This window comes from Microcaecilia unicolor, chromosome 11, assembly GCF_901765095.1.
Source record: "Microcaecilia unicolor chromosome 11, aMicUni1.1, whole genome shotgun sequence".
Lineage (NCBI taxonomy): Eukaryota > Metazoa > Chordata > Amphibia > Gymnophiona > Siphonopidae > Microcaecilia > Microcaecilia unicolor.
This window is the reverse complement of record NC_044041.1, coordinates 205,588,995-205,848,800: the sequence shown is the minus strand read 5'-3', so window position 1 is coordinate 205,848,800 and position 259,806 is coordinate 205,588,995. Positions and strand designations below refer to the sequence as shown.

General features: G+C 46.1%; 3 protein-coding genes across 6 annotated transcripts in view; 2 read left to right on the top strand and 1 right to left on the bottom strand.

The window, feature by feature from the left end:
• LOC115481028 (potassium voltage-gated channel subfamily KQT member 4-like) overlaps positions 1-786 on the bottom strand; it is a 38,510-nt gene extending 37,724 nt beyond the window's left edge. Inside the window, exon 1 of the mRNA XM_030220013.1 lies at positions 643-786. Within this exon, the coding sequence (XP_030075873.1) occupies positions 643-786 (144 nt within the window). The remainder of the gene's footprint in view (positions 1-642) is intronic.
• A 1,649-nt stretch (positions 787-2,435) lies between these two features.
• LOC115481027 (adhesion G protein-coupled receptor B2-like) lies at positions 2,436-80,540 on the top strand. Its single transcript, XM_030220012.1, is given in 30 exon segments — positions 2,436-2,535; positions 4,766-4,849; positions 8,405-8,569; positions 9,340-9,504; positions 12,587-12,751; positions 21,646-21,747; positions 21,844-21,950; positions 30,821-31,015; positions 31,501-31,569; positions 35,102-35,210; positions 36,467-36,613; positions 37,295-37,367; positions 38,303-38,408; positions 45,855-45,898; positions 49,283-49,344; positions 49,347-49,408; positions 50,539-50,642; positions 50,775-50,877; positions 53,666-53,816; positions 54,813-54,882; positions 55,703-55,769; positions 56,194-56,279; positions 64,893-65,064; positions 65,248-65,343; positions 67,067-67,145; positions 68,518-69,179; positions 77,344-77,379; positions 78,342-78,443; positions 78,553-78,603; positions 80,040-80,540. Coding segments are annotated over 30 exon segments (3,696 nt in total). The 3' UTR covers positions 80,202-80,540.
• A 52,708-nt stretch (positions 80,541-133,248) lies between these two features.
• LOC115479512 (collagen alpha-1(XVI) chain-like) lies at positions 133,249-259,128 on the top strand. Of its 4 annotated transcripts, none has more exons than XM_030217460.1 (71): positions 133,249-133,304; positions 142,953-143,018; positions 145,423-145,540; positions 152,447-152,570; positions 152,908-153,183; positions 155,431-155,511; positions 157,649-157,687; positions 166,783-166,821; positions 167,129-167,173; positions 176,417-176,452; positions 181,139-181,165; positions 181,255-181,317; positions 182,076-182,117; positions 185,095-185,139; positions 186,741-186,785; positions 188,335-188,397; positions 189,557-189,601; positions 190,443-190,538; positions 191,124-191,162; positions 192,576-192,620; positions 198,085-198,120; positions 198,218-198,340; positions 198,664-198,699; positions 200,224-200,259; positions 201,598-201,699; positions 203,729-203,773; positions 204,502-204,537; positions 205,736-205,771; positions 207,475-207,609; positions 208,054-208,089; positions 208,867-208,974; positions 209,937-210,059; positions 210,140-210,193; positions 210,284-210,325; positions 210,951-210,986; positions 212,500-212,553; positions 213,164-213,232; positions 215,476-215,520; positions 216,043-216,069; positions 218,142-218,207; positions 220,803-220,850; positions 221,022-221,075; positions 226,125-226,178; positions 226,430-226,468; positions 227,151-227,267; positions 229,833-229,868; positions 230,836-230,922; positions 231,218-231,253; positions 231,633-231,677; positions 234,621-234,674; positions 234,759-234,812; positions 236,256-236,309; positions 237,964-238,008; positions 238,434-238,487; positions 240,243-240,278; positions 240,805-240,867; positions 242,011-242,082; positions 243,916-243,969; positions 244,155-244,199; positions 246,452-246,496; positions 246,853-246,906; positions 247,590-247,643; positions 248,476-248,526; positions 249,079-249,168; positions 252,007-252,042; positions 254,344-254,388; positions 255,288-255,476; positions 256,370-256,436; positions 256,917-257,093; positions 257,991-258,068; positions 258,706-259,128. In XM_030217460.1, the coding sequence occupies exons 1-71, from the start codon at positions 133,250-133,252 to the stop codon at positions 258,900-258,902; spliced, it is 4,764 nt and encodes a 1,587-aa protein (XP_030073320.1). In that variant the 5' UTR covers position 133,249; the 3' UTR covers positions 258,903-259,128. The 4 variants fall into 4 exon arrangements, with proteins under 4 accessions (XP_030073320.1, XP_030073317.1, XP_030073319.1 ...); XM_030217457.1 differs by having other exon boundaries at positions 157,649-157,792; XM_030217459.1 differs by lacking the exon at positions 220,803-220,850 and having other exon boundaries at positions 157,649-157,792.
• The last annotated feature ends 678 nt before the right edge of the window (positions 259,129-259,806 follow it).

The window sequence follows — 259,806 nt, the reverse complement described above, 5'->3', positions numbered from 1 at the left end:
CTCCCCTTCAGCATCCTAACAAAACCCCACCCTATTACGGCCAGCCAGTTTCCCCTCCCCTCCCCTCATCCAGGGCCTCTCCTGTGTCACCTCCTCTGGACTGTGATCTGTGCACTTGGAAAGCCTTGGCAAGGTTTCCATGAGGAAAGGCTCCAAGCCCTACACTGCCCTGTAAGCAGTTGCCTTCTCAACTGATTCCCCTCCCCCCCCCCCCCCCCCCCCTGCCACCGCCCTGGAGAAGAGTCACCACCATCCCAGCCACATAACCAAGTCATGCTTGCAGAAGAATGACATCCACCCACCCGCAAACCCTTCCCTCTCTGATGCAAATATGAGGTAAATGCAAGAGACCCCTCTCCACTTACCCAGCTCATTTAAGGCTGACTGAATTCGAATAGAAGGGCAGCAGGGTGAGGTCATTACTGGGAAATTCCACCGGGCTTTGTATGTGTATTCTGATGGCTAAATAGCGTGAGGTTGGCTTCTTTTTATATTTTAGGCTGGGAATGTACAAAGCTATTATACCTCCTCAGGCTCTTTTTATGCTTGGCTGAACCATCTTACCATCCTGGGGGTTTAGACAAAGCCTTTTTGATTACCCTGCTGTTCAGTTGACAGAGGGCTGGTTGTCTCCCTGAATACCTTCCTGTTCAGCATCACACTTGGGATCAGTGTTATCTTATCAGTGTCCCAGCCTGCTCTTTGCATCACAAAGGCATCACTGAGCAGTGTCATCAGCCAATCAGACTGCAGCGTTCCTCTGGATGCTAGAGAGGGGGTAGACATTGGCCCAGGGTCCGCGGGTGGAGGGGTAAAGAGTGGTCGATGACTTAGCACACAGCTTCCTAATGCCCAAGGTAAGCAAAGTATATGGGCTAATCAGGGAGAGCGTGTGTGCGCAGTAAAACATCTTGGCGCTCCCCTGTGCAGGTGCTGGAAACGCCCTTTCTGCCCGATTATTTAGCTCTGTTTAACCAGTCAGAATGGATGTTGACCAATTAATTAGCGTTTAACTGGTTTTCCTCCTCCTGAATATCTGCGAGTAGCAGCTGGCGGATAACCAATTATATCACGCGGCTTTGGAGATCATATTTGGCAGCGTCAAACCCTGGTCTATCTTCAGCCAGTTTAAAGATAACTGGATATGTCTGAATATAGGCATAGCCGGTTATCCTCAAACTGGGTGAAAAAAATCTGGATATTCAACGCCAGTCACCAGAAACGGGCCAGCATTGACGTTTGGGTTCAGCGCATACTACGGGAGACAGCTCAGCTATCTCTCCCACGGTCTGAACATCGGGACTTTTGTGCATAACACTTTTTGGTATTGATGTGCAGCACAGATGAACATTTCACAAATGCACTTATGTGTCTAGACAGTTTTTTCTGATCAGACCTGTACAGGGCTCTAGCTGCCTCTAGTGCAGAGCTGTCACCTCCCCCGTTCGGTCTTTTTTTTTTCTCACACTCTTCTTGGAGCCCATGAAAGTACGGGGGCCCCATTGTGTTCAGAGAAAAAAATAACAGGCATTAAATCCTCACAGATCTTAACCCTGCTACACCTCCTCCAACCCTGATGTTAAAGCCCCAGTGTTGGGTTCAGCTTTACAGTCTTCTGCACACTTCTCTGCATTGGGGCAGAATAGCTAATGCCATACTGGGTCAGACTGAAGGTCCATCAAGCCCAGCATCTTGTTTCCAACAGTGGCCAATCCAGGTCACAAGTACCTGGCAGAAACCCAAAGAGTAGCAACATTCCAAGTAGAACCCCAAAGAGTACCAAAAATCCATTCAGAATCCCAAGTATATAAGTATTGCCACACTGGGACAGACCAAGGTCCATCAAGACCAGCATCCTGTTTCCACAGTGGCCAATCCAGGTCACAAGTAACTGGCAGAACCCCAAAGAGTAGCAACATTCCATGTAGAACCCCAAAGAGTACCAAGAATCCATCAGAATCCCAAGTACATAAGTATTGCCATACTGGGAAAGACCAAAGGTCCCATCAAGACCAGCATCCTGTTTCCAACAGTGGCCAATCCAGGTCACAAGTACCTGGCAAGATCCCAAAACAGTGCAATACCTTTTATGCTGCTTGTAATATGCTGTGTGCTGGGCTCTAACTTGAAGCTTTGCTCACGGTCAGCACCCTGCACCCACAAAAAAGTGTTCTGAAGCCATGCTCACTCTTCAGTGGCCCCTCTGTGAGTGCAGGGGGGAGGGGCGTGGAGCTGAGCATGCCCAGGATCGAGCAAACTAGTATTGTGTCCAGGAGGGGTCAGTTATGTTGTGTTTGATGGGTACAGAAAAGGTTGTCGAGTCAGGGGTTCCAGGACATTTTGGCAGGACACCACTTGAGCCCTACTGATGGCTGGTGCGGAGCAGTAGGAAGAAGCCACATGTGCCTCCCACCCCCCCTCCCCTGGCTGCAAGGATGTTGTGGGAGTTTGTCTTCTGCCCAGAAAAGGACTGGTACCAGCTCCCCTGCTTTGCTGTGAACTGTGGCAAGTGGCTCCTCTCCCAGGATCCTGCTGGTGAGTATTCAGTATCAGTACCTGGGTAACTCCCAGCAGCTTCCCGAGTATTCAGTGTCAGTACCTGGGTAACTCCCAGCAGCTTCCCCAGACCCCGAGTATTCAGTGTCAGTACCGGGTAACTCCCAGCAGCTTCCCCAGACCCAGGTATTCAGTGTCAGTATCTGGAGAGGGGCTGATTTTGAATTTTGGGGTCTAATTTAGCCACTGGCAGCCAGTGTTAATTACTGACTGCTGAAGAAGTTAGAGAGGAGATGTAAGAAACAGTTTTGCTGTGGTGGGACTGTGTCTGGTACTGAGCGAGGAAAGAAGTGTCCTGTGTGTGTCAGACTTTTTGATCACGATCATTTTCGGTGTTTTAATGTTCTTGTGTCATTGCAGAGTTCCCTAGAGTATTTTCTGGAGGGAGATAGCGATGCAGTAGTCCTGGTCTGGGAAAGGTTGATCGTCCAGTGCCACTTCTGTGCTTTTTCTCTCTCCGATGTGTCCCTGTGTGACTGTTTCACAGCACATTTCCTGAGGTGGATAATATTCACTGGGTTATACAGGCAAATGAATATAGTCCCATCATGTAGAAAGCCTGTGCCGTGTGTTTTAACTGTGAAATGTGCAGCCAGCCATCTTGTGAGGTTTTGTGCCAGTTTTTGCTTTCCGAGTTTCTCTTTGAAAATTGCTTCCTACGAGTGCTGGTGTCAGAGTGGGTAGTTTCTGGAAAGCTAGCGCTGGAGAGCAGGGAATCTTTCTTCCTGCTGTGGTAATGGCTGTTTTATGATTTTCTGGTTGTTTCTAGCTCTGGGTTGTGTGTTACTACAAGGGGGTATTTGCTCTGCGGATTGCATTAAGTCCCCTCCGGCTCTTCCAAGTCAAGATTCAGTTTTCTTGGAGATGATTTCAGGTTTCTATTCTTTGTGTCTGAAGAATTCATTTAGTTCATTGAGGTCTTTATCTCTGTTTTATTTTTTTTATATATCTCAGCACAGCATCACACACACCACACTCTTGATTGTACAAATGAATCTATTAACAGATAGATATTAAAGACCCCGTCTCTGGTGGAGGGTAACAGGTGGCACAGTGTAGCACAGGGAGACTGGGGGTGCGACACCTCATACTGAGGGGCTGCGGGGGAGACAGAACGTCACAGGGATTATACGTTTCTAATGGGCTGATGAGGTGATTAGCGCCAGCGTTAATATGCGCAGAATGCTTAGAAGGCTGTAGCGCAGGAAACAATGTGCATGCCAGAGATTAGCGCAAATTGCGTTAAGTGTAGGTAAATGAGGTCATTAGCTATTCCCTCCCAACGTTCAGAGAAACGACACACAAAAAACCCTGCCCTAATGCTGGAAACCTACCGCCAGCTCTGAGGTTGCATTGAGGGGTTTAGAAGAGGGGGGTTTCTCATGATTTTCCTTTTAAAATCTGCTGGTTTCGATTCTATTTGAAGGAGGAAGGAAATCCGTGGAAGCCTCTGAACGCAGGCGGTGAAGAACGAATGTGCGCGAGATTGAGGAAAAACGAAAGTGGAAGCAGACATCGGCACCTGCTTTCTGCGCTTAAATATAAGCTGTCGAGTGGGAAAAAAAAGTTGAAAAGCTTATATTTAAAAAGCAGAAGAACAGCGCTGATGCATACCTGAACTTCCGGGGTTGAATGTTCCTTCCCCTCGCACTGCATGCGTATAATTTGCATTCCGTTACTGTTGAGCATTGGGAAATGGACACAGAGAGTGAGGACGAGTTGAAGAGGAAATGAGGAAATGTTTATTGATAGCAAAATAACGACCCAACACGGCCGTGTTTTGGCATCAAAGCCTGCATCAGGGGTCAAGTAAATCGCTTGAGTTGTCGCTGAAGAACAAACCAAGAGAAATATGGCTATATGGCTTCCTTAAATTTGAAGAACGAAGAACTCAACTGTAAACTGTCATGGCGACAATGTAGGTAAACGATTTCCTCCTCAACTTGTCCTCACTCTTTGTGTCCATTGCTTTTGCTATACGTGAGGATTCCCCTCCTTGCTTCTTGTTTTCCTGTTGGAGCATTGGGAAATTTCTTTTGTGCACCGGGTCCGTGGTATTTTCCAGCACTGTTCCCTATAGCGCCGGAGTTCTGAGCATCAGCCCATAAGTCCCTCTGATTTCAAAGGTGTTTTTTGTCGTTTTCCTCAATTGGCTGTCCTGTAACCTTTCTGCCTTTGCCAATTTTTGCAAATGTTTGGATTTTTGCAGGTGTTGAGTTTGAAGATAACCAGAAGGTGAAAACTCAGCGACCAAGGTCAGCAGATGAGCCGGGAATCTATATGGCACAGACAGGTAAAAGACTCGGTGCATCTGCACCTGGGGCAGACAGGGACACCTGCTGACTTGATCCAGGACCCTGGGTGAGAGAGACCCACATCAGACCAACAAATCTCTCTGATCTTATTTCTGGACAGTGAATTACTGAAGTGCTTATATCCTGGGTACTGTACAGGGCTGGCCCAGTCATTAGGCAAGATTAGACAGCTGCCTAAGGTGGCAGCTTCCTGGGGCAGCCAGATGCAGCTGCAGTCAGAGCAAAACAATAGCTCCTGACAGACCCCCCAACTCAATGAACCATCAGCACCTACCTTAACCTGCATTTTATTGGGGTGGGGGGGGGGGTGCAGGTTGTAAGGCAGAAGTTCATCTAGGGCATCCGATACCTTTTCCCCAGTTCTGGTAGTATAGTGTTAGAACAGCGAGCTGAGAACTGGTGAAGCCAGGAGTCCAGTCTTGCGTTTATCACTGATGCAAGTCATGTTACCCTGCATTGTAAGCCCTCCTGGGTAGGGACCTGAATTACTAACTTGCCTTGAGCTCAGATTTGGAAAGCCAAGTATTAAAACAAAAACGTCCACAGTCTTGGGAGTGTTTATACCCTGGACAGGAAGGTTTATATATAGAATACTTGGTACCAGTTTCCCATGAATCTACCCACGTATTTTGTGGTAATCCAGGAAAGGGTAACCAATTTGGAGGAACTGGCACCAAATTTGCAGCAGTAAAAAAACTTTCTTCTGGACCCTAAATCTCTTCAGCTCAGAGTTGCTGGATGATCCCTTTTTCCTAGTCCTGTAGCTCCATCATCAGACCTGACAATATTTTGTTCTTCCAAAATCTTGTGTAATTATGTTTGTTTATTAAAAACCTTGCTATACCAAATGCACCAAACCAGTGGATCTAAGCGGTATATATAAAGCTAAATAAACGCCAAGAAAGGAATGCTATTAAAAAATAGGAAACACCACAAAATCATACCCACAAAGCAGCAAAACAATCATTCTAAAAAAAAACTCATACATACCAAACAGTAACAACACAATAAAAAAAGTTGACTTTATCATCAGCATTAAATCAATTCAAAAGTACATTTGATCCATTTCTTGCTTACAGTCTCTGTTGAGCTATGGTGCCACAAACCTTCATTCACCACTAACTTGGGGGGTGGGGTCCCCTATTTTATCACCATCATCTATCTGTTGAAATTGATGGTCGGGACTGTGGCTCCTTCTGAAACTCAGCTGTTGGTCGCATTACTAGAACTTTCCATTGAGCAACGGCTTGGAACTCCTGCCAATCTGTGAGCTCTGCTTCTTCAGCATCTCTAACCCCAGCTGACCTTTGGGAGCAGAATAGATGACCTGCAAATTAGTCCAGGTTCCTCTGCATGGCAGTGCACAGCAGTGCTACTGAATCACTGGGCAAACTCACCCCTAAATCAAAGCTAGGCGAAGTTTCAGGCATGTGCTCCCCCACCCCTGTCCCCAGGGTAGCTCAAGGCTGTCTCCCCCTCCTCTCATAATCCAGGGTCTCCCCTTCCCATCTTTTCCATCTCCAAATATCCAGCACTCCCTCTCTCCCCAAGGTCAAGGTGACCAGCATCTCTTCTTTCCCTTGTTACCTACTCCAGGTGGCCAGCAACCCTGTCCCCTCACTACACCTCCCCCGCCCAATGTGACCAGCATCCTCCAGTCCCCATCCTATTCACTCCAGATGGCCAGCATCTCCCCTTCCACTTTCTACTCCCACCCTGGGGTTCAGCATCTCTCCTGTCACACGCTACACCCCCAGTCCTGCCTCTTAGCTCCCTTTCCCTTCCCAAGCCAAATATCCAGCATCTCCTCACCTCTTCCCTTTCCCCGGCTGCCTCTGCTGTCACCCTGCCTCTTCTCAGGTCATTCCAAAGGTGCAGCACGAGCCTCTGTTGAAAGGCCTTGTGCCTTTGCAGTGGCCCAGGAAGTTGTAGGGTGACTGTGGCAACAGGAGTAAGGGGGAGGGGAGGATGCTGGCTTTGGGACTGAGGTAGGGAAAGAGAGATGCGGGGATGATCTCCTGTCCCCTCCCTGAATGATACCACGCTCGCTGGCCCTGCCATAAATACTAGCAGACGCTCACTTGGTTTACAAAAGTAAAAAGAGGTTATAGGATCCTTTTAGATTCCTGTGAAATGTAATCCAATCTCTGGTAATGGTCCTTGTTATGATGTGATTGGTAAGAGTGTCTTTTGTGACCCACCAAAGCTACATAAATCCAACTTAAATGCCTGATCTCTGCAACACAACCAAACGAAAGCACGTAATGGACATAACACAACTCTTCTGTTCTCCGATTCCCTAATGTGGCTGTGCCACGTGAACTTGATCTTACCACAACATCACCCTGTATTTGTTCACACAACGGAGCCTGCAAAGGCCTCTCCGGTACTGTGTAAGCCACATTGAGCCTACAAATAGGTGGGAAAATGTGGGATACAAATAAATAAATAAATAAATGACCTGAGTTCAACTAATTGGAAAAGAAAGTGTATTTTTATAGTAACAGCTCTGTTCCTGCCATTTGGGGGGAGGGAGCTGGCATAGGAGACGAGGTGTGACAAGGTGGGGGAGGGGCCTTGTGATCACACATGGGCTTTTTGACCTGCTCCTATGTACTTTCATGTCTTCTCATGGTGATAATAGACATTAATTTTTTGCGTCACACCGTAACTGGGACTTTTCTCCTGATTTTTGAAACGGTGCCTGTCAGTTACTGCGAGACTGGTGATGTCTGGGGCTTTGTAGTACGGAATCCTCAGATGGTTTATTACGTGTGTTATGCCGTCTTTGCTAACTCGCAGTCCAAAGCGGTTTACATAAAAAATGTAAAAATCAACATGTATCAAGAAAGGAACTACAATTTGGTTAGGAAAGACGACAAGAAATCATATACAATAGGAAAAAGTGAAGAGCAAAGGGAAGGTCTGAGTGACAGTATTCCCAGGTGCAGGATCACAACCAGCTTAGGGGGAAGTGTCTGCAATATGAAACAACCAAGCTGTAACCTCAATCTTAATTTCTTAAAGGATAATTCAGTTCTAATATGAAGGGGGAGGGAGTTCAAGAGGGAAGGAGCTGCGAAGGAAAAGGCACGGTGGGTGCCCTGCCATTTAGAGATCTTAACACAGGGGCAGCTGAATAAGAGATTGTGAGTGAAGACAGATAAAGTGGAAGGACCTACTCTATATGATTAGAAAGTTAAGGCAATAGTCTTAAAAAGGAAGCCAATGGTGATCTTTTAGTAACGGAGAAACATGGTCATGGTGACGAGCATGCCAGTTGGGCTGGTGTGTGACAGATGTGCCCACAGCTGGTGGCAGTAACCCTGCTACTCCCGTTTACTGCTGCCGATGGTGTCTCGTGGGGTCCACAGTGGGCATTTCCGGAAACTGAGAATTTGCTGATCATGGGAATCGCATTCTAAGGGTTGACAAAGTGCACGTTTCTGAGGGCTTCTCTTTGGGAGATTATGCCTGAGAGACCTCTGCCCAGCGGAGGATCACTGATGATCTGCCTGTTTCTCTCTGTGCAGGAGACCCCGCAGCGGAGGAGTGGTCGCAGTGGAGCATGTGCTCACTCACATGTGGACAGGGGTGGCAGGTCCGCACCCGATCCTGTGTGTCCTCACTGTATGGGACTCTGTGCAGCGGACCACTCAGGGAAACGAGGTCGTGTAACAACAGTGTCAGTTGTCCAGGTATCGCCCTCTTACCCCCCTCTGCCACTATGCTGCCTGCTGTGTGGATACCAGTTCCTGTGCCTGCCTCCCCTTGCTGCCTCTTGTTCAGGTATCACCCTCTTATCATCTGTACCATCCTGTCCAGGTGCTTTCCCTACTGTGCTGTTACCTAAGTATCGCCTCTGTCCTCACTGCTCTCCCTGCCCACTCTGTCCTCTGCCTTGTGTAATAATCTTATCCAGGTTGTGCTCCATATGCTGCGGGCTTAATTTCTCTGCTAGACTGTCTTTATTCCTCTGTTTTCCCAATATTGCACACGCTGTGCTTGCTTTGCTGTATCTCCAGTTGCTTATGTGCTCAGAGCCCACATTCCTGGGTTTGTAAGAACATCGCTGGATGCGGAGTGTGAAGCTTCTGCTTCCTTTTAGCACAGTGCTCTCTCCCGGTCTGAAGTACGAGCGCTCTCCTGCATCCTTCGGATAGGAGCACACGTCTGTCCTGAAGGCTCTGTTGGAATGGGTCTGTTCTGATTGCTGTAGCTCTAGTTTTCCTACTTAAATGTGGGACTTAACCCAGTTCTGAGCCCGTGGAGTGTGTGTACATGAACTCAGTGTATGTGGACCTCCACTGCCAGATTACAGGGCTTGGTGACTTGTGGGCTACAGGTGCGTCTGGTCTGATCTTTCCCCAGTGTATACTGTAGATTTTAACCTTGATTTCTCCTTCTGCTCTGGAGATTTTGATGTGATTCTGTTTTTCCTTTCATTTTCTGCTCCGGTGGATGGCAGTGGAAGGTCATTGGCTGGAGTGGGGGCAGTGGAATAGATGCTCCGTGACCTGCTCGAATGGGACACAGCAGCGCATGCGGAGGTGCTCAGTCTCTGTACATGGCTCGGAGGAGTGCAAAGGTGCTGCTTCTGATACCCGGGACTGCTCCAACCCCGAATGCCCAGGTACAGGAAGCCACGCAAGTACATTATTGATGGTGGGATGGGTGTGCAAGTTGGAATAGGAAGTCTCCCCTCCCTGGATGCTCACACGACTCATTTGTGTGCTTTGAAGCTGTTTTTGGCATGTGGCTCCTGCTGGCAATGAGGGGAATAAGGTGTGGGATGTATGGAGAAGTAGCATCATGGTTAAAACAGTAGGGTATGAACCAAGTGAGCCGGGTTCAAATCCCACTGTGGCTCCTTGTGATCTTGGGCAAGTCACTTAACCCTCCATTGCTTCAGGTACAAAGTTGGATGGTGAACCCTCTGGGGACAGGGAAATACCAAATGTACCTGAATATAATTCACCTTGTGTTACTGCCTTTTTGACGGAATCCACTCAAGGTGGTGTACAGCAAGAATAAGTCAAACATAAGCAATAGACAATTACAGCAGTAAAAATATTCAAACAATACAAATTATGGCATAGTATTCTACATTACAATGTCAGCACAATACACAATAAAACATTTTAATAGACATCATAGGGTGTAAGCAAAGATGGAACATATAGATAAGATAGAGTAAGAGGAGTAAGAGAATAAGGGGTCTAATTTAAGGAAAGTTGCACATGAGGTCAGAAGGGTGCTTTAGTATTATCTCAGCTAGGGTAGGAGTGGATAAATATGTCCTGCTGTCTGCATTAGATTAGATTTAAAGATACACATGCGTTCAGTGGTGTATTTAAAGAAATGCATGCGTTCATCGGTGTTTATAAAGCACACATGCATTGTAATGTGTTCAGCGGTATTTTTAAAGAGGTGCATGCATTCAGCGGTATTTTTAAAGAGGTGCATGCATTCAGCGGTGTATTTAAAGAAATGCATGCGTTCAGCGGTGTATTTAAAGAGATGCATGCGTTCAGTAGTGTATTTAAAGAGATGCATGCGTTCAGCGGTGTATTTAAAGCACACATGCATTGTCATTTGTTCAGCGGTGTTTTTAAAGAAATGCATGCATTCAGCGGTGTATTTAAAGAAATGCATGCGTTCATCGGTGTTTATAAAGCACGCATGCATTGTAATGTGTTCAGTGGTGTTTTTAAAGAAATGCATGCGTTCAGCGGTGTATTTAAAGAAATGCATGCGTTCAGTGTTGTATTTAAAGAGATGCATGCGTTCAGTTGTGTTTTTAAAGAGGTGCATGCATTCAGCGGTGTATTTAAAGAAATGCATGCGTTCAGTGGTGTATTTAAAGCACACATGCATTGTCATGTGTTCAGCGGTGTTTTTAGAGGTGCATGCGTTCAGCAGTGTATTTAAAGAAATGCATGCGTTCAGCGGTGTTTTTAAAGAAATGCATGCGTTCAGCAGTGTTTTTAAAGAAATGCATGCGTTCAGCGGTGTTTATAAAGCACACATGCATTGTAATGTGTTCAGCGGTGATTTTAAAGAGGTGCATGCATTCAGCGGTGTATTTAAAGAGATGCATGCATTCAGCGGTGTATTTAAAGAAATGTATGCGTCCACATACGTGTGAATCAGCTAATGTGGTCACCTGGATTACAAAAAAGCCTTTTTACTGTCCAGGGTGACTGTCACACTCCATCCACCCTTCAGGGTCTGTAAAACAGTGCTGCAGCCAGACATAACGTTTTTGGGGACCAGCGGCTAACTTGGTGGGGGGGGGGGGAGGAGCACTGAGCATTCATTTCCTCTTCCCTCTCCTACCTGCCCTCCCCAAATTAAATTTAAAATACCTTGGGGATCCCCAGGCCCTTCCGGCTGAAGTAATCCGGAGTTGCCTGCCTGACCTCACGGCAGAAGCCAGCAGATGGTGGCATCATTTGAAGCTGCTGCTCCCGTCACCATCATCATGTTGTGTAGATGCTGGAGAAGCTTCCAGATGCCAGTCAGAGGAGGAAATGCTCCACCGGTACTGACCATGCTCATAATGCCAGTGACCACAGCTTCAAGTGCCATTGATGTCTGCCAGCTTCTGCCTTGCGGTTGGGACAGACTGCTCTAGATTTCTTCAGCTGGTGGGGTTTGGGGATCCCCAACACCTACATTAATGAGGCAACTGGCTGCTGGGTGGGCCTGAGGGAAAACTGAAGAAGCCCAGGCCCACTGATGGCTATAGCACTGCTGTGAAGGGCTTCACAAAGGGACCATCAATGGGAAGCTAATGTAAACTTGCCTAGTGCGATCTGCTTCTCATATCCATAAAACCGGAAAAAATGGCAGCTCTCAAATGTGGGGAACTGAGACCAGCCAGACCTTTATGGCTGGGATGTTGTCTCCTGTGGCCTTTTGTTTCAACAGTCTCGAGGGGGGAGAATGAGAGCACCTGGGAGATTCCAGCCCTTTCGGGGGTGGGGGGGAGAATGAGAGCACCTGGGAGATTCCAGCCCTAAGGGGTGGGGGGGGGGGGGGGGAGAATGAGAGCACCTGGGAGATTCCAGCCCTATGGGGGGGGGGGGGGGGGGGGGGGTGGGGGGAGAATGAGAGCACCTTGGAGATCCAGCTCTATGGGGGTGGGGGTGGGGGGTGGGGTGGGGGGAGAATGAGAGCACCTGGGAGATTCCAGCCCTATGGGGGTGGGGGTGGGGGGTGGGGTGGGGGGAGAATGAGAGCACCTTGGAGATCCAGCTCTATGGGGGTGGGGGGAGAATGAGAGCACCTGGGAGATTCCAGCCCTATGGGGGGTGAGGGGAGAATGAGAGTGCTTTTGGGATCTCAGTTTTGTGAGGGTAACAGGGACAGAATTTGGAGGATCTCAATTCCTTGTGGGTGACAGGGCAAAATCAGAGGGGTTTGAAGGAACTCAGGACTAGAAAGGGGAGGAGTGGGAGAATCTGAGGACTTGGAGTGAGTAAGATGGAGGGAATGTCCTCTCGGGAGATGGAGAATGTGAAGGGATGGTGGAGAGGGTGTGAGGGTCTCGGGATCCTGTTTCTGTACATATTTTCAATAATATACACCAGTATTTCTATATAGACACATTTACAGCAATCTGGCAGCCGATATACTCAGATCTTTCTCTCGCTTGCTTGCATTCATTCATACATACATTATTGAATTTCACTTTTGTATTTTCTGTTTAGCTGATGGAAAGTGGGGCCCCTGGAACCACTGGAGTTTGTGTTCCAAAACCTGTGATACAGGCTGGCAGAGACGCTTCCGCATGTGCCAGGGAACAGGCATCCAGGGTTACCCCTGTGAGGGTAGCGGAGAAGAGGTGCACACCTGCAATGAAAAGAAATGTCCAGGTATGTACATGAGCATGAGAGGAAGGGAAGACTACAGATGTGGGGTCCTCCACTCGAGGGATGCACTTCTGCAGTGTAACTGTGGGTCACCCACTTGTTCTCGTCATTCTCATCATATCCTCCTCCTGTCTGCTGTAGGGTGATGCCTGTCATCTCTTCCAAACCGGTCTGTGTAGATGCTCCCAAGGCTGCCAGCACCATCTGCATCCCTGCTGGTTTCTGCCTGTGCCATCCATCTCAGGCTCTCCCTTCTCTGTAAGTGTATTCATCCATCCCAGGACCCCCTTTCTCTGTACGTGTGTACTCATCCATCCCAAGACCCTCCCCCCTTCTATGAATGTGTCAGTACTCATCCATCCCAGGACCCCCTTTCTCTGTACGTGTGTACTCATCCATCCCAGGACCCCCCTTCTCTGTACGTGTGTACTCATCCATCCCAAGACCCTCCCCACTTCTATGTCCATCTCAGGCTCTCCCTTCTCTGTAAGTGTATTCATCCATCCCAGGACCCCCTTTCTCTGTACGTGTGTACTCATCCATCCCAAGACCCTCCCCCCTTCTATGAATGTGTCAGTACTCATCCATCCCAGGACCCCCTTTCTCTGTACGTGTGTACTCATCCATCCCAGGACCCCCCTTCTCTGTACGTGTGTACTCATCCATCCCAAGACCCTCCCCACTTGATTGTGTACTTGTCCATCTCAGGCTCTCCCTTCTCTGTATGTGTACTCATCGATCCCAGGACCCCCTTTCTCTGTATATGTACTCATCTATCCCAGGACCCCCCCTTCTCTGTATGTGTGTACTCATCCATCCCAAGACCCTCCCCCCTTCTATGAATGTGTCAGTACTCATCTATCCCAGGACCCCCCTTCTCTGTAAGTGTACTCATCTATCCTAGGACCCCCCTTCTCTGTATGTGTGTACTCATCCATTCCAGGACACCCCCATCTCTGTACTTGTACTCATATATCCCAGAACTCCCTTTTTCTGTGTTACTCATCCATCCCAAGACCTCCGCCCTTCTCTGAATATGTACTTATCCATCTCAGGCTCTCCCTTCTCTGTATGTGTACTCATCCATCCCAGGACCCCCTTTCTGTGTACGTGTGTACTCATCTATCCCAGGACCTCCCCTTCTCTGTACATGTGTACTCATCCATCCCAAGACCCTCCCCCCCTTCTATGAATGTGTCAGTACTCATCCATCCCAGGACCCCCTTTCTCTGTATATGTACTCATCTATCCCATGTTCTTTCTCTGTGAGCATACACCTTCCATCCTGGAGCTTTCTTTTTCTTGCAAGAGTTCTCCCCCTCCCTTTCTGTAAATGTGTTCCTCTTATCCTGTGATGAATTTTCTCTAACATACTGTTATCATCCTGGCTTTCCGTTCTTTGTACACGTAGCCCACTCCTCTGGCTACTCTTTGCACCATGCCTGCCCTCAGTAATTTCACCAACATTACTGTGTACCTGTCCCATTCTCATTCAGTGGAATTTTATAATCGGGAGTGAAGTTGGGAGGGGTCTCCTGGATTATTGCTGTAATTTTATTGTGGCCAGTATTCAGAGTGATTTAAACAGACTGGAAAGGTTCTGAACCCTATAAATTACCTGTCGCCGCCCAACCACTGATATTAAGCAGCACAAAACTGGGTAATGTCATTGAATATCGTCATGGACTGGTCAGGGATGGGCCAAGGGGTTGGTGATGGGGAGGAGCTGGAGCTTATTTAGGTGCTGGGGAAATTAACCCGCTTAGCTTATGCGGGCCAAGACTGCATAAGCTTTTTTTTATTTTTTTTAATTTGAGCACTACTGAGCCCCCAATGCATTGCCCTCTCCCCCAGCCCATGGCCACAAGCTACTCCCCCCTGCCCCCACCCCCTCAGTAATTCAGGTAGGCTTCTCTGGGCCTACCTCGATCCCTGGTGGTCCAGTGGTGGTCATTGGGGGTAAGAGCCAGATCCCCCTCACTCCTGACCCTTGCGATGCCTTTGCAAAATGGCTGGTGCGACCTCTTGCAGCATTTCACGGTACTTCATGTAGTACCAGAAGCTGCTGCAAGAGGTCGTGGCAGCCATCTTGGGAAGGTGGTGCAAGGGGGCTGCGCTCCTGCCCTCGACGACCACCACTAGGACAACCAGGGATCAAGGTGGGCATGGGGTGGGCATGGTGGGGGGGGGGGCTACCCTGACCTACTGAGAGGTTGGGGGAAGGGGGAGTGCCTTGTGCACGTGGGCTGGGAAGAGGGTTATGCATCGGAGTCTCAGGGGTGGGGCTCAAATTTAAAAAGCAAATGTTGATATGGGTCCTGGCTTGATATTCAGCCAGGGCCATATATCAGCTGGGCTGCATAAGCTCGGCTGCCCTGCTCACCCGCATGTAGCCCCCAATATTCAGTGCCAGTCCCTGAACATGGCCCAGCACTGAATATTGAGGGCTAATGTAGTTGGTGATGGTAAGTGTTTTAAAAAAATGCTGAATATCGAGTGATTGTGCATTTATGCATCTGAGGTTTAATGTATGTATGTGTATGTGTGTGTGTTTGTACACATGTGTTTCTCTGTAGCAGACATGGGGCCAGCTCTGCATTTTCATGATCTGTTAAAGGGAAGGGAAAGTGAAAGTGATGGGAATGGGATTTGATATGCCGCCTTCTGTGGTTGCAATCAAAGTGGTTTACATATTATATACAGGTATTTACTACTACTACTACTACTTATCATTTCTATAGCGCTACTAGACGTACGCAGCGCTGTACACTTGAACATGAAGAGACAGTCCCTTCTCGACAGAGCTTACAATCTAATTAGGACAGACAAACAGGACAAACAAGAGATAAGGGAATATTAAAGTGAGGATGATAAAATAAGGGTTCTGAACAAGTGAACAGGGGTTAGGAGTTAAAAGCAGCATCAAACAGGTGGGCTTTTAGCTTAGATTTGAAGACGGCCAAAGATGGAGCTTGACGTACCGGCTCAGGAAGTCTATTCCAGGCATATGGTGCAGCAAGACATTGGAGCCGACTCTGTGGGTGCTCTGGGTGCTTGAGCACCCCCAATATTGAGAAAATTCCTTGTATGTGTCCAGGGAGGGGTCATTTCCATTGGGCTTAGCACCCCCCAATAATTTTGAAAAGTTGGCTCCTATGCAGCAAGATAAAAGGAACGGAGCCTGGAGTTAGCGGTAGAGGAGAAGGGTGCAGATAAGAGAGATTTGCCCAGTGAACGGAGTTCCCGGGGAAGAATGTAGGGAGAGATGAGAGTGGAGAGGTATTTACAATGTTCCTGTGGCAATGGAGGGTTAAGTGACTTGGCCAGAATCACAAGGAGCCACAGACACACTCCCTGGGTGGATGATATACAAGAGAACTGATCTTCATCACCTGCTACTAGAGAGAAACCTTTGGGTCAGTTTTCAAAATGTCAAGAGTTAGTCATGTTGACTTTTAGATGCCTTAAAAGGGGGTGGGGCCAGGGCAGGGGAATGAAGTTGGGTGCACAGCATTGGACTCACTACTGCTGTAACCCATCTAAATTTAGGAGCCTGTCTTTAATTACATAAGAAGAAGTTAAGGTGCCTGTATTCAGAAATGTTCTACTTTCTGAGTGCTACGGACGCCTCTAATGAGGTGGTCAGTCTCCTTGTATCTTGGAAGTGCAGTCGCTGCAGGATTGCCCCGATGCCTGTGACTTCCATTCATCTTGAAGAGCGAGACAAACCCCCTTGGCTTTTGTAAGAATGGGAAAGGTTTTCTTTCCAGTTGGGTAGCCAGGGTGGCTCTTCTGTCCGTTGAAAATGCGCAGATCTGTCAGTGTGGTGCGGACGTATTTCTTGTTTTGTTTGAATATTGTAAAGCACTATAGTATGAAAGTTTTTGATAAGTACAATCCACTTTCATTGTCCCTGGTGTTTGGGGTACAGGCAGAGGAAGACTCTAAGGCAGGGGCGTAGCCAGACACCCAACTTTGGGTGGGCCTGGACTCAAGATGGGTGGGCAGAAGAACCCCTCCCTGTCCCACAAGTGATTTGGTCTCTCCTTGTCTCACCTGCATGCCATCTGCTATTTACAAGGTATGCAGGAGGGACAGTTGTTGGGAGTTTTCAGCTGGTGGGGCTTGGGAATCCCTGCCAGCCACACCATAGGTGTGTTACCAGGCCCACCCTTGGCTACGCCACTGCTCTAAGGAGGGAGTTCTCTATTTGGGGACCTGCGGTTAGTCATGCTGATGCCGTGTGGGGAGGTCTATTCTGTAACAAACCTGGGTGCACAGATTGCATTATAGAATATTAGTGGAACCTAGTGCCGTAGATTTAGGCCTGGCAAATGTGTGGACGCCTAGATGTGGCAAGGACCCGTGCAACTTACAGTATTCTTCAGAAGACATGGATTACCCGGAGGCTCGCTTAAGCTTCGCCCACATGTACACCCCGTTGCAGCTATGGACTATATAGCATGTATGCGTACCCTTCTGGAATGATAACGCGCTTATGAGCGCAAGGGCCAGGCATCACAACACTTTTACATGCAGGTGTGCCGAACCGCAGGCACCTCGTTCCAGAACTGCCCTTTAAATGGTAAAGCGTTAAGTTTTGAACAAACTTTCTGCTAAGTGGCATTAAGACACCCCTACAGTTTGTAAAATGATGAATTTACTCCTTAGGAGGAACACTCCCCACTCCCAGCCTCAGTAAAACTAGCAGGAATCCTGGCTGAAATGATTCTGCTAATTAGGGTCCTTGGAGCCAGTAAATCAATTTGACATTTAGATTTCAGAATCCCCTCCCTTCCTCTCCCCTCCTTCGCCCACTTTGTCTCCACACCCACCATCTCTCTGTAATGGTCCTTCTGTTTCGCTTTTCCTCTGCTTCAGTCCTTTCTCTGATTTCTTTACATATGAAAGATGATTGAGGCTTTTTCTGTAGATTCTGCTCTTTTCTCCTGCTGGGTTAATTTGTACATTATTAAATGGCAGCTGCTAGTTGTTACATTTTCTGAAATATTTATAGAGCTGATTCCTTCTTTTTGCTGTCAATTGTAAGTCAAAATGAAGACATCAGATAAAAGTCACTTACATGCACACGCACGCAAGCTGCCTTGCAGAGAGCAGTTCTGGGGATTTGTCCTACCCATGAGAGTATTACTGACTGCTTTCCAGCCTGCTCCTTCTAGCACTGTCGGACAGAACCTCGCTGTTATCTGGCTCTAAGATCATGCCTGACTCCATGGAGATCAAACACATGAGATCCTGTGCTATGTGTAAACCTGGATTTTTCCTTCAGGAATCTGTCCAAACCCCCCTTAAACTCCGTAAGGCCAGCTGCTGTCACTACATGAACTCGTTGCCGGAGAACGTAGTGACAGCAGCTGGCCTTACGGAGTTTAAGGGGGGTTTGGACAGATTCCTGAAGGAAAAGTCCATTGAACATTATTAATTTTTTGGGGGGAGAGGGGGGGGGGGTTGACAGGTTCTTGAAGTCTGGATTGGCCGCTGTCAGAGACAGGATGCTGGGCTTGATGGACCCTTGGTCTTTTCCCAGTATGGCGGTGCTTATGTGCTGTAAACGTGTGAATATTAGGACAGGTTTGTGGACTCTCAGGCTTTCACTCCGTAATAATAATAATAATAATAATAATAATAATAAAATAATAAAAAAACTGCAATCTTATTAACTAGTTCAACCATGAGCTCGGCACAGTTTATAGTAATTCAAGAGGCAATGCAGCTCAGAATTGTACTCAACCCAGTGGTTGAATAAAAAAACATTTAAACTTAATTCTTCAACAGATATCACTGATGAAAAATTATACAAACTTCCAAGTTTTGAATAATTTCCAAAATCTGAAATATTTATGTTCACATCTTAAATCCAAAGGGAAAGAATTCCACAGTGTCGGAAATACGAAAGTTCAAACTTATTTTTATGGATTAACCAATTAGATAAAAGATTGAATCTAATCCTCCTCAAAGACATCCAATAAGGTGGACATTGACCATAATCTTAAATTCAACATGGGTGTCTACTGGTAGCCGGTGTAAAGTCATCAGAAGAGGTGTTACTGTGTCAAATGCAGAAAATCTGGGTTTCCCTTGGCCTCAGCTTACCTAAACAACCTTCTCATCCCATATACTGTCCTCTGTTGCTTCAGTTCTGCTGACAATAATCTCCTAATTCTCTCCTTCACCCACACTTCTTCGTTTCAATGTCTCCCTTGACTCTGCATTTAGCTATCTTGACTCTATCTTGACCAGGACAAACTTGAAAATTATCGGCCAGTATCCAACATCCCATTTTTAGGGAAACTTATAGAACAAACAGTCTGTGATCAACTCAAAAAGAGAGATACTGGCTAGATCCATGTCAATCTGGATTCAGACCCGGTTATGGAACAGAAATGGTCCTCGTATCCTTACTGGATGATCTTCACAGAAACTGAGACAGAGGATTTGCCTCGGTGTTAGTACTGCTAGATTTCTGAGCAGCTTTTGACACTCTGGATCACAATATTATGCTAGTACGACTGGCAGAAACAGGTATCAGTGGAACAGTACTTGCCTGGTTCAGATCCTAACTATCAGACTGGCAACAATCCATAATGTTTGGCAGCAACTCATCACCACCATGGACACTGACCTGTGGGGTACCACAAGGATCGATGCTATCACCTATTCTATTCAATATCTACCTCAAGCCACTAGCCGAGCTGATTAGGTCAATGGACACTTGGGTCTACATCTATTCAGATGACGTGCAGTTACTCATACCCATTGAACCTGACTTACCCACAGCCATGAATATACTGACTACCTATCTCACATCAATTCAAGAATGGGCTAAACGCAACAAACTGTGCCTGAACCCAAGTAAAACCGAGCTTCTATGGGTCCCTAACACAAGTGGGGACATACCCGACATCAAAATCTCTTTTGGGAAATATGAACTCCCCCTCAAATCACAAGTCAGGCACCCTGGAATACAGCTCGATTCAACAGTTACTCTGATCCCCAAATTCAAGCAACCTTCTATCACAACTACGCTGCCTGTCTCCTTACATTGAGAAGGCAAGCCTTGTCTCAGCTGTGCATGCCATGATATCATCAAGACTGGATTACTGTAATGCACTCTACACTGGTCTGATTACAAAGGGTTTGCACCAGCTCCAATTGATTCAGAATATTTCAGCAAGACTAATGGAAGGTTTTAAGCGATGTGACCACATCACACCATTTTTGCATAAACTTCACTAGCTACCAGTACAATACAGAGCCAAATTTTAAAACTTTGTTTGACCTTTCAAGGCCCTTAAAGGAAATTGCCCAGAGAACTTGAAGAACAGGATCTTCCTCTACACACCTTCAAGGTCACTAAGGTCACTAAGGTCCTCCCAAGGAGTTTCTCTAACCACACCCTCTCCAAAGGATATCACACGATGTGATACCCGCAAGCGAGCCTTCTCCGGAGTAGCCCCCACACTCTGGAATGCACTGCCTGAAAGGCTCCGCTTAACGCAAGACTATCTCTACTTCAGGAAGCAGGTGAAAGCTTGGCTCTTCAACCAGGCCTTTAACAGAAGAAGTAAATGACACCGGCTGCACATGTTATAGCAGGACATGTTCATCCACACCTAGTCTAGCCAAGATAATGTTCAAGTACCTTTATGACCTCATTTGCAACTCTCTTTAACTAGTCCCTTATTTTCTTACTCCTGTTACTCTATCTTATCTTTCTGTATGTTCCATCTTTGCTTACACCCTAAAATGTTTTATTACGTAATACGTATTGTGTTGGTATTGTAATATAGCATACTATGCCATACTTTGTATTGCTTGAATGTTTTTTCTGCTGTAATTGTCTATTGCTTATTCTTGCTGTACACTGCCTTGAGTGAATTTGTTCAAAAAAGTGGTAAATAAATCCTAGTAAATAAATAAACTTTGGAATGACTTACCACCTCACGCTAGGAACCAATCAACAGTCTCCGCCTTTAAACAGGCGCTTAAACCCCACCTATTTTCCACTTCCTTCTCTGGCACTACCTAGTTTTTTCCTTTCTGTATCTTTTTTTTTTTTTTTTGATTCATTGTGTGTAAACCGCTTTGCCTATGTGTAGGCTTTTGGTAGCGTATCAAATGTGCGTAAATAATAATAAATAAATCACAGTCTGGTCATAGAAGTTCTAGAATAAAGGTAATTACAGTAATCTAAACTAGAGAAAACAAAGACACGACTCAATTTCTGTAAATCATTAATAGAGAAAAGGTTCTAAAAAAAAAAAGTAGTTTACCAAGTCCAGATTCACTTTCCAAGTTGGAATCAATCCAGACACCCAAACTGCGCATACTTGATTGAAGAGGGGCAGAGATACCATGCAGTGTAAGGTAGTCAACAGGCAGAGAATTGCGTTTACCACCCACCCATAATATGGTGGTCTTTTCAGATCTGAAGAGAATACAGGAAACAAAATTTGGTCTTCATGTAATAACACAACTGTGTCATGAAGGACTTTTGTCAAGTATATTAAAAAGAATTGGCAAAAGAGGGGAGCCCTGCGGGACTCCACATCCTGCAGACCAAGGCGAAGAAATATTGTTTTGCATTTTCACTGAGTAACTTTGAGTCTGTACAAAACCTGAAAACCAGTTCCAAACTTGTCCAGTTATTCCTGTTTGGTCCAGTTGTAATACTGTAATAACAGCTGGTGATCTATCAAGTGAAAAGCTGATGGCAGATCTAGTGGCCTTATCCACTAGAACTCTATGCTCAAAAAGATAGAGCTAGTCAACAGGCTTCCGTGCTATATTTCTTACAAAATCCCTTTCTCCTCTTTGGTGTTGCCGCTTTCCTCTGCTGGGCTCTTTCTTTCACTCTCTTATCTCCTGTTCTGTAGCTTTCCACGAAATGTGTAAGGACGAATATGTTCTGTCATTGACCTGGAAGAAGACAGCTGCGGGGGAGATCACCTATAACAAGTGTCCCCCTAATGCAACAGGTGAGTCCCTTCCTCCGTGCTCGTCCTGCTCCCCTTTCCTCTTCCCTTTCAGCAGAATGTTCCAGGTTCTGTTCTCTCTTTTCAACATGCATTCAGGATCTGCCAGTCGGCGTTGTTTACTGGATGCCCACGGAGTGGCGTATTGGGGACCTCCGAGCTTTGCCAGGTGTATCTCCCATGAGTACCGTTACTTGCATCTTGCAGTAAGTACGCACACATCCCTGTGCTGGAAGCATATGTTTGTCCTGTGTTTCACTGTGATCTCTGGGTCATTCTGAAATCTTCTGCTTAGCTATACCCACTGTTTTGATTCTAATTAAATCAGGGTGCTGCTGTGCAGAGCTTCATCAGAGCTAGAGGCCAAACAAAATTGCTTTTTCTGTTTCGGCCAAAACCAAAGCTACCACCGAAACTTTCTGAAAGGTTCCAGCCGAAACCGAAGCTGCCACCGAAACGAGAAACTGCAGCGGAAACTCATCACCTGGTTTTTGGTCGAAACAGAAAACTCAAGTTTGGTTGTGTGAATGAAAAGCAAAGCTTTTATTAGGTGTCTATTTAGATACTTCATTATCTTTAAAGCCTCATGTTGATACAGTTGTAAAATCTATTTTTTGTATTTAAGAAAAATCGGTTCTTGCTTTGAGATTGAAACATTTTTTGATTCTGATTCAAGCAGTGATCCTGTCTAAGTTAGATTCTTGTAATGGCCTATATTACCTTCTTTCACCAGCTTGACTGCTGGACTTCAAATATTGCAAAGCACTGCAGCTAAGATGATCATGGGGCAAAAGAGATGGGATCATGTTATACCAATGTTGATCAATTTCCGTTGGTTACCCATTAAAGCCCGAATTATTTTTAAGCTTGCATGTTGAATATTTAAGATGTTCTATGGTATATGTCCAGAATACTTATTTTTAAATTTTCATTTCTGTTCTCTCCTATTTCATCATGTGCTATAGATTAAAGTCTTCTTTATTTTCCATCATTTGTAAAAATAAGATTTAAGAAATCTCTGTCGACATCATTTCCATATCAGGTAGTTTCAACATGGTTCTCGCTCCCAGTTGATATTAGAAAGATTAATTCTTTCCTACTGTTTCAAAAACAATTGAAAGCTTATCTATTCCTGCTTCATTGATAACAATCTTTTTAGTATCTGTTAATTCTTGTGTTATCCACTTTGAACCTTTGAGTGGGAGTTGGCAGACTACAATCACTGTTACCCTTACCATTTGGATCACTCTATTTACCATATAAACTATTGTGCAAGGTCATAACTGCGTTACTTGCAATTGCAGTACAAAAATAAAAGAATACAAAGCGTAGCCCCTCCCTCCCCTCTGGACTACCTTACAATTCCTGGTGGTCTAGTAGTGTAGTCAGAGGAGATGCTTCAGTTGTGGCAGCCATTTTGAAAGCAGAGCCGGAATGGAGATTGCTTCCACCCCATCTACATCTCTAGACCACCATGGATTGTAATATAGGCCCAGGGAAGCCTACGGATGAGGAGGGGAGGAAGGCACAACTCCTGTTCGGGGGTGGGTGGGTGGAAGAGGGAGACAAACGGGACAAAGCACACATTTTCGGCTTCCACTGAAAACATATGGTCATTTTTTCTCTGAAACTGAAAACATGGCTGAAAATTAAAATAAGATTTCATCAGAAACTGAAACCGAGCAGAAAAAGTATTTTAGGCCAGTTTTGGTGCCGTAACTGAAACCGAAACTGAAATTTGATTGGCCTCTAATCAGAACCTCCTGTATGTGTAACACTGACACCTTAAAGCTTGCCCTGTAATTGGTAGCATGGAATGTTGCTACTCTTTGAGATTCTATATGGAATGTTGCTACTCTTTGAGATTCTATATGGAATGTTGCTACACTTTGAGGTTCATGGAATGTTGCTACTCTTTGAGGTTCATGGAATGTTGCTACTCTTTGAGATTCTATATGGAATGTTGCTACTCTTTCAGATTCTATTTGGAATGTTGCTACTCTTTCAGATTCTATATGGAATGTTATCACTCTTTGAGGTTCTATATGGAATGTTGCTACTCTTTGAGGTTCATGGAATGTTGCTGCTCTTTGAGATTCTATATAGAATGTTGCTACTCTTTGAGGTTCATGGAATATTGCTGCTCTTTGAGATTCTATATAGAATGTTGCTACTCTTTGAGATTCTAGAATGTTGCTACTCTTTGAGATTCTATATGGAATGTTGCTACTCTTTGAGGTTCTATATGGAATGTTGCTACTCTTTCAGATTCTATATGGAATGTTATTACTCTTTGAGGTTCAACATGGAATGTTGCTACTCTATGAGGTTCATGGAATGTTGCTACTCTTTGAGATTCTATATGGAATGTTGCTACTCTTTCAGATTCTATATGGAATGTTATTACTCTTTGAGGTTCAACATGGAATGTTGCTACTCTATGAGGTTCATGGAATGTTGCTACTCTTTGAGATTCTATATGGAATGTTGCTACTGTGATTTTTCTGTTTATGCTGTTGTGAAATGTGACTTGGAGGAGAGGGAGTCATCCCTGGGCTCAGGGTCCCATTTGCCTTTGTGCCCCTATTCTCAGGACAGCTGTACATTTTGCCCTAGGGAAAAGCGTCTCATTGCGTGTGGTCACCTGGTGTTGCTGAATAATATGACTGCATTATAATTTATGCATTCATAGTCCTCCTCTCTTGTCCACATACTGCATATGTGTGCAAGTTTTACACTAGAATACCTTCTTCTAGGGGATCTCTACCTGCTTGTATTATTTTATCCATGGCTGGGAGGACACTGTAGATCAGATGCAAAGCGGGAGGGGGAGTCTAGCAAGGGATCTCACCTGTTTGTTTGTTTTTTTAAATTCTTGATATCCCATCTTTCTGTGGTACAACCAAAGCAGTTTATATTTTACATACAGCTACTCTCTCTGTCCCTAGGTGGATAATGCGGTTAACTGCATAATTTGGATAGTCAGATCTGTCTGTCACCATAATAAGCCTAAATGTAGCTGGCCAGATCTTCTCTCTCACAAAACAGTGGGGGTGCACAACCCTGACCTCTGCAATCCTCAGGATTTCTGAAAATTAACTCATTTTGGGGGGGGGGGGGGGGGAATTTGTCTACTCAAAATAGCAAGATAGCATGGAGCTAGGGGTTAAACTCTAAAGCCATTGGATGTATAGGAAAACATTGGGCTATCTTGTACAGAGCTGTTGGGATAACCCTACAATGGTTATGTGAGGGATATTGGGAAAGAAGGAGTTAGGTATTGGGTTCAATATGGGAATTTGCACATCTACCCAAAATGGACAAGTCAGTGCTGGGCAAACTGTGTGGGCCACATTGGTCTGTATCTGTGCCGATATTCTCAGATCCTGAGTGGTTTAGCTGGGTACTTTGAGGTCCTCGGTGTCTGTGCATTGGCGTCACGAGGCGCTACTGGAGTCCTGATGGCGGACAAGCTATTTACTGACAAGGAAGACTTATGCAATTGGTGTCCTCTAATTACAGGCCAGTAAAAGCAAACATAACTTGGTAATGAGCAGATAGTTTTCAGGGCAGCTGAACTCTGATTTCTGCTGCTCCTTAGATACGCTTTTCCACTTGCATTTTCAGCAGATAGCTTCCCCCCCCCCCCCCCCACCTCCCACTGGTGAGGACACCCATTATTATTAAATGGCCATTAGTTCTGCTTGTGCGGGCAGGATACTAATAGAAGCAGGATTAGGTGCAATGACCTCTTGTTACTGTCCTCCGCACCAATTAGCTTCTCATTACTAAGATGAGGCACAAGGGATGAAGTTTCCCAGGACCTGCCTATCCAGCCTCTATTATTCTGTGTCTCATTCTGTGCCAGAGCAGCTGGGTCTCTGTTCTCTTGCAAGCATCTTCCAAGGACAGTGTTCAAGGGGCCCCAGTGGTCAGCCGACCGTGTCTAGGTAGAGTTAACTTGAAAGTCTGAGATGAATCTCCAGTCTAAAGAGATGTGGCCAAAGTTCTTTGCTTAACTTTTAGGCCTACTACTTGGGCAGTCCGAGTTACTCAGATTTGGCTGGTTACCACTGAATTTCAACGCAGAGTAGCTAAAGAGAAAGCAAACTCCTAGAACCCCCTGGCACTGCCTTTATTTTGCATGATCAGATTTGTTCGTTTAACGCCTAAAGCTAGAAATATATCGGTCGATATTCAAAACAGTGTAACCGTCTGCCAGCTATCCGTTCATTTTCTGCTGAACCGGTTATCTCTGCTGAAAATGCGTGGTTAGCACATAATTCAAAAGTGGCTAACTCGTGGGCGTTCCAGGGGCGGAGTCAGGTTGTGCCGATATTCAGCCCTTCACCGCATAAGTAAACCACTTAAATCGGGCTGCATAAGATAGCAGTGCTATCGTAATCAGTTTGGCTTATACGGTGTAAGGCTGAATATTGAAAAATGTTTCTTCACCCAACGCGTAATTAAACTCTGGAATTCGTTGCCGGAGAACGTGATGAAGGCGGTTAGCTTAGCAGAGTTTAAAAAGGGGTTAGACGGTTTCCTAAAGGACAAGTCCATAAACCACTACTAAATGGACGTGGGAAAAATCCACAATTCCGGGAATAACATGTATAGAATGTTTGTACGTTCGGGAAGCTTGCCAGGTGCCCTTGGCCTGGATTGGCCGCTGTCGTGGACAGGATGCTGAGCTCGATGGTCTTTTCCCAGTGTGGCATTACTTATGTATTTGTTGACGTAACCAGCTACGTGTTAGCTGTCTCAAAAAAACTGGATATTCAATGCCGAAGCCTGGGCAGGATCTGGCATTGAGTGTCTGGGAATAACGCCAGTGACAGTCACTGCTACCATCTAAATATCGGCTGGATAGACTTCAAAACCTTTTCTGGAGCTAGATAGACATTTACCTGGGTAAAATCCAAACCCCTGACCTTTTGATCTTGGCCTTCTCCAATTAAACATTTCCCTGTATAGGGTAAGCAATTACTAGAACTTACTTTTCTTTTTTTGTGTGTCTCAGCTAGATTGTAAGTTCCACAGAGCAGGGGCTTTCTGTTTTTGAAACTGTCTACACTGGGACAAAGTCTGCAAATAGCTTTTATCTTCAGACTTTGTACGAAGTTTCTTGGAAACAGTACGGCACTTATATGAGACGTAAACCACCATGAAGTCCTTTGTATTGCATAAATGCCTAAATTCCAATTTTACCAAGCCCCGATATGCAAGTCTAAAACTGTAAAAGGCGCATTTGACAAGGGAGCGTGGGATGGACTGGGGTGAGCCTAACAGATAGATGTGTATTCCCCATTTCAGAAGGGGATGCAAAGAGATGGACATTGGGATTTACACCTGCTACCTGGGACATCCAGATTCCTACTGAGTAGCTCTACTGGAGGGATCAGGGGAGGTCAAATGCTTAATTCCCCTGCGGTCAGAACCAGGCTCTGTGACAACTTTGGGAAAATAAAATGTTTTGTTTATGTGCCAGCGGTGCCCTTTCATATTTTAAACTGGATGCTCCTGCCACATTAACCAGGGCCTAAGATTCTTTTCTCCCTGCGTTTTAGAATAATGGAACATTATTCTAAAACGGGTCTTTTCTAAAATCTACATGTGTAATTCAGCTTTGAAATCTGTGCTTGCTCTCTCCTACCCCTCTGTTTTGTGTGGCTTAGTTTTTCATGGAAGAAGCTGCCTCCATCTCTTTTCCTGTGTCCAGGTAGCTTCCTTCTCACCTTGTGGATTTATTCCCTGTCTTTTGAAGAAGGAAGGGTGTCTAATGGACAAATTTTATTACTGAGATGCCTCTGATTTACTTTCCCCTTTCTTGATTCTGTACAAGAAATGCTTTGATATTATTTATTTATTTATTTGTTGCATTTGTACCCCACATTTTCCCACCTATTTGCAGGCTCAATGTGGCTTACATAGTACCGTCAGAGGCGTTTGCCCAGTTGGTTGATAACAAATACATAGTTGTATAGTGATCAAATGAGGTATAAGTGGAGGGTCGAAAGGGGTGAAGATTGTGTGTTGTCCTGTTTGATCATAGATATGCTGTGTTGGTAGGTGAAGAGGGTTACATGGCGTCGTTGGGGTAGGCCTTTTTGAAGAGGTTGGTTTTTAGTGATTTCCTGAAGTTCAAGTGGTCGTGGATTGTTTTCCCAGCTTTTGGGAGGCCATTCCATAGTTGTGCGCTTATGTAGGAGAAGCCGGCTGCGTAAGTTGTTTTATATTTCAGTCCTTTGCAATTTGGGTAGTGTAGGTTTAGGTAGGATCTTGACGATCTGACTTTATTTCTTATTGGTAAGTCTATAAGGTTTGTCATGTATCCTGGGACTACTCCGTATAAGATTTTGTGGACTAAGGTGCAGATTTTGAAGATGATCCATTCTTTGATTGGGAGCCAATGCAACTTTTCTCTGAGGGGTTGAGCACTTTCGAAGCGTGTTTTGCTGAATATCAGCCTGGCTGCTGTATTTTGGGCAGTTTGAAGTTTTTGTATGAGTTCTTTGCAACCTGCATAGATTCCGTTGCAATAGTCTGCATGGCTTAGGACCATTGATTGTATTAGGTATCGAAAGGTCGTTCTTGGGAAGAAAGGTTTTAATCGTTTGAGCTTCCACATTGACTAGAACATTTTCTTTGTTACAGAGTTTACTTGACTCTCTAGGGTAAGGTTATACTACCTTCCCATTAAAAAATGTGTGAGCAAAACAGTATCTTACATCCTCTTTTGTATATCAATCTGTAAAACGCTGGAACTCGTTACTGTGCGAATAAGGATGGAGTCCTTGTATGTTAGATTTTCATGGCAGTTGAACATTTTTTTGTTTTAAGAAATATTTGATCCTTTGAGTTTCTGTTGTATTTTTCAATATTGTTCAGCATTGGCAGCAGATTCTCTTTGAAATGCCGTTGATGGAAAGGAAGGACGCTGGTTCTTGGCGCGATCCTAAGTGGCGAAACTTCAAGCCATTTGGGAACCTGTCGCTATCTCTGCCTCGTAGAGATGGCAGTTCGCTGTTAAGTGGATGACTCTATCATGCTTTCTTGTATCCCATAGGTGATATTTCCAGTTTATTCTTGATTATTTTCGAACTGCAGGTGTCCTTCATATATGCTTTTATATTCAGGCAAAATTTTGCCTATGGGGCCGATATTTTCAGACCATGGGAATTAGCCCAGCTGACTCCAGCAGTCACTGCTGAACCTGGACATTCAATGTTGGGCCATTTTCGGTGACCGGCATTGAATATCCGGTTTATTTTTGGATGTTGGATGGTTAGAAGATAACCAGCTGTGTTGATATTCAGACGTAGCTGGTTATCTTCTAACCGGCCAAAGGTATCCCACATATTCACGCGGCCAAATATGGCTGCTAAAATGGGCTGAAAATCAGCGGATGGCCAATTATGTCAGCCGATATAACTTTCTATCTGCTAGCCGCTAACTGATGATAATTCGGTGGGAGATAGCCAGCTATCCCTTGCTGAATATTGTCGGATAGCCAGGTGCCAATCCTAGCTGGTTAAATGCTTTTGAATATCGGGGGGGGGGGGGGGGGGGGGTGGCATTTTTTGCATGTGCAATGGTAACAATGTACTCAATACTCTTCATACTATTTATTTACAGTATTACACTTGCTTTACTTCTTTATCACTGATTATTGATCATCCTGTCTATCAAGCCTAGTTTTCTGGTTTTGTGTCTGTTTGAGCATCACTGCTCGACTTCTGGGAGGGAGGGGGAGGGATGTTTTACTTTGCCCTGTCATCCACTCTTTTGTTATGTTACCTTTTAAGATATGTACATCTTTGGGGTTTTAATTTTGAAAATGAAAAGGTGCTATGCTTATTTCATCGCGTTAGGCATTAGGTTCACGGCTTTGTCACTGTTGCTATTTATTTTGAAGATATAGTGATGAGTGTGATTAAAAGTCCACCGGATTCCTCTCAATTTTTTTTTTGCAAATATGTATTCTCTGTAATTTCTTTATTTCATCATTGGTTATGTATTGGTTTTACTATGTTGATATGTGCATCTTGTCTGCCGGATTTTGTTGTAGTTTAAGCACCTAATAAACAGATGTTGAAAGAAAAATGTGAATATTGTACATCTGGGGTTATTTCCCCATTTTTAATTCCTTTGTAATCTGCTCTAAGCCTTTTGGTAAGTTGTGGGCTACAAGTACCTACATTGTATTGTATGGGTTTTAGGATATAGTGAATCTGGGGTTCCAGGGTGAGGCTGCTTGGGATAAAGTACTAGAGATTTGGCAAAGAAAAGGCTGTGGGTAAAGATCAGAAGAGTATCGTCTCTGTGGATGTTGAATTTTGACAGTGTAGGGCACAGAATCGGGTGGAGTAGATGCCACTGAAACACCACAGAGCTGTTTTATTTATGTATTTGGATTTATTAACCGCCTTTATGGAGAGATTCACCCAAGGCGGTGAACAGCAGGCAGAGTTTAACATCAAATTTTGTTAACAGCATAACGATAGTAAAATGGACAAGAATAAACTGTTACCAGCCACATTAGCGTTCGAGTCAGAAAAATGTACTTGTCCCACTCCTCTCCCTTCACCCCAGCCCTGTCCCCTCCCCATCATCTTCCTGCCTTTAATTTGCTGCTGAATTTCAGTTATATTTTCACCTCTAACACGCCTCACACCCTGGGCCTGCAACTCTTGCACCCGATGTCCCAGGTGAATTACATTGAAATCACCTGAAGTTGAAGGTTATTTACATAGTGCAATGAAGTTTGGCAAGGAAATTCCATAGAACGGGTTGCTATGGAAACCTCCTAGTATCAGTAACCATGGAAACCTCATGGCAAGGTACTTTACCATGACGATGCTGGGGGATGTGGTGGTAAGGGCTGCAAGTGAGATGACGGGTTGCAGTGAAGCATGAATCAGACCGACGGGTACGTTAATGCCGTTCCCTTCCTAACATTCCACTGAGGCAGAAAACAGTGGAAGAGTAGGAAGGGAGATTGATGGGGGGATCTTTTGGTTCCCTGCTGGGAGGGGGCTCAGTAATCTCTCTGTTATTTCTTCCCCCTTTGCAGCTTAGAGAGCATCTGGCAAAAGGGCAGCGGCTGTTGGCAGGGGATGGTATGTCGCAGGTTGTTCGCAGCCTCCTGGATCTCGTGTTGCAGAAGACGTATTACAGCGGTGACCTGCTTTTCTCCGTGGAGATCTTACGTAATGTCACCGATACATACAAGAGAGCCACCTACATCCCCTCCTTGGATGATGTGAAGGTGTGCTGGGGTCTGCAGGATTTAAGTACTTATTCAGTTCAACATTTCAGCAATGGCCAAGCTCCCAGTCTGTCTCCTGAAGGCCTTCTGCACCCCTACAGCATTTTGAATAGACCACAGGCCATGGAAAAGTACATTCCTAGAGCTTGTACACATTATGGTTCTTCTCTCCCCACTTAACATTGTACCTCTGCAAAGGTCTTGTTGTTTCCTGGGTCACCCCCTCCCCCATGCCTTGGGTTTCCTGTGACACTTCTCTCCCCCCTGTGGAACACTCGTCCCTCCCCATTGCTTAGTTTCCTGTGACCTTTCTCTCCCATGGGATATCTATGCCTCCCCATGCCTTGGTTTTCCTGGTTGATGTATTTTGCTGTTCCCCAGTCACTACCTGATAAGGATCCTTTGAACTCCTTGTCTTCCGTGCTATCAGTGTTTCACTCGTTCTCTTTCTTTTCTCCTTTTTCTCTCTTTATTTCATTGCGTAGAAGTTCTTTGAGGCCGTCAGCCACATGGTGGATGCAGAGAACAAGGAAAAGTGGGAGGATGCTCAGCAGGTGAGGGGCGTGGCCATTTTACAGTCATGAGAAGGGCTGGGCTGGGAGGAAGCTGTTATGATGCTGGTGTGTGAGGCGGCTGCTGCGGTGCTGGTGTGGGAGGCGGCTGCTGCGGTGCTGGTGTGGGAGATGACTGTTGCGATGCTGGTATGAGAGGAGGCTGTTGCGATGCTGGTGTGTGAGGCGGCTGCAGCGGTGCTGGTGTGGGAGGAGGCTGCTGCGGTGCTGGTGTGGGAGATGACTGTTGCGATGCTGGTATGAGAGGAGGCTGTTGCGATGCTGGTGTGTGAGGCGGCTGCAGCGGTGCTGGTGTGGGAGGAGGCTGCTGCGGTGCTGGTGTGGGAGATGACTGTTGCGATGCTGGTATGAGAGGAGGCTGTTGCGATGCTGGTGTGTGAGGCGGCTGCTGCGGTGCTGGTGTGGGAGGCGGCTGCTGCGGTGCTGGTGTGGGAGATGACTGTTGCGATGCTGGTGTGGGAGGCGGCTGTTGCGGTGCTGGTGTGTGAGGCGGCTGCTGCGGTGCTGGTGTGGGAGGCGGCTGCTGCGGTGCTGGTGTGGGAGATGACTGTTGCGATGCTGGTATGAGAGGAGGCTGTTGCGATGCTGGTGTGTGAGGCGGCTGCAGCGGTGCTGGTGTGGGAGGCGGCTGCTGCGGTGCTGGTGTGGGAGGCGGCTGCTGCGGTGCTGGTGTGGGAGATGACTGTTGCGATGCTGGTATGAGAGGAGGCTGTTGCGATGCTGGTGTGTGAGGCGGCTGCAGCGGTGCTGGTGTGGGAGGAGGCTGCTGCGGTGCTGGTGTGTGAGGCGGCTGCTGCGGTGCTGGTGTGGGAGGCGGCTGCTGCGGTGCTGGTGTGGGAGGTGACTGTTGCGATGCTGGTATGAGAGGAGGCTGTTGCGATGCTGGTGTGGGAGGCGGCTGCTGCGGTGCTGGTGTGGGAGGCGGCTGCTGCGGTGCTGGTGTGGGAGATGACTGTTGCGATGCTGGTATGAGAGGAGGCTGTTGCGATGCTGGTGTGTGAGGCGGCTGCAGCGGTGCTGGTGTGGGAGGAGGCTGCTGCGGTGCTGGTGTGGGAGATGACTGTTGCGATGCTGGTATGAGAGGAGGCTGTTGCGATGCTGGTGTGTGAGGCGGCTGCTGCGGTGCTGGTGTGGGAGGCGGCTGCTGCGGTGCTGGTGTGGGAGATGACTGTTGCGATGCTGGTATGAGAGGAGGCTGTTGCGATGCTGGTGTGTGAGGCGGCTGCTGCGGTGCTGGTGTGGGAGGAGGCGGCTATCCACTGATTTTTAAAGTCAAGAGATATAACTGACCATCCGCCGATTTTTTAGAGGCAGATGATATTTCTGACCATCCACCAAGTTTTAAAGTCTGACCAGTCAGTACGGCCTGGCTTTGAATGTAGGCTCTCAGTGCCGACCATGGAAATTTGCTGGTCTAACTTCGATAATCTGAAAATCGGCCTCCGTAGATTTAGTCTGCTGTGCCATCTCAAGGCATGCTGTGCCCTGCTCTGCATTTTTCCTCCCTTCTGCGCTTGACGCATTTGTAGTATACAGAGAATGAGTTCACATCTCTTCCGTCAGAAGCCAGTGCAGGTTATGCAGTGTTGGGGCGATGTGCTGCTGCTGTTTAACCCTGGAGCAGTTTTGTGTGCTCACAGCTGGAATGTGGTAGACATTGAATACCAGAATCTATGTTACAAGCAGAAAAAAACAAGAAAAAGCACATGGAGATCAAATGTATAGGTTTGTAGGTGCAAAACCTGTAATGTTTTATTTTTTTTTTTATTTTCTGATTGTAATGTTTTGAGTGATGCTGAGCTGCAGGTGACAGCAGATGTTTGTATTTGTCTTCATGATGCAATAAAGAAATTTTCAAAAAAAAAAAAAAAAAAAAAACAAGCAGAGGACACAGCTGGGGGGGGGGGGGGGGGGTGGCCTTTCTCAGGGCAAATGTAACAGAAAGACTATGACTGTTCCCCTGCAGCCCCTCATCATGTTGCAGCAGTATAGAAGCCAGTAATATTGATGGGTGGGAATATTCAAAGCCGTTTCTGCTTCTTGAACATTGTTTAGCCTCAATAGGGATAAAGTTACTTGCGCTGTTATGCAACACACATAATTTTATCTACCCAGCTGAAGGCAGGATCAGGTCAGAGAGGAAGTGAGTGTGGCACATCTGCATTTTCAGTTCCGTACCACAAATAGATCCTTCAGCCAAAGTGGCTGGTATTGCCTCAGTGTTTCATTTCCCGTGACGCAATGCTGTGCAACGTCACTGACAGGTACAGTGATTGTTCTGCCCTGGGATAAAACGCCGTTGTATCGCTCCATGGCGCGACTGCACCTTGAATGTTGTGTTCAATTCTGGCCATCACAACTCAAAAAAGATGTGGTGGAATTAGAAACGGCACAGGGAAGGATGATGAAAATGATAAAGGGGATGGGACGACTTCCCTATGAGGAAAGGCTGAAGCAGCTGGGGCTCTTCATCTTGGAGAAAAGAGGGCTGAGGGGAGATATGATAGAGATCTATAAAATAATGAGTGGAGTGGAACGGTAGACATGAATCGCTTGTCCACTCTTTCCAGAAATACTAGGACTAAGGGGCGCTCAAATGAAGCTACAAAGTAGTAAATTTAGAACAAATTGCTTTAGTATATGTAGAACAAATCGGAAAAAAATATTTCTTCACCAAATGTGTAATTAAACTGTGGAATTTGTTGCCAGAGAATGTGGTAAAAGCAGTTAACTTAGCAGGGTTTTAAAAAGTTTGGATAACTTGTCCATATTCCATTATTAAGATGGACTTGGGGAAAATCCATTGCTTATTTCTAGGATAAGCAGCATGAAATCTGTTTTACTGTTCTGGGATCTTGCCAGGTACTTGGATTGACCACTATTGGAAACGGGATACTGGGTTTGATGGACCTTTGGTCTGTCCCAGCGTAGTAACTCTTCTGTTCTATGTATGGCATGTGGTGTCAGTCACCCATGGGCTGTTCTGGTGTCAGTGGTGCCGTGGGTCAGAGGTTTTTTTTAGTCAATTTGGACAGTTTTATTCAGAACGTTGATGGCATTGGCCATGTCCTTGGTCCCTGTGGGGATGGTGGTAACCTCCATCCCCCCAGCCCCCATGGGAATGGCAGCATTCCCTAGACCCCTCCTCCTGCTGGTTCATGCCTAAGGAGTAAGAGACTTCTTTCAGTGTTGGCCATCATCTGTTATTTTGTGAAGGTTGTAGTAGTGGCCCAGAGGGTCTTGGGCAGCAATGTAACCAGGAGGGTCTGCAGACTGTTTTTTACTCCCTCACACTGCTGGTGGATAGGAGATTAGCACCGGGGGGGGGGGGGGGGGTGGGCATTGGTTTGTGGACCATCATGCTCTGTATTTTCTCTTCCCGTGGCTTGAAGAACCTGCCCAGCTCCCCTTGTTTCATGGCGTCCTTCTTTTACCGAAATGCGGCCCTTCACAGCCATGGCCCGTGGTTTCACTCCAGGATGTAGGCTTATTTTTGTTTCTTTCTCCTACTCAGGTCTTCCCAGGCTCGGTGCATTTGATGAAGGTTGTGGAGGATTTCATCCATCTGGTGGGTGATGCCTTGAAGGCCTTTCAGAGCCAGCTGATCGTCACGGAGAATCTAGGTAGGTCTCAGCTTTGCAAAATATTGGGTGTTACTCTCCCTATGGCAGGTTCTCTGTTATGCTGAAATGTTTTATGAAAGCCAGAGCCTCTCGCACAACCTGTAAAGGACTTTTGATCTGCTTGTTACTTTTCATGTGCTGTCTGATGGAAGGCTACTCACAGCATTGCTCATATCAGGTACTTTGCTGCTGGCTCTTGAATTTTTCTCATCCCTTTTTCAGTAATAGCTCAAGGTGAGTTACATTCAGGTGCAGCAAATACTTCCCTGTCCCTGGAGGCCTCACAATCTAAGTTTTTGCCTGAGTCAAGGGAGGGTTGAGTGACTTGCCCAAGGAGCTGCAGTGGGATTTGATCCTGGCTCTCAGCCCACTGCTCTAACCAATAGCCAGCTTCTTCACTCTTGTAGGTTACTGGTGCTTCCAGCCCTCTTGAAACAGATAGATTAAGCTTATGCTGAGCACAAGGCTGTTAAAATTCTCTGCCTGTCAGAGACATTTATTCCCTGTGACTACACAGAGTGCATCAGTTTATAAGCACCCCTTGCTGTTGCGGTACTGGGACCCCTTACTCATGCACCCCACTCCTTGCTATTCCAGTGCTGACACCCACCTCGCACATACACATGACTCTCCTAATGCCATTGTCCAGGCTATTGCATTTTTGCAAATGAAGGTGCACAGCAATGGTCTTTTCAGTCTGCCTCCATGCAGCGCAGGACTGAATCAGTGGCGTAGCCACAGGTGGGCCTGGGTGGGCTGGGGCCCATCCACTTAAGGCTCAGGCCCACCCAACAGTAGCACACATTTAGCGGTAGCTGGTGGGGATCCCAAACTTCGCCAGCTGAAGTCTTTCCCCGATGGTAACGAAAACGCTACTCTCCACCATACTGGCATCTAGTCATGCTCCGTTTTCATCGCATGCCTGCTGCAGACTGCCAAGGTGGAAAGAATTTGTTTCCCATCAGCTGAGATATTGTTTTTTTTTTTGGGGGGGGGGAGAACACTTGGTGCCCACCCACTTCTTGCCTACACCCACCCAAATCTGTTTTCTGGCTGCGCCCCTGGACTGAATATTTCTTGGGTTGTTGCTACGTTTAACTACTGAATCTGTCAGCGTCCAGCAGCGGAGTGCAGTGTGTTCTGAGTGTGGCCGAGTCTTTTGACAGTGCAGTGTGTTCTGAGTGTGGCCGAGTCTTTTGACAGTGCAGTGTGTAGTGAGCCGGAGGTGGCAGTGATGTGTTTTCTCTCCATAATAGTGATCAGCATTCAGCGGGAGCCTGTGTCTGCGGTCTCCAGTGACATTAATTTCCCCATGAAGGGTCGCAGAGGAATGAACGACTGGGTACGCAGCGCAGAGGACAAGCTCTTCATCCCCAAGGAGGTGCTTAGTCTCTCATCCTCGGGTAAGGACTCACTTGGCGATCAGTGCATTTTTTTTCTAGTGAAAAAGGTGCCGGTACTCAGTGCCCCCAAGTTCCCCCTCAAAAAAAGCCCTGCTGGTGATTGACAGACTGATGGTTGCAGGCACAGAACTGAAGTAGCTTTGAAATGTTCAGAGCTGTTCCCTTCTCTGAAGGTAGAAGTAGAATTCCACGGTCTCCTTGTGCGCTGAGATGATTGTGGACCAGAGATGTGGCAGGGCAGACACATAGCAGGCTGGAATGCCAGCTTTCAGATCAGAGGCTGGTATGGGACAGCATGCCAGTCCTTAGGCTACAGAGATCCGTAATAGGGCAGAGCGCCAGCCCGCAGACTAAACAGCCCTATTGCAGGGCAAAGTGCTAAGTCTTGGACTATGGCAGAAGAGAGTTCTACTTTCAGATTACAAGACATAAAGAGCGTTGCATCTGTCCTTAGAACAGAGGGCATCATGGTTGGGGAAGTGTTGGCGTACACTGCTCTCCATTCAGTTTCCTCTCGGCTTTTCTTTATCTTTCCCTCATCCTTTCCTCTCATGTCTGCTTTTCCCTTCAGAGCTCCAGTCAGAGTCTATGTGTGACAGTTTTGGGGTGTGGGGAGTCAGGGATTTGAGAGATGTTGAGATTATCTCTTGCCTGTGCTCATGTTTCTTCTCCCCGTTCCAGAGCTAGATGAAGCTGCCTATTTTGTTATTGGCGCCGTGCTGTACCGCTCACTGGGGTTCATCTTACCCCCCTCCCAGGTGAGAAGTTGAGGTCTCCCATCTTTTCAGAGGCACAGCCCTCGCTCAAACATGCAGCACTCGCCAGGGCCAGTGATCTGTGAGAGGATGCCACCCTGGTACTGCCCAGTGTGTTCTACCACATCCTGTGGGCAAGGGTGAGAAATAATGGTGCCAACCAGAGGATGGGAAGAGAGAGGGAGACAACTTGGGATGTTGAGCCAGTGCCACTACTGAAGAAAGCTGTACACTGCCATAGGGTACCAAGTCTAGTTTTCACACGAGTGACCTGGCACTCACACAGGTGAACCTACACATGGAATTTGGTTGGATACCAAAGTTATCAGCTGTTTATTTCAGTAGAATTGTGAACAGGGCTGGCAAGGGAAGGACCCTTAAAGATGAGGGGTCACAATCTCTGACCATCTACCCCCCAAGTAGGACAGTTTTCAAATGATGTTACTCAATTAACTAATCAGTTGACTGAGTAACATCAACAGCTAAATGTTTCCCTCCCCGTTTGAGGGTTACAGAAGTTGTGCTGTTTTCCTTGTGCTGTAGAAAGGGGGTGGGGGTGGGTGGTGCTGAGCAGTGCATGGTAATTTCATTCTAATCTTTCCACATGCTACTCTTTTTGTACTCAGTGTAATGTAGATAACAAAAGCACCCAACCTGCCAGCCAGCTCCAAATTTTCAGAGATACTGTTTTGGGGGGGGGGGGGGGGGGGGGGGAATTCCTTTTCTGAGCGTACAGGGATTTAAAAATTTGCCACAGTTAAACTTACAAGGTGGAAAGTTGATTTTCTTGCTGGAATCCTCCCAGATTTCCTTGTCCATCATTAAATGAGCTTCATGTCACACAACAGTTAATCCAGACATGCATGAGCACAGGGTGCCTGCTATTCCCCAGCCATTTGTGTGCATGGGCTGTAAGGACTCCTTTCTCTTCCCACAGAAACTCCCTGGCCGTGAGTTCCAAAGTGCTGACTGTGACAGTGAGACCCCTGACTAAACCAGCAGAGCCCCTCATCCTCGTGGAACTTTCTCACATCGTCAACGTATGTATAGCTTCAATGGAAGACGTTGCGTACTTCACACATGCGTTAATATGACTTTCATCTTTTAATGATACCTGCAGTGTCTGAGAACACGCAATGATTTACACATTTTGGGGTAATTTTATAACAGGGTGCCTAAGAAAATTCTCCAAAACATTACTTTCTATTACATAGCTTTCCACTATTCAAAAACTAGTGGGATAGTTGTGTCCATCAACCAGCAGGTGGAGACAGAGAACTGAGCTGAGACATATCTCTTTGGCATGCAGTCCCAGCTCCCAGGGGCGGACTGACCATGTGGGCAACTGGGTAGTGCCCAAGGGCCAGAGGCTCTCTCTGTTCCCTTTCGCCGCCACACACTCAGACCCCTGAACCTCAGTGAGCCCTCCCCTGGTCCCATCTTGAAGGGCCCTGGTGGTCTGGGGACAGGAAAGATCAAACACTCTTTCCTGCCCGCTGCTGCTATTCTGCCCACCGTGTTTTAAAATGGCTGCCGAGGACTTCCTGCGGCAGTCTTGCGAGACTGTCGAGACCCGCAAGGGTACCGCAGGAAGCCTCTGCACCCATTTTGAAAAACACAGCAGAACCGTATAGAATAGCGGTAGTGGGCAGGAAAAAGTGGGGTTCTTTCCTGTCTCCAAAGAAGTCACTAGACTACCAGGGCCTTCAAAGCACCAGGAAGGCCCACTGAGGCTTGGGGGACTGTAGTATGCGAGAGGGGGGGGGGGTGGCAGCTGCGGCAGTAGGGAGGCTATAGTGTGTGGTGGTGGGGGCAGCAATGGAGGGGGGGGTGGTGAGCGGCGGCGGCCAGGGGGGCCCAATGACCTTACTTGCCCGGGGGCCAGATCACTGTCAGTCCGCCCCTGCCAACTCCTCAGTATTTCTATCTCCAGCAGGTGGATGGACACACTTTTTAGACTCTGGTTCTGAGTGATTTGCTCCTGGTTCAGTTGGTCATCTGGTCCCCAGTTGAGCTTGTGGGTGGCTTGAGTCTGCAGAGTCATATTTGGAGGTCTTCAGAGCTCTGTATCTGGCGCCCCGTGAATTTATTTATTTATTTATGACATTTATATCCCACTCAAAGTCTAGTTCAATGAGAAATCATTACAAGTGTAACATAAAATTCCACAAAAACAATGAAATTCAAGAAAAAGAACCACAACTCCAGAAAAAGGAGGATGAGCATGAGGGAAAGGAAACAGGGAGGAAGCATAAAGAGAATCTTCAAATGAGGAGAAAAATTATGACTCATAACAGGTATTTTCTTTAAAAAGGGAAGGATTTTGTAAGTTTGCAGAGCAATAAGTAATCTTGCTGAGATTGAATGACATCTGGTAAGGAGTTCCACCACTGAACACCACATTTATTTCTTCCTTCCCTTCACCTCTTCCCTGTTTCCTCTGGAGCTCTCCTTTTCCAGTACAACAACCTTAAAAATAAAAAATAAAAAAGTAGAAGGAAAGAGGTTTGCTGAAGAGAGTGGGACACAGTGTTGTGCTGGAGCAGGCTCTCACAGGCTCGCAAGAGCCGGTTGTTAAGTTTTTAAGAATTTTGGGAGCCGGTTGTTAAAGTAGGGCCCTCCATGGCTACTTTAACAACTGGCTCCCAAAATGTGGGCTGGGCCCCCTGCTGAATATCTTTTACTTTGCTGGTGGGGATGCTGAGCCCTGCCAGCCAAGTAAATAGACTGCTGCTGCTCCCCACTCCTTGTTTCCAGCTCTGAGCAGCAGGCTGGGACTTCTCCAGCATATGTGAGAAGTTACAACATGCTGCTCAGAGCAAGACGTTGGGAGTGGTGTCAGTCATTTATTGGTTGCCAGCAAAGGTATGCCTAACGTGCCCGCATGAAGGGAGGGAGGAGAGAGAGGCAAGTGTTGCCCCCCCCCCCCACCCGGCCACCCCTGGCCCTTCCAACTGCAGAGCTAGCTACGTCCGGAGAAAGAGCCTGTTGTTAAAAATTTACCAGCACACCCCTGGTGGACAGAGCATCAGTCCTGATTCTTTCTCATCTTCTGGAGACTGAGCTTGGGCAGAGCAGCCGGCTGTGGTAGGTCCGACCTAAAGTTTGACTCGGAACACTTGTAGGGCTGCAAGTTCTACTTGGTTCAGGGGAGGGATCCTGTCTCACCACTTGGGACACCTTGTACTGCGCTGGTGACAGTCTGGGTGAAAGGTGACTCCCAGCACTGGGGCATTGCAGTGCAGGAAGCGAAAAATCCCGCAGGACACAGAGGAAACGGTTGGTGGCAGAACGCTTTTGGATTCGGCGCAGCATCGAATATGCTGGGGCCTTCGGGCTCTTCAGCAGGGCCGGTGCACAGTTTGATGCAGGATGAGCGTGGGAACTGGTCCCATTTTGTCGGGGCCAACTGGCAGTGAGGAGCAGCCTCTGTCTGATCATGTGCAGAGCACAGCCGCCAGCTCCTAAGAGATCTCTTTTAGTTTCCAGGAGTGGGCAAATGAGGTTATCTCTGCTTCTCGGACAGACTAGTTGTGCTTTCTGTAAACAAAGACTTGGCTTCATGACTTCCAAACTCGCAATTGCTAGATGGCTGAAGGAGACTATCGTGTCAGCTTATTTGCTTGCAGGCTGCTCAGGCTTTGCAGACTCATTCTGTGAGGCATACTGTGACATTCTGGGCAGAGACTACTTACCGTCTCCAGCGGATACTTGCAAGGTGACAACATAGTTGACGCTTGTTTGCTTTTGCCAAGTACTACAGGGTGAACGTTGCAGTGCAACTCAGAAGCCAGTTTTGGGGATTCAGTCAAAAGCTCAAAAAATACTTATATATGTGTTAAATATCAAAGCGAGAACATAGCGGGAGAGGAAGATGTAGCGCTGACTCAGTTTCAATTAAAGTTTGTTACATTTACAATATATGACAGAAATGTCTGGTAGGATCGAGGGACCAATGATTGAAAAGGTATTAAGGTCTGTGCCCTTGGGACAGCTGCGAGAGGGTCCAGTGACCTATAATTCTACACCACCTGATGTCCTACCCCCTCTTCTTGTTCAAGTTGTAATCACCTTCGACCTTTTTCCTTATTTTTCTTTATGCTAATGCTCTTGACAGGTGTAAATGTGTCTGTCCACTTCTGTATTTTAGAAAACTGCCCGGGAATGTCCTGCACTCAGATTGCATAAAAGTGTAATCCTATGCCCGAATGTAACTGTAAGCACATATGCACCTGTGCGCTTTTCTCGGAGTCATTGTCTCTGTGTGAAACTTGATTCCTATAAACCCATTCACCTCTTCTACTGGACCCTTTCCGACTGGCTCTTAGAACCTAAGCTAGTATTGAATAAGGAAAAAACTGTAGCCTGTTGGTTCACTGGTGATCTTTCTATTTCTACTACTTGTCCTAAGTCTCTTTTTGCTGCTCCTCTTCAACCTGTTGATTTCTTTCCATACTTAGGAGTCATCGTTGATTCACAACTTACATCTCTCCACAAATATCAAATATTTGCAAAACTGGTTTCTACATTCTTTGTCAACTTCACTCCATCAGAACATATTTTCATCTTGACATATTTGACTCATTGATTCTCTCACTCCAGAATTGACTTTACAATATTATTTACCTAGGTTGTCCTCGCTCTAGCATAAAAAGACTGCGATCCTTACAGAATGTCACCAGTCAACTGCTGCGTCATGCCCAAAGAGTCGACCGTGTTTCTCCTCTCCTACAGCAACATCATCGGCTTCCTGTTGAACAATGGATTATTTTCAAACTACTGACACTTACGTTTAAAGCTCGTAAGATAGGTCTTCCCCGGTATTTACCATCATTCACTATTCTGTATTCACCAGTCCGTCTTTTCGTTCCATAAATGATCACTGGTTAGTCCTCCCTGGTTAGAATCTACCAGGTGACGTGTCTTATTTTTTCAAAGCACCATTCTTTTGGAATCGTGCTGAATCTTCACTGAAGAAATTCAATCGGCAATAAAAACCTGCTTATAATCCTCATAGGGCGATTTGCTGCTCCCTTCGGCTACCCTAATGCTTCTCTCTCCCTCTGTTTACTCTTCCTGTTCCTTCAGAAAGCTAGAATCTTGATTGTGACTATTTTATTCTTTTTCCTACCTTTATTTTTAATCTTAGAGTTGTAAACTGCCTAGATCCGCTAGTTAGCCAAAGGTGTTATAGCAAGTTTTAATAAACTATAAAATGTTCCATAAACTCCCCTCTCTGAGTCCAAGCTTTTTACATGTTAGCAGTACTCTGGTGCACAATTCCTTCATGCTTTTCTGAACCTCAGTCTGGTGAGTGTTATTGGAGAATCTTCCAAAGAACGTGCTATAATTTCCAACTTGCCGTTCTGCCTCTGTTTACAATCTCTCCCAATCCAGTTACTGGGAATGATGTTTGTGTGAGGTACTTGGATTAATTTAACCCCACGCTTCTCAAACCTGTTCTGGGGGAAGTCCCAGCCAGATTTTTCAGGATGTCGGAAATGGAGGCGTAGTTGGATACAAATCTGTCTCATACTCATACATAGGGACACAGGAAAGTAGCACCAGACCATAACAAAACGGGAGCTGAGCAGACTTCTACGGTCTATGCCCTGAATCGTGACTGAATAGATAGGGATGGGCTTGAGTGTAGATTTTAAGGGACTTTGACGTTAGCTTCAGAACTTAGTACAAGAACAGTGCTGGGCAGACTTCTACGGTCTCTGCCCTGAGAAAGGCAAGGACAAATCAAACTCTGGTATAAAGTATCACATACCATGTAATGAGTTTATCTTGCTTGGGCAGCTGGATGGACCGTACAGGTCTTTATCTGCCGTCATTTACTATGTTACCACGTTACTCTTTGGGGTTCTACATGGAATGTTGCTACTAATTGGGATTCCAGAATCTTGTAACTCTTTAGGCTTCCAGAATCTTCAGAACTTTTAGTACAAGACTTCTACGGTCTGTGCCTGAGAATGGAAAGGACAAATCAAACTCGGGTATAAAGTATCACATACCATGTAAATGAGTTTATCTTGTTAGGCAGACTGGATGGACCGTACATGTCTTTATCTGCCGTATCTACTATGTTACTATGTTATTGAGAAGAGACTACCATTAACACAGGAAAGAACACAACATGGACCTGTTTCACCAGAGCTGGTTGCATCAGGGGTCACAATTTGTTGGAGTAGCCTAATGGCTTTGATCCTGGCAGCCTGGGTTGGATTCCACCACAGCTCCCTTGTGACCTTGGGTCAGTCACTTAACCCTCCATTGCCACAGGTACAAAACTTAGATTGTGAGCCCTCTAGGGACAAAAAAGTACCTGCACATAATATATACAGTGCTGCATACGTCTAGTAGTGTTATAGAAATGATTAGTAGTAATCTATATATATAAAACTCACCCTCAACGTTCTATTTGCACTGACGTCACTGAAGCCAGGTTCGTAAGTTAGAAGCTCTGAAGCCACACAAATCACAGTCTGTGGGCCCCGCCCTCGCGTTCAAAGTTATGACGTTGAGGGCGGAGCACATTCTCAGCTCCAATGTTGTACTGCACTGTAGCTCTGCTCCGCCCTCGCGTCAAAACGCGATGACCGTCGAGGGCGGGGCACACGTTATGGGAAGGGAATGGTCACGGATGCTGGGGGGCGTGCCAAAAGGGCCAGGGTGACAGCACATTCGCACGGAGGGCTGCAGGGGGGGCCGGCGACACACGGAGACACAAAGGACGGAGGGGAGCCTTGCTAGCGCCCGTTTCATTGCGATTTTGAAACGGGCCTTCGTTATTAGTAATTAAATAAATCATGGTGCTTCTAAAAGTTGATACATCAAACAATGACACAATCAAACTATACTCAGGGAAAGATTCTTGCTGTCACTGAAAATCAAATATCTATGATTGAGGTCTACAAAATCCTGAGTGGTGCAGAACGAGAAGGTAAATTGATTTTTTTACTCATAACAAAATTACAATGACTAGGGGATACTCAAAGAAGTTACATGGAAAACCTTTTAAAACAAATAGGAGGGAATATTTTTCATTGAACGAATAGTTTAAGCTCTGGAAACTCTTTGCCAAAGGATGTGGTAATGGCGGTTAGAGTATCTGGGTTTAAAAAAGGTTTGGACAGATTCCTGGAGGAAAAACCCATAGTCTGCTGTTGAGACAGACATGGGAAGCAACTGGTTGCCCTGGGATTTGTAGCGTAGAATGGTTTCATCCAGTTATTTGTGACCTGATTTGGCTACTGTTTGGAGACAGGATACTGGGCTAGATGGACCATTGGTCTGACACAGTATGGTTACTTATGTTCTTATGTACTCTGATCACCGTGGTTCTCTTTGGTTAGTCTCGGTTGCAGCTAGGAGTGATGTGAGCACCACTGATATTCAGTGTCTTAACATGAATATTACCAGTTATATTAGAACAGCAAAACAAGCCTGTCCTAAGCTACCTGGGTGGCAATTGGGGGTTCTGCCTCTGAATATTGCTCCATATATGGATAGTAATCTGTTCCTGCTGCTTGAGGTAAACTTTACCCTCTCATTGCCAATTGGGATGCGGGCCTTGGTTTTCAGCAGCTCCCTTTGAAAGGGTCTGGAACACAGCCTGGGTTGGATAAGGCACCCTGGGATATGTACTAAAAAATCTCCCCCTCCATTCAGTATAAAAGGTTACTCCTCTACTGCCCTCAGTATGGAGGACCTTGTTCCTTATCTTGGATTGGTGTGATTGATTTTTAAAAAAATTCACTAGTTGAGTAAAGTGCAGAGTGTTGGGTTGGGGAAGGTTCGCCCGTTTCTCAGTTGTGGAAAGCTCTGTCCCCTCCCTGCCCATCTTCAAAGCCTTGCTCAAAGCCCACCTCTTCAATGTCGCCTTCGGCACCAAACCACCATACCTCTATTCAGGTAATCTAGACTGCCCCCACTTGACGCTTGACATTTTGCCCATTAGATTGTAAGCTTTTTTGAGCAGGGACTGTCCTTTTTGTTAAACTGTACAGCGCTGCGTAACCCTAGTAGCGCTCTAGAAATGTTAAGTAGTAGTAGTAGGGTTTATTGCTTATTTATTTGTTGTGATTTATTAGCCACTTTAATTGAAGAGATTCACCTAAAGTGGTGAACAGTGGGTACAGCTTGGCATAAAACTTACAATTTTAACAACATAACAACAGTAAAATGACCAAACATAAGAATAAATATAATCGACGTGGTAAACTTGGAGATGGCAAATTGAATGGTAATAACAGGACAAACATGAAAGTGTCAGAAATATAAACATTTAACAGCACTGTAAATATGATCAATGGCAGAAGGGTCCAGATAATATATCATAGCAGGCAGCTCGGAAGCACCTTCAGTTAAAATAGATATATGCTCCCGATGTCAGCAAAATACCTGCACTTAGCTGATTTTGTCTCCACTGACCTTTGGCTGGTTATTTAATAAAGTCTCAATCTTTATCCTTCCTTCAGGGTACTTCAGATGCACAGTGCGTCACCTGGGATTTCTCTAAACCGTGAGTACAGACACAGACCCAGGAGCAAGCACTGAGGCTGAGACTGTGGGTGATCACAGCTCTCACATGAGTCACTTCTTATTGCTGAGAAAGATGAGATCTAGTGTTGTGTGGATTCTCTCTGGGCTGTGGCACCTTGAATTAGACCAACCTAAATTTGTTTTCAGTTTGTTTTTAAATTAAAAACGAAGCAAGCCTCTTTGGTAGGATTTTTCATTGTGGGTCCTGTTTACTAAAGTGCAAAGTGACTTTACAAAAATGCACATCACGCAAGTACCTGGAGATGCAGAAAAATGCCAAAGTGCAAGTGTTTTGGGATATTTTTTCGTGCAAAGAACATTTCTGAAAAGTCACTTCATGGTAAACCTTTGTGCAAGTTTTGTGCAGTACTAGTGCTAGAGGGTCAGCAGGCACTGCTTTTGAAGCTGGAGCCTAAGGCTAGGCCTGGACCCCCTGGGGTGAGTCAGGGTGCTGGAGAGGGGAAAGGGGCAGGACAGCCCTCACAATTACTTGGCAAAGGGACAGGGCTTCAGGAAGGAGAAATTGTAACTTTTAGTTCCACATCAGAGAAGGGGCATCAGGGTCACTGAGACCACCAGGGATTTTGAGGTCTTTCTAGGAGAGGGGGTCCGGGGGCACATCCAATTGGCCTTTTAATTTTTTTCACTACCGCCCAAAGGGCTTTCACCCCTATCCCTATTTCTCATATGTTGCCTCAGCCAGGAATGTGCAAAGTTTCTTGCTGTAGTATCATGTGAGAAATTTCAGGCCAAGTTTATGTAAATGAGCCTAAAATCTCATGTAGCAGAAATGGATGCTAACCAATGAACATATTGACAGGCATCCAGGTTTCCCTATGACTAGAGAGATGTGGTGGCCGTGTTAGTCCACTTTTAAAGGTAATCAATAGAATAAATAAAACATAGAAAAAAATTAAAGATGCTACCTTTTTTATTTGACTAACTCAAATCCATTTTTTGATGAGCTTTTGAAGGTAACCCTTCTTCATCCTTTGCAGCAGGTGTGAGCAGAGCCCTGGCTGGGATAGGTGTGCAGGGAGCTGTCCCACCTCATGGTGCTGAAACGAGCTGCGATTCAGAGGAAGGCATCGCAGAAAGCAAATGCATAGATTCTTTCTGTACACACAGCTCTTCTAGTCATTCTTCACTCAGCGGCTTATTTTATAATATTGGCAGTTATTTCACTCTTCTATTACTGTTTACTTTGATGTTTTGGTATTTACAATGCTCGTTCCGTTTCTTTTAACTGGTAACTCGCATCAGCTGTTTTGAGGCTTTTCCTCAAAGTGAGTAAAGTGCACTAGAGCATTACCAGGCATTAATGTGCATTATATCTGCTCTCATATTCTGTGTTTCTGTTTCTATCTACTGCTGATCCCATTTTATGCATGGCATCTGTTTATTAATAATGCATCTTAGCGGTGGTTATAACCAGTAACTCTAGATTTTGGAAGAGGATTTTGTCAGTCTGTGTGTAGATACAGGAGCTGTGTTTTGCTTCGAAGAGCTTATGGAGCTCATGCGGGAGCCCCTGGCCGTTCACCTCTGGATGTGGGGAGGGAGCTCCTGGTCTTTTTGGTTAGTGTTCACTGCTTCTAAATACCAACTATTTCTACTTCTCTGCTCCTTATCGGCTACAATAAAGAAACGGGTTCTTATTCATGTTGCCAAAGCAACCGGAATTTGCTAATGGCACTTTTCTATTTTCCCTTTCAGTATTTGAACCTAATTTTTTCAATTGCTGTGCCTTTGCTTAGGCAAGTAGAGAGAGGGGGAGAGAAGGGGGCAGGGGGAGGAGGAGATGATAGAGGGTGTGATAAAACGCCCACCCAGACTTGCTGGAACAGCAAGGATCTGTATTTGTGAATGTGAGGGGTGGGGGATGAGGTGGGTGCCAGGCTTATGGGGAGAGCTTTTATCTCGCTTGTAGGTGTAGAGTGAGTGAATACCAACCAGTAAAGCATTAAACTGGAGGAAGCTTAGCACACTGGACAAATGTCTGTTATCAGTATGGAAATGGGACTATTGCTCATCTCTGCTGTTGTAGAAGTGAGCTCAGAGAGTAGGGATGGAGAAGGCAATTTCAAAGCGCTTTATGAGGGTACATTTTTAATAGAATTTCTATGGATAAAACAGCGCTTAACTGGCTGCTGAAATATCCGTGGTTAGCAGCTAGTGGATAACTGGTTATATCACCTGATATAAGCAGCTATCCGCTGATTTTTAAACCAGATTTGGTGGTCATATTTGGCCGTTTCAAACCCTGGTATATCTTTGATTGGTTTGAAAGAGTAATCGGCTATGTCTGAATGTTGACGTAGCTGGTTATCTTCAAACTGGCCAAAATCCCCCCCGGATATTCAATGCTGGTCACTGAAAATGGTCTGGCATTGAATATCCAGATGCAGGAGACAGCCCGGCTATCTCCTGAGGTCTGAATATTGGGGCCGATAAATGTATGTGCTAAAATGTTTGATATATGGGTGAACTTGTCCATAAACAGCCTGTACTGACTGGAGTGTTCTGGGGACAGTACTGGGGTGGGGTGGGGAGGGGGGGGGGAAGGGGGTTGGTGTTTCACACATGTGCTCTAGAAAAGAACCCCATATGTGCCCAATGCACAATCCTCCTGCAGAAGTTATTTGACAGGTCTGGGATTTTCTCCCGAATCTGTCAAACCTAAGCCCCGCTCCCCCAACACAAGGCCCTGGTGGGTCCAGTGGGACCACTACTTCCCTCCCAATATTAAAAAATATGGCCTGGTGGTGCAGTGGGACCACTAGCCCTCATTCCCTTCCAGCATCCCATCCATCCCACCCACGGCCTACCTTATCCATAGTTGGAGGAGGAAGGGACTAGCACTCCCTCCTTCCTCTTTGGACGTCTCCTCAAAATGGTGGCGCCCTGCCTAGTGCATCCTGGGGTGTGCTGGGCAGGGCTTAACTTCCATATAAGGGTTAAGCCCCACCATTGCATTCCATGATGCACCAGGCAGGGCACCGCCATTTTGAGGAGGCGCCCAAAGAGAAGGGAGGGAGTGCTAGTCCCTCCCTGCTCCAACTATGGATAAGGTAGACCACCAATGGGGGGGTGCCGGGTGCCAGGTGGGATGGAAGAAGGAAGGGAGGGCTAGCAGTCCCACTAGACCATCAGGCCATTTTTTTAAATGTTGGGGGGGGGGGGGGTGCAAGTAGCGGACCCATTGGGTTCTTTAGTGTTTGGGGGGTGGGAGGGCCTGGAGGTCCTCCAGCCCATCCCCCTTTATTGGACACAAAGCTGCATCACAACTGTGTGGAGGGGGTGTTTTATCTCTGCTTGATGTTTTGAAACCATTCTGTCTCTTGTTTTTGATTTATATGATCAGGGACTCTGGCTTTGGAAACTGGGACACCCAGGGCTGCCAGACCGTACATTCTCACTCAGCTCACCCAAATGTCTGTGCCATCAGCTCTCCACCTTTGCACTACTTGCTCAGCTGCCTAAAGATCCGGTGAGTCTGGAGCCCGTTCTCTTCGGTGAGATATGACAGTATAAGTCAGCTGGCCAGAAGGGCCTGCAGGAGGGAACAGGAGCAGAAGGCATGTGACAGGTAGTGGGGGCTAGGAATGATGAGACCACCCCCACCCTGCACCTCCCAGCACAGCCTCCTCAACTCAACAAACAGCAATTATAATTTTAAAGAATGCATTCAGCAGGGACTTATCTGTGTTCTGTGTTAACATATTAATGGTGCGCGTTCTGTGTTGTGTGTGGTGTGTGTGTGTGGGAGGGGGATATGAACTAGCACAGGCCAATAACTGATGGATTTCTGCATGGACAGTTCAGACCTTGGGTTAGGGAGGGGGTGCACAGAGGGTATCCACAGAGATGTGGGTGAATACACATCTGTTTGTGCACTGAACTTGACAGCATGTGAGCTGTGTCTGCACAGTGTTCGTATGTGATTAAACCGATACATATGTGTGTAATTAGTATGCATACATACAGTGTACATGATTGCACACAGACTGACACGTAGCTTCCCCGTGGGCGGATGTGACCCACATTCCTTTAGTCTGTGCTTGTTGCTGGCAATTAATATTCTGTGAGAGTCACCTGTTGGTAGAGAGATGGAGAAATGCCTTCAGGGCAAGCAGAGAAGCACAGCAGAGGGGTAGCATTGGAAGGGAAGGTCTCCTCTAAGGAAAGGGGCGAGTGCAGTCTCTTAAAACACACTTCTGCCCCATAGGTCAATGCCCAGCTATTCACCTGGGATCACTCTCTGCCCATCGCAGGAGTGGCCGTCCTCAGGATTACGCACCCAATACCTGATCACTGAGGATCTGTTACTATGAATTTCTGGGGTCAGAGTCATTTCCACAGGAACCATGAGCAGAAGTGGCTTGGAAAGATCGTTAGTTGTTAGATCAATGGCCCTTTCAAACTGTGTCACAGAATTTCATTTTGCATATCTTGTCTGCTGCTCACCCTGCAGTCAAGCAGGTCCTTAGTCCGTTGCCTGGGTTTGGAGAAGACCGAGCGGCAGGGCTGTGATGAGTCGGGGTGTGTGGGGGGGGGGGGGGGAAGGGTGTATCCTGTACGTAGTGCAGTCAGTAAAGCTTCCGGTGAATCTTCTTGCAGGTCCTGGACCCCTCAGCAGCCCCATCCGTCCCTCTCATGATTGGCTGTGCGGTGTCCTGCATGGCGCTGCTCATTCTCTTGGCTGTGTATGCTGCTTTTTGGAGGTGGGTTGCCCCAGCAGAAGTGGAGCGGGAAGAGCAGCTCCTGTGAGGATATGAGCTGTGGTTTGGAAGTGTCCTGCCCCCACCTCACTGTCATGGTAGATTTCATGCTGGGTCTCTTTCCTCTTCAATTAGGTTTATTAAATCTGAGCGTTCCATTATCCTCCTCAACTTCTGCATTTCTATCCTGGCTTCGAACGTGCTTCTGCTTGTGGGTCAATCACAGGCGCTCAGCAAGGTGAGAACCGCACTTCATGTGTTGGCTGTACCTGACTGTGTATGTTGTATGTTCATATGCGTGTGAGTGTCTGTAATTACGTGTTTCTGTGAGAGGAAGACTGCCAGAAGAGGGGTTTGTGCCTGTGTTGTAATATGATGGAGGTGTGTGCCAGAGTCCTGGACATGCTGGGATTTGCACTCAGGTTGTAGAGCGGTGGGGAGGGTGGCAGTGTCCTGGAGAGATGGGGATTTACACTCATATTGTAGAGAAGCAAGGGATGTGTGCTGGTATCCTGGAGAAGCAAGGTTTGTGCAGCTGTAATGGAGGGTATTGATCAGGATTCTTATTATAAAACACAAATCACTTGAGATTTACTTGGTGATTTATTAAATGTCACCACATATCTTGAGATAATTCATAGCCTCGCGGTTTCTTGCCTGTGTGGACATTACTCCTTACATTGTGCCGACATATGCGCACTGCACTCTCGCTGCAGACCGTGGAATTGATGGAAATCCTGTAATGAGAAAGGCTGGACTTATTAGGAGACCTACCTCGGTGCGTCTCCGCCTCTCGCCTCTTTTTCCTGATTCTCCTCTGGTCTTCTCCCTGCTTGCTTCTTGTTTCCACTGGGTCCTGAGGAAGCACCATGGTGAGGAGGTGTGTGAGGAGGGTGGGCAACCTGCAGCCCAGGCCAGAGACATGATGTGCAGATGAGTTTGGCATGTGATATGAGTGAAACCTGAGATCCAGGATTTTGACTCCTTTCTTGATTGAAAATGTGGCTCCTTGGGTTGACTCAGAGGTCATTTGAGGGGAAGTACAGCTGTTAGAAATGCATTGGGTTCGGGTCAGTGCTATATGCTGCGATGTGGGGAGGAGTCTTGGAGTTGATCCAGATTGTCTAGAGCTGGGAATACGATGGAGGCAGATAAGGAGGAGGGGTGGGAGGGTGGAAAAATCATGGTTGTTTCTAAGCCTGACACCTGGTGGTCAGATTTAGAGCTAATGATACAACCTCAGGACTATTTCTGCAATGACCAGACTGGGATCAGTGGGAGGGTTTTAAAATTAAGGAAAAAATCTCCAGGGAGTTGTGAGTAAAGGCTTATGACATCGCAATCCTGGCACTGGTTCCGACTGAGCTGGAAAACAAATATCAATACCAACATCCTCTTATATTTCACAAAAGCCATTGAAGTTCAATATGGATTAACAGGATAAGAAGAGCAGACAGTCTCTGGAGAAAAAACAAACAATTTAATTAAAAAAAAAAAACCTAAGTTAAAAATTTGTTAAAAAGAAAAGCCTTCAGTTGTTTTCTGAAAAGATCATATTTTCTAATTCTTATTTGAATGGGAAGGACATATGAGTTTATCTTGTGGGGCAGACTGGATGGACGGTACAGGTTTTTCTCTGCCGTCATCTACTGTGTTATGTATGTATGACATTCCATATGTTTGCAGCAAAATAAGCAAAGGTAAATGAGGAAACAGTTTTTGAACAAAGGCCCTTTGGATTAGGAAATGACCCCCTTTTGAACATATTGTGAGCATGTGCACTGTGAGGCACATTTGTGAGTGTGTACATAGTATGCATGTACACTATGAAGCACGTTTGTGAGCATGTATACTGTGAGACACGTTTGTGAGAGTGTGCACTGCGATGCACATTTGTAAGTGTGAACATAATGAGCGCGTATACTGTAAAGCACGCTTGTGAGATGTATACTATGAGGAACGTTTGTAAGCATGTACACTTTGAAGCATGTTTGTGAATGTGTATACTGAAAGGCATGTGTGTGAACGTGTGCATAGTAAGCATGTACACTATGAAGAATGTTTGTGAGCATGTATACTATGAGGCACGTTTGTGACAGTGTGCACTGTTAGGCATGTTTGTGAGCATGTACATAATGAGCGTGTACACTGTGAGGCATATTTGTGATTGTGTATACTATGAAGCATGTGTGTGAACATGTATACTGTAAGGCACGTGTCTGAGCATTTTCATAGTAAGCATTTACACTGTGAGGCACGTTTTTGAGCACGTATACTGTGATGAATGTTTGTGAGTGTGTATACTATGAGGCATGTGTCTGACTGTGTATATTGTAAGGCACATATGTGAGCGTTTACGTGGTAAACATGCACACTGCAAAGCAAATTTGTGAGAGTGTGCACTGTGAGGCAGATTTGTAAGTGTGAACATAATGAGCGCGTATACTGTAAAGCACGCTTGTGAGATGTATACTATGAGGAACGTTTGTAAGCATGTACACTTTGAAGCATGTTTGTGAATGTGTATACTGAAAGGCATGTGTGTGAACGTGTGCATAGTAAGCATGTACACTATGAAGAATGTTTGTGAGCATGTACACTATGAGGCACGTTTGTGACAGTGTGCACTGTTAGGCATGTTTGTGAGCATGTACATAATGAGCGTGTACACTGTGAGGCATATTTGTGATTGTGTATACTATGAAGCATGTGTGTGAACATGTATACTGTAAGGCACGTGTCTGAGCATTTTCATAGTAAGCATTTACACTGTGAGGCACGTTTTTGAGCACGTATACTGTGATGAATGTTTGTGAGTGTGTATACTATGAGGCATGTGTCTGACTGTGTATATTGTAAGGCACATATGTGAGCGTTTACGTGGTAAGCATGCACACTGCAAAGCACATTTGTGAGAGTGTGCACTGTGAGGCAGATTTGCGAGCGTGTACACTGTGTGGCACGTTTGTGAGTATGTAAACTCTGTTCCTGCTGTATCTGTTCACTGCTTTGATAATCTGTCACAGGGCGTGTGTACCATGACCGCTGCCTTTCTGCACTTCTTCTTCCTGTCTTCCTTCTGTTGGGTGCTCACTGAAGCCTGGCAGTCCTACCTGGCAGTCCTTGGCAGAATGCGCAGCCGTCTGCTCCGCAAGCGCTTCCTCTGCCTGGGGTGGGGTAAGAGCTTCATACGTTTCCCATTTCTGTAGGCCCAGAACAGCTGAGCAAATCCTGCTACCATCCCAGAAACAGCGCAGTGCAGGGCATGTGCGGAGCTGGCGACTAAGATATCCATGAGCACTTTTGAATATTACTCACACAGCAGAACAGAAAGCAAAAACCCCAAGGTTACCTGAGTGATGCTACTCGAATCTAACTAGGAAAGTGGGACGATAGTCCAAAAAGTGCTTATATATGCAGTGACAGCACCAAGTGCACGAGCGTTTCTTAAAACTTTGCGCTGCAATGGGGTAAATTATATAAAGAACTAGTATGTCGGCCCGTATGTGTAATATCAATATTCTAGCTGCTCTGAAACATAGCTCCTAAATGCATTGGGGGAGGGGTACTTTCAAGCTGGGTATTCACATGGGTGGAGTTGGGACAGTGTATGGATGGGACACAGATCGATGAGTGTGATTATACAGTAATTTACACATTAGTTATCTGAGCGGGAGCTTTTACTCTGGCTCAATGGCTTGTAGAAGTGATAGCTGTCATGGGGGAGGGGGGTTAGTAATACTGCTGGCTAAGTGGGTACGTTTGGAGCAGGAATAGTGATTTTATAATGTATTGGGGAGGGGGTGTTTGTACATTATTACTCCATGTGCAGCTCCTACGTCTGACCAAAGCTTTTGTAAAACACTAATGGGACTTCTTCACACCCAATTCCCCTCTCTGTGTCCTTTTTTTGAAAAAACAGGGCTCCACATGTTTAAATAGGTGTAAATTTTTAATGGATAAGTATTGCACTGAAAAGTAGATGCATATTTTCAAAGTAGCACTTAACCATTTCTCACTGCTGGAAATACGCCCAGCGGTGCTTCAAAAAGCGGCTGTGCCATCGAATGTTGACCTCTGCGTGTTTGTAATAAGTTCATTATTGCCTCGCTGTTGTATTCAATTTCACTCTTTCTCTCTCTCTCTCTCTCTCTCATGTTCCTTCTGAATTAGGTTTGCCAGCATTAATTGTTGCCGTGTCTGTTGGTTTCACCCGAACCAAAGGATATGGGACCAGTCACTAGTACGTTCCTTTTCTTCAGGATCTTGTTGGGATGGTGAATCATAAAGACGCGGATTCTTGCTTCCAGTTGCACAGTCATGCACATTATTAACACAATTGCTTCTAAAACAAAAATGGGGAAACCTCCCCCCCCCCTTCAAATGATGAGGAAAGTAAAGATTGAGATGGGCTTCCTAGAATGAGCTGATCCACAATGGCCCACGTTCACTGTAGAAGCAGAACCACAGTAAAATATACAAACAAACAGTACAATTAAAATCATACAAATCATAAAAAACAATTTCAAATATAAAACATAAAAATGCATAACCACATAAACAAAATAAAAACAACTCAAATGCATAATCATACAAACAACGATAACTGTTAAAACTAAGAAATGGTAACAGTGAAAAAACACCAGAATAGATCTACTACATGCACAAAACTTTTAAGGGTGGTGTAGACCATTACCAAAAAATAGGGATGGATGAAAAGAACAATTTGGGGGTGGGGGGAATCAGTGTGGGCTAGGACAGGGACCAATTTTATACAATGAGACCCTGTGCTAAAGTAACCCAACTTCTGGTAAAAGAACCTCTTCCAATAGTAGCCCATATTGAATATATGTGTGTGTGTGTAGGGTATGACTTCCACTCTTGTCCTCACTCCCCCAACAAGGGCCCATAGTTGGTACAGGCAGGTCTGGGATCCAAGAAAGGGCTGTTCAGATGGAGTCTGAAATTTATGTAATTATTGGGATTGTGGAGTGTTGCTGCTTTCTGATGCCTTTTCTCTCTGCACCCCTCTTTTTGTTTGATCCTTCTGTTTCTTGCTGCAGCTGCTGGTTGTCTCTGGAGGGGGGTCTCCTGTATGCTTTTGTAGGACCTGCAGCCGTCATTGTACTGGTAGGTGCTGAGTTGTAGTTTTACAAGTAATCTTTAGGAAGGTGTTGATGTTTCTGCTGGAAAACATGACCAGTCGTTCACCTCCTCTCCTTTCTTTCTATGGATAAGTCTCTACACCATCTTCTCTCCCCCCCCCCCCCTTCATTTCCCTGGCACTGTCATCTCTCCTTCTTTATCCCTCTCCCTCTTCCACTGTTTCTCTTCCTTTGCTGTGCCCTTTGGAAGTTTGGAGGAGAGACTCACCTCGTACAATCTTATGGTGACACTGGAATGGGTGGCTGCAAGGGTGGGGGGCACAGCCCAGGGTGGTGGAGCTGCTGGGTCTGAGCAGTTTGCATGGGAAAGAGATGAAACTTTTTACACATTCACTGTTCTGTCCCTTCCCACTGTCCTCCCTGTTCTCTCCTCTGCTCCTGTACCTCAGGTGAATATGTTGATTGGGATTATTATCTTCAATAAACTCATGTCACGAGATGGGATTTCTGATAAGTCCAAAAAGCAGCGAGCAGGGTAAGTTTTGCTTTCTGCCCCTCTGTCCTGCTAATGCCAGGGGGTGGGGGTGAAGGGGATCTGTCACTCACATTAGGGGATGTAGAGGCTCAGTCCTAAGTCAACCATACCTGCAGTCTGGAAAGATGTGCAGCTTTATTAAAACAGTCACTTGACATGGCCACGTTTAACCTGCAGGCTGCATCAGGGGTAAAATCTGATATACTGCTGTACACCACCTTGGGTGAATCTGTTCATAAAGGTGGTTAATTTATTTATTGCATTTGTATCCTACATTTTCCCACCTATTTGCAGGCTCAATGTGGCTTACAGAGTCCTGTTATGGCATTGTCATTTCAGGATATCAATAAATATCAATAAATCGCAATAAATAAATATACAAACAGTACAATTAAAATCATACAAATCATAAAAATTAATTTCAAATATAAAACATAAACATGCATAACCAGATAAACAAAATAAATAATAGTAACTCAAATGCATAATCAGACAAACAGTGATAGCTGTTAAAACTAAGAAACGGTAATAGTGAAAAACACCAAAGTGGATCTACCACATGCACTAAACTTTTTTTTTTTTTTTTACAAAAGAGATATTAGCTCTTAACAGAATATACCATATCATTTCAGTGCACAGCATAAGCCTTATCCACAGTTGTGATAATAAGCCATGTGACTCATCAGACAGGAATGTAAAAAGAGAGCCTATACCCATTGGGAATAAAACAAACTCTCCCCTAATAGTCAGAACAAATCCAGCAACCGAAAAATATGACAAAAGTTTGTCAAAACAGCTGTAGCAACAGAAGATAAACACTGTCGCATTATGAAGGAGGCAGATTCACCTGTTAGCATGGTGGGAATGCTGTCATTCTGAGGAAAGAAGTCCGGTACTGTGAGTGCTTTTGATATGAGCTGTTTGAGTATTTTTGGTTTGTTTTAATATATTTTCATTGAGATCTCGGTGGATTGTTTGTTTTTGTTTCATTTGTACCCTGCGCTTTCCCACTCATGGCAGGCTCAATGCGGCTTACATGGGGCAATGGAGGGTTAAGTGACTTGCCCAGAGTCACAAGGAGCTGCCTGTGCCTGAAGTGGGAATCGAACTCAGTTCCCCAGGACCAAGTCCACCACCCTAACCACTAGGCCACTCCTCCACTGTTGCTACTATTTGAGATTCTACATGGAATGTTGCTATTCCACTAGCAACATTCCATGTAGAAGTCAGCCCTTGCAGATCACCAATGTGGCCGCGCAGGCTTCTGCTTCTGTAAGTCTGACGTCCTGCACATATGTGCAGGACGTCAGACTCACAGAAACAGAAGCCTGCCCAGCCTTCTACATGGAATGTTGCTAGTGGAATAGCAACATTCCATGTAGAATCTCCAATAGTAGCAACATTCCATGTAGAATCTTCATATATGAAAGCTCCCACGCTAATGGCCAAGTGTGTGGCCGTGAATTGACGAAATGGAAAATGTGGCCCTATTACAGCCACATTAATGGTGGCCTCAGCGCATGGGAAAGCCCAGCGCTACTGATACCTCAGGCAGGTTGTTATGCAGCTTAGTAAAAGGACACCCCCCCCCCCCCCCACCTATATGTGGCTATTTTCTGTGGAATTTATCTGTATAATTTGAGCCACTGTATAAGTGGTCCTGAACTTAAAACCTATAAGGTTATTCATTTGCTGTTTATGTGCTCCACTTGTCTGGATAAAGTTATCTGGCTGTGGGTTGAATATCATTACTATCCTTTATAATTTTCGGCTCCTTCAGCTTAAATGGATACATTTTGGCTGTAAATTGACTTTACAAAGCCAGTGTTTGAATATTTTGTGTTCTGTTTTGTCACTCTCTGCTGATCAGATGTTTCAGGCGTGGAGCTGTGTCCAACCCAGAGCCTCCCCTCCCCCACTGCTGATATCACCAGTGTCATATTAATGTCACATACTTTTCTCTGTTTTTAGATAGTGTTTGCGAGATAGAGATTGATAGATATAGATAAAGATTATATGAACAAAAGCTGGTAAAGCAACTTATGACTAAACCTCACGAGCAGGGTTTCCTGAAACGAGTCCTCAAGAACCCCCAATAGATCAAACTTTGGGTAACCCATATGGACAAATGAGCCTGTTGGTTGGAGCATTGGTTATTGCCAATGAGTATCGGTGGTGTAGGATGAACGTCTGAATGCACTCCCTGGCTGCCACAGGGCTTTTTGTTCCTACACAAGCTGCATATACCTCAAAGGGTGGCATCTTTCCATCATCTGAAGGTCACCTTGAAGGTCAGGCTGGAGGCTGCTGCAGGAATGGTAGAGCTCTGCCTGCACCTGAAGGTATCACATGCTCTACTGAGTTCATTTATTTTCAGCAGCTGCTCCATGGTTGTATTTTTAGCTGGCTGAATTAGGAGCTGCTCTCGGCTGTCTCATTCTCATATCTGCTGCGGCACACAAGTCTATGCATTTTCTTCTCTCGCTTCATGTCTCTTTCCTGCTTATCTATTCTGAGTCTTGCACAAATTCTTGCTGCTGTTTGGTTCTCACCTCCAGTGTTTTTTTTAGTGCATATGGAAGACGGACCGGTTACACCTTAAAGAGGAAATGCACTGTCCAGTTGTGTTCTGACTGCAGTGAAAGCACACACTGTCCAGCTGTGCTACCTCTTTCTTTTTAATTAATTTTTATTTTGGATTTAGTTTCTGACAATAGAACAGCACGCACTGCCCAGCCATCCTCTGACCTCTGTTTTCTGACTGCAGTGAGATTATGCATTGCCCACATGTCCTCTGACCTCTGCTTTCTTTGTGCAGTGAGATCATGCCCTCCCCTTACTTACTAGTGCCCTGGTGGTCTAGTGACCTCTTCCGCCTTCAGGGCAGGAAAGAGCCCCCTCTTTCCTGCCCGGAGCGCTGCCCTGCATGCATCCTTCCTGTTGGTGATCTCGGCACCGATTCAAAATGACCGCCGAGTGTTGAAGCAACCTCGTGAGACTTCAACTCTTGGCGGCCATTTTGAATCGGCGCCGAGATCACCAACAGGAAGGATGCATGCAGGGCAGCGCTCCGGGCAGGAAAGAGGGGGCTCTTTCCTGCCCTTAAGAGGTCACTAGACCACCAGGGCACTAGTAAGGTAAGGGGGTGACGGGGAGGGGGGGTGACGGAGTGTATGACATGGGGGAGGGGAAAATGTGACAGGGGGCGGAGCGAGGGCATGAAAGGGTGTGTGTGGTGGGGGCGGGGCATGTGTCCTCCTTTTTGGGAGACAAAATATGGTAACCCTACTCCTGTGTCCTCAGCAAATTATTGTATGTAAAAAAAATGTAAAGCATCTTGAGCTAAAATTGGAAAACGTGGTCTAGAAATGAATTTTAATCATTCTTGAACTGAGGTGTGGCCTCATGATAGAACAGTGGCCGGAAATCCAGGGGTCAAATCCTTCTTCCCCCTCTGTTGCCTGGGATGCAAAACAGATTTTGAGCCCTGCTGGCCAAGGAAATACCGATTTTGTAACTCACCGTGAGCTTGGATTAAAAAGATGAGTAATGACTGTAGATTTGGGTGCAGGTTTCTTGCATTGTCACCCTGAGATTCTGGAATAATCTGACTTGAGAGATGCCCCCCTCCTCTGCTTTATTAATTAAAGCTTGGCTCAGCTTTATATCATTTGTATATGTGAGGGGGAGGAAGGGGGGATCAGTTACCAATGCACTGTGTATATTTATTGTATTGGATTACTTATCCTAGTAGTAAATCACCTCAACCCTTTTCTGGTAGTTTTCGTTTCACAAATAGAAAAAAAATGTAAATAACTTCAAAATTGAAATCCAGAGCCTAAACCTTGAAAAATCAGACTGCTAAATCCTTCTACTCCCAACTGTGTATGTAGTGCACGTGGACATGATCATATGAGTGTTAGAGGCTCAGGCGCCTTCTGTCACAATTCTCGGCCTCTATCCTGAGCTCAGGGGTCTTCTGTCATAATTCACAGCCTTTTTTCTGGGCTCAGAGGCCCTCTGTCGCAATCTTCAGCCTCTTTCCTGAGGCCCCTTGCAGTGTCTCTCTCTCTCTCTCTCTTGCCAATAACGGGCGACAAAAATGATGAAGGGGATTGGACGACTTCCCTATCAGGAAATGCTAAAGTGGCTAGGTCTGTTCAGCTTGGAGAAAAGATGGCTGAGGGCAGATATGATAGAGGTCTATTAAATATTGTGTGACGTGGAATAGGTAGATGTGAATTGCTTGTTTACTGTTTCCAAAAATACTAGGACTAAGGGGCATGCAGTGAAGCTACAAAGTAGTAAATTTAAAATGAATCAGAGAAAATATTTCTTCATTCAACATGTAATTAAACTCTGGAATTCGTTGCTGAAGAATGTAGTAAAAAGCAGTTAGCTTAGCGGGGTTTGAAAAAGGTTTGGATGACTTCCTAAAGGAATAGTCCTTAGACTATTATTAAAATGGACTTGGGGAAAATCCACTGCTTATTTTTAGAACAAGCAGCATAAAATATATTGTACTGTTTTGGGATCTTGCCAGGTACTTGCGACCTGGATTGGCCACTGTTGGAAACAGGATGCTGGGCTTGATGGACCTTTGGTCTGTCCCAGTATGGCAATACTTATGTACTTAACTGGTATCTTCTTTCCCCATCTGTGGATACATCCCAAGGGATTATGTGTCAAAAAAAATCATAATTTTACAAAATTATGCAAATGTAATGCCTTCTGTTTTTACAGGCTACACAAAATAGTGGAAAAAGCTGAACGTGAAAAGATTCTGGTGGATAGGGGGAGACAGATGCCTCCTCTTTCTATAGAAGACTTTCTCGATTGTACTCTGCCTTGAATCCATTGTGAAATCAGGCAGAATATAAATCCTCAAACAGAATAAGGCCCTAACGAACTGACACTTGAGGAACTTCTGAAATCCTCAGGTCCATGCCAGCAAATTCTTTTGTAAAACCACCTTTATCAAGCCTATCCCCCAAAATAAGCAGGCCTGACAGTCAGTGTATTTTTTAATCACCAGCCACTGTGGCTAAAATAAATCTGAAAATTCAGCCCCCTTATCTGCGCAGCAGCAGGGGCTGGATATCCGGATAGGGCACTGTCTGGATAGCAACAATATTCAGCCCCCTATCTGGATGGGTAACCGGATAAAGTCCAAACAGCTCTTTAGGTTTCCTAACTTCATCTGGATAGTTACACAGTTACAGAACGAATATTGTCATTAATTGAATAACTCTGGGGACCCGCTGTTGCTCTGCCTGTGGACCGCCATAGCTGCTGTTTTGCTCCTGCACTGCATTTAGACAGCGCTGCAGCGTACTGCAATGATTTTCTGTGGTGCTATTTAGATAGACCTGGTGTTATTTGGATAGTACTGCAGTGCACTGCAATGATTTTCAGTGGTGACAATGGTGCACTGCAATGATTTTCAGTGGCATTACTTAGACAGCGCTGCAGTGCACTTCAATGATTTTCAGTGGTGTTATTTGGACAATGTTGTGGTACACTGCAATGATTTCCAGTGATGTTCTTTGGATAATACTGTGGTGCACTGCACTGATTGCTGTGGTGTTATTTGGATAGCATTGCAGTGCACTGCTATGATTTTCAGTGGATTTATTTGGATAATGCTGTGGTACTCTGCAATGTTTTTGAGTGGCCTTATTTGGATAGTGCTGTGGTGCACTGCAATGATTTCCAGTTGTGGTGTTTGGATAGTGCTACAGTGCACTGCAATGATTTTCAGTGGCAACATTGGTGCATTGCAATGATTTTCAGTGGCAACAATGGTGCACAGCAATGATTTTTAATGGTGTTATTTGGATAGTGCTGTGGTGCACTGCAATGATTTCCAGTTGTGGTGTTTGGATAGTGCTACAGTGCACTGCAATGATTTTCAGTGGCAACATTGGTGCATTGCAACGATTTTCAGTGGCAACAATGGTGCACAGCAATGATTTTTAATGGTGTTATTTGGATAGTGCTGTGGTGCACTGCAATGATTTCCAGTTGTGGTATTTGGATAGTGCTGCGGTGCACTGCAATGATTTTCAGTGGCAACATTGGTGCATTGCAGTGATTTTCAGTGGCAACAATGGTGCATTGCAATGATTTTCAGTGGCTTTATTTGGGTAATGCTACAGTGCACTGCAATGATTTCCAGTAGCGTTATTTAGATAGCACTGCAGTACACTGCACTGATTTTCAGTGGCATGGTGTTATTTGGATAGTGCTGCGGTGCACTGCAATGAATGTCGGTGGCATTATGTATATAGCACTTTGGTGCATTGCACTGATTTCCAGTGGCTTTATTTGGATAATGCTGTGGTACCCTGCAATGTTTTTGAGTGGCCTTATTTGGATAGTGCTGTGGTGCACTGCAATGATTTCCAGTTGTGGTGTTTGGATAGTGCTGCGGTGCACTACAATGATTTTCAGTGGCTTTATTTGGGTAGTGCTACAGTGCACTGCAATGATTTCCAGTAGCATTATTTAGATAGCACTGCAGTACACTGCAATGATTTTCAGTGGCATGGCATTATTTGGATAGTGCTGCGGTGCACTGCAATGATTTCCAGTTGTGGTGTTTGGATAGTGCTGCGGTGCACTGCAATGATTTTCAGTGACTTTATTTGGGTAATGCTACAGTGCACTGCAATGATTTCCAGTAGCGTTATTTAGATAGCACTGCGGTGCACTGCAATGAATGTCGGTGGCATTATGTAGATAGCACTGTGGTGCATTGCACTGATTTTCAGTGGCTTTATTTGGATAATGTTGCGGTACCCTGCAGTGTTTTTGAGTGGCCTTATTTGGATAGTGAAACTGATTGGAATCAAAGAGATGGCAAATCGCTCATAGGTGACAAGAAACCAAGAAACTAATTTTGGACAGATGTGGCAAAAGAGATAAGGAAGAATTAAGAATTACGTCTAAGTAACAGAAGCTAGCCTGAGGGGTGGTCTTTATCTGCCTACACTTTTCTCCGTTTCATCCTCCCTCCCTCTTTGACATGCTTCCTCATCCAAGGTTTGTAGCTCCATCTCTGCCTTGGCTGGCAGATCTGACCCCCCTGCCAGTTGCACTGCAGAGCTCTTTGGCTTGTCTGGTGTTGCTCTATTTCTTCAGTGTGCTTGTTAGGCTGGCAAGGCTCGGCCTCCCCACCAGCCATGTGGCACATGTTCCCTCAGTGTTTTTTAAAGGGCTGAGAGGAGGTGATCCTGAGCTCACCGTGGTCCAGTGGTGCCGGTGGTCTGATGACTCACAGGAGCGTGGCTGGAGGAGACGGGGTTGAGTGGAGGAAACTCGGCACTGAAGCTGAGCTTTGGTTAGGCTGAGGCGGCAGCTGTGTCTTCTCTTTTGCTTGGCCAATGTGAGGATAAATGGATGTGGATGTTTCTGCTTTCCTTCACCCACTGGATTGTACAGTTTGCACAGTTATGTGTGTGTTTATTAATGATGTTTTGCACACACGTAATCACAGAATTCCCTGGGGTGTACCTGAAGGGGTAAATGTGCATGGAAGGAGGGTTCTGCTCTTCCTGCTGTTCCTACATCAGCTAAGGATAACATCCCAAATGTATCTAGACCAGTGGCATAGCCACAGGTGGGCCTGGCAGGCTCACCCAAAATTGTGACACTCTTGCTGTGGCTGGTGGGGATCTCCAAACCTTGCCAGCTGAAGATTTTCTCTCCTTGGGCACCAGCGCTCTTCCAAATGTCAGCCAACGGCAATTGCCTGGAGACCGGCCCTTCTGCACATGCTCAGTTTTTGCACATGCATAAGCACTGAGCATGCATGACAAGCCGGTAGTAGCATCAGTTTGAGGCAAGTGCTGCCGGCTGCCATTTGGAAGAGTGCTGGCTGCTTGAGGAGGAGGAAATCTTCAGGAAGCAGGGTTTGGGAATCCCTGCCTGCTCAAGTATTTAATATTTGGGGTCTGTGGGCAGGGAAGGGTGGAGAGAGGAGCAAACCAGAGGGGGATTGGGGGGGATGTGAATTCCATGCCCACCCACCTTGGGCTCAGGCCCACCGAAATTTGACCATCTGGCTACGCCCCTGAAGACTCCCTGAGCACAGTCTGTGTATGAACAAACAGTGGACGAGGCTGCTGATGCTTGACTTGCTCTCTCATTTCATGTCATTTATTATATTTATACATTCTTACTACCTCTGTGCAGTTAACAAAAGCACATTTATAAAATAGCAATACAGAAAAGAACACATTAAAACATGAGCATCTATATAAAAAAAAGAATTTGCCCTGTATCATTCTTTGTGACCAGAGAATAAACAACGATTAAAGCACCTGAAACTCAAAATGCGAGAATAACTCCATATCCATTATTAAACAAATGGCTTAAAAAATTAACTATAAGCACAGAAATTGGCTTCTCCGGCCAACTGGCAACTCATGAAGACACAACAGTACTGGAGAGATATGATCAAAGTTTTCAAAGCAGATATCACAGGAGTGGATTCGATCTGCAGTCTCCTCCCTCTCCAGGGTCTCCCTGGCACACTCAGTACAGACAGGGATAACTGGTGTTGTTTACCCTCTGTGGCTGCTGGATTCTGACATCTGCCTCCCTCACTAGGTCCTCGCTCTGGAGCTCCTGCGTGGTTCTGCCACTACTCGCTCTGACTTGGATGTCCGCAGTCCTGGCCATGACAGACAGACGCTCCATCCTGTTCCAGGTCCTTTTTGCCATATTTAACTCTGTTCAGGGGGTTGTGATCCTCACCATTCATGGCTTCTTACGAAGAGAGGTGAGAGGGTTTGTGGGCTCCTGTGTGTCGTGTAGCCGTCCCTTCTCGTCACCCTTTCCCCATAGCTTCCCTGTGGCCAGACAAATCAGCTTGGGGGCACAAGACTGCAGCATTTGAATGGGGTATGGGGAAGGGGCCATTGACCCACAGGTAACTGCAGTGTCTCCTGATGGTGGGATCTAGGTCCAGGAGGTGGTGAGATGTCAGACTGGAGTGTGCAAGAGTGAGGAGAGTGAGAATTCCCCCGATTCCTGTAAGAATGGACAGGTGCAACTCATGGTGAGTATGGAATGAGGAGAAGGTGACCCTGGGCAAGTTACTGTCAGTGTATAATGGGACATGTGCTGGTGTGTTAGACGTGTGCTGACTGTCTTGTCATTGCCAAAGTGCTGATGAAAAGAGGTATGGGCCTGTGTGGTGTATATGTGTCCATGTGTGCTGTGTGTGATGTATATGTGAGATTGTGTGTAGTGTATGTGTATATATGTGTGAGTGTGTGTGTGTTTGTATATACATGTATTTGTGTGTGATGTCTGTGAATGCATGTGTGTGTGATATGTGTGTATGCATATGTGGTGTATGTATATATATATATATATATATATATATATATATATATATATATATATGTGGGATGTGTGTGTATGTGTGTCTGTATATATGTGTATACATGTGTGTGTATGTATGACTGTGTGGTGTATATGTGTGTCTGTGTGTGTGGTTTGTGGTGTGTGTATATATGTGTATGTGATGTGTATGTGTATACAGTGTGTATGCATGAGTGCATGTGGTGTTCGTGCGTGTGAGTGATGTATTTGTGTGTGTGTTGTATATATGTTTGTGCATGTATATGTGATGTGTGTATATGTATATATGTGTATGTATGCATGTGTTTATATATGTGTGTGTGTTTAGTTTATTATTCACACTATATGTATGTGTATATATGTGTGTATGTGTTTGTATATATATATATGTGTGTGTGATGTATATGTGCCTGTGTAGTGTGTATGTCTTTGTCTATATATGTGTGTGATGTCTATGAATGCACATGTGTGTGGTGTGTGTACGCATATGTTTGTATGTGTATATATGTATATGTGATGTGTTTGTAAGTGTCTGTATAAGTATGTGTATATATGGGTATGTGTATATGTATGAGTGTGTGTGGTGTATATGTGTGTCCACGCATATATATATATATGTCTGTGGTTTGTGGTGTGTGTGTGTATATTTGTATATGTGATGTATGTATATGTATATATGTGTGTATGTATGCATGTGTATATACATGTGTGTGTGTTTAGTTTATTATTCACACTATATGTGTGTGATGTCTGTGAATGTACATGTGTGTGGTGTGTGTGTACGCATGTGTGTATGTGTATATATGTACGTGTGATGTGTTTGTATGTGTGTCTGTATATATATGTGTATATATGGGTGTGTTTATATGTATGAGTGTGTGTACGCATGTGTGTATGTGTATATATGTAAGTGTGATGTGTTTGTATGTGTGTCTGTATTTGTATGTGTATATATGGGTGTGTGTATATTTATGAGTGTGTGTGGTGTATATGTGTGTCCACGCATATATATATGTTTGTGGTGTGTGTGTATATTTGTATATATGATGTATGTGTGTGTGATGCGTGTGTATGCATGTGTATATATGTTTGTGTGTGCATGAGTGCGTGTGTATGCATGTGTATATATGCTTGTGCATGAGTGCGTGTGGTGTGTGTATATATATATGTGTGTATATATATGTGTTTCTGCGTGTATGTTTGTGTGTCTGTGTTTATATATGTGTATATGTGCATGTATATAATATATGTGAGTGTATGTGCTTATATGTATGTATGTGTATAGGCATTAATTTGCCTGTTTCTTGAAACAAGATCACCAGTTTGATTGCAACACTTCTATCTGTCTTTCTCCTTCCTTTCTTCGATATGTCCCCATTTCTCTCTCCCCTCTTGTTCTCTCTGTGTTTTTATAGACGGATTTTGAGAAAGACATAGATCTGACCTGCCAGACCACTGAAAAGTCTTCGTGGTACACAGCACACGGGGAAACAGGTAGGTGCTGGAGGGGCTGAAGTAAAATTCCTGCCCCAGTCTAGAAACCCGGAGTCCTCATCTCACTGAAAAGTTTCACCATAGTTCAGATAATAGCAAGATTTCTGCCTTCACGCCTCGATGTGACAAGTTCGGTTCTACTGATCATACACTGGAAAGATAGGGTGGTAATACTGAGTAGGCTCAACTCAGTGAATGTGAGGGACCCATAGGACTCAGCACAGGGCAGTGAGTGTCAGATCCATAGGACTCAATATGGGGCAGTGAGTGGGGGACCTGCGTGACTCAGCACATGGCAGTGAGTGTAGGATCTGTGTGACCTAGCATGGGGCAGTGAGTGTGGGACCCATAGGACTCAGTATGTGGCACTGAGTGTGGGACCTGTGTTACTCATCATGGGGCAGTGAGTGGGGGACCTGCGTGACTCAATATGGGGCAGTGAGTGGGGGACCTGCGTGATTCAGCATGGGGCAGTGAGCGGGGGACCTGCGTGACTCAATATGGGGCAGTGAGTGGGGGACCTGCGTGACTCAGCACATGGCAGTGAGTGTAGGATCTGTGTGACCTAGCATGGGGCAGTAAGTGTGGGACCCATAGGACTCAGCATGGGGCAGTGAGTGGGGGACCTGCGTGATTCAGCATGGGGCAGTGAGCGGGGGACCTGCGTGACTCAATATGGGGCAGTGAGTGGGGGACCTGCGTGACTCAGCACATGGCAGTGAGTGTAGGATCTGTGTGACCTAGCATGGGGCAGTAAGTGTGGGACCCATAGGACTCAGCATGGGGCAGTGAGTGGGGGATCTGTGTTACTGAACATGGGGCAGTGAGTGGGGGACCTGCGTGATTCAGCATGGGGCAGTGAGTGGGGGACCTGCGTGATTCAGCATGGGGCAGTGAGCGGGGGACCTGCGTGACTCAATATGGGGCAGTGAGTGGGGGACCTGCGTGACTCAGCACATGGCAGTGAGTGTAGGATCTGTGTGACCTAGCATGGGGCAGTAAGTGTGGGACCCATAGGACTCAGCATGGGGCAGTGAGTGGGGGACCTGTGTGATTCAGCATGGGGCAGTGAGCGGGGGACCTGCGTGACTCAATATGGGGCAGTGAGTGGGGGACCTGCGTGACTCAGCACATGGCAGTGAGTGTAGGATCTGTGTGACCTAGCATGGGGCAGTAAGTGTGGGACCCATAGGACTCAGCATGGGACAGTGAGTGGGGGACCTGCGTGATTCAGCATGGGGCAGTGAGCGGGGGACCTGCGTGATTCAGCATGGGGCAGTGAGCAGGGGACCTGCGTGACTCAATATGGGGCAGTTGAGTGCGGGAGCATCACGGTGTCTGATCCCTATCTTTTCTGTTCCCTTCATCTCAGTCCTTTTTAAAGGGATGAACATGTGTAATCCAGCTACCATTGCAGGGACTTTATCACGCATCTCCCTGGACGATGACGAAGATACCAAACTGAACCTCGGCAGTGAGGGTATCAGCTTCTCTGCATTGCCTGGAAACATCCTGACAGCTGGTAGCCTCCGGCTCCAACAGCCAAAGCTGGGTCAGAAACCTCTGAAAGTATTAAATGAGTTCAGCGACCCACCAGCCAAAAAAGAGGTGAACCTGGAGCCCCCAGGCCCCATGTACTTGTGCAGAGGGAACAGTCTGCGGTCACTGGATATGGGCTGGATGAGGACTCAGGAGCAGTCCCTGGAGAGTGACTACATGGTACTTCCCCGGAGGACTCTCAGCCTGAAGCCCTTCTCCAGGGAGGAGGGCAGAAGAAACCTGACCCTGCAGGAGATGGCCAGCATTGCCAAGGGGCAGAGATCAAGTGAAGCTGAGGGCTACCCCAGCTTTCTTTCCGTGGACCACATCAATATGAACATGCAGCAGCCCTATGGCCCAGTGAAGCACCAGTACAGCCTTCAATTCAAGCAGCACCCTGTGGTCCGGCAGGTCCTGGGGTCAGAGGTGACAGAGCGCAGCCGGACCATGCCTCGTACTGTCCCAGGTCCGGCTCACGCCAGCGGCTCCTTGCAGGTAAGACATAGTTTCTGCTGCCGTGTGCCAGTGCTGACAAATTTCTGGCCCTAGACCCCAATATTTGCGGCTGTGGTGGGGTGAGTGAGGGAGACGGCACACTGCAGCTCTTAGATTGCTGAGAATCCAAATCCCTGCAGGGTGCTGCATATGTACGGATCTGAGAATAAATCCTGGCATGTTGCAGACAGTGAGGTGCTCAGAGCCCTTGTCCCTCAGTATCTGGATTAAATGTTTCTTCTGGGCTGTTCACCCAGAATGACCCTGGTAACCTTCCTATTAGCTACAGAGTCTAACTTATGAGCAATAAGCTTTTAATATTTTGGTAGCATAAAATAGATCACAGGATCACAGTGATTCAGTCTGGAGGTGGAATTAGAACCTGGGTCTCCAATGGCTGGGCTGCACTCAGTGTAGAAGCAAAATGAGCTGTTAAACTGCAAGATTGAAGCTCAAAACCCCGGACTGGTGCAAGATTGCTATGAATAAGGCGTGGGCAGAAGGTAGGGAAGCAGGAGAAGAGACCTGGGGGTGGGGAGGGGGACATTTCCAGAGTCAGAAACGGACTCTTGCAGATTTGCCCAGGTGCATATTTTTCCTGCATCCCCAGGTCATGTGCAGGTGACAGGAGAGAGGAGCAATCATTTTTATTCATTTCTATTCAGAACGTGGACGTTTCAGTGCCAGTAACATTCTGACAAATTACATAGGAGGGGATTGAAAAGACAGCAAAACTATCCAGGACTAGGAACAAAGAAATAAACCCAGCGAATCGAGGATAACAAAATTATAAAAATAATCTGTCAATTAGAGCAGGTTAGCAAATACCTGGTTAAAAAGCAGTGGGTCGATATTCAGCCGCTGGCGTTATTACTGGAAATTCAGTGCCGAGTCATGTTGGGGCTCTGGCATTGAATTTCTGAGTTTACAGTGCCATAGCCGGTTAAGTGCAATATTCAGCAGTAACTACATACAGATAGGACTGACTTTTCGGCAGTTACCTTGGCTGCTTAAATGCTGAACATTGGTATTTAATTGGCCAAGTGCTGACTCCGCCCCCAAAATAACCGGTTCTGAGTTGGGTGCTGATCGGACATTTTCAGTAACACTAACCAGTTAAGAGCCACTGAATATAACCAGTTAGCCCTGAACAAGCGATGTAACCAGCCAGGAGCTGCAGTGGCATTCCTATGTCGGCTGCCACATAGGGCGGATCATCGCTATGCACCCCACCTGGCGCATCACCCCCCTCCGGCACATCACCTTCACCCCCCCCCCCCAGGTGCATTACCCCCGTGGTGCATCACCCCCCCAGCACATCACTTTCACCCCCCTGGCGCATCAACCTCCTGGCGCATCACCCCCCCGTCACAACACCTTCACCCCCCAGGTACGTTACCCCCCCCCCTGGCGCATCACCCCCCTGGCACATCGCTCCCCCAGCACATCACCTTCACCCATCAGGTGCGTTACCCGCCTGGTGCATCACCCTCCTGGCACATCACCCCCCCCCCCTGGCGCATCACCCTCCTGGAGCATCACCCCCATGGCGGGTCACCCCCCGGAACATCACCCCCCCCCCCCGGCACATCACCCACGTGGCACACCAACCCCTGGCGCATCACTTCCTGGGGATGCAGGGAGCAGCCGCATGGCTGTCGGCTCCGCCAGTTTCCTGCCCCGGAACAGGAAGCAACGTCAGATGGAGCAGGGAACCGGCAGAGCTGACAGTCACACAGCTGCTCCTCACACCCGGAGTGGACAGCTCCCACTGCCCCGCCCTTGGTACGTCACTGAGGAACCAAATCACTTTGAATATCAACCCCCTGGGAAGTAGGACTGGTGCCAGGCAAACCTTTACGGTCTATGCCCCAAAATTGACAGGGAGAAAGAGAGATTAAGGATACTAATATTTATTCATGAAGAAGTGGTCACCTTGCTGGGTGGGCTGGATGGACTGCTCAGGTGTCATTTACTGTGTTACTTTCCAGGGAAAATGTATAAAGGTAGGCGCAGGTCTCTCGGGGTACGTTTTCCTACAGCAATAATCAATGCAAAAGCATCTCTGTACTTGACTTTGCATCAGTGTGGGCGGTTGGATTGTTGCTCCCACAGGGCACATCTGTCACTCTCTTCTGTGTATTTGTGACTATTTGATTGTGTCTCAGCTTTTCCACTCTGAATTTGCTCCATGTCTTGTGTGAAACACCTTTGGCCCTTATGTGCACTGTGTGTAACCCAGCACTGTATAACCTCACTGTCCTCCCAGACCCTCTCAACAGGTCCAAAAGCCCACGGTGCCCTCACTTTCAGAATGTTTAGTCTTTATTCACAGTGTACTGGGTTGTCCAGGACTCAGCACAGCTGCAGCAGAGACAGATTACAAGATGTTCATCAGTTTCTTAGTTTATACTGCCCAGTTCTCATCCTCTGCCTGCGTGATCCTTCATTACATCCTCCTCGGTCCCCACGGTTCTCATGGCTGACTGTTTCCAAGTCCAGCCTGCTAACAAGCTTATTCTTACTTACTTAAGAGCAAAAGAATAGCCATACTGGGTCAGACCAGTGGTCCATCTTGCCCAGTATCCTGCTTCTAGCAGTGGCCAATCCGGGTCACAAGTACTTGGCAGAAACCCAAATAGTAGTAACATTCTATGAACCTCAGAGTAGCAACATTCCCTATAAAATCTCAGAATAGCAACATGCCATGAACCCCAAAGAGTAACAACATTCCATATAGAATCTGAAAGAGTAGCAACATTCCATGAATCTCAGAGTAACAACATTCCATGAACCTCAAAGAGTAGCAACATTCCATATAGAATCTCAGAGGAGCAACATGCCATGAACCTCAAAGAGTAGCAACATTCCATATAGAATCTGAGTAGCAATATTCCATAAATCTCAGAGTAGCAACATTCCATATAGAATCTCAGAGTAGCAACATTCTATATAGAATCTCAGAGGAGCAACATGCCATGAACCTCAAAGAGTAGCAACATTCCATATAGAATCTGAGTAGCAATATTCCATGAATCTCAGAGTAACAACATTCCATGAACCTCAAAGAGTAGCAACATTCCATATAGAATCTCAGAGTAGCAACATTCTATATAGAATCTCAGAGGAGCAACATGCCATGAACCTCAAAGAGTAGCAACATTCCATATAGAATCTGAGTAGCAATATTCCATAAATCTCAGAGTAGCAACATTCCATATAGAATCTCAGAGTAGCAACATTCTATATAGAATCTGAAAGAGTAGCAACATTCCATATAGAATCTGAGTTGCAACATTCCATGAACCTCAAAGAGTAACAACATTCCATATAATCTCAAAGAGTAGCAACATTCCATATAGAATCTCAAAAAATAGCAATATTCCATGAATCTCAAAGAGTAGCAATATTCCACGAATCTCAAAGAGTAACAGCATTCTATACAGAAACTCAGTCAACATTCCATGCTACCACTCCCAGGGCAAGCAGTGGCTTGAAGTCTGTTTGGTCCAGACGATGGTAGAACACCGGGGGGGGGGGGGGGGGGGGGGGATTTTCTAAGCTGTACTGAATAAATTGTCCTGTTTTAAAATTACTTTCCCTCAGTCTGACTAAATGTTTGCATGCTCTTCCATAACACACACATCCTGAGCAGAACTGTTGGAAGTGGCATGTCCGAAAACATGTTTAGTCATGGCAGACATAACATTTTCACAGACGTGCTCTAATTAACCCTCTTCAGACTATCCATCCAAATGAGCAGGTACAACATACAGAAGTACTTTATTTTCAGAGAAACTGTGCTTGAAAATTTGGGTAGGTAAAAGCACTCACATAATTCGCAGCCCAGTGGACTATTTGAAAATTGCTCTGCAAATGTATCGGAGTCTACAGGACTTTCCATCAATCACAGAAATGTCGCTGTGACTGGGGAACAGTTTAGTGTTCGTCACATTTAGGCAGTTTTCACTGGTGCCGGCTTTGTAAGGGTGTTTTTTTTTCTTTTTAAATTGCTGGTGGATTTATGCAAAACTTTGCCCGTTTTATTTGCAAAACTTTCAGTTATGCATTGGAAAAAAGGAAGTGATAAGAGGTAGAAAGTAGGACAAAAGCTTAATAATTCAGTGGTGAAACTCAGTGGCCAGATGTGTAAATTATATATCCAGTTGTCAGATGTAGCTGTGGCCATTTGAAGTTACCTGAAGATGTGCAAAGTGCCGCTGGAAATAAACATAACCTTATGTGGCCAGTTTTCAACGTCAGCCATGCTGTTTGGCATCCACTTCTTTATTCGTATTTGCTAAATGGAGCTGCTTCCAGCCGCTCTCTCTTTATTTCCCCGGTATAATCCTTGCAACCTTACAACTGCGATTAGCTTATCTGGGTTTTTAAAAGGCTTGGACAAGTTCCTGGAGGAAAAGTCCGTAGTTTGCTATTGAGACAGACATGGAGAAGCCACTGCTTGCCTTGAGATTGGCAGCATGGAATGTTGCTACTGTTTGGTATTCCGGAATCTTGTTAGTCTATGGGATTCTGGAATCTTGCTACTATATGGGATTCCAGAATCTTGTTAGTCTGTGGGATTCCGGAATGTTGCTACAGTTTGGGTTTCTGCCAGGTACTTGTGACCTGGATTGGCCACTGTTGGAAGCAGGATACTGGGCAGGATGGACCATTGGTGTGGCTTTTCTTATGTTCTTATGTAACCTCTCTCTCCTTCAGGGTTGATCCAGCCATCTTTAAATTTTGTTTTGTGTTCTTTGGAGACCTATCGGGCTCCTTCCTGCTCTGATCTTGCGAGAGTCTCCGAGCACTGCACCCGCCGTCCTTGGTAATAAGGATGCGATGTGTCTTATTGTCAGAGTACAGCAGAGTTTCATATCCAGCAATTTATAATTTTAGCTATATTCAGCTTTTCCTGTGATGTTCACTTTATTCTCTTAATTTGGCTCCTGAACTTTAGCCTCGGTGCAGCTAGAAGAGCCTCTGTTCTTTCCTTGCTCCCAGACTTGTAGGTGTTTAAGAGACAGCATTCCTGGGGGAGGAAAAGTACGCACACAGATGTTATTTTCAGCAAAATCAGGTGCAAGTGGCTTGTGCACTTTCCCTTTCAAAGTGGGGCAGAAGCAACATGTAAATCCCAGGCCCGGTGGACTTTGCAATTTACATGCAGACACTGCATTGGCTTTGTCATCAGCACATCTTTGTTATTGCTTAAGGAGCAAATTTCAAACCACGGCATCACTTCGGTATTAGAATAGTGCTAATGACATTGGCTAAAAGCCCCGGGACGGGAGCTCCATTGCCTCTACCATGCACATTTTTTCTGCAAGCAGTTTTTTGTTTTATTACATTTGTACCCTGCGCTTTCCCACTCATGGCAGGCTCAATGCGGCTTACATGGGGCAATGGAGGGTTAAGTGACTTGCCCAGAGTCACAAGGAGCTGCCTGTGCCTGAAGTGGGAATTGAACTCAGTTCCTCAGGTCCAAAGTCCACCACCCTAACCACTAGGCCACTCCTCCACTGTTGCTACTATTTGAGATTCTACATGGAATGTTGCTATTCCACTAGCGAAGTCGGCCCTTGCAGATCACCAATGTGGCCGCGCAGGCTTCTGCGAGTCTGACGTCAGACTCACAGAAACAGAAGCCTGCGCAGCCTTCTACATGGAATGTTGCTAGTGGAATAGCAACATTCCATGTAGAATCTCCAATAGTAGCAACATTCCATGTAGAATCTCCAATAGTATCTATTTTATTTTTGTTACATTTGTACCCCGCGCTTTCCCACTCATGGCAGGCTCAATGCGGCTTACATGGGGCAATGGAGGGTTAAGTGACGCCCAGAGTCACAAGGAGCTGCCTGTGCCGGGAATCGAACTCAGTTCCTCACTTCCTCAGGACCAAAGTCCACCTCCCTAACCACTAGGCCACTCCTCCACTGTTGCTACTATTTGAGATTCTACATGGAATGTTGCTATTCCACTAGCAACATTCCATGTAGAAGTCGGCCCTTGCAGATCACCAATGTGGCCGCGCAGGCTTCTGCTTCTGTGAGTCTGACGTCACGTCAGACTCACAGAAACAGAAGCCTGCGCAGCCTTCTACATGGAATGTTTTAGTGGAATAGCAACATTCCATGTGGAATCTCCAATAGTATCTATTTTATTTTGTTACATTTGTACTCTGCGCTTTCCCACTCATGGCAGGCTCAATGCGGCTTACATGGGGCAATGGAGGGTTAAGTGACTTGCCCAGAGTCACAAGGAGGTGCCTTGCCCTTGCCCTGTAGACTTTGCATTATTTTCTTCCCCCTCTCAACTCACTTTACCTAGCTACGGCAGTAATGCACCAGGCTTCTTCCTGCCACTAGGTGTCAGCATTGCACAATAGCTATCAGTGTCTATTTCTCTGGGGCTGTGAGTTCCGACTTCATAGCTTCCACAGCTGCAGCCCTCTCAGGGAGTGGAGGAGCCCAGCTAGAAGCTAAACCCAGATCTTTCAAAAACCCTACCACTTGTGCATGGGGCTGATTTGAGTCCTGGACAACTTGGTGCACTTTGAATAATGACTGAGAATATGCACTGGAACGATTTGAGAGTAGGTCTCTGGCTACGCAGTGCACAGACACAGTACAATCATGGTGTTTGGTATTAAAAACCTGCTCCACATTCATATTACAGAGATAAAGACCAACACACAGCAGCTGAAATATTACCACTCGACTTGATTTATTAAATTAATATACTGCCTTATTGAAAAACATCTAAGCAGTGTACGGATCCAAAACGTATATGATACAATTAAAATCAATACGACCATCTGATCACTCAACCCAAAAGAATATACTCAAAGTACAGTGATAAGGTTTCTGACCCTCCCTCATTTCACTGCTTGGCCCACAGTGTCTAGAAAGAGCCGGGTTCTGAGTAATTTTCAGAAGTGAAATAGTTATTTTCATCCTGCAAACCGTGCATGAGATGATTGCGTGGGGAATAAACTCACTCTTCAAAGGGGCAAGCAAATGCATTGACAATTAAGGGGCATCTCTGGGAGTAAATGGGCTTGCACTAAACAAGTCATGTTCCTAGATAATCCCAGAACTCTTTATCAAAAGATTCAAATGCAAAGGAAAGTTTGTTTGTTGAATTTTGACCTCACCATAAGGGTAAGGAGTGGAGTATATGGACTTATTCCCTGTCACATCTTTGTTTCCTCATCTGGGATTTACCACCAGCTGTGTGTCAGTCTCCCACTGAGGTGCAGGAGCAGCAGGATAAGGACTGGAGTGGGATGGGGAATCCCAGACTGGAGCACCAGTATTGTTTTTACTAATGAAAAAGGTGCCTGGTACTCAAATGCTAGGCCACCCTTCAAGGGTGCGGTGATCACTGAGGAACCCACCCCACAATATCCAGGCCCCCCTGGAAACATTGACAGAATCTATGACAAGGCAGAATTGGTGTGTACAGCCTGAGCTCTTTCATTAAAACTTGGGGACCATGGGTCAATTTTAGCAAACAATGGAAAAGGTTCCGGCACTCAGTACCCACAAGCACCCCCTCAAAAAAAAGCCCTGGGTGTGCTAAACCTGGATACTGAGATCACACAGGAGAACTCCATAGGGAAGGGGCTAAGTATAGCAAAGTGGGTAATTTCAAGTGGAAGTCCGTAGACCATTATTAAATTGACTTGGGGAAAATCCACTATTTCTGGGGTAAGCAGTATAAAATGTTTTGTACTTTTTTGGGATCTTGCCAGGTACTTGTGGCCTGGATTGGCCACTGTTGGAAACAGGATGCTGGGCTTGATGGACCTTTGGTCTTTCCCAGAATGGCAATACTTATGTACTCTTATGAGGGAGGAAAGTGAGTAAAAATTTTTCTGTCAGAATGGAGGACCCATGAGCTGTAAGGGAGAAAAGATAGAGCAGGGTCCCTGCCCCACCCCCCACGCCTGCACAGAAGGCCTTATGGGTTCTTATCAATGACACTCAAGCAGCTGCAGTCTTTGGTTGGGCCGTTATGCTTCTGTATGTCTTGTGTGAGCCGCTTCTGATGTTGGCGTCCTGGGCTTTCCTTCTTGCACACTGGCTATGGCGGGGGCTGGGTCAGGTCTTTCGTTAACTCAGTTTGCCTTGCTCTGTCTTTCTGTTGCCTGCAGAGGAAGCGTCTCCGGTACTCGGACATGGATTTTGAGGTAAGTTGCCTTCCTTTCCTCTTCCTCAGTCTGTCAGAGGAAACTTTTGAGGCACTTGGTCTTGTCTCTCATCTTTACTTACCTTTGTGTCGAGACATTTCTGTAGTCAGATAGTCGTGGCTCTTTCTTCTTTCTAAGATTAGGACTGCAGTTGTATGTTCTGTGTTGTAGCTGATCGCAATAGTTAGCCGAAAAGCATGTTCTCATGGAGTGTTTATTAGAAGATGAGGTGAAAGCAGGACCCCCTTGACTCCTTGCTGTCCTGATGAAATCCCCTGAGGTCCTGGGTGCTGGAGCACTTTGCATCTCTAAGAGTTAAGGTCTCTTTTGATAGTTAGAAACATTGATTTTTGTTTGTGAGTAAACTTGAGTTATCCGGTGGCTCCAGACCACCAGGAACAGACAGAGCCAAAGAATGCACTGTGAATGGGGTGGGTGGGAGGTGGATGATAATTCAGTATGGTGGGGTGGAAAAGGGGGAAAGAATGCACTGTGGGTGAGGGGAGAGGAGATAGTGTTGCAGTGTGGTGGGGTAGGAGGGGGATGGTAATGCAGCAAAGTGGGGTGGGAGGGAGATGGTAATTCAATGTTGTGGGGTAGGAAAGGGGGAGAGAATGTGCTGTGAGGGTGGGAGGGGGATGGTATTGCAGTGTTCTGAGGTGGAGGAAGAGAGACTGCATCTTGGGGGGGGAGGATTTGGGAGGGGGATACTAATATGGTGGTATGGGGTGGGAGGGGGGTGGTAATGCAGTGTTCTGAGGTGGAGGAAGAGAGACTGCACCTTGGGGGGGGGAAGGATTTGGGAGGGGGGTACTAATGTGATGGGAAGGGGATGGTATTGCAGTGTTCTGAGGTGGAGGAAGAGAGACTGCACCTTGGGGGGGGGGGGGGAGGATTTGGGAGGGGGATGGTATTTGCAGCGTGCTGGGATGGTTACTAACGTTACGGCCCATCCTTTGCAGAAAGTGATGCACACAAGGAAGCGCCATTCCGAACTGTATCACGAGCTGAACCGCAAGTTCCATACTTTAGAGCGGTATCGGGAGGGCAGCAGAGACTCCAAGGTGAGGTCCCGGCCCGCTCAGTACCTACCGTAACCCAGTTCTTCCCCTCCCCACCCAGGCTCCCGGCTGCCTCTTCTTGTAAGTCCTGTTTCTTCGTTGCTTTTTGCAGAGAGATAAGCGCTGGAGCATCTCATCCGGAGGCGACAGGGGAACCTGCAGTGTAAGTGGCTCTTCAGATTTTGCATTTGGTACGAGTTACATTCTGACGCAGACGGTGGCCTTGAGTTCTTTAAACCAGACCTGGATGTTCAGTGGCAGCCACTGTCCAAGTACCAGCACTGCATTTCTGGAGAGTCAGCAACTTGCCAGGAGTCACCGGGCATCACCGATGTTAAGTAGGGCTCAGGGCCGACAAGGGTCCTCTCAGGGTCCAGTGCGGTGGTCTGTCTCTCTCCTGCTCCAGACGGGACCCGGGTGATTTTCTTCCTGACAGGAGCAGGACAGAGAAAACGGCACTGGGGAGAAGCAGACACAGGGCTTTGGGGCCTCTGGCTTGGCTTGCGGGGGTCCCTAGTCCCTGCCAGCAGAAGCCTGTCCTCCAGCGCTGTTCTCTGCTGCATTGCCTGCCCTGCTTTCCCCCTCACGCCACACATGCTCATTTTGATGCGTGATGTGAGAGAAAAAGCAGCTGCAGGGCAGGCAATGCGGCACAGAACAGCGCTGGAGGACAGGCTTCTGCTGGCAGGGACTGGGGACCCCCGCAAGCCAAGGTATGTGAAGTTGCGGCAGGAGGCAGGGAGGTGGGGCAAAATGTGCCCCCCACACTTTGGGCTCCGTCCTCCCTCCAAGTTTTGTGGTCTGGCTACACAGTGGTCTTGGGGGGGAGCAGGCCCAGCAGCGGTGGCCCTGTCCCGAGCCCGGCTTAGTCTCTCAGTGGCCCTGGCAGGGCTACCATTGAGATACCCAGGTGCCAGGGTAATAACTGTGCCCTGGCACTAACCATGACCGTCTACCCGAATAATTTGCTGCAATTGAATATCCTCTGCAGCCCAATTAATTCACTTTGAATTTTCACCGCCAAATTCATTGGAGGGTGATGTGACTTGCCCAAGAATTAATGGGGCACCGTTAGGAGAAGCAGGATTTGAGCCCTGGTTCACAGCCCACAGCTCTCATCACTAGTGAGCCTGCTTGTGCAGGGAAAGGTGAGGTTAAGCCCAGAGAAAGGGGATGTGACAACTTGTGATACTTTCTAAACATGCCTTGTGGTTACTGCTGAAACTTAGGGATGCAGAACTCCTGTCTTGTTTCCTCTCCAGTGCCCCAGATCATCACTGCCTGTTTATGTGAGAGATTGGGCAAGTCGTTTCACCCTCACCTCTGGTGTTTGTGTCCTGGGCTTTTGGGCGGGAGGAGAACCCTCACAGTCTCATGCAGTTGGTCTCTCCTACATTTGTATACCTTTCCTTATTCCTTTCATCTCTGTGACAGACTCCCAGATGTAGCATACAGATGGTGCAATGCAGTGTTCCCAGTATACAGATGTTTGCTTGCACTGGAATTCCCAGTTTCAGTGGGGCTGGAGCTCTGATGGACTTGGTCTTCATAGTAAAGCTTTGGTTACTGGTCCGTTCCTTGTTTCTCCCTCTCCTACAGGAGAAGACCAGTCCCCAGCAGCGAGCCTGGGAAAGGTTCAGAGCTACACCCCCTGACCCCCTGATACCACCAGAGAGACTGGAACTGCATTGTGGAGGAGATTGGGGACAACCCTCCATCTCTATGGACCTATCTGACGGGGACTTCCAGACAGAGGTGTAACAAGACTTTCCGTCAACATAATTGCAGGGTACACAGATATCAGATGTATCTCCACAAGGCCACTTGGAGAATGAAGGGAAGAAAGCGTTTTTTTTTTCTTCCACATTCCTAGTGGGAAATGTGTGAAGCTCCCGGAGAAGAGACCCTGGGCCTGGCCTGGGAGGGAGACTTCCGAAGGAGCTCTCTGATCTGCTTGTGTGAATGTTTGTCACGATGGGACACATTTCTAAATATTACACAGACACACCAAATATACTCTGCTACATGCACCCAAAAACACAACACATGCAGTCGCCCACTCAAAAAACACACAATGTACACATAGTATACACACACACACACGAGACACAAGACATATGTGCAGACAGACACTCACATGCACACACTCACCCCCCCACACACATATACAGCAGACACAGTACCCGCTGCGGCACATGCTCACACGGATGAGGTGTACCGCTTGCTCCTTTTCTCCTCGGTGCATCCGCTGCTGTGAGAGGGGCAGATGGAGGGTGATATTTTGTGTCCTGGAATTAACGCACAGGGGAAAACTACTCAGTGTTTGATTCTTTCTCTTTTTTTCTTTTTCTAAATGAAATCTTTTTACTGCGAGATCTTTGCCTGGCTAACGTCTGTGGTCCTACAGCCAGGATATGTGTTCTCTCCATCCCAGCCTAAGGTCCAGTGCCGTCCTGTGTTATACATGATCTTTCACGTCCTTACCCCCATAGGACCCCAGGAGAGTGCTCTATCCCGTCCTTTCACCCCTACAGCTTCTGTCCCATGAAGGGAAGGGACTGGCTCCCTCCCTCTTATGTCCGATCTCCCCCTTCATTGGAAGAGGACAGACTTGTTTCATTCCCACACGTCCCTCTGAAAGAGACTCCGGAGCTCTGACAGTGGGAGGCTGGAGGTTCAGAGGCTGCATTGACATTCCATGTCTGCTGCTCCAGGATGACGGATACCATCTTAACCTTCTATTCAATTATTTCCTTCAAGGAAAAGCTCTGGCGGGAGCTGGAAATTATATGTATGTCCTTTGCTGGTGGGGTTCTGGGGACAGAGGGTGGCACTCTTGGGACATAAAACTGTATTTACAGATGTTTTGGACCCAGTGACAGCAGAATCATGAATAACTGAGACATGGGGCGGGGGGGGGGGGGGGTTTAATTATATTACTACTTTGTTTAAAAGAAAGAATTAAATAAAAAGAAGACTTTTGAATTTGAGAGTTGTCAATGTTCTGTTGTGGATTGGAAGCTAATTAATAGATAGACAACAGAGAGTAGGGTTAATTGGCCAATTCGCTCAATGGAGGAAGGTGAATAGTGGAGGTCCACAAGGATCTGTACTATATTTGTAAATGATCTGGAATTGGGACTAATGAGGAAGGTGATTAAATTTGTAGATGACACAAATCTATCCAAAGTTGCTCAGATGGGTGCGTGGACTGTGAACAATTGCAAGAAGACCTTGGGAAGTAATTTCTTGGTATCTAGTGGCACCCCTCCCCCTCTCCCAGGTCCTCCCGACCCCCTCCTCCGGTCATAACTTAAAAGAGGTAGAAGCAGTGCTCACTCACTTCTGCCCCCCCCCCCCAGTGCTGCCATCTTGGAACCAAGGATTTTTTTTAAGTGGTGGGGAGGGTGTTGGGCCAGGAATTTTGAACTGGGGGTGTGTCTCCCTTCTGATGCATCTCTTTCTTCCCCTGTACCTTAAAATCATCTGCAGTCTTTGCCCAGGCAGTGCCAGCGGCACTCATAGGCTGCCTGCCACCGGCATTGGGGCTTCCTGTCTGAAATGAATGGAAATGGAATAGTACAATACAGGACCTGAGAGAGTATGATTTTACTAGACTGCTAGATGTGGTGTACTTAAAGGCTCATTTTCAAAGCACATAGACTTACGAAGTTCCATAGGTTATTATGTAACTTAGTAATGTGTTTTGAAAATGAGCCTCGTATTCACTTATGTGAAGCTGTGTCAAAGGCTTTGCTAAAATCAAGTGACGGGATTTGAAACATTGAGTGGAAAGTGACAACAGGTAATGGTGAATGGAATTTGCTCTGAGGGAAGGGATAACGTTACCTGTGGTGCAAAAGATTGGGTTTTGCACTGGTTCTTTTAAAATATTTTTGCAAGTGATATTGCGGAAGGGCTGTCTGGCAAGTTTTGCCTCTTTGCAGATGATACTATAGGGGCTCATTTTCAAAGCTTCGAAAATACGCCTCTATCTGCAACAGGGTAGATACCTCTGATGGTGCGGATAATATGAGGAGGAATCCAATGAAGCATAGAGAATGCTCTAGAATTTGGCAGGTAAGATTGAATTCTGAAAAGTTCAGGGGTCATGCATTTGGGTTGCAACAACCCAAGGGAGCAGGAAGTGAAGTACCTCCTTACACAAAAGGATGTGATTGTATGGGATGATCTACCAAACAGGTAGAAAAGGCAAAGACCAGAGGGAGAGGAAAGGCCAGTAAGAAAAAGGAGGTGATGCAGCCCCTGTGCAAGACTCTGGTGAGACCTCATTTAGAATATTGTGTACAATTCTGGAGACCCCCATCTTCAAAAAGATATACATAGGATGGAGTCGGTCCAGATGGAGGCTACTAAAATGGTCAGTGGTCTTAGTCATAAAGCGTATGGAGTCAGACTTAAGGATCTCGATATTTATACTTTGCAAGAAAGGCAAGAGAGAGGAGATGTGATAGAGACATTTAAATCAATGCTCAGGAGGCGATTCTCTTTCAATTGAAATGAAGCTCTGGAACAAGGGGTCATAGGATGAAGGTGAAAGGGGACTCAGAAGTAAGCTGAGGAAATACTTCCTGGAAAGAGTAGTGAATTCATGGAATGACCTCCCAGTGGAGGGAATTCAAGAAAGCTTGGGACAAATATTTTAGGAGAGAGGAAGGGATAGTTGATGGCAGGGGAGGGTCCTATGCTCTTCTATCTGCTGTCATTTTCTCTGTTTGCAAACGTGTGCCTGACAGCAGAGAGATTTCCTTAGCACAGAGGATGATGGTAAAAGCCAGGAAGAGCCACAGCCAAAGTTCGAGTAAGGTTGGCAAAGGTAAGCAGGCAGATTTAGCGGACATAACGTTTCTTAACAACAGAACAGTCTTTAAAATGAATGGCTTGCTTTTCTCCATTTCACTCAGGGCACACCCTCAGTCTGTGTCTGTTATCAGTGCACCCAGCTTCCCCCCCCCCCCCCACCCACTCCTCTTTTACAAATGCACTGTTACATTCAGAATGAAGCTTTTTCCGTGGAAGGGCTACCAGACTCTAACCCGGAGGGATATAGCATGAACATTTGGTGCAATCTTTGTAATAATCTCTCCCATCTGTACACCGCTAGCATCAGGTCACAGTGATTGGGGATAAACAGCTCCCATTGGGCAGCTAAAAGACAAAATGAATATTTTTACTACCATAGGGCCAAAGCTGACTGACTGAGCCAGACCTGTAGATTGGAGTCCATTGGTATGCCAGAGGGCTTTGCTGCACATAGCTTGGGCACCATATGCCCACATCTGTGATCAGTGTGGAAGACTAGTCGTGCTCTGAATTTCTGGTTTCTGTTGCCGGGCTGGACTCCTTGCACAGTAAAAGCATTTTAGAGTCTTGAGAGGTGTTTGTTGAATACCCAGTGAAGGTGCTTTAATTATGGCTCCGCAGCTTGGAGGGAAAAGGGGAAGAGAAGGGCTGGAGAAGTGTGAGGAGGGGGAATAGACAGGGGTTCTCAACACAGACCTGAGGTCACACTCAGCCAGTCGGGTTTTCAGGATATCCATAATGAATAAGCATGAGATAAATTTGCATGCCCTACCTCCATTGCATGCAAATCTATCTCTTCCGTGTTCATTGTGGGTATCCTGAAAACCTGACTGGCAAGGTGAGCCCTGAGGATTGGGTTGAGAACCGCTGAACTAGAGGAATGGTGATCCGGAGAGGCTGGAGGAAAAATGAAGAGAGAGGATAAAGAAGGGATAAGGTGAATGGGAGGAAGGACGGAGAGTAATGGAGGAAAGGAGGGGTGACGATAGGGGGAAGCAGGGTGATTTTGCTGACTGACTGGGGCATGTGCTTCAGTGCTGAGTCCCCAGCTTGGAGGAATAGGGATGGGGAAGGAGCGAGAGGGGACTTTTGTGACACTTGTGCATTTGCTGAATTAATAAATTGATGGAGAAAACAATTAGAGGACCCCTTCGCTGTATCTCCAAATTAAACCAAAGGCTGTAAAATCAGTGATCATAAATCTAGTGGGTTGGAAATCCCAAATAAATTCCTCAGTCCTCCTCCTGTGCTGTGTCTGCTGCAGCCTCCCTGGATCCAGAGATTCCTCTGCCCTTTTCCCTCCTCCCCTTCACCTGTTCCCTTTGCACATTGGATACGTGTGGCTGGTTTCTTGCCTGCACATTTCACTGGAGAGCAATTACAGCCACCTCTTGAATACCAAAAAACCCAAATCCATTTGCAGAGAGATAGTGGTTTTTCCTTTTGACTCTGTAATAGGCCTGAAATGGCTCCGCTAGTGTCAGAGAGGGGTGGGGGATGCAGGTCAATTAAATTCAGTTGTGGAATAGGAGGGTGAAGAGACACCCAAGTCCTCTGGTAAGATGGGGGGGGGGACACAATGGGGTGAGGACAGAGATACAGAGAGCAGGGGAAGAAGAGGACAGATAGAGCCTGAGAAGCGACGGGGCAGAAATCCTCTGTGCCTTCATGGGATCTGGATGGGTGTGGGCTACAGACCACGGGCAACTGCCAGTCAATAGTCGCTGAACTTAGTCTCCAGGATGGCCTGTGAGCTCAGAGAAGCTGGCAGGATCTGGACCTTTGGTACAGATCTCATTCTATCAGAAGGTGTCCTGTAGGCTTTGGACATTGTGTGTCACCTCAGAGGAAGCGAAATGTCAGCTTGATCCCAGCTAGACCCGAGTTGGGAGAGTTTGTTGTGCAAATATACTATATGTAGGGCCATGGGGCTTCTTTGGTGGGTCTGTCACTGTATTTGCATCCTCTCCCCCCCTCAGCCTGAAAGGATGAGCCTCGGAAGGAGAGACCCCTGCAGAGGACAGAAACAGAGAGACACAAACATTGCAAACAGTCCAAGCTGAAAGGAGATGATTACTGAAGCCTTTTCAGGCTGGTTTATCTGGTACTAAGCAGATTTTTTTCAGAATCCAAGTATACTGAAATTTATCAGACCTGCAGAGTGCCCTGCACAGAACAAGAACATGATTCAGACCCAGAGATCCCCCCCCCCCCAAACAAAATGAGAACATGTCCAAGACCCAGAGACCCTGGCACAGAGTAAAAATATGCCTGAGACCATGGCTCAGATTAGGATATTTCTGGAACAGATGAAAAATATGTCTCAAGCCCAGAGACCCCCAGTACAGAGAGAACATGTCTGAGATCCAGAGACTCCCAGCACAGAGCGAGAACATATCAGATCCAGAGACACCCCCCCCTGCTCAGTGTGAGAACAGACCTTGGACCTCACAGGTCCTAACCCCCCCCCCCCCCTGCGGCCCCGCCTCATTGTTACAAGCTAACGGGCAAGTGAAACAAGGGCTTCATTTTTTATTTACAGGTAAAAAGTTGGTGAAGGAGCCTTGGAGGGGCCGGTGAGAGCAGTTCATCAGAAGCCTCTGCATCCTGAAATTCATGGCCGTGGAACTCGTTGCCAGAGGATGTGGTATCAGCAGTTACTGTATCTTGGTATAAAAAAGGTTTGAACAAGTTCCTGGAGGAAAAGGCCATAGTCTGCTATTGAGATGGGGCAAGCCACTGCTTGTCTCTGGAATCAGCAGCTGGAATCTTGCTTCTATTTGGGATTCTGCCAGGTACTTCTGAGCTGGATTTGCCACTGTTGAAAGATGGAAACTGGGCTAGATGGACCATTGGTCTGACCCACTATGGCTATTATTATTATTATTATTTGTTGCATTTGTATCCCACATTTCCCCACCTTTTTGCAGGCTCAATGTGGCTTACATAGTACCGTTAACGGCGTTAGCCGATTCCGGTCTGAACAAATACATGGTGTGAATGAATACAAGGTGATATTGTGGTAGATAAGGTACATGTATGGTAGGTACAATTGGGGGGAACTTAGGGAGGGACGAGGAATCGGGTAATGTCCATTACGTTCTTTGGTTACATTATGTCCAGGTAGAGGTCACCCTGCTTCTGTCTGTGCATCTCTTCATGGGGACATGGAATCGTCTGTACAGAATCCGCCTTCTGCCCTTGCTTCCTCTATGATGCTTAATAATGATAATAATAATAAAATGTATTTATAATCCACATTAACAAACAGTTCTAAGCGCAGAACAACGTACATACACAGTAGAATAAACAGCAAAGTGTCAAAAACATTACAAATTGACTTACAATGTCATTATAAAAGCGAAACCTAAAATTACAGCTATCAGTACAGACAGAATAAAACCTAATTATTCCTACATCCCAAACACTTGCTGAACGAAATAAGTCTTAAATCCTTTCTTAAATTGCTTTGGTGCCATGTCCCAGATCTCTGTGGCTTCTTTATTATGTGGCGGTAAGGCTGGGGTTGCTTGATGTTGTGGATGAGACCCCCTTCTTCTGAGGATTTCTCTCGGTGTTGCTAACTTGGCTTCTTGGCCTCTGAAATGAAATTACTCCTCTTTGCTTTAAGCTGTCCCTTGTGTCTCTTCTCTAGTCACAGCATTTCCTGACAAAAATCAGACCAAAGAGTTATTTACAAGCAAAGGCATATTGCTGCCATTTTTCTGGAATTCTTCACTCTGGATTTTTTTTGGAGGGGCTTCAATCCCATTTAGCTGGAGAGTAGCCGGAGTTTCTATACTGTAAAGAGAAGGGATGAAGGCCTTCTGCTGCCCTTGACAGATCAGATTCCATTTCTGATGTGTGACTTACCTGTGGTTCTTTTCAAAGCCTCTGGCTCTGTGGCCTCATAAAGATGTCACTAAATGTCATCTCAGAAGCAAGAACAATAATATCAGGGTTTAAAATGGCCTGAGCCTGCAGAAACAGGGAGGAGGCAGTGCCTGACGCCTAGAAGTAAGCCGTTTATCAGTGGCCGTCTCAGACCTGGTGATAAAGCTTTCTGTACAGCTGCTCAGGGATAAAGGATGGGGTCAGGCTGTCACTTGTAGTCTTTCCCTCCAGATTTTCATGCTCCATCAGTGCAGATAGATGCAGCTTCAGCGCATGGGTCTGGGAATAACAGCTCAGATGATAATCTTAGGGCTTCATGCATTATGGGGATCATTTCATCAAATGCTTTTTGCTTTCTGTTAAATATGCAGAAAATGGATCTTATTTTTCACCGTTCAGAACGCTGCTGCTCGTCTCATCTTCCATCAGAACCGACATGCCCATATCACCCCTCTCCTCAAGTCACTTCACTGGCTCCCGATCAGGTACCGCATACAGTTCAAGCTTCTCCTACTTACCTACAAATGCACTCGATCTGCAGCCCCTCCTTACCTCTCTACCCTCATCTCCCCTTATGTTCCTACCCGAAACCTCTGCTCACAGGTCAAATCCCTCCTCTCAGCACCCTTCTCCTCCACCGCCAACTCCAGGCTCCGCCCTTTCTGCCTCACCCTATGCTTGGAATAAACTCCCTGAACCCATACACCAAGCCCCCTCCCTGCCCATCTTCAAATCCTTACTCAAAACCCACCTCTTCAATGTCGCTTTCGGCACATAACCTTTATACCTCCATTCAGGATATCTAGACTGCCCCAACTTGTCATTTCATCCTTTAGATTGTAAGCTCCTTTGAGCAGGGACTGGCCTTCTTTGTGAAACTGTACAGTGCTGTGTAACCCTAGTAGCGCTTTAGAAATGTTAAGTAGTAGTAGTAGTACATACAACCTTGTGCAATTTTTAAGGTGCACTGAAAAGTGGCCCTGGGTTTTTTTTTTTCATAATCTAGGTTTAGGGTGTTCCTGGAGACTGTGAGCAGAGCAGGGATGGCCTTACAACATAAGGGTTGCCCTACTGGCTCAGACCAAAGGTCCTTCAAGCCCAATATCCGGTTTCAAACCGTGGTTATTCCAGTTCAAGTAATAGTGCCTTTCCCCAGGTCTTCCTTAATGGTTTGTGAACTTTTCCTCCAGGAATTTGTCCAAACCTTTTGTAAACTTAGCTACATTAACTGCTTTTGCCACTTGCTTCGACAATGAATTCCAGAGCTTAATTACACGTTGAGTGAAGAAATATTTTCTCCAATTTTTAAAAATGAATTACAATGTAATGTCATAGAGTGTCTCTAAGTCTTTGTACTTTTAGGAAGACTAAGTGAACAATCAATTTGCATTAACCCAGATTTTATAGACCTTCCCTCAGCCATCTATTCTCCAAACTGAAGAGCCCTAACCTCTTTAGCCTTTCCTCAAATGGAAGTCATTACCCTTCTCTCTAACTTTTCTAATTCTGCAGAATACTCAAGGTGCGGCCCTCACCCTGGAGCGATACAGAGGCATTATGGTATCTTTCGTTTTATTCTGTTTACCTGCTACAAGTTGCCCTGTTGGAAATTGTGTGTTGGTAACATCACACACCACATCAGGGTGCCCCTGGCTGAACATAACTATTGTCTTAATAAGCAGGATATTGGAAGCTGCAATGATTTTGCATTGTGTAGGACAGCGCCATGATGGTTTTTATTTGTGCTGTACAACTATTGATCACATAATGGCTAGTTTATGAAGCAAAGATGGATTTTCTGTCTCAATAAAAGGAAGGTGAATGATCTGAATAATTTACATTAACTGGAAGCAGGTTGATATGATTTTCCAACAAAGTCCTTGTATGGTCAATTGAATCCTAAGTTACTAAAAATGTCAGAACCCCACCGATTGTTCATATAGGTTTGTAATTTGTACCCTGCCTTTACCCAAGTTGTTTTGTACCAATAAAAATAGAAATGGATTAAGTGGTAGAGTTTTTGACTGATCGCATTGGTGTTCAGTGGAATATTTTTGATGTTGCATGATAAGCCCGTTGGCTGATTCCTGTTTTTGGCTATTTAAACTGACTTTCAGTTGAGTCTAGGACTCTAAGCACAAGAGGTATGTTGTCTCCATTTTGAATAGCGTACACTTGAAGTGAAGTCTCCTTTGGAGCAACAGAGGACTCATCAGGATTTAAACTGAGAGAATTTGCTATTTATGACTAGAGAGCTGTGTGGAAAATGCTGGAATTAAGTGCACAAACATTTTAAAGGATTAAGACACTGCAATTTAAGATAATACTAGGAGATTTTAATTCACAGCCCATTCAGTTAAATTTATTAATTTTTCATACCCTATCGGCAGTGTTTTGGGATGTAATGCAGTGATATGCCACTGTTACCATACATTTTTCCATCTCTGTGAGTAACACTGTCATCGTCCCAGTTCCCTCTGTTTGGAGTCTCTGACCCCTTTCTCTCTTCCATGGACATCCAAAGTATTGTTAAAATGTGCTGTTCTTTGTTTATAACATCACTAAACCTTTCCCTTCCTTTCCGAAAATGATAACAAAACCCTTATCTTATCTACACTGTCATCACCTCTCACTTCCACTCCAAATGGCAGATGAAATTTAATGTGGACTGATGCACATTGGGAAGAACAATCCAATTCATAGTTACCTGATACTAAGGTCCACCTTGAGGGTCAGCACCCCTAAAATAAATCTAGGTGTAATTGTAGACAATGCACTGAAATCTTCTGCCCAGTGTGTGGCAGCGGTGGCCTAAAAAGCAAACAGGATGCTAGAAATTATTAGGAAAGGGATGGTAAATAAGAGCGAGAATACTCTAATGCCTCTGTATTGTTCCATGGTGTGACCTTACCTTGAGTACTGCGTTCAGTTTTGGTCGCCGTAACTCAAAAAAGATATAGCAGAATTAGAAAGGGCTCAAAGAAGAGCGACCAAAATGATAAAGGGGATGGAACTCCTCTTGTATGAGGAAAGGCTAAAGAGGTTAGGGCTCTTCAGCTTGGAATAGAGATAACACCCTCATCGTCCCCGTCTCATCTGCCCGCAACCTCGGTGTCATCTTCAACTCCTCCCTCTCCTTCTCCGCGCATATCCAGCAGATAGCCAAGACCTGTCGCTTCTTCCTCTATAACATTAGCAAAATCCGCCCTTTCCTGTCTGAGCACACCACCACTCTCTCGTTACCTCTCGCGTTGACGACTGCAACCTACTCCTCACTGGTCTCCCACTTAGCCACCTATCCCCCCTTCAGTCCGTTCAGAACTCTGCTGCATGTCTTATCTTCCGCCTGAACCGATACACTCATATCACCCCTCTCCTCAAGTCACTTCATTGGCTTCCGATCAGGTACCGCATTCAGTTCAAGCTTCTGCTACTAACCTACAAATGTACTCGATCTGCAGCCCCTCCTTACCTCTCAGCCCTCATCTCCCCTTATGTTCCTACCCGTAACCTCCGCTCTCAAGACAGATCCCTCCTTTCAGTACCCTTCTCCACCACCGCCAACTCCAGGCTCCGCCCTTTCTGCCTCGCCTCACCCCATGCGTGGAACAAACTCCTTGAGCCCATACGCCAGGCCCCCTCCCTGCCCATCTTCAAATCACTGCTTAAAGCCCACCTCTTCAATGTCGCCTTCGGCATCTAACCACTACACCTCTACTCAGGAAATCTAGACTGCCCCAACTTGACATTTCGTTCTTTAGATTGTAAGCTCCTCTGAGCAGGGACCGTCCTTCTTTGTTAATTTGTACAGCGCTGTGTAACCCTAGTAGCGCTCTAGAAATGTTTAGTAGTAGTAATAGAGATGGCTGAGGGGAGATATGATTGAGGTCTACAAAATCCTGAATGGTGTAGAATTAGTAGGAGTGAATCAATATTTTACTCTTTGAAAAAGTACAAAGACTAGGGGACACTCAAGGAAATGACATGGAAATTCTTATAAACCAAACAGGAGGAAATATTTTTTCACTCAACAATAGTTAAGCTCTGGAAGTTGCTGCCGGAGGATGTGGTAACAGTGGTTAGCATATCTGGGTTTAAAAAAAGGTTTAGACAAGTTCCTGGAGGAAAGATCCATAGTCTGTTATTGAGATGGACAAGGGGGAAGCCACTGCTTGCCCCGGAATTGGTATCTTGGAATGTTGCTACAATTTGAGTTTCTGCCAGGTACTTGTGACCTTGCTTGGCCACTGTTGGAAACAGGATACTGACTTAGATGGACCATTGGTCTGACCCAGTATGGTTATCCTTATGTTATGTTCCACTGTTTCCTCTTCAAAATTCAGCCTTCATCCAGTACCTTTACAGCCATATTATCCCTCTCTGTTTATTCATTCATTTTCCTCCAAAACCACCCCATGCACTGAAAGGAACAATCCATTACATCTTTCTGCTTCCAAGTTCGCGTCTAGTTATTTTGCCCTTCACTCTGCAGCCCCTTCTCTTCCTCTGCACTCCTTCTTGCAACCTCCGCTCATCACATCATGCCTGCTGCTCTTTTCTGTGCTTTCCTCTCGGTGCTATACAATGTACCTGAATTACTGCTTCTATTCAAGTTGCACTTACCTGACCTCTTTCTGAGTTACATTCAAGTACAGTGGATATTTCCATGTTCCCCAGAGAGCTTATAATCTATGGGGTCGATTGTCAAAGCGGTTTAAATGGCCAGAAATGGTTTGTCCAGGGCTAACCAGGTATATGCAGTGGCATTTACCTGGACAGGGCTGCCGAAAATGCCCGTTTAGCTTCTAATCCGAAACCAGCTTTGTGGGTTCCTCAGGGGTGGAGTCGCATTTATGCACTTAAGTCCTTAACTGTCAGAGATAACCAGAAAAACACAGTCCTACCTTCATGTGGTTCATCATAGCCAGTTAAATGCTGAACATCGCATTGAACCGGTTAGGTTTTATCCAGCTCCATACGCAACGCCAGTGCCAGACGTGTCTTGGGTGTGGAATGTCTGGGAATAAAGCTGGTGGTCAGCACAACACTGACGGCTTCTGACTGAATATCGGGATCTAAGTATTTACCTGAGACAATGGAGGGTTAAGTGATCTGCCCAAGATCACAAGGAGCAGCAGTGGGATTTGAACTAGATTTCCTCTGATTCTCAGTCTGTTGCTCAAAGCATTAGCTGCTTTTAAATCTCAAACCCTTCCCTTGGCCCTCACTGATCAGATTCTTCATGATTACAATCATTTTTCTATAATAAACTCATGTCTCATCCATATGTCTTGAGTAGACCATGAGCTCCACAGAGCACGAACTCTCTTCAAGTATTCAGGGTCAATGGGGGGGGGGGGGGGGGGGATGAGGCCAGAGAACCATTGGCCTTGAGCTCAGTATCGCAAGAGCCGCTTTATACTACTACTACTACTTAACATTTCTAGAGTGCTACTAGGGTTACGCAGCGCTGTACAAATTAACGAATAAGGATGGTCCCTTCTCAGAAGAGCTTACAATCTAAAGGACGAAATGTCAAGTTGGGGTAGATGAGATTTCCTGAGAAGAGATGTAGTGATTATACCCTATTCACTTACCATAGATTAAAGTGTACATTAATTTGGGCGCTTTCTATGCCATGGACCAGTTCACTGAGTGAACAGTAGCCCCACTGACACTTCATTTTGTTTTCAGTTGCCACCATTTCTTCTTCAGGGCCTGAGAAGCTAGAAGTGGGTTGGGCCTCTCTGGACCTTGGAAAGAGTCTGCCAACATCTTTCCACATTAACAGCAGTGTTTGTCATCTAAATTGAGAGGGCTGCAAGGTGAGTTAAAGGGGGTTTCTCCCCCCTATTTTCTGGCTTTGCCTATCTGTTTACTAATGGTAAGACTGAAGACGAAGGTGTGAAGAGAGTTGAACACAGCAGTCTCTCTCCTCCTGGTTCCTGGAGGTCACAGCCCTTCCCTCAGCAGCTGGGAGAGCCATGATAACAGTGTGGTGACACTGTATTACCCAGGTGAGAACCCCATTTCAATCAAACATTGTGCTAGATGTTTATAAAGTCACTCTAGTAGCACATTTCTGGCTCTTGAAGTTTGTAACAACTTCTGAAAGGGAGACCAGAGAAACTACTTTGGATGGGTTGTTCTGACAGTGGAGTCACATCTGGAGTAACTGAGGCACAGGTTAATTTTCAAAGCCATTTACTTGTCTGAAAATATCACCATTCAAAATGGCTAAAGATGTAGACATATGGGTTTTGCAAACGAGCCTATTCGAAGGAACCAACTTAATCTAAGTACCCATACAACTACATCACTAATCCAAACCACTAACACTATCCACACCTTATCTTGCCCCCATATTCCTTCATCTTCTCATTCTCTTTACAACTTGTTACTCCTGTAATTTGATGTATCCATACATTGTGTTATCTCTGTTACACATTGTTCCCATTTATTGTAAGCCACACTGAACCTGCTATTGAGCGAGAAAGAGCAGGGTATAAATGCTACAAATAAATAAACACATGCAAAGGTCATCTTTGGGCATATTTAAGTTGAGGACTAGAACATCCCACGTTCTTGGCATTTTCAAACATACGTGTGGTCTTTTAACTCCCCCCCCCCCCCCCGGATCCATACAAGTAGCAGGTGGAACCTGAGCATACCTATTGGCAGATTTTTGCAAGGAAGCCAAGACGGGGGGGGGGGGGGGGGGGGGATGAAGATATGCACTGCCTTTGCAACTACACAGACCAGTCAAAACTGGCCTCAAAGTGACTTGTCCAGGGTCCTGCAGACTCCCTGGCAGAGCTTGGTTTTATTTCAGTGGTTATGTAGCATGTGGGATGTTCTACTGCCTGCTGGGCCCATCTTATATCAAAAGTTGCCTGAAGAGAAAGGGAATGGCGCACACCCGAGAGCAGGGTTCCCGGAGGACTGTGTATATCACACTTCTGCTGCTGAGGTTGTAATGATGCGATTTCCCAGATCACCAGAAGGTCTGCTTCACAATTGCTATATATAGATACAAGTATCATTGAAGTTTGTGGAATGTAGAATCCCAGAGGTCCGTTTGAGTCTCTCCAGTGGAACCGAGGAGTGGGTGTGTGGTGTGGGGTGGGGGAGTGTTACCGTGTCATCCCCACCCTCCCTGTATCATTGAAGTTTGTGGAATGTAGAATCCCAGAGGTCCGTTTGAGTCTCTCCAGTGGAACCGAGGAGTGGGTGTGTGGTGTGGGGTGGGGGAGTGTTACCTTGTCATCCCCACCCTCCCTGTATCATTGAAGTTTGTGGAATGTAGAATCCCAGAGGTCCGTTTGAGTCTCTCCAGTGGAACTGAGGAGTGGGTGTGTGGTGTGGGGTTGGGGGAGTGTTACCGTGTCATCCCCACCCTCCCTGTGTGACTATGTCTTAATTCATATATTGTATTTAGAAATGAGTGATTATTAAGGTGCTGAAAGAAGTTACAGACACTTCAGAACTCAGCTATCCATCTCCTATGTCACTCAAGAAAAACGGATCATGTTACTCTTCTGTTAATAAAGTACCGTTGGCTACCAGTTGAATACAGTATAACATTCTTTGCCCTCAAAGCATTCCAGTTGGGCACAATGTCTTTTTTGTCCACTTTAACTATACCCTACACATGCTTTACGATAGCTACAGGACCATCGTCTGGTTTTACCGGGACCCCACTTGGCCCAAATGGAAAGTACTAGATGGAGCGCGTTTTATTTCACAGCCCCCACACTGCCTTCGTTAATCCATGGCAAACTCAGGTTTTAAATCAGTAGTAAAGACACGGTTATTTCAGCAGGCTTATAACCTCTGACTCAGATACTATTCTGGCTGCTCTAATTAAACACGTTTGATTATTGTTATTCGGACTGTAGTAATCTCATTTTTGTTGGGATAAGTGATCTTCTATCCTACTTTTCCATTGTAGTTCCTTTCATTATTTCTTTTTAGTCTGTGCACCATTTTGTCCTGCGAAAGCAGTGAAACACGTTTTGAATGAATGAATACATAGTAAATAAATAAATCGTACTCCACCTTGGACAAAGGCAGAATAGAAATGAGCAAGTGAAGAAAAAGCTTCCAGGGGTTTCTTACCTACTCCAACATCCCAGCAGCTTTCAGTTTACTTAAACATCTGTACAAGATTTATGTAAAACCTCATCAGTATGTAAAGGGGGGGGGGTGTTATCTCATCTGAGAATGGGCATTGATGTGGCCCCTCAGAACACTGATTTGTCTCCTTCGCTCACCGTCTTCTCCAGGGAGTAGCTTCCCTCTGGGTGCCGGGGTGGGGGTCGCAGAGATAACACCTTCAAGCCCAGGCGTAGGTTGCATCTTTAGACAAATGCTCAGAAGCAGGTATGGATTACCAACAACAGCTGGAGCAAACAGGTGGGCTTTTTTTTTAGTGATACTTTCTGTTTCCAGGACTTGTAGACGTGAAATGAACACGCTCAACTCCTTCACCCGTGTCTGTGATCCCCTTCGTGTAATGGTCAGTCTCTGGGACTGGGGTTTCCTGCATAGTGGACACATTTCTTTCTTGACTGACACCTTTGGGATCCTTTTCCACACAGACCCTCTTTCTCAGAGGGATATTTCCACACAATACCTTCTCCTGCAGTTAAACTCCAGGTCCCTGCTTCTCTCGCTCTTTTCTCTCCAGTTTCACTTTACTCCTTGTATTTTGCCAGCTGAGCAGAGGTGCAGCAAACATCTGGCTAGTAGACACTTTTCATACAAGGACACTTTCTTGGGCAGACTGGATAGATCATATAGGTCTTTATCTGCCATCATCTACTATGTTACTAACTCAAGATTCAAGGGAGTCATCACTTTTTAAGCATTCCCTGACTAGGCCCATAGGCTGAACCTTCAATGCACAAAACGTATTTCAACTAATCCACCAGTACCACTGCTACTCATTCTCTGGGGTCTCTTATATATATATCAGTGGACAGAGCCATGGCAGCCCCCCCCCCCCCAAAGAGGGATGTAGCATTAGCATGGGATACATCTCTTCTCTACTCCATCCATGCTACGGTTGTGACATCAGGAGCAGGCCAGACTAGGGAGGGTCCCTTTGCAACATCTGAATCCTCTGTCCCCTTTTCCTTCACTCCCCTCCACCTTTCTGTAAGATCTGCTGTTCTCCTACTGTTCTTCCCAGTCATGGATTTATGGGGTGGTTTTTCCAAGTAGGAGATTGGTGTACTCATCTTTGCAATTCCCAAATATCACAGATTATTACTACTACTACTATTTAGCATTTCTATAGCGCTACAAGGCGTACACAGCGCTGCACAAACATAGAAGAAAGACAGTCCCTGCTCAAAGAGCTGACAATCTAATAGACAAAAAAAAAATAAAGTAAGCAAATCAAATCAATTAATGTGTACAGGAAGGAGGAGAGGAGGGTAGGTGGAGGCGAGTGGTTACAAGTGGTTACGAGTCAAAAGCAATGTTAAAGAGGTGGGCTTTCAGTCTAGATTTAAAGGTGGTCAAGGATGGGGCAAGACGTAGGGGCTCAGGAAGTTTATTCCAGGCGTAGGGTGCAGCGAGACAGAAGGCACAAAGTCTGGAGTTGGCAGTAGTGGAGAAGGGAACAGATAAGAAGGATTTATCCATGGAGCGGAGTGCACGGGAAGGGGTGTAGGGAAGGACGAGTGTGGAGAGATACTGGGGAGCAGCAGAGTGAGTACATTTATAGGTTAGTAGAAGAAGTTTGAACAGGATGCGAAAACGGGTAGGGAGCCAATGAAGGGTCTTGAGGAGAGGGGTAGTATGAGTAAAGCGACCCTGGCGGAAGACGAGACGGGTAGCAGAGTTTTGAACCGACTGGAGAGGGGAGAGGTGACTAAGTGAGAGGCCAGCAAGAAGCAGATTGCAGTAGTCTAAACGAGAGGTGACAAGGGTGTGGATGAGGGTTTTGGTAGAGTGCTCGGAAAGAAAGGGGCGGATTTTACGGATGTAAAGAAAGAAACGACAGGTCTTGGCAATCTGCTGGATATGAGCAGAGAAGGAGAGAGAAGAGTCAAAGATGACCCCAAGGTTTCGAGCTGAGGAGACAGGGAGAATGAGAGAGCCATCAACAGAAATAGAAAATGGGGGAGCGGGGAGGTGGGTTTGGGGGGGAAAATGAGAAGCTCGGTTTTGGTCATATTTAATTTCAGGTGGCGTTGAGACATCCAGACAGCAAGGTTATTGCACAAGGAACATGTTGACATGCTTATATGTAAAGGATCCAAAAAAAATTCCAGAAGTAAAAAATGAAATATGGCCCTGGAATAACCAAACCACTTCAAAATTACAGTCATTTAAAATTCTACGTTCTGAACATATGGATTCAAAAAGTTCCAAAAATTGAGAGGAAAGGTGTGTTCAGAACTAGATGGAGAGATGCCGTGAAGGAAAAACTTCCGCATTCCACATTTCTGACTTCAATCATCACATGCACAAAAAAATCTAATGATAAATCATACAGTTCATCCTTAAAAAGAAAAGCCCATTTGATAACAGTTGATAGGTGACTCCTGGGCAGAGTCCTTCCCTGGCTGGATCACAGAACCTCCGGTTTTCTAATCTTAAAACGGAAGTTCATGTATTTTTTCACTTTATCACTGATTTTCTCACACTACACTAAGCTTTAGCACACAAGTACTGAGGATTTAATGCTCATCTTTTAACACCTGCTGCATTGCAATATAATTAACTTACTGTATCAGGTATTAACACTTTTTTTATCATGTGAGGAAAGTAAATTGCTAAAAATAGGGGATGTTTTAAATCACACTTTGTTAATTCAGGTGCTAGGTCCGATAGTTTTCAACTGTATCTCTATAGGAGTTGTCAGGAAGTGTGGCAGAGCAAGAGTCAGGTGTGCTGGCCTGGAATAGTAGGTGATGGGGCAGGGCAGAAGTGAGGTACATTGGCAGAGCTGTGTGAGGGTCTCAGTACTGGATAGCAGGGGGTGCTGCAGGGCAGGAGTGAGGTGCATTTTCAGAGCTGTGGGTGGGGTCTCAGTACTCTTAACACTGCAGTGCCTTCTTTCCTTGTGTCATCCCACTGAATTGCCAGTGACAGTAGGAAGGAAGGGTAGCCTGTGGACTGCCAGCAGACAGTGTGAATTTTGGGCCAGGACCTCTTTCTAAGGGATCTCACCCTTCATTTCAGACCTTTTCCTGCTGAAATTCCTGCTTGTACTTTTCAGCCCAAATGCAGCAGAGAGATGATTACTGGCTGTACCGGGGTCACTCCCAGAATGATTAAAAATTCCTTTCAGCCATGCGGAGTCTATTTACTCCACTTAGCCCAATGACCTTGGCTGCTTGCCGTGAAATGAATTATGAACATATTAGAAAACAGAAGAATTTAAAGTTTGGTGGGAGGAAAACCAGACAACCCTTCGCCTGACTGACCCAAGTTGGTTTCACTTCACCTGTTCCTGACACGTGGTCTGAGAAGACCTCAAATAAATAGAGCTCAGAGCACTAATAGAGACACAGTGAACGATGCAGATAAAGGCCAAAGCGGCCCATCTTGGGTAGACGCAAATAATCAGGTTCTACATTCAGCCCAGCAGCAACTCCTTCTTACCATAGACCCGATATAACGTGGGATCGGTTAAAATGGGGTCAGAGCTTGAGCACCTGATGGTTAAAATGGGGTCAGAGCTTGGGCACCTGATTTTTCATGTGTTTTCTGGTGTGAGTTAATTAGTTCTGAACTACTTCTTTGAATTGACGCAAGGCAGTACTGGCTAACGTGGAAATTTCTAAAAGAAAAAGAAAAGCATGTTCAATACAAGAAAAGCTACAAGCTTTAGATCTTTCAAAATCAGGAAAAACGCAAGTGGAGGTGTGCAGTTACTTGCCAAATAACACCACCTCCAAGATTCAACCTTTGGACCAAGGTGTCATTTCAACATTCAAGATTGAATAAAACTGATAATTGATGAGGAAATAACCATCACTGAATGTGTGAAGAAACTAACACTGGCAGTGTTTTCAATCTAGCAGGAAGGACATGGGATGAAATAACCCCACAATCGAAAAGCGCTGGGAGAGAGGGTTACATGAAGCATTTGCGCCTGAAACAGGGGAACCGGAAGGTGAGTTAGCGCAGTGTGGTATCGAGGACATGGTAGAATGGATTCATATTGACGATGAGTGCCCTACATATGATGGTCAAATGACCAGACAATTGCAGCGAATGCTTTAAGTCATGAAGCACAAACTGAAAACCAATCTCAGGACCAGGGGCGTAGCCAGACATCCAACTTTGGGTGGGCCTGGACTCAAGATGGGTGGGCAGAAGAACCCCTCCCTGTCCCACAGGTGATTTGGTCTCTCCTTGTCTCATCTGCATGCCATCTGCTATTTACAAGGTATGCAGGAGGGACAGTTGTTGGGAGTTTTCAGCTGGTGGGGCTAGGGAATCAGCATAGGTGTGCTGCTAGTGGGTGGGCCTGAGCCCAAAGTGGGTGGGCCTGGCCCACCCAGGCCCCACCCTTGGCTACACCACTGCTCAGGACAGCAGCGATGAAGATGATTCTCCACCTCCACCATCAAAATTGACATTGGCTTTAGCGGCCGTGGATACTGTTCTTCAATGGCTGCAATCGGAAAATGCGGACATGATTAGTATTCTCCATTTGAAATCGATTATTGATATTGCAAAATGGAAGAAATGAGAAGTAACAAATCAGTTGACTCTAAAGCAGGATGTTAATTTTAGCCTGTGCTTTCTGTGTTTGTGACTAGCTTTCGAAGGTTGCCCTTCTTCGTCATATCGGAAATCCAAATTCCCTTTTAATGTGTGGATACAATGTTGGATAAAATCCATTTGATATATCAATGAAACATGCAGCCCTTTTACTGAACTGGGGTGTGGGTGCCAGTGTGAGTAACATAGGCCTGATATAATGCAGACTCGCTTACAATGTGGTGTAAAAATTTGGACCCCGTCTACCGCGTTATAGCGGGTCTATGGTAGGTTTGCCCAGTTGTGTCTTCCATCACATTTGCTTATTGGCTACGCCACCTACAAGTTTTGCTTTTAACAAGATCCATACTTAAGCTAACTGTGACCTGTCCATGCTCTGGCTTTGCGAAAGTCTCAGTGGAGCATAAGAAAGCTGTGATGGTTCCATGCAGTTCCCCCCAGAGCTCATTTTCAGTCTGAGAGATCCATTCTCAATCTCCAAGTAAGACACACAAAAACAGGGCTTCCCAAATCTGTCCTGGGGACCCTCAGGCACAAGGGGAGGGGGGGGGGGGGTCAGAAAGTGTACAATGAATATGCATAAGATGAACTTTCGTATATTGGGTTTCCAATGTATAGAACTGTATCTCATGCATATTCATGGTATACATCCAAAGTAAATGGCTTTTGGAAATTGTCCTCATCACATACATGAGCACAAAACAAAGTTTAGTATTTAGATGAAGGCTGTCTGTCAATATATTTTACATTACTTTTTTTGGAAGATACATAATATTGGGATAATCATCTCAGGGGCACTGAGGGGCATGAAAGTTAATGGGGAGTGGGAGAGGGAGAGCGAGGAACAAGGTTTAAAGTTTGACTAGGCACCAGGCCCTGTCTGGAAAAGATGGAAGATGGGTCCAGGCACCAGTGACTCTGGGAAAGATGAAGGAGCAGTTTCATTTACTGCACTGCTGCAAAAAAAAAAAAAAAAAAGTAGGTTTCTGCACACTGTTGACAATTCTCTGCATTTCTCCTGTTGAGAGCACATCTTAGCTGGTTCAGCAGTGGCGGAGACTTGCTAAAAAAAGGCATCGGATTATGGAGTCAATGGAACCAGCACACGTGTGAAACTCCATTAAAGGGAGCTGCATATGAAACATGAGTGTGTGAGGGTGTTTGTAACCTGGAGGGCCTTTGTTATTCCTATGCCAGGCATTTTATAGATGTGGCTTTTTTTTTTATTAGGCTTTTTTTTCTCTTTTTAATTCACTGGTCCAACACATTACCAGGTAGACATTGCCCCCTGGTGGTAGAGAATGAGTTTGGGCTTCTCCTAGTGAAGATGAATAAATCCTCCATGCTTATTATTTTTTACAATGTACAGTGCAGTGCACCCTGCCCGTCTTTTATAAATAATAATGATTAGTATTATCAACAATTCACTGTTCCACTTCCCATTCAAGTGTTTGCTTCATGGATTACCCATAATGCTTTGAATTGGTTCAAAGGCTTTCTATTCAGTTAGGCTGAAAGATGGTTTCTCAGATAAATGGCAAAATCCATGTGGTGTTCCGCAAGGGTCTCCTTTGTCTCCGACATTATTTAATATTTTCATGCATTCTTTGGGCTTAGAGCCGAAGCATCAAGGGTTTTGCAGCGATAGTTATGCTGGTGACGTTACAGTGTTGATTCCAGTTTATTACACTTTAAAGAACTGGCTTTCCCTAATAGGTTCTTAGACATCAAAATATAAATTAGAACTAAATGCTGAGAGGAAAAAAGGTGAGAGGTTCCAGGGCTTGGAAGCCGCTTGGAGGAGAGACTTTTGTCTGTGACATTACTGATGCTGCCCCTCTTTCCCAGTACATCTTTTGGATGCGCCAAGGCACGTGGCTGTTGGGGGTGTGCCTGAAGGCTGTAGATAATAAAAACAGTTATGCACCCTGGAGTAGAGTCAAACGGCAAAGGCCATAAATCGTGAGGCCCAGGAACTTATCATCTGATATGATATCCTTACGGGCAAACAGGCCTGGGAAAGGAGGAAGCATAAACAAACATGAGAATGTGGTCTAGAAGGTGAGGGAAACCAGATAGTTTTGAAAAAAGACCAGATGATCCCGAGTAAGATAACTTGCTGAAGCCTTGTAAATCATTGTTATTATTATTATTATTATTAACATTTGTATAGCGCTACTAGACGCATGCAGCGCTGAACACCTGACATAGAGAGACTGTCTCTGCTCAATAGAGCTTACAATCTAAAAAGTTAAATACAAGTGTATAAAAATAGCTGTTTCAGTTCAGTATGTTGGAGTGATAGATACAGAGAGCATATGTATGCAGTAGTTCTATCCTCCCATGAGAAAATATTAATTGTATCAATACTTGGTAAGTAAATAAATTACTTTTCTCATAAGCGGCAGCCTCGGACTTTTATCTCTGCAAATTGTGGGTAACTGGTATATGAAGATTTGGAGAGGTGATAAAAAGACCTAAGCATTTACATGGAATTAATTCAAGGCGCACACTCCTTTGAAGTAGTTCAAAGTCTTGGGATTCTCTCTGTGGTTGAATGCTATGAAGAGGAAAAATAAACCGAAGGCACAAGTGGAGAAAGCTATGATGTTTACCCCCAAGGATAAGGACCCACTGGATAAACATCTGAGACCAGTTCCACAAATTGCGAATATGTCTGTGCTGTCATCTGAAGGAGCTTCTCTAAGTTCCAACGGTAGGACCCCTCTCTTACCGCCCACAAGCAGGCTTCAGGCTGAAACCGCAACAGAAGAGTTGCAGGGGGAAGTTGAACACAATCCTTAAGTACATTAGTATTGCCACACTGGGACAGACCAGAGGTCCATCAAGCCCAGCATCCTGTTTCCAACAGTGGCCAATCCAGGACACAAATACCTGGCAAGATCCCGAAAAAGTTCAATACATTTTATGCTGCTTATCCCAGAAATAGTGGATTTTCCCAAAGTCAATTTAATAATGGTCTATGAACTTTTCCTTTAGGAAGTAGTCCAGACCTTTTTTAAACCCCGCTAAGCTAACTGCCTTTACCACATTCTCTGGCAACGAATTCCAGAGTTTAATTATGCGTTGGGTGAAGAAAAATTTTCTCCGATTTGTTTTAAATTTACTACATTGTAGCTTCATCGCATGCCCCCTAGTCCTAGTATTTTTGGAAAGCATAAACAGACACTTCACGTCTACCCGTTCAACTCCAATCATTATTTTATAGACCTCTATCATATCTCCCCTCAACCGCCTTTTCTCCAAGCTGAAGAGGCCTAGCTGCTTTAGCCTTTCCACATAGGGAAGCCGTCCCATCCCCTTCCCTAGTAACCACAGCTCAACATACGCCAAAGCTACAACTGGTTACATTTGATCAGACTGCAGAATTTTGTATGTGGATGGTTGTTGAAGGAGAAGTGATTTTGGACATTTGGCGTGTGGTTTCTAGAACTGAAAGTCTACTACAAGGGAAGGTTGCACAGTTCTGTGATTTTTAAGTGTAGATAACTTTGCTGCTTTACAGAATAAGGTGTATTTATTTAGGGCCTCTTTTATTAAGCTAAGAAAGAACTATTAGCTGTGCAGAAGCCTTTGCAGAGAGAAGAGGTTGTTCCTTGAGCTGGTTGAGTGAGCCAGAACTCAGTGGACTCTGGGTCACCTGGAGGGCTCAGTCACAGAGTGTTGTTTCTGCCACTGCTGACTGGATTTGTCACTCCCAGGTTTTGTCTGTGTCAATGCTGGGTGGATCCATCAGCCCCAGAACATTCTCTCTGCTGTACTGGTTGCATTATTGGCTCCTCGGGATCTTACTTTTCCCCCAGCCACTGTCAATGGGAAGAGAAGGAGAATGAGACATGAAAGGCTGCTGCTGTGAAATTTTCCCATCTTACTTTCTTGTTACAACAGCCTTCTGATTTAGTGTTCTGGAGCATGTAGGATTGATTCAAATGTGCCACAGTGGTTAACTCACAGCTGCAGTCTTGCAGGTGATGGCAGACTCATCGGAGCAGCTGATTATAGAGCTCCGAGTATCAACTTCCACCAGCCCGGTGGGTCTCTTTGCTTGGATTCTGCCTTTACTGTGCAAGAACTCAATTGCCCCTGAAGCAAGTGCGTTGCTGAAACATGTCGGGCTCTTCCTACATAATTCAATAAAAGCATTGGATGTCCAACGAGAGCTTGTCATACAATCTGGCAAACTTAGAGTGACCCACCAACTTGTGTAGGTTATTGGAATTGTTTGTTTGCATATTAAAGTGTATGTTTCAACATCTTTAATTTGTCTGCTGTTGACGCTCTGACATTCCTGGTTGATTTGTTTGTTGGTTTTATTCATTCTGTGGTGGTGGTAGGAATCCTAGACATGCTCCTGTCTTGCATTGGTTTTGTCGAAAGACCCTAACTGTGTTCAGACACACATTAGAAATACGTTCTGTGCTTTTTGTTAAGCCTTTTATCATTTCCACGAAGAATCAGTTCTAAAATGAGCTCTGAAAGGGATCCTGGTTCAAATTCCAGCACACCACATCTCCTTGTGCCAAGTCAACCCTCCATTGCCTCAGGTACAAACTCAGATCGTGAGCTCTCTGGGGACAGAAAAATACTTCCTGTACCTGAAAGTGCACCACTTTGATAACTTTTAGGCTTACAGGCAGTATATAAGAAAATGAACTTACAAATAAGTCTGCTGTGACTCTAGAAGGGTCTACACTGCTCTCCCTCCTGCTCTGCTGTGCATCTCTGCTATTTCCCCTTGAGTTATTTGTCCCTCTGAAGGACTGTGCAGTGACTAAAATGCACACACAAAGGAATCCTATCCTTCTCTGGGACCTGGCTTGTGACCATTAGTTACAAGCCAAGAACTGCTGGATCTGAGAGGAATTATAAACTTCAAGGGCTGGCACAAATGTGAACAGGATGGAAGTTATAAGAATAGCCCATACTGGGTCAGAGCAAAGGTCCATCTAGCCCAGTATCCCGCATCTAACACTGGCCAGTCCAGGTCACAAGTACCTGGCAGAATCTCAGGCATCAGAAAGATTCCCATTCCAACAACTCCAGGGATGAGAAGTGGCTTCCCCTGTTCTAGCTTAATAACAATTTATGGATGTTGCCTCCAGGAACTTATCCAAAACCTTTTGAGACTCAGCTACCCTGACTGCTTTTACCGTATCCTCCAACAACGAGTTCTGGAGCTTCTTTATGCGTTCTGTGAAAAAATAGTCTGCTCAGTTCATTTTATATGCTCAATTTGGGGGTCAATATTTGAACTGGATCAGACAGACTCTTATCTGGTGAACTCACACTGACTGGGCCTTAGGGCATATTCAGTGGCTCAATATCTCCTTGAACTGGTTATCGTGTGAGTGGTTCAGGGGTGCAGTGAGAAAAGAGCTGGCACTTAACTGGATAACTGCTCATATTTAACTGGTTAAATCAATCAAGCGAATAGGACCAGTACTCTGATTTAATTTAACCAGTGAAGGATGAATATTGGCATTTTTATTGAGTGAATCCAAAAAACACAACAGTACAGAACAAAACCACACAACAAATCACCAACATGCGGAAGTCATGTTTTTATTTTATTTATTTCCAGGGATCGATATACCACACAGGTTCCACAGTGGCTACTGCACAGATCACAACAGTAAACGAAAAATTCTTCGGGGTAGGACAAAGTAAAGGTCAGCCAAGGGCTGGACGACTGAACATTCTGGGATATTTAATGCCGATACCCATCTTCCACTCATTGTTTGTTATTTGACTGTTGTGGAAGTGCTGCTTTCCCCCCTTTTTTTGGCTTTGGTACCCGTCGTGGCTCAGCACTGAATATCCAGAGCATAATTTCACCTAGGTGACTTCAAGGAGCTGCCCATACCTGGATAAGGGCCCCACAAGGCTTCCCTATCCCCTGCCCGTTCCCCCAACCCCTTCCAACAGTCATAACAGTCTGATCACTAAAAACCAACCTGTTGAAAAAGGCATACCACAATGATCGATCCTAAATTCCAGATAACGAAACTTATGCCAGAACTGGACAAAACTGAACCCTCGAAACTTGATTGCTTAATTTACTCTGTCACCATTGAACTTTAACACAATACCACTTTATTTCTCATTCCGGACTGCTTAAAGTACTCTGTCACTTATGAACTTTAATGCAATACCACTCTGTATTTCTCATTCCGATAATGGCGATCGCCACTACGGCATAATGTAAGCCACGTTGAGCCTGCAAATAGGTGGGAAAATGGGGGATACAAATGCAACAAATAAATAAATAAAGCCATAACCTTCACTAACAGTGCACAAGGGCTGCCAAAAGGTTAGGTTTTCAGAATATCCCTAATGGCTATGGATGAGAAATGTTCGTGCCTGCTTCCTATGTTATTTACACCAATTATATCCACTTCCAGTCCTCAAAGGCCATCAAAAGGTTAGGTTAGCACCCACAACCTCATTAACTCACCTCACCAACCCTCTCAACTATGAAAGCTTACCTTATACAGCTATCCAATTCACTCCCTCCCTTCTTCCCTCTTCCCTTCTTGATCGCTACACACTACTAACTGTATCTGATATCCTGATATGACAATGTCAACAAATCTATGTAAGCCACATTGAGCCTGCAAATAGGTGGGAAAATGTGGGATACAACTGCAACAAATAGATAAGTTTCGTCAGTGGTGGCTGTCACTGGTGAATATTACCCTCTTAGTAACCTCATGGCATGTCCCCTAATCTTTTTGTACTTTTTGAAAGAGAAAAACGTCTTGGATCATATGTACATGAAACCTGTGGAGGGAACCGGCATGAAGCAGCATCACAGCCCTAGACAACTGACCGTTAGAAGCCCTAGAGTGACTGAGGGGAGGGGGGTTGGAGCGGTGTGTGCCGGGGCTGTAAGGTTAGGAGAGACAGCAAGTCCCTCATCCTTCACCCCCATCAGGTAGCTGTATCCATACCCTCACTCCTCACAGAGGTGTAACGCAGGCCCTTAGCCCCTATCCCCCTCCCAAACAGCTGTAGTGTCATCAGAGGCTCGTGAAAGCTGCACATTTTGACTTTATACAAATATTTATGACTGTAGTTTCCTCTTGAGCAATTCCAGCTGGTGAAGAAACCTTGAAGATAGACAATTCTCCTACAGTAGATTCTGAGGAGATAGAAGAAATTGGATACAAAACATAAGGAAATAAGTGCATTATGCTGCTGTTAGTAATCAAAGCTCACAGATTTTCTTTTGTAGTCAACCATAAAATTACTGATATGAGAGAGCGAGAGAGGGGAAGACAATGCAGATGACGAAGCCGGGATTATAGCTGAATTTTACACAGGCTTAAAACAACTTGGATATTCAGCCTTGCTTTGTGGCTGGGAAATAAAACTCACACCTGAGGGGCTTCATCAGTCACAGAAAGTAACACTGAGACGTGGCCCTGCTACCACTGCGCCAGTGAAATGAGGAGCACTGGGAATGGGTGGAGATGCCACAGGAGTCACTGCCAGGCAGATGCAGAAGCAAACTAAGTCCACTGTCAAGCAGATGATTACAGCCTTCATCCTCTGGGCGCCCGGATGAATTTGTGCTTAGCGCACTGCATTTTGGCAACAAAACCGCCTCCACTGTCCATTGAATTAGTTGCAATAAGAATCAAATTGTTTCAGAGTGAAAGCTCTTGGTCTCCTCTGAACTGTATTATCCACTTCCAACTCCCACCTCTTCACCCTTTATCCTCTTTGGTGCTACGCCATAGCCCTTATCTCTTCTATCCAATGGTAGATGGGTTTGGGAAGGGTTAAGTCCAACGTATCTCACCTCTTTCTGTGCTCCAGCTGTTTTGATCATGGCTCCTGATCTCCTTTGTGGCTCTGTGATATCCAGTACTTGGGCTTCCCTTGGTTGGAACAGGTTAGTGGACCTGAGTAGGTTGCTTGCATCCCCTGTTGCTTTAAGGAAGCAGCACTCACCAGCTCCACTGCTCTCAGATATCAGATCCTTTCCCTGACAGAGATCATCTTGTGGCTGTAGCTATACTCGGTTACTTTCTGTCTGACAGGATCATGATCATTGCTCCCTGGCAATCGCTGCCTCTTCCTTCTAGGCACTCCTTGTCTCAGGGGGACGGCTGTGCATCACCCTGGCAAGCTCTGATCAGGTCAGTTTCTTTGAGAACTAGATTTTCTCCTCAAACTATGTACCAGGGGCCAGCTGGACCAGGCTAGCAATCCCTGTGTTTATATCTCTTCCTCCTTGGCCCCTAGAGCAGGGAGCTAAGGCTCGTGCAGGCCCTAGAGTGGAGGCATCTCCCCCTTACTGGACCCCCTCAGGGGAGGAAGGGATTCAGCTCCTCTCTTAAGACAGAGCTTTATACTTTCCCCAAAACCTGAAGCTTTGCTTCTTTTTGGCCACTTTCTCAGAACAGACTCCTTCCTATTCAGATTTGATTGACACCTTTCTGGCGCGAAGGGAAGAGTGTTTTGGCAACTTAACACACTAAAGTGAAAGAAAACAACAAGTTGTAGACAGGAAAACAAAACAATAGAAACACTACAATTCCTGTCTGTTAGGTAAATTGATTTATTTCTTTCTAAGACCTTGGTATCCGCCTTGTATTAACACAAGCATTCAAGTGCTGAAGGTAATAAAATACCACCAAGGCAGAAGAAGGAGATTGTGGGGGGGGGGGGGGGGGGGGGGGGGGGGAATCCCTTCAGGACAGCTCATTTGTGCAGTCAATGGGACGGGAGCTGTGAGGTCCCTGCTGGTTGGCTCAGTGAATGGGATGGGAGCTGTGAGGTCCCTGCGGGATGACTCAGTGGATGGGACGGGAGCTGTGAGGTCCCTGCGGGATGACTCAGTGGATGGGACGGGAGCTGTGAGGTCCCTGCGGGATGACTCAGTGAATGGGATGGGAACTGTGAGGTCCCTGTGGGATGGCTGAGTGGATGGGACGGCAGCTGTGAGGTCCCTGTGGGATGGCTGAGTGGATGGGACGGCAGCTGTAAGGTCCCTGCGGGATGGTTCAGTAGATGGGACGGGAGCTGTGAGGTCCCTGCGGGATGGCTCAGTGGATGGGAAGGGAGCTGTGAGGTCCCTGCGGGATGGCTCAGTGGATGTGACGGCAGCTGTGAGGTCCCTGCAGGGTGGCTCAGTGGATGGGACGGGAGCTGTGAGGTCCCTGCAGGATGGTTCAGTAGATGGGACGGGAGCTGTGAGGTCCCTGCGGGATGGCTCAGTGGATGGGACGGGAGCTGTGAGGTCCCTGCGGGATGGCTCAGTGGATGTGACGGCAGCTGTGAGGTCCCTGCAGGGTGGCTCAGTGGATGGGACGGGAGCTGTGAGGTCCCTGCGGGATGGCTCAGTGGATGTGACGGCAGCTGTGAGGTCCCTGCGGGATGGCTGAGTAGATGTGAGGGGAACTGTGAGGTCTCTGCGAGATGGCTCAGTGGATGGGACGGGAGCTGTGAGGTCCCTGCGGGATGGCTCAGTGGATGTGACGGCAGCTGTGAGGTCCCTGTGGGATGGCTGAGTGGATGGGACGGGAGCTGTGAGGTCCTTGCGGGATGGCTCAGTGGATGTGAGGGGAACTGTGAGGTCCCTGCGGGATGGCTGAGTGGATGTGAGGGGAACTGTGAGGTCCCTGCGGGATGGCTGAGTGGATGAGATGGGAGCTGTGAGGTCCCTGCAGGATGGCTCAGTGGATGTGAGGGGAACTGTGAGGTCCCTGCGGGATGGCTGAGTGGATGTGAGGGGAACTGTGAGGTCCCTGCGGGATGGCTGAGTGGATGAGATGGGAGCTGTGAGGTCCCTGCAGGATGGCTCAGTGGATGTGAGGGGAACTGTGAGGTCCCTGCGGGATGGCTCATGTTGTTTACAGAACGGTTCCTTGGTGGGGTGAATGGGGTTTAATTTGTGAGATCCCTGTTGGAGAGCTGGTGTGGGATGAATGTTTCTAATCTCCAGTGGTCTTGTGACATAGGCCTTTGGTAAACATTGGCACACAGCAGCCCCTGTCTCCGCGTCTGCAGATGTGTCCTGCACTGTGATCACATCTGTCTAGGAGCATTTTCCCTGCACCAGGCAGTTTTGTTCATGCTCGGCCACTCCACCCAGACATCAATCCAAGGGGCTGGGATTTCTGCGAGGCACTGGAGGAAGATTTCCCTTTCAATTTGCAGGATTGGGGAACTTCCTGCCCTCTGGTTGTACTAAGCTGTCAGGTATGAATTCAATTTCTTATTAGTCCTGGGGCTGTTCTGGGTCACAAGGTGTTCATGGCAGGAGTCGGATATCTTGTGGTCTGGAACCATGAGACAGTTCTTCTGGCACAGACCAGTGTCCCTGCCCCCACAAGCTCTTGCACGGATTCCTCTCTTGTGTTGAGTTCAGGAACGTCACTGTCTGTGTTTTTGAACATTTTCTGCTTATTCCAGCTGCTTGTGCAATCAGAAGAGGAAACAGGATGCATCTTGGCACAATGAGACTCTGCAGGGGCTCTGGGAATCTGGTTTAAATTTGGTATTTCAGCAGCTGCTTCTGTAAACAGACACGGGATTAGATAATACCTGCCCAGCTCCACTGCACACAGCACCCTGCTGAACACCTATCCATGCGTTGTGCAGACTCACCTCCTCCAAAGCCTACGTTAGGACTTGGGCTGTTTTGGGGGCAGAATTTTATTTGAAATATTTATAATCTGCCTATCCTCAGTTCTAGGTGAATATACATCAGTGGCATAGCCACAGGTGGGCCAGGGCCCACTCACTTAGGGCTCAGGCCCATCCAACAGTAGCACATGGTAATGAAAATGCTGCTCTCCACAATACTGGCACCTTCGCATGCTCAGTTTTCAGCGCATGCCTGCTGCAGACTACCAAGGTGGAGACTGGCGAGAAGCATTTTCCCACCAGCTGAGATATTTTTTTGATGTGGGGGTAGGAAAGAGAACATTTGGTGCCCACCCACTTCTTGCCTAGGCCCACCCAAAATCTGCTGTCTGGCTACACCCCTGATATACATAACCAGAAAACCTACCCAACGTGCATATCTGAACTGAGGAGCACTTTGGGGCGGGGGAGGCGGTCCACTCAGGACACTGGTACCTGCTAATTCTTTACCAGTCTGGCATGGCCTTGGCATTATGAGGGGACTGTAACAGGTGGTGTGGAATTGGATAGAAGAGATGGAAAACAACCAGGAAATTGGGGCCCTGGAGGCAGGAGAGGGTGAGGTCTTTACCCCACACTAAAGTGCAAATGAAAAGATGGTACTGACAATGGGAGCTTGAACCAGAAAGTCTATAGGTGAATAAGAAACATGATATGAAGCACGAATCCCACTGTCACTCACTGGGGACCCCATCCCCCCAGATTTCAAGGTTGCTACTCTCATTTTGGGTTAAAAAGGACATGAATAGAGTTGTTAACAATTCCCGTTTGTTTTTTTTGTCTTTTTAAATAAATGCACATCCCAAAAAGGACATCCAAGGAGTGTGGACCCTGGGAAATGCCTCCCTATCCCGTCAGGAAGCTTGGGGTTGGGGTGTGTGTGTGTGTGGGGGGGGGGGGGGGGGGAGATAGTTATGGAGGATTTCTGAGTCCAGGCACTGCCAGCCGGAACCACAGTCACAAAGTGGAGACTGGAAAGAATCCCCACCAGACATTGCAGCTTGAAACTGATGGACAAATAAAGCTATGGGTTATGGGGAGAGATGCGAAGTGCCGTCAGTATATCTGTGGAAACAGTCCCGAACTCACTCCAGAGGTACCCAGTGGGAACATGGTGCCACCAGCCCCTGGGGCTCTGTGCCAAGCTTTGTCAGGAGAGGGCCCTGGGGCTGCTGATTCTGGCAAGTTTGGCTGATGTGGAAAATCTTGGACTGGGGACCCTGTGGCAGGGTGTCTGTCTTCTTGGGTGGTCTGTGTTCAGACTTCTGTCTGGACATCTAACAGGCCAATTCTGTAACTTGGCTCCTCAGTTTAGACACCTTGATGCCACATGCTGAGCGTTGGGTTCTATAACGGCAGCAAGAGTCCATTACAGATCACCTCACCTGCATGTCAGTAGTGGTGCAACTTACCTTCTGGCACATTCACTTATGCCAGGTCTAGGGCTGGCAGACCTTGGTGCTCTGAAGCGTTGCCATGCAGTGTGTATCATTTATGGTATTGTATAACATGCATGCAAGCTGGCACCACGCCTATGTGTAACCCCCCCCCCCTTCACACTTACACACCAGTCTGTGCTACTTACTGGATTGTGAGCTTGCATTTGGGTACAAAGTGGTGGTAACTGGTGCCACTGGTCCAACATCTCCAGTCCTTAGGGTAGCAAAGAGCTTTACAACAGTGAAATAATGGTTAAACAAGTAAAAACTATTCTTAGAAGCACTGGCAAAAGGACAGAAATAGAAACAGATTTCAGAGTTTTCTATTACTTCTTTTCAAATTGGTCTTGACAAAGAAAGTTCTGGCTTTTTTCCAGAGCATAAATACCTTCTGGTTTGTTTTTTTTTTCAGCCAGAAGCCGTTGGCTCAGAAGCAGAAATTCAAACAAAACCAATCAGCTCTATCTTCAGCATCAGAGTTAGCACTGCAAGACTCTGTAAGCACTTCCAGACTCGCCTAGAAATCACTCACTCTTAGATAAAGTCATATCCTGCAACCATACACACATTTCTACCACCACGCGCACCCACACACACACGCCAGCTGTACATGCCTGTTCACATGTACAGCCCCTCTAGGGCCTGATTCATGCACTCGCCCTCACAGACTGCAGGCATGAGTGGAGGATTAGCCTAGTGGTTAGTGCAGTGGACTTTGATCCTGGGGAACTGAGTTCGATTCCCACTGCAGCTCCTTGTGACTCTAGGCAAGTCACTTAACCCTCGATTGCCCCTGGTACAAATAAGGACCTGAATATATGTAAAATGCTTTGAATGTAGTTGCAAAAACACTCAGAAAGGCGGTATGTCAAGTCCCATTTCCCTTTCCCCCTTTCCCTTATGACATCACAATATCAGAAGTGAGCCACGTATCGGGCAATCAAGCCATTGTGACATCACTGATGAGATTGACTCTTATTGGTGGAATGAATGGAGGAGTAGACTAGTGGTTAGTGCCGTGGACTTTGATCCTGGGGAACTGAGTTCAATTCCCACTGCAGCTCCTTGTGACTCTGGGCAAGTCACTTAACCCTCCATTGCCCCTGGTACAAAATAAGTACCTGAATACCTCAGAAAGGCAGTATGTCAAGTCCCATTTCCCTTTCCCCCTTTCCCTTATGACATCACAATATCAGAAGTGAGCCACGTATCGGGCAATCAAGCCATTGTGACATCACTGATGAGATTGGCTCTTATTGGTGGAATGAATGGAGGAGTAGCCTAGCGGTTAGTGCAGCGGACTTTGATCCTGGGGAACTGTATCGGGCGATCAAGCCATTGTGACATCACTGATGAGGTTGGCTCTTATTGGTGGAATGAGTGGAGGAGTAGCCTAGTGGTTAGTGCAGTGGACTTTGATCCTGGGGAACTGAGTTCGATTCCCACTGCAGCTCCTTGTGACTCTGGGCAAGTCACTTAACCCTCCATTGCCCCAGGTAGAAATAAGTACCTGAATATATGTAAACTGCTTTGAATGTAGTTGCAAAAAAACCTCAGAAAGGCAGTATATCAAGTCCCATTTCCCATTTATGAACCTGAACACAGACATACATATGATACAGGAAAGGTACTAAACCCACTTACATACAGATTCAGCTCCTATTTGTTTGCTAAGTGCAGAGAGAGTTAGAGACCAGCTAATGTGAAACTTTGACACCCATCTGTTGCTAATTACCAGCTTTGAACCTGTTCCAGAGGCTGAGAATGTAATGAAAGAGCTGGTTCTGATTGTGGCTGTCTGAATTGTTACACTATCAGCTCTTAAAGAGACAGTCAGAGAACTCAGGACAGCCAGGGTATACCGAGCTCTCGCTTACACCCATACTCCGACTGGCATTGGGGGGAGGGGGGAAGAGCGGTTATAAAGTCTACAGGACTCTCTTCTGATCTCAGTGAAGTCAGTACCTGGTACTAGCACATTTCCTGGGTTGGCAGTGTAAGCTCTGTGGAGCAGGGACTGTCTCTTCATGTTCAAGTGTACAGCACTGCGTACGTCTAGTAGCACTATAGAAATGATAAGTAGTACTGAGTGTATGGATAATCTGGGAATACTGAGAACATACTGAATGTGCAGCTATTCTGAGGTACTCAGAAGATACTGAGTGTGTGTATACTCTGAGGATACTTAAAAGATACTGTGAGTGTGGATACTCTGAAGATATTCAAAAGATACTGAGTGTGTGGATATCCTAAGGATACTCACAAAATACTGAGTGTATGGATATTCTGAGGATACTGAGAACTTACAGAGTGTGTGGATATTCTATGGATACTCAGAAGGAGGAAATATTTTTTTTTCACACAAAGAATAGTTAAGCTCTGGAACGCGCTGCCGGAGGATGTGGTAACAGTGGTTAACGTATCTGGGTTTAAAAAAGGTTTGGACAAGTTCCTGGAGGAAATGTCCATAGTCTACTATTGAGATGGACATGGGGAAGCCACTGCTTGCCCTGGGATTGGTAACATGGAGTGTTGCTACTAACTGGGTTTCTGCCGGGTACTTGTGACTTGGCCACTGTTAGAAGCAGGATACTGGACTACGTGGACCATTGGTCTGATCCATTGTGGCTATTCTTATGTTTTTATGAAGGGGGGGGGGTGGTGCTTGCTGATGTCTGCTGTTCTCAATATCCATTGCTCCGAGGATGTACTCTTTTCTTTGATGAGTTACAATATCCGTCCAAGGTTTTTCCACCTGTCTTCAGTCTTTACAGGATAGCTGCTGCCCGAGAGGGAGTACGAGGGAGATCGGACTATGGACAGTTTGGAAGTGATCACACTGGAATCCTCAATGGAAGTCTTTAGTAGGTCTCCACTGTTGTTGTCATTTACACTGAAGCCCAATAGGGATTCTGCTCTAAAGACTTTTTTCCTATTCTGTCATGAGAATTTTTCCAGATCTACCCAGTCAACATGTGCCCTACTTGGGTGCAATTTTCTTTGTTAACTTTCTGTCAAATGCATAACTGTTTACTTTGGAATACTTTTCCCTTGTTCAGTCAAGGGAATGTTGGGTTTTCAATGTGTTGTGATCTTCCCTCCATCCTTTACCATTTCCCTCCCATTCTCCTTCCCTTTCACCTATCATATCCTTGTCTACCTTCCCTATTCTACTTCATTACCTTCTTTTCACATGTCCTTTGTAATGCCTTTCATAATGTAAGTAGTTATCATCATCACAATTTATAATTACTGTTCCCACATTTCCTTGTTTTTACCGTATTCTTTACCATGTAAGATGCTTTCTTTTACTATGTAAGCCGCACTGGACCTGCTGTATGTGGGAAAGAGCGGGGTACAAATGTAATAAATAAATAAATAAAATATTTAGGGGTTTATCTGATTTGTTTTCGGTAGGCTAAGAATAATTCATCTTCCTAAATTTATCTTACAATTATTTCATTTCAGCTCTTCCTCTCCCCTATTTCGTTTGAGGACTTTTGATATATCTAAAAGCTTGTTTTAAAAGTATTCAGAAGCATTTCCTGGCAACATTTAAGATGCTGGATATTTTGTGAAAAGTTTCTTAAAAATAAAGTTTAAAAACCCCATAATAACATGCAGCAAATGGTCTTTGCCTATTGATATCCACTCTGTTGCGTTTCTGCAGATCAGAAAATCAGAGGAGACCAGAAGTCTTCCAGCAGGACCAGGGTCACTTGCCAGCACTAGTGATTTGATCAGCGGATGCTTTCATGACAAATCTATAGACTGAATTAAAACTGCCCTGCCTTCTGTCCCCACTGCTTACAGACAGTGAATTTGGCATTAGACTCCCCGAAGCGTCTTTACTTCCTCTCTTCATGTCCAAGTGTACAGCGCTGCGTACGTCTAGTAGCGCTATAGAAATGATAAGTAGTAGTAGTACTTCCACTGATTTGGAAGAGAGATCTACTGTGCTACAGACCACATGGAAAAGGCAAGCTTTAGCACAGCAGCCCCCTCCCCTTCCCAGCACTCATTCTACAATCCCAGCTGTAGATTATTAACCCTGGAGCATTGCTTTGCCTTTGCAGGAGACTGAAATGTACAGGGCTCAGATTTTCCATTTCGTTTGCAAAGGGTTGTGGTTGTTGTTAACCATTCCAAGACCAGAGCTAATCATAGAAAGCTCCTTGGCTTCACTGTCCCAGGACCTGTTAGGAAGTGAAGGGGTAAAAAATCAGGGAACTGCACCTTCAGGAGTGAAGATACAGCAGGAGAAAGGAAAACACTGAAACTTGGAACATCTGGTCACATCTGGCAAGAACAAGCACTGAGCAGACAGTTGGGGAGGGGGAGGAGAGATGTCATATGGCCAAAACACAGCTTTTTCAAAATACATACAAGTGAATTGTGGGATTTGAAGTCATTATGCTGGATTTCCCTAGAAAGACACCACAATGCACCAGGGAATTGATGTATCTAAAAGCTAGAAGCAGTCTCAAGTTTCCCTCCAAATGTTGGGTCTCAGACTGACACTGAATTATCTTCCTCTGCCCCTGTGTCTGGATCCTAAATCTATAACCTTAGGCGTGACCCGTCCCAGACAGTCAGGGTCCTCAGGAAAGCACCGAGTCTCTTGATGGTACATAGGAGGCTCTGAGCCCTAAATGCCATGCCCAGGTCCCACTGTGTTAAACTACAGGGGTACTTGGGATTAGAAGGGAGTTTTAATGATAGTAAAACATTTGCAGTTTTCATAAAATGATGGCAGTAGATGATGGATTAAAACAGTATAAATATTTGATGTGTTTTGAAAAGGAATTAATATATGAACCAAACTAATTCAGTGCCATCAATGGTTCAATTCAATTTCAGTCACTAACCAACCAGATGCTTTCAGCAGCAAATGGGGGTGAGACTCATGTCCCCTCCCCTCTTAGCTCCAACCCACTCTGCATAGCAGATACATGAAACCAGACTTACCAGCAGAAGAGGGTCTCATAGCAATGGGGTAGATAAAAAATGATCCTAATGCAGGAAGTCAGGAGTCAGGGTTTGGGAATCTGTCAGCAGGGCAGCATGATGTGAGATTAATGCCACTGGGAAATTAATCCCAAATGAGTTGCATGGCCTTATGTTTTGAATCAGACTTTTGCTAAATGGTATACGCTGACTCAGCGCGTTAAAGGCAGATTGGTTCTGAGGTTCTCAGCGTTGCTTTGTTCTGTTCCATCCAATTACACTTTCCTCCAGGAAAACGTTATCCAAGTCTAATGCAGAAAAGTCTGAAAAGTTTTGTGGTCGGACTTGTAGGCATTAGGATTCAGCTATGACATTAGGGTGTGTCTCTTGTCATATACACCATTAGACACAGTAAATTGCTCCTCATCTCTGAAGACCCTGTTCTCAGGACAGGCAATCGACTGCCAGCATTTGACTCCATTGCCAAAGCACTAACCTCAGATGTCATTTGCTGGAATCCAACCAAGCGTTTTGGGTCATTTGGATCCCTGAATGGTTCTACACAACACTGCCATAAGATACATCATATGTGCTGCCTGCAAACACCCCATGAGTACCACAAGGCACAGTACATAGCATATGGGTCGACTGAAGAGAAAATATTGTCTTCCAGTCTTTTTTATTTTATATTTTATCAGGTTTGGCAATAATTGCAAGAATGTCTTGCAGAGAAAACATCCAGAAAGAAATACATCAGCAACACCATAAAAGGAAATGACCCCGTATCAGTAGGAAAAAGCAAGGAGACGCCATAGAAAAGTCCTGAACATGGAATACTATAAAGAGAAAATGAAACAGCCTCCAACAAGCTCTTAAACCAACCCACTTGATTCCATAGATCAAGGAGATACTATAGAAAAGCCACAAGCATGAAGTATTGTAAAGGGAAAACGAAACAACATTGAACAAGTTCTTAAACCAACTCCGCTCAACTCCAAATATCAAGAAGACACCATAGAAAAGCTCAGAGCATGAAGAATTGTAAAGAGAAAATGAAAAACCATCTAACAAGCTCTTAACCCAACCCTGCTCTACATCATATATCAAGGTCTAGCGCCAACGTTACTCATCATACATACAGCTTTTTAGATCCTATAAAGAATATAAGTTATGATGGCTCAAAAAACACATGTTGAGCATTTTGTAATGCCAGGAAACACTTAGAAGTAAACATGAGCCACAATGATCCTGTGAAGATCAAGAAATATCTGGGAAGGGAGAACCCTTGGACTGAGGTACCCAGGAGGTGATGTTAATCAGGTGTCACTGTCCCTCCTGGAAGGGATTGGGACTCCCTTCCCATTCCCCCTCCTGCAAGTAGTGAGCAGCAGCACCTGAGGCAAGGGAAAAGTCAAAGGTTAAGTCAAGGTGGGGGTGGGCAAGTAAATGAGATTAAAAGGAGGCAAGTAAGGTGACTTCTACTACTACTACTATTTAGCATTTCTATAGCGCTACAAGGCGTACGCAGCGCTGCACAAACATAGAAGAAAGACAGTCCCTGCTCAAAGAGCTTACAATCTAATAGACAAAAAATAAATAAAGTAAGCAAATCAAATCAATTAATGTGAACGGGAAGGAAGAGAGGAGGGTAGGTGGAGGTGAGTGGTTACAAGTGGTTACGAGTCAAAAGCAATGTTAAAGAGGTGGGCTTTCAGTCTAGATTTAAAGGTGGCCAAGGATGGGGCAAGACGTAGGGGCTCAGGAAGTTTATTCCAGGCGGGTGCAGCGAGACAGAAGGCGCGAAGTCTGGAGTTGGCAGTAGTGGAGAAGGGAACAGATAAGAAGGATTTATCCATGGAGCGGAGTGCAAGGGAAGGGGTGTAGGGAAGGACTTGGCCTTTTTCCCATCATGACAGCCTTCCCACCTGCCTTTGTGGATATAAGGTGCAAGGAATGAAGGGGAATGCAGAGAAAAGGTCTTATGGCATCTTCAGAAGGGTGGATACCCAAGTCTTAAACCTACTCCCACAGGGGGAGGGGTGTCAAGATTAGGCTATACTATTAAAAGAAATGCATAAGTGTTACCTGGTTGACCAGAAGTAAATGTGTGGAAAGGGTATAGGCTAGCATCAGATGAAGATAGCAATGTTAGGGCAAATGGAAGAATTCCTGGAAGTAAATTGGCTTGGATAATGATGTCAAGCATGTACAATCAATACAGCTTCAACCTTGTATCCCAACAATGAAAAGTCTGTGTGTATTTAGAGTAGGCTATGGGGAAGGAGGGGGGGGGGGGGGGAAGGAGCTAACAGCTTCCTGAGTTATAACTGTACTTTTGAACATGAAATAAATTGCACGCATCCAGTCTCATGAGGGGGCAGCACAAAGATGATGAGTAATGTCCATCTAGATTCTCCTTCCTCATCCGCTGACGTTACTAAGAGGCCAGTGAGCTTGAGACTATCAGCAGAGAGTTGAACAACTTCTTAAGGGATTGCCTATACTTTAAGACATTTGCAAAGAGTAGGAAGTAGGACCTACTGATGGGCAGGAGGGCTTCAGATGGGAGGTAGTCCAGAGATCAAGTTCTGCACCAGCCTCATCTATGTAGTGGACGTCTGAGGAACCTGTTAGTTAATCATCTGGTTAGTTAAGAAGGACCTCACCAGATTGATCTAGTTTGATTAATTTGAGCTATGAAGATAAAACCTGCCCCAAGGAAGCTAAACAATCCATGATGAATCCAGAATAATATAAGGAATTTGATCAAAGGGGACCTGGTGAAGCCTCACAAGCAGGGCTGCCAACGGTAATGTTCAGACAGATTTCTTCCTGATATAAGCCCTGGTGTCATGTTGCCATCCTTAAGGTATTTGTTCCAGAATACTTGGTACATCTATTCTCTTTTGCTAATGACATCATTGTGTATTATTTATTTTTCTACACCTAAAGATGTGCATTTTATAAGAATCTTTCAAAGATCTTATAACTATCAAGCTCTTTTAGGTTGGAACGCATTACCTAGAGATCTATTACTATTCTAGCTTCAGACATGCTCTCAAAACGTATTTATTTAAAAACTTCTTATGCTAATTATTATGCCTTATTGATTTACTGGTTTTACTCTTCTTCTGTAACTATGTGATCCACTTTGCACCGCTGGGGATCCAGTGACATATAAATGCTAAATTAGATTAGATTTGTAGGGCTCAAAGTGGAGCTGAGCCTCTGCAGTGGAAGCTCAGGCTTAGGCAGTAGCTGAGAAGCATCAGGAGTCAGGAACTGCATGGCTGAAGACAGAGGAATGGATCAGGCACTTGCAGATAGCAAGAGTTAGAGTCAGACTAGGGCTGTGGACCTGGAACTGGAATCTGAAACAGGGCCTGGAACTGGAGTCAGAAATCAAGTAACAGATCATCCTGCAGCAGAGAGACTCCTTGTATAGGAGGCTCAACAGCCAGTGGGCTGATAGACCTTGGGGTTGCTGAGGGCAGTTTCTTCCTTCTTGGCAAACCCTTTTAACTGAGCTCCAGCCAATTCCAAATGCCTAGGAGTGTGGCCTTGGGACCCATCTGGAGCATCTTCTCTTAAGTATTAGCTTGCTCCGGGTACAGCTGTAGGATACTCATCCTGAACTCCAGGCCTAAGCCAGGTTCAGATCTCTATCAGGATCTTCTCGGGAGTGATAGGGAGCATAGATGGCCTGGATGGGCCATATGGTCTTTATCTGCTCACATTTTTCTCTTTCACCTGCACCCAGCTCTCCTCGGCCTCTCAACAGAGTCTCTGACACCAAGATGTCACTTCTCATGTTTCTGCAAGCCAGAAATCCCGCAAGGTTCGGCATGACGGCTTCCCCAACCAGCTCCTCTGGCAGTACAACTTAGAGCATCTCTTGCAGGGATGGGTCCTCTCCACCTCACAGTTCAATGCACCCCCATTTAAAAATGTTCCATGTGCTGCTGTGGGGTTCTTTGATCTCCACCCACGTCCTGCTACAATGGACTCCTCAGTCTGTTTCCAATGCTTTGGCGAGGATCCTGTACCTTCATCTGGGAAGTAGGGCCCCTGACTTTACTCTTCCAATTCACCATGTCAAAAGCAAGAAAATGATAAAACATGGAAACAGAGGTAGGCAGACTAAGAAGGCCCCGTACCAGTGGCATAGCCACAGGTGGGCTTGGGTGGGCCAGGGCCCACCCATTTATGGCTCAGGCCCACCCAACAGTAGCACATGTTTAGTGGTAACTGGTGGGAATCCCAAGCTCTGCCAGCTGAAGATTTTCCCCTGATGGTAACAAAAACGCTACTCTCCATGGCACCGGCACCCGCGCATGCTCAGTTTTCAGTGCATTCCTGCTGCCAAGGTGGAAAGAAGCGTTTTCCCACCAGCTGAGATTTATTTTTTTTTTGGGGGGTGGGGGGAGAACACTTGGTGCCCACCCAATTCTTGCCTAGGCCCACCCAAAATCTGTTGTCTGGCTACGCCCCTGCCCCGTACACACTCATACTGGGTCTCCCAGCTACCTGCATTTTTCCACTCTCTGGTGTTGACAGGAGCTCCTGAAGTGTGTGCCATTCCTCAGTCCTGTAATTCACTATATTACACCAAGAATGAAGGGGAAGGAAGAGGCACCCTACAGCTGAAATTTCAAACATTGCTGGAAATTGTCTGTACATGTGCCAGTGTCCGTTCTGCTCTGTCTACCTGTGATTTGTGGCAGGTTTATATCGCATTCTGTAAAACACACAGTACTGAGCTTCAGCTGATCCCTGAGGAATGAACTTTGGCAAGGCGGCACTGCTAAGAACTCTTCCCAGTGTCGGAGGGATTGTTCTGGAGGAGATGGGCTGAGCCCATTGCTTTGTTCACTGCACATCTGACTTAGATTATAATCTCTCAGCTTTCCAGTACCTTTACTGCCTCCTGGTATTCCAGTTTGCAGAAACCTGGCAACTGGCAAGTTGTCTTGGGAAGTCTGCTCTCTCTTTACTAGACTCTAAGCTGGGGGGGAAAGGGAGGGAGAAAGACTAGGAGAGGAGGAGGAGAGGGAGGGAGAGAAAGGGAGAAGGAGAGGGAGAAGACTTCACTGTTCTTTCCAGGAAGAGCCAGTGGATGTCAGTTGCTGCAGAAGGATCTTCACCAGCAAAAGAGTCAGTCGCTTGGAAATCTTTATTTGCTAGAAAGAAAGAGAAGAAAAATCTGCGAAGAAAGTTTGCGGCTGAAAGAGGGAAGTGTGTAGAGTGTCCAGCTCACCTGAGACGTCCCCTCCAGCTATGGTCCTGCCCCCAGTGCTGTGACTCCTCGGACTCCCCAGAAGGGTAAGGCTAAGCTGAAGACATGGGGGTGGGGGGGGGGGGGGGGGGAGGAGGGTAGCAGCAGAGGACTGGGATTTCTTGTCTGAGCTCAGGGGTGGTGGGCAGCCTCTGGCAATCCATCAGAGGACATGGGTGCAGAAAGCCTGACAGGAGTGATGTTTTCTTCCTATCAGGAAGGTGAAAGCACCAGTCTGAACATGCAAAGGGAAAAGTGCTGCAGAGCAGAAGCTTCCAAATGCTGAGAGGGAGACTTTCTGTCACTCTCCATGTACACAGCACAGCCCCTTCATGTGAACCCCAAAGGGGCCAGGGGGTGCTTTTGCTCACCTGCATTCAGGAGTTTCTATCTTTGAAGGATTCTTGACATATTCTTCGGTCCATCAACATTACATTATATAACGTGTAACGTGTGTAAGAACTCGCCTGTAGAGATGCCTTCATGGCTGTTTTTCTAATGTCTGAGGGTAGAAGGGATAATTGACTCCTCTGAAGGAAGAGAGTTTTGCAATTTTGCATTTGATTTAGATTTTTCTTGTCAAACGTTGTTGGTGGATCTATTATTCAACAGGACCTGGAGATACAGCAAAGAGAGGACTGAGGGGAAATATGATAGAGGTCTATAAAATCACGCGTGGAGCAGAATAAATTGTTTACTCTTTCTAAAAGTTCAAAGACCAGAGGACACTGAAATTTCTCTGAACTTGTTTTAACTCAATGCATAGTTAAGCTCTGCAACTCGTTGCCAGAGGATATGATAAAAGCAGTTAGTATAGCTGGGTTTAAAACAGGTTTAGACAAATTCCAGGAGGAAAAGTCCATAAACTGTTATTAGGCTAGACATGGGGAAAGCCGCTGCTTATCCCTGGGGTTATGTAAAATGGAATCTTGCTACTTTTTGGGATTCTGCCAGGTACTTGAGACCTGGACTGGTCACTGCTGGAAAAAGGATACTGGCCTAGATGATCTGACCCAGCATGACAACTCTTTTGTTAGGCTCTAATGGTAAAAGTCTCTCCCCCCCCCCCCCCCCCCACACACACACACACAATATAATACAGGACAGTGAGCTTCTCTCACACACATTAGGTTGTATCAACCTAATGCCATGTCCTCATGAACCTTGTTTAAGATTTGATTTTCAGAATGTATTGGGATGGGATTTAACAAAGCCAGACTGGAAAACCAGTTTGTAATGGCAGCGGTATCTCTGCTTGCTGTGACCTGAACTCTTACTCCAAGATATAAGGAGGAGGAAAAGAGGTTGGGGGTGGATACAAAGACCAGCCAAGAGCCTGCCACGTCCCAGGAAATTCTTCCTGCCCGGCACTCTACTCCTGGAGTAATGTTTGGCATTGATGCTACCTTCACTATTTCTAGAACTGTAAGCAGGGCTGGATAAGCCATTAGGAAAAGAACCTTAGTGATTAGGGCCCCATCCTGCTGTCGAATGCTCCAGCTGTATCCAGTAAATCAAAGTCTCTTCTCTGAGTTGTAAACACAGACTTAAGGGTTTCCATTCCAGAGCTCTGCAGTGAGTGATGTGACAAGAGTCACAGAAGAACAGCATAAAGCAGGATGGAAGGCATCCAAGTATCTTGGCCGTCATGGGTGGGCTGGTCTTTCATGTTGACCAGCTGACCAGGGCTTCCCTGACCTATATACTACAGCTAGCCCTGCCCCTGGATAGGGCATTAGACAGCCCTGCCTGTGTCTGAGGCAGGAAAGAAACATTTGGGTCTAGCGGTGACTGAAGATGTTCTGTGGGGATAAGGATTGATGTGGGGAAAGCACGCAAAGGTAGAGGAACAAAGACGCCACTATGAAAAGTCGCAAGGAAAAAACAGAGGAGTAAGGTGGAACTTCCAACACAAAACCAGGAAACATTGACTTCAATATAGTAGAAAATTTATTGTGGTGATTGCACCTCTAAGACTCGACATGGTGCCGTCTTTCGGTGATTCCGCCTGCGTCAGAAGTCTGTGAGTGTGTAGCCTCAAGTATATCTACTGTTAAGACAAGAGGCTATCAATATACTCTGTACAGAGACATTGATTGGCTTCACAGTGGAGTTTTCTTTTGAAAGAGTAAACATCAATCTTCATCTCTCAAGAGTAACATAGTAAATGACGGCAGATAAAGACCTGAAAGGTCCATCCAGTCTGCCCAACAGATAAACTCATTTTACATGGTATGTGATACTTTATACCAGAGTTTGATTTGTCCTTGTCATTCTCAGGGCACAGACCGTAGAAGTCTGCCCAGCACTGTTCTTGGACTAAAAGTTCTGAAGATTCTGGAATCCTAAAGAGTTACAAGGTTCTGGAATCCCAATTAGTAGCAACATTCCATGTAGAACCCCAAAAAGTAACATAGTAAATGACGGCAGATAAAGACCTGAAAGGTCCATCCAGTCTGCCCAACAAATAAACTCATTTTACATGGTATGTGATACTTTATACCAGAGTTTGATTTGTCCTTGCCTTTCTCAGGGCACAGACGATAGAAGTCTGCCCAGCACTGTTCTTGTACTAAAAGTTCTGAAGCTAACGTTGAAGCCCCTTAAAATTTACACTCCAGCCCATCCATATCTATTCAGTCACAATCAGGGCATAGACCGTAGAAGTCTGCCCAGTCTGTCCAGCACTGGTTTTGCTTCTCAATTACTGGTGTTGCAACCCAATCTCCGCTAAGATTCACTGGATCCATTCCTTCTAAACAGGATTCCTTTGTGTTTATCCCACGCAAGTTTGAATTCCATTACCGTTTTCATCTCCACCACCTCCCACAAGGAGTGCATTCCACATATCCACCACCCTCTCCGTGAAAAAATACTTCCTGACATTACTCTTGAGTCTGCCCCCCTTCAACCGCAAATCATGTCCTCTAGTACTACCGCCTTCCCGTCTCTGGAAGAGGTTTGTTTGCGGATTAATGCTTTTGAAGGAGTATATTCATGGCCTCTTGTCTTAACAGTAGATATACTTGAGGCTTCACACTCACAGACTCCTGATGCAGGCGGAATCGCCACAACACAGTCCCGTGTCGAGTCTTAGAGGTCTATTCACCACAATACATTTTCTACTATATTGAAGTCCACGTTTCTTGGATTTGTGTTGGAAGTTCCATCAGATACCCTACTCCTTTGTTTTTTTCCTTGGCATAAGGATTTACAAATGAGATAGTTCTCATCCACCCAGGAAAGATTCTACAGTCCTTGGCACATCCTTTTCAAATCCTGTTTCAACCAGCACTTAAACTAGGGAAGAGGGAAGCATCAACTCTTTTCCCCTCCCCCAAACAAATGAAGTAAACAAGGTTAGCTCTGCAAGGATGAAAGCCCAAAATCAACCTTTGGGAGACAGAAACCAGATGAATATGAGTGATCAGGGCCATCCCAAGGGCTGTGCGAGCAGTGGGGCTGCGCAAGGCCCAAGGGAGACGGGTGCAAAAATACCCACCCAATGTTTCCACTATGGTAGTGGGGTGGGGCATTAGGGTGTGTGTCGCACAGGGCACGATTCTGGCTTGAGATGCTCCTGTGAGAGATAACAGTTAGCAATGTGGAAAAAAAATTTGAGGTGGATCATTGGCTTGGAGAGTCACAGTCCTGAAGGCCACCATAGCAGAGAAAGACTTTAGATATTGTTGTGATCACAGAATCTTGGTGTAAAGAGATAGAAGAGAGAACTGAGAAAAGAAAAGGAAAGAAGAGGGAGAGTTCTTTTTAGTGGGAACACAGTAGTATCCACTGAATTAAAAGAGAGCAGGAAGAAGCTGAATTCCAGGTACGGAAACACACCTCCAGACAGGGGAAGGAGGTGGATTCAAGTATAAAACTGATCCTCAGGATGCTGGACCAAAGGGAGGACCTGCTTTGAGGTCACCTCAGCCTACCAGATGTGGGCTGGAGCCTACAAGTTTCAGCGTTACTAGGAGTGGAAATGTCCTTGATACCCTACAAGGAGTATTTTTTGGGCAACTTTTCTAGAGTTGGGAATGGTCCGAGAGGACTGGAGAAGGGCAAATGTGGTCCCTCTTCAAAAAAAGTAGAAGAAAGGAGGCGGTTGGGAACTACAGGGCAGTTAGTCTAACCTCTGTTGTAAGTAAATTAATATAAGCATTTCTGAAACAGATGATAGTGAGGTTTTTGGAATCCAATGGACTGCAAGAGCGAGACAACATGGTTTCACTAAAGGCAGGTCTGACAGACAAATCTGATTAATTTCTTTGACTGGGTGATCAGAGAGTTGGATCAAGAGAGAGCATTAAATGTAGTGTACTTTGATTTTAGCAAAGCCTTTAACACAGTTCTGCATAGGTGATTGATAAATAAGCTCAGTGCTCTTGTTAGGGCCCTAAAGTGACTGACTGGTTTAGGAACTGGTTGAATGGAAGACGAGAAAGGGTAGTGGTGAATGAGCTCATTCTGAGGAAAGGGATGTTATCAGTGGTGTGACCAGGGACTGGTCCCTGACCTGGCTCTTTTTAACATTTTTGTAAGCAATATTGAGAAAGGGCTGTCTGGTAAGGTTTGCCTCTTTGTGCCGGATACGAAAATATGCAGTGTAGTAATACCCCTGGTGGTGTGGATAACATAAGGAGGGATATATCAAAATTTGGAGAATGGTCTGGAATCTTGCAGCAAAGATTTAATGCTAAAAAATGCAGGGTCATGTGCTTGAGCTGCAAAAACCAGAGGGAACGGCACAGTTGAAGAACTTTTGTGTACCAAAGAGGAGAGGGACGTGAGTGTGATCATATGTGGCGGACAGGTAGAAAAGTCAACTAGAAGGATGCTTGAATACATAGGGAGAAGAATGGCCAGTAGGAAAAAGGAGGTAGACTCTCTTTGTTAAATTGTACAGCGCTGCGTAACCCTAGTAGCGCTCTAGAAATGTTAAGTAGTAGTAGTAGGTAGACTCTGTTGAGACCTCATTTAGAATATTGTGTTCAATTCTGGAGACCAAACCTTCAAAAAGATATAAACAGGCTGCAGTTAGTCCAGAGGGCGGCTACTAAAATGGTCAATGTATTTTATCATGAAGTGTATGGGAACAGACAAAGAACTCAATATATATATATTGGCAGAAGGACAAGGAAGATACGATAAGAGAGATTTAAATGCCTCCATGCAATAAATGCACAGGAGGCAAGTCTCTTTCAATTGAAAAGAAGCTCTGGAACAAGAGGCATAGAACAAAACTGAGAGGAGACAGACTCAGCAGTGTTCTAGGGTAACATTTCTTTATGAACAAGATGGTGGATGCATTGAACAGCCTTCCAGTGGTGGTGGTGGTGGAGAAGACGAAGACTGGGACAAGTGTAGAAGCTCTCTGAGGGACAGACCCATTCCCTTTCTACCCTGCCCCCACCCTCCCTTTCCCATCACTTATCAAGCTTACAAAATTACTACCTTGACTGGCGGTGATCCCCAAGTCTCACCAGTTTAAGACATTCTGAGCAGAAACCTTTGGGCCATCAAAAAACTGTGGCAATTGGCAGCTGCGCTCCTAACCTCTGATGATGGACACCTGTGCGTGTCAATTCTTGTGCATGCTGAGCATATGTGAGAACACAGCATGCATTGGCATCAGCTAGAGGGGCTTGTGGATCCTCAAACCAATGGTGCATGCTACTCCCGAGTGGGCCTAAGCCCTATGCCTCTGAAGGATTGTAGAGTTTAGTAGCTGGTATGGATGAGCAGACTGGATAGGCCATGTTGTATTTATTTGTTGTCATTGTCCATGTTTCTGTGTAACTAGAGGAAGATCTTACTCAAAGGGAGGCAGTGCTGGATCTAGAACTGAGTTCATGGTCAGGGAAAATTTGGAATCTAGTGATCACCTTATCGTGTGGTTCAGTAATAACTTCTGCCGTGAGCTGAACCATTCTAAAAACTAAAGTCTTAGAGTTCAGAAGGGTGAGTGACGGGGTTGAGGAGACCCTACTGGCCTTGGCCTTTGCTTTGTAGCCAAGATGTGGGAAAGATAGTTTACAAATGTATAATATAATCTAAAACGTGGAGAATTAGCAAAGCAACAGATTTCTGTGTGGAGAAGAGGAAAATGAAAACAAGAACAAAATTAGTAAGAGCAAAGAGAATAATATTCATAAAATATGGAAAAAAAATTAGGAGAAGAGAGCTATGAGTAAAAATAAAGAAACACAGGGAGGACAGCTCGATGACTGAAGGCCCAAAGAAGGAACTGGTACACTGACCTACAAGCAAGACCTCCCTTTGATATACTATCCTGGTAATTACCCATTCAATATAGATGAGATCAAACCTTACTTAGATATTTAATGGAGAGACAGAAAAGGAAACCGCAGGAGGAATAGGTAAGATGAAAGGAGAAAGTGGTGTTAGTGAGCAGGGATGACCTTCAGAAAGCAGATAAATTCTCTTACTTGGCATTTACAGAAAGAGAAGGTCAGGAAATGAAATGAGTGTGAAATGCTCAGAAACTCAATAGAAAGGAAGAGAGAGGATCTTGGAGTACTTACAAAAAGGAAAGAGGATAAGGTACAGGACTTCGTGTAGCTCAGCCCATGACGCTGAAAGAGCTGAAGAAGTTTTTGACTGTAGCTCTCACAACTTTGTTCATCAGTGATATGGAAGAACATAGGCAGAGCTTCCCAAACTGTGGGTCGGGACCCCAAATAGGGTGGACTTTCCATAGGTACATCACTATTTTGCATCTCTGGGTGGGGGTCACACAATTTTATGTGGCCACTATCATGGCGTCACGGCCACAAAAAAAAGATTGAAAAGCACTGCCAAATGGCCTATCCAGTCTGCTAACCTATATCAACTGCTCATCAGTATGGTCCTTTCCTCCCGTTAGAGATTGGGCTTCTCCCACATTTTCAGTTCTCATCTCCACCATCTCCCCTGGGAGGCCGTTCTATGCATCCACTACCATTTCTTTAAAGAAATATTTCCTTATGTTACTTCATAGTCTATCCCTTTTCACGTATTCCAGAGCTCTCTTTCTGTTGCACAGAGTTAATTAAATATCTCTATTAGGGGAAGGAGGAAGGCTAGAAATGGAATTGTGAGGCTGAAAGATGCTGAAAGTGATGAGGAAAAAGCGGATGTGCTACAGAAATATTTCTCTTCTGTGTTCACGGAAAAAAGCCCTAGAGAAGGAATTAGTCCGCTGACAAAGGTATATGGGAATGAAGAAAGTGTTTAAGAACCACTTGAAAAACTGTAAGTGGACAAAGCCATGGGCTTGAGTGGAGGAGTGGCCTAGTGGTTAGGGTGGTGGACTTTGGTCCTGGGGAACTGAGGAACTGAGTTCAATTCCCACTTCAGGCACAGGCAGCTCCTTGTGACTCTGGGCAAGTCACTTAACCCTCCATTGCCCCATGTAAGCCGCATTGAGCCTGCCATGAGTGGGAAAGCGCGGGGTACAAATGTAATAAAAATAAATAAATAAAATACAACCCAGAATATCGAGGAAGGTTAGAGAGGTTCGAGTGAGTCCTCTTAAAGATTTGTTTAAAAAATTCTTGGAGACAGGGGAGGTTCCAGAGATTGGAGAAGAATGGCTTTGGTCCCTCATTACAAAAATGGAGACAGAGAAGAAGCTGGAAACTACAAGCCGGTAAACCTCACTTTGGAGGTTGGAAAAGTAATGGAGGCACTGTCAAAGGAAAGGATAGTGAACTTCTTGGAATCCAATGGGTTACAAGATGCTTTGCTAAAGGAAACTTGTGTCAAATAAATCTGATTGATTTCTTTGACTGGGAGACTAGAGAATTGGATCGAGGACATGAGCTAGGTATAGTCTGCCTGGAGTTCAGCATAGCTTTTCACATGGTTCCTCAGAGGAGGCTCATGAATAAATTAAGTGGGCTGAAGTTAGGACCAAAAGTACCTGAACTGAATTAGTTGACTGACAGACAAAGAGGGAGGTGGTAAATGGAATTCGCTCGGAGGAAAGGAAGGTGAGTAGTGGAGTGCCTGAAGGCATGGTACTGGGGCCAATTCTATTCAATATATTTCTGAGTGACATTACCAAAGAGTTAGAAGAAAAAGTTTGCCTGTTTGTGGATGGCATGATTCTTAGTAACAGAGTGGACACCCTGGAAGAAGTGGACATTAAAGTTTAATGCGAAGAAGTGCAGAGTGATGCACTTGGGATGTAGAAATCCAAAGACTCTGTAAATGATAGAGGGCAAGAGGCTGAGAAGCACAAATCAGGAGATAGGGCTTGGGGTGATAGTGTCTGAGGATCTCAAGATGGTAAGTCTGTATGACAAGATGATGGTCAAAGCCAAATTTATTTATTTTATTTATTGGAATTTATTAACCGCCTTTATGAAGAGATTCACCCAAGCGTCAGTTTCTAACCCAGTCAGTCATTTTGGTGCTCAATTTATTTATAAATCATTTGTTTGAAACTGTGTCAAAGGCCTTGCTGAAATCCAACTACGATACCTCTAACTTTGTCCCCAATGCAACGTTTTGGTTACCCAGTCAAAAAAAAAATGTATTCTTCTGACAAGACGCTGCCTTGGAGCCTGTAATGCACTGGATTCCAGAAACTGCACTGACCTCCATTTGCAGCAGACGTTAATTTACTCTCTATGAGATCCGACCAATGGACCTGGACTTTCCAGGCTCCACTTTGCCCTAACTCTAGTTCAAAGAGCAAACTGTGCAACTGCCAGAACGTCCCCAAGTTCTTGTCTGGCACCTGCACTTTTAGATCTGTAGCTTCTCATTAACTCAGTCTTTCGAAAATCATTTCAGGTCTACTTCACTTCCATTCCTGTGACCTTGGCCTTTCCTCAGTGACCACTGGACAGAAATATTTGTTTACAAATTCTGGTTTACCCTCATCAGCCTCTAAATATTCCTCCCCTTCGGCCTTGAATCTCACAAAGACACTTTTGCACCTCTTCTTGTCACTAATATATCTAAGAAAATCATGTTCACGTGTTGTACCAAAGTAGCTATTTTTTTTTTTACATTTACAGTTTTGCTCTCCTAATTACTTTCCCAGTACCTCTTCGCGTTTCCAAATGTTGCTGCAGTGGGATTACAAAGGAAAGATCCTGTCAGATAAATGTTGTTGGACTCTTTGAACGAGAGGCCAAAAGACTAAATTAAGGAAGCCCACTGCACGTGGTCCATCTGCAACTGAGTAAGGCCTTCAACACTAATTCCACATAGCAGAAGATTAAGTTGTCCTTTTACGAAGCTGCGGAAAAAGGGGGCCTGCACTGGCGCTGGAGCGTGTTGTTAATACTCGCCGAGGCCCCCTTTTACCATGGCAGGTTTCTCTTTTCTTAAAGAAATGGCCATGTGGCAAGTGAACCACTTGCCATGCGGTCATTTCGGGGTGGACCGCTTACTTCCACCCACTGAGGTGGCGGTAAGGGCTCCCACGTTAACCCAGCGGTAACCGGTTAGCGTGTGACACTGCCTGATTTGCAGCGCCAGAAATGGCTATTAAGATAGACAGAGAGAAAGCCACTGCTTGCCCCGGGATTGGTATCATGGAATGTTACTACCTTTTTTTGATTCTGCCAGGTATTTGTGACCTGGATTGGCCGCTGCTGGAAGAAGGATATTGGGCTAGATGGACCTTTGGTATGACCCTGTAGGGCTAGTCTACTGTTCTTATCCCTGCACTTGAGTGCATTTCCTCCTGCTTTTGAACTTTGACCCTATTGCAAATTACCTTACTCTTTTTAGGACCTGCTTCCAACCTGATTGAATGTCCCCTCCTTCCCCAGCTGAAGGGACGTCTGGCTGAGCGTTTAAAAATTGACCCACATAAGCAAAGCTGCCAAGTTACCCGGTTCTAAGTGGCAGATTTTAGGCCAGTCCAGGCTTTCTGACAAACCTATCATGCAGTGGTGTAGGAAGGGCGGAGCGGTGGGGGCGGTCCGCCCCGGGTGCACGCTGCTGGAGGGTGCAGAGAGCAGCTGTGCAACTGTCAGCTCTGCTGGTTCCCTGCTCCCTCTGCCCCGGAATAGGGAGGGAGGGGGGCTGTGCTGCACCCTGGGGGGACGGATGCCGCTGCACCCGGGGGGAGGGGGGTGCGCAGCGGCGATCCGCCCCGGGTGGCAGCCGACCTAGGATCGCCACTGCTATCATGATATACTATGGGACACGCAGGAGGGATTTCAGTGGGTAGAATCAGGGACTATGACTCCCACATTGCTTTAGGATGTAAGTTCAAACCAGGACTGGCCTAAAAGTCTCTCTTTTGGAACTGTGTAACTTAGCAGCTCTCTATAAGTGACACAATCCATTCAAGGCAATGGGCTATAAGATCACAAGACCTGTAATGAAAATGAAGACCTCTCCAGTCTGCCCACCCATGCCGTCTACTCACTCTTTCACTCCCTTAGAGATCCTACGAACTTGTCTTAAGCTCTCTTAAGTTCAGATAAGGTCTTCGTTTCCACCACTTCTACCGGGAGGCCATTCCACGAATTCACCACCCTTTTCACGAAGAAGTATTTTCTCGGGTTACTTCTGAGTCTGTCCACTTTTACCTTCATCCTATGCCCCCTCGTTCCAGAGTTTCCTTTCAATTAAAAGAGACTCGCCTCCTGTGGATTTATGCTATGGAGGTATCTGAATGTCTGTATCACATCTCCCCTCTCCAAATGGCATCAGTCACCAATAGTGATCTCATCTCCATTCCTGTGTTCTTAGCGATAAGCAAGGAGAGGAAACGAATATAGAGGCCGAGGTTTCTTCCACATTTTTTCATGTTTCCAGTTAAGTACCATGTTTCCCATAGTGCCTCATTCTGTTTGAAATGTGGCAGCTTGAGAGTTGCCCAGATCCGCTGCAGGTGATGGTCTGATACTCAGGCCACTGAATGGTTGGTATGTCATGGTATTGCACTGACTTACTCTCGACATCTCTGCTTCCTTCCAGATCTGACAGCTCCTGAGGACATCATGCTGCTCACCTGGACCTCCGCACTCTGCATGTGGGGATTTTTCAGCCTATGCAGGGGAGGCTCATTGCACTCTGTAAGAAAAGGTATTCCTGCATTCTTTTCTTTCTCCAGGTACTAACTTGCATTTCCCAAATCAGGTACAGCAGCAGCCCTAGAGGGCTCAGAATCTATATTTGGAATGACTTTACCTACGTCTAGAAGTTTTATACCAAAAATTTAAGGTAGGGTTTAAACATTTGTACGTCTGGTAGTGTAGTAGTAGTAGATGTTTATTTGAAGCAGAGGGAACAGATAAGACCAGATCTGGTTACAAAGTGGAAGCAAATTCTACCCCTCATATTTCCTCTCCCAGATTATGTGACTTTTATTTCTGCTCAAGCTCCATCTCAGGCCGTCTTCAAATCTAGGCTAAAAGCCCACTTTTTTGATGCTGCTTTTAATTCCTAACCCTCACTCACTTGTTCAATACTCATGTTTTATCATTCCTACCTTAGTAGTTCCCTTATCTCTAATTTGTCCTGTTTGTCTGTCCTAATTAGATCGTAAGCTCTGTTGAGCAGGGACTGTCTCTTTATGTCCAGTGTACAGAACTGCGTACTTCTAATAGCACTATAGAAATGATAAATAGTAGTAGTCTTTGAGATTCCGGAATCTTGCCACTCTTGGGCTTCCGGAATCTTGCCACTTTTTGGGATTCTGGAATCTTGCTACCCTTTGGGATACCGGAATCTTGCCACCCTTTGGGATTCTGTATGGAATCTTGCTACTCTTTGGGATTCCGGAATCTTGCCACCCTTTGGGATTCTGTATGGAATCTTGCCACCCTTTGGGCTTCCGGAATCTTGCTACTCTTTGCTACACTTTGTCCTTATCCCTTATTTGTCCCGGTTGTCTGTCCTGATTAGATTGTAAGCTCTGTTGAGCAGGGACTGTCTCTTACATGTTCAGTGTACAGTGCTGTGTACGTCTAGTAGCGCTATAGAAATGATAAGTAGTAGTAGTGGTTTAAAAAAGGTTTGGACAAGTTATGGAGGACAAGTCCAAGTCTGCTATTGAGACAGACTTAGGGAAGCCACTGCTTGTCCTGGGATTGGTAGCATGGAATCTTGTTACTCTTTGCAAACTCCTCAGTTTTTAAAGCAGGCTGTTACTTTTTTTTGCCTCTTTTGGATAGATTTGGTCATATGATCATCTGTCCAGTGACCCAGTGGGACGTGGACTGGATCCTGACCCTGTTCTACTTTGACTTCTTTGCATGTATGATGGATTTGGAATCCTGTTATCCTCTTCCATGACCAGGACTGGATTAGTTCTCTGAAAACACGGATCCAGCAAGTAAATCTTGCCATGTCAAGGTGTTTCCCCAGCACAGAAGCCTGTATTAATTGAATATGGATTTGTAGACCACTGTGCCAGAAACAAAAGTGTCCACAGTTCACACAAAAATGTGATGCTCAGGTGTAATTTCAGGGGCCCATTTTTCGGTACTTTTTCAACTTAGAAGCTGGTCTGATGTACTGAGCACCTCTCCTGAGGGAACTGGGAGGACAAGCCATTGAGTAATGGGCCGACTGTAGCCTTGGTCTTTCATCCTCATTACCTGCAGTATTTTAGGTCTCCCCCCCCCCCCCCCCCTCTTTACTTCTGTCCTACTAACCGGGGAATCTGCACAGGATGCTTCAAAGACGATTCAAGTGGAGTGAATCTAGATTAGGAAGTTGGCTAGAAGGTTAGATAAATATTTCCAGTACTACTAAGTCTTATAAATCATCTGAGTTTTGCAAGTTCTGTGACGTCCATGGCTTAATGGAGCTGGTGCGTGGTAGAAGCAGCAGAATGAGACGGGGAGGGCTGGTCTTCATTCTTCCTCCTGTCTCCAGACTAAGAAGCTCTGCTGATCTGGTTTTCACACTCTTGGCTTTTCCTGCTGCTGCCTTCCACTTTGGTTTCTCTCAGTCAGGTCTTTGGCCCTGCATCTGGGGGGTGGGGTGGGGGGAGGAAGCAGTCACAGAGCAGACAATAAGGCGGAGAACAGCCCTGGAGAAAGGCTTCTGCTAGTGGGGCTTGGGGACCCCCCCCCCCCCCCGCTAGCCAAGGTATGTGAAGTTGCGGTGAGGGGTAGGGAGTTGGGGCACAATGTGCCTCCCCCACTTTGGGCTCTGCTCCCCCCCAATCTGAATTCTGACTATGCAGCATCCTTGGGGGGGAGGCAGCATTGACGGTCCTGCCCCAGACCCTGCTCAGTCTCTCGGTGGCCCTGATGTCCATAGCCTGAGGTGGTGGTGGTGGTGGTGCGGGGTAGCCAACCCTTATTCTTTGAAGCTTAGCGGAGATTGGGTGGTGGAGCCGGTGGTGGGAGGCGGGGCTGGTGGTTGGTTGGCGGGGATAGTGCTGGGCAGACTTCTACAGTCTGTGCCCTGAAAAAGACAGATACAAATCAACGTCAGGTATACACAAAAAGTAGCACATATGAGTTTATCTTGTTGGGCAGACTGGATGGACCGTGCAGGTCTTTTTCTGCCGTCATCTACTATGTTACTATTTCCTTTTGTTTGCAAGACAAGACTGAAAGGTCATTTTAACCAAAAATGTGGATGGCCTGTGAGGAAACAGAGAAAGACCATCTGGCCCATCCATGCCATCCACTGTGCCTTCCTCTCCCTTATAGATCCTTGTGCTTGATAAACGGGGCTCTTTCTCCATATCAGGGATCTGATCTTTGCAAGGAGAGATTTTAAATCCATGGGACTGATGTGAAACTTTTTCCTGTGTTGTTCACTATCGGAAAAAGACAGCCATTATGCTAAAATAGTATAAAGGATTCAATGCAAAGAGAAACCCTGGTTCTCAAGTGTTTTGGTTTTATAAACGAACCTTCATCAAGGCCAGAGACCCAACTGATTTTTCTTTCTTCAGGGTCCCTTCTGAGCTTCGCAGACGGATTCGTTTGGAACATGGGATGGGGTGTGGGCTTCATCTGTTCTTTTATTTCTGTGCTCTCAGTAGCATGTAGGAAATATTTACTCTGTGAAAAGAATGATCTCTGCTCCCTGCGATTTGTGTGTTTCTTCTTTTTTTTTTAATTCAATTTGTTTTATTGGCTCCGTATATTTGAGCTCTGGCTTGTTTACAAAGTTAAAATCAAAGCATTCCAATAACACAAGATCAATAAAGGAAGAATTTCAAAACAGTTAATCACTTTGCAGCTAGGCTGGCAAATCTCTTCCTATGCAAATGTCTGCTCAAGGATCCAAGCCTTGGCAAATGCAAGTCCATTTCTCTCACTTCCACAGTTAACTAGTTTATCGTTCCCATCAGTCTTGCCTCCCTTGGAACCACTGATGGTTGATATTAATCCAAATATTCTTTCAAATATTGTGACTTACCCAGAATCAACATCCAGAGTTCTCTCTCGCCTTCCCTCTCACTCCCACATACACTACAGACCTGGATTTCTATACTTCCCTTCTAAGCTTGTTTTTGAGGCAAGGGGCTTGTGCCCAGTACCCTCTTGCCTGTTCTATTGGATGGTACAGTCACATACATTGCTGAGAAAAGCAGGCTTCTGCAGCCCAGGTGGACCATATAGGACCGGGAGGCTCTTGGCGGTATCTGCCTGATACCTCTGGAGTGACCAGTTTTTGGCAGAGAAAAGAAGGTCCAGGCTGTTAATAGAGGCAGTGTATGCAAATCAAGTTCATGCATATTCATTGTGGCAGTGGCGTAGCCAAGGGTGGGCTGGGGTGGGCCCAGGCCCACCCACTTTAGGTTCAGGCCCACCAAGTAGCAGCACACCTATAATGTGGCTGGCAGGGACTCCAAGCCCCACCAGCCAAAAACTTCCAACAACATTTTGGTGCTAGTGAAAATCTGCTATTTAAATGGTATACGGGGGAGAGGGGATGTTTGAAAGACCATATGGCATGCAGGCGAGAGAGGGAGAAAACAAATCACTTGTAGGACAAGGTGGAGTGCGGCCCACCCACCTTGGGTCCAGACCCCCCAAACTTGGGTGTCAGGCTACGCCCCTGCATTGTGGATATCCTGAAAACCTGACTGGCAAAGGGGAACTCGAGGACTGACTAGGGAAACACTGGGTTAAGACTCTTGCCCTGGACCATGTCCAGCCTTTTTAGGACAGGGAAGCGGATGGGTCAGGAAGTGGTGTTGAGGGTTAGTAAAAACTGAAATCCATCACTGGTGCTCTACATGATACCAGAATCTATGGCCTTGGTACCGAGCACTGGGCATGTTGGGTCGAAATTCAGTGCTAGGAAATAGCGCTTAGCCAGCAAAGCGTGAGACAGCCAGTTATCTCATCCCCTGGATCCTACATATGGCACTTTGAGTTGGGCATGCAAATTTGACTGCGCTTCCAATTTGCTTGTGCAACTTAATTGAATAACGAGCCAATTAGCGCTCATGATTATTAATTATTTATTTATTGGGGTTTATTAACCGCCTTTATGAAGAGATTCACCCGAAGCCGTGTACAGTTTAACATCAAACTTACAATTGTATTAATATCATAACAAGCAATTAATAGCACTAATTAGATTTAATTAGCAGTTACGTGTGTAAATTTAGGTGCTGGAGCCACACCGCAGAAAAAGCAGCCCACTGGCGACCGCTGAACATTCAAACAGCAGGTTAAGTTAGAGTCGGCCAAAAAAAAACCCCGGATATTCGATGCCGGTCACCGGAACCAGCCGACATTGTATATCCGGGGCCAGTGGGCTGAATATCAGGGGCTTTGATCTTTGGTGAATATGTGTGAATGAAATTGCAGATTTTTTTAATGCAGTCCTGGATTTATAACTCTCATTGCTAAGCATTGTGGGAGTGAGAATTCGTCTTCAATTCCTAGAATGATTTAAAAAGCCGGAAGTGCCTGAGGGCGCATGAGGGACTGGTGGGCTGAGATCTGTGAGCTGTCTGCCCTTCTATCATACTGCGAGTGTCTCCCATCCTGCAGGAAACAGTCAGTCCTCACAATCGCACATTCCTTTCTTATGATGCGCAGCTGAAAGGAGCTTTTTTATTCCTTTTTCTAATGTCAGCCAGAAAAAGAGCAGGTTTGACATTTGCTAGTTAGCTTGTGTTTCTCCTCTCTCTGAGAACATGGAGGAGGGAGGAGGGAGAAGGGGTAGAGAGGGGCAGAATGACTCAGAAGCTGCCTCCCAAATCTGGATAGTCATCTCTCGCTGGTGTTTATTTGCACCGAGTTCGATAATACGATTGGTATGTGGATGAGAATCCATTCAAATATTTTGTCTGTACCCTTTTCCTCCATTGCTGACTCCAGACTTGCCTCATCTACGTTTTCTATAATGCCGGATACCACTATGATCCCCTTTTGCCCTTGGCCCACAACCTTGGGTCATCTTTCTTCTATCTTGACAATGCCTCTTGGGCTACATTACTTTCTGGCCTTGTCTCCTCGCGTCTCGACTATTGTAACATAGTCTTTGCTGGTTTGCCTAAAGTTGTTCTCACCTGTCTCCAAACTGTTCAGGATACAGCTACACAACCTCTTCTGCATGCTCATAGATCTGACCTCTCCTGGCTCAACATCACTGGCTCCCTGTCGTATTTAAGATTCTTACACTGGCTCATAAGTTCTTTACACTGGTTCTCCGGCCTGTCATTCGTCTTTGATTGCCCCTTGTATTCCTTCTCGCTCTCGTTCTGTTCATTTACAGCTTCTCAACTTTCTCTTCCCTCAGTCTTTTGCTCTCATCTCGAGTCCACTCCTCAATCGGCCTTCTTTTTCTATACAGTTCCCTCCTTGATCTGTGTTCTGAACAATCCTATCCTCGGTTTCTGTCATTGCTTAAGGCACATTTCTTCAGAACAGCTTTCCCTAACTTCCCCCCTTATTTCCTCATGGGAGTGGAACCGCTCTGGAACCCTATGTTGTGTGTGTGTTTTTTTTGTTAATATGAAGCCTTTATTCTCTTTCCTTTTATATTGGATGGAGTTCCTTTCCTTCTGTGGTTTTAATTGTACACTGCTCTGATTTACCTGAAGGGCGGTGCATTAAGTCAAACTCTCTCTTCATCTTTGCTCATATTGCTATGTCATTTCTTTATAATATCATGAAAACCTGCCACTTCCTTCTTGGATACAGTACTGAAATCCTTATCCTCTCTATGGTCTCTTCCCCCCCCCCCCCCCCCCCCCCCCCAGACTACTGTAACCTGCTTCGCATGCATTTTGTGCTGGATCATCTTCCTCAGCTTCAGTCTATCCAGGGCAAAAGAAGGGGTTGATCCTCAGCTGCTGGGCATTTTTCAAGGGAAAGGTGACCACTGAGGGAGCACCTCCTGCAGCCGGCCACAAAGTCCATGAAAAGGCATCATTGCAAATATTACGCTAGGCCTTAGAAAATACAGCTTCTTGGGAAAAGAGAACAAGACTGACTGCAACAAATCCCTACTCAAGTCACCTCACCTTGGTCACACCTGCAAAATATGGATCAAGCTTTACAAATGATCGCATTTTAGACCAAGTAAACTGACCTGGAGACCCCAAGATACTGGACTGTGCCTGCAGTGCAACACTGGTGCAGTACAAAGCGAAATTCATTTCCTCCCGTACCGTGCAAAATACAAAAATATCCGAGATGCTGCATTTTGATAAAATGGGGGAATACCTGAAGAAGGACTGTTGGCGTGGGAAGGCGTAGGAGAAGTGGAAAAACAGTGGTCCAAGCTAAAGGCTGCTATAAATATGGCGACTGATCTTTTTGTGAGGAAAGTAAACAAAAATAAGAGAAACAGGAAGCCTATATGGTTCTCCAAACAAGTAGCTGAAAAAATAAGAGCAAAAGAGGATTTGTTCAAGAAATACAAACGAACACAACGAGAGGATCACGGAAAAGATTATTGGATTAAACTGAAAGAGGGAAATGCGGCTAGCGAAAGCGCGAGCGGAAGAAAAAATGGCTAAAGATGTAAAGAGAGGTGACAAGACTTTTTTCAGATATATTGGAGAAAGGAGAAGAGGAAGGAATGGAATTGCGAGACTGAAAGATAATGAGAATGGCTATGTGGAGAGTGATGAAGATAAAGCGAACGTGCTAAACAATTATTTCTCTTCGGTGTTCACGGAGGAAAATCCTGGAGAAGGACCGCGGTTGGCTGCCGAGGGAACGTCTGGGAATGGAGTGGATACTGCGCCATTTACAGAAGAAAGAGTTTATAAACAGCTGGAGAATATGAAAGTGAACAAAGCTATGGGGCCGGATGAGATACATCCCAGGATACTTAAGGAACTCAGAGAGGTCCTGGCGGGACCTCTTAAAGATTTATTTAATAGATCTTTAGAGACGGGAGAGATTCCACGAGATTGGAGACAAGCGGATGTGGTCCCTCTTCACAAAAGTGGAGACAGGGAAGAAGTGGGAAACTACAGACTGGTAAGTCTCACGTCGGTGGTAGGAAAAATAATGGAGTCGCTGTTGAAAGAAAGGATAGTTAACTTTCTAGAACCCGACGGGTTACAGAACCCGAGGCAACATGGCTTTACCAAACGAAAATCCTGCCAAACGAATCTTATTGACTTTTTTGACTGGGTGACCAAAGAACTGGATGAGGGACGTGCGCTAGATGTAATCTACTTGGACTTCAGCAAAGCCTTTGATACGGTCCCCCACAGAAGACTCATGAATAAGCTGAAAGGGTTGAACTTAGGACCGAAAGTGGTGAACTGGATAAGAAACTGGTTGACTGACAGGTGGCAGAGGGTGGTGGTAAATGGAATCCGCTCGGAGGAAAGGAAGGTTAGCGGTGGAGTTCCTCAGGGGTCGGTGCTGGGGCCTATTCTGTTTAATATATTTGCGGGAGATATTGTTGAAGGGTTGGAAGGAAAGATTTGCCTTTTTGCGGATGACATGAAAATAGCCAATAGAGTGGATACCCTGGAGGGAGTAGAAACGATGAGAAGGGATTTCCTTAGAAGAATGGCCAGTTAGTGCTCATTATTGCTTAAGCGATAATGCTAATTGGCTTGTTATGCCAATTGTTATGCGTTGTTACAGAATACACCTGGATTTCAGTGCGGATCTCTAGGTGCACTATATAGAATCCAGGGGTAAGTTCATAGAACAGCGTCTAAGTACAGTTATGCGTAACTACAAATTACAGCCAATTATCACCAATTAACAACACTTAAGGGCTATTATTGGTATTTAAGTTCAATTGACGTCTAATTTAACAATTAAGTTAGGGTACAACTGACACTATGCTATAACTTCTCTGCCCAAATTTGTGTGTTAGTCAGAAATTTGGGCACAGAACTTTCTAGAATCTGGGGAATGGGATGTGAAGAGATTGGGCTGTTCAATCATTTCCTAGAGCGTCAATGATAACAAGTAAAGGGAAAGGTGCCGATACTCAGCATCCCCGAGTACCCCTTGAAACAAGCCCTGAGTCTATCCAAAATTCAGCTACACAACTTACCTTCCTCCACTGTTACCCCACTTCTTTGGGCTCTACCTTGACTTCGGTCCAAACTGCTTTCCACCATATGTGCATTCATGCTGCCTCATCTCTCCCTAGGCGGCAGCCCTAGGCAGCCTACTCCTGTCTGTGCTAACTCCAGGCTCCGCACTTTCCCCTGGAATAACCTTTTATGAGTTGGTCTGTCTTGTTCATATCGTTCATAAGGACCCACCTCTTTCAGACAACTTTTAAATTCGAACGCCTGACTCCTCCCTCTCACATTAGACATGTTTCACTGTGATACTTAAGCGATTGCTAGAAATTATTTGTCTTGTCAACGTTAGTTCCTGCTCTGCAGAGCTTAGAGTATCCATATTTTGTGCTCTTGTGGAGCAATTGGTAGGTCGTTTGTCTACTGTGACCATGTTTCAATTTGACACTGGGATTTCTGCCATGTAGCTAGGCTCTGGCCAACTCAGCCATCCATCCACTTTTGGTGGCAAATGAGTTGCCAGCATTAGCCGGGGTGTGTGTGTGGGGTGGAAGACAGATGACTGGGAAGGTGATGGCAAAACCACCCTGTTATTAGGCTACCAAGAAACTGTCACAGAACTGACAGTCCCTGTAAGACATTTATGACTTGGTATTTGAATGCAGGGGGAACTGTCTTTACCTTTCTTATAGAAATGTTAAGTATGGCTGCTTATGTTTCCTCCAGTTGGTCATATGTGACCCAGTAAACCCGGCATCCCTAGGGTTAAAATGAACCTTCATTCTGCCATTTGGTTGCAGGAGAATCAGGAAGAAAAGTTAAGGCACAACTCGATTACCTTTGTTTAATTTCTCATAATTAAAATACTAGTTCTTGAAAGAAATTCCAAAGTAGCTTTATTTTTGGTGGGTAACATGGTAATAACTTGTTAACATTCTAAAAAAAAATTGCCCTTGTAAAGTTCTGGCTCAAGATAAAAACACAAACCCCATTAGTCGTGATCTGTGAAGCTGCTGTGTCAAAATGCAACTCCCTGAGATTTAGGATCAACGTTAAAAAAACCCCAAAAACCCATTTGGCAAGTGACGTTAAAGGCATTTACCCTTCCAGCAAGCCACAAACACACCTGGATGAAGTCCTTGGGTCATTTGGTACCATTACTACCTCCGGAGCTCACTCTGATCAGTCAGGTGAGCTCTTGCTAGGTCAGGATATGTGGAAGGTGATCGTTGATTAAGTCGGTTAAGACGGGTGGTAGGTTAACTCAGCAGTATCTCCTGACTTTTCTCTTAAAGGCAACCAGTGTCCAAGTTTACAAGAGGAAGGAGTGAAGTTGGAGCAGCACCAAGTGAATACTTCAGGTGAGTCAGACTGAATTCTTGGAAAGTTATACAGTATCTACTTTGGGCTATGTATTGGGATCCTGCCAAATCTTATGACCTGGATTGGCCACTGTTGGAAACAGCATACTGGGCTAGATAGATCTTTGGTCTGACACAGAACATGAGTAGCCGTACTGAGGCAGACCAGTGGTCCATCTAGCCCAGTATCCTGCTTCCCACAGTGGCCAATCCAGGTCACAAGTACCTGGTAGAAATAGATCTCTTATATAGTCATTCTGGAAATCCTGAAAACCAGGCTGGGTTGTGGACCTCAAGGACTGGATTTGAGGGTAGTAGGGTAACTCTTATGTCCCTAATGCCCTGTAATTATTCCAAATGTGTATAAGCAGCTGCCTCCATTGCAATAGGATAATAGGAGATTCCATCCAAAATAAAAATAGAGACTGATTTCCCATGGACGCTGCTGTTCTAGAGACAAATCTGAGACCACAGCCAGTGATGTGGGTAATAGGGAGATGGTGTTCAAGTGAGTCTGCAAAAGACACAGTAAATGGCGCTGAAAAATAGGTGCCAGGATGAGGGTCCCAAGTCCAGTCCTGGAGTGCCCCTAGCCAGTCAGGTTTTCAGGATATCCATAATGAATATGCATGAACTCGATTTGCAAATGGATGTCCTGAAAACCTGACTGGCAGGGGGCATTCCAGGACCTGACTCGGGGAAACACTGACCTAAGACACTCCCCACCTTTAGAACCCAGTCCTTGGGACGCACCTAGCCAGTCAGGTTTTCAGGAAACCTACAATGAATATGCATGAGATAAATTTGCATACAATAGAAGTAGTTCATGCAAATCTCTCTCATGCATATTTATTGTGGATATCCTGAAAACCTGACTGGCAAGGGGATACTCTAGGACCGGACATGGGAAACTCCGCTTTATAGAACAGCACCTAGTGGGGATCCGTGTTCCAGCTGAGAAATCCTGGCATGTAAACTAGGTGCAAATCCCCGGAATTCTGTAAAACACTGGTGCATCTTTTGAGAACGCCCCTGACCTACCCATGCCCCTCCCATGGCCACGCCCCCTGTCAGGTTGCAAGCTGTGGGATTTGGGCGCCCAGGTTTAAAGAAAGGCGCGCACAATCCCTCATTGGTGCCAATTAGTGTCAATAATTGATCTTTAGCATCAAATTATTGATGTTAATGGCTCGTTAATCAATTAGGTTGCACACACATCTCAGGATGGATAATTGGGACCTTTTATCCCTTGCCCTCTCCCCTGAGGATATTCCTCTTCCACTGTATCCTCAGGCCATCCTTCAGCATAGAAAGCATTTAAAGATGGTTTAAAACATTGTGGAGACAGTGAACACAACGGAAGAAATCAGCTCATGCTTTTTTTCCAGGGTGCAGTATATATATTCAGGTACAGCAGATATTTTCTTGTCCCTGGAGGGCTCACGATCTAAGCTTGCACCTGAAGCAATGGAAGGTTAAGTGACTTGCCAAGATCACAAGGAACAGCAGTGGGATTATGAACCCTGGATTCCCTGGTTCTCAGGCCACTGTTCTAACCATTAGGCTTCTCATCCACTCTATACCTACTAGAGCCTGAACATGTAGAAAATTAAAGTCTAATGGTTAGTGCAGAGGACTTTGAGCCTGGCGACCTGGGTTTGATTCCCACTGCAGCTCCTTGTGACCTTGGACAAGTCACTTAACCCTCCATTGCCCCAGGTACAAAAATCCCCTCTAGGAACAGAGAAAGTATCTGCATAAAAAGTGTACAGCGCTGAGTTCCTGAGTACATCTAGTAGTGATATAGAAATCATTATTATTAGTAGTAAATTAACAGAATATCAACCCCCTGGCTCGCTCATCCCCTGGCAGCTTTCCATAAAACAGTGCTGCACGAGGTTTAGTGCTTAGAACCTTTTCACTCAAGTTCTTTGACTGTTCAAAAGTTTAAAAAGTTACCTCAAATCTCCAGCAAGCAGAGCCCAGCTCATACTGCCATTCTGGAGTGTGACTTCTGCTCCCAGGCTGGCTGGGATTGGAAATGCTATGGAAGTAGTGTTCACACCCCCAGTGATTTAAAGGGGGCAGGAGGGGAGGAAGGTAAGGGATGTGAATGCTGAAGCTCATTTTCAAAGCACCTATGTAACTCTGTAAGTCTGTGTGCTTTGAAAATGAGCACCACTGCCCCTAGGTGAGGAAGCTGCAGAAGTGACTGGGGCTTCAATCAGAACCAGACTCTCCTGGACTGCAAGTGAAACCTGATGGCACTGCAGTCCCGGAGAGGCTGGTTCTGGTTGAGCTGGAAGGCTGTAAATAGCTGGAGAAATCTGCCAGATCAAGAAAGCAAAAACAGAGCTTGACAGCCCAAAATGACTCTCTTCTATCTCATTTTTATGTCTTCTAGGGTTTAATCTCATTCAAAGATTTTCTCTTTTGAAGCTCCCATCAGTAAAGAAGATTCGAAATCCCAAGGGACCAATTATTTTACGGCTGGGAACCACCCCACTGGTTAAACTCACAGAGTAAGTGTTGAGCTTTGGAAGTCTCGTCATATGCTGAAAGGTATTACAGGCTACGTCACTCCAGAAACATATCCAGGGTGTCTCTGGTGGGGGACATGATCGAAACCACACTGCATAACAACCTATGAATTATGTGGATATTTTCCCTTTGAAAATTGTCCATGGGAGTTTGTACCCGATTCTTCCCAAGACATTGCATAGAGATTTGAAAATCCAGTGCAAATACATTTTCCAATCCTGTCCTAGAATAGTAATGCACAGAATTTATGAATTGTGAAAAATTTCAGGAGGACCTTGGGAGACTGGAAGACCTGGGCATCCAAATGGCAGATGAAAATAAAAATATGCACATTGGAAACATGTTCCAAATCATAGCTACCTGATGCTAGGTTTCACTTTAGGAGTCAACACTCAGGAAAAGAATCTAGAGAATTCTTGTATTTGATGAACAAACTAGAATGGAGACCAAGATAGTCCAAGACAGAGGAGCAGAACAAGAAGGGGGCCAAATCGCCTGACTTGGCCAAGTTTTGCCCTTATAGGGCTGCCTCAGGAGCTATAATTACTATTAAAAACAGTCAAATAATAAAAACACAAAATTCACATCAAATGAACAACTGAATAATATATAAACAATTAATTCTATTCAATTGTTCATTACTTGATTGTTTTTAACAGAAATTATAGCCCCTGAGGCAGCCCTATAAGGGCGAAACTTGGCCAAGTAGGGTGATTTGACACCCCTCTTGTTCTGTTGCTCTGTCAAATTCATCTTGGACTATCTCCATTCTAGTTTGTTTGCTGCTCTGGATCGTGTGGACAGCCTTCTTGCTTTTTGGTATAATTCTAATATATGGTCATTTTACTATTGTTATACTGTTAACAAAATTGTAAGTTTTATCTTCAATTGCTGTACACGGCGTTGGGTGAATTTCTTCTTAAAGGCTTAATAAATCCCAATAAATAAATGAAATAAATATGTTGAACTCTTCTGCTCAGTGTGTGTGAGGAAGGGGATGGCAGCCAAGAAAGCAAACAGAATGTTAGGAATTATTAGGAAAGGAACAGAGAATAAAACAAAGGATATTATAATGTCTCTGTATCACTCCATGGTGTGATGGCACCTTGAGTATAGTGTGGCTGAGGGCGGAGGTGGCTTCATTGTAGAGAGAGGCTGATTGAGGAGCAGTACAATGTCTTTCTGATACTGGTTCAGTTGTCATGGCTCAAGCATGAGGGAAGGGGTTGACAAAGCTCATAGCTGAGAAGTCATAAGACCATTATGAGAAACTTGAGAGCTTTGATGATACATGTGTAAGGATGTTCCTTCCAAGCATTGCTCTTTCAGGTTGCTTTGGCTTGAGAGTTATGAAGTCAACTCTTTGATTGACTAGAGAAGTTTTATCTTATTGTTGTATCTGTGTGCTTGAGTTTCTCAAACACACAGAAGTTCAGAGCTTGTTCTTGGAAGTGTATTGAAGACTATTTTAGTAAATGTTTTGTGCAATGGCTAACGATCTCACCTACCTGGTTTAAATGTGATATGTAGGAGGAACTGAGTTCTGTTCGGACCAGTGCCAACCTCAGCTCAAAATTAAAACAGGCAAAATGAATCTCTTTGAGGGGCTTAATGTGAATGAGGGTTAGGTTAAGAGTGTAGTGAAAGAGGAGAAGCCAATGACGGAGCAGAGCAGAGGGTGATATGCTTATTAACGGCTCTTCCATCCTCCTCTGGTCCTTACCTACCAATAGCATTGGCAAGGACTGGTCTCATTCCCGAGTAAAAGATATTTATTTATCTTTATTAAAATGTCTTACTGCTGTACCTATAAAACAGCTCATGCTGGTGATGGGATGGGCATGGGACAGGGGTGTGTAGGCTTTTATCCCATCCTGATCAATGTGGCTGTGCGGCCTGGAGAGGGGCTGCAGCTGAGCCCAATGCCTGTGGCACTTGGTTTCCTCCCACACTTAAGGCCATTGGCCACTGTTAAAGCTTTCACATAATTGGTTAATGCCTAGCAAAGCATTGTCACACGATAATGCTTAACCAGTTACAATGCTAAATTGTTCTCTAAATTGTACCATAGGACTTCAACACCTGGTAGAATCACCAGTTCACACAGGTCAACCTGATCCAGTACAAGCCTTGCTCCACTGTGTGCATGGAGATGGAGTCCCACTCCTAGAATCCAGTCCAGGGTGATCTGGGTGAGGCGACAATCCTCACACCTAGAAAAACAGATTTGAGTGGTTAATTTTATTTCTCCGTTTTTAGAAATGTTTCCTGTTGGTTAGGATCTTGCACCTTCTTCTCAACATACGGACAGATCCTTGAAATTCTATTTTCCGCTGTCACCAGTCCTACACATTCCTTCCCTTGAATGGAGAATCAGAAATTGTCTTCAGTGTAGAGAAGAGAAGTTTGAGTCTGCCAGGACCCGCCAGGATTGATTTGTGTCTGAAGGAAACAAAACGTTGTAAAGAGTTGCTTGTGAAGGTTTTTGCACTGTAATAAATGATTGGTCCTGGGATGTTGGAGCTACCTTTCCAAGTTTCTAGTCTTCACTGGAGGGGCTGGTATGTGACACAGTGGAGACAGGGCTGGTGTACAGAATCTCTTTGACATTTTAAAGCAACTTCAGATGTGAGGAAAGGGGGGGTGACGTGCACAGAGTAGAACGAATAATCACATTTGCTAGTGAGGACTTTTCTGCCCTGCCACTCCAGAACTATAACTCTGTCTCCCTGCTCCACAAATAGAAAGCCCTCTTCTTACGCTCTCTAGAAGACCAAGGGATGACTTGTCTGATGCAGTGATGTGCTGGAGGAGGCTTCCAGGAGACCCTTCTTAAACTGGTCTAGAAACACACAAAACTAGTGTGACGGAGTTCTCTTGCAAGCAGCCGGCAGTAGGTTACTCATTAGAAGCCTGGTCCATGTTCCTGTAATCAGAGACCTTGTTGGGTTGGGAGAGACGTTCCAGTCAGCAGATGAGTCCAGCTGCCCTTTTTGAGATGCTATGAGGTGAGAAAAGCCCCAGAACCTCGGGGAAGTCGGATCAACCCCCTCTCCAGGGTGAGCTTGCAGTGAGAAGCGGGTCTTGCTCCACAAGTCCAACACTTTGTGTTAAGCTTTCCCACCCACTCAGGAATTGTTTATGAGTGGCTTCTACACAGATAGAGTAACAATGTAATCCTGGGACGTGAATAATGTTTAGCAAATGACTTTCTCTGGGCCTCTCTCCAGCACTGAGTGTTTCCTTTCGGAAAGGTTGGCTTTGGGCCTGGATACTTCCAGACAGCAGGAAATTTAGGCCCTAATTTACTTCTCTTCCATTTTGTGTAAAGCAGGACCTTAAAGGACTGATGTATGGCATTTACAGCTTTTTGTTTCATTGGAGTTTAGCAGTGACAGATTTTGGTGTCTCATCCCTGCCAACGCAATACAACGTGAAACAGTTTGTGAAGAAAAATAACAAAACCAATGACAATAGGAACGACACCCCTGATGGTGTGAATAACATGAGGAAGAACCTAGCGAAGCTCAAGGAATGTTCTGGAATTTGGCAGCTTAGACTTAATGCTAAAAAAATGCAGGGTCATGCATTTGGGCTGCAAAAACCCAGTTTAGAGGTGAAGAACTTCAGTACGGGAAAGAGGAGCGGGACTTGGGAGTGATCGTATGTGATAATTTTAAGGTGGCCAAACAGGTAGAAAAGGCAATGGTGAAAGCTAGGATGCTCGAGTGCATAGGGAGAGGAATGGCCAGTAGGAAAAAGGAGGTGATGAAGCCTCTAGTGAGACCTCATTTAGAATATTTTGTACAAGTCTGGAGACCGACACCTTCAAAAGATATAAACAGGATGGAGTCGGCCCAGAGGTCTTTGTCATAAAGAGTATGCACCCTACCGCCTACCATGGTATGCTACTGCGCATGCACCAGCGTTTTCCTGTTGGTTGAGAGGAGACGAGGCTGATTCATCACGGTCCATTTGTTCCCCTGAGGACGCTTAGGGCGAAACATGTATACATGTCGGGAACAGCCGATATGAAGTAACAATAGCATCAAGGACGATGAACACCTCTGTGAAGAATAGAGCACTAAATCGGGGCATACCCTGCAGGAGCTGAGCCATTTCTCCAAGCACCAAGATAAATACCCCGCTTACGTGATAGTTCAAACAACAGCTGAGAAAACTGAAAAATATATGACAAAGTACTTAGAGGAGACTTGAATTTGGACAGACACCATGGCAGGCGGTAGGGTGCTATGATGTTTATGAGGGTTAAATGCTAAAATGTGAATGACCAGCCGATGCAATATGGGATACCCTGACACTGAGCACAATTAGCATTAAAAAAAAGAAAAAAGTTGTTTTGCACATTTTTTCAATGTTTGTTTTAACTTGTTTGAATTTTGGGGGTTTGCAAGTGTTGTTTAACTAATAATACAACAAACCAGACCATTGTTTGTACCCCAGTGGAGTATGTACTATTAAATTTTAACTGCCAGACTGCCGACCATTCTTCTAACTTTTGGAGATCCCTTCTCATGGTTGAAGTCGTGAAGATTGGGAATACTTTGCATCTTTGGTGAGAAAATATGCTGAAAGTCTGTGGACGGATGGTTTGGCAGCCTGGCCTCCTGGAATTAAATGCACTCCCCAGTTGCCGAGCAATCTTTGAGCCGAGACAGTGAAATGGATATTTTAAGAGAATGGTGGCCCCCTTGAGATACAAGGGCAGATGCTGGCGGAACTGAGCTCCTGGAATTGCGCAAGTTTTTGGATTGTGTGTACTGTAGGTTTCAGATGTATTTGTGAAATATAGATAAACAACTGGATCTTTTTACTGGAGAGGAATCAAGTGAGTGGGATGAGTTTAAGCTGGGAAGGCTGCCTGCTCTGGACAGCGGGCGGGGCTGCGGTAGGCAACAGCTGTCAATGGTTGGGCAGGAATTAAGACTGCACCCAGGAAATAGAAGACTAGACATTGGCGAGAGGATCTATCTTACCCTGTGATCTCCAAGTGTCAGGTCTGAGACCTTTCAGCACTGCCTGTTTATTTATTAAGATTTATTCACCGCCTTTTTGAAGGAATTCACTCAAGGTGGTATACGGTAAGATTAAATCAAACATAAGCAATAGACAATTACAGCAGTAAAAATATTCAAATAACAATACAAAGTATGGCTTAGTTACTACTTACAATGTCAACACAATACGTAATAAAACATTTTAATTGACAGTGAAGGGTATAAGCAAAGATGGAAGATATAGGATAGGTAAGAGTTTTATGTCTTCGACTCATATTCTTGTGTGTCTGAAGTAGGTTTATCCTATTGATTTATTGAGTTCCCTTTCTTATCGGTGTTTTGTTTTGTTTTGTAAACTGCTCCAATATATGAAGTTTTTAAATAAACATAAATATAGTTTTAAGGAAGGGAATAAACACCTGATCTACTTTGTCAATTAGAAGCATAAGTACTGGGACAGACCAAAGGTCCATCAAGTCCAGCATCCTGTTTCCAACAATGGCCAATCCAGGTCACAAATACTTGGCAAGATCTCCCAAAAAAGTTCAATACATTTTATGCTGCTTATCCCAGAAATCAGCAGTGGACTTTCCTCAAGTCAGTTTAATAATGGCCTATGAACTTTTCCTTTAGGAAGCTGTCCAAATCTTTTTAAAACCCCGCTAAGCTAACTGCCTTTACCACAACAAATTCCAGAGTTTAATTACACGTTGAGTCAAGAAAGATTTTCTCCGATTTGTTTTAAATTTACTACATTGTAGCTTCATCGCATGCCCCCTAGTCCTAGTATTTTTGGAAAGCATAAACAGACACTTCACGTCTACCCGTTCAACTCCACTCATTATTTTATAGACCTCTATCATATCTCTCCTCTTTTCTCCAAGCTGAAGAGCCCTAGTCACTTCAGCCTTTCCTCATAGGAAAGTCGTCCCATCTCCTCTATCATTTTCGTCGCCCTTGGGCATTTGGGTTTGGAAGCAGTACTAGGAGTGCTGTGTGGTTTTGTTGAAGATTTTTTGATTTGCTATTTATCCTATGTTCTGTGACACTCCCTCCCTCCCCCCTCCTCATTTGGTTCCCTGGTTATCCTGCCCACCAGGTCAAAGAGCTGCTGAGATCACTAGTACAATTCTTAGCTCTAGTGAACATCAGCGGGACATGGGAACGAGCCGAGGAAGAGTTTGCGAGTTAAAGGCAGTAGGGTATGCTTGAGGCCAGAACTGTGCTTAAATGTCGCAGTTGATCTCAGATTCAACAAGTGGATGTTCCTATTTTACATATGAGACTCCTGATGCAGGCCCACCCAGCCAAAACACAGCTGTGTCGAGTCCAGAACGATTTGCAATAAACTGTTTTTATAGATTGGAACGTTGTCCGCTCATCCTTGTGTCATCTTCGTTGTCTCACCGCACGACTGGAGAGGTAAAACATACAATCAGGAATTAAAGGGAAACCAGGAAGAAGTGTGGTAAGCAGAGTTACACAGTGGGAGTTTGGTAAATGTTAGAGAAAGAAATGGGGGGGGGGGGGGGGGGAAACAGACCTCGGAAATGCTTCTTTGCTAATGACCCTAACTTCAGATGACTTCTTACCTGCTTCTTATGTTTAAAATATCGCACCTGCATACAAGTTTATGCAATGACCACAACAGTTTTGTTTCGAGTAGATGTTTACAGACAGTTCTTGACCTATTTACCCTTCGTCTCTCCAGAGAATGCCTTGACCTATACACGGGGATGAGCAGTGAACGGATGTAGGATGGCGAGTGCTCTCACTGTCCTGAAGGGGTCACTCTCTGAGCTCTGTGCCTAGTCTTGAATTCTTGGTGAAGGAGAGCTTCACTCATGGCTCTTTCCTTTCTTCTCTCAGACAGCTCTTTCCTCATGGTTTGCCCGATGAGTTTACACTGGTGATGACTTTACTACTGAAGAAACAGATAAGTAGAGAGAATTGGTACCTCTTCCAGATCAATGACCAGCAAGGGTACCTGCAGGTATGTCTCCACTCTCCGGTCACCCTCCCATCTCTCCCTGTACCTCAGTGTCCATATCCTCCCAGGGCACCGAGCCCTCAATGTATCTGCTCTCTTGGGGCATCTGTCCTTACCCTCTCAGGACTCCATCCCTCATCTTCTGCCCTTTTTGTGGCTTCTGGCTAAAGCTCTGGCTGTCTTCCAGCCATCTGTAATTAGATTAGCTCTCTCCCAGGGTCCTTAGCCTCTCAGAATACCTGTCACTTGGTATCTTCTCTCTCTTGGTCTTTCTACTCTGCCTTTGTTTTTTGAGTTTCTGTTTGTATATTTGCTGCTGAAAACTCTTGCTGTCTCCCAGCTCTCCTTAGGAATCAACGGAGAAGACAAGAGTTTGGAATTCCGAGCCAAGGGTTTGGAGAAGGATTCGGTGGCCTGTGTCTTCAGTGGGCAGGGGGTCTCTTCTTTGTTTGATTCAAAGTGGCACAAAATTGTCCTGAGCATCCAGGAACGACTTGTATCTGTCCACATTGACTGCAGATACATTTCTACCAAACCCATTGAGCGGAGGCAGAGCATCAGCATTGCAGGGCATACCTTCATTGGCATCAGCAGCACACAGGGCACACCTATCCAGGTAAGTCATGGGTCCTGCACAGCTCACTGACCGGGCCTCTTCCAGGTAGCCACTTACTCCAGAGCCCAGGCAAATGCTTTTCTGCCAGACTTCACCTTTCTTCACCCACCAATGAGTTTCATTGCTCATAGGTGAAGGAAAATGAAGACGATGCTGGAATATGTTGGATGCTAGTGTTAAAGATGACTCGGTTAAGTGGAGAGGCAACTCTAAGCTTTTGCCTGGCTTTGCACATAGGAGCCAACTTTTCAAAATGATTGGGGGTGCTGAAATGTTTTTTTCAGGTGGTGCATTCCCCCCTCCTCCTCCTCCCCCTCCCTCCGAGTTCCAGGCCCCCTTCCTTCCAAGTTCCAGGCCCCCCTCTCCTCCGAGTTCCAGGTCCCCCTCCCTCCCTCCCCTCTGAGTTCCAGGCCCCCCCTCCATCCCTTCTCTCCGAGTGCTAGCCCGACCTGCTCTGCCCGCCTGCCCCTCACCTTCCTGTGTACTACCCAGAATTTTAAAGTTTTTACCTCAGGGTCTGGCTGCAGCAGTGAAAGGCGAGCAGGCTTAGTGCTTCAGCCTGCCTTCCCTTCTCTCTCAGCTCTGCTTCTGGTCCTGCCCTTGCGGAAACAGGAAATGAGGGCAGGCTGAAGTGCCGAGCCTGCTCGCCTTTCACTGCTGCCGCCAGACCCCGAGGTAAGAACTTTTAAATTCTGGGCGGTATGCAGGAAGGCGAGGGACAGGCGGAGGACTGGGAGAAGAGGGCGGGCAGCGCAGGTCGGGCTAGCACTCAGAGGAGAGGGAGGGAGGGAGGCTGTGAACTTCCAGGAACTTCCATTCCGGGACTTCCGGCAGGTTAAATATTGGGGGTGCTCGAGCAGCCACAGCACCCACGGAGTCGGCGCTTATGGCTTTGCATGTGCATTTTATTTAATATCTTTGAATTATTTGAATTTCAGTGCTGTTAAATATGTATATTTTTGGTCCTGTTTCATAGTAGTCGTATTATTAGGTCTCAATTTGCTGCTTTCAAGTTTTTGTCTTTCACTGGGTCTATGTCTATACTTATTCATTTTACTATTGCTATGCTCTTAAGTTTGATGTTAAACTGTACCTACCCTACACCACCTTCGGTGAATCTCTTCATAAAGGCAGTTAGTAAATCCCAATAAATAAAATTTTGTTTTTATAAATTGTTTATAATGCAGATGGGAAGAGAAGGGTCCAGTGGACTCTTCTTTCACTTCGCCATGAGGATGAGTCCTGCTCCTTCACTGAGATAGAGTGACCTTGGTCAGAGTCAGCACGACTGTTAGGCAAGAGTAGGCAGTCACCTAGGGTAGCAGCATCTGGGGTGTCAAAGAGCAGTTGTCGTCAAAGCAAAATGTTAGAAGCTCAAAGACCTATAGCCTGGTTACCTTGATTATTCTGGGAGAGATGGTGTTGGGATGATCATGATTGTTGGAGGTGGGGTGGGGCAGCTAAGGCCCTATAAATGGGGTGGGGTGGGGTGGGGTGGTGAGGTGGGGTAGTGCTAGGTTGAAGGTTTTCCTAGGGTGCCCTGCCACCCAGGGGCGTAGCCAGACAGCAGATTTTGGGTGGGCCTAGGCAAGAAATGGGTGGGCACCAAGTGTTCTCCCCCCCAACACACACACCAAAAAAATATCTCAGTTGGTGGGAAAATGCTTCTTTCCGCCTTGTCAATCTGCAGTAGGCATGCGTTGAAAACTGAGCATGCGCAGATGCCAGTATCATGGATAGCAGCATTTTTGTTACCATCAGGGGGAAGTTTTCAGCTAGCAGATCTTGGGATCCCCAACAGCTACCGCTAAACATGTGCTACTGTTGAGTGGGCCTGAGCCCTTAATGGGTGGGCACAGGCCCACCCAAGCCCACCTGTGGCTACGCCACTGCTGCCACCAGACCTGACCTTGGCTGTGCTCTTGGTTGCAGCCCTGATAATTGAGGTGCCCCTCTGCCTAGGAGAAGATGGGTAGACCACTTTGGGCCACTGGTCCAGTGCACTTGGGCACTTCTTCTATTTTCCTCTAAATATCCTGTATTTCTGACTTTTGATGTTAGATCATAATGTGAATTGGAGACTATTAGGCATTTCCTGGTTCTCATAGAGGGGGGTAGGAGCATGTGCAGAGTTTTGAGGTTCCCATTGATCATATCCCAACCCTGAAAGGTGGCAGCTCCACAGCAGCTCTATATCAAAGTGGCCGCAGCAGCTGCTGAACTGATCTTTGCCTTTTTTTTCTGCAGTTTGACATCCAAAAGGCTCTTCTGTACTGCAGCGCAAGCATGGCCATGCAGGAAGCATGCTGTGAGATCTCTGCAGCAGGGGTGAGTGCGTGCTCTGCCCTTAAATGCATTCTGGTCAGTAAACATATACAGACGCCAACTCTACCTTCACTGAGGACTCTGTAATAAGATACATGAAGGATAGGAATCTGCATTAGGAAAAGTTTAGGATTTGCTGAGGGGACATGCCAGGAAAATAACAGGTAGAAGATTTAGAACAAATTAAAGAAGTACGTTCATGCAACGAACAATTAAAGTGTAGAATTTGTTGACAAGGCATCTGACACAGAAGGATTTTTAAAAATTATTTATTCATTACGTTTCAAAAAGAAAATTAAAAAATTATACCTAAAGACAAAAACAGGAAATGTACAAAGAAGATTCAGAAATCATATCGATAGAAACAGACAGGGCCCTATTTACGAAGGAGTGCTAGTGTTTTTAGCGCGTGCTAATGCTTGAGATACTCAAATGTTCCTATGGGTGTCTCTAGTGTTACCGCGTGCGAAAAAAGAGTGCCTACAGCGAGGCTTATTAAACAGGGCACCTAGTGTTAATTACACACAAGAATAAAGAAAATACATACTTGTTACAGTACACTTATCCCTGCAGCATATTTAATCCTGTATCTATGGTCTTGGAACAACTGATTCCTTATCTAATAAGACATTTTTTAAATAACCAGGATAAAAGAAATGACCAAAACTGTTTCCTTGAAACATAATCATACACTTGCGTGGGAACGTCAGAAAAAAAGCAGCCTCCACTGTAAGTGAACAAGGCTTCAAGTCTAGGAATCTGGCCAAACCCCTTTTAAATCCAGCTAATTCCTTATCAGCTGGATTTAAAAGGAGTTTGGACAGATTCCTAGAAGGGAAGGGAATGGGATTTGATATACCGCCTTTCTCTGGCTTTTGCAACTACATTCAAAGCATTTTACATACGATACATACAGGAAGTTATTTTGTACCTGGGGAATGGAGGGTTAAGAGTCACAGGGAGCTGCAGTGGGAATCAAACCCAGTTCCCCAGGTTCTCAAGCCACTTCAGTAAGCATTATTATTATTATTAATATTATTACATTTGTACCCCACGTTTTCCCACCTATTTGCAGGCTCAATGTGGCTTACAGAGTGTTGTTATGACCAAGGGCGTAGCCAGATACCTAATTTTGGGTGGGCCTGGGCCCAAGATGGGTGGGCAGAAGAACCTCGCCCTGTCCCACAGGTGATTTGTTCTCTCCTTCTCTCGCCTGCATGCCATATGGTCTTTCAAACATCCCCCCTCTCCCGTATACCTTTCAAATAGCAGATTTTCACCAGCAGCGAGCAGCAACTAATACACACTGCTCATGTTGGCCCCGCACCCTTCCCTCTGATGCAACTTCCTGTTTCCGCCTAGGCAGAAATACATCAGAGGGAAGGCCGTGGGGCTGGTGCAAGCAGTATGTATGTCACTGCTCACTGCAGGTGAAGATCTGCTACTTACAAGGTATGCAAGAGGAACACTTGTTGGGAATTTTCGGCTGGTGGGGCTTGGGGATCCCTGCCAGCCACATCATAGGTATGCTGCTACTGGGTGAGCCTGAACCCAGTGAGTGGGCCTGGGCCACCCAAGCCCACCCTTGGCTATGCCACTGGTTATGACAGAGTCATGACAGGATACTGGATACAATCAAAAGTAAGCAGAAGATGGATGAGGAGTTAGAGAAGATGGTGTTAGAATAGGATAGTTTAGGAGGTGATTTGTGTCTTTAAGGGGTCTATTGAAGAGATGTGTCTTCAGAGATTTGCGAAAGTTGCTTAGATTAGCCATAGATTTTAGGGCTGGGGGTAACCCATTCCATATCTGTGTACTTCTGTAGGAGAAGGTAGTGGTGTATGTCTACTGTACATGGGGTGCTACAGGTCTGTCCTTAGAACTGTCCTAAGTAAGAAACCATTTAGCCCCCATCTCTGTCTCTGTTTTGTGGGTTTCTGCTAGTATTTTCCATTTCCCACAGCATCACTAGACCGTAACATTCCATCTTCTTTTCTGCAGTTTTTTCCGTAGCTTCCCAGTTTAAATTCACTGGCCGCTCTTACTGTAATCCGCATTGAACCTAGAAGGTAATTGCAGCATAGAAATATGGCTGTAATTATATTGGTATCATTGTATCTCTTTTCTGCGTGTTTTGCAGTGTTTGCCTGAAGCCTCGAAAACCAGACGAGATGCCGAGGTTAGTGAGACTGCGCAGAGCAGTAACCTGATCGAGATCAATCCTCAGCCTGAGGGTAAAGTGTACACACGCTGCTTCTGCCTGGAAGAGGCCACAGGAGGCCAGGTGGGGCTTGTACCGGGGGCACAGCAGTTTTGGGGATTGAGATGGTAGGACATGGACGCTGTCTGTGGGAGGTGCAGGGTCAGGAGGAGCTGAGACACAGAATGGTGTGTGAGTCTGTCCTGACCAAGCAGTTCCCAAGACAAGGTGATATGGTCTTCAGATGGCTATTTTCTATTAAATTAACTTAATTTAGCTATTTTTAATCAGCCTATTTCTTCCACCGCCCTTGCATTAGAGAGACCATAGTAGCTTTCAAACAAAAACTCAGAACATAAAAATACAGTCTGTCCCGTGTGAAAGATGCGCTCGGATACCACCTGCTCTGGGTGACAGGATTTGAAAATAATCCATTTCTTCTCAAGACTGAGAACGTATACAGTTTCCAAAGCCATTCTTTTCTGGATTTGTGTTATTGTACACTCAGTCCCCAGACCTTCTTACCCCACCAGATTCAACCTTCCCCTAATGACCCCGTCAGGACTTCCTAAATGTTATCCCTTAGCAGCCTTGCTCCCTTTGGTCTCTAGTTTGGGAAACAATGGGTGTCTGTATGTGTTTTGTGTGTTTTGTGTGTGTGTGTGCTCACAAATGCAGAGGCAATGTGTAGAAGCAGCACAGACCTGCTGATTTGACTCAGACATGGAAAAATCAGGGATAACCTGGCCATTAAAATCACATGTATAAGTTAAGAACATAAGTGTTGGTATACTGAGACAGACCAAAGGTACATCAAGCCCATTATCCTGTGCCCAAACAAACCAGATGACCACTGGAGGGATAATGGCATGACCCTCCCCTTAATCCCCCAGTGGTCACTGATCCCCTCCCACCCCACTAAGAGGTGACAGTGACAACTCTGTGACTGCTGCAGATATAAATGTCATTCCTCTTACAGCAGCAAGCAGGTCCCTGGAGTAGCCTAGTGGTCGGTGAAGTGGACTGTAGAGAAGGGGACCCAGGCCCATATCCCACTCTAACTGGTACACTTGTGTTAGAAAGTGTGATCCCTCCAAAAACCACAAAATATGTACTGTATCTATATATATGTGACACCTGCAGGCATGAGGGCTATTGCAGTGGTGTACAGTTGGGTACAGTTGGGTACAGTAGGTTTTTGGTAGGTTTTGGAGGGCTCACCCCACAACATAAGAGTGTAATGGTGAGCTGTATACCTGGGACCTTCTACAAGAAGTTCACTGCAGCATCCCCTAGGCTGCCCCACTGCTCTGCTGGGATGTCTATGTGGCCAGTCTAGTAAGACCGTTGGCCCCCAAGCATCCCGATGGCTTGTTTTTGTGCATTTTTCCCTTGGACGTTTTTTGTTTGAAAATGGCCCTAAAAGCAAGATGCAGTGAACACAAAAATGTCTAAAATAGGGCAATTTTTTGAACTAAAAACAAAAATAGACTTTTTTTTTCTGGTTCAAAAATGACCATGTTTGGCACTGGATTTTTGGACTTTTTTTTTTTTTTTTGTAAAACGTCTAAAACTGGATTTGGACGTCATATCGAAAATGCCCCTCTTAATCTCTTGTCTTCCCTGAGTTCCCCCTTTACCCCTTTGTCAACTAGTGGTCAAGCCAATTATTTTACTGGCTTCTTGCTTCTAATATACCTAAAAAAATATACTATCCCCCAAATTCTATATAACGTGCCTTAATATCCACAAGGAAATTGAAGTGTATTCTATATGTGCGTAAATTAATTGCTTAACTAGCTAATCAGTGCTGTCAAATGGATGTTAACAAGCATTTATCAACAGTAATTGGTGTTAATTACAATTTACGTGCACAACTCGCGAAGCTTATTCTGTAACATGGCTGCACAGTTGAAAAGGGTGTGTGTTATGGGCGTGGAATGCGCATTTCTAAAATCTATGCGTATTATTAGAGAACACACCTGCTCTGCGCCTAATATTTTTGTCAGGATTTACGCCAAGTAACACATGGCCTAAATGGACGTGACCAAATTTGGTCATGTGGCGAGGTGCTCAGCGTATTCTACACACCGCATGGAAATTTAAACCTATTCTATAAAATGTAGGCGTAATTTAGGGAATATGCCTGGCTGCATATTTTTACCGCACAGATTTTTCAGACGCCATCTATAGAATCTTCTCCAATGTGTTTTTGCCTTCAAGGCAATCTTCTTTTCAAAGTCTCTCTTTGCATTTGACGTGACATTTCAAATGCTGTTTCCTATTATTTTCAGTCGGATCCTTGTTCCACTTTCTGAAGGATTTTCTTTTAGCTCTAATAGTTTCCTTCACCTCACTTTTTAAACACGCTGGCTGCCATTTGGCCTTCCTTCCTTCCTTTTTTAATATATGGAATATAACTGGCCTGGGCTTCCAGGATGGTATTTGTGAACAGTATTCATGCCTGATATAAATTTTTGACCTTCTCATTTTATCACAGTCTCCTTTTTGAAAGTTAAATGCTAACATATTGGATTTCCTGTGTGTACTTACTCCAGAGCTTATATCAAATGTGATCATGTTACGATCACTGTTATCAAGTGGCCCCAGCACCATTACCTCCTGCACCAGATCATGTGCTCCATTTAGGACTAGATCTAGAATTGTTCCCCCTCTTGTTGGTTCCTCAACCGGCTGCTCCTTAAAGCAGTCTTTGATTCCATCAAGGAATTTCACCTCTCCAGCAGTCTCTGATTTTACATTTACCCACTCAATATCGGGGTAATTTAAATCAAATTAGGAGTAAAGAAACCAAAAATCAGAAAACCATAAACCCCAATGGTTTTTTTTTCCGCTTTTCATAAGTTAGCCAAGCAAGGATAGTACTACACTGATCGTAAAAATCAGTGGAGAAAAAAAAGACCTCAGACCCTAACTACAGGGTTAAGAACTCACTATCATGGGTCTAAAACGGAAAAACAAAAAACTCCACTGCAATTAATTAATGTGCAAAATAGCTTCTTATGTCATTGGTACTCATATGTACCGAAACGGCACTGTCTAAAATCTGAACTAGGTGATGTATGAGGTCTGTCACCTTTGCACCAGGCGGGCAAGTGACCAAGCAAGCTTCACGTTCGCCAGCCACCCGGCTATCTGCATGCCTAATGATCGCATCACCAGCTACAACAGCTGTCCTATCCCTTTCCTCCTGGGCAGAAGCCCCTGGAGACACATCCTTGGTGCAAGAGGATATTGCATCCCCTGGAGGGCAGGTCCTGGATACAGGATCACTTCCTGCGTCTCCAGGGTACTGCTGTCCCTTCAGGAGATCTTCCTCTTCCATGGCAATACAGAGGTTGCCAGAATGAAGGTAGAACTTCTCGACCATGTCCCTAGGGGCAGTTCTGAGTAACCCATCAAGCTGCAAAGTGCGTAATTTGCATCTCTGCTATTTGTATAGGGAGGGGATGAAATAGTTGAAGCACTTAAAAAAATACACATGCCCTATGTTACTCTGCAATCGGCATGTGCTGTAAGAAATGCCCCTATTAAAAAAAATGTATATATTTAATTCACCAAGATTCAAAACTCACACCACCCTGGCAGAACAGTCTCTCACTGCAGAAGTCAATGAATTAATATGCAACGAATCTCCATCAGTCATGTTACCTGACAGAAACTTTGAGTGAAGCTGACTGAACCCGTAGCGTGGTCCTGCATATGCTGAGAGAAAATATATGCAGCAGGAATTGTACAGAGCACATCGTGAGGTTTGCGAGTCACCGCTGAGCATCCCCCTCACTCTGCCCTATCTCCCCATGCGGGTATTTCACTCCAGTGAGGCGATGTTGGATAGTATTCAGGGTTTTCACCTTGATGCATACAGTACTTCCGTCTTATGTGGCTACACTCAATGATATCATTCTCCTTTTAGATCTCTGCGCGAGAGTGGTGGATACTTGGAATGCCCTCCCGCGGGAGGTGGTGGAGATGAAAACGGTAACGGAGTTCAAACATGCGTGGGATAAACATAAAGGAATCCTGTTCAGAAGGAAGGGATCCTCAGAAGCTTAGCAGAGATTGGGTGGCAGAGCCGGTGGTGGGAGGCGGGGCTAGTGCTGGGCAGACTTCTACGGTCTGTGCCCTGAAAATGACAGATACAAACAGTGCACTTTGTCTAGCAAAAAAGGTGCCGGTACTCAAATGCCAGGCCACCCTTCAGGGGTGGACTGATCATTGAGGGACCCACCCTACAATAGCCAGGACCCCTGCAACCAGTCATAGAATCTACGACAAGGCAGAATTTGTATGTAGAACCTGAGCTCTTTCATTAAAATACGAGAACCATGGGTCAAGTTTAGCAGACAGCGGAAAAGGTGCCAGTACTCAGTACCCCCTCAAAAAAAGCCCTGGATACAAATCAAGGTCAGGTATACACATAAAGTAGCACATATGAGTTTATCTTGTTGGGCAGACTGGATGGACCGTGCGGGTCTTTCTCTGCCGTCATCTACTATGTTACTAGTTACTATGGCACATTTTGTGCCGACATGGAAATTCACGTTTTTTGGTTGGTACCTGTACTGTGGAATAATCTACTACTACTACTTAACATTTCTAGAGCGCTACTAGGGTTACGCAGCGCTGTACAAATTAATAACTAAGGATGGTCCCTGCTCAGAAGAGCTTACAATCTAAAGGACGAAATGTCAAGTTGGGGTAGTCTAGATTTCCTGAGTAGAGGTGTTGTGATTAGGTGCCGAAAGCGACATATGAGTTTATCTTGTTGGGCAGACTGGATGGACCGTGCGGGTCTTTCTCTGCCGTCATCTACTATGTTACTAGTTACCTGTCACTATGGCACATTTAGTGCCGTAATGGAAATTCACGTTTTTTGGTTGGTACCTGTACTCTGGAATAATCTCCCACCACATATGACAGATGAGCTTTCCTTTCCAAAGTTTAAAACGTTAGTAAAGACCCTTTATTTTTCAGTAATGCTGTGATTTTGTTGGGTGGGGTCTTGAGACGGAAGCAGCACCTGCTTTACTGTATCAGGATGTTTTTATTTAGTGTCGAGTGGCCTCTGGTTGTATGAACCTTTTACTAAACGTTATTGTAATATAAAATCGCCTTGATCTTTGTTGAATAAGTCGGTATTTCAAATAATCTTAAACACGTGTTGAAGCGGTTTTGTGGCTAATTTATCACATGGAGAAAATAAGTTCACAACTCTATGCAAAGTCCCAAATCAGGGGCGTAGCCAGACACCCAAATTTGGGTGGGCCTGGGCCCAAGGTGGGTGGGCAGAACTCTGCCTTGTCCCACAAGTGATTTGGTCTCTCCCTCTCTTGCCTGCATCCATATGGTCTCTCAAACATCCGCCCTTCCCTGAATACCTTTTAAATAGCAGATTTTCACCAATAGCGAGCAGCAACTAATACACACTACTCATGCTGGCCCCACAACCTTTCCTCTGATGCAACTTCCTGTTTCCGCATAGGTGGGAATACATCAGAGAGAAGGCTGCGGGGCTGGTGCGAACAGTATGTATCAGTCGCTGCTCACTGCAGGCAAAGATCTGCTATTTAAAAGGTCTGCAGGAGGGACAGTTGGGAGTTTTCGGCTGGTGGGGCTTGGGAATCTCTGCCAGCCACATTATTGCTACTGGGTGGGCCTGAACCCAAAGTGGATGGGCCTGGGCCCACCCAAGCCCACCCTTGGCTACGCCACTGGTCCCAATAAACCAATTTAATACAATCTGCAGCATCAACCTTCCCAAATCTCTGAGATCTGCCCTACATCTGTCCCCATTCTGCCCCCCCCCACCCCCAGCAAAGAACAAGGGACACCAGGAAGTCCTATGTGATAATCTAAGCACGAATTCTGGTACTTCACAAAACCAAGACCTCCGAGGAGCTGAAAGTAGGAGACTTATGAACCGTACTCATACTTTTTATGCTGCCCCAAGAAAGAAGGATTTTCAGACAGCTTAATCTACCCTGGCAAACTTGTATGATACAATTGTCATTTTTTTTTTGTGGTGGTGGGGAGGGGGGGGGGGGGGGTCATGTAATTTTGTTTGTTTCTGTTCTACTGCTCACAATTTTCAAGTAATGTCCATAATTTGTAGACAGCAGTGCGAGCTAAAAGTGAACCACCATGAAATAAACATGAATTTTGTGGCAATTTATTTTGAAACAAGATGAGACAACTTTGTTTCAAAAAGAGAACTTATTCTGGACACAGCTGGGCTCAGGATCACGTCGCCCTTCAGTATACGGCAGAAGGGTCATTCTTTCGATGAGGAGCTGTACTGTACATGAGGGATCCTCTCTCTTGCCTGTTCCCCCTCTGATGCTTCGATAAGCCTCGCTAATAGAAGTGGGTCAGGGCATATGCAGGTTCTAGCAGGACCCCCTGTGGTGTGTCGGAGTCTCTGGAACTGAGCAGGAGACCCATGTCTCGGAGGGCCGTGTCCCACCCAAAATCAGGAATCTCCTGCGAAATGTGAGAAATCGGGGCACCACAGTTCAGCTTTTTCACTGCCTGTGTGTCAACCACAAGCAGCTCCGGATCTCACAGGGGACACAAGCAGGAAGTTTTGCTGAGAGATCTGAAGCCGTGTGTGTGTGTGTGTGTGGGGGGGGGGGGGGGGGGGGGGGTGGCACAGTCCTGTCAAAGGAACTGGAGTGGGGGCGGAGCAGCATCAGCTGGGTTGGGCTGTGGGATCAAAATCTCCTGCTTTAAAAATTGTTCCCCCTTGGTATCTTCAGACCTTTCCTGTCTCCACCCAGCTCTGCAAGGAATAGAAATGCAGAAACATTTTAGCACAGGGCTGTTTCTCTCATAGCAGCCTCTACCTACCTCAAGTTGAAAGGTTTTGGGCGCCTTTGTGACGTCTGACCATGGCAGAGATACCCAGTTTGTAGTCCCTGATTCTACCCACTGAAATTGGTGCTGCTGGTCCCATAATGCATCAGCATGAGACTGTCAGAAATGCAGAGCTAGCCCTGTCCATGTTGTGCCCAGACGCTGCCCATGAAATGGTGACATTAGCCCGTGTGTTACTGTGACCTGTTGGCAGGCCTGGGAGTGAAGCTCAAGGTTCCGTGAAATACAGTCTGAACCCCAACCTCGGTCACCTGGTTGGACTATGCTGGACATAGGGAGTTTCTGCCTGGTGGTGACGCTGCCCTTCCTCTCCTGTCTCTGTCCCACACACAGCAGGGGAAGCTCTGAGGTCTTATCGGTCCTGGGGCAGTCTTTTTGCTAGACTGGCTGGGGCTTGTCTTCTGCTCTATGGCAGGCAGAATCTGATCTGTTTCTGTCTGTTCTCCTTCCCCTCAGGGGGCTCCAGAGTGATGTCACCCCACAAAATTCTAATGTTACTCTTCTTGGAGAAAAATGTGATTCATTTAAGATTATGTGTATGAACTGCAGCTGGAACGTGTGAGTGATTTTGGCTCCATGCAGGGGAACAAACCCCAAACCCCAAAGCTCTGCTAGAAGGTTCTCCAGCATGAGCTCCTGAGTACTGCAGGACCCAGCAGTCACTGGTAACTCCTCTGTGCCTTGGCTCCTGCCACCCACATAGCACTGAACAGAAACAGTGCCTGGGCTAGAGGCAGACTGAGGCCAGTACTGCAGAGAGAGAGAGAGAGAGAGAGAGAGAGAGAGAGAGAGAGAGAGAGAGAGAGAGAGAATGCATCCAAAACCAGCTCTAAAAGGCCTCTGTCTGAGAACAGGGGGGTCTCTCTTATTCCCCCCTCTACAGGCTGTGGTGCTGTAATGAGGCACCATCTTTGTGATGCTATAAGAAGGGGATGTCTCTTGCTGTTGATCAGGAGCTGTCAATAAACTGCTGTCTCTCACTATTAATGAGGTGCTGCAATGTCGCTCTGATGCTGTACTAAGGAGTCTCTCTCTCTCTCTTTGCTGCTGGAATGAGGTAGTTCTCTGTTCTCTCTCTCTCTCTCTCTCTCTCTCTCTCTCTCTCTCTCTCTCTCTCTCTCTCTCTGTCTCGCTGGTGCTGGAGAACAGAGTCCCATTGATTCTCTGCTCACTTTTTCCACACATGTGGTTTTGAGGAGTGAGGCTGGGGCTTACAGCTCATATAGAGAGGCTGCCAGGGAGTCAATCAGCAAACATAATCCCTGGGAGTATCTGTGTCAGAGATGCCAGGCATCTGCCCTCATTAGTGCTGTGTCTGCTGTGTTAGGGCGGTTCAAGGCAATCTGCCACCTGAGGCGGGGTTGAGGTACCAGCTGCTCCCACCCTGCGCCTGGTCTAGCATCTTCCCTCTTCCCTGCGTTTACCTTATTTCTTTCCCCAAAATGCGGCAGCGATTCCCATAGGCTGCCCTTCGTTACTGCATCCCACCTCTGAGGAAACAGGAAGTTATGTCGAGGTGGGCTGCAGTGGGAGAAGAGACTGGTGCCTGTGGCAGGGCCAGGGGCGTAGCCAGATGGGCAATTTTGGGTGGGCCTGAGCCTAAGGTGGATGGGCATGGAATTTGCCCCCCTGGCCCCCCTCTGGTTTGCTCCTCTCCCCACCCCTCCTTGCCCACAAACCCCAAATATTAAATACTTGAGAGGATGTACAGAAGGGCTGGTCTCAGCGTCAGCTCAAGGAAAGTGCTGCTGGCTGCCCAAGAAGAGAAAATGTTCAGCTGGCAAGGTTGTCACAATTTTGGATGGGCCTGAGTCCAAAGTGGGTGGGCCCTGGCCCACCCAGGCCCACCTGTGGCTACGCCACTGGGCAGGGCAGCCTATGGGAATCTCTGCCACTGCTGCCTTTTGGAAAAGAAACAAATAAGGTAAAGGGCTGAGGAGGGAGGGGAGAGTGTCACTCCTGGAGCGTGGGGACCTCAGGTGGACTAATGGTAGGGCCACCACTGGTCTGTGTTCATATGCTGAGCATGTGGACCAACTATATATATATATATATATGTTCTCAAAGTGAAAAAATAAACACAGGTGCAAGTGGAGAAAGGTTTCAAGCGTGTCTCTGGTCACACGTGATGATGCTACATGTATGTGTGACGACCTTTCTATGTTCTCTCTCCTTAGACTGGACCTGGGAAGACGAAAGGAGACAGGAGAGCGGCGGTAAGTCAGATGCTCTGGCTATGGAGGGTGGGAGAATGTCTTAGGAACCCTACCAAGGGTCAGGAAGCCCAAAGTGGTTCTGCTCACATAATCTCATAGTGGGAGGGAGGGAACAGCTAGAGATGTCGTTTGGTGGGAGGGAATTTCTGGCCACAGGGCTTGGAAGGAGAAAAGGCTTCTTGGAATGGGTAACTGCTTTGGACAGTTAGCTCTCTGCTAAGTCTTTGCATGTAAAACCAGCCTGTGATGCGGAGGAGGGGCAGAGATGCAGCGTTTTCCTCCTGCTCTTTTTTTCTTGATTGGACAGGGCTACACTGGGCCCCCAGGTCTGCAGGGAATGCCAGCTGATGAGGTAAGCAACTTTTTCGTGCATGTGGTATTTGCAACCTGGATAATAATATAATGCTGTAAGTAGCATGTATAAGTATGTCCTTCATGTGTACATCACCACAGTACATGTGTGCATGTGAAGGGCCTATATTCAGCATCTTCAAAGTATTCAGCAGTAATCAGGTCATGCCGAGCTGGTCTGTAAGGAGATTCAGTGGAAGGAATCAGGTTGTTCTGGAGATTTAGTGGCCGTAATCAGGTCATGCTGAGGTGGTCCGTAAAGAGATTCAGTGGCAGTTATCAGGTTATTCTGGAGATTTAGTGGCCGCAATCAGGTCATGCTGAGGTGGTCCGTAAAGAGATTCAGTGGCAGTTATCAGGTTGTTCTGGAGATTTAGTGGCCGCAATCAGGTCATGCCGAGCTGGTCCGTAAAGAGATTCAGTGGCAGTTATCAGGTTATTCTGGAGATTTAGTGGCCGCAATCAGGTCATGCTGAGGTGGTCCGTAAAGAGATTCAGTGGCAGTTATCAGGTTGTTCTGGCGATTTAGTGGCCGCAATCAGGTCATGTCGAGCTGGTCCATAAAGAGATTCAGTGGCAGTTATCAGGTTGTTCTGGCGATTTAGTGGCCGCAATCAGGTCATGCTGAGCTGGTCCGTAAAGAGATTCAGCGGCAGTTATCAGGTTGTACTGGAGATTTAGTGGCCATAATCAGGTCATGCTGAGGTGGTCTGTAAAGAGATTCAGTGGCAGTTATCAGGTCGTTCTGGAGATTTAGTGGCCGCAATCAGGTCATGCTGAGGTGGTCCGTAAAGAGATTCAGTGGCAGTTATCAGGTTGTTCTGGCGATTTAGTGGCCGCAATCAGGTCATGCCGAGCTGGTCCGTAAAGAGATTCAGTGGCAGTTATCAGGTTATTCTGGAGATTTAGTGGCCGCAATCAGGTCATGCTGAGCTGGTCCGTAAAGAGATTCAGCGGCAGTTATCAGGTTGTACTGGAGATTTAGTGGCCGCAATCAGGTCATGCCGAGCTGGTCCGTAAAGAGATTCAGTGGCAGTTATCAGGTTATTCTGGAGATTTAGTGGCCGCAATCAGGTCATGCTGAGCTGGTCCGTAAAGAGATTCAGCGGCAGTTATCAGGTTGTACTGGAGATTTAGTGGCCGCAATCAGGTCATGCTGAGCTGGTCCGTAAAGAGATTCAGCGGCAGTTATCAGGTTGTACTGGAGATTTAGTGGCCATAATCAGGTCATGCTGAGGTGGTCTGTAAAGAGATTCAGTGGCAGTTATCAGGTCGTTCTGGAGATTTAGTGGCCGCAATCAGGTCATGCTGAGGTGGTCCGTAAAGAGATTCAGTGGCAGTTATCAGGTTGTTCTGGCGATTTAGTGGCCGCAATCAGGTCATGCCGAGCTGGTCCGTAAAGAGATTCAGTGGCAGTTATCAGGTTATTCTGGAGATTTAGTGGCCGCAATCAGGTCATGCTGAGGTGGTCCGTAAAGAGATTCAGTGGCAGTTATCAGGTTGTTCTGGCGATTTAGTGGCCGCAATCAGGTCATGTCGAGCTGGTCCATAAAGAGATTCAGTGGCAGTTATCAGGTTGTTCTGGCGATTTAGTGGCCGCAATCAGGTCATGCCGAGCTGGTCCGTAAAGAGATTCAGTGGCAGTTATCAGGTCGTTCTGGAGATTTAGTGGCCGCAATCAGGTCATGCTGAGGTGGTCCGTAAAGAGATTCAGTGGCAGTTATCAGGTTGTTCTGGCGATTTAGTGGCCGCAATCAGGTCATGTCGAGCTGGTCCGTAAAGAGATTCAGTGGCAGTTATCAGGTTGTTCTGGAGATTTAGTGGCCATAATCAGGTTATGCTGAGGTGGTCTGTAAAGAGATTCAGTGGCAGTTATCAGGTTGTTCTGGAGATTTAGTGGCCCTAATCAGGTCATGCCGAGGTGGTCCGTAAAGAGATTTAGTGGCCGTAATCAGGTCATGCTGAGGTGTTATCAGGTTGTTCTGGAGATTTAGTGGCCGTAATCAGGTCATGCTGAGGTGTTATCAGGTTGTTCTGGAGATTTAGTGGCCGTAATCAGGTCATGCCGAGGTGGTCGGTAAAGAGATTCAGTGGCAGTTATCAGGTAGTTTCTGAGCCAGTCTGTATGCAGAATCAGTGGCAGTAATCTGGTCATGCCTAGACTGTCCGTGAGGATATTCTGCAGCGATATTCAGATAATGTCATTGAATCTCCGTTGGATAGGTAAGTGGCTACTGGCTGATAACAGCTGCTTTGCATACTGGCTCCTTTGTGTGTTTCTGGTTTTGTATCAGCATGTGAGGGGCTTAAACTAACTACTACCAGCAGGATATTCAGGTAAAAACCCAGAGGAATCACCAGATGAAGCTGTTTGGCTGATGTAGTCCAGAGAGCTGGTGGGTGAATTTGGAAAGGAAAATTCTTGGGAGCTGTTTCTCACCCCCGCATGTACCATGAGCTGGCTGCATTTCCAATTGCGGGTCTCACCCCCCACGTATGCCATGAACGAGCTACATATCGACAGCAGTTACTGCCCGTGAGCTGACTGGGTGAATGAGGTGAATGCAATAGACACCGTGTGGCATCCTGCCAGCTCTCAGTCCTTTCTCCTTCCTCTGCTCTGCTCTAAAGCTTTGCATCCAAGCATCTGGGCTGCGATCCAGAGGCAGCAGCTGCCAGGGATCCCTGTAGCAGAGGAGGGGAATGGGAGAGGAGAAGCCTGAAACTGGTTTTGCTCTGCTTTCTGTGTTGTTTGTGTTATCATGATATATTTGATCTTTTTTTTTTTTATTTTAACTGCTTTAGTTGTTTTTTTTTTTTTGCAACCCATTTACATAACGACATGCCAAGAAAGTTTCCTGAACTTGAAAGGGCGGTAGGAAAGAAAGGGGGGGGGGGGGTGAGGAAGAGAATAAAACTGTATTTTAAAACAGGAGCGTTTATCTCCCACACCCAGGCAGCTTTTTATCATTTCGAAATGTTAACTTCTGCCCAGCGCATTTTGGTTATCGGTTCAAATCAGGGCTTTTTTTTTTGAGGGGGTACTCGGGGGTACTGAGTACTGGCACCTTTTTCACTGTCTGCTACAATTGACCCATGGTCCCCAAGTTTTCATGAAAGAGCTCAGGCTCTACACACCAGTTCTGCCTTGTCATAGATTCTGTGACTGGTTGCAGGGGGCCTGGCTATTGTGGGGTGGGTCCCTCAGTGATCACCCCACCCCTGAAGGGTGGCCTGGAATTTGAGTACAGGCACCTTTTTTGCTAGTAAAAACACACTGGTTCAAATGCTTTTGGGGCTGTTTAGTCAATTACAGCATATGTGAGTTGGGGAGGGGGGTTATAGCTGGTGCTGTCAGTCCTGAGACAGGGGCAACAGTGTTTTGGGAGGGGGTGGATATTATTATTATGTAAGGAAGGGGTTGGGAGTGTGTGATTAGTGACCAGTACAGCTGTTTTTCCCAGGCTTCCTGCGATCCTGGTTTCTCAGGATTTTGTTAGTCCCTCCTCCTGTGGAAAAAGGGAGCCACAGGTGACTAAATCATTTTCCAGATTATTTCACTTCCCCACTCATTCAAAACCCTGAGACATCATAATGGTGGCTGGAAGTGTTCTGTGCAGTTAACGCCAGCAAAATATCGTAACATATATAGTAACATAGTAGATGACGGCAGATAAAGACATGTATGGTCCATCCAGTCTGCCCAACAAGTTAAACTCATTGCATCGTAACATATATAGTAACATAGTAGATGACGGCAGATAAAGACATGTATGGTCCATCCAGTCTGCCCAACAAGTTAAACTCATTGCATATGGTATGAAGTGATACTTCATATGTATACCTGACCTTGATATGCTCTTGCCATTTTCAGGGCATAGACCGTAGAAGTTTGCCCAGCAGTGTCCTTGTTCTAAAAGTTCAGAAGTTGTCATCGAAGCCCTGAAAAGCTCCACTTCGACCCATCCAAATCTCTTCAGCCATGATCAGGGCACAGATTGTAGAAATCTGCCCAGCACTGGCTTTGCTTCCCAATTACTGGTGTTGCCACCTAATCTCCGCTAAGTTTCTTCGCATCCGTTCCTTCTAAACAGGATTTCTTTGTGTTTATCCCACGCATGTTTGAATTCCTTTACCGTTTTCATCTCCACCGCCTCCCACGGGAGGGCATTCCACATATCCACCACCCTCTCCGTGAAAAAATACTTGCTGACATTAGTCCTGAGTCTGCCCCCCGTCAACCTCAATTCATGTCCTCTAGTTCTACCGCCTTCCCGTCTCTGGAAAAGTTTCGTTTGCGGATTAATACCTTTCAAATATTTGACTGCAGGGGCGTAGCCAGACAACAGATTTTGGGTGGGCCTAGGCAAGAAGTGGGTGGGCACCAAGTCTTCTCCCCCCCCCCCCCCAAAAAAAATATCTCAGCTGGTGGGAAAACGCTTCTATCCACCTTGGCAGTCTGCAGCAGGCATGCGCTGAAAACTGAGCATGCGCAGGTGCCGGTATCATGGAGAGTAGCGTTTTTGTTACCATCAGGGGGAAGTCTTCTGCTGGTGGAGCTTGGGATCCCCAACAGCTACTGCTAAACGCGTCCTACTGTTGGGTGGGCCTGAACCCTAAGTGGACGGGCCCTGGCCCACCCAGGCCCACCTGTGGCTACGCCACTGTTTGAATGTCTGCATCATATCACCCCTGTTTCTCCTTTCCTCCAGGATATATATGCTCAGTTCATCAAGTCTCTCCTCGTACGTCTTGCAATGCAAACTCCATACCATTTTCATCGCTTTTCTTTGGACTGCTTCAAGTCTTTTCACATCCTTAGCAAGATTACGGCCTCCAAAACCGAACACAATAAGCACCGCCATACTGGGAAAAGACCAAGGGTCCATCAAGCCCAGCATCCTGTCTCTGACAGCGGCCAATCCAGGCTTCAAGAACCCGGCAAACCCCTCCTCCCCCCCCCCCAAAAATATATATATTTAATAATGTTCAATGGACTTGTACAGGGCACATGTTTGCCATTAAATAAAAAACTCCCTGTGAGCACCAAGTCACAGATGTTCAGTGAGCTGTGGTTGGAAAGCATTGCAAATGCTACACACAGAGCTTAGACTGTGCTCATCCCCCCCCCCTCCTTCCCTCCCCCTCATGTGCTGGGGAATGTATGGAAAACCCATGTGATCTCAGGGCTTCACAGATCTTCCGGAGAAAAGAGAGAAGAAAGAACTCTGCAAAAAGTGAAGAGAATAAAGGCTAATAAAATACCATCAGCGGAGAACGGGGAAAAGATTTCGTCATAAGTCAGAACAGCAGTGGCGTAGGAAGGGGGGCGGGAGGAGCGGTCCGCCCCGGGTGCACACGCTCGGGGGGTGCCGGCCCCGCTGGTTCCCTGCTCTCTCTGCCCCGGAACAGGTTACTTCCGGAACAGGTTACTTCCTGTTCCGGGCAGGGTTGCCAGCTAGGAAAAATTTTCCCAGCCCGAAACAGCCGTAAACCCGCCCAAAAACTGCCCGTAGCCAATCCCCATCTTCCGCATCACCGAACCCCCCCGCGTCACTAACCCCACCTCCACGTCACTAGCCCCGCCCCCTATGTCATTCCTGACGTCAACCCCGCCCATGAAAAGCTTCTATTGGTCCAATTTGGACCAATAGAAGCCCCGGAAAAGCTTCTGTTGGACCGAATTGGACCAATAGAAGCCCCGGAAAAAAACGCCGAACTCACACAGCGGCGATGGGAAAACCGCCCAAAAAACCGCATCCCGCAGCCGGCGAAAGTTTCCTGCCGCTGCTGGCGAAAACCCGCCCAATTGGGCGGTAAAACCGCCCACCTGGCAACCTTGGTTCTGGGGCAGAGGGAGCAGGGAACCAGCGGGGCCGACACAGCTCCGAGTGACGTGCACTCGGGGCGGATCGGCCCTCCCACAGGTAAGAATGCGCTCCTGGGGGGGGGGGGGGGTGCACCACAGAGGGGGGGGGGGGGGGGGGGGAGTCGCGCCATGCTGCACCCTGGGGGGTGCGCAGCGGCGACCCGCCCCGGGTGCCATTAGCCCTCGCTACGGCACTGCAGAACAGTAAAATAGAATAGAGCAAGGAGCACCTCACAGACACAGTGTCTCTTCCACCCATCACCCATGTACCCACCCACCCGTCTACACTGCAAGGAGCGCACCACAGAGCTTGCACCCATCACCCACCCACCTCAGCCACACCCACAGGAGCACAACACAGAAGCAGTGTGTCTTCCACCCAGTGGCATAGCTATAGGAAGCCATGGGATCCTGGCCCCCCCCCCCCCCAAAAAAATGGATCCAGGGCCCCTGGTTTTGGCCTTTCTCCAGCGCTGCTCTCCTTACATTGCCTGCCATGCTTCCCTTTCATCATGTGCATGTGTGGTTTTAGTGAAACTGAGCATGTGCGACACGTCGCACATGCTCAATTTCATCAAAATCAAGCATGCACAATGTGAGGGGAAGCAGGGCAGGCAATGTAAGCAAAGCATCGATGGAGAAATGCTTCAGCTGGTGAGGTTGGGCACCCCTGCCAGCCAAGGTAAGTGACGTTGTGGCAGCGGGGAGGCAGGTCAAAATGTGCCCCCTCCCCCTGCCTCTGCTTCCACCCCACCTGCAACCTACACCAGGACCTTCCATGGGATGCTTAGGTGCCTTTTTAACTCTGGGCTGGAGCCTTTGTTTGGTGTTTAGAATCTGAGGGTTTGAGGTTCATCAAAGTTGCACAGGGAGAATTAGAGCACATGAAATGAGATTGAAGGGGGGCAGACTCAAGAAAAATGTCAGGAAGTATTTTTTCACGGAGAGAGTGGTGAATGCTTGGAATGCCCTCCCACTGGAGGTGGTGGAGAGGAAAACGGTAACGGAATTCAAAAATGCATGGGATAAACATAAAGGAATCCTGTTCGGAAGGAAGGGATCCTCAGAAGCTTAGCCGAGATTGGGTGGCGGAGCCGGTGGTGGGAGGCGGGGCTGGTGGTTGGGAGGCAGGGATAGTGCTGGGCAGACTTATGCGGTCTGTGCCCTGAAAATGACAGGTACAAATCAAGGTAAGGTATACACAAAATGTAGCACATATGAGTTTATCTTGTTGGGCAGACTGCATGGACCGTGCAGGTCTTTTTCTGCCATCATCTACTATATGTTACTATGTAGCAAAGGATGTTCTCCATGGGCAGCAGAATGAGACAGCCACACACGGGCTATGCCAGTGTTTCCCAAGTCAGTCCTGAAGTGCCCCCTTGCCAGTCACGTTTTCAGGATATCCACAATGAATATGCATGAGATTGATTTGCCTACAGTGGAGGCAGGCATATGCATCCATATGTTTGATAGGTGCAAGCTTTTTTTTTTGACAGTCTGGACCTGTCAAGCAACTTCTGCCCAGGCACAATCCTCCGGCAGAAATACTCCCATGATTGAAGCTAATAGCGTGCATTAATTAAGCAGAGACAGGGGGGGCCTCCTGGTTCTTAGCTGCCATCAGGCTCTGTGTTGGTCTGTGTGGAACCTCCCCCACGCTGCAGGGGGTGAGAGGGGACCGCCAATGGGATAGGCGAGGCAGGTGGTGGAAGTCCTTATGGGCTTCACATGTCCTGGTGATGACGGACACCTGGAACTTCAGAAGGGCATCATTTACTGCCTCTCGAGCAGCAGGAAAGCATAAAGGAGCAGAAATTCCTATGATGGGAGGCTGGAGACTCTCAGTTCAGGGACCCCAACTGTCTCTCCATATTTTGCTGGGCATCTGCAGGAGCTCTGTGCCATTGTGTTTTGGGTCGCTTACACAGTCTTTGTTGGAAGGGTTGCCTGTATTCTCTCATCCCAGGATCTGGGCTGGCTTAGTTTTATGCAGGCTGTTGCTCCTCACTGCCACGCTGTGGACAGACCAGGAAGTGCTGGAGAATTTGATGCAGCTGTTGGGCTGCCGCCGATCCTGACCATGGAAGTTAAGATCAGCACTTCACCCGGGTCAACCTGATCAGGACGATCCAGTCCTGCACAGAGGTCTGGTTCTGATTTCAGTAAGAACAAAGCACCGCATCATGCTGGACTCTCCTGCGCACACAAATGAGCAGCGTTTCGGACTGGTGCACAGAAGAGGAAATACACCTGAATTTTACACGTGGCACATGTTACCGAATCTTGGATTTTGAAAGTCAGAGGCAGTGAAGGTGAGGGTGAATGACATTATCTTCCTGCTCTTTTCCCAATCACTCTTGTCTTCCCTTCTGCTCCTTCAGCTTGGTCTCCACTTCCCTCTTCCATTCTTTCTGTATTATCTCAGGGTCTTTCCTGGCTCCCATTTCCCTCCCTTAAGTTCCTCTACATCTTCCACTTCCTCCCCCTAAAAGATGATTCTTCTTCTGTTCCTTCCTCACTCACTCACCAACGTTCTGTTCATCTCCCCCTCCCTTGGATTTCTCTTTCTTCTCTCCCCTGTTTCCATAAGTTCTTTTCCATGCCCTCCCTGAGGTCCCATCAGCTCCCTCCTCTTGGTTAGTAACTCTCAGTTTCCTGGGGTTCGGTGCAATGGCAGGAAATGGGTCCCTCGGCTGTACCTTCACCACGAAGCATTCTTCCTCTGTAATCAGGACACCTCTGAAGAGGAAGAGGAGGAGCTGCATAGGGTAACAGTGTGAATAACTGTGTCCCCTTGTGACTTGCTAAGAAGGAAGAAGGGGGTGCAAACGAACCTCCAGATTACCCCTCCCTGGATACAATATTCAAGCACCCACTGCATCTACGGGCTGCAGCCTTGAGAGCTTTTTCCATATAGATTTTACCAAGTGGATGTGCTGCCAGCGACCGACGTAAACTTTACAGGCCACGGGGGAGTGAAAGAGGTAAGAGAGTAGTGCCGGGCCTGCAGAGAGGGGGAAGAGAGAAGGGGAGACACCAACCCAGGAGGAAGAGGGGAAGTAAGGCTTAACCAGTAGACCAGGTGAAGTCAGAGGCTGGGTGTTTTGGTACCTTTAATCGTTGGTGCCCTGGGCCAGAGCCTCATCTGGTCCAATGGTTAAGCTGCCTCTGTTCACATGACACATGAGTCTTGGTATGTCTGTTGCTCTAACCAGTAGGCCTGTTCTCCAATCCATAAGACCAGTATTGGCATTTTATATTTCATCTTTCTGTAAACTTGCTGCCTCTTCATGATCCCCCCCACCCCCTTCCTGCTCTTTCTTCACTTTTTCCTCTTTGGGAAGTATCTTACCATTGTTCGTTTTCTTCCAGTGTCCTTCCTGTGCATTCAGGACATCAGATGCTAATGTAAGTCTGGAGCTGTCTTTGGCCTTTGTGAGAAGGTTGCTGAAGGGAATGGGTGGGGGGGGGGGGGGGGGGGGGTGTTATGCATGTGTTCATCCAGGGTCCTTGGAAGCCAGGGAGGGGGGAGATGACTGATCCCATCTGCAGTAAGAATTTTAGCTGTAATCTTTGAGCACTCACTGATTTGAGATGAACAGGATAATTCAATGACCAAGAAGGTGCTTACGAGATTGAGACAGTTACTCCAGATTCACAAATTTCTTGATTGTAATCATTTTAAGTTGCTTGTTCAGACTTTTATTCTCAATTAGATTATTGTCATGTTTTATATGCTAGTTTTATGGAGAAAGCGTGGAAGTGGTTACAAACCCTTCAGAACACAGCACTCCGTCTTTTATGTGACGCTTGTAAATTCGACAGGGTCCCCCCCCCCCTCCCATTACAAAAATTGCACTGCTTTCCTATAGAGTCAGGAGTCACTTTTTTAAACTTTATTGTCTAATTCATAAGATCTTCTATGGTCATGTCCCAAAATATATGGGTCATATATTAATATTTTCTTCCAGCTTTCCCAGCAGTAAAAGGGTGAAATACAAAAATGTATTAAACTTTAGGGGACTGATATTCAGCCTGCGTTAAACCTGGAAATTTGCTGCCAGGCTAGATCCAAGAATCAACATGAAATATTTGGGTTTCCGGAGCTGGCTAACGCACAGCTGGTTAAGTGAGATATTCAGCACTTTACCACATAAAGATAGGACTGACTTTTATGCCGGTTAAGTGCTGAATATAGGTTCTTAATTAGCCAAGTGTCGACTCCTCCCCTGGAATTGTTCCCAAAATAGCCGTTTTTCCGTTCATCGCCAACTGGTTATTTTCCGCAGCACTAACCAAGTAAATACTGCTGAAAGTTAGCAGATCGCACCGAACAAGCGATGTAGCCGACCAGGAGTCATTTCTGGCTGGTTAAATCACTGGCTACAATCTTTAATATCTGTTGGTAAACTATTCGATATGGAAGCATTGGGGGTCGATATTCAATCAGATTTTGAAAAATAAAACTGAAAACTTATTTATTTCAGAAATTTGTAGGATGACAGCGTTCACGGCATTATGTTAGTTGTTAGTTGAGAAGTTAGTGTAACTCGTAAGTGATCTTGCACTTTCCTGTAATACTAGGTTTTTAGCTTAGCTGAAATTGGGTGGCGGGGGGAAGAGGGGTTGGTGGTTGAGAGGCTAGGATAGGGGAGGGCAGACTTATACGGGGTCTGTGCCAGAGCCGGTGATGGGAGGCGGGACTGGTGGTTGGGAGGCGGGAAATACTGCTGGGCAGCCTTATACGGTCTGTGCCCTGAAAAGGACAGGTACAAATCAAGGTAAGGTATACACATATGAGTTTATCTTGGGCAGACTAGATGGACCGTGCAGGTCTTTTTCTGCCGTCATCTACTATGTTTCTATGTTCTTATTGTTACTCTGCAAAGAACAGATTTTTGATTATTGCAGAATACAAGAAATGATATTGTATTGTGTCCCTATTCTCCTGAGGAGACTGCACACTTCAGCTTGTTGGGGGTCTCTCTCTCTTTTTCTGCTCTTACCTCTCTCTCATCACTTCTCTGCCATCGTCTTCTCTTCACTTCCCCCCCCCCCCCCCCCACCCTCTCTCTCTCTGCTGTTACATCTCTTTCTTTACTTCTCTCTCATCTTCTCTCAATTTCATTACTTCAGCCTCTCTCTTTCTGTCATCATTTCTTCATGCTTCCTCTTACTTTCTCTCTGCTTCTCTTCCTTTTTTCTGGCACCTTCTCTCTCCCCTCAGTCTCTCTGTATATTAGTAAAAAAAATCCTCTCCGCTTGGTGGCATGGAATCTTGTTACTCTTCGGGGTTCTAGAATCTTGCAACTCATTCAGATTCTGGAATCTCTTTGAGGTTCTGGAATCTTGTTATTCTTTGGGGTTCCGGAACCTTGCTACTCTTTGCAATTATGGAATCTTGCTACTTTTTGTGACTTCTGTCAGGTACTTATGACCTGGACTAGAAACAGGATACTGGGCTAGATGGACCTTTAGTCTGAATCAGTAGGGCAACTCTTTTTTTTTTTTTCCCCTTGGAATCTCTTGAGTTGTCTGTAGTCATGCAGTCTCTCTTTATTTTAAGATTGTTTCTTTTGACCAAATAAAAACTATGACCCCCCCCCCCCCCACCCACCAAATTCTTCATCCTTGTGGTATGTGTATCTCTGCACCCCAGCAGGGAGACAAAGGATCTAGAAAGCAAATTGGAAGGGAGCAGCTGAGAATCCATGGTTTTGGACCCCTTGATGGGAGGGAAGTGGGGGGGTTCATGGGAATGGAAACCAGACAGGAGACTGAGGAAAGTCAATGGGCCCTGATCACAGATGGTAGAGAAACAGGGAATTCACTCCCAGGCCTCAAGGGCTCCCAAAGGGTCAAGTCTTCAGAATATTCCTAATGAATATACATGAAAAAGATTTGCACACCTCCATTAGCGTCTATTTACTGAACAGGAGAGGATCAACCACAAATGGTAGGAAAATGGAGCGCTATGGTCTGACCTGGACTTATGAGTAGAATAAGTTCTAGAAACAGCTAGTATTCTCTGAAATTTCAGCATTTTTTATATCATCTGGGGGGATTTGGGGGGCCGTTGAAAGAGCCTCCTAAAGGGTGGGAACGCACCGCCACTTTGTGCACCCTTCTCTGTAGTAGTGCTTGTGGTAAGTAAAGTGTTAATTCTGAGAAGGGAAACCTGTTCTCAGAATCCACCACTTCCTGTCTCTTGGTGGTCTTAGTTAGCATTGAAGCTCTACTTTTTTAGGAATACTAGCTGGGCTCTGGGTACAGGGCATTGGAGGGTGCCGAGTTGCTCTGTAACAAAAGAGCAATGGAGAGGGCCATTGGATCTGGAAGATGTTGGAATCCAGTACATAAGTATTGCCATACTGGGAAAGACCAATCGAGCCCAGCATCTTGTTTCCAACAGTGGCCAATCCAGGTCACAAATACCCGGCAAGAACACCCTTTGACTTTGTCTGGTCTCCACTGAATACCTGGATTTCTGCTTTGCTGCTGTGCTGTCTACCAAGTAGGTTAGATTGAGAAAAGGAGATGGTATGAGACTATCTAGCCCATTATATGGGTTGAAGCCAGTAGGCGGAGTCACAAGTACACCCAAAACAATAGCAAACGCTATTGAAAGCAATAGGAAAAGATTATGGACTGCCTATGCCTGGTCCATCCGTAAAAAGTCAAAAGCTGCTCCAGTTGGATAGGCAGTGCCTTAAAAGGTGGAGGACAAAAGTTGTTTTATTTTTTTATTTTTTACTTATTTGACAGCTTTTTAATTTATTTGAAAGGTTCCCATCTGTAAATATAAATATCATGAAATCAAAACTGAATATCACTAAAACAGATTCAAGCTTTATTGTAGCTGATTAAAACAGCAAAGGCTGTATTTTGTGCTCATTTTTCTACTCTGTTCAATATATGGCCAAATTTCAGTGAGGAGATCCTGTGCACTGATGGGTTCATCTTAACTGTTGTTGTAATCTGCCTTGGGAAGCCTAGTGTTATAAAGATTGAAAGTAGAATTAAACTTTGCTTTCATTGGGGCACATGAAATCGCATCTTTACCTCATCTCTTTTGTACAAATGGATTATTCTGTTTGTACTTCTGTATGAAGGTAGCTCTGCCCTCATTATTTAATATCTTTCTTTTAAATAGTAGTAATAAGTAATATTAAGTGCATTTTTATAATATACCATTTTATTCCACAAAACAAAAGAAGCAAGTTCCAACAAACCATCTTTCTCTTTTGACCTAGGCATTGGAAAAAAAAAAGATTTTAAATGCACTCAGGTTTCAACATAATTCATGTTTAATGTGGGATATAACTGCCATAAATCAGTAAATAAATAAACTCTGAATGTTGAGCACCTGATTCTCATAACATGATGTCTGTTTTAGTGGCCCTTTACCAGGAGAAAAAAATTTCTGCGTGAATATAGCCAGCCCCTCCAAACGACACAGTGATTACGATTTATATCAAATCACTAGTCCACCTATGAAAAGTTATTCCGTTATTATTCTTTCTCTGTGTACAAGCTGCTGGCATGTTTGAAAATATGAGTGAGATTAAATAACGACAACGTGGATACAGCAGCTCATAGGTTTGTTCGCTTTATTTTGAGTGTACGCAGAACAATAGCTGCGCAGGGAAGGAAGGGGAATGTAGACTATCCTAAGTGGCTTCATCTTTTTGACATCATGCCGTCTTCTGTTCTCAATCAAATCTCTTTGCTCTCTAGAGTCCAGTTTCTCTGCAACTCACAACTGAGACTAACAAGGACAGTTTCCTTCTGCTCTCTCTCTCTCTCTCTCTTCCGTCCTCCTGCCACACAGGTATAAAGAGCAGCCCACAGGTGGTAGTACTGGGGGCACTTCAGGATATGCTGAAATGATGTTCACAAAGCCATATCTGCTCAGGGGTGATTCCTGATCTTGGAATGTCCCACACGGTCTCAGAAGAGACCGTCACAGTCTTTTACTTGTGCTCAGGTGGAAAGTGCATGTCCCACATCATCATCCTTATGTCCTTGGAGCATTCATTGACCCATTTTTTTTCCCTTTTATAAAATCTAATCCCGTTGTCTTTGTGTCCTCAGGTTACACTCGGCCCTCCAGGCCCACGGGTAAGTTTCTTCTCACTCTGGTGGTTCCTCCCTCATGAGCAAGTTGCATGACAGTCTGCTAAACCAATGCCGTCTTGTTAATTTTTTAGGGTACAAAAGGTGAGAGAGGACAAGCAGGAGCCTATGGAATTAAGGGGGAGAAAGGAGACCGGGTGAGTGAGAGACATAATCTCTGTCCAGTGCTAAGTGAGAAATAGCCTGGTGTTTGATTTATACTGTGACATCATTACCAGGGGAATTTAATGAAAATGATCATGACCCTTTATCAAATCCATGACCTTTTAATAACTGTGAACAACGAATCGGTTATACTGTATAGCTGAGCATTTAGGGAGATCTGCAAAGCAAGCTTTGGATTTCAAATGTAGGTCAGCCCAGAAACACAACAGATTTGCATGAAATTTACAACTCAGTACCACCCCCTTTTCTCTTCAGTCCAGATTAGCTATGGAATGGGAAAATCCCAAAAGCATTTCTTTACCGGTGGAAAGTATCCACCCAATATATGGGAAAAGTTGCACGTTCACAGCCTGTACTAATATCACTTCACCCAAAGTGGGGGGAGACTTCCTCAGGGTTGGGGTTGAATTTACACGTCTACATTTGAAATTTTGAATGTAAATTAGCCCTGAAGTAAGAAGCATTGATTGTAAATGGGTCATTTTCAAAGAAGTGCATGCACATTTTCATTTGGAAAATTCGTCAAAGCATTCACAAGTTTTCTGTGCATGCAGACCATTAAAGATTATCCCCAAAGAGAGGAAAGAGAATGTTTTGGGTTTGGGGCTAAAATGTGATATGGGAATGTCTAGTCTTTATTGATTGATTGTGATTAGTTTATTGCATTAGCTGTATCCAGGGGTCTCCTGGTTCTAATAGTTTTTGATATTTTATTCCCTTTCTGCTGCAGGGAGCAGACTGTGTCCGGACATCTCCCGAGGGCCCCCTTCAGGTCAGTCCTAATACTGTAAGAGGCAGGTCCTTGCTCCGTAGAGCTTATGGTTATCTTTATTCATTTCAGGTGCCACCTTTCAGACAGGCCGGCAAAGCAGGTTTCAAAGGGCTCCTACAGGATTGAATCCCACCAGTTGGCCCGAGACCACATAACCAGTGACACCAAACCAGTTAATGCTTCCCGAAATGTGCTCTGACAGCCACCGCACTCTCCGCTTAGGGCTGGGACAGTCCCGAGGCAGATCCAGGGCACCTGGTTAACAGCGATTTTCAGTGTTGCTTAAATACAGTTAGGACAGCAGAAAAATTATCCAAAGTTTATCCGGCCTGTCATCCGGGCACTGATTCGAATTTCAACTGGGACCCGGATAACTTCTGGTGTGCACCAGTGACCCAGATATTAAATGCCAAAATCCCAGATTGGACCCAGACGTGAACATCCAGATCAGATTCAGCCCGTGACACTCAGCGCCTTTCAATTCGCTGATCACGGTGGGCTCAATATTGGGAAGGAAATAAAATACACAGTTAAGACAGAGACAATCCCCTCTCCCCACCATATTTAAAACCATTTAACTGGCCAGGAATGGCTCCTGCTATCCGGCAATGCTCAATGGGAGACAGATGGCTAATACCTCCTGCTGAATATTGCTGGTTAGTGCTTTAGTCACGCAATACAGTCAACTATCTGCTAATATTCAGTCCATCGCCAGCTAATGGTTTGGCAGCCAAATTAGGACTATCTATGGCACATATCAATACTGACAAAACACACTGCCTCATCCTCTCATCGCAATACAATACATACAAACCCACAAATATAAGCATACCAAACTACACCCTCCCTATCTTAGACAGCCTGAAAATCCTCGGCATTACTATCGACCGTAACCTCACACTTGAGAGCAAGTTAACTCTATAACCGAGAAAATGTTCCATTCAATGTGGAAACTCAAACGTGTGAAACCATACTTCCTGAGGAAAATATTTCGCAGCTTGGTACAATCAATGGTACTAAGCCATGCAGACTACTGCAATGGACTCTACGCGGGATGCAAAGAACAACTCATTAAGAAACTACAAACCGCCCAAAACACAGCAGCCAGGCTTATATTTGGTGAAACACGATTCGAAAGCGCCAAACCCCTCCGAGAAAAACTACATTGTCTACCAATCAAAGAATGTATTGCTTTCAAAATCTGCACCCTGGTCCATAAAATTATCTACAGTGAAGTCCCGGGATATATGACAGAACTCATAGGTCTACCAACAAGAAACGCAACCAGATCAACACGAACTTACCTAAATCTCCACTACCCAATCTGCAAAGGTCTCAAATACAAATCTACTTATGGATCCAATTTCTCCTACATAAGCACACAACACTGGAATGCACTACCAAAAGCCATGAAAACAACGTACGACCACCTAAACTTCTGGAAATCAGTAAAAACCTACCTGTTCAAAAAGGCATACCCCACCGATCCAACTTAAGTGCCTATACTCCACAACTCAACGAAACCAAAGCTTGTAACAGACTATATATAACTCTTCCCCTTGTAATTCTCCAGTGTGTCTATAACACATGAACCCTATCCGACCACATTAACTCCTTCTATCTGTTTCTATGCCGGAGAAGGCGAATGCCTCTATGTAAGCCACATTGAACCTGCAAAAAGGTGGGAAAATGCGGGATACAAATGTATCAAATAAATAAATACATAAACTATAAACTTAACCAAATATTGACTTGGCTGTTTAAGTTTAAACCAGCCTAAATAAACCCGGATATTCAGTGCCGATCACTGGACTGGGCTCATCACTGACTGACGGAGGAAGCCCGGCTGCCTTCCACGGTTTGAGTATATAATAAAGTTTCAGGGCCCGGTTATCCATGAAGGATAAGTGCTGCTCAGCTGAGTCAGCTGTGATCTTCACTGATCCCCCCAGAGCTCTGGCGTGGTCTGGGGACAGAGCCAAGGCAGAACATGGCTAATATAGTCGTTCTACCTTCCTGGACAGTTACCTGGGTACAGGCACTGTATATACTTGTGGTATCCGATAACTGCATTCAGCACTGGCGTCTGGGTACAAACTGGTGATGAACATCCTGGTATCACTGGAAATGATGTTTTAAAGCAACAGCAACTGCAAATATTGGGGACAATTGTCTAGAGCTGAGGTGGGAGAGGGAGGAACTGTATCCATGCTAAGCTTCATTTTGTCTGTAGCTGTGCACAGAACAAAAAGATTTGGCAATTTTAATTTAAGAAAAAGGTAAAACAATAAGGCTGTGATAAAGAGGGACAGGGGTTAAGTCTTTTGTCTTCTTTCTGGGGAACTGAGTTCAATTCCCACTGCAGCTCCTTGTGACTCTGGGCAAGTCACTTAACCCTCCATTGCCCCTGGTACAACATAAGTACCTGAATATATGTAAACTGCTTTGAATGTAGTTGCAAATAAAACCTCAGAAAGGCTGTATGTGAAGTCCCAGTTCCCCTTTCCCTTATGACATCACAATATCAGAAGTGAGCCAAGTATCAGGCAATCAAGCCATTGTGACATCACTGATGAGGTTGGCTCTTATTGGTGGAATGAGTGGAGGAGTAGCCTAGTGGTTAGTGCAATGGACTTTAAGCCATTGTGACATCACTGATGAGGTTGGCTTTTATTGGTAGAATGAGTGGAAGAGTAGCCTAGTGGTAAGTGCAGCAGACTTTGATCCTGGGGAAGTGGGTCTATTCCCACTGCAGCTCCTTGTGACTCTGGGCAAGTCACTTAACCCTCCATTGCCCCTGGTACAAACAAGTACCTGAATATATGTAAACCGCTTTGAATGTAACCACAGAAAGAGAATATCAAATCCCATCCCCTTTCCCTTTATGCAAATGTCCAGACTGTCCAGTGGGCTGGGGGCAGTGGGGAGCTGACACTTGGGCTCATTTCTCATGATCTGTTTCTTATTTTTTTTTAAGTGTGCGGAAGGTGTGAAGGGCGAGAAGGGGGACCCAGGAGATGTAGTAAGTATTCCTGTTCTGGTAGAGGGGGATGGGAGGGGGAGGCAGACTGCTTTGATTTCAGTTTTCCTAACAGTTCTCTTGGTTTAGTCATATTTATCTGACATAGACAAGTCTTCTGAGGCACATGTGTGGGGGGAGGGGGGGGGGATTTTCAAAGGAATTTGCCCAAGCAATTAAGTAGTTACATGGCTGAAGATTGGCCTCCATTCAGCAACCAAAAATATGCAAGCTGCCCCACGAGACACTTAAAAAAAAACCATTGGGCTAAGTTAAATGGTGCTGCCCAGCTCTCCTGCTGATTTTCCGTGGTAATTAACCGGATAGTGCCAAGGAAAATCAACACAGACCACGTGGACACTGTCCGGTTGATGCCTGGGCAGTCAATGCAGAGTCCGGGCAGAGTCCTGGAATTACCTGGCTAGTGGTGACTGTCAAACCACTAACTGGACAAGTGCCCAGATAGAGTTAGGAGAGGAGACACCGGTCTGAGTATCAGCAGCACCCGAAAGATTAGAATTTTGCAAGAAATCAGTCAGTTCTAGACCATCGGAAGCTTCGTTGCACAGGGTCCACTACCCTCCAAGTCCTTTCCCTTGAGAAGACGGAGTTCCCTGGTTGAAGGTGCTCTTGAAAATCTTTTCAACATATTCAGTGCACGGAGCAACAGCGATCTAGGAGAGCTGAGCACCCCCCTCCCCCCCCCCCCCCCCCCCCCCCCCCCGCTGCGATTCTCCCAGATTTTTATCTAAGCCACGTTTTACACCTGAACTTCATTCATTTAAAGTCTCAAAGCCTGTCTAATTTGATCCCTTGAGCCTGAATTATCAGAAACAATTCTACCTTACCCTGACGATCTAAAGAAGACAAGACGGCAGAGTCCCATTGGACAAAAATACTGCCGTGGACCCTCCCAAACATTAAAATGGCAGTCAGTCCGTAATGCATCTCGAGTCACCCAGCAGAATCAGCCAAACGCCTTCTCCAGATATCTGAGGAATAGCTAAAGGAGGGGGAAGCTGAGGCCTTTACCCCATGGCTTTGAAAATTAATCGTTTTTATTTTTTAACGTTGTCTGTATTGTATGTTTCTGTACATTGTTCATGAAAATGAACCTTTAAGGACTAAAGACATGCCCCTCCTCCAATATTCAGCACTAGTTAACCGGCCAGAACGGTTGCTGACGGGTTAAATAGCGCTTAACCTGCTATCCGCCGATATTCAGTGGGGGGATAACCGGCTAGCAGATAGCCGGTTATATCGTCCGATATAACTGCCTATCTTTTGATATTTAAAACCCGATTTAGCAGCCATATTTGACCGTGTGAAAGTGTGGGATATCTTTGGCTGGTTTTAAAGATAACCTATCATTAAACCGGCCAGAAATAAGCTGGATTTTCGATGCCGGTCACCGGAAACTGCCCAGCATTTGAATATCCGGGTTCAGCGCCGACCGCTGGAGTTAGCCAGTCTGAATATCGGCCCATGGTACCTTCCTGCAGTTTCATCTTGTATATACAGTTCATCACTGAATACAGATATGCAGCAGCCACACAGGCCCTAAGCGAATGAAACAAATCCGCTCTTTTTCTTTCCACCTGCAGGGACTGACAGGAATCCCCGGGCCTGAAGGACCATTAGGACAAAAGGTGAGACTCGCTTTCCCCAATTTTCAGTGGAGCAGGTCTGTGAGGGAGGGTGTCTGCTAAGGGTGACCCCCCCATCCTTCCACATATTCAAAGGGGCCAGCCAGCAGCTACGGTTAGCTTTTTCCAGATATCTGCATCACTAGCACGGCTGAATAGGGGTAGAAGCCTAGCTTTAAAAGCATAATTTATCTATTGTCACCACCGAGGGGGTAAATTCTCCACGGATCACCTAAGGTTCAGCTGTAGGACGATGAATACTAAGGGCGAGTCCTAGATGAGCAGTTGTGTGCTTAATTGCAGTTGTGTAATACACACGGAAGTCCACTTTCTGCGCAGCACCTACGCCAGCTCCGAGACTTGTAAATGCTCACATGACCCACGCACATAAATGCTAGCCACACCCCTGACCCGCCCATGTCCCTCCCAGGCCCACACCCCCCTTCACAGTTTCACGCACAATTTGCAGAAACCCAACTAACAGCTATTGTGCCTGTCACTGCTAATTAGCCCACTTATACCAATAATTGGTAATCAGTTCCAATTAGCAGCTTATTATTATCATATAACTGACCTTATTCTGTAACTTTGCACGCTAAGTGTAAAATTGGGCCTGTAAGCGGGGGAGGAGCCTAATGGCTAGTGCAGTGGGTTCAGTTCCCACTGCAGCTCCTCCTGACTCTGAACGAGTCACTTATGTAACCCTCCATTGCCCCAGGTACACAATAATTACCTGTATGTAATACATAAACTGCTTTGATTGTAAGCACAGAAAGGCAGTGTATGAAATCCCATCCCTTTCCCTTTTCCGTTATGGAATTTAGGGGAAACGTACATGCGCTCGCACTGCCGTTACCCTGCCCTGAAGTCAGCTTCTTTCATACAGGTAAAATTGGCACATTTAGCAAGTTAAATGGTCCAATTTTATCTGTATAAGTTAAGCAGGTAATATATTTACTGTGCACAGGTAAACGCAGAACTCACTTTGAATAGCGGGACCAGGATTTCTGCTGGCTTTGACTCCATGTTTAAAGCACATGGGGACATAGTTAAGGGGAAACATTGAAAGTAAACACGGACGAACCTTTTCTCTGGCTGTTGTGGTGTCTCAGCATGGACAAACGATACATACTGTACGCCTGAATCAGGAACTCGACCTGATGCTACGGAAATGACCGAACCCTTATCAAGGCTGGGGTTGACTTTGGTAGAGGTGTGGATGATCTCCATTCTGACTTACCAGCTGACCAGTTTATTTATTCATTTGGATATAGCTTGAGGTGAGCTACAATTCAGGTTATCCTGCCTGTGGATGTACGGATTGGTCCAGTGCATAAATGTTAAAAATGGCAGAAGCACTGTGTCAACCTGCCCTCAACTCACACCTACTTTTCATGTAAATGCAGCGATCACTGTTACTGTAGGATGAAAGTCGTGAGTTAGAGGCGGGTTGTGTGTCTGTGTGTGTGATGCTATGTGAGAGCAACATTTAACATCTGTCTCTGCATTTTAATAAATTTTTCATTGACATTTTGCTGTTTATATCTTAAAGGGCCAGAAAGGTGAAAAGGGAGACGAAGGAGTGCATGGGAAGCCTGGCACCCCAGGACGGCATGTAAGGATTCAGTCATTTCTATTGCTTCATATGTAGATGAGATTTATTGTATGTAAATTAATGATATCTGTCTGCCCTCCTGTCCAGCTAGATACCAGACCTTTCCCTCCCTCTTTCACCCTCTCTGGTGTCTCTCTGTGGTTCCTCTTTCCCCATCCTTTTTCCTTCCCCCCCCCTCCCCCCATCGTCTCAATATATTATTGCATCATGGGCCATGTTTTGTGCTCAGGCTGCATCAGGCGTAACACAGAAACTGTAGCTAAAATGAGGTAAATGATATCATCTGCAGATGTGAGAGGTCATCATACTCTCTTTGAGTTCTCATTAACTGTGGATAACCTATTGCCAGGCTCCAAATTGGTAACCTTTATCCCATCTGCTGGTAACGTTCCATTTTGTTTGGTTTCCAGATGCCAGGTGTAATAATTGGCACCTGCCCTGCTGATATTATTTTCCTCATGTTAGCTACTGTTTGTGTTTTACCCAGGGGTGGACCAACCAGTGGCGTAGCTATAGGGGGGCCAAGGGGGGGCCTGGCCCCCCAAATTGGCTCTGGACGCTTGGTTTAGCTGGCGGAGCTTGCCAACCCGCGCCAGCTGAAGCCTTCATCCAGTGCCGGTCTCCGGTACTGCCGCATTGCCTGCCCTGCTCTCTCTTCCCCTCATGGTCCAGCACGCTCGTTTTAGTATGTGCGGCGGTGGCGATGCTTCAGCTGGTGGGGGTTGGGGATCCCCGCCAGCCAACGTAGTGAGTGGGGCGCAGCAAGGCAGCGACATTGGGGGGGGTGGTGGTGGGACAGCGGACCAAAATGTGCCCCCCCACTTTGGGCTCTGGCCCCCTCACACCTCGAGGTCTGGCTATTCCCCTGGTACAGACAGTGATCTGGGTCCTTAGGCAATAAGGGTCCTGTGCCCCTAACCACCTATCAAAAGTGGTTAGATGGGAGCTAGGGGAGAACAGACCTCTACTGCTGTGGGCCTTCGGGCACTGCCCTGTTCTCCCAAGGTCAGTCCGCCCCTGGTTTTTACCCCTGATGCAGCCTAGGGATGAAACATGGCTGTGCTTTAAGTGATTTATTTCTGTATGAAAGTTCCTGCCTCCAGCTCTTCCTGTCCTGTGGATTATTAATCTCAATTTAGCTCTTCTCTTCTCTGAATAGGGCCGACCAGGAGAGATTTGTGTACTAGGACCAAAGGGACACAAGGCAAGTGTAACCCTGCAGCTTCCGCAAGGCAATGCATTCTGTATTTTAAATCTTTATATAGAACCTGTTATTTTTTTTAGGACGTTTTAAGATTTTAAATAATTTTGCTTGGTTAAGGTTTTTCATCTATTAAAGGTATTCGCTTTAAAGGACTTTTTTTTTCTAGATCTTTTCTATTTTCTGCCCGTCGTCTTTGGAATAGTTTACCAAAACAGCTTTGTTCAATAACTAATCTTCGTTTTGCTTTTTGGAAACCTTTGAAAATATATCTTTTTTTTTTCTAATGGTAAATAGATGGGTTATATCTGCTTTAATTTTTTAGGTTTATAAATCTAAATGTTACTTCCTGATTTATTGTATCTCAGTTTTTAAAATCTTTTGCTACCCCGTGGGGACATTGAGAGGGGGCTTTTATTCGGCAGACATTGGGAGGAGGGGGGGTCTTTGTACATTGGGCATCATGAGGGGGGAGGTGTAATTGGGAGGAAGGGGGATAGGGCTCAACCCCTTTAAGAAGCTTCTCCCCTCTTTTTTACTGGCAGTATTTTTCCAGGAGTAACGTGGCTTTCTGTGTTCATCACAAACTGCGTTGTTTGATTTACATAGTAATGAGATGTTTTACATGCATTTGCATTGCTCTGAATGTGGTAACTTATTTTAACATGTGTTATGGGGATATAATTCATGCTATTGTCCTTTAACATGCATTAAGGAGCAAATAACGCACGTTAATAATTACCCCTCCCCCCTGCTTAATGTATGAAATTGAAGAAATCTGGATACCTTTACGTGCTGGGTTCTCCACTAAATATTGACCCCCAGGTTTTCTGTTTTCTTTTAGGGGGACCCGGGTTTTGTTGGACCTGAGGGTCTAGCAGGAGACCCTGGACCCCCTGGATTGCCAGGGCTCCCAGGAATTGGAATCCCAGGAAAGCCGGTAAGAGCTGAATTAAACTCACCTGACTTCCTGCCACAGGCGGGGCTGATATTGAAATAACTCCCGTGGTCAGCAGGGAGGCTGGATATTCAGTGCCGGGTGGTTTTCGGTCACCGGCGTTGAATATCCGGTTTAATTTTGGCTGGTTTAAACTTAACTGGCCAAGCCAATATTCAGCGCCGGCCAGTTAAGCTTAAAGCGGTCAAAGATACGCCTGCTATTTCGGTGGCCCGATTTGGCTGCCAAACGTAGCTGGTGAGGTGCTGAATATTAGCAGATAGCCGGTTACATCGTGCATTATAACTGGTTATCTGGCAAGCGCTGACCAGGAGATAAACGCTGCTTAAGTGCTATTTAAATAGTGGTGAATATCGGGGAGACGGTGTCTGACTGAGAGCGTTAATCATCTTTACTGTGTATGTGGACTGGCTGTAAGAATTGTCACCGTGCTCCTGGTGTAGATGTAACAGTCTCTTTGCTGCTTTGTCCAGGGTAACTGTTTTAATCCGGGACAGATGAAAGGATCTTTGCCCTCATATGTCTGTCTTCAGGGTGGCTGAATGGTGCTATTTATCTGTTTTTTAGGGTAACCCTGGTGGCCCTCCTGGTCCAGAAGGAGAAAAAGTAAGCTAACTCATTAGTAACACTCCAGCAACACATAACTAATCACTCTCCAAAACAAATTTTCACTGTCACATGAAATACTTTAGTTCAGTCTGTGCATTCATGTTGAAAGATGGAGTCCAGTCGCTGCTTGCAGCAGGAACAGAGGATTCACAATCCCCCACATTCACATGCACACACACACACACACACACACACACACAGGACAGGTATGGTAGGAACAGAGGATTCACAATCCCCCACATTCACATCCACGCACAGGACAGGTATGGTAGGAACAGAGGATTCACACTCCCTCACATTCACACGCACGCCCACACACAGGACAGGTATGATAGGAACAGAGGATTCACACTCCCTCACATTCACATGCACACACACACACACACACACAGGACAGGTATTGTAGGAACAGAGGATTCACACTCCCTCACATTCACACACACACACACACACACCCACGCACAGGACAGGTATGGTAGGAACAGAGGATTCACACTCCCTCATATTCACACACACACACCCACACACAGGACAGGTATGGTAGGAACAGAGGATTCACACTCCCTCACATTCACATGCACACACACACACACACACACACACACACACACACACAGGACAGGTATGGTAGGAACAGAGGATTCACAATCCCCCACATTCACATCCACGCACAGGACAGGTATGGTAGGAACAGAGGATTCACACTCCCTCACATTCACACGCACGCCCACACACAGGACAGGTATGATAGGAACAGAGGATTCACACTCCCTCACATTCACATGCACACACACACACACACACACAGGACAGGTATTGTAGGAACAGAGGATTCACACTCCCTCACATTCACACACACACACACACACACCCACGCACAGGACAGGTATGGTAGGAACAGAGGATTCACACTCCCTCACATTCACATTCACATGCACACACACACACACACACACACACACACACACACACACACACACACACACAGAGGACAGGTATGGTAGGAACAGAGGATTTACACTCCCTCACATTCACACACACACACCCATGCACAGGACAGGTATCGTAGGAACAGAGGATTCACACTCCCTCACATTCACACACACACACACAAGACAGGTATGGTAGGAACAGAGGATTCACACTCTCTCACATTCACACACACACACCCACACCCACACACACACACACAGGACAGGTATGGTAGGAACAGAGGATTCACACTCCCTCATATTCACACACCCACACCCACGCACAGGACAGGTATCGTAGGAACAAAGGATTCACACTCCCTCACATTCACATGCACACCTATGCATAGGAAAGGCACAGCAGGACCAAGACTGGCAGCTTATATCGTGCAGGCTCCAGATATTAACATGTCTTCTGCCTTTTCTGTTTGGCTTCTAGGGATTCCCTGGAACACCTGGACCTGAGGGTCCCATCGGGAAACCCGTAAGTGTTTTCAGGACCCTGTGAGCTGCTGAGAGGGAAGGAGTCCCCAGTTCTCTGTGGATGCTGGTGCCATCTTTAGTGTCTTTATGGGAGCGGCATCTTTCCTTGGGTGCAGAACCTCAGGGACTATTTTCAGCTGTAATTGGGTACCAGGTCTTTGTGTCTGCTCACTGGGTGCACTCTCCACAGTAGCAGAGCATGGTAGGATGGGATGTCTCTCTGTAGTGTTGGGAATGGACCTGGTGCCCCAGAGACTGTTGCTGTCAGCAGATTTGGACTTCTGTAACTGTAGTGCTATGTTTTGGCCACTAGGGACATCTGAGCTGTGACTGCAGAATGGGTCTCTTGCAGCCATTTCAGTCATTGGAGTAGGTGTTGTGTTCATGTGTGTTGGGTGTAGCATGTGGTTGCTAACACGTGATAACATTTGTACAAAGCTTGGATTTTTAAGGGGTACTGAAACAATGTAGGGAGAGGGGAAGCACATAAACTTTTCTGGCCAAGAAAACACCCCCGTCCCAGAGAGACCCTCTCCCCCACATCTCATGGTACAGAGATACCCTCTCCTCCATGTCTTGTGGCACTTGGGCTCTTTTAAATATCTCTTGTGAATTCTGGATATTTTCTTGTTGTGTTAGATCTGTCGGTAGCTTTTGACGCAGTGAATTATGCTTTCTTGATAAATAGATTCAGAGCTTGTGGTATTACAGGATCTGTCCTTACTAGGTTTGCCTCTTTTCCGAGTAATCGAAAACTGGAGATGCTAATTGGGGACCAACTTTCAGAAAAGAGAGAGTTAACAACAGAAATGCTGCAGGGTTTGTCACTTTCTACAGTTTTATTTTCCATCTGTCTATTACAGTTTTGTAATATTAGGGGGGGGGGGGAGGGATATGGGGTGGGGGAAGCCAGCAGTTGCCCACAAGCACATGGTTCGATGTGGAGTATCCTCAAAGGATATTATTGAAACAGGACATTTAGGGAATCCCAATAGAGAGGCTTCAATGATGGTTAAAGAAAACCAGGAGAGTTTAATAAGAGAACAGAATAAAGGATGAAAATTATCACCGTCAACTTCAAAGCAGTTTGTAGATGCAAAGGAAAAAACAACTATAAAAATGCTAGAAGCCTAAAAAATAAGATGGGAGAGTTGGATTGTATAGCACTAAATGAAGAGGTAGATATAATAGGCATCCCAGAGACCTGGTGGAAGGAGGACAATCAATGGGACGCTGTGTTATCAGGGTATAAATTCTATCGCAGTGATAGAGTGGATCAAATTGGAGGGGAGGAGGGGTATGTTAAAGAGGGAATTGAGTCAAACAAAATAAATACTCTACATGAAACAGCAGCGTGGAATCTACTACTACTACTTCTACTTATAATTTCTAAAGCATAAGTACATAAGTACATAAGTAATACCACATTGGGAAAAGACCAAGGGTCCATCGAGCCCAGCATCCTGTCCATGACAGCGGCCAATCCAGGCCAAGGGCACCTGGCAAGCTTCCCAAACGTACAAACATTCTATACAATCAAGCCATTGTGACATCACTAAAGAGGTTGGCTCTTATTGGTGGAATGAGCCACTATGACATCACAATAGGTTAAATCACTGCTCTATGTAATAAAAGTGAGCCAAGTAGAGGACATAAGTACATAAGTAATGCCACACTGGGAAAAAACCAAGGGTCCATCGAGCCCAGCATCCTGTCCACGACAGCGGCCAATCCAGGCCAAGGGCACCTGGCAAGCTTCCCAAACGTACAAACATTCTATACACTTGAACATGAAGAGACAGTCCCTGCTTCACAGAGCTTACAATCTAATTAGGACAAACAGGACAAATAAGGGATAAGGACAAAGAGTGGCAAGATTCCGGAATCCCAAAGTGTATCAAGATTCCGGAATCCCAAGCACTACTACTACTACTACTTATCATTTCTATAGTGCTACTAGACGTAAGCAGCGCTGTACACTTGAACATGAAGAGACAGTCCCTGCTCGACAGAGCTTACAGTCTGATTAGGACAGACAAACAGGACAAACAAGAGATAAGGGAATATTAAAGTGAGGATGATAAAATAAGGGTACTGAACAAGTGAATAAGGGTTAGGAGTTAAAAGTAGCATCAAAAAGGTGGGCTTTTAGCTTAGATTTGAAGACGGCCAGAGATGGAGCTTGACGTACCGGCTCAGGAAGCCTATCCCAGGCACATGGCGCAGCAAGATAAAAGGAATGGAGTCTGGAGTTAGCAGTGGAGGAGAAGGGTGTAGATAAGAGAGATTTACCCAGTGAACGGAGTTCCCTGGGAGGAATGTAGGGAGAGATGAGAGTGGAGAGGTACTGAGGAGCTGCAGAGTGAATGCACTTATAGGTCAATAAGAGGAGTTTGAACTGTATGCGAAAACGGATAGGGAGCCAGTGAAGTGACTTGAGGAGAGGGCTAATATGAGCATATTTCTATCCTTGTAGATATAAGTAATCACAAAAGAGAGGGTAATACAGCTTACAAGTATACAATATAGACAAGAAAAAGCAACACTGGGCCTTCAAGAACGAGACAATGGCAGTCCTTTTATTGTGAAAAAGACCCGACACGGACCGTGTTTTGGCGCACAAGCGCCTGCCTCAGGGGTCTAACATAAAAACACAAAGATAATTATAAATACACATTTCACAAAAATTAACATCCATATCATAAAGTAATAAACAATTAAAATGCAAAAACATAAAAATAATCAGATATAAAATACAATATTAAAAATAAATCTATGAGGATCGAGATCTTGTCAGTGATAACCCAAAGTGTTAAAAATAAAATGAAATAACTAAAATAAACTTGGATGAACCATTATGTACAATCATATGCACATTAATAACACCATTTACAAAATCATAGAATGAATTAAAATAATATGATATATTAACCTATTGTGATATGACTCACTGTGTAAATATTATAACAGAACATACAGAGAGATAAGAAATGTTTACAGAAATTAGGAAAGCTGGCAAATCAGGCAGCATTATAGAATACTAGTAAAAGAGGCCCGTTTCAGATCAAATGAAACGGGCGCTAGCAAGGTGTTCGTCGCCAACACCCCCCCCTCCCTCCCTGGCCAACCCCTTCGTTATTCTTCCATTGCTCCACCCCCGTCATGACGTTTGATGCGAGGGTGGGGCCCGAAGCGATTTCCCACCCCCGCCTCCCTCCCTACCAACCCCTTCGTTGTTCTGCCATTGCTCCGCCCTCGAGGGCGGGGCCCAGAGCGATTTCCCACCCCCCCACGCCTCCCTCCCTACCAACCCCTTCGTTGTTCTGCCATTGCTCCGCCCTCGAGGGCGGGGCCCAGAGCGATTTCCCACCCCCCCCACGCCTCCCTGCCTCCCTCCCTGCCAACCCCTTCGTTGTTCTGCCATTGCTCCGCCCTCGAGGGCGGGGCCCGGAGCGATTTTGGTGGCTTTCACCACCACAAACCTTCGAACCTTTTTGAAGGAAGTCAGGGCTTGGCTTCACTGACGTCAGTGTCCTCAGAACGTTGAGGGTGAGTTTTATTATAGTAGATAATGCAGATGGTATCCAGTTTTTTTCTCCTTTGATTCATCTATGGAAGACGCAGTTGTTCGATTGCAATCAATTTTCACTGTTATAGCAAAACGGTTAGCATATAATAAGTTAGCCTTGAATGTGGATAAGACAGAAATGATGCTTATTGGAGAGGTTTACGGAGAACAGATACAATTAAGCTCTGTGATAATGAAGTTTGTTTGGCCAAACAGGTTCACAATTTAGGTCTTACTTTAGATGGTCACTTAAATTTCAAATCACATTTTAGAAAAGTAGTTAGTGCCCATTTTTTAAATTAAGAATGTTGAGTAGATTGAAGGGTTGTAACTCAATAGAAGATTTTAAATTGATGATTTGGAGTTTGGTTATGAGCGGCCTGGATTACTGCAATGCCTTATATCTGGGTTTACCTAAAACCAGTATTAAGCCAGTAGATTATTCAGAATACAGCGACATGACTTATTTCTGGCCACTTTCAGCATATTACTCTGGTATTGAAGGATTTTCATTGGCTGCCTATGGAAAAAGAATCCATTTTAAGATTGTGCTTTTAATTCATAAGGCTTTGAAACAAGATTCTGGTTTTTATTTGGGGACAGTTTCCTAAGATCTATCAGCCTAATAGGACCCTGAGGTCTGCAGGTACTTTGCCAGTTAACTATTCCAGCTTTGAGAGAGATGCGTTTTGAAAAGACCAGGCAAAGGACTTTTTCTATTACGGGCCCAATTTTGTGGAATTAGTTACCTGTGCAAATTAGGAAAATAAATGATACAACACAATTAAAAAAAAATGTTTGAAGACATATTTATCTTGTGAATCATTTTACAGTTGATCTTTGTAAAGTCTTTTCAGCTTGTTGAACAGATAAGTCAAATAGCAAAAGGTCTGTTAAGAAATAGTTTCATTTTTATGTGTAAGGTGAATAGTTTCTGTGGATGTGATTTATGATTATATATGTGAGTTTTGTTATCCAGATAGTTAATTATGCAGAATATTATCCTATATAATAATTCTCACCTCCAACGTTCTAACCTGCCTGGGACTGTGGATCCCTCGGAGGTGGTCTGCTAGGCAGCTAAGAACACACTGATGTCAGTAACGTCACTGACAGCTGATTCCAAGCAAGAAACATGCTCCGCGTGTTTCCCTACTCCTCCCCCTGCCTTGGAATCAGCTGTCAGTGCGCCGCTCCCTGCCACTTCTGAGTAAGTGACAGGGAGCAGGGCAACACAGAACCTCCCCCCCCCCCCGGCGCATCACCAAAGCACCCCACACACACACGTCACTCCCTCCCTCCCATCCCGTTCAAGGCCTCCTCATGCTCCTCCCACCGAGTTCCAGACTCCCCCCTCCCTCCGATTTCAACACTCCCCTCTGCGTAACTGACTGACCCCTGGGCACCCCTGCCAAGAGGGAGGGAGGGAGGGGGGTCTGGAACTCAGAAGGGAGGGAGAGAGGGGGATCTGGAACTCAGACGGAAGGAAAGGAAGGAAGGGAGGGAGGGGTCTGGGGAGGGGGGTCTGGAACTCGGGAGGGAGGGGGGTCTGGAACTTGAAAGGGAGGGAGGGACGGAGGGAGGGGGTCTGGAACTCGGAAGGGAAGGAGGGAGGGAGGGGGGTCTGGAACAAGGGAGGGGGTCTGGAGGAAGGAAGGGAGGGAGGGGGGATTACCTTGCTAGCACCCGTTTCATTGCCTATCGAAACAGGCCTTTTATAGTAGTTATTAATAAACTAAAGTAAACCTTGTGTCTTCAGTGCTTTGGGGAACTGGCCGGTGCTGTAGGACAGTCTCTTCTTCAGGATACTGAGGTCTCCTGCCTCCCTCTCACATCTTCCACTCTTTTTGAATGTTTGAATTGAAAAGAATGATTTCTCTTTTCTTTTATCCTTAAGGGTCGACCGGGAGTCCCTGGTCTGAAAGGGGTGAAGGTAAGAGGAGGTGCAAAGGCCCTGCCTTTGCTGTCCTGTTCAATATCCTCTCGCCCCTGCCTTAATGTGCCTGTCTCATGGGTGTCTCTTCTTACAGGGAGACCCGTGTGAGGTTTGTCCTACAATTCCTGAGGAGGTCATGAAAGCAATCAGTCAAATAGGAAAAGCTGGACTCAAAGGGGATCAAAGCCTCCCAGGCTTCAGAGAACCTGGAATACCGGTCAGTGTATGAGAAACAGCTCCAGGGCTTCTCAGAGATGCTGTTACCAGCCTCCTTCATAATCATTGACCTTTCCCTTGTATTTCTTGTGCTGTTTGAAACTGAAGCAGAGAATCGATTTCTGAAACCTGCAGATCTTATCTTAATTTCTGACTCTAAATTCATCTTGTCGTCTTCAAATACTGAACTTGCATGTCCTAATAGACATTGTGGGTCACTAGAGCAAAGCGGCTGTACTGTCCTGCTCCCGCTGGGTCTGTACAGCAGGGCGGCGCTGCTCACATGCTTCCTTCATTTATATTTTATCATATTCTTGTTTCTAGGATGAAATTGGCTCACCGGGTCCCAAAGGAGATCAGGTACAATCTTCACTTCATCTTTTCAGATTACCCATCAGGAACAGACTCAGGATGATGTGAGACATGGTCAGGCCTGGGAGGTGTTCTTGACTCCCTAACAGAGACAGACACTTCTCCCCCCCCCCCCCCCCCCCCCCCCCCCGATATTTAGCTGGCAGTGATTAGCAGTTTTAATATCACTGATCGCCATGGGCTAAATTGAACCCAAATGTTCAGTGCTGGGACCCTGTCTTGGGCATCAGCACTGCACATCCGGGTCATTGGCTGGCCAGGAAGTTATGCAGGTGCTGTCTAACAAGAAGGTTGGATTAACAGGAGATGGCATGATGTCAAAAAGTTGAAGCCAGTTTCTCCAGGAGCAGCCATCTTGCTTTGTCCAAAACAATAGCAAACGCCATTGAAAACAATAGCAATCTCTCTGTTAGGAGGAGATCGGGGGGGGGAGGGGGGGGAGTTGGGGTGGTTGGGGAGTTTTCGAGGGGGTCTGTGAAGGGGGGGGAGGGTTATATTTAAAATGTATTTGTCAATGCTCCAGAGCTTGCTTTGTTATTTGTAATGCTGTATTGCGATAGGCCTTTATTGTTTCTTTTTATATAGAAATATCTTTATTGTCATCATAAGAAACAATATAGGCCTATCACGCAGCACTGATCCTTCCCCCCCCCCCCCCCCCCCCCCCGATCCTTTCCTAACAGAGGGAATGTAAAACCTAGGAAGTTTAATAAAACCTTACAAGTTTGCTGTTGTTTTCAATAGCAATTGTTTTGTTCTGGCCAATATGGCGGCTGTGCGGGAGGGGTCGCATCAGCTGTTTGATGTCAAACTGGCTCCTGTCATTAAACCTCCTTGTTATGCAGGTGCTGCCTGACATTCAGTGACCCGGAAGTTATGCAGCTGTCTGACATTCAGTGCTGGCACCCGCGTATATGTCTGCCTTTGGTGTGGTCGTATCTGCCTGGTTAGCTAGGCAGGAACTGAATACGGCTGGTACCTGCTTAACTGCTGGCTCTTCTTCGATTCTGCCCATGGAATGCCCTGGCTGCACTGGTCAGAAGGGATATTCGGTACCTCTGAATGTCCAGGGATGGCCTGCTGAGTGGGGTTTAAGGAGGCGGGGGCCTCTCTACCCCCAAATATTTAATGTTGCAGCTTGTGATGTGATTATGAGGAGAGTTTTACGTAGCTCCTGTCTCCTTTCTCTCTTAAACCCCCGCGCAGAATTATTGTACGAGTGTGATTTTAACTAATTCACTGAGGGCCAGCAGATAAGTATCTGTTTGCAGGGGGAAATGGAGTCATGGAACCCTTGGCCATGTGACTGTGTCTTGCAGAAGTTCACTCTTCCATTTCTCGTCTCTGTGGCTGTGAGAGCGCCTGTCTGATCCAAAAGCTTCTTGTGACCTTGTGGAGTTTTGCTGTTGCATTTTGAGCTGAAGAGAAGGAGCTGGACAAGAGAAGCAGCTTTGATATCGAGAAGGTTCATTCTGCCACATTAACAAGGGTCTGGGTTTTTTTTTTTTTCAGGGAACTCCTGGTGTGGATGGAACCAAAGGGGAAAAGGTAAGGAGAACTTTGTAAGGACAAAACAGAATTGTGGGAAATAATCTTGTGCTTAATGACACAAAGATTGTCCCCAGTTCAAACCTCCTCTCCCCACTCCCCATGTGCCTCATCTCCTATGCTTAGGGCAGTGGTGTGGCCAGACATCCAATTTTGGGTGGACTTGACTCCACAATTGGTGGACACAAGGACATCCTCCCCCCCCCCCCCCCCACTATTACTACTACTACTACTATTTAGCATTTCTATAGCGCTACAAGGCGTACGCAGTGCTGCACAAACATAGAAGAAAGACAGTCCCTGCTCAAAGAGCTTACAATCTAATAGACAAAAAATAAAGTAAGCAAATCAAATCAATTATTGTGTACAGGAAGGAGGAGGGTAGGTGGAGGCGAGTGGTTACGAGTCAAAAGCAATGTTAAAGAGGTGGGCTTTCAGTCTAGATTTAAAGGTGGCCAAGGATGGGGCAAGACGTAGGGGCTCAGGAAGTTTATTCCAGGCGTAGGGTGCAGCGAGACAGAAGGCGCGAAGTCTGGAGTTGGCAGTAGTGGAGAAGGGAACAGATAAGAAGGATTTATCCATGGAGCGGAGTGCACGGGAAGGGGTGTAGGGAAGGACAAGTGTGGAGAGATACTGGGGAGCAGCAGAGTGAGTACATTTATAGGTTAGTAGAAGAAGTTTGAACAGGATGCGGAAACGGATAGGGAGCCAGTGAAGCGACTTGAGGAGAGGGGTAGTATGAGTAAAGCGACCCTGGCGGAAGACGAGACGGGCAGCAGAGTTTTGAACCGATTGGAGAGGGGAGAGGTGACTAAGTGGGAGGCCAGCAAGAAGCAGATTGCAGTAGTCTAAACGAGAGGTGACAAGGGTGTGGATGAGGGTTTTGGTAGAGTGCTCGGAAAGAAAGGGGCGGATTTTATGGATGTTGTAAAGAAAGAAACGACAGGTCTTGGCGGTCTGCTGGATGTGAGCAGAGAAGGAGAGAGAAGAGTCAAAGATGGTCACTGTTGGAAACAGGATCGTGGGCTTGATGGACCTTTGGTCTGTCCCAGTGTGGCAATACTTATGTACTTATGACCATTGGGTCAATAGGGCAGTGCCCAAAGCCCACAGTAGTAGAGGGTCCACTGTGTCCTAACGTCTGTCAAATGTAATCACTTTTGATAGGTGGTTAGGGGCCATGGCCCTTTTTGCCCAAGGGTCCAGATCAGTCAGTCCGCCCCTGCAGAGGCGCATTGCTGCTGGGTGGGTCTATGCCACTGGCTTAGGGTGTTGGCATTAGGATTGTGCTGGTTCTTCTCTTGTTCATTTGCTGTTCTTTTTCTCACTTTCCTCCAGGGGGAGCCCTGCGCAAGCTGCCCATCAATCTCACCAGCACTGGCTTCACTCCAGAAACTGCCAGAGAAAGGGGAGCCCGGGCAGGGATACCCTGGAATTCCTGTGAGTTGTGCACTGCTTCGCAGTATCTTTAATGAAGGCCAAGAATACTTACATAAAATATTTTCTTAAGGGAGTTATATAAAGCAGATTCCAGATCCTAAGGCATTCCTTTCCTAGATGTAACAGGCTCCGTGTCCATCCCCTGAGCCCTTCAGTCCTAGAGGTAACAGACTGTGTGTCCCTGTGTCCATCCCCTGAGCCCTCCAGTCCTAGAGGTAACAGGCTCTGTACCCCTGTGTCCATCCCCTGAGCTCTCCAGTCCTAGAGGTAACAGACTGTGTGTCCCTGTGTCCATCCCCTGAGCCCTCCAGTCCTAGAGGTAACAGACTGTGTGTCCCTGTGTCCATCCCCTGAGCCCTCCAGTCCTAGAGGTAACAGGCTCTGTACCTCTGTGTCCATCCCCTGAGCCCTCCAGTCCTAGAGGTAACAGGCTCTGTACCCCTGTGTCCATCCCCTGAGCTCTCCAGTCCTAGAGGTAACAGACTTTGTGTCCCTGTGTCCATCCCCTGAGCCCTCCAGTCCTAGAGGTAACAGACTGTGTGTCCCTGTGTCCATCCCCTGAGCCCTCCAGTCCTAGAGGTAACAGGCTCTGTACCCCTGTGTCCATCCCCTGAGCTCTCCAGTCCTAGAGGTAACAGACTTTGTGTCCCTGTGTCCATCCCCTGAGCCCTCCAGTCCTAGAGGTAACAGACTGTGTGTCCCTGTGTCCATCCCCTGAGCCCTCCAGTCCTAGAGGTAACAGGCTCTGTACCCCTGTGTCCATCCCCTGAGCTCTCCAGTCCAAGAGGTAACAGACTGTGTGTCCCTGTGTCCATCCCTTGAGCCCTCCAGTCCTAGAGGTAACAGGCTCTGTACTCCTGTGTCCATCCCCTGAGCCCTCCAGTCCTAGAGGTAACAGGCTCTGTACCCCTGTGTCCATCCCCTGTCCTCCAATCCTAGAGGTGACAGGCTCAGTATCCCTGTGTCCATCCCCTGTTCTCCAATCCTAGAGGTGACAGGCTCTGTACCCCTGTGTCCATCCCCTGAGCCCTCCAGTCCTAGAGGTAACAGGCTCTGTACCCCTGTGTCCATCCCCTGAGCCCTCCAGTCCTAGAGGTAACAGGCTCTGTACCCCTGTGTCCATCCCCTGAGCCCTCCAGTCCTAGAGGTAACAGACTGTGTGTCCCTGTGTCCATCCCCTGAGCCCTCCAGTCCTAGAGGTAACAGGCTCTGTACCCCTGTGTCCATCCCCTGAGCTCTCCAGTCCTAGAGGTAACAGACTGTGTGTCCCTGTGTCCATCCCCTGAGCCCTCCAGTCCTAGAGGTAACAGGCTCTGTACCCCTGTGTCCATCCCCTGTCCTCCAATCCTAGAGGTGACAGGCTCAGTATCCCTGTGTCCATCCCCTGTTCTCCAATCCTAGAGGTGACAGGCTCTGTACCCCTGTGTCCATCCCCTGAGCCCTCCAGTCCCCTGGTACTCCCTCTTCTCCTCAGAAACATCTACATAAATCCTTAGGAGTCCAATTTCAGCACTAGTTAACTAGGTAGGAGAGACACCTTCCAGTTAACCAGAGCTCTCCCCACATGACCTTCAACAGCACCTAACCAGATAATGCCAGAGAATATCCTGTCCGGCTGCTGTGGCACTTATCTGGTCAGTGATGGGGTGGTTTGGATGTGGAGTCAGGGCGGAGCTGGTTGTTACCCAGACACCACCAATATTCAGCAGTGGTATCCGGATAACGATCCAGGTAACTTAGCACAGCAAAAAGGCTGAATATCGGTTAATCCAGGTAACTCCCGGCAGGCTGACGACTGCCCGGATATTCCAGAGGGAGCCGGCACTAGGTAGCCGGGTCTAATTCAGCTGGTGACAGCATTTAAGCAATCACTGACCACTATTGCCTGAATATTTCCGATTTGCTGCCTGTAGTTTGCTGTGATTTTGCTTTGGGGATATTTCAGCTCCTCTGTTCGCTGCTTTGTCTCTATCGATCTCCATCCCAATGGATGTTTGTGTGTAACTGGTGCATTTTAATGATTTTACAGGGCAGAGCTGGACTTCCTGGAGAGACAGGACCCAAGGGGGAGAAGGCGAGTGTCAGATGCAGAAGCCCTGGTGTCTTTTCCTGGCCTTTCTGCTCAGGATTGATTTTTTTAAATTTCTTTTTCTAGATTGGGGTTACAGAGAGATGGAGCTTATCAGTAGAAGCCTGACATGTACTAAAGTTAATTAACTCTTTCTGTAATGCCCATCGCCCTCTTAAATCAATATTTCCTGATGGGGAGAGGGGGGGGGGGGAGTCTTATGCTGCAGTGTGGCCACCATTCCATCCTCTATGAAAACAAGAAAAGAATTATTTCCCAGATTTTCTTCAGGAAACAGAAAGCAATGGGAAAATGTTGCATATCACTAATTTTCTGAACCAGCAGCTCCGGAGGGTGGGAATGTATTGGGATGGGACTTAGCCAACTTAGCAGAGACCATAAGTTATGTTGGGGGATCCTGAGCTCCCTCCGTCTGTGCTGTCCTCAGAATGTTAGGGGACCCTAAACCCCATCTGTTGTCCTCAGCATGTTGAAGGACACTGAGCTCTTATTTCTTCCTAGTGGCCCCAGCAGGTTACCGCAAGTCACAAGGCTGGTGATCACAACTATGACATGAGACAAGGGGTCATTTGGTCAAACTCACTATGGGCCTTGGTATAGTCTTCTTCTGCAAAGTGACCCTCTCACCATGACCAGACACCATTCTTGGGACTCATATGCTTTGGTCACATGTCCTGACATCTCACAATATCTTTCTGCTCTCTGTTCTGCAGGGCAGTGTGGGTGAGACCGGACCTACAGGCACTTCTGTAAGTAATGGGGGGCAGGGCTGGGCTTAGCACCCTCTCTCAGGACAGATAATGGGCTCTCAGGATCATGCCTGATGAGGCACTCCAGAATAAAACCTTTTTGTTAAGAATACATGACACCTACCACTGTTTCACGGCTCCTCCCATTTTACTGTACAATTTCCTTTATTTTGGACTCTCTCTCTGTCTTTCACATTCCTTTGTGGTTTAATACGTGGGTTCGTGGATTTCACTTCTCACAATCTGTCCTGTGGGAAGGTTTCTCAGCATTTCAATCACGTTGTGCTTTACCCAGAGAGATGGGCTTGAGGGCAGACAGTAGGGGTGACTCTGCTATATCGCTTTTTTAGTCAAAAAGGTTTACAATCTGAAAGAATCAAAAACAGCAGAAATCCAACATCTGATAGGACAGAGCAGCAGATGAAAACACGACAGAACGCATTTTACAAACGCGAACACTGTATTTCAAAATAAAACAAACTATACAAAGCTTGTTTTCTGCATAACTCTGTCAAAGCTTGACTAATTACAATAAAATTTGGGATATATCGTCCTGAATAAATTTACAATAAACTGACACTCACTCACCACCACATAACGATTATTCTCAAGATTGGTGCAGGACACCATTTTGGCATCCAGGTCAGGTCTGTATCATACCTACATGTTCCAGCCCCCAGGGCACGGTTCAGAGGTATATCGAATCGAATCGAATCTGACATTTATTTACCAACAAATCCCCATAAAGGTTCAAAGCAGTGTACAGAAACACAAGCAAAATATCTGTACTGCCAAATCTAAAGTAAATAAATCAATAATATCTTTTTCATGATGAAACAATAATACAAGCAACTCAAAAAATGAAATATTCATTGAACAGATAGGTTTTAAGATTTTTCAGAAACAGAATATATTACATGTATGTGCCCCTCCCCCTTCCACCACCAGGGTGCAGGTCTGGTCTGTATCATGCTTGTGTTCTCCTCATGGTCAGCTTCACTTCACCCTGTATGTGCCTTCTTCTGAGCAGGCCGGGCATAGGAAGTGCCAGTCTGTACACCCAGCTTCTCCTTGAACAGGTCTTTGTTGCTAAAGATGAACCACGACCCCCCAGGTCCCGCTGTTGAGAAGGGGCAGACAGGTGAGCAGCAGAAAGGGCACTGCATGTCTCATGTTTATGCTGTTTCTCACTCTGCAGGGCATTATTGGATTTCCTGGGCCTAAAGGAGAGAAAGTAAGTGTGAAAACCTTCCTTGTCAACAATTAATGGCTAATGTGAATTTGCGATCCACTTGTGTTCCGGTCGGTACTGATGAAATGCCTTATGTAAAATGTGTGTAACTCCATGTAAAACGTATTCTGAGTTACTGTTGTAATTTCAGGGAATACGGTGGTATAATAACAATAAATTGATATTGATATTGAAGGATCCCAGCAGGTCGAGTCCTTCTCCAAGGGATGAAACAGTGCAGGGGGAGGATAAGGTTCCAGGCACAAACTAAAAAAGATAGAGAATAATTCAAAGGCATTTACGCAGGTCAGAGCTGCTGAATGTTTAGCAGGATAGTGTCAGCGTCTGTGGGTGGAGCTTAGGTAAAGCTAAAATGATCGTGTTAGCGATGACGTTCAGTGCATTACCTGGGTAACTGTCTAGGTAAGTTAGGACATTGCTGCTATCGAGAGAGTGTCGGCACCTCCCTGTTTATCCGGATATTCAGTGGCGGCTACTGTCCGGTACCTGCCACTGAATACCTGGATTTCTGTGCCCGTGGCAGCCAGTGTTCAAGCCGAGCCGACCACTATGGGCTTAATATCAGGGAGTCAGTGAATTAAAACGGAGATTAATTTCAGAAGAGGTTTTGGTTGGCCAAGCCAAAGACCCAACCTAACCCACAGGAAGCTCTGTTTTGCTGACTGTTAGGGGCAGCTGTTGGTGTATCTTCCAGACAGGTGACTAGGGACTGTGGCCCTGGAAGCTGAGGCACCTGGAAGAGTCGGGAAGGGATCTGTGGTGCTTTTAGCCATCAATGTATGTTCTTCGGAGAGTCATGTCACTACTGCCCAACTCGATGAACAAGAGTGTCATCCTTGGACGCTGCTGTGAGGACAGCAAGTCAGTGACCAGGGTCCAGGGGTGTCCTGTGAGCCTTCCTTTCACAATTGCTGACATTCGGTCCACTGAGTGCCAGCCAGCTCCTGATGTTGGCTCTGGACAGATGCTTTGGGACTCAACTCATTGGCTGTAGCAGGTTTCCTGAGGAATTCATTAGTCGCCTCTCATTAAACAGTTCCAAATTAAAAAAAAAAAATGAGACAGCATCGGTCCTCAGAACATATTCAGCTATGCCAGGAAAGAGCCAATTTGAATCTGATTCAAAGGCATTATTAATGCCAATAAAATATACAAATACCGATCAGCCCCCCCACCCCTCGTCTCTTCCTTCTACAGTTCTCTCCCCAGTCTGACTGCCTCTCAGCTTTTCTTAGCCTAGACACTTTGGGGTCAGTTTTTGGTCTGATGCCTGGCTAACTGGTTAATCATAACTACAGTTTTCCCTGAAGTTGTGGTGAAAATACTCTTAGCCCTGAAGCTGTTATTTAAAGAGTAGAGTAGAACATCAAGCAAACAACCATCAAAGCCCAGTTCAAATCCCACTGCTTCTCCTTGTGACCATGGGCAAGTCACTGAACCCTCCTTTGCCTCAGTGTCAAGGAAATGCCCTACATGTAATTCACCTTGAGCTACAACTGAAAAGGGACTCAGCCAAATAAAGACCCTCCTCTCCTGCAGCTCCCATAATCTCTTATCCTCCCAACTGCAGCACTTGATTAATCACAGACCCCACCTCTAAACCTACCTCCCTCTTAGACAGGTTTGAAAATGTGTTGCTTAGTTTGTGTCTCCTGTAATCAAGTGACTGTCTTTTTTGTGTACAGGGGGATTCGTGTGGAGGAGGCTGTCCCACATTACCAGACAAAGCTGGCGAAACAGAGACATTCATAGCTGCACCTGGCCCTCCAGGGGACAAGGGTGAACCTGGAGACCCCGGGATAGGATTTCCTGGCAAAACAGTGAGTGACGTTCATCACTACAGTACAGCTGTCCGTGCTGTGAGATGTGGGGGCACAGATAGATGCAGGGGAGAGACAGGGAAGGAATAAATGAATGCCAGGACCAGGAGACAGAAAGAAACAGAGAATGAAAGCAGAAAAAAACCCCCATTTGATTACATTAGGACAGGGACAAAGAAATGCTGAGACCTGAGGAATACAGAGACCAGCCTCAAGGCAGGTCCTTTCTCTGCTCACATGTAGGAAAACCTTTAGCTGCAGGATGGGGTGATGAGAGGGACAGATTGAAGCAGCTTTTCCAAACCCATGTCTAAGGTAGAGAGAATGGGAGCAGCTCCGGGAAGCACATGGGCAATGACCTATGATGGCCAGCGAGATCAATGGTCTATAGCTGAGAACAGGTTGCTCTGTTTAACTGCTTTCTTCCTCCTTCCTTTCTCTCAGGGCAGAGCCGGAGATCCTGGAGTGAAAGGTCAGAAGGTAAGACCTGGTTCCAGTGTACTGACTGGTATTCGGCTCACCGAGAGGCTGTGGACTGGTTTTGCTACTAGAGAGGTCAGGGGATGCACCCGGAGTTCCTGTATTGAGAGAAGTTACCCTGTAGGGGGCAAGTCCTCACCAGTGAGGACTGTCTGGCGTAAGGAGGGTAGTTTTAAATAGGCCACCTGGGTTGGGAGGCTAAGTAAAGGCCTAAGGTCCACCTAAATGTTGAGATTTGGGCGTCCCCGACTGTATTATCGAAACGAAAGATGGACGCCCATCTTGTTTCAATAATACGGGTTACCCCGCCCCTTCGTGGGGACTTCCTGCGAGGACGCCCTCAGGAAAACTTGGGCGCCCCGTTCGATTATGCCCCTCCACGTGTCCTTGTAAAATACCAACCCAAATCCTGTACAAATCACTGGTAATTGGTGTATTGTATAAGCAATTCAGGTTCATCACAAAGCTGCCTACGCTGCACTCAGGACCCAGGCCTTGAATCCGCCGCATGCGTTCTTGTCATTGTGTTTACTTCTATGTGTGTATGTGGGGGGGGGGGGGGGGGTCATTAAACTGAACATATTAATGTTCATATGTATACTAGCTTTTAACATGCAAAAAAAAAAAAAACGCTTTATGCAATTATTCCTGACATGAGGGGGGAGGGGGGGCCTGAGACATTAGTGTTTTTTAATCCTCTGAGTGATCTGAGGACATTTCACCAGGAAGATTGCTGGGAATGGTTTGAAGACTCTGTTTCATTCATTTGTTCCTTAGGGTGATGCTGGTACTACAGGCGATCCTGGCACCCCTGGAACCACAGGAATACCAGGCCTTCCCGGGGAACCTGGCATCAGAGGCCTGAGCGGACCCAAAGGGGAAAAGGTACGTGAGTACACGACTTTCATGGACAGCTTGACTCTCATTGACAGAGCTCTTTGCATAGGTCTCATTCCGTCTCGGGGGACTGTAAAGCACTGTGAGAACGTAGGGTCATTTTATTCAGTGCTAAAGACAGACTCCCCTTCCCCCCCCCCCCCCCCCCCCCCCCCCCCCAATATTCAGCTGGTGGCGCTTTGTAACCAGCTAAATTATCCCCCTATGTTCAGTTCCTGAAAATGGCTGCTTCGAGAGGTCACGACAGATATTTTCAATAAGCTGCTGTTAGGACCAGGAGCGAGGGGAATTCGCTCCTGCCCCCGACACCCTGCTGGACCACCAGGGAGGTCAGGTAGGCCCCAGCGAAAGGTCTAATCCTGACTAGGAGGTGGTGAGGTGGGATGGGGCTGCTGCCGGGCACGGGGGTGTTGGGGAAGGGTGCCCCGGGGGGATTTTGTCAGGGGCTGCGGGAGAGGGAAAGAAAACATTTTTTTTTTATGGAGGTCCCGGCTTTTGAGCTTTCCTAACTTCACCCGCTTAACTTATGCAGGCCTCGGCTGAATATTCCCGCATAAGCCTTGGCTCCTCCCCAGTGCCACCCCTTGGCCTGCCCAAGACCAGCCCACTTTTGGGGGAGGCTGGTCAGATGTGATATTTAGCAGAACTCCCCGCTTTACTGTCGCTGAATATCCGCAGTTGGGTGGCGACAGGTGATCTAAGCAAGCAGGAGAGGCTTTGAATATCGGCCTCAGAGGCCTCCTCGCTGAGGACAGTGGTGGAATGTAGAAGTCAGGCTTATGAGAATATGACAGGGTCCTTCACATCACCATCAAAACTCTTATGAGCCAGCACAGAAAGATCACCTGCTTCCTGCTTAGCAGCCTCTCTCGCTGCCTCTGTTCTTAGCTGGGATTTGTTTTTGATGGCATTTTGCTCCCTTATGCTGTTATTTCTGTGTCTCTTGGCAGGGTGATGGCTGTGATACTTGCCCCACCATCCAGGATGGTTCTTCAAATGTGATTGGGATTCCAGGAAAGCCTGGGGCCAAGGGCGACCAGGGTCCCATGGGTATCGGCCATCCTGGCAAACATGTGAGTTTTCCTTCCACCAGCGTGATACTGTCGTGTACAATACATCCTGCCCACACTCACCCTGGTTTCCTGTATTTTAGGGTCAGCCTGGACTTCCAGGAGTTCAGGGCCCCCCTGGGCTGAAGGGGGCACAAGTGAGTAGCGGCTCTACCCCGTCGTTAGGATTTAAATATTTTGCACTGTTACTGCAAACATTAACAGTCACGTTTTCTGTGTTCTTGTAGGGGGAGCCAGGTGTTCCAGGTGTGGGGATAGAGGGGCCCCTGGTGAGTCTGTGCATTTAACCATTCCTGCTCTGGTCATTATTACCCACTGTCCGGGGTCAGCTCTCCCTTTTAGGGGTAAAACTGCTGGGTGACTACTGGGTGTCTGTGCAGGGCCGCCGAGAGACAAAACCAGGCCCAGGGCAAACACCACCCCCCCCCCCGGCCCATGCACTGCCCCCTTCCCCTGAGCCCTACTTTCTTGTCTTCTCTCCTACTAGCTCCGCTCTGCTGCACAGGTCCCTTCTTCCTGCTGCGTCCAAACAGGAAGTACTTTACGCAGAAGGCAGGACGCAGCAGGAAGAAGTACCTGTGGCCGACAGAGCAGAGTTAACGTGATAACTCTGCTCTATGGCACACAGGAGCAGGAGAGCCATGCTAGCACTGGGTGGGTGCCCGGCCCCCCTTGGAGGCCTGGCCCTAGGGAATTTTACCCCCTGCCCCCCCTTCTCGGCAGCCTTGTTTCTGGGGGCTATTCCTGTTGCTCCTATCCTGACCTGGCTGATGTGGAATGGGAGATTTGTGGTCCGATAGGTTCTCAACGAGCCCCACAAACTCTTGTACAAACTAAGTATCCTGTTTAACTCCGTCTCACCATGAATCCTGATTCTGTGTCTCCTGTCTGCAGGGAGAGCGGGGCGAGAAGGGATCTCCCGGTGCTGCTGTGAGTATATTCTTGAGGGGAGGGGGGTTGGGTTTTTCATAAGGATGATGCTGCTGCCTTCAGATGTGTTTTGGAGAGCTAAAGCGATGCTGGGGTCTGTTTCTTTGAAGGAAGCTTCGTATAAAAGGAAGACATTTCCCCCCTAATTCTATAAATGGAACTTTAAATTGCACAGATTTGGACACACGTAATTGAATTGAATAACAAGCCAATTAGCGTTGATAATTGCGAGCTAACAATCATTTATTATTTAAAAAGTACACACATATATTTATATGCCTGGATCTGTGCATGAATATTATATGTGGATCCAGAAAGGGAGGGACGTTCCCGCAATTTAAGTACAGAAGTACATAAGTATTGCCACACTGGGACAGACCAACGAATAGTTAGGCTTTGGAACCTGTTGCCAGAGGATGTGGTAACAGCAGTTAGTTTATCTGGGTTTAAAAAATGTTTGGACAAGTTCCAATACCTGGCAAGATCTCAAAAGAGTACTGTTTTTATGCTGCTTATCCTAAAAATAAGCAATGGGTTTTCCCAAATCAAATCCATCTAAATATTGGTTTATGGACTTTTCTTTTAGAAAATGGTCCAAACCTTTTTTAAACCCTGCTAAACTAAGTGCTTTTAGCACATTTCTCTGGCAATGAATTCTAAAGTTTAATTACATGTTGCTTGAAGAAATAATTTTTTTGATTTGTTTTAAATTTACTACTTCATTGTATTTTTGGAAAGAGTAAATAAGCGATTCATGTTTACCCGTTCCACTCCACTCAGTATTTCATGGACTTCTATCATATCTCCCTTCAGCTGTCTCTTCTCCAAGCTGGAAAGCTCTAGATTCTTTAGCCTTTCCTCATAGGGAAGTTGTCCCATGTTTCTATTTGGATGCCCAGTCTCCCCATCTCATAAATAAGGTTCTCTTGCAATTTTTCACAATCCTCTTGTGATGTAACAACTTTGAAAAACTTTGTGTCATTGGCAAATTTAATCACCTCCCACCTCTAGATCACTTGTAAATACATTGAAAAAACAGCAGTCCCAGCACAGACCCCTGGGAAACCTCACTATCTACCCTTCTTCATTGAAATCATTGCTCATTTAATCCTACTCTCTGTTTTCTCTCTTTAACCAGTTCTTAATGCACAATCGACACTGTCTCCTATCCCATGACTTTCTAATTTTACTTCACCCCCTATACCAGGGAGTCCTCAAATCCAGTCCTCGAGGTCCACAACCCAGCCTGGTTTTCAGGATTTCCAAATAGATCTCATTCATATTCATTGTGGAAATCCTGAAAACCAGGCTGGGTTGTGGACCTCGAGGACTGGATTTGAGGACTCCTGCCCCATACTGTACTGCTCCCTCGGGTTTTGCAGCCCAAATGCATGACCCTGCACTTATTTTTCTGTTTCCTGTAGTAACATAGTAGATGACGGCAGATAAAGACCTGTGCGGCCCATCCAGTCTGCCCAACAAGATAAACTTACATTCTGTTCTTTTTCTTTAGGGAGCCGAGGGACATCCGGGGCCCCCTGGCTTGTTGGGTGTCAAAGGAGAGAAGGTAAGACCCCCCCCCCCATCTCTTTGCATTTGTGGCAGGGTCTCTTCTCTTTGGTCCTAACGGAGACCTTATTTCTGATACTGGTGCAGGGAGCAGGTGCTTCCCAGGGGTTTTCTCAGTGCAGTCTCTCCCAGAAATACATAATAAGGTTTATAATTTCCCGATTACAGATGGGTGTTTCCCGCATCATTAAACAATCTGCCTGTCGCCACAACCACTGTAACAGATGGTGTGTCACGGTGAAACTTTAGCAAGGAGGTGGCCCTTAATGAGACAGAGTGAGGTGCTCTGAAATTTAAACAGCATGATTGTCATTCCGCAAAGGGTTCTTTTCTTTCTCAGAGAAATGTCTGTTCCGGGGCCTTCCCGCACAGATTCTGAGCTCCATTATAATGTGGTGCTGGCTTTACAGCCTTGTGGTTGCATCAGATTGAGTGCAATGGACCAACACATGAGTGCAGCTCTAGACTCCATTGCCACTGGGCTGAGTGGCTCAGCTTTCTTCAAGAGGCTTCTGAAGTGCTAAAGTGGCTGACCCAGATGGGCTGGAAGATGGCTGGGCAGTGCCAGTACCCGCCAGACTTTAGACAATGTGTTTTGTTTCTTGCAGGGTTCTTCTGGACCAAAAGGTGCTCCAGGCCTTCCAGGGCTCCCTGGTGCCAGCATCGTAGGGCCGCCAGTGAGTTGTTGAATTTTTTTTTTTTTATTCTTTGCTAGTGTTTAGTAGGTGGGGAGATCTAACCTGTGAAAGTCTGAGGCATTACACAGACCCCGGTACATCCAGTACCCCAAACCCCCTTAGGCTAAGCTCTGCTAATTCACTCTGCCCTTCAGCTGTCTCACACCTCGTAACACTGGAGTCTCTGGGCATCTGAAACTCCTTTTTAATAACTTGGCAGCTGCAGGTCTTTCTGTAAATGTAATTCACTTTGGCTAAGCAGAGTGAATTAACTGAGTCTTTAACCTATGCTCTGTGTGCTTTAGTGTTTCATTTCTAAGAACGATCCGGACCTTGCGTGGCTCCAGTCCTTGGTAGGACGAGATACGGAGCTGCTGCAGTTACTTTCTATCTCTCTGCCCTTCCACTTGATCCCTGCTAATGGAAATTAAGTAGCTTATTACAATTTAATAGCTGTGGCCGGCCTGTCTGCTCCTGGAGAGTGAAATAATTAGGCAGCTGCAGGTACCTGAGAGCCTGGGAGGGATGCTGAAGTACAGTCTATAGGTCAGATGACAATCACGGTAGCGTATAAGATGGTGGGGGGGGGGGGGGGGGAGGCAGCTTTACACTTCAGCACATATGGGCTTCAGCTGATTTTCCAGAGGAAACTCCTGGTGCACATTCTCTTTGAAAATTATTCTATTCTAATCAAATCAAATTAATTATTGTATAGCACTAATATCCCCATTCCAGGGTTCAGTGCGGTTTACATTCTAGGTGAGACAAAAGCAGATAATGTTAGTGTGAGGTAGACTAAAAACATTAAAGGAAAGAAAAGGAAAGTGGATGATACTAGGAAGTAGAATCCATGATGGATTGTTATGAAGAACAGTCTTTGGGAAGAGAAAGGTTTTTAGCCTCTTCCTGAAGTTGAGGTGGCTGTTTTCTGTTCTGATGGGAATAGGTAGAGAGTTCCATATTTTGACTCCAAGTACAGGGAATAGAGAGCTGAAAATCTTCTGATTTCAAATTGTCTTTTGAAACAGTGACACTAACATCAGTTGTTTTTTCGGTCTGTTAGACTGGACCAGATGTAGCGAAGCAGTCTTAGCAGTTCAGAGGTGAAGCCCTGTAAGATTTGAAGAACTAAACAAGCAGCTTTGAACCTGAGTCTTTCTGCTATGGGAAGCCAGTGCAGTTTGTTTAGATGAGTTGAAACACTAGTATGGCTATACAATCTATGTATATTAGTCTAGAGCTGTAGTCTGTATGATTTGCAGTTTTTTTTTCTGGTATTGACACTTAATACCAAGAAATAGAACATTCCAGTAACCCAATCGAGGTGTGTGTATAAAGCAGTCCTGCACATTTCTGCCTGCTCTTTCTGCAGCCGGCCGGTGGTAAAATCGAAAACCAAGCTCTCTTTTTATGGAAAAGCTTGTCTTTATTAAACTTTTTATAGAATATGAGATTCCAGTCACTATCACTGTTTAATGTTTTTCATTTTCCCCTAAATTCTATATATGGCACTGAAAGTACTGCCAGGGGCATGTGAAAATCTGGGCATGAGCCAATTAGTGCAAATAACAAACAATTATCAGCATTAATTCACAACAATTTGGATTGACGTGTGCACCTTGCTAAGCACTATTTATAAAGATGTGCGTGAAAATCTTTTAGCGCACAACTGAAAAGGGGCATGGCCATGAGAGGAGCAGGGATGGTTCGGAACATTCACTAAACATGCGCACCGTATTATAGAGTCTGGGGTATCCGCGTCTAATTTACGCCCAAGGATTTACACCAGGTTTGAGCTGGGCGTGGATCCCGGCGCTACAGGCTATTGTATAAACACGCACAGCGCCGTTTATAGAATCGCACCCATCCTCATATTTTTTCAGTGCCCAAATGTACAGAATCTAGTCTTATGTGTCTTATCTTCCTCTAACAATTAGATCTAATCCCCCATTTTTTACCCCTGTCCTTCCCTCACCCCCTTTCCGCTTTCTGTCGCCCCAGTCTTTTTAATCTGAATAAAGAGAGATGTGCTATAAAAGCCCATGTGTTATCTTCAGCTGCTCTGAGAGAGACAACATCTGTGGAACATCTGCTTTAGTCTGTTCTGTGACTTTCAGGTTATGCTAGCTTGGTATATGTTACCACTGCACAGAGAAACTGGATTAGTAAGCATAGGATGTTGCATGCTTTCTGTGTTCTGGGATTTTATCTTCTAATGTCTCTGTTGCTGGATTTTTTCAAAGGGTCATGATGGACAGATGGGGTTCCCTGGTGCTCCAGGCTTGCTGGTATGTAGCTAATCCAAGCACTTCACTGCATCATTCTGCCCTGCCCTACAGTACTCTAGAGAGGGAGGGTGCCAGCATGCAAAGCCGGTCACAGCCCAACCTCATCTTCACTCATTTCAAGCAGAAGATGTCTGTCATTCTTTGGAAGTCAATATTGAGCAGTAAGGAACGCCATCTAAATTTAAATGGGTACCAAATCCATTTAAAGTGATAGGTATTTTCAGCAGTGCCATCCTTGTAAGTACCACTGCGGAAAATTTTCCAGCTTTAAATGGACACTGCTAGACCTGCTGATTACTCCGTTACCACTTGGTCGGATGTATACATCGCTTCAAGACCACATTCCGAGTTTAAATGTGTAATTTTGGCCATTTTGCTATGAAACAGCCAAACTTTTTCAAAACAGCTTTTCTGCTGTTGCTGATTCTTAAATAGGAGGAATGATGTTTGAGAAAATCCAAAGCCTTCTAGCCCTGGGCTGTGGAATTCCCATTCTCATCTGCTTTTCCTTGTCTCCTGCAGGGTGAGAAAGGAGAAAGGGGAGTGAAGGTAACATGTTTTTCTTTATTTGTGATTGTAAACTCTGTCTGACACCCATCAATTTTCTGCTACTCTCAGTCCTCTGAGAAGCTTCCAGTGAGGGTCAGGCAGAGAGAGAGAGATCAAAATTGGGGGTGGGTCCTACATACCTGAGAGAGAGAATAAAGCCCAGTCCGGGGTGCAGTCAGGTTGTGAAGCATCACAGAAGGAGGACGAGCTGACACCAGGGGCGTAGCCAGACACCCAAATTTGTGTGGGCCTGGGCCCAAGATGGGGGGGGGGGGGGGCAGAAGAACTCCACCTTGTCTCACAAGTGATTTGGTCTCTCACTCTCTCGCCTGCATGCCATATGGTCTCTCAAACACATATAGTAACATAGTAGATGACGGCAGAAAAAGACCTGCATGGTCCATCCAGTCTGCCCAACAAGATAAACTCATATGTGCTACTTTTTGTGTATACCTTACCTTGATTTCTACCTGTCCTTTTCAGGGCACAGACCGTATAAGTCTGCCCCGCCTCCCACCACCGGTTCTGGCACAGACCTTATAAGTCTGCCCAGCACTATCCCCACCTCCAAACCACCAGTCCCGCCTCCCACCACCGGCTCTGGCACAGACTGTATAAGTCTGCCCAGCACCATCTCCGCCTCCTGCCACCGGCTCTGCCACCCAATCTCGGCTAAGCTCCTTAGGATCCATTCCTTCTGAACAGGATATGTTTATCCCACGCATGTTTGAATTCCGTTACCATTTTCATTTCCACCACCTCCCGCGGGAGGGCATTCCAAGCATCCACTACTCTCTCCTTCCCCCCCTCCCCCTTTCCGCATACCTTTTAAGTAGCAGATTTTCACCAGCAGTGAGCAGCAACTAATACAGGCCTCACAGCCTTCCTTCTGATGCAACTTCCTGTTTCTGCATATGCGGGAATATATCAGAGGGAAGGCTGTGGGGCCGGTGCAAACAGTATGTATCAGTCGCTGCTCGCTGCAGGTGAATATCTGCTATTTACAAGATATGCAGGAGGGACAGTTGTTGGGAGTTTTCGGCTGGTGGGGCTTGGGGATCCCTGCCAGCCACATCATAGGTGTGCTGCTTCTGGGTGGGCCTGAACCAAAAGTGGGTGGGCCTGGGCCCACCTGGCCCACCCCTTAGCTATGCCACTGGCAGACACTCAAGAGCTATGGCTGTTCTTATTGTACCTTATGCAAAATTTCACTGGGAGGCTCATCTTGCTTCATTTTCCTTTGCTGTTGAGTGGCAAGCAGTTTCCTTACAGGTTGCAGGACCTTTCTCCCCTGCTCCCCTCAGGGCAAACCCTTGCTGGGCTGTTGTCATCATACTGCTGGCAGGGGTGGGCGTTAGGAGCAGTGCCTGGTCTTTGGAGGGAGTAGTCTAGTGGTTAGTGCAGTAGACTTTGATCCTGGGGAACAGAGTTCGATTCCCACTGCAGCTCCTTATGACTCTGGGCAAGTCACTTAACCCTCCATTGCCCCTGGTACAAAATAAGTACCTGAATATATGTAAACCGCTTTGAATGTACTTGCAAAAACTACAGAAAGGCGGTATATCAAGACTCATCCCCTTTGGTAAGCCACAGGAACCTGCAGCAGCAGCCCCCACCATGTCCTGCTGCTTAAACAGACAGGGAGGAGGCTGTGGGAATGGAAGGCAATCTCTTTGCAGTCTGATGATGGTAAGTAGGTCTCCAGGCTGATGCCACCATGACGTACCATGGCATGGTTACTTCAGTGCCCCCACCCCCACCCCAGGCTTGGAAGAAGTGAGACTGGGTAAGATAAAATGTGTGTTCTTCATCCATCACAAGTAACTGACCCTTTCTCCAGCTATGCAGCTGTTCTGATGTTATACTTCATGAAGGACACGTGGCATCATCCAAGCTACACAATGTCTTTGACCATATCAGGCTGAGGCTGTTTATTCACAACTGAAGGATCAAGAATTCATTCTGCCCATGGCTACCTAAAAACAGTGTGCAAGTCTTTTCAATTCTGCCTTTGTAAATACGCCACATTCTAAAATTCACAGCCATGCTGACGCACTTCTCCTTGGTTGCAGGGAGAACCTGGTGAATGCTCCTGCCAGCCAGGCGTTCGTCCGGACACATATTTCTCTGGAATGCCTGTAAGTAGCCTTTATCTCTCAGCTCCCAGCCCATCTTTGGTTGTGATTGAGGATGGGCCATGGTAATTGGACAAGGCTTGGCTGCTGGGTCATGATGATTGGTTGAAGCTTGGCTGCTGGGTCATGATGATTGGTTGAAGCTTGGTTGCTGGGTCATGATGATTGATTGAGGATTGGCTGCTGGGTCATGATGATTGGTTGAAGCTTGGTTGCTGGGTCATGATGATTGGTTGAAGCTTGGTTGCTGGGTCATGATGATTGGTTGAGGATTGGCTGCTGGGTCATGATGATTGCTTGAGGATTGGCTGCTGGGTCATGATGATTGGTTGAAGCTTGGTTGCTGGGTCATGATGATTGGTTGAAGCTTGGTTGCTGGGTCATGATGATTGGTTGAAGCTTGGTTGCTGGGTCATGATGATTGCTTGAGGATTGGCTGCTGGGTCATGGTGATCGCTTAAGGCTTGGCTGCTGGGTCATGATGATTGGTTGAAGCTTGGTTGCTGGGTCATGATGATTGGTTGAAGCTTGGTTGCTGGGTCATGATGATTGCTTGAGGATTGGCTGCTGGGTCATGTTGATTGGTTGAAGCTTGGTTGCTGGGTCATGATGATTGCTTGAGGATTGGCTGCTGGGTCATGTTGATTGGTTGAAGCTTGGTTGCTGGGTCATGATGATTGCTTGAGGATTGGCTGCTGGGTCATGATGATTGGTTGAAGCTTGGTTGCTGGGTCATGATGATTGCTTGAGGATTGGCTGCTGGGTCATGATGATTGGTTGAAGCTTGGTTGCTGGGTCATGATGATTGGTTGAAGCTTGGTTGCTGGGTCATGATGATTGGTTGAAGCTTGGTTGCTGGGTCATGATGATTGCTTGAGGATTGGCTGCTGGGTCATGGTGATCGCTTAAGGCTTGGCTGCTGGGTCATGATGATTGGTTGAAGCTTGGTTGCTGGGTCATGATGATTGGTTGAAGCTTGGTTGCTGGGTCATGATGATTGCTTGAGGATTGGCTGCTGGGTCATGTTGATTGGTTGAAGCTTGGTTGCTGGGTCATGATGATTGCTTGAGGATTGGCTGCTGGGTCATGTTGATTGGTTGAAGCTTGGTTGCTGGGTCATGGTGATCGCTTAAGGCTTGGCTGCTGGGTCATGATGATTGGTTGAAGCTTGGTTGCTGGGTCATGATGATTGCTTGAGGATTGGCTGCTGGGTCATGATGATTGGTTGAAGCTTGGTTGCTGGGTCATGATGATTGGTTGAAGCTTGGTTGCTGGGTCATGATGATTGGTTGAAGCTTGGTTGCTGGGTCATGATGATTGCTTGAGGATTGGCTGCTGGGTCATGATGATTGGTTGAAGCTTGGTTGCTGGGTCATGTTGATTGGTTGAAGCTTGGTTGCTGGGTCATGGTGATCGCTTAAGGCTTGGCTGCTGGGTCATGATGATTGGTTGAAGCTTGGTTGCTGGGTCATGATGATTGATTGAGGATTGGCTGCTGGGTCATGATGATTGGTTGAAGCTTGGTTGCTGGGTCATGGTGATCGCTTAAGGCTTGGCTGCTGGGTCATGATGATTGGTTGAAGCTTGGTTGCTGGGTCATGATGATTGGTTGAAGCTTGGTTGCTGGGTCATGATGATTGCTTGAGGATTGGCTGCTGGGTCATGTTGATTGGTTGAAGCTTGGTTGCTGGGTCATGATGATTGCTTGAGGATTGGCTGCTGGGTCATGTTGATTGGTTGAAGCTTGGTTGCTGGGTCATGGTGATCGCTTAAGGCTTGGCTGCTGGGTCATGATGATTGGTTGAAGCTTGGTTGCTGGGTCATGATGATTGCTTGAGGATTGGCTGCTGGGTCATGGTGATTGATTGAGGATTGGCTGCTGGGTCATGGTGATTGATTGAGGATTGGCTGCTGGGTCATGGTGATTGATTGAGGATTGGCTGCTGGGTCATGATGATTGCTTGAGGATTGGCTGCTGGGTCATGTTGATTGGTTGAAGCTTGGTTGCTGGGTCATGATGATTGGTTGAAGCTTGGTTGCTGGGTCATGATGATTGGTTGAAGCTTGGTTGCTGGGTCATGATGATTGCTTGAGGATTGGCTGCTGGGTCATGGTGATTGATTGAGGATTGGCTGCTGGGTCATGGTGATTGATTGAGGATTGGCTGCTGGGTCATGGTGATTGATTGAGGATTGGCTGCTGGGTCATGATGATTGCTTGAGGATTGGCTGCTGGGTCATGGTGATCGCTTAAGGCTTGGCTGCTGGGTCATGATGATTGATTGAGGATTGGCTGCTGGGTCATGGTGATTGATTGAGGATTGGCTGCTGGGTCATGGTGATCACTTAAGGCTTGGCTGTTGGGTCATGTGATTGGTTGAAGCTTGGTTGCTGGGTCATGTTGATTGGTTGAAGCTTGGCTGCTGGGTCATGATGATTGCTTGAGGATTGGCTGTTGGGTCATGTGATTGGTTGAGGCTTGGCTTCCAGTTGGCGTTTCCTTGAGATGGGATGCTTTGGTCTGGGTTAAGGTGTCAGTTGGTCTGAGTTCTTCAGAAACTGAATTTGCAACCTTGGGCGCTTTCTCTTGGTTCTTCAGGGTGCACCAGGAATGGGGAATGAAAATTCATGGCAGATGGGGCCACAGGTTTGTCTGATTTGGCTTTCTTTCCTCGGTTCTCTGCTGTGGTTTCTTTTTACCACATTTTTCACTTCTTGCTGTCATTCTTGTCCTTCAGGACTTTTCTTTTTGCAGTTGGAAGAGTTTAACCCCATCAGAATATCCTGCTTACAACAGAATCAATCTGTTTTATTGTAGGGTCCACCAGGTCCCCCAGGACCTCCAGGCCCACCTGGGTCACCTGGCCACCAGGTAAGTAGCTGGACTGACCAGGGGTGGAGAAAAGTTCTCCTGCGATAGTTACAGGGATCATCTGTGTGTTTCCCATTTACATTTTCTTCACAAAGGGTCCAATGAAAAACTGACTGGTCAGAGTTACATGACAATTGCTTATGAGGCTGTGGATAATCTCTGTAAGGGTGGCCCGTAAGAGAATGAGATAATGATGGATTATTTACTTACACAAAGCAAACGTCCAGAAATGGGCCACTCTGTATACGTACTGGTCAATAGTCAGCCTGTGGTGGTCAACATTTTCTTAAACACTGACCGTCACAAGCAGGATTAACCCCGTACATTCAATACTGGGTCCAGTTTGGGCCTTGGCATTGAATATCCAGGGCTAATTAGGTATGTGCTAGTCGCCAGGTCTCGTCATGGCCGATATTCAGCTGGGGCCTGCATAAGACTCTTATGTGGGTTATGGCTGAATATAAGGGTATCTGGCCAGGTCCAGGTCCCCGACCCCCAAAGATTCTGATCCCCCTTCCTCCCCTCAGAACATGAAGAATCCTCCCTCCTTCCCCCCCTACCTTTACAGCATCAATCCCAGATATACCAAGTTACCCAGTTCAAGGCTGGAGATTTTGGGACACTCCTGCTTTTGAATTTACATCCCAGAGTACTTTGGGATTTGTACTGCCTGATCCTGCCCATTGAAATCAGTGCTGCAGTCCCATATTGCACCAAGATCGGGTGCTGAGAAATCCAGAACTGCCCCAAAATCTCCAGCCTGGAACTGGGTAACTTGGCGTCTCTGTAATCCACTCCCCCCCCACCCCTCCTGCTTTCAGCATTCCCCTGGACCTACCTGCCTGATCCCTGATGGTCTAGCAGATGCCCCCTCGTTCCTGCCTGTTGTGGCTGCTTCTTCAGAATGGATGCTGCATCCTCTACTGGCAGCTTCGTGGTACTACAGTAGTGGTGCAAGGTTGCCACTAGAGGTCGTGGTATCCATTTTGAAGCGGCAGCCACGATGAACAAGAGCGAATGATCATTTCCTGTTCCCCACTAGACCACCAGGGATTGGGAGCCTTTCTTTTCCAAGCAATACATACTGAGATCTCTAAGTCTATATGTGGAAGTAGAGGCTGATATACAAAAGGAGATAACTAGGAGGAGACACTTTCCACTGACTGGGCTGTACGTGGCTTTTCAGTGGTACCGGGATAACGCCAGTGAAAATCTGAGCTGACCACCATGGCACCGTCCATTTAGCACCAGGGTGGTCCAGGGCCGGAGTTGGCACTGTTCTAAATTTATCCGGGTTCCGGTCTGAATATTCGCTGACGCTTCCAGCAGCCTCTGGATAATTAATGACGATATCCTAATCTTTTTCTACCCTGGTGGTCAGTGCTGTAAGAGAAACTGACTGCTGTGGGCTCAATATCAGGCCCAGAATCTCTGCACAGAGCATGGAAAACATTTCCGCTCCCATGTGAAAAGAAATATTATACCGTTCTCTTGTTCTTTATCGCTTGACACTCTTTCCTATTATTTCCATAGAATGTTCTATGGCAGTGAAGCTTTTTCTTCAGAGACGCGAGACAAAAGCTTTACAAAATCAGGCCTGGAATCTTCTATTTAACTAATCTTTTGACCCGATTTCCTTTTGCAAAGAGAGATTGTGCAAACCAGTTATTTGGTAAGGTTGCTATAGGATTGCCATGTTTATTATGAATTAAGAATAAACTGGTGAATATTCAGCCCACATAATCGGGGTTTCTTAAACACCGGCCACCATGGGCTGATTTAAAGATAAAAACAGAATACTGGAAAAAATATAGGCAGATAAAGACCATATGGCCTATGCAGTCTGCCCATCGATGCAATCCACTCTCCCTATCACTCCCTTAGAGATCCTATGTACTTGTCCCAAGTTCTCTTGAATTCAGAGACTGCTTTTGTCTCCACCCACCGGGAGAGCGTTCCACGAATTTACCACCCTTTCTGTGAAAAATTATTTCCTGGGGTTACTTCTGAGTCTGTTCCCTTTCACCTTCATCTTATGCCCCCTCGTTTCAGAGCTTCCTTTCAGTTGAAACACAGTCGCCTCCTGTGCATTTTTTTATTTATACCCCGCACTTTCCCACTCATGGCAGGCTCAATGCGGCTTAGGTACTTATTTGTACCCGGGGCAATGGAGGGTTAAGTGACTTGCCCAGAGTCACAAGGAGCTGCCTGTGCCTGCAGTGGGAATTGAACCCAGTTCCCCAGGACCAAAGTCCACCACTCTAACCACTAGGCCACTCCTCCATAGAGACATTTAAATGTCTTTATCATATCTTCCCTCTCCCACCTTCCTTTCCAAAGAATACGTATTTAGTAGCCGCCCTCTGGATTGACTCCATCCTGTATCTTTTTGAAGGTGTCGGTCTCCAGAATTGTACACAATATTCTAGATGAGGTCTCACCAGTCTTATACAGGGGCAGCATCGCCTCCTTTTTCCTACTGGCCATTCCTGTCCCCATGCTCCGAAGTATCCTAGCTTTCACTGTCACTTTTTTACCTGTTTGGCCACCTTGAGATCGTCGCGTACGATCACATCCAAGTGCTGCTCCTCTTTTGTGCTCAAAAGTTCTTCACCCCCTATACTTTACCATTCCTTTGGGTTTTTTCAGCCCAAATGCATAACCCTACATTTTTTAGTATTAAATCTAAGCTGCCAAATTCCAGACCATTCTTCGTGTTATCCACGCCATTAGAGTCGTCTACCCTATTGCAGATTTTGGTATCATCCGCAAAGAGGCAAACCTTAGCAGACAGCCCTTCAGCAATATCGCTTACGAAAATATTAAAGAGAACTGGACCCAAGAACCAAACCTTGCGGCACACCACAGGTAAAATCCTTTTCTTCAGAATGAGCTCCGTTTACCACTACCCTCCGTCTCCTTCCACTCAACCGGTTCCTAACCCAGTCAGTCACTTTAGGGTCCATATTGAGGGCACTCAGTTAATTTATCAGTCGTCTATGTGGAACTGTATCCAAAGGCTTTGCTATAATACACCATATCTAGCGTTCTCCCTCGATCCAACTCTCTGGTTGCCCGGTCAAAGAAATTAATTGGATTTGCCTCTAGTTGCCTCAAGTCCTGCAGTCCAATGGACTCCAGAAACCAATAGAAAACCAACCTTTTTACTCAGACTTTTGATATCCTACCTTAGCTACCTACCACCCCCCCACCCCCCTCTGTTTCTGGTCCTATCTTCCTCCTTTCCTAACTTGTATTTTATGATCAGGGCCACTGGGGGGGGGGCAGGGAGGGCAAAATTCACCGGGCCCCCCCTCCAGCGCTGCTCTTCACTCACTTCTACCACTGTGCCGAGCGGCTGCTTTTCCCCCTCAGGCACATGCTCATTTTTGAAACCGAGCATGCAAAAGGAGAGAAAAAAGCAGTCTCGGGGCAGGACAGGCATGGAGTGAAGAGCAGTGTTGGATTCTTCCACTGGCGGGGCCTCGTCAGCCCCAAGGTACCTCAGTTGCGGCAGCGGCAATCCTGGAGGGAGGGGGCAGGAGCAGCGACGATCCGGGGGAGCAGTGATCGGGGGGGGGGGAGGGGGAGGGCGGCAGCTGCAACAGCCCTGCCCCGGGCCCTGCTTAGTCTCTCGGCGACCCTGTTTATGATGTAAACCGTGCAGTATAAATAAATAAATAACCTCATCCAGATATTAATTACTGGGCCAAATCCAGCTACCGGCGCTGGATATCTGGCTGACAAGTGAGAGGTTATCCACAGATAGTGCCAATATTTCAGTGCCATTACCCAGAGAGCTGACCAGGCCGGTTAGGACGGTCATTTATGAAAGTTCAGCCTACCTGCATTATTATCCGGTCACTGTCATTGAATACGAGCAGTGCCCGGACAACTCCCGGCTCTGCTCCTGAACCCTATGATATCCAGCGCCTCTCTCTGGTAAAGTGTCACTGAATATCTGCCCCAGACCCAGTCAGTGCTATTTTTTTTATTCCACGCAAGACAAGGAGACTCAGCGTGTTCACTTAAAACACAGAAAGCTCTGCACCATTAATGGCTTCTAACCCTGTGTGGGCAGAGCTAAGTAGACAGGAAAAGGCAGGAAAAAGAGGACAGAAGGTTTGTGGAAGGGAAAGATGTACAGAAGAAAGGGCTGGGGAATGAGGATGGAGGGAGGGAAGTTTGGTGACAGAATGAAGGAAGAGGGGTTGGTGAGGGAGGGTGGAGGTAAAGAAAAGTTAGGGAAATGGTTCTAGATGGAAGTGGTTGGGGAGAGAGGATGGAAGTCGGGAAGGGTTGAAAAAACAGGACAGGGGAAGGGTTGGACAGGGCTGGTGCAAGGGAATTGGATACCCGAAATGAACATTCACGAGCTCATTTTCAAAGCACTTAGCCTCCCAAAGTTCCATAGAAACCTATGGAACTTAGCCTCCCAAAGTGCTTTGAAAATATGCCTCTCAGTCTCCTGACACCTCCCCCTACTTCCTACTCAATTAATTTTCAGGCCCCTGATTGTTCCCCTCCCCCCCCCCCCATCATGCTTGTAAATATTAAAGCTTGGTGTGAATGTGTGTGTGTCATTTACCCAGGTAAATGGGCTGTTTCCAAACTGTTCACCCTTCCCGCTGGTAAACGTTCTCATTGATAGTTCTTTTGAGTTTACGTGGCTCTCAGGATGTGCTGTTTTGCTTTAACAGGAGCTGTTCCATGAATCCTCCCCCCCCCCCCCCCCCGAAACTGCTGTACTAGGCAAACACTTAGTTTTGCCTGATGGTCGGGGTTGGATAGGGAGGATGGATTGAGGAAAGGTGGGGGAAACAGAAGGGATGGATAGAGGGAAAAAGTTGAGGAAGTGCAGAAAGTCTGGGGAGAATGGGGGAGGGAAAATGGATGAATGGAGGGAAGGGAGAGTGAATCAAAAGCATGGAAGATGGAGAGGACAGGTGGTGTGAGAGACGGAAGTCAGGGTCATGTGAAAGGTCACTCAGCAGGTAGCAGCAGATATGTAGAAAGATTTCAATCTTCCCGATCTTTTCTTGAATTCAGGGAATTCCAGGACACAATGGCTTGCCAGGACAGCCTGGGGCACCAGGATACGTGGTAGGTATAGGGAAGGCCTGGTCTAACCCGGTTCTCTGCTCTCTTTCTGGCCATATGCCCAGTTCTGTGCTTGCAGCTTTCTCTTTGTGCTGCTTACCACAAACAGAGACCTCTCACCATAGCACTGTCTGCCATTAATACTCCAGTGTTGCACTTGAGAGACTGCCTGGCTGTGTGCATCTCTGAACGAGACCTCCTGCTTGAAAGTCTCTAAACGCGCTGGGCCTTCTTCTCTCCCTTCTCTGTTTCAGGGCCCCCTAGAGGCGGAGGGACATATTGCAGTTTTGCAGGTAAGAACTCTGGCACTTTTCTGGAGAACTCCATGACTGTTTGATCTTGTTGCCTGGGTAGATTCTGGACTCCCAGTACACTTTACAGAGAGTCAACATCAGCAGGCGAGACACTTAGCGAGTTCTAGTTTTGAAGGCCCAGTATAAGTTCATCCAACTGTAATCTGGGACTAGAGCAAGATTTTACCAATAGGTAACACCCAGGGCCCTGTTTACTAAACTGCGCTAGAGGTGTTCTAGTGTTTTTAGTGCACGCTAAGCATTCGTGCATGGTAACTGTGTAGATGCCCATAATATTCCTATGGGTGTTTAGCGCGTGCAAATTTTTAGCACGAGCTAAAAACGCTAGTGCACCTTCGTAAACAGGGCCTCCTACGGTTTTAATTAAGAAATATAGAAATAAAGGTGAATAAATAAAAACAAAAGAGAATATAAGGTGATGCCCTTCCATGCATAGGCTTTGTAGGTAGAAATATTGGGATGTGTAAGCTTGAGCTGTTAATGCCGAATGTGAAGCCTTTTCTCTTTTTCTTTCTTTCTTAACTTCATTTCTGTACTTTCCAGTGGTCTGACACGGTAACCACACGACTGTAAGGATAAGGTTTGTCTGTAGGTGGCATTTCTTGCCCGTGATGCCCCTTGAGGGGGAAGAGGTCTCAAAGTCTGATTTTTCTTTTTCTAGCACATTTGCAGGGACTGTGCACAAAGCCAGTCTAGCGGACCACAAACCAATGTTGTGAAAGGGGAGAAGGGAGACCGCGGCCGACCTGGCGCACCAGGCTTGGACAATTGTGAGAAGGTCAGTGCATTTCCATGCGTCCAGCACCCATGAAAATACCTGGACAAGTGCCATGAGGGAATTAACACAGAGATACCTAGGTTAACCCGAAGGTCCACCGAGCCCAGCATTTTCTTCTTTCTGCAGTAGTGGGTAGTCTGGGTCAACTGGAAATACCTGACAGACCCCAGTGAAGACAACCATTGCGTGGTCCTCATTTTCAGAAGAGGTGATGGATCAGTCCTCCAGGAGGTTTTCCAAACCTTGTTTAACCCTGGTTATGCCACTTGCCTTCACCACATCCTCTCTTGACAATTCCACAGCTTAACTGTGTATTGTTTGAAAAAATACTTTTTAAAAAAGGGCTCCAGGGGTGATCCAGGAAAGTACAGACCAGTGAGCATGATGTCAGAGCTGGGCAAAATGGTAGAAACTATTAATAAGAACATAAGAATAGCCATATTGGGTCAGAAAAAATGATCCATCTAGCTCAGAATCCTGTTTCCAACAGTGGCAATCCAGGTCACAAGTAACTAGCAGAATTTCAAAGAGTAGCAACATTCCATACAGAATCTCAAAGAGTAACAACATTCCATACAGAACCTCAAAGAGTAACAACATTCCATATAGAACCTCAAAGAGTAGCAACATTCCATACAGAATCTCAAAGAGTAACAACATTCCATATAGAACCTCAAAGAGTAGCAACATTCCATACAGAACCTCAAAGAGTAGCAACATTCCATATAGAACCTCAAAGAGTTGCAACATTCCATACAGAATCTCAAAGAGTAGAAACATTTCATACAGAATCTCAAAGAGTAACAACATTCCATATAGAACCTCAAAGAGTAACAACATTCCATATAGAACCTCAAAGAGTAGCAACATTCCATATAGAATCTCAAAGAGTAGCAACATTCCATACAGAATCTCAAAGAGTAACAACATTCCACACAGAATCTCAGAGTACCAACATTCCATACAGAATCTCAGAGAGTAGCAACATTCCATATAGAACCTCAAAGAGTAGCAACATTCCATGCTACCAATGCAAAGTGATGCATGTTGGGAAGAATAATCCAATTATAGCCACGTATGCTAAGTTCCACGTTAGGAGTCACCACCCAAGAAAAGGATCTAAGTGTCATCATGGACGACATGTTAAAATCTTCTCCTTAGTGTGTGGGAGTGGCCAAAAACCAAAGAAATGTTAAGAATGATTAGGAAAGACATAGAGAATAAATCAAAGAACATCTTAATGCCTCTGTGTCACTCCATGGTGAGACCACACCTTGAGCATTGCATTCAATTAAATCTGACGAAGAAGGGCAACCTTCGAAAGCTAATCAAGAAATGTATTAAGTTATGTCCAATAAAAAAGGTATCATCTTATTTTCTTTTCCATGTTTTATTTTGTTTGATTTCTATTGATAATTCTAGTCACCAAATTTCAGAAAAGATATAGAATAATTAGAAAAGGTTCAAAGAAGGGTAACCAAAATGGTAAAGGGGATGGATCTCCTCTTGTATGAGGAAAGGCTAGGTTAGGGCTCGTCAGCTTGGAGAAGAGATGGCCAAGGTCTATAAAACCCTAAATAGAATAGAACAGGTAAATGCAAATGGATTATTTACTCTCAAGAAGTACAGAGACTAGGGGAAATGTCGTGAAGCTACACAGTAACATCTTCTGAAAATCCAAATGCAATAAGTTGACCAAATTACTGTTCTCCACGTGCTTATATTACACCTTCACATTTTTGGATTTTGATTTTAGTTTAGGATTTGAGTAGAGAGGTGTGTGGTAGCCGTGTTAGTCCACTTTTAAAGGTAATCAATAGAAATCAAACAAAATAAAACATGGAAAAGAAAATAAGATGATACCTTTTTTATTGGACATAACTCAATACATTTCTTGATTAGCTTTCGAAGGTTGCCCCCTTCTTCGTCAGATCGGAAATAAGCAAATGTTGGTAGATGACAGTATATATAAGTGAAACATCAAAGCATTTCAGTGGCAGTCTAACAGGATGGGGGTGGATAGGTGAGAGACAGGGAGATATGCATGGAGACAGGAGGGTGACAAACAAAGCAGTACATTTTTTGTGACATTTCTTGTTCATCTTTTCGGAAAGCTGATGCTCCAGGTTACGTGTCACCTCCCATTGCACATTAGAGGCAGTTATTCTGTCCTAACAATAGCGATTTAACCAGACAGGAGAGGCTCTGCGGGATTATGCCAGGATTTCACTGCCACTGGATATCCCCTCTAACCGGCTGTGTTGTGGTCGGCATTTATCCGATAACTTTTCCGGTTGTGCTAGCGCCATCTGCACATCCCTGAACATGGCCTGGCATTGAATATCTAGGCCAAACAAATTGCTGACCACTGCTGACCTCTACAGTTTTATCTAGCTTCAGGCTCAGGCACACTGGTCTGTAGCTTTCTGGACCACTCCTGTCCTCCGGCGTGGCTGTGAAAGATTAATGGAACAGTCTAACTGCACTAGAATGGGAGGTGTAACGATAGGAGAATGAAGTTATCGGCAAATGAGAAATCTCGGTTTTTCTTCTCTTTTCTTTCAGTGCTTTTCTGAGTTTCCCAGAGCTGAAGAGCCCCGGGTGAGTGTGAAATGCTGATGCAGTGCTGTCCACCCATCTCCTAGGGACAGAGCGGGAGTTTTAGTTCAGTCTAGCTTTGGTTCGGACGCACCTTTCATTGAGATAAGCTTGAACTTAACACTTGATACACCTTATAATACCACTAAGTCATTAAATAGTGAGTGTAAAGCTGCTGGGCTCTGCACCCTCTTCCTCTCCAAGGGCATAGTAAATCAAGTTCTGCGAGTTTAAAAATGAAATCCCTGTATGTTCCATTTTCGTTCTGCCCTTTTATAATGGGGTTAAATTCTCCTGGGTTGTTTTGCAGTTTGCTTATTTGTGGGTGGTGGGGGGGGGGGGGATTTTTGATTCCTCATTTCATCTTGCCATTTTTATGCGCACTGTAAGTTACTGCCTTTGCGACTGCATATGTGAGGCTGAGCTGTTCCCGGCTCTGTACCCGCTTTCACCCTTTGCCCATCCCCCACACTCAGTTCTTCTGGCTTTTGCATCTCTCTTTGTCCCCTGGCCTCTGTTGCTTCTGTGTTCCAGTGTGTATTCGGGTTGGTTTCTCCCCTGTATTTTCAACATCTTCTCATGTGAGCCCTGTCATTGCCTCAGACACTAGAGCAAATAAACCATGAGCCCACCAGATCCACAAGTGAGGCAGGATTATACAGAGCCTAGAAAAAATAAGGGACAATTAGGCATTAATAACTGGGCTACAATCTCTTGTAATGAGCCCTTGTGATTTCTGGATTAAGGAAAGCAAAAGGTATATTTGCAGCAAGATCAAATGGACAGCTGCACTGCATTCATTACTATGAGATTTTTGTTTTTTCAGAAAGGGAGTTGTATGAACTTAGATAAATGCTTCATTATAAGTCGTCCTCATGCTCATTTCTCATGCGATTTCCTCAGTATCCCTTGCCAACAGGGTTCTCTTTGACACCTGCTTTTTTTCATTTTCTCCTTTGTCTGAATTTAGGGGGACACCGGAGAGAGTGAGCGTGGCTGTCCGGGGGGTCCTGGGCACCCCGGAGTCCCAGGCTTAACTGGCGAGAAAGGGGAGCAGGTGAGTAGAGGGCAGTCTTGTGTGCCAGCAGCTGACTTGAAACTATGCCAGACCTTCTACGATACTTCGTACATTGGACACAGGTGCTGAAGGAATGGGACTTCTCAAAGAGGTCCCCGTCTGGATCTGTGATGTGTGAAAAGCGCCCCGAGAGGCCTCCAGAGCAATTCTTGGCTTTCCGTTTTCATGCGGAAATTTTTCTGCAATTCCTACTCAAGCCTGGGCGCAGTGAAAGGTCTTCCATAACCCCAGCCGCTCCTCTGGCCCTAATCTTCTTCTGTCCTCTCTTTCCCAGGGTCCTCCAGGTATTCGAGGATTTCCAGGGCCCCCGGTAAGTGTCTGCGTTGAGGAAAATGAGATGTATCGTGCCATATTCCCACCTTCCATACTGATTCCCAAGCAGGACTGCAGGTACCAGAATATACTGGGAATGCCCCAGCCAGAACCTGCTAGAGCTGTATACAGAGCTGGGCAGTTTATTACAGTACGTTCCACATTCTCTTCCAGTCTGGACTGAAGAAAACAAGGAGCTGTCCGAGGTCCTGTGGCTTGTCCTGTGGCCTTCAGCCCGAGTCATCAGTCCAAGTTGTCCCTGCCCCATGCTCTTCTGTTCTGGAACCTTGCACTTCTCCCCCTCCCATTCCAGCACATTCCCCTGCAGCCCTAAATTTAAAAGAAGCCAAGTTGTGACCTCCCTGTTTCTTTCTCAGGGTCCCCCAGGTTTTCCTGGCACGTCTGGCCCTTCTGGATTGCCTGTAAGAATCCTGCACCGCACGCTTTCTGTCTGGCTTCTGTGTATTGTCCTTTTCTAACTCATGACACTGGATCCTTTCAGAACCTCACCATAGCACAGGGAGCAGCCAGCAGAAGATAACTATCGAACTTTTAATGACTACCTTACGATAACTTTCCACCAAAACCTTATTAGAGGCTTAATTTAGCCAAGTAGTGTGGAATATCAGTACTAACCTGAGAGTAACTTTGACACCACTCAGTAGGCAGGCCCGTTTATTGGCAATAACACGGTATCTGGCTGCTGGACTTTAATCTTTTCAATTTTAGAAGCTGCTGAAAATCGGGCCCTTTGTAGCTCTGTAGTTTCGACATAGTACTTCTCGGGCCCTGATGCACAAAGCTTACCGTGCTGGGAACGTTTGGTCTAGACTGGTTGTAGCCGGTCTAAAGCAAATGTTATTTAGCAAGTAATGCACAAAGGGGTTTTCCGTGGCTCTGTTAGCAGCCACCGAGGACCCCATGCAAATGTATTCTAATGAGCATTCCGGGCGATGCACAGCTCCAGAGTGCCAAGCTTTAACGAGCTAATTTTACGGCTGCTCTGGAGCTGTCGGAAGAGGAAGGAAACACAAGCAGTCAGCTACAAATGCTGTCTGCTTATGCTCCTTACTTCTCCCCTCCCTGACAACCCCTCTGAATCGTTAAAGTTCCTTAGTAGTCCAGTGGACCCTGACCCCCTTGCACCCCCATGTAACAAATCCCTGGTGGTACGGTGGACCCCAAGACCCCTCTCTTCCTCCTCCCATACCTCAAAAAAGATGGAGGCAGGAGCAATACCTCCCACTCTCCTGCCTCAGCTCCAGCCCAATGCATCCTGGGATTCAGTGGGTGGGGCCAAGCAATGTGCTTAGCCCCGCCCAGTGCACCACCATTTTGTGTAAGGTGAACACCATGGCTGGAGGGTGGGAGGTGTTACTTCAGGTATGGGGGGAGGGGGAGAGGGGAGGGAGGAGGCCACTAGACCACCAGGGCCATTGTTGCCTTGGTGGGGTTTTGGTGGGGGTTGGGGGTCCACTGGACCACTGAAGGTTGCTTGCATAGGAGGCCAGGAGGGGGTGCTGGGGGCTTTGGGTGTCCACTGGACCACCAGGTATTTGTTCCTTGGGGGTGTATGTGGGGGTTGGTGGGGGGTGGCAGGGTTCAGTAAAGCCTGCATCGGGAGGGGAATCCGTGCATCTGTCACTGTTTGTGACTTGCTAAATTTTACCGAGGCAGCCGTATTTTAGGGCTGCCTTTGTGCATCAGATCCTCAGTTCCCCCTTATCTTAACCCTCACCCCCCCCCCCCCAGCGCTACTGAGGAAAAGCTACATCCTTGCTAAGAGGAGGGTGGGAGCTGGTGAGGAGCTGAGAAGAATGACAAAGGGATCCCCTAGGCTGGTGCTGCTGTATCCAGACTCCCTTCCACCTTTTCATTGATCTCCTTTTGATACATCTGTACTAATCAGTGTGATAACATCACCAGGCCTTTGTGTTTTCTTCATTGTTGTGTGTTTGGGTCAGTACACCTGTGTCCTAGGTGCTAATCCCTGTTACGCCTGCTGTTGGCGCTGTGCAGAGGGATGGGTGTGGCCACGCTGCAGTTTTTCATGCCATCACGCAGCTGTCTGTTCTGGGCTCTGGGCAACCTGCTTTCTTGTCCTCCATTGGCTTGCTTTAGTGAATGGGAAGTCAGTGTTTTGGCTGATGTCACTTGTCCTGTGCTTGGTAGAGAAGCTGGTACTTGTGAAGGGTGGTAGATATGCACTGAAAGACTGCCAGAACTGCAAAACCCAGAAAGCCGAAGACAACAAATGTTCTGATCAGAGTTGTAGACGGTGCAACCTGCTGCCGCCGATCGATCTCAGCCTAGTTCCGACGGCACAATCTCTAGTAGCGCTGGACTGTAGCAGACAAATGAGGGGGGCCAGTCTGGTGAAAAAGGCAAAATCACAGACAACTGGAGCTCCTGGGCTGGTGTTAAAAAACCACCCATACCCCCCTCCCCCCCCCCCCCAATATTCAGTGCTATTTAACCGGCCAGAATGGCTGCTGACTGGCTAAATAGCGCTTATTTGGCTATCCACCGATATTCAGCGGGGGATAACTGGCTATCCCCCACTGAATATCCCCGGTTAGCAGCCAGCCGGTTAGATAGTGCGATATAACTGGCTATCTGCCAATTTTTAAAGTGAGTTTAGTGGCCATATTTGGCCAGGTGAAACCGTAGCATATCTTTGGCCGGTTTTAAGATAACCGGCTAAGTCTGAATATCGACGTAACTGGTTTTCTTCTAAACTCCCCGAAATAAACTGGATATTCAATGCCGGGCTGTTTCCAGTGACTGGCATTAAATATCCAGTTTAACTGTTGAGAAAGGGGAGCAGGTTATCCTCAAACTGGCCAAAGATATCACATGTATTCACGCAGTCAAATACAGCCGCTAAACTGTGGCTGGAAATCAGTGGATTGCAAGTTATATCGCCCGATTTGACTGGGTAGCCACTAACCAATGATATTCAGCGGGAGAAAGCCAGCTATCCCCCCTTAAATATTGCCAGATAGCTGGTTATGAGGCATTTAACCGGCCAGTAAAATGCGTTGACTAAGGGGGGGGGGGGGGAATGTTTATTTTGTGCCCTCAGTGCACACACCAGCTAGATTTTCATGGGAAAAGTCCACAGGGAGGTTTCCTTTGCAGGTCCTCCCACCTCTCTGGTGAGTCTGAAAGTAACTTGTGTAGAGAGAGACCCACAGATCTGGTACACAAAGCTTCCTGTCTGGATAGGAAAGAATTGTCAGACTCGCTTTTCATCCCAGTAATGTTGGGCTTTGCTTTGTGGCTGGCAGTGTGACATCAGTTAATCCATGCTAAGAACAGGAGCAGCTTCAGGGCTGAAGGACTCTCTTTTTTCATCTTGAAAGGGTCTGCAAGGAGAGCGGGGAGTGCCGGGGCTTCATGGAGATAAAGGAGAGCAGGTAAGTGATACAGGAAGTCTTGCAAATGTGCATTAGACAGACTGGTGCTGTACCCTGCTCAGCCTTTTCACCTGTTCTCTGCAGGGCCCACCTGGTCTGCCTGGATACCCTGGTGCCATGGGACCGCCTGGATTACCTGTAAGTTTGAAAAAGTGAAAATCCGAATCAAACAGCACCTATACAGGCCTTACACCTGCCTGGGATTGAGAAAGATGTGTTTAAGCGAGGAAAGATTGAGACCCAGTCTGTGAAACCTGTTTGCGACACCCAAATCCCTGGCAGGGGAGATGCTGAGACCATACCATAGTGGCGTAGCCACAGGTGGGCCTAGGTGGGCCGAGGCCCACCCAGTTAGGGCTCAGGCCCACCCAACAGTAGCACAGGTTTAGCAGTAGCTGTTGGGGATCCCAAGCTCCACCAGCTGAAGACTTCCCCCTGATGGTAACAAAAATGCTGCTCTCCATGGTACTGGTACCTGCTCATGCTCAGTTTTCAGTGCATGCCTGCTGCAGACTGCCAAGGTGGGGAGAAGCATTTTCCTGCCAGCTGAGATATTTTTTGGTGTGTGGGGTGGGGGAGGACACTTGGTGCCCACCCACTTCTCGCCTAGGCCCACCCAAAATCTGCTGTCTGGCTACGTCCCTGCCATACCATATATACAAGCTTATAGGGTTACCATATGTCCGGATTTACCCGGACATGTCCTCTTTTTGAGGACATGTCCGGGCAACCGGGCGGGTTTTGCCAATCTGCAAACGGGCAGATTGCTAGCCTCCCCTCCCCTTACTTACTACTGCCATGGTGGTCTAGTGACCTTTCGTGCCCGGAGCGCTGCCCTGTATGCATCCTTCCTGTTGGTGATCTCGGCACCGATTCAAAATGGTCGCCGAGAGTTGAAGTGACCTCGTGAGACTTCAACTCTCGGCGGCCATTTTGAATCAGCGCCGAGATCAGCAACAGGAAGGATGCATACAGGGCAGCGCTCCGGGCACGAAAGGTCACTAGACCACCATGGCAGTAGTAAGGTAAGGGGAGGGGGGTGATGGGGAGGGGGGGTGACGGGGTGTGTGACAGGGGGAGGGGAAAATGTGACAGGGGCGGAGCGAGGGCATGACGGGGTGGAGCGAGGGGTGGAGTGAGGGCGTGACAGGAGGCGGGTGGGGTGTGTGATGGGGCGGGGCATGTGTCCTCTTTTTTGGGGGACAAAATATGGTAACCCTACAAGCTTATATCCTGCTAATAGCTTATTACAGTTCAAAGCGGGTAACAAAGGAAGTCAAATCAGAGTAAACCTCTGGGATATTATTAAAAGGAACAAATACATTTAAAGCGGTAAATGGAATGGTTGGACTGGAAAATTGGGCTGCTTTCTGGCTCTGCTGAACCAGGCCTTCACAAGAGGGAATCTCTGTGTTGGGGCATTTCCACTGAAGATTGTCTGGGATGGAGTGGGGGGGGGGGGGGGCTTTCTGCTGAGGTTGTCTCTCTCAGAGACCTGTGCATTCTAGTCTTTTGAGAAGATTCCTGCAGCCTGGCCTTGCGCAGTCTTGTTACAGGATTTGTGTCCCTTTTTTGTTTTAGGGAACGAAAGGTGAGCGAGGATACATAGGACCTGCAGGAGAAAAAGGAGAATCGGTGAGCTGTGGTGATCAGCGTATTTTGTTTGGGGGGGGGGGGAGGAGTTGTATATATTTACCAGACTGAGGTTCTCTCACGCTGAAGTTACGCCATATGGAGGTCAGCTTCCAGATGATTTTACTAAGCAGTTTCCTGGGTAAAAAGGGTGGCTGAGGGTCACTGAACTGGGATACTTCTGGCTCCTCAGCTCTGCCCCTGTGCTGTTATGTTTGTTCATGCTGAAACGTGAAGGACAGGGGGGAAAGCTGGAGGGTGGGATTCAATTTGAAGTTCCCCCATGTGGTTCCAGTTACTATGTTTCTAGAAGCTGGCGCTCAGATTCAGTCCTTTTCTTTAAATGTACCAGAGCAGCGACTGAGTGCGATGGCAGCAGGCAGGATACTCAGTGATAGTAAATGAATGTGATGCTGCGGAGTATAAGACATGGAGAAGTCATGTGCAGAGTGGCTGAATTTCACTGCCCAGAACGCTCCTGAGCCCCACCATGGTCCTAAATGGTTAATTTTGGTCATATAAAGAGTAAATGTATATCTGGGGAGCCACATTTAAACACTCCTCCCTGGATCCTGGCACCCGCTGGCAGTGAGGTGAATAAGGTGTGGGATGTGTGGAGAAGTAGCATCACGGTTAAAACAGTAGGGTGAGAACCAAGAGAGCTGGGTTCAATTCCCACTGTGGTTCCTTGTGATCTTGGGCAAGTCACGTAACCCTCCATTGCCTCGGGTACAAACTTGGGTTGTGAACCCTCCGGGTTCTAGAACTAGCCCCCCCCCCCCCACCTCCCCGAGACTTTTCATAGCGCCTCAGATTTGTTTAAAAACTAGTCCCTGACGTGGTTCTGCTACTTCCAGACACATCAGTGTTTTTAAATATCATGGCCTGAACTTTAAGATGCCCAGAAGTTCTGCTTCTGATTCCAGCACATATATTTAGCAGAATTATGGAAATCTGGTTTTAATGTATTCTAAGCAGGTTGATTCTCATTACCATTCGTATGTATAAATATCCTCATTCTCTGACAGCCACAATTTAGTTTATTTTCACTTGGTATAATATCCTACGACAGGAGTCAGAGCGATTCTCAATTATTAAAATCCAATAAAAGCAACGAGAAAGGAACAAGAATTCATATCAAAGAGAAAAGGAAAAGGAAATAGATAAAAGGCCTAGAAAACAGAGCCTTCACTCAGGAGCCAAGATGTGACAGCATTAAAAGCCTTATTAAACAGATTGTCCCCTTCCCTGCAGTATCAGTCACAATAGTGCTTTATGCTAATTATCAAAGACAAATGCTGGCCAGGAAGGGTAAAAATAAGGTGTGTGGTTGTGCTGCCCCCCCCCCCCCCCCCCCCCCCCCGGATACCTTCTGCAATTCAGCTAAATGTACACATAGCGGAAGTCCTCAGATACTTCCAGCCACCCTGAGGATGGCAGGTTTCAGACAAGTCATTTTCTTTCAGAACTGTTTCCACTATAAATCCTTCCTCACAAAAGCTTTCAAATCCTTTTCTGTTTTGCACGTTTAACTTCTATTCCTCTGAGAGCCTCCTCCGAACTAAGCTGGAGCATCTGTGCGTTACCCTCACTGCTTTAGCCATCTCCTTGCTCCATTCTGATAAGTACTCAATATGTTCCCTGTAATGTGTTCTAGGGTCCCCCTGGATCTTCAGGAGTCCCTGGTTCTGTTGGGCCTGCGGTAAGTTTACCTTCCACCTGAACCTCATATCAGTGGCTTTGAGAACCTGGGAATGTTTTCTTTAATATATCTACCCTTGATGTCAGGCAGATATAGAACATCTTTTCTGGGTGGGGGGCCCATGTTCACCAACTCCCTCAGTTGGATCTCATTTTACAGCATGCAGAGTGGCCACTAGAATATTTATAAGTGAATAGTTTGCAAATTCCCCTTCTCATCTCAGTGGTTTGCTGTTACCTAGGACATTTCTCTGCTTTTACTGCACAGTTTTCCAGACTGTTTCTTTCTTGATGTGAACTAAGAACTGAGGAAGAGGTGTGAAGTTTCTGGAGGGGTGAAAGCAATTGGGTTTTCCAGCCCTGTGCAGGGCCTCGAGGGAGTCCGGACTTCTGACGTTCATCTTTTCCCTTCTGTATTTGCAACAGGGGCCACGGGGAGAGCGAGGAGCAACGGGAAACTCTGGCGAGAAAGGAGATCAGGTGAGGCCTGGGTGGAATCTCCAGCACCCTGCGAAGACCTGCGCGCAGAGCGCATCATATGAGAACAGGGGTGAGAGGGAGATCCGTGTGCAAGTGCTGAGCTGGGGAGCACAAGATCTTAGAACTGTGGGTTCCAAAGTGCAAATTCTGAGTGGGAATCTGGAGTTTGTACAGCTTGGGCAGAGAATTTCGTTTGATTGATCATATTATACTACATTGGATCCCTTTCAGATGGAGTGTGAGATTGAAACCTGGTACTTTTTGCTTTTTAGAACCTTACGAGATTTTGTTCTGTCACGTTAGACCACTTTATACTCTCTGGTTTAGCCAATATATTTTTATAGCTCTTCCACTGACTCACAGAAATGCTAGCTTGTGGTTTGTTTTTTTTTTCCCCGCTGCTCCTGTAATACAGCCTGATCTGCCATGAGAAAACTTATAGTTTGGAAAGCAGAATGTAGCTTTTTATTAGGAGCAGGTTCTGTGGGGGTAAACTATATGAAGCATTATTCTTCATGAGTAGAAGACAGAACTAGGGAGGTCCGATTCAAATTCCACCGCAGCATCACTTACCCTTCCATTACCTCAGGTACAGGCTCACAGTGTAAACCCACCAGGGACAGGGAAATGCTGAACACCGCCTGAATGTAATGGCAGCTTGTGTGTGAGCACTTTTCATACAATTGTACAGCTCTGTATGGGAAGCAAATCGGTCACTTGTGATGTACATGTGCATTTTATATATGTGCAGGCACCCAGGGGTGTGATTTGGGAGGGCTAGCATGGACTTGTGATGTACATATGTGTTTTCTATGGGTGGGTACACCTGTAGGTACATTTACATGATCAGGTGTAACTCTGTGTCCTTGAGGATGGTTCTGTTAAGACGCATGCGACTCTCTTCCTATATAATAATTTGCACCTCCAACGTTCCATGTCTGGCTGCCTGGGTTCGTAACATCTCCTGACATCAGCCAGCCTCCAGCGTTCCATTCCCCCTCACTGTCCCGCCCTCGCGTCAAGACGTAATGGCGTCAGAGGGCGGAACAGTGAGAGGGAAGGGAACGCTGGAGGCGAGCTGACGTCAGGAGGGATGTTACGAACGGAACGGAAGCCAGCGCCAGCCAGCTAGAGAATGTTCAGGTACAAATCGAGGGGAGGAGAGAATCGCAGGACATCGAGGGGAGGAAGGGAAGGGGAGGGCAGGGCAGAGGAGAATTGATGGACATGGATGGGATGGGAGGACAGTAGAGGAGAGAATCGCGGGATACGGACGGGAGGGCAGGGAAGAGGAGAATCACTGGACATGGAGGGAAGGGGAGGGAAGAATCGCTGGACATGGAGGGGAGGGCAGGGGAGAGAGAAAAAAAAAAAGCTTACATGACAGCCTTCCTAGGGCCCGTTTCATTGTTGAGTAAATGGTTCCACTAGTGTCTTTATAAAATTGGTTCCATTTCCTGACTCGGCCCTGGGGACCAGACTATGAAATTACCTGCTGTATGCTCAGCCAATTGACCTTATTCAGAAATGTGCAGTCAGAGGCTTTGGCTTTTTTGGTTTTTTTTTTTATTTTTGTGATTCTCTCTGCTGTATTGTTTCATTCTGTTTGAGATCATGTTCTATGTTTAACAATTATAATTCACTGATGAAAAAAAACCCACTGGCCAACTATAAATATTTTTTAATGAAATAAATCAATGACGGAAAGGAAACAGGGGGAGAGAAATAATGTTTGGTTTCTGTTTTCTTCCTCAGGGATTTCAGGGACAGCCAGGGTTCCCGGGATCACCTGTAAGTATGATGCAGAATGCTGGAGTAATAACAAAAATTCTCACTTGCACAGAGCGTTGTGCAAGGAAAGTACCGACATGGTTACAGCCATGTCAGCAAGCCTTCCCAAGAGACTGTGCATTAGAGACAAGCCTTAGGTGAGACTGCAGCCTTTCAGGTGTTTTAGAAGAGACTCTATGGAGTAGATTTTCTAAGGTTTAGTCAAGATCTTTGCAAATAAAACAAGGAGTCACACAGACAGAATGACTGAAGCTGTCTAAATGGATTTTCAACCTCTTCCTTTTAAATGCACTAAGAAGAGATTTTCATGCACGATGTGATTTGGGGTGGGGGTGGGGGAGTCTATGAGACTGCGTCCAGGTAAAATTAACTGGACCAAAAGAAGGAGGGGCTCCACGTATAGCCCCTCCCCTATCCCTGTTTCTTTCAGGAGCCTTTGCAATATTTTGCATGGGGCCCTTCATTTGAACTTCTGGCACTGAGGCGCAGAGGGCTAACTGGGGTTTCTCACTCCATCTCTTTACAGGGACCACCTGGCTTCCCAGGAAAACTTGGTTCGCCAGGTCCTCCTGGACCTCCAGCTGAAAAGGTGAGCAGAGCTGCCGTGGGCAATGGGGATGGTTTATCTGTCTTCTGCTTGAATTTGTTCCTTCTGGAAATGAAATAAGAAAGGGCCTTAATATTTGGATAGGGTGCATTAATTCTCATCTAGTCTCAACAGTTGCAGGGCCTCCACCTCATATCTCTAAAGTCTAAAGATTTGGGAGTTACATTCCAGAGTTCTCTGAAGGTCCCTCTGGCTCATTACCCAGAAAGTTGGCCCAGAGTGCTCCTGAGGCTGTGGATTGCTGATCTTGAAGCCTTGTTATATCAGAGGAAGGGTAGGGTGGGGGAGAAGCTGTATCAGTTCACACTGTGCTTAGAATCCACCACTGACTCTGGGGTGTGTAATCCCCAGATACCTCTACAGAGCACAAGGTATCACATACACTCCGCCATGTCCCCAGTGGCAGCTTTGGGAAAGACGCCTTTGTCCTCGCAGGACAAACCATCCCCAGTGGCTCAGTGACCTGATTTTGAAGCACCACATCCTCTGTGTCCTTCACAGATAGCCCCAATCTCAGTGCCTTTCTCTTGTATTTCTGAGGTTCTTCTGCCCCTTGCTGCCTGACGTGAGAATTGCAGCTTCCAAATTCTCCCCGCTCCATGCATACAATCAGGATCTGAGTTTGAAATAATCCCATACTGTGATTTCTGTCAGGCAGCCCCATCCATCCACTTTCAGTTGATAAATGAGTACCTGGACTTAGCCAGGGGGGTAAAGATAACTGGGGAAGTTGGTGATCAAGCATTCTGCTAATATTCTGCCAAAAAACTGTCATACAGGTGGCAGGCACCATAATTTGTGATTTGTTACTCGTGTACAAGGTAACTGTCTTTCCCTTTTACCATGTGAACAACGCAATAACAAGAATAGTGACGACCCCTCCATCTGCCTAGTACGAGAGCGCGCAGTCCCCAGATTGCCCCTAAATATTGTGGGAGGGAAGTTACAGATCTCTTCCTTTTGTCATGTGAAGTCCTTCCATTTTCTCTCTCTCAGGACAGATTTCCATAACTCCAGATTACAAGCACTAGTTACCAACCTCTCATTCCCAAGAGGTTTGGGGAGGGCAGATAGGAATGTCTTACTGGTTTACAGACCCAGTTCATCTGATCTTTCTCTTTACAGGGCAGCGAGGGAATGCGAGGGTCTCCAGGCCTTTCCGGGCCCCCCGGATCACCCGGACCTCCCGGCATACAAGTGAGTATTTGGGGAAGCTTGGTGGATGCTTTCAGTGCTTGAGCACACCCAAAATTGAACAAACTCTTTGACTATGTCCAGAGAAAAGGTTATTTCCATTGGGTTTAACACCCCCCAATAATTTTGAAAAGTTGACTTCTATGTTGCCATTGTTTTCCCACTGTCTGCGCTGCTGCAGAGTTTGTTTATCTGTGAACGTTGCCGCAGTTTTCAGGGGAAGATGTGCGTACGCGTTTGCTTTTAAAATTGCCAAAGGGAAAAGTTCTGCAGACATGGCACCTGCTCTCTCTGTGGTTAGAGTGGTGGACTTTGGTCCTGGGGAACTGGGTTCAATTCCCACTGCAGGCACAGGCAGCTCCTTGTGACTCTGGGCAAGTCACTTAACCCTCCATTGCCCCAGATACAAATAAGTACCTAAGCCGCATTGAGCCTGCCATGAGTGGGAAAGCGCAGGGTACAAATAAAAAAAAAAAAAAACTAATACGCACATGTGAAAGTGAACACGTGTTATTTCCTTGTTAAAGTGAACAAGAAAAACCCCATGTAGTTATTAACACAAATTGCACTGCAGGATGCTCAGCATTACTTAATCAGCACGTTGCACACTCATAGTCTCATGCTTACCCCCACCCCTCTCCCCCGCGTGTCCCCACACATTGCTTTGACCCTGCCCCTGGGAACACCTTCCACAAAATGCAGGTCAAAGTGCACATATCCTGGAAATGCAAGAACCCAGGCAGGCACTTTTCAGATAAATGATGTATATTGGAAAAGAGCTCCTTATATGTGGAAATTGCTCCGAATCTGTTCATCTCTACTACCCTAATGCATGAAATTTACCGATATGTTTCAGTATTTCTGCTCTCCAGCCCTGGGCTAATGAGGAAGAAAGGGTAAAAGTGACCTTCCTCACCACAATTTTAGGGATTGGCTGTGATGAAGAACGACAAAATTACAGAACTCACTGACCCTCAAACTGATCAGCTTTACTCCCCTTTTCATTATTTCTGGTGTACCTGGGACATTTCTGACAGAGAGAACCATGAGTCTTAAGGGGAAGTTATCAACTTGGGCTACCATTAAAACATGTTGTTTTACCACAGGTCCTATTTTATGCACTGATTCTTACTTACTAATAACTGAGGTTAACAGTAAAATAGCAGGTCTTTAAGGTGGCCCATGTTGATACATCCCCCCCTTTAATTAAAGAAAAAAAGAAATATCTCTAGAAATGGAAATCACTGCTGTATGTAAAACAAGTGAGCCAAGTATAGGACAATCAAGCCATTGTGACATCACTGATGAGGTTGGCTCTTATTGGTGGAATGAGGCATTATGACATCACAATATCAGCTCTGGCTAAATCACTGCTATATGTAATAAAAGTGAGCCAAGTCTAGGGCAATCAAGCCATTGTGACATCACTGATGAGGTTGGCTCTTATTGGTGGAATGAGGCATTATGACATCACAATATCAGCTCTGGCTAAATCACTGCTATATGTAATAAAAGTGAGCCAAGTCTAGGGCAATCAAGCCATTGTGACATCACTGATGAGGTTGGCTCTTATTGGTGGAATGAGGCGTGACATCATAATATCAGCTCTGGTTATCAGAAGTTATTAACATGTTAAGATGTCTTATTTTGCCATTAACATGCTTTTTTTAATACAGGTGCCATTTTATGCAATGAGACCCTGTGCTAAAATAGCAGGACTTGTAGTAAAATAAGGTGTCTTAATGGTAGCCCATGTTGATACCTTTCCTCCTTAGCCAGCCATATCAGTTTCAGAATATTGAACAAATTCTGTTTTCTTGATTTGTGTTACTGCAGGGACCAACTGGCATTGAGGGTCTGGATGGGAAGGATGGCAAACCAGGCCAGAGGGTAAGGAACAGACAAGAGACTGGCAGGGTACATGGCAGAGAATGAGAGTGGTCCCAGGAGAATCTCGCTCTGAGGGCTGAGAGCAAGGAACAGGAGCATCAGGGTGCTCTGCATGGCTAAGGAATGGCATATCTTTGGGTCTGTTCTATTTGTGGCTTTAACACATTTCTCTGTGTCATTTTCAGGGTGAGCCAGGCCTTGCTGGTCCCCCTGGGATGATCGGTCCAACAGTAAGTTTTTGATGTTTTATTTGGACTGAATTTGTTGCTGTTGAAGTTTTTACCTGACAACATCACAATACTGAGCAGCATTTTAGAAAGGACATTCAAATCGGAACTGAGACGTCTAGGTCAGGACATCTCAAGTTCTGCCAGTCATAGGCCCCGGAACAAGGACAGCCAAAAGTGCCATGGCACCCCCAACATTTGCTACCCTTCTCTCCCCATGAGGCCTTTCTTCTCTTGCATCTGCGCATGCTCAAGGCTGACCAGCTGGTTTCTGTCCCCTCTGAAACAAGATGTGTTTAGAGGAGACAGAAGCCAGCAGGCCTTGAGCATCTGAAGGCCCTGAATCGGGCCAGCCATGTGATGTCTCCAATGTAGCTTATAAAGTTGCCACCCCAGGGAAGCATGGAGAGTGGTACAATGTTGGATATCACAGGTGGGGACTAGGGGGAGGAAAGGAGACAGATGCTGAAAGGGGAAAGAAGGAGAGAGATGTTGAAGAGCAGGGGAGTAGAGAGATGCTGCAGACCATGGGGGTTGAGAGGGATGGAAGAAGAGAGATGCTATAGACCATGGAGTGGGTGGGATGCTGGACATCATAGACATGGAGGAGTAGAAGGGGAGAGATACTGAAGGGGGATAGAAGGAGAGAGGTGCTGAAGAGAGGAGGGGGAGGGAAGCAGAGAGATGCTGGAGACCATGGGGGTTGAGAGAGAGGGAAGGTGCTGCAGACTATGGGGGAGGGAGAGATGCTGGATAAGATGGGGGGGGCAGAGAATAAGGAAGGAGAGAAATACTTGACACCATGGGGGGTTGAGAGGGACAGAGGAAAGGAGAGATATGTCGGATGCCATAGGTGGCAACAATTGGGTACCCCCAAACAAAAAAGTGTTCCACTGCCATTGCTGCTAGAAATCTAGGACAGGATGTGTTGACATAGATCCTGTTCTAAAATGCATGGACTGACAAAAAAAGGGGAGTAGGATTAACCAAAAGAAATGGTGAACTGGAGATGCTTTAAAGCCAAGACGATGATTCTAAGTGCAAGAGATCAACCAAACGCAACTTCCACTGAAATCAAGTCACTTTATTCCAAATATCATTACTCAGTTCAAGGTGACACAAACTGTGTTTCAGCGATGCCTGTGTCAGGAGTCCAGGATTCTGGTGAATATCTCCAAACAGCATAATCACATATAGCGTGAGTAAGTGTAACAATCACTATTGTCACTAGTACTGTGTATCCTTTAGGAGCACCAAATACTGTAATAGTGACAATAGTGATTGTTACACTTACGCTACATGTGATTGTCACAGAGCCCAGTATCCCTTGCCAGTTTAGCTTTAGGGGGAGGGGAACACCAGTGATTGGGAGATTAAGGGGGTGACTTCCCCTAATACCTCCAGTGAAGCACTGCTCAGAAGATGAACTTTTCTGGAACCTGGATATCCTAGGTAGCGGGTGTTAAATATTTTAGGTCTTTTTATCACCTCTCCAAATCTTCATATACCAGTTACCCACAATTTGCAGAGATAAAAGACCGAGGCTGCCGCTTATGAGAAAAATAATTTATTTACTTACCAAGTATTGATACAATTAATATTTTCTCGTGGGAGGATAGAACTACTGCATACATATGCTTTCTGTATCTATCACGCCAACATACTGAACTGAAACAGCTATTTTTATACACTTGTATTTAACAATGATTTATAAGTCTTCAGCAAGTTATCTTACTAGGGATCATCTGGTCTTCTTTCAAAACTATCTGGTTTCCCTCACCTGCTAGACCACATTCTCATGTTTGTTTATGCTTCCTCCTTTCCCAGGCCTGTTTGCCTGTAAGGATATCAGATCATAAGTTCCTGGGCCTCACAATTTATGGCCTTTGCCCTTTGACTCTACTCCAGGGTGCATAACTGTGTTTATTATCTACACAGGTGTAAATCTCAGCTTCGAGCTGTTAGGACATAGACGTCCATTCTATTCTGAAATGGGGAATAAAGGTTCATTTGTTAGGCCCTCCCTGTGCTGCCCAAACCACGCCCCTTAGCGTGTATCTATTGGCTTTGTAAAATTGGAATTGAGATAAATATTGGCATGCCGGCTTATGCTCATTTGAAATAAGCACCACTGCTGCCCTGGCTTCAGAAGCCAGGGATTTGCTGAGGGGGTGAGACTGGATGGAAGCCGATAGCACATTGGGACAATTCTCTTCTCCAATTTGCTGCTTATATTTGTTGCTTCTTTTTTGTAGGGCTTCAAAGGGAAAACAGGCCACCCTGGGCTTCCAGGTCTAAAGGTAAGAGATGGGCATATCTTGCTCACACTCAGACCCCAGAAGAGTCGGGGACAGAAACCCCTTCCTACCCTGTATTCATGAGGTCAGTGACAAGACAGGAAAGGGCAAGAGCTCGGCAGGACTAGGGAGATTGCACCTTGTTCCAGCAAGCCCAGCTTGGCTAGCGATGTGGTAGCCCTGCTCTGTCACAGTGCCCGGACCCCTCACACTGTACGGATCCTGGAAGTGGAGGCTGTGTCCATGAACTCCCTGGCGAATGATTTGTTATTCGATCCCTCCCTGCTTAGATGAACCATGCCATCTACCCCACCCACCTTGATTAGTCTCTCTGTTAAAATCAGTGTCTTATGTTGCAGGGAGACTGTGGCCCCCCAGGCCCCCCCGGGAACCCAGGACGAGCAGGAGCAGAGGTGAGGCTGCAGCATGATAGTGGATAATTTTGTAAAGGGCCTTAGAAAAAGTAATCTGTCCGTATCATAATCACTTTTAATTTATGTTCTTATGCACACCCCCTTGAGCGGTTTCTGATATCAGGAAAGCAATTTATAAATCGTGTGCAGCAAATATGGATAAGTGACACCAGATTTTAAAGAGAAAGGTTGGGTTTACTTTTCATTTGAAAATTAACCAGCAAAATGCACACATACATTTACACCTGCTATTTAATAGCACAAACATTGTGAGAAAGGTTACTCACATAATTTTGAAACAGCAAACTCATGCATCTGCCTCGGCTCCAGTCTTGGGTAAAAGGAAGTGAAATGGCATCACATGGACATGTTTACCCACAGAGAACCCTCTCTAAATCAGCCTCTGAATGTGCAGCAGCCCATGATTGGGGGGCGCTAACTCCAGCTTTTTAGTTTAATAATTGGAGCAAGTGACCATCGACTCTGGGAATTATGAAATTTGTGGACCCACAAAACAAATACATTTCACGTCCTGTTTGTTTGCAGCTTTCTAGAGCAACAAGGAAACTGTGCACTGAGCTGTAATGCATAGCTGTAATTGGCCCCACCGCAATAAATGAGAAGAATTTTATTGCGTAAAAGACTGTCGGTGAATTAGGTGTTTCCTTTCTCTTTTTTTATAGGGTGATCCTGGTCCCATGGGGCCACAAGGGCGTATTGGTTCTCCAGGATCAACCGTAAGTGACATCTGTCATTATTCTGTTGTAGAGCTGGTGTCACTGGGCATTTTATCCCCATGTCTTAGACTAACTTCACCACCTTTTATGTGAGCTCAGGAACTCAACAGTCCTGACTGAGAGATATAACTCCTGGAGTTCCAACCTCTCCAGCAGAAAGAGGAATGGTACAGGAGCACTGGCTATAAGGGAGCTCACAGTGCCCGCAGTCCCAGCCTCTCCCAGCAGGAGGTGCTGTAAGTCATGGTACAGGAACGCTGGCTATATGGGGGTTCAATCCTCCTGTAGTCCCCGACTCCTCCAGTAGGTGGTGCTATAAGACACAGTACAGGAGCACCTTAAGCACTTCTGACTTAACTTTTCACCAGGTTTGGAGAATGGGGTTGGTTCTGCTCTGTACTAGATAAGATTTGCTGATGCCCAATGAAATTCTTTGAAGGAGTTGGTTCAGTCTCCTTGTCTCCGCTAAGTCACCTCTTCCCAGCCTGACCCTACCACTCATGGGAGCCAACTTTTCAAAATTATTGGGGGTGCTAAGCCCAGTGGACATATACAAGGAATGTTCTCAATATTGGGGGTGCTCAAGCACCCACAGAACCAGTTCCTATGCTACCACTCACATCTGGTCCTCCCACCCCAGCAGTCTTACTCTTTCAACCCCAGCCCACCCCACACGGCTACACTCCCCCTGCAAACAATGACAAGGCCTCCCTCCCCCAGAGCACCTCTGGCCAGCATAGCTAATGAGTACATGTTTACACTGCTCTGCAACAGTAGCCTTTCTATGCATAGATACTGCTCCATGATCTTCACAGTGTTTCTTCTGTCTCAGGGCCCTCCAGGAAGCCCTGGGCTGCCCGGACCAGTTGGACCGTCTGGCATGGTGAGTACACAACCTGCTCCTGATCTGCTGAATTTCCATTATTCTACAGCCAGATGTGGCAATCGGAGCCAATCAGCTAGGCATTGGCTCTCAAAAAGGTTAGAGGATTCATGTCCTTGTGTCCTGGACAGGCCACTTTAATGTTCCATATGAGAGACTGTGCCATTCATCAGAAAAGTAACCCCTACTGTGATTACATTCTTCTGTGACTCCAAAGCTCCACAAACTATAGAATCTGCAACTCTCCCAGCCTGAGGGCTGAACTGGACCCCAGTTCCAAGCCTTCAATTTTAAAAAAAATGTTTTTTTTTTAATTGAAAATGATCATAGTTGACAATAAAGCCTGCAGATGTTTGACTCTTACACCTAGCGGTAACATATTGTTAAGAATTACAAATCAAGTCCAGAACCAACAATCCAACAAGCCCCTTCCCAATATTGCAACAGAGGTGAACAAAGAAAGATTAAAGGAGAACCATCCATTTTCAGTGCTAGTATAATGTTTGCAAGCCCTTAAATTTTAAAGAGTCTTTAATTGTTGTTCTTCTATAGGGAATGAAAGGCGAGCGAGGCACTCCGGGAGAAAGAGGCCATCTGGGCCTTCCTGGCGAGCCTGGATCCCCAGGGCATCCAGGACCTGTGGTAAGTTGAAGCATCGGGGAAGGTGGGCACAAGGTACTCTTCAGGGTTCTGTCCTTCTAGGCCTTTCACACCATATCTGACCAGCACTGGGGGCCAGTGTCCATAGCATGGCCAAGCTTTCTGGAGCTTTTCAACACGAGTGTAAGAAAGTATTAGGTTCCGCTTAAACCTACCCTTGACTGACTGAGGTTTAATCTGCTGGATGGTGCTGACATTTATATTCCTGATCTGATACAGAAGAAATCAAACTTGCAAAATGCACTAAATCCAGAGACATGGCCTGGTTTGAGCTTGTTTCTTTTTAAAACCTTTTCTTAAAGGTTTGAAGAGTTAATGCACCAGCCTGTGTGTTCTCCAACCAACCCCTGAGCGTGTAATCTGGGTTATAAATCTGTGAATATTGTTCACCGATACCCAGTGCAATTTTTCTAGCAGAAAAGGTGCCGGTACTCAAATGCCAGGCCACCCTTCAGAGGTGGGGTGATCACTGAGGGACCCTCCCCACAATAGCCAGGCCCCCTGCAACCAGTCACAGAATCTATGACAAGGCAGAATTGGTGTCTTGAGCCTGAGCTCTTTCATTAAAACTTGTGCTTCGTGGGTCAATTTTAGCAGACGCTGGAAAAGGTGCCAGTACTCAGTACCCCCGAGTACCCCCTCAAAAAAAGCACTGCCGATACCAGGATTCCCAGTGGTTGATGACTAGGGATTGTGGTGTCTTCTCTTCAGATGTAGCTCTGGTTCTGAATCTGATTCAGGAAAGGAGTTTCTCCAGGCCTAGATTTCCTTTCAGGTTGTAGCAGAGTTTCCAAGTTGCCCATTCTAGTAGGGAGACTTTTTGGCCAATCTTGGTTTTTGAATTTACATCCCAAAGCATTGCGGAGTGGAGGAGTAGCCTAATGGTCAGTGTAGTGAGCGTTGATCCTGGCAACCTGGGTTCAGTTCCCAGTGCAGCTCCCTTCATTGCCCAAGGTACAAAAACTTAGATTGTGAACCCTTTAGGAATAGTAAAAGTACCTGCATATAATGTGTACAGCGCTACGTACATCTGATAGCGCTATAGAAATGATAGGGCCTGATTCTAGTCACAGAGCAGTGATTACAACTGAACAGCAGTGTTATGATTTCATTGGAAGAGCTGCTTTCCTGGAGGGAAACCTTTTGGCTAGGCTTTGGACGTACAGAAATCCATAAGTAATGCCATACTGGGAAAAGACCAAAGGTCCATCGAGCCCAGCATCCTGTCCCCGACAGCGGCCAATCCAGGCCAAGGGCACCTGGCAAGCTACCCAAACATACAAACATTTTATACAAGTTATTCCCGAAATTGTGGATTTTTCCCAAGTCCATTTAGTAGCGGTCTATGGACTTGTCCTTTAGGAAACCGTCCAACCCCTTTTTAAACTCTGCCAAGCTAACCGCCTTCACTACGTTCTCCAGCAACGAATTCCAGAGTTTAATTACGCGTTGGGTGAAGAAAAATTTTCTCCTATTTGTTTTAAATTTAGTACACTGTAGTTTCATCACATGCCCCCTAGTCCTAGAATTTTTGGAAAGCGTGACTAGCTTAAAATCACCCTCTTAGGCTATGGAGAGACTATGCTTAAAACACAAACTTCAATAAGCACGGGGAGCTGACATTTTTTAGACAGTCTGACTAATTTTGGTGGCTGTCGGGATCACTACAACACTGAGTTGAAAGATGCAGAGGAGAAGCTGGACATCTTGTAAAAATCAAAGCTGAAGATGACAAAGGCTGGAACAGCTCTAACCAGAACGGGTGAGGGCCTGCGCTTCTAGCAGAATTCTGGCGGGTTCGTAGGACAGCTGAGGCTCGATGGGATCAGTTTATTTGATCAGCCAGTTTCAGAGCTGCCAAGTTACCCACTCCAGGAGGGAGACCTTTTTTGGCTGGACCTGGATTTCTGCCAACATCATCCTGGGACTTGCAGCACTCATTACAATAGATAGACTCATGCATTTCAAACACTACATTGCTTTGGGATGTAATTTAAAAGCAGGACCAGGTGAAAAATCTCCCTCCTGAAATGGATAAGTTGGCTGCTCTGCAGTTTACAACAGGGGCGTAGCCAGACAGCAGATTTTGGGTGGGCCTAGGCAAGAAGTGGGTGGGTACCAAATGTTCTCTCCCCCACCCCCACATCAAAAAAATATCTCAGCTGGTGGGAAAATGCTTCTCTCCAGTCTCCACCTTGGTAGTCTGCAGCAGGCATGCGCTGAAAACTGAGCATGCGAAGGTGCCAGTATTGTGGAGAGCAGCATTTTCATTACCATGTGCTACTGTTGGATGGGCCTGGGCCCACCCAGGCCCACCTGTGGCTATGCCACTGGTTTACAATATTTTAAACAAGAGAGGTGGTCATTCTTACTTCTGTAGCCAGACACCCGAGTGAGACACCCACCCAATTAGAGACAACTAGCCCATTCAGAGCACAATTCCTGCCTAATCCCTGCAACACAACAAAACTAAAGTATGTAATGGACAAAACTCAACTCTTCCATTGTATGTTTCCCTAATGTGGCTATGCCACTTGAACTTTATCTGACCACTACATCACTTTGTATTTGTTCTCACCGGAGTCTGCAAACGCCTCTCCGGTACTACGTAAGCCACATTGAGCCTACAAATAGGTGGGAAAATGTGGGCTACAAATGTAACAAATAAATTCTGATCGAGACTAGTGTGGTGGGGGGGGGGGGGGGGGGGGGAGAAAGTTGTAACTAATCTACCCAAAACTGAAGAATGGACTAATAGGGTGTCTGTGAATTAACTTTATCACTGTTTTATGTTAGTAAGCTCTGTGTTGTGTTTTGCAGGGGGAGATGGGTGCAGATGGCCCCAGTGGCAAAGAGGTAATTAATTTATTAAGATTCACGAACCACTCAAGGCAGTGTGCAACAGGGCACCTTGATATAAACAACTTACTTTGTATTAACAGCATAACACTAATAAAATGACCTCACATCAGCATAAAACACAGTTCAAACAATGAGATAATCTGGAAATAAACAAATTAAATGCTATTAATAACAAACAAATGTACGTTAAACCAGCACAGTAGAACATTCAGATAAGTAATGTGATAAATGTCAGCAGAATACTAAGTGGAGTGGAGGAGTGGCCTAGTGGTTAGGGTGGTGGACTTTGGTCCTGGGGAAGTGAGGAACTGAGTTCAATTCCCACTTCAGGCACAGGCAGCTCCTTGTGACTCTGGGCAAGTCACTTAACCCTCCACTGCCCCATGTAAGCCGCATTGAGCCTGCCATGAGTGGGAAAGCGCAGAGTACAAATGTAACAAAAATAAAATAGATACTATTGGAGATTCTACATGGAATGTTGCTACTATTGAAGATTCTACATGGAATGTTGCTATTCCACTAGCAACATTCCATGTAGAAGGCTGCGCAGGCTTCTGTTTCTGTGAGTCTGACGTCCTGCACACAGGATGTCAGACTCGCAGAAGCCTGCGCGGCTACATTGGTGATCTGCAAGGGCCGACTTCTACATGGAATGTTGCTAGTGGAATACCAACATTCCATGTAGAATCTCAAATAGTAGCAACAGTGGAGGAGTGGCCTAGTGGTTAGGGTGGTGGACTTTGGTCCTGGGGAACTGAGGAACTGAGTTTGATTCCCACTTCAGGCACAGGCAGCTCCTTGTGACTCTGGGCAAGTCACTTAACCCTCCATTGCCCCATGTAAGCCGCATTGAGCCTGCCACGAGTGCGGGGAAAGTGCGGGGTACAAATGTAACAAAAATAAAATAGATACTATTGGAGATTCTACATGGAATGTTGCTACTATTGGAGATTCTACATGGAATGTTGCTATTCCACTAGCAACATTCCATGTAGAAGGCTGCGCAGGCTTCTGTTTCTGTGAGTCACAGAAGCAGAAGCCTGCGCGGCCACATTGGTGATCTGCAAGGGCCGACTTCTACATGGAATGTTGCTAGTGGAATAGCAACATTCCATGTAGAATCTCAAAGAGTAGCAACAGTGGAGGAGTGGCCTAGTGGTTAGGGTGGTGGACTTTGGTCCTGGGGAACTGAGGAACTGAGTTCGATTCCCACTTCAGGCACAGGCAGCTCCTTGTGACTCTGGGCAAGTCACTTAACCCTCCATTGCCCCATGTAAGCCGCATTGAGCCTGCCATGAGTGGGAAAGCGCGGGGTACAAATGTAACAAAAAAAATGTTATTAATAACAAACATATGTACGTACGTTAAACCAGCACAGTAGAACATTCAGATAAGTAATGTGATAAATGTCAGCAGAATACTAATGAAAGCACAATATGGAGCATTAGAAGAACATTCCTGTAACGTAGATATGACACAAACCCAGCACAATGCAATGTAACATCTTAAGGGACAGATAAGATGGGATAAAGAAATGGCTGATTAGATTGAAGCTGAATTATCCCCCTCATTCTCTGAAGTTGTGCACCCAAACTTCTGACTCGCAGGAAAATGATAGAATAGTTCCAGTTGTGCATCTAACTTGTTAAATTAGGCCATAAGTGTTGCTAATTAGTGCTAACTGGCTGTAATTTGAAGCTATGCGTAACTGTACTTAGACGCTATTCTATGAACTTAGCGCCTATGTGCTAGAGTGCGCAGCTACACAGGGGGTGTGGACGGGGGGGCAGGTGCACAGATGGGGCGTGGCAGGGGAGTGGACAGGGCCAGAGCAGGGGTGGGGAATGGGCGTGGCTAGGGCATGACAGGGGCGTGTACTTTTTAGAATATTATCACTTACGTGTGCAACTGTCAACTTTAGGTGCTAATATTTGAGACGGTGTAGAGCGTGGCGCCCGCGTGACAGCTTATGCTCTATTCTTTGACGCCAATTTCGCATGGAATTGCTGTTTTAAAATCGGTGCTTAGAGCCCGTATTTTTCAGGTCTAATTTTTGGGGCCCTTTCTTGAATCTACCTCTATATTTGCAGCTAATAAGGTATGTGGGACTGTGGAGGTTACAGTGTGTGTGGGAAGCGAGTGGGTAGTAGTTAAGGCTTGGCAGAAGAGCCAGGCCTTCGCTTCTTTTTCAGGATCTTTCTAGTTAGGTTTTGGTATTTTGTTATCCTGTATAATCAGTTTGTGCTGTATGACTTAATGCATTTGCTTCTTCTCCTTTCCTGTGTCTCTGCGTAGGGAGCACCAGGAAACCCCGGAGCCCCTGGACCAGCTGGGCTGAAGGTGCGTACTTACTAATTGTCATTTCTGTAGCAGTGCTTTGCAGAAAACGGTCCCTGCTCCATAGACCTTACAAAAGAGGCTTCAGAACATGTACTTAATATAGCAAACCCAGTTAAGGACGCGAATATGGCAGGAGTGAATCATGATATGGTGCCCAGAGGCGTAGCTAAGTGGGTCGCCAGGGGAATGGCTGCTCCCCCAAATGGACTTCCGACGGCGACGACACCTATTTTTCACACGATCTGTCGTGTTTCAAATACGTGCCGGCGCCATCGGCTGTCCCGTGCCCTCAACCTGGCTACACTTCTGGTGGCGCCTCGGGGAGGCTGTTCCAGGCACATTGTGCAGCTTGGTGGAATACTGGGAGGGAGGGATGGAGAAGAGCAGCTTTTCTGATGAACAGAGGTTGGGGGGGGGGGGGGCAGGTAATAAGGCACGTGTAGGGGTGTAGGAGGACCTTGCACAGGTGCAGAAGTAGTTGGGGAGTCAGTGTGTTCACTTAAAAGGAGTTACAGGGCTGTAACAGCAGTGGGAGCAAGAAGATGTTACACTGGTTTGATAGAGTTTCTGGTTTTATTGTGATCCACTTTGCATAATAAGTTATTGAAAGAACAGAATGCCAATGGTTAAATAATAAGAGTGGAATTTTGCATAAAGGGCAGTTCTAGAAATTTGCACCAATTGTGTGCAAACGTTGTAGAATAATTAGCCCGTCGGCATGTGATTGCTGTTACTAATTGGCAATTACACGTGTAAGTGTTAGACGCTATTCCGTAACTTGTGCACCAACAGCGCCTCGCATGTTAAGTGCAAGAGGGCAGAGCATGGGCGGGCCCCTGAGATACGTGCATAACTGATCGAATACTATATTGTATTTTAGTTTGGCTCTGCTGTTTCAGGGTGACCCCGGACTTCCAGGAGAAAAAGGAAGCGCTGGAGAAAAAGGAAGATCCGGAATGCCAGGAGGACCAGGCAAGAGTGGTTCAATGGGCCCTGTAGGACCCCCAGGAGTTGCTGGCGAGAGAGGACCTGCCGGATCTCCAGGCCCTGCTGGAGCCCCAGGAATGCCAGGCATGCCAGGCACAATGGTAAGGGCTAGAAACATCCCAGTACCTGAGTGATAATCCCATGGAAATGGCCATAGTATCAGGAGACGGTTTCAGTATAGGCAATGGCTTAGTAACTAGTAACATAGTAGATGACGGCAGAGAAAGACCTGTATGGTCCATCCAGTCTGCCCACAAAATAAACTCATATGTGCTACTTTATATATATACCTGACCTTGATTTGTATCTGCCATTTTCAGGGCACAGACCGTAGAAGTCTGCCCAGCACTAGCCCCGCCTCCCAACCACTAGCCACGCCTCCCACCACCGAGCCCCACTTAGCATTATAACAAGTCCTCCCTCCCCCGTCCTCCAGTGTTGCCAAGGTTGCGGTTTTCCCGCCCAATTGGGCGGCTTTCCGCGACCTGCTGCGGGAAATTTTTGACCGTTGCGGGTTGTGGTGGGTGTGGTTAGTGACATCGGGGGTGGATCTGATGACGGTGGGGGCAGGGTGATGGCGGCGGGGGTGGGGTTTTGTGTGGGAAATTTTTTTTCAATCTGGCAACCCTGACGTCCTCATTCTTGTGCAGTACTTATCACCTAGAGCAGCTCCTGTAGGTAACTGTTCACTTCCTCTTGATTAACTTCCGGTTATCTGAAATTTCAAAAGATGTTAAAAACTCATTTGTTTTCTATATACCTGGTGAAAGATTTGAGTTATGTTTTCTTGTATATTGGATGTGGTTTATTTGATGTTGTAACGTCCTACTGTTGGCCTAATTCATTGATATTTTGTAATCTGTACTGATCCAGTAATGGTTTGTAGTGGAATATAAATGTTATTGTTTAATTGTAATGGTTTAATGAAACTCACTCAAACTGGTCTGGCCAGGCCGCACTTCTGAATCCTTCATCCCTTGTCCTCCCTTTTTAGGGTGACGTGGTTAATTATGATGAAATCAAGAGGTTCATCCGACAGGAGCTATTGAAGGTCTTGGATGGTTAGTAACTCACTCCTGCCCCTCCTGTTGTAATCCTGGTGGAATCTGCCAGAACAAATTAAAACCCTGCTCACGCATTTTTAACTCCTGTTAAATTCTACACAATTTGTTAAAGTAACAGAATATTAAGCACTACCTGAATAACGAATTTATAATAAAATGCACAAAATAGTATTACCGAATGACGCAGATTCCTCCCCTTGCCCCTCTGCTCTTTCTCGCTCTCCCCCTTTCCTGGGTTCCAACTTCCAGCCCTTTGCTCTGTCCCCAGCTAACCCTCACCAGCCTCTTTCCTGCTGAGGTTGGTGGAAGCTGCCCTGGGCATCGCTGTGCAGGTGGATGCAGCGATTCTGCCTCTCACTTTCTCACTGACCCACTCTGCTAAACTGTGCACAAAAGAATTTAAAAGTTTGAATGAGAGAATATTTAGTATTGTGCTGAATTTCCTCCAGACTGACTGTCTTGCATTTCTTCCTGCAGAGAGGATGGCCTATTACACCTCCAGAATGCAGCTCCCTGTAGAGATGGTTTCAACTCAGGGAAGACCAGGCCCCCCTGGAAAAGAGGGGACACCTGGCCGACCTGGCTCCCCAGGAGCACCTGGGCTACCAGGACAGATTGGCCGTGAAGGGCGACAAGGAGTGCCTGGAATGAGAGGTATCTCATTTTCATTTTATCCTGGGCGCATATCAAGGATGTAACCCCTGGGTGTCTAGAGTTTGGGCTGCATGAACCTGCTTATAATGAAAGTTAATGCTGTACCCCTTGAATTAGGCAAAGTGAATGACCCCTGGCCTCCCTTCCTGTTGGCAATGAATTCTATTTCTGCTCTGATGCTTTTACCTCTAAAATGGAATATTTTGGGACACTAGTTTATTTCCAGTACATTTGCTAAAACATTTGTTGTATGTAGAATATTATCTGACATGGCCTTCTGCTCCCCATTCTGTTGTCATGTCAAAAGGCAGTGCCCTGACTGTCCTCATTTTGCTGAGTCACATCAAAAGGAACAATAAGCAGTGCCCTGACTGTCCCTCCTCCTCCCCATTCTGCCGAGTCATGCGCAAAGGACCAATACTGACTGTCCCGCCTCCTCCCCATTCTGCCGAGTCATGTGCAAAGGACCAATAGACAGTGTCCTGACTGTCCCGCCTCCTCCCCATTCTGCCGAGTCATGCGCAAAGGACCAATAGACAGTGCCCTGACTGTCCCGCCTCCTCCCCATTCTGCCGAGTCATGCGCAAAGGACCAATATTGACTAACCCTCCTCCTCCCCATTCTGCCGAGTCATGCACAAAGGACCAATAGACAGTACCCTGACTGTCCCGCCTCCTCCCCATTCTGCCGAGTCATGCGCAAAGGACCAATATTGACTAACCCTCCTCCTCCCCATTCTGCCGAGTCATGCGCAAAGGACCAATAGACAGTGCCCTGACTGTCCCGCCTCCTCCCCATTCTGCCGAGTCATGCGCAAAGGACCAATAGACAGTGCCCTGACTTTCCCTTCTCCATGTATGCACAAGGAGTTTCTCATTGCACTTTCTTGTATATCAGGTGAACCTGGTATTAAAGGTGAAAAGGGAGTGACTGGTGTTGGTATGATGGGAGATACTGGACCAGCTGGGCCTCCAGGTAAGATGTATTCCTTTTAATGTATTTGTCTGGTGGTGTATTTAAATGTATCTATATTTATTGCAACCCACTTTGGGGAAATCAGATTAAATAAATAGGTAAATACTGGCATGTTATGTGAAACCTGATGCCTGTTATGGCTGGAGAGTTCTCACTGCTTCTGTTTAAAATCCATAAGATCTTTCGTCAGTTTCTGGGACTGAGCTGGTGCGTTAAATTGTGCTCATTAAATAATGTGTAGGAACGGTACTGGAGCCTCTTGAGCAACCTGTGAAATGTCATGTGCTCCTTCTCTTGCCATCCAGTGTAGCTCATATTATCAGCTAATCAGATTGTCCTGTTTGTAACATAGTAAATGACGGTAGATAAAGACCTGTACAGTCCATCCAGTCTGCCCAACAAGATCTAGTCTAAAGCCATTCTGTCTTAACTGGACCACTTTCTGAAGAGCTCCCAGGGCTTGAGTGGTGGCTGAAGATGGAGGAAGAGGACAAGCGACCCAGCTCCTAATGCTTTCCCCGCAGACTTACATTGCCCTTTGCTATGAGACTGGTTTTAGTGCCCTGAAATTTCTTCTTCTTCTTTTCCAGCAGAGACCTCGTTTATCTTTCTTTTTATTTTTCATTGTTCTCTTTAGGACCTGCAGGGCCACCGGGATATGGAAAGCTTGGGCCAACTGGGCCAATGGGTCAGCAAGGTATTCCGGGGATCCCGGGCCCTCCTGGCTCACCAGGGCAAAGTGGCAAGAATGGACGCTGCAACCCTTCGGACTGTTTGGGCATGATGTCGGTGGACCACTACCAGCCTAAAAGCATGAAAGGACCGGGGCGATGAGCAGGTCCTTTGGGACTCTTGGGAGAAGAGACTCTACTGGGTCAGCCAGAGTCTAGGCCTGGCTCCAGCCTGTGAATTCTTTGTATTGTTAATATTTCTGTACACTTCCTGTAGCGTTTACCTCTCAGGATGGTATTTTGTGTGTCTTCATGTCATGTACACCATGAGAGTCACCTCACTGACATCTGTGCTCAAGCAAAACACATTTCATGATGGTGCTTATAAGGCCTTAGAAGGACCAGCGTATCTTCCTGCCTCTCTCAAGTTTTCCTGTTTTATACTGATCCTCAGCTTCTTCCCAGAGGGCTGGGCCTGTGCCTTGAAGCTTATCTCCTCTAAGCTGCCATTACGAACTGCATGAAGAAAGTCCATGCAGGGACTTACACCGGGACTGACACACCTTTTCTGTCTACTGCTGCTAAGATTCGGGTTTTGGTGATACAGGCTGAGCCTTTGACTTTCCATAGTTTTGAAGATGCCTTTTCTTCCCTTATTCCACCTGTTACCTTTTCTTCCTGTGGCTGTGGGATTGGGGGGGGGGGGGGGGACACAGGGGACAGACAGCTCCAGTGTGAAAAGGGGTTTTTAACCCCAGTGTAGTACAGGCATTGTGGAAAGGGGTAGCTGTGACATGGTTTATCCTGCTCTGTTTTTCCTCATTTTAGAAGAGGATTTAGAAAGATCTTTTAACAAACCCGTGAGGTTCTTTTCTCTTTCTATGTCCTCAGAGTAGAGTCAATTTCACCTTGCTCAGGAGGGCAGGATTTTGGACCCACGTGGGGAAAGCAGAAGAATCTGGGACTGTGCAGGGGAGATGCTTTCTGTGGGTGAACATGTAGGAATTTCTAGTTATTTAGTCCAAATTGCTGTTGGTTTTCGATTAAATTCCTTTGTTTGTATAGTG

Bases quoted from the DNA above. Each gene is read 5' to 3' on its own strand.
- LOC115479512 (XM_030217457.1), top strand. From the start codon at position 133,250: ATGTGGGGATTTTTCAGCCTATGCAGGGGAGGCTCATTGCACTCTGTA. The intron at 203,774-204,501 runs GCGAGTGTCAGA...TCTGTTCTGCAG, and splicing joins CAGGACCCAAGGGGGAGAAG to GGCAGTGTGGGTGAGACCGG. The intron at 229,869-230,835 runs GTGAGTGTGAAA...GTCTGAATTTAG, and splicing joins CCAGAGCTGAAGAGCCCCGG to GGGGACACCGGAGAGAGTGA.